General features: G+C 39.4%; 1 protein-coding gene across 2 annotated transcripts; it reads left to right on the top strand.

Annotated features, from left to right (window-relative positions):
- Positions 1–57,557: 57,557 nt before the first annotated feature.
- On the top strand, positions 57,558–225,694 carry Mvk (Mevalonate kinase). 2 transcript variants are annotated; one of them, XM_090386719.1, is made up of 9 exons: positions 57,558–57,993; positions 84,319–84,466; positions 129,319–129,472; positions 145,628–145,860; positions 153,622–153,670; positions 174,354–174,444; positions 198,350–198,469; positions 215,486–215,648; positions 225,194–225,694. In XM_090386719.1, the coding sequence occupies exons 1-9, from the start codon at positions 57,922–57,924 to the stop codon at positions 225,298–225,300; spliced, it is 1,137 nt and encodes a 378-aa protein (XP_090242845.1). In that variant the 5' UTR covers positions 57,558–57,921; the 3' UTR covers positions 225,301–225,694. The 2 variants fall into 2 exon arrangements, with proteins under 2 accessions (XP_090242845.1, XP_090242852.1); XM_090386726.1 differs by lacking the exon at positions 215,486–215,648.
- The last annotated feature ends 398 nt before the right edge of the window (positions 225,695–226,092 follow it).

Below are 226,092 nucleotides of genomic sequence, written 5' to 3'. Positions count from 1 at the left end.
TTTGTAAATATCGATGCAAAATGACTGTTGAGTTCATCTGCAATTGCAGCTGGTGTATTTAATAGTATATTTCCTTTCCCTTACGTGAAGGTCCGATCTGGTTTGTCCTGCTCTTCTTGGCATTTATATATGTGAAGAATTCTTTATCCCCCCTCTTTGCTCTGTTTGCTAGTGATTTCTCATAAACTGCCTTTGCCTGTCGAATTGCTATTCGACAGGCAAAGGCAGTCTAATTATTGCTATTCCCAACCTCGCATTGTTTGGCATTACAAGAATGCAAAATTGGATGACCTACGAGATTTCTTTTCCTTGGTCGGATTACTGTTTCAAAATTTCTGATGTCAACGTTTGCTCAGATCGTGTCAGTGAAATTATTCTTGCAGGAAATGGAATCCTTTATTTCACATTCCACTTAAAAATCTCGTACTCTATCTAAACCTTGGTTTTCCAATAAATCTGCTAATGCTGTCAAAGAAAAGAATGTTGCATATCGTAATTGGCTTGTTTCACATTCTTCAGTTTCATTTTCTGCCTACACCAAAGCTCGCAACAATTGTAAAGCAGTTATTAATCAGTCCAAACTAGAGTTTGAACAGGCTCAGAGTAGAAAACTTGCTTCTTGCCCTAATGGTAGCCAAGCATTCTGGTCTCTTGCCAAAGCTATTGGCCGCAACTTTTGCCCATCTCTGCTCCCACCTCTGTCCAAACCAGATGGCTATATTGTCACTTGAGCCAAGGATAAAGCTGACTTGCTAGCATCCCAATTTTCTTCCAACTCGTGTATTAATGATCTTAGTAAAACACCTCCCACCATTCCCAACACGCTCCATTCAATGCTTCCTGTGGTCTTCCGTCAAAAATGACAGAACGATTTTGATGCTAAGAAAGCTCGATGTCCTGCTGGTATTTCTCCACTTGTTTTCAAAACCTGTGCTCCTGAACTTATCCCTATTCTTTGCCGCCTTTTTTCACTTTCTTATTTCAAAGGTGTTTTTCCTTCTGCTTGGAAATTTGCTCATATCCAGCCAGTTCCTGAAAAGAGTGACAAATCCCTCCCATCCAATTATCGTCCCATTGCAATTACTTCTATTCTTTCTAAAGTAATGGAGAAATAAATTAACCACCAACTCTTAAACTACCTAGAAACCTTCCGTTTGATCAACGATCGCCAGTATGGATTCCGTCAGTGTCGATCCACTGGTGATATTCTGGCTTATGTTACCCATTTATGGAAAAATTCAATGGAAAAGTTAGTGAAACACTTGCAGTTGCTCTTGATATCTCAAAGGCTTTCGATCATGTTTGGCATAAAGGAATTCTAAACAAGCTTCCATCTGTGGTTTGCGAACTGTGTTTTGTAATTGGTTATCCAGTTTTCTCTCTGATCGCTCAGTGACGGTGATGGTAGATGGTTGTCTGTCTTCTAACTTCTCTACTAATGCTGGTTTCCCCCAAGGTTCGCTTCTTTCTCCCACTCTTTTTCTCTTGTATATTAATGACCTTCTTCCATTGACTGGAAATCCTATCCATAGTTTTGCCGATGATAGCACATTGCATTCCACTTTCCATTTTGAGAAAACTTGTCCTGCTCAATCAGCTTGAACTTCTCGAAAATCTGCTGTCAATTCCTTAAATGCCGATCTCCAGGTAATTCTCCAGTCGGGCAAAGACAACTTAGTTGATTTCAACCCTTCTAAAACTCAGTCTTGGATTCTTCTGGTGCTATGCTTATCTTTAATGACAATCCGATTTCTAGGCAAAATGACATACCTCTTTCGGGGATTACCTTGACTTCTAATCTCTCTTGGCACAAGCACATTACAAATATTGCTTCCTCTGCATCTAAAAAACTTGGTTTTCTCTTTCGCTCTCGGCGTTACTTTTCTTCCAAACAGCTGCTCACTCTGTATAAATCGCAAATCCGCCCTGCCATGGAATATTGTTCCCACATCTGGGGTGGTGCCCCCAAAACCTCTCTCCGGCTTCTTGATTCCATTCAGAAGAGGGCAGTTAGGTTAATTAATGATTCGTCTCTAACAGAGTCTCTCCACTCGCTTTCTCATAGACGCACTGTTTCTGCTGCATGCCTCTTCTACAGATACTTCCATGGGCACTGTTCTTCTGAATTGGCTTCTATAATTCCCGCTCTCTCTTTCAAAACAGTTCGAACAGGTGCAGCCAACATCCATTTACTGTCCAACTTCAAACTCACAGAACCAACTTTTCATCTTCCTCGTTTATTCATTCAACTGACGTTTTCTGGAACAACCTTCCTTCATCCATATTTCCTGAAAATTACAGTCTACAGAAGTTCAAGTCCAATGTCAACAAATATCTTCTTTCTTCTTATTAATCTCCAACCAAAACACGGTACTGAGTACCATAGGTTCTAATACCTCTCGTGTTTGTAGATTTAATAAAATAAAAAAATAAATCCCGAAAATGAAGTTCTCTCTCTGACTAAGCTTAAGTACTTTACGAGAAATTGGTGTAAGAACACAAAACGAATACAAAGTCAGCCCCATCGAGGAAACTTGAGGAGTTTTCTCCGCAGCCACAATTATAAAAAAATAAATACTAAAATAAAAATTCGAATGTCTCTTCACGCACAGTCCAGCTCACCTTTAAACATCCCCAGGAAACTGCACAGACCTTCGAACATCCCCAGGAAACCCCCCCCCCCAAGGAGGAAACTTGTTCCAGTAATCACCAACTCTCGGAAACTTTCGAAGCTACCAGGCTTTTCACACCAACTAAGAAATACTGTTCAAGGTTTTGGCCCAAATGGATATCAGATGAACTCTTGGTAGAGAAGAGAAATGAATGGGATTCATATAAATTATCGAGCGAAACAGAAGCCAATGGAAGATATAAGTAATGCGGAACTGGAATTTGGGGAATACAATGTGTATAGAAAGGATAGACAGGACAGGAGGGGAGGAGGGGTTATGCTATTAATTAAGAAACACATAAAGTCCAAGGAAGTGAAGCCAGTCGACATCGATGGACAGGGCAGTATCGAGTCAGTTTGGTGTGACATAAGCATACAGAAATCAAAATTGAGAGTAGGAGTGTAATATAGGCCTAATGACTCTGATGAGTATAATAAAAAATATTTTGTACAGGGAAATAGAGTGGGCCAGTAAATCAGAGAGTCTTATAATGGGGGATTTAAATTTCCCAGATATTGACTGGAATTTGTGGGTTGGTCACTCACACACTATCAAGGCTTTTGTGGATTTATTGGATGATTGTTTTCTACATCAGCATGTTCGGGAGGCAACTAGAGGGAGTAATACTCTTGATCTGATTATCAGTAGTGATTCTTCATGCATTAAGAATCGGCAAATAAACGAACCACTAGGTGGCAGTGATCACAGTGTGCTGAAGTGGGATTTACTCAAAGCGGTAACTACCATTAGGGGTAAAGGGAAGGGTTATTGCTTCCGTAAAGGCGACTACGATGGACTGAGACAGTATTTGAATTCTATACAGTGGGACCAACTGATGATGTTACCAACAGCAAATTCAAAATGGGAAGCATTCAAAGAACTTATCTTGGAAGCTACTAGGCTTTACATACCAACTAAGAAATATTGTTCAAGGTTTAGGCCTAAATGGATGTCAGATGAACTGATGAGGCATATGGCAGAGAAGAAAAATGCATGGGATACATACAAATAACACGTGACACAGAAGCCTATGATAGATACAAGTTGGTCTGTAACCAAGTCACAAAGGAGATTAGGCAGGCAAAGGCAGACTACGAAAAATCCTTGGCAAAGGATGCAAAGAAAAATAGAAAAGAGTTCTTTACATATTTAAACTCAAGAAGGAAAGGGATGAATCAGATTGGTCCACTGGATATTGATGGTTCAACAGTTGAAGATCCTGCTCAGGTGGCTAACAATCTAAACGAGTATTTTGCATCTACATTCACGCATGAGGATTTATTCAGGAAGGAGAATGATGTAGGTAAAGTAAACATTGGCAGTGAGCTGGATGATTTTGTAATAACTGAGAGGAAAGTGGAGGAGAGATTGTTGAGGATAAACATAAAAAAGGCACCTGGGGTGGATGGGATCTATCCAGTTATATTAAAGGAGGCAGCAAAGGAAGTAAGCAAACCCCTAGCCATAATTATTAGAGCTTCTTTGGACTCAGGGGAGGTTCCCATAGACTGGAAATGTGCAAATGTGACCCCAATTCACAAAGGAGGATCAAAGGGTGACACAAGTAATTATAGACCTGTTAGTTTAACTTCTGTTCCAGGAAAAGTAATGGAGGCACTGGTAAAAGAAACACTGTAGGATCATCTAGACGAGACTTCAGTTATAGCTCGGACACAGCATGCTTTTATTTAGGGGAAAGTCTTGCCTAACCAATTTCATTGGATACTATAATGCGGTCATAAAGGAACTGGGTGCAGGGAATAACTTTGATATGCATATAATTGGATCTTAGAAAGGCTTTTGATACTGTTGCACATGAAAGACTGCTGCACAAATTGGAGCAGTGTGGCATTGGAGGCAAATTGCTGCTATGGATAAGGGGATGGTTGAGTGGCAGAAGACAGAGAGTGGTAATCAATGGACACTGTTCAACGTGGACTAATGTTATTAGTGGTTAATGTTATTATTCCTCAGGGTTCAGTGTTGGGTCCGTTGTTGTTTTCGGTGTTTATGAATGATATTGATGATGGGATATCAAGTTTATTGTCCAAGTTTGCAGATGATACAAAGGTTGGCAGGGTTGTTAAGGACACTACTGACGCTATGCTGCTGCAACAGGATCTGGAAAGGTTGAACAGATGGGCTGAGAGGTGGCAAATGAAGTTTAACCTTGACAAATGTACTACATATGGGAAACAGCAACCCCAGAGCAACGTATCAACTCTGCGGTACTACACTGACAGTGGTAGAGAATGAAAAGGACCTGGGGGTAATTGTGCAGCCAGATATGAAGTTCTCTGAGCAGTGCAGACGAGCTGCAAGAGTAGCTCATGGTGTCTTGTCAATGATATACAGGAATTTTTCTAGCAGGGATAAGGAGGTGATTATTCCCTTGTATAAGGCAATGGTTAGGCTACATCTTGAGTACTGTATACAGGTCTGGAGGCCTCATTTCAAGAAGGATGTACAGCTGCTGAAACGGGTACAGAGAAGGGCAACAAGATTAGTGAATGGAACAAAGTGTTGCTCTTACGAAGAAAGGCTTAAGTTTTGCAAATTACAGAGTCTGGAGACTAGGCACCGGCGAGGTGATCTGATAGAGGTGTATAAGGCTTTGAATGGTTTGAGCATGCTCAATGCCAATGGGATTCTTCATCGTGCTGAGAATAATCACCTCAGAGGGCATAAATTCAAATTGAGGAAGGACGGATGTCGGATAGATGTGTGGAAATTTGCCTTTGGCCAGCGGGTGGTTGGTTGGTGGAACCGACTTCCATCACTTGTTGTTGAAGTTGATAGCCTAAACAAATTTTTAAAGCTCAACTGGACAGGTATTTCGAACGAACGGAGGGGTGAAATGGGAGTGGTGTGTGTGTTTTTTTTTTTTTTTTTTGCTTGCTTTCTTGCATCATATGCCTCTACTAATGCTAATGCTAATGCTAAAGGATGCAAAGAAAAACAGCTGACTACTTTATTTATGTAAACTCCAGAAGGAAGCGGGTGAATCGGATTGGTCCACTTGATATTGATGGTTCGACTGTTGATGATCCTGCTCAAGTAGCTGATAAACTGAATGAGTATTTTGCATCTAAATTTACAAATGATGAATTTTTTAAGGAAGGGAAGGCTAGAAATGTACTAAACTCTAACAGAGAGCTAAGTGATATAATAACGGAGAGCAAAGTGGAGAAAAAATTGCTGAAGTTGAACATAAGAAAGCACCTGGGGTGGATGGGATCTATCCAGTTATATTAAAGGAGGTGGCAAAGGAAGTAAGCACACCATTAGCCATAATTATGAGAGCTTCCTTGGGCTCAGGGGTGTCATGATGTGCATATGTATTTTCAATTCAAAAAGGGGGTAGAATAAGGGTGACATGAATAATTACAGACCTGTTAATTTCATTTCTGTTCCGGGAAAATTAAGGAGCCACTGGTTAAAGAAGCATTCATAATCATCTAGACAAGACTACAATAATAATTCAACACAGCATGGGTTTGTTCAGGGAAAGTTTTGTCTGACTAATTTGATTGGATACTATGATGTGTCACAAAGGAACTGAAGGCCAAAAATAATTTTGATATCATATATTTGGATTTCAGGAAAGCTTTTGATATTGTTGCCCATGGAAGGCTATTGTACAAATTGGAGCAGAATGGTATTAAGGGTAAGTTGCTGCAATGGATAAAAGGATGGTTAAGTGGGAGAAGACAGAGGGTGGTAATTAATGGGTGCTGCTCTTCGTGGACTGATGTTATTAGTGGAGTTCCGCAGGGTTCAGAGTTGGGTCCAATGTTATTATTATTATTATTATTATTATTATTATTATTATTATTATCTGTTTATTCCAGTAAAGGAAACCATCCCGGGACGGCAAAGTGCCAGGAGGGTGCTAAGTACATATCAGGGTACGAGATACTACGTGCAGTGGGTTACATATACTGAACCCGTAGTCTCGTCCCCAAATATTATATACACATTTTGTATTTAATACAGTATTTTCACATTATTGATTCTGTACATACATTATACAACTCATATATTTACAATTCACTAATAATTCCATCTATAACTAACATATTTACATAACTGTTACAGAAGGTATATTTTTCTAGCCAACAAATTATTATTGTTCTTAAAGCAGAAAGTTTCGCTTTTACTCACAATTTTTTGGTACTTTGCAGACGATTCATATTTCGGTAAGTCTGTACGAATCCTGGAAGATCTCTTTCCGGTATGCTGCATCCTCACACAGTTTTTCGGCACATTTGTTCATCTAGGGAGTTAAATATTTTTGCTGCATTTGATGGGAAAAATCTTTGCAGGCTACTAAGATTGTTCAGGACTGGACGCAGTGGATGATTTACTTCTCCGCAATGTCTAGCTGTGGCACGCGCTTTGACTAGAATATTATCCAGGACTGGAGCATCCACTCTGCCTCTGAGCATTTGTGCGAGAGTGTGTATGTTCCTGTTAATTGTCCGCTGCATCCAGGGTGTGATGTTAAGGTTTGAGTCGAGAATGGCCCTTGAGATATTAAAAGGGTGGCAAGCAACTCGGTTAAGCCATCGCAAGAACCAGTACTCGATCCCAAGGACGGACTTATAATGTGAAACTGGAGCTGAAGACCAGATTTGGGAGGCATACATTGCAATTGGCAGGACATTGGTCGCTAGCTGAGGATCCCTAATTCCTACCAGTTCCTGTCTAGTAGCCCATAAAGCGGCGAATATTTTTGTCTTCATATGGGCGAAGTGTTGAGCAAAGGTGAGTCTGTCATCCCACTTAAGACCCAGGTCCAGGTGGGAGTGCACTTTTTCCACACTAGACCCGTTCACAGAGATCGAGATGTCATTTTTATTCTGCTTGTAAGTTACTGTCATTTGGGCAGACTTCTGCGCATTAATACGGAGCTCGATGCAATCCAAATAGCTCTTAAATTCTCGGAATGTGCTATTTGCCATCTGGCAAATATCTTCTGCTGATTCATAGTCTTTGGAAGTGATGAAGAATTTTACATCGTCAGCATATGTTATAAAATTGTAGTACCGTACAAGAAACGGCTCCAGGGCGGCCGCGAAGAGGGTAGCCGAAAGAACTCCCCCCCCTGTGGCACTCCTCCGAGATGGTAAAGCAAGATTGTAGCTTTTGGTGCTTAACAATAAGTTTCCTATGTTCTAGCAGGCTGGTTATTATAGTTAACAGATTTCCTCTTACATTAAAATAATTCATTAAAATCGCAATGAGCGCCGGAATTGAGACGTTGTCGTAGGCTGCGAAGATATCCAAAAAAATAATATCAATTTGTTTTTTCTCATTTAGTGCTTTCTGCACGCGAAAAAGGGTTTCCACTAAGTTTGTTATTGCTGATCTCCCCGAAACGACTGAGTGCAAATTTTCTGTATTCATTAATGATATTGATGATGGCATATCAGGTTTAATGTCCAAGTTTGCAGACAATAAGAAGTTCGGCCGGATTGTTAATGACACTAATGACAGTACACTGCTGCAACAGGATCTATAAAAGTTGAGTAGATTGGTTGAGAGGTGGAAACTGAAGTTTATCACTGACAAATGTAAACTACTGCTTATGGGGAGCAGTAACCCCAGAGATATGAACAAATCGTGTGGTATTACACTCGGGGTACTGGAGAATGAAAGAGACCTGGGAATAATTGTGCAGTCAGATATGAAGTTTTCTGACAGTGCAGACAAGCTGCTAAAGCAGGTCATGGCGTCTCAACCACGGACCTTACAGAAGTTAAAGGATCTGCTGGTTACATGTTGGTACCCGATACCACAAGACACATTTAGAAATCTTGTAGCGTCCATGCTTCGCCGGGTACGAGTTGTTTTGGCTGCACGTGGAGGACCCACATCATATTAGGTAGGTGGTCATAATATTTTGGTTCATCGGTGTAAGTTCAAGGAAGAGGTGGACAAACCTTTGGAGCGAAAGGATGGGTGAAATGGGAAGTTGTTTTTTTTTTTTTTTTTTTTTTTCGGTGATGCTGAATAAGCTTGCTGTCTTGCATCATATGCTTCTACTAATGCCAACTTGCTGCTAAGGAAAACCTACTGCAATCCAGTCGAAACCTTAATTTGTATTTATATGCCCCTTCCGTTGTTCTGGACATTTATAAAAGTGGAAATTTCTCTTTCGTCCATTTTACTTTCGCTTCTAAGATCCTTATGCATCCTCTGGCCTACAGACTCTGCCCTGCCCTGCCAAACTCTGCAGCTCACATTTTTAAGTCCTTCCTCGTGTGGTTGCACATCTAACCAAGCGGGTTGCCTTCTCTGGATCCTTTCAGAAAGCTCAACGCTCATTTTTAGATGCAGTCTCCACTGTATGTCCAAATATGGAGAATACACACGAAAGAAGCATCAATTGCAAATCACGTTCTTTTAAAATTGTGGTCTTACAACTTTCGGTTTAGCACTAAATCAAGAAGCAACAATATTAACTGGGTCATTGGGTTCCCGGTTAAGATGTTGAAAAACTTATTTGACTGTGATAGAATTTATTTAGGATATTCTGCGCATAGGTTTCAAAAGTTCATAATCGTTAACAAGTACTTTCATTGCTTAGGGTATGGGCATTCGTCTCAGTGCTGTTCTCACAAAGCAATACCTTGCGGTTATTGTGGCCTTGGTGATCTATTTGCCGAATGCCAGGTTAAAAGCACTGCTCCGCAATGCATCAACTGCAAAAGAAGGAAAGAGACTCAAACCACTCTGTACGGAACGTCTCCTGTCCCGAGTGCCTTTTCTTTCTTGTCGACAAGGGTAATGTCCGGTCTGACTTATCCGTTATTATGGCGCGGCCCCAGTACAGCTTCTGGGTTGGGTTCTCTAGTACTGCCTGGAGTTCGTACTTGTTCACTTTCCTTGATCAACTGGTATTTCCTTGCTAGCTTCTGATATATTATCTTAGCTACCTAATTGTGTCTACGAGTGTACTACTGGGCGATCACTTTGCATCCCTCAGTGATGGGTTGGGTCGTTTCTGAGGCCATGTGGAATCGTTGGCATGTGTCATCGGACACTCCGGGCTTCTTCGACGGCGAGCATGCACTCTTGAGTCTCGGGGAAGAGAGTCCCACTCCTGAGCTATGCATTGGAAGCAGTTTTGCCTATATGATCTTGATGGAGGTCATTGTAGTGTCTACCACGGTGTGTCTTCTTTGTCCATCTTTCTAGCTTCGTTTGTGCTGTCTGGGCGGGAGGGAATTCCGCGCTCAGGTTGAGTGGGGGGTATACCGCTTGCCAATCTGCCTTATCGCTTGATAGAGTGTCACTGTGTATTTATGGAAGTAATCCTTCCTCCCTTTCTCCCAGCTATTGTTAGTCTCTCCAAGGCTGACTTCGGGTGGTGTTGGCGGCTCTTGGTCATCATTGTCCTTGTCCTTCCCATGATATCCTCCAGCTCGGTGTTAGTCCAATCTATGACCCCGAAGGAGTATGTGAACACTGGGACCGCATAGGTATTTATGACTTTAACTATGTTCCCTTCGTTCATCTTTGCGTGTAGCAGGCTTCGGAGTCTCTGGTGGTATTTTTCGGTAAGGTAGGCCTTGATTTCTTTGTGCTGTATCTGCTAAGCCTGCATCATCCCCAAGTATTTGTAGGTCTCTCTCTCTGTCATGGCTTCGATCTTTTTACCAGTCTGCAGCTAGTAGTATCGGCCGACTAATTTCTCGTATTGCAATCCGTGCATTTGTCTACATTGTTTTTATTATTATTTTCTTATATTATTTCTCCCTGATTATTGCTACTAAGAACGCAGGGTGGTTGTTGCTACTGTTGGTTTCTGTTGGTTACTCTTGTTAATGTTGGTTGAGGAACTCTCTGACTATTCTACAGGTGTTCAGGATTGCGAATTTCTGGAGTTCCCAGTATGTGTTCCCTGGGAGACTTATTGCTGCTAGGCTGTTATGTAGGGTCTTTCAGACCATACCTGTGGTTGACACGATGATCGGGATGGTCGTAACTTGTTACATATGCCACATCTCTTTGATCTCCTGTCTTAGTTGGCGTACTTCCTAATTTTTTCCCCATGGGTTTTCTGCAGGTTTCCAGTGTTGGGTACCGCTGTGTCAATTAGATAGGTAGCCTTTTCCTTCTTGTCCACAAGGGTTGTGTCCGGTCTGTAGTGCGGGATTGTCCTATCCGTTATTATGGCGCGGTGGGTTCGGGTCTCTAGTACTGCCTGGGGTTCGTACTTGTAGTATGTTGACCAGTTGACCAAATACACTTTATTTGGTCAACTGGTATTTGCTCAATAGCTTCTGATGTATTATCCTTGCTACCTGGTCGTGTCTATGATTATACTCAGTCTGGGTGATCACCTTGCATCCCGCGGTGATGCGTTGGGTCGTTTATGAGACCAGGTGGCATCGTCGACATATGTCATCGCACACTCCGGGCGCCTTGGCGATTATTTTCTAGTTTCTGGTGTTGATTACCTGGTCTTAAGTGGCGAGCATGAATCCTTCAGTCTCGGGGAAAAGCTTCCCCATCGTGAACCATGCATTGGAAGCAATTTTATCTATGTGATCATGTAATGTCTGCCATGAAGTGTCTTCTCTGCCCATCATTCTAGCTTCATTTGTGCTTATTATTATTATTATTAGTAGTAGTAGTAGTAGTAGTCTATTTATCTAACATCCCTGTACAGACAATATCTAGGAGGGTAGCTCAGATATTCAACAACAAATTAGATAGCAAGAAAGAAAAAAATCAGAAAATACATAAAAATATATACACGAATAAATCCATAAAGAGGAAAATCACAAAGCAACAGTGATAACACTTTTAATGAATCTCACAGAATTTCCGCAGAACGGAATTTGCTAAGTCCTCAAAGAGTCTTTTGAAGACACAAAAATCGTTCATTACAGATGATCAACAGTTCAAATTCCAAACAAATGTACACTATCCTCTTCATTAAATTTGTAGCGTAGTATAAAAGTCCACTGCTATCAGCTTCCTGTCGGTTTTGTCATGGCAGTACCTGCTCGGGTCTCTTTTGATGTCTCTGAAGGGATCCAGAGTATTCGCAGATAACCCAGAACGTGGTCTGAATAAAAGATTATCAATTCGAGGGACATCTAAACTCCCAGTCAGAAATTGTGCCAGAGTAGAGATAATATGTAAGGTGAGCATCTGAATCTACGGAGCAACGTTCAAGTTAGCATTAGTTCAGGCATACGATGCAAGAAAGCAAACTTATCCAGCATCAGCCAAAATAGTTAAAAAAAAAAAAATTCCAATTCGCCCACCCGATCACTTGAAATGTTTTTCTAGTTCAGCCTTAAATTTATTTAAGCTATCAACTTCCATAACAACAGATGAAAGTCTTCCAGCAATCAACTATCCGCTGGCTAAAAGCAAATTTTCGCACATCTATTCTACTACTGTATTTCCTCAATTTCAATCTATCCCCCCCCCTTCAGGTTCTTAGACTGAGCAAACGGAAGTATGTCATCAGCATTTGAGCCTGCTCAAATCATTCAACGCTTTATACACCTCAATCAGATCACCTCAGAGGTGTTTAGTCTCCATATGCTGCAACTTCCAGAACTTAAGCCTTTCTTCGTAAGCGCACCCCTTTTTTTCCTCTCACCAATCTTGTTGCCATTCTCTGTACTCGTTCTAGCAGCTCCACATCCTTCCTGAAATGAGGCCTCGAGACCTGTACTAAAGGGTGGCCTGACCATTGCTTTATACAAAGGGATAATCACCTCTTTGTCTCTGCTTGGAAAATTCCTATATGTATCATTGACAAAACTCCATGACCTGCTCTGGCCGCCCGTATGCACTGCTCAGAGAACTTTATATTTGAGTGCACAATTACCCTCAGGGTGTTTTCATTCTCCACTTTCCTGAGTGTAGTACCGCACAGTTGGTACTTTTCTCTTGGGTTACTGCCACCCATGTGTAATACTTTGCATTTATCAATGTTAAACTTTAGTTGCCACTTCTCCGCCCATCTGCCTAACTTTTTGGATCCTGCGCAGTAACATACCTTCTTTAGTGTCATTAACAACCCTGCCAACCTTTATATCATCTGCAAACTCGGCCATTAAACCTGATATACCTTCATCGATATCATTGATAAATACACAAAACAACAATGAGCCCAGTACCGAAACTTGAGGAACTCCACTAATAACATTAGTCCACGTAGAGCAGTGTCCATTTATTACCACTCTCTGCAGTCTCCCACTCAACCATTCCTTTATCCATTGTAGCAACTTGCCTTTAATGCCACACTATCTACTTTGTATACCAGTCTTCCGTGTGCAATAACATCAAAGGTTTTCCTGAAATCCAAGTATATGATATCAAAATTATTTTTTGTATTCAGTTCCTTTGTGACCATATTGTATTATCCAATCAAATTGGTCAGACAAGACTTCCCCTTAACAGACCCATGCAGTGTCTGAACTATTACCGCAGTCTTGTCTAGGGGATCCTGTATCACCTCGTTAACATTATTATTTTCCATTATTTATTATTTTCCCCGGAACAGAAGTTAAAGTAAGAAGGCTATAATTATTTGTGTAACCCTTTGAACCCCCATTGTGCATTGGGGATTATTATATTATATTTAGGCCACCCGAATAATTAAATTCATCAGCCGTGCTGTACCTTATGTCTATTAATTGCGTATGATCTATGGTCGATTTGTCTGTTTGCTGGACGAAAAACCGCAGTTTCTGGAGGAAGAACCTTGCTATCTACGCCTGAGACCGACTAACTCAGCCACGGAGTGAAAAAAGCCCATCAAAGTTCCTCGCGTCATCGACGGGATTCGAACCCGGGCCTTTTCCACCCGGTGTGGGGAGGACGGTGATGATGCCATTGTGCTACCGCACACCTGTGCATTGGGGATTCATTTGCATATCTCCAGTCCATGGGGACCCCCCTGAATCTAAGGATGCTCTTGAAACTATGGCTAAGGGTTTTCTAACTTCCCTCGCTGCCTCATTCAATATAACTGGATAGATTCCATCCACCCCTGGTGCCTTTTTTATGTTTAACAATTTCTCCTCCACTTTGCACTCAGTTATTGAAAAATCACTTAGCTACCTGTCAGAGTTTGATAACCGTCTGGCATTCCCCTCCTTGAATAACTCCTTATGTGTGAATGTAGACGCAAAATGCTCATTCAGTTTATCAGCTACTTGAGCAGGATCATCAATAGTCGAACCATCTATATTAAGTGGAGCAACTCGATTCATCCCTTCCCTTCTAGAGGTTACATAAGTCTTTGCAGTTTTTCTTTGCAAAGGCAGTCAAAGGATGCATTTGCGTGCCTAACCTCCTTTTTGACTTGATTACAGACTAGCTTATATCTGCCATAGATTTCTGTGTCACCTAAAAATTTACATGCACCCCATGCAATTTTATTCTCTGCCACGAGGCTCATTAGTTTATTTGACATCCATTTGTCCCTAAAACTTGAGCAGTATTTCTTAGTTGGAATGAAAAGCCTAGTACCCTCCAAAATTAAGTCACTGAAGGCTTCCCAGTTAGAATTCACCGTTGGTAACATCATCAGTTGATCCCACTGTATAGAAATTAAAATCTGTCTAAGACCACTGTAGTGGCCTTTACGAAAGCAAATGCCCCTTCCCTTTAGCCTTGATGGTAGTTACATCTTTAAGTAAATCCCACATCAGTACACTGTGATCACTCTCACCTAGTGGTTCCTTATCTGCAGATTCTTAATGCATGAAGTATCATTGCTTTTTATCAGATCTAGAGTATGACTCTCTCCGATTGTCCCCTCAAACATGATGCTGTAGAAAACAAACAAATTTTGTGGATTTAATATCCACAAAGTCTTGCTAGCCTGCGAGTGACCAACCCACAAATTCCAGTCAATATCTGGAAAGTTAAAAATCCCCCATTTTCTGATTTACTGGCCCACTATTTCTCTGCACAAGTCATCAGAGAGATATGGGGTGGGTGGGGTGGCCTGTGCGCAAAACACTGTTGGGTTAAAGATATTTGCCGAAAGTTTGATGGGTCTCTAGGGTTGCTTTTTGGCATCAGCCTCACAAAGTAGTAATTCCGTCACCAGGGGAGGAACTCCATCTTTCAAGATGTTTTGGAATATGTGCAGCAACGCATCAACGTTATTACCTTATTTGTTCACCCTCTGAACAGCCTGCAGGCTAGAGGGGGGGGGGAACACTATCAAGAGATCCAATAACAAAAGCCACACATTGCATAAAGTGTGCACAAACACAAATTTCAAAATTACAAATAGATCATATTGCAGAAGTATATACAGATCATCAATAATGCAATAATGTGTAACCAATTAACATATGCATAGCGCCACGAGCAGTGTTGATACTATTGCGCGGTGTAGTGTATAATAAAATAGTGTATAGACATCTATATTCAATTTTTCCACGTTTTTCAACGGAGGAGAGTCTCATTTGGAACTGTGGAGCAGCAGAGCAGAGGACGGAGCTCGTCGGGCCTTGTAGGAGGGTTTGACGCTAGGTTTCTTCACGCATCCGGCGCCTGTAAGACCTGTCATTGACAAAGCTATCAGACTCTGTTTGAATGATGTTGAATTCAATACAACTGTACAGATGACGCTCAACTACGCGTGTGTGTTTCTGCAAAGAAGTATTTAATAGCACTTTCGAAACATCGAGTCCTTCCTCCCTCCCCATTGCTCCCATTACTGAATTCTATGTAAACTACCGGATACGTGGCCCAAGGATTTCAACAGGGAGGGAAGGAGTGAACTTCCCCACTTCAAATGCACTAAAACGTATTACCAAACTGCACTCATATATAATATTTTTACTTTCCATTTTATCTTCACTCGCGCGCTCGTAATAGTGGCCCCTGCTAGTAACGTACGTGTCGGTAGGTTCACAAAGCGGATGAAATATTTCGTCACTCATCGACAACCTCTGTGTGTCTCTACGACGCCACGCGATTTATATCAGCGCAATATGTTGTCGTGAATGGGACGGATGCCACTAATGAGACAGGCCCATCATCCAGTTTTCCTTGTGTGTCTTCGAAATGCGACCAAAAGGCAGGGGCGGGCTTACCTAGAAATGATTTTCGCAATTTAAATCTTGAACTCAACGTCATCGCAAGTTAATCTACTGATATCGATACCACATTCAAGTTTCTTTTGGAAGCATTCCGTTTCCAAAAGTAAATTGCGTGTCCATCGGTAAAATGACACGTGGCCGCCCTGTATTACAAAAGAGCGTTCATAATTGTGTCCCATCCTTTGTCAATCCACTTAACGCGTGCACACACGGGGCCTCTTGTAATAAAACAACGGCACAGATGAACGTGTCGTTTCAGCGATGAAATATTAAAAAGAACTTTCGAAATACTCGTCGTCCATCTCCAAGTTGCTATAATGGATTAAACGGTGGCTGAGTGGGAGAAGACAGAGTGGTAATCAGTGGACACTGCTCTTCATGGACTAATGCTATTAGTGAAGTCGCCCAGGGTTCAGTGTTGGGCCCACTGTTGTTTTGTATATTTATCAAGGATATTAATGAAGGTATAAGGCTTAATGTCAAAGTTTGCAGATGATACTAAGGTTGGCAGGGTTGTTAATGACAGTAATGCCAGTGTTGATACTGCAACCGGATCTAGAAAATTTGGACAGATGGGCTGAGAAATGTCAACTGAAGTTAACAGTGACAAATGCAAAATACTGCATATGGGTAGAAGTAACCCTAGAGAAACGTACCAACTGTGGTACTATACTTAGGGTGGAAGAAAATGAAAAAGATCTGGGATTAATTGTGCAGTGAGATATCAAGTTTTCTGAGCAATTCAGACAGGCTGCCAGAGCAAGCTTGGGTTATTGTCAATGATACACAGGAATTTTGCTAGTAATGAAAAGGAGATGATTGTTCCTTTGTATAAGGCAATGGTCAGGCCACACCTTGAGTACAGGTCTGAAGCCGTCATTTTAGGAAGGATGTAGAGTTCCTTGAGCATTTACAGAGAGGAGCAACAGGATTGGTGAGGGGAACAAATGGGTCCTCTTACCAAGAAAGGCTTAAGTTCTGCAAACTGCAGCAGCAGGGGACTAGGCACCTCAAGGGTGATTGGGGTGTATAAGGCCTTGAATGGGTTGAGCATGCCGAATTCCGATTGATTCTTCAGCTTGCTCAGATTACTGACCCAGAGGGCCATAAATTCAAATGAAGGAAAGAATAGATGTGCGGAAATTTGCGTTTAGTCTGCAGGTGATTAATTGTTGGAACAAACTTACGTCTGTCATTGTGGAAGTTGATATCTTAAATTCAATGAGGAACTGGACAAACTTTTAGAGGGAATGGATGTTTCTGTTATTTATAAATGTGACTTAAGTGATCCAGAGCAAAAATTAATTACCTAATTTAACATTATATTGATTTAATGATAATTTGTGCAACAAACATTGAAAAAAAATTTAATATTGGCTAGCGTTATATTTTTTAACTGAAAAATGAAAATTCCAACACATACATAAACACACAAAATTTAACAAATAAGGTACTTTTTATTTAAAAAGTAGAATGTTTTTTTTTTTAATTTATTATTAAAATAAACATTTTATTAGAATTCAACGTAAAAAAATAATGAAAAATGTTTTCTGATTTAACTTTTTACTCATTATGGATTCTAATTTTGTTTTATTTTATTGCAATATAGGTAAAAAATTCAGATCTTGGGTACCACTCCATAATTCGACTAAAGTCAGGAAGAAGGCAGTGATTGGCAGGCGCCACATACTGCTTTCTCCTACCCCTGCCCTCCTAGGTTGACATGTCTAGGGTGTTTATCCCCCACTTGCCACTGTTTTAAAATCTGAACTATTATTCCGATTTTAGAAAAGCGGGATGGGGGGATAAACACCCTGCCTAAACTAAGCAACCTCTCTTCGATGACTCAAAACAATCAGAAACAAAATGCATTCACAATAATCACCCAATCACAACTCGACTGTACAATCACTCCGTTCTACGACCGTGCCCACTGCATGGAGTCAAGTGTATTAATACTATTACCCAAATAATAGATTTTAGCTGCAATATATATTATTATATTCTCTATTAATATTATATTATTATATATTATTATATAATATTATATTATAATATTATATTATTATTATATATAAGGCTCAGCTGGACAGGTATTTTGAAGTGGAAATGGGTTTTTTTTTTGTTTTTTTTTTTGGCTGATGCTGCATAAGCTTGCTTTCTTGCATCAAATGCCTCTACTAATGCTAATGCTAATGCTAAGATGAAATGAGTAGAAGATAGAACCCTGTGGATCAGGGAAACACCATTAGCGGAGATATTAGAAAACCCGATTGCAAAAAAAAAAAAAAAAAAAGAAAAATGAGAGATGGCAATCTATAAGATGGGAGCATGTGTTAACCTTCATGGCAAACAGTCAACAGAAATGTCAAAACCAACATACACGTGTCACCTGTGGATCGACACTGAGAGTGTAAAAGTTGGTGGTTGATGGATTTCTCCAATACTCTGGAGAGTAGAGGTTAACTGCAATAAATGGAAAAGATGGATTTGTGATGCTATTTGGGAAAAGCATATGTGAACAAATTTCGATCTAAAGAATAAACACTAATGTAATTTAAAAAATGTGGAAAATGGCACCACAAAATCAGTGAAAGCTGATGAGTACTGGTTTGGAGGTGGAGAAATGCCACTGGGGTCTGGTGCTTTCTTGACATCAAGATGGTTCAGAATGCTTCAGTCAGAATATGGAAGGCATCGAGTGGGGTGTTTTGGGTATGGTAGATTAACTACAATACAAGAGTTAGAAAAAAGTAAGATGTTAATGTCAGTTTTACTTTAACTGAGGATGGAATAGAATCAGCAGGTTGTAACAGAGATGGAAATATAGGTGGATACAAGTTGCACCCAAATTGCCTACTCTGAGTCTGTTCAAAATCAAACTTGGACTGATTAATAATTATTTTATGGTTGTTGCAAACTTTAATGTAGGCATATAATTATGGTGACCATATTTTCTTGGAGAAAATAATGGACAAACCTGAGAAAATAAAGGACAGACCTAAAAAAATAAAGGGCAAATCTGAAATAGGTTCATAAGTATAAAAAAAAATTAAGAAAAAAAATAGTTTATTTTTATTACTTTGTTTTGCAAAGGAAAGTTCAAGAGAAAAACTAAGAAAAACTTTACAAAAATATTTAACAAAATGCATATTCTAATAAAAATATCTAACATAAAAAATTATATTTATAAATTTATTGAGTTGTATTTTTTAAATAATTAAAAAAGACAACTCAATTTTCATTTTTTGGATGAATGTAATTTTTTAAAATATCACTAAACTTTTTAAAAGTCATAAAACTGCATTTAGTATAAATGCATGCTTCCACTGTTTCAACTTTTAGTTGTGTTTTCTCGCTGGTCCACATATTATTGAAAATGTTCTTTCAGTAGGAGTATTTGATCCTGGGATACAAAGGCAAAATTCTACGATTTTTAAAATTTGTTTATCAATAAAATATCTAAATATTTCAACCCATTTACGATGGCAGGGTCATTTCAGCAGAGTCAGTTTGGTGTGACATAAGCATTGGGAGATCAAAATTGAGAGTAGGAATGTGCTATAGGCCTAATGACTCTGATGAGTATAATAAGAAACTGTATAGGGAAATAGAGTGGGCCAGTAAATCAGAGAGTCTTATAATGGGAGATTTTAATTTCCCAGATATTGACTGGAATTTGGGGGCTGGTCACTGTATACACTGAGTACTGTATACAGGTCTGGAGGCCTCATTTTAAGAAGGATGTAGAGCTGCTGGAACGAGTACAGAGAAGGGCAACAAGATTAGTGAATGGAACAAAGGGGTGCTCTTACGAAGAAAGGCTTAAGTTTGGCAAATTACAGTGTTTGGAGACTAGGCACCGGCGAGGTGATCTGATAGAGGTGTACAAAGCCTTGAATGGTTTGAGCATGCTCAATGCTGATGGGACTCTTCATCTTGTTCAGAATAATCACCTGAGAGGGCATAAATTCAAATTGAGGAAAGACAGATGTAGGATAGACGTGCGGATATTTGCCTTTAGCCAGCGGGTGGTTGGTTGGTGGAACAGACTTCCATCCCTTGTGGTGGAGGTTGATAGCCTAAATAAGTTTAAGGCTCAGCTGGACAGGTATTTTGAACGAACAGAGGGTTGAAGTGGAAGTGGTTTTTTTTTTTTTTTTTTTTGGCTGATGCTGCATAAGCTTGCTTTCTTGCATCAAATGCCTCTACTAATGATAATGATAATGATTATATTTGTGCACCTGTATGGTGACCAAAGACAAACATCTAACAGTTCACAGAATTTAACTTGGTGTACTAACTTGCAGAGTGTGAGTCAAGTCAGGTGTCCGAAAGGTTTGAACAACAAAAGTGAATCTGAGTCGACTCTGAATTGCAGAATTCAACCAGCGTATTAACTCCGTCAACAGACTGGCATCTGATAGCTCAGCATAAAGCACACAACAATATTCTCGGTAATCTGGATTCGCAGGTCGAACTACAAGATGGCTGCATGAGGGCAATGCAATGGAAGTATGGGAGTCGAGTATGGAAGGCCTTATAACTGCGTAGGTAGGTTAACGTACTGGAAAGATGAGTTCTACCGATCTTTCAGCAGCCAATCACAATTCCAGCTGGATTGGCATCCGCCCCTGTCGCATTGACCTTGATTGCATAGTATGTTTGAATTAATATTGCTTGAGATCAGTACCATATGGTACCGCACGAATTGCTTAAATTTTAGCCGGGTGGTTAGTTAAATTCACTGGGCAGTGTGCCCAATTGATCTGAACCTTCAATCTGTGTATGATACTGAGTACATAATGAGCAACCTTAGGGATTGAGGGGTGCTGGATTTTAGAAGTACACCTTCTGGTAGAACAGTTTTGGAGAAACAAACAACGTGGGCTGACAACTGAACTTAAAACTTGTGTAAACCAACAGATAATAATAGTGGTTAAAATGTCAGTAACAGTTCAATTTGCTAAATATGAACAAATGACAACCACAGACAACAGATAAATATCAGTGTCGATGGATGTGCTTCAGAGAAAAATACTTCTGCAGTGAGAATAAGATAATGATTTATTCTTTTTGAGGAATTATTTTTTAAGGCAATTGTAATGATGTGGAGAGAGTCAATTTCTCAGACGTATTAACAAAAGGTCAAAGTTTCATTGTAGCTGCCATTATAACTTGAAAACAAAGACTGACAGACATTAATGATCAGGGCCAAGCAGCACTCCTTCAGGATGACTTGAAAAGACTTCAAAGATGGTCAGAGAAGTGGCAGCTGTCTTAATGCAGCCAAATGCAAGGTCACTACACTTGGAATAAGGAGAGTGGAGGAAGAAAGGGATCTGGAAGTTAAGTACAGGCAGATATGAAGTTTTCTGAACAGTGTAAATAGGCAGTCAGGAAAGCCCATGGCATCCCATTTTTGATTTATTGAATGTTATCCTGTAGAGATATGGAGATCATAATCCCACTGTATAAGCAAATTGAAAGACCACATTTGGAATATGGTGTTCAAGTAGGTGGTGACTTAATCTGAAAAAAAAGATGAATGAGCTTCTTGAAAGGGTCCAAAGAATTTGAATGAAGAGATCGGCAAAAGGATGACTTTATAAGCTGGAACAGGTTGGAATCACTGGGAAAATCCTTAGATGGATAGAAGGATGGCTTCAGGGCAGGAGGCAGAGGGTTGTGATAAATGGCTGTTCCTCAGATTGGGTTGATGTAAGAAGTGGGGTTCCCCAAGGATCACTATTAGGACCACTGTTGTTTTTAATTTTCATAAACGACATTGATGAAGGGATAGAGGGCGTGATGTCTAAATTTGCAGATTATGTTAAAATTGGTAGAGTAGTTAATGATCACTGTCAAGCTGAGCTTCTTCAGAGAGACCTAGATAGACTTCAAGAATGGTCAGAAAAATGGCAGCTATGCTTTAATCCAACAAAGTGTAAGGTGTAAAGTGTAATTACATCTGGAAAACAGTAATCCCAAAATAACTTATTCACTTGGTGGAGTTCAACTAAACTCAGTACTGGAGGAAAGGGACTTGGGTGTTACGATACGATCAGACATGAAATTCTCTGAGCATTGTAAACAGGTTGCAAGGAAGGCCCATGGTGTCCTATCGATGATCTATCGAACTTTTGCAAGTAGAGATAGGGACGTGATAATCCCATTATATAAGGCTTATGTTAGACCACACTTCGAATGCTGTGTTCAAGTATGGAGACCGCACCTAAAGAAAGACATCGAGCTTCTTGAAAGGGTGCAAAGAAGGGTAACTCGCCTGGTGAGATCGGCAAAAGGGCGTCCTTATGAAGAAAGACTTCGAATATGTGGGTTGCAGAGTTTGGAAATTAGACACCTTAGAGGAGATTTGATTGAGGTGTTTAAGGCTCTGAGAGGCATCAGTAAAATGAATGAGGACGAAATTTTCAAGATTATAAATGATGCTAGAACTAGGGGACATAAATTCAAGTTACGGGGGGGGGGGAAATGTTTAGATTGGACTGCAGGAAGTTTTATTTTAGCCAGCGAGTTATAAATTACTGCAATAAATTGCCTTCATGGGTGGTAGAGGGCGACAGTTTGGGGAAATTCAAAGGTCATCTGGGTAGTACCTTCGGGTAAGGGAAGCGCATAGGATGATAGGTTTAATTTCCTTTTTTTTTATTAATTATTATTATTTAGTTATTTATTTTTTATTTATTTATTATTATTTTTTTTTTTTTGGCTGGTGCAGCATAAGCCATAGGCTTTCTTGCACCATGCGGCCGTTACTAATACTAATACTAATACTAAGTTCCAATTACACAATTCTAGGGAAAAGAATTCTGTAGCGGAGTGGGCCGAGGTTGAGTCTCAGACCTCGATATTCAAGAGGTCTGAGATCGCGCCAGCCACGTGTGAAGTGATCAGGTCAAGAAGAATGTCACGAAATTTAAGTGATAAAGATTGTGTTAAGGGGTGATCAGAAATACCGAGCACTTTGCAGCGAGCCAAGCGGCAAGATTTAAAAAAAAAAAATTTGAGAAATTTGGCGTGCGCATTTTTTGTGGTCCACCAAACAGGTTTGAAACGAAAAGCATATTTGTACTTTTTATTTCATAATCCTGTTTCTACAAATACGTTAAACGGCTTAATTTAAAGAAAAGCTCCCTCCACACCTTCGTGTGGCTTTTTATGGCTTTGCCCATTACGCCAGAACCAGAAATTAGTTGACCAATTAAAAATTCCCACATAGACAGACATCCCCAAGGAGAAAAAAAAGCGTATCTGGGTCATAACCATGACCCACCTGTAGTACACTTGTGTTGAAAACTTAAGGACCAGTTACGTTTTCACCTGTAGCTTCTCATAGGAGTGGCCTGAATATGGGAAAAGCATACCAAAGGAACCTCGTGAGGTACAGAAATGATGAAGGAAACAACACCGACACAACAATGGAAACAAAACGGTACACAACAACGGAAACAAAATGATACAGATGGATTTTATTCAAAAATGGCAACATAGCACTGGTTGCCATGATACAGATGCATCACTGCAAAAGATGGAACAAAGGGAAGAGGTGGTCCTCACTAGGAGATATGGCCACTCCTAAAGTCGTTCACCGCCTGTCCATACTTAGAACAATGTTGTTGATAAGTTCTTGCGGTAACATCGTCCATTCCTTTGTCAGCACCACCTTCAGCTGGTGAACATTTTCATGTGGGTGTGGACGTGCCACCAGGCGTCTGCCCAGAGCGTTCCATATGTGTTCGATGGGATTGAGATCGGCATAAATGGGAAGGCCAATCCATACGAACAATGTCCTCACTTTCCAAAAGCATATCAACAGCTGAAGTGCGATGGGGTGGGGCGTTATCATCCATAAATCGAACTCGGGGCCAATGGCACCTGTCAACAGACGCACATGGGGAAGGATTACCTCAGTACAGTATTGGGTATTGGGTATGTTGAGGGTCTAATGGCTCCTGGGATTTCTCCCATCTCCGCGTACGTTCTCTGTCGAGTGACAGTGCCCTGTCAATGTCAGAGGTTTGATAGTGTGTGATAGTGTAACATCGGGCCCCAATAGGGGCCCGATGTTACACTATCACATACTATGATGAGAGCCTTGTCGATCAATTCGGCCCTGGAGGGATTGTGCAAGGCTCAAGGGGTAGAATTTTTTTCAGCCTGACCGGTACTTGTTAACAGGAGAGATAGCTTCTACACGGATGGGATACCCTTAAATAGAAAGGGTGCAAGAATATTTGCTGATGCTATCGAGGCAGTGTTAGGTGGGTCGGAAAACTGCTAGCTTGGAGGGAGACAAAGACCAATAGATTGACAGTAGCCACTGGCAGAGGTGAAAGAGATTCTTGCACTGCTTCTATTAGAATGAGCAGAAGCCTGAAAAACAAGATTCTGGATATTTCAGAGACTGCTGGGAGTCATTGCGGTACAAGTAAACACATGGGTTGTGTTAGGGTAGCTAAGAATAGAAACAGGCGCAGGTATACTTGCGTGTACACCAATACTAGGAGTTTAGTAAACAAATTTGATGAATTTGAGGTATTGCTCAAAACATCAAAGGCAGATATTGTTGGGATATCAGAGACGTGGTGTCACACGGATATAAGGGATGCAGAACTGCAATTTGGGGAGTACAACATCTACAGAAAGGATACACAGGATAGGAAGGGGGGAGGGGTTATGCTATTAGTTAAGAAACACATAAAAACCAAGGAAGTGAAGCCAGTCGACATCGCGGGACAGTGCAGTGTTGAGTCAGTTTGGTGTGACATAAGCATTGGGAGATCAAAATTGAGAGTAGGAGTGTGCAATAGGCCTAATGACTCTGATGAGTATAATAAGATATTGTACAGGGAAATAGAGTGGGCCAGTAAATCAGAGAGTCTTATAATGGGGGATTTTAATTTCCCAGATATTGACTGGAATTTGGGGGCTGGTTACTCACACACTAGCAGGGCTTTTCTAGATTTATTGGATGATTGTTTTCTACATCAGCATGTTCGTGAGGCAACTAGAGGGAGGAATACTCTTGATTTGATTATCAGCAGTGATTCTTCATGCATTAAGAATCTGCAGGTAAATGAACCACTAGGTGGCAGTGATCACAGTGTGCTGAAGTGGGATTTACTCAAAGAGGTAACTACCATTAGGGGTAAAGGGAAGGGTTATTGCTTCCGTAAAGGCGACTACGATGGACTGAGGCAGTATTTAAATTCTATACAGTGGGACCAACTGATGATGTTACCAACAGCAAATTCAAAATGGGAAGCATTCAAAGAACTTATCTTGGAAGCTACTAGGCTTTACATACCAACTAAGAAATATTGTTCAAGGTTTAGGCCTAAATGGACGTCAGATGAACTAATGAGACATATGGCAGAAACGAAAAATACAAGGGATACATACAAATTAACACGCGACACAGAAGCCTATGATAGATACAAGTTGATCTGTAGCCAAGTTACAAAGGAGGTTAAGCAGGCGAAGGTAGATTACGAGAAATCCTTGGCAAGAGATGCAAAGAAAAACAGCAAAGAGTTCTTTACTTATGTAAACTCTAGAAGGAAGGGGATGAATCAAATTGGTCCACATGATATCGATGGGCCAACTGTTGATGATCCTTCTCAGGTAGCTAACAAACTAAATGAATTATTTTGCATCGACATTCACACATGAGGAGTTATTCAGCGAGGGGAATGCCAGAGGTGTATTCAACTCTGGCAGTAAGCTAGAGAATCTTGTAATAACTGAGAGTAAAGTGGAGGAGAAATTGTTGAAGATAAACACAAGAAAGGCACCTGGGGTGGATGGGATCTATCCAGTTATATTAAAGGAGGCAGCAAAGGAAGTAAGCAAACCCTTAGCCATAATTATGAGAGCTTCCTTGGACTCAGGGAAGGTACCCATAGACTGGAGAAGTGCAAATGTGACCCCAATTCACAAAGGACGATCAAAGGCTGACACAAGTAATTATAGACCTGTGAGCTTAACTTCTGTTCCAGGAAAATTATTGGAGGCACTGGTAAAGGAAGCACTACAGGATCATCTGGACAAGACTTCAGTTATAGCTCGGACACAGCATGTCTTTGTTAAGGGGAAGTCTTGCCTGACCAATTTGATTGGATACTATGATGCAGTCACAAAAGAACTGGATGCTGGGAACAACTTTGATATTATATACTTGGATCTTAGAAAGGTTTTTGATACTGTTGCACATGGAAGACTGCTGCACAATTTGGAGCAGTGTGGTATTGGAGGCAAATTGCTGCTATGGATAAAGAGGTGGTTGTGGGGAGAAGGCAAAATGGTAATCAATGGGCACGGCTCATCGTGGACTAATGTTATTAGTGGAGTCGCTCAGGTTTCAGTGTTGGATCCATTATTGTTTTTGTATTTATAAATGATATTGATGATAGTATATCAAGCTTAATGTCCAAGTTTGCAGACGATACAAAGTATACCAAGTTTACAAGGACGATACTGTTAACGCTATGCTGCTGCAACAGGATCTGGAAAGGTTGAGCAGATGGGCTGAGAGGTGGCAAATGAAGTTTAACATCGACAAATGTAAAGTACTACACATGGGAAACAGCAACCCCAGAGCAACGTATCAATTCTGTGGTACTACACTGACAGTGGTAGAGAATGAAAAGGACCTGGGGGTGGTTGTGCAGGCAGATATGAAGTTCTTGAGCAGTGCAGACGGGCTGCAAGGGTAGCTCATGGTGTATTGTCAATGATATATAAGAATTTTTCTAGCAGGGATAAGATGGTGATTATTCACTTGTATAACGCAATGGTCAGGCCACACCTTGAGTACTGTATACATGTCTAGAGGCTTCATTTCAAGAAGGATGTAGAGATGCTGGAACGAGTACAGAGAAGGGCAACAAGATTAGTGAATGGAACAAACGGGTACTCTTATGAAGAAAGGCTTAAGTTTTGCAAATTACAGTGTCTGGAGACTAGGCACCAGCAGCGAGGTGATCTGATAGAGGTGTATAAAGCCTTGAATGGTTTGAGCATGCTCAATGCTGATGGGATTCTTCCTCTTGCTCAGAATAATCAGCTGAGAGGGCATAAATTCGAATTGAGGAAAGACAGATGTAGGATAGATGTGCCGAAATTTGCATTTAGCCAGCGGGTAGTTGGTTGGTGGTACAGACTTCCATCCCTTGTTGTGGTATTTTATAACCTAAATAAATGTAAGGCTCATCTGGACAGGTATTTCGAACGAACGGAGGGGTGAAGTGGAAGTTTTTTTTTTTTTTTTTTGGCTGATTGTGCATACGCTTGCTTTCTTGCATCGTGTGCCACCATTAATGCTAATGCTAATTTTGTTGGTTAAGCCAATGGTCTTGGTGTCAATCTTAATTTGGGGTGGCCTGCGGATATCAAGTCTGCCCTTGAGTAGAATGGATGTAGTCTTTTCCGAAGATACTTTTAAGTCATGAATCCTAGCCCAGTTTTGGAACTTAATCATGGCCTGGTTTGCTTTTTCTTCAGGCTGAGCCCTGTTATTCGCAGCAACTATCAGGATCATGTCATCCGCAAAGGCCTGGGAAAGCAAGTCCTGTAAATCAAGGGTGAGAAACCTCAGTACAGTAACGTACACCGGTTACAGTACCACTTCCGGTATCAGTGTACGTCCATCCAAGATAACGCCTCCCCAGACGAGAACACCCCGACCGCCATATTGATCCCTTTCAGTGATGTTTGCGTGGTGATACCGTGTGCAGACCTCTCGCCAGATTAGCTGACGTCCAGAATCGCTGCTGAGACTGAATCTGCTCTCATCGGTAAAGAGTACCTAACCCCATTGTGCTGCTGTCCATTCCTTGTGTTCGATGCACCACTGTAAACGGTGTCTCCGATGGGCAGGTGGTAAAGGGACACAGCGTACTGGCCATTGGGCAAACACAATATCCTGCGTCCTGTGCAGCCTGTTTGTAATGGATCCCGCTGTTTAGTGTCGGTCCTTCTTGACCTTTCGGAGTATATAGTGGTCATCATTGGGCGTTTCGTTCTGCATTTAGTTGATAGAGAGCCTAAAGATTCACTAAGACGCCATGTTGTGTGCTAATTGGAGAATTAAGAGCTTAAGAACTAAATAGATGTGAAAACGTTCTGCTGTGAAATTACTGAAATCTTTTGATAGAGAAGCAGAAACAGTGAAAGCAGGTAAGACAAAACAGCACCTAATATTTTGTCTGATTTCGAGCCATCGTTTATATATGTGATAAATAGAAGTGTAGGAGTGTGAGGATATTAGGCGCCAAATCAGCGTTGTTATTGGCCTTTAGGAGAGCTTAAAGAACAGGATGGATAGCCTCAAAGATTTAAATTAGGGCCACATCACTCTGTTAGAGATGTCTTGTGTCCAGAATACCAGAACACATAGAGGCATACTGTTTTCGTGTGGGACACCACAGGTGGTTTCCCACAACTGTGCCATCATGTCTCGTGTGAAGTAAACAGAATTCTGTGAATGCCAGAAGTGGGTGTAGTGTGTTCTTTTGTGTTAGAGTAGTGTTATTTTCAGTGGTTCTTCTGGCTTTTAGCAGCAATCTGCGCCCCTAATAGGACTTTGCGTTGCCCGCCACAACCATTACCAGGTTAGCCAGTCAGTCATTAGTTCTCTGGCTGGTCTCTGCCAGGGTCGCCTGAGCTTCCTGACAGAGGCAAAATTAAAAAATAATAATAAAATTAAATAGTAATAACTAGAGAGCTCCGTCCCTGCTCGCTTTGCTCCCCAACCCCCGCGCTTCATATTGTTCAAAGCTTAGACTTAATGGGTGTCAGATGAATTAATGAGGCTCGTGGCAGAGAAGAAAAATGTATCGGGTGCATATAAATTATCATGTGACACAGAAGCCTATGAGGATACCAAGTCACAAAGGAGGATAGCCAGGCGAAGACAGATTACGAGAAAACTTTGGCAAAGGATGTAACAAAAAAAAAAAAAAAAGCTTCTTTACTTATATAAACTGTAAACTCTAAAAGCAAGAGAATGAATCAGGTTGATCCACTTCATATCGATGGTTCACTGTTGATGATCCTGCTCAGGTAGCTAACAAACTAAAGGAGTAGTTTGCATCTACATTCACACGTGAGGAGCTTTCAGTGAGGGGAATGCCAGAAGTGTATTAAACTCTGCCAGTAAGCTAGATAATCTTTTAATTACTGAGAGTAAAGTGGAGGAGGAATTGTTGAAGTTAAACATAAGAAAGGCATATGGGGTGGATGGAATCTATCCAGTTATATTAAAGGAGGAGGCAAAGGGAGTAAGCAAACCCTTAGCCATAATTATGAGAGCTTCCTTGGACTCAGGGAAGGTACCTGTGGACTGGAGATGTGCAAATGTATCCCCAATTCACAAAGGAGGATCAAAGGGGAACACAAGTAATTATAGACCTGTTAGTTTAACTTCTGTTCCAGGTAAATTAATGGAGGCACTGGTTAAAGAAGCACTGCAGAATCATCTAGACAAGACTTCAGTTATAGCTCAGACACAGCATGGTTTTGTTAAGGGGAAGTCTTGCCTGACCAACTTGATTGGATACTATGATGCAGTCACAAAAGAACTGGATGCAGGGAATAACTTTGATATTATATATTTGGATCTTAGAAAGGCTTTTGATACTGTTGCAAATGGAAGACTACTGCACAAATTGCAGCAGTGTGGCATTGCACACAAATTGCTGGTATGGGAAAAGGGATGGTTGAGTGGGAGAGGCCAGAGAGTGGTAATCAATGGACACTGCTCTTCGTGGACTAATGTTATTAGTGGAGTCCCTCAGGGTTCAGTGTTGGGTCCATTGTTGTTTTGTATATTTATCAATGATATTGATGATGGAATATCAGGCTTAATGTCCAATTTTGCAGACAATACAAAGGTCGGCAGAATTGTTAATGACATTAATGGCAGTACGCTCTACAATAGGATCTAGAAAAGTTGAGCAGATGAGTTGAGAAGTGGCAACTGAAGTTTAATATTGACAAATGTAAAGTACTACATATGGGAAGCGGTAACCACAGAATAATGTATCAACTGTATGGTACTACACTGACAGTGATAGAGAGTGAAAAGAAACTGGGGTGGTTGTGTAGGCAGATATGAAGTTTTCTGAGCAGTGGAGACGGTCTGCAAGAGTAGCTCATGGTGTCTTGTCAATGATATAAAGGAATTTTTCTAGCAGGGATAAGGAGGTGATTATTCCCTTGTATAAGGCAATGGTCAGGCCACACCTAGAGTACTGTATACAGGTCTGGAGGCCTCATTTTAAGAAGGATGTAGGGCTGTTGGAACGAGTACAGAGAAGGTCAACACGATTAGTGAATGGAACAAAGGGTTGCTCTTACGAAGAAAGGCTTAAGTTTTGCAAACTATAGTGTCTGGAGACTAGGCACCTGCGAGGTGATCTGATTGAGGTGTATAAAGCAATGAATGGTTTGAGCATGCTCAATGCTGATGGGATTCTTCGTCTTGCTCAGAATAATCGCCTGAGAGGACATAAATTGAAATTGAGGAACGACAGATGTAGGATAGATGTGCGGAAGTTTTCCTTTAACCGGCGGGTGGTTGATGGTTGGAACAAACTTCCATCTGTCGTTGTAGAAGTTGATAGCTTAAACAGATTGAAGGCAGAATTAGACAAACATTTGGAGCGAGTGGTTGGGTGACATGAGAAGTGGTTTTTTTGTTTTTGTTTTTTTTTCAGCTGATTCTATATAAGCTTGCTTTCTTGCATCATGTGCCTTTACTAATGCTAATGCATATTTTCTCTGTAATACAGTATGTAGACGTATGACAGTGTAAGTCAAATCGTTTATACGAAAAAGACACAACTGTCGAAACGCACTGATCTCTATATTATTATTATTATTATTATTATAGATTTGACCAAAGCTTATGACCTAATTGATATCCCAATATTGCAACAGAAATTACTGAAATATGGAATAAGGGGAAGACTCAATCAACTACTAGCAAATTATTTAACCGAGAGAAAAATAACAGTAGAAGTAGAAAATACAAAGGGGAAATCTTATAATGTAAAGAGAGGAGTACCTCAGGGTACTCATGCTGGGCCAATCATGTTCAACATCTATATAAATGACATATTCGAAGTAATTAAGAACTCCTTTATAAAAATTTATGCAGATGATATAATCTTATATACAATAGGAAAGGACCTAACAAAAATGGCAAATGATTTACAACAGGATGCAATACATTTACAATCTTGGCTGCACGATAATAAATTAGCACTCAGCTTTGAAAAAACTAAATTTTTGGTAATAAGGCCTCCTCATCAAACCTTGGACATTCAACCCTCTATCAAATTGCACAAACATGATTGCCTACATGAACAGAATTTCCAGAATTGCGAATGTCTAACTGTGGAAGAAGTCTCAAATCATTGTTACCTTGGGTTATGGATCGACTACAGTCTAAGTTGGATAATGCATATAACAAACTTGTACAAAAAAATGAGATTTTATGTGTACTTTTTCTACTACATTAAGAATAAGTTAAATCTTAGAACAAAAGTAACCTTATATTATGCATTAGTGGACTCCCAACTCAATTATTTAGTAAATATATGGGCACGAGCAAATAAAACAGAAATAAGGGCAACAGACAACTTAATGAATAGGATTCTGAAACTTTTAATGGGGACAAACTCTTGGAATGACCTGAATAAGAGAAGGCAATTTTTGTTGAAACATAAAATATTGTATCCAGTTCAAAAACTAAAGTTAAATCTATTCTTAAAAAATCTTAACACTATTTTTGAAGAGTCGAATCTGCAAAGAAATGTCTCACATAATTTAAGGAACCCAAAAGCAATTACTTTGCCTCACCCTAGGATACTAAATATATTTGGAGATAGGCACACAATGAATGTAATAAACAACTTGTTGGCTAGCATTGATTTCAGGCTCAGGAGAAGTTATCCCATCTCCAAATTAAAATTCCTAATAAGAAAATTCTTGATACTCAATGACACATTACATTAGAATTGATATGCAGATAAACTACCTCTGTTTACAGTGTGGAATATACTATGTGTAGTGACTTCATAGTCTTTTCTGTAAGATAACAAATTTGTACAAAACTTGTAAAGGAAGAACTACAACTTGTTGTCAAGAAATTTACTTTTCTTAACAAGTTCATTTATTGTAAACGAATTCTCTTGATAAATAAAATTGTATTGTATTGTATTGTATTGTATTGTATTATTATTATTATTATTATTATTATTAGCCATATAGTGCAAGGAAGCCTGAGGCTTATGCTGCACATGCTAAAATAAATTTCCGAGTTACCCTGACAGAGACAGAGAGAGAGAGAGAGAGAGAGAGAGAGAGAGAGAGAGAGAGAGAGAGAGAGAGAGAGAGAGAGAGAAGTAGAAGGGAATCACCAAGAAAGATAACAATGATGATATACAGCTCAGGACCCTAGGTGTGCCAAACCCATACTCACCAGATGTAAGTCCCTGGGGATAATAATCTAATATATAAAAGAAAATAGAAAGTATAAAAAAACTATAAAGAGAAATTTGAATGAATGAAAGTTATCATTAATTTCAGGTTCTATTTTAGCCTCTTTGCAGGAATGACTGATGGCTATACTGGGGCCTCATGATTATCCAAGCTATCATCCATGCTGTGGCGTTTCCTAGTTGGGATGGTGTGGGATGCTGACACTGGCCATTAGGGTAATCTCTAGACCAATGTGGGAGAGAGCTGCAAAAAAGCACGCTGCACCACAGGGATCTCTTTCCCTTTGTTGTTTTACTCCTACCACCTGGAGTGGTTGAGTCTCCTTCCCCCAATCCTCATCCCACCCAGTGTGGCCCCTAAACCCCTTTTACCTGGTGGCTACCACCCACTTTCAACTTCCTTCCTGTGGACAAGGGTGGGCGTCCTGTACCAGGGGTCCACTTACTGTCTCCCCTTTCAAATCAGTCGAGTGCCTCAACTCTTGCACTCTTTATTCTTTATCCCTTCTATCTTACCATCTTCCTATTTTCCCATTATCTCCTTAATAATAATAAAAATTTTCTTTAATTTTCTTTTTTTTTTTTTTTTGGTTCTCTCCTTGGATGCTTAGTCTACCCCAGGGTTAGCCCCTCCAGAGCTTTCTTCTCTCCTAATGTGTCGTGGCCCGCCTCCCCAGGGCGGTGATGGAAACTGGGGGTGTTAGTAGCTCTCCACAGGCCAGAGGAACAAAACTCACACACGGACATACACACCCTGGCCTTATGCAGAATATTGTATTCTACACCGAGTAAAAACACGGAGTTGGGCGAGACTCCAGTGCAGCCAGCAAAAAAGCACTATGTCACTATGATCGATATGTAATAGATATGTAATCAGGAAATGACCTATTTAATTATTTACCTGTGCATTTGTAGTGTACGGCATTCTCAAGTTGCAATAAATATAAGAATGTAATTATTTACCTGCGTTTAGATGGGTCAGTTAGGAAAAGGCCTGGTAAATATTCAGATCTTGGGTACCACTCCATACTTTGACTAAAAGTCAGGAAGAAGGCAGTGATTGGCAGGCGCCTCTCACTGTTTAGCCCTACCCTCTTTCCTCCTAGGTTGGCATGGCTAGGGAGTTTATCCCCGCCACTTGCCGCTGTTTTAAAATCGAGAACTCGTTTTCCGATTTTAATAATAATAATAATAGTAACGACAATCGTGTCAACCACCGTTATGGTGCCTACATGACAGCGTAGCAGCAACAGGTCTCCCAGCGGAACACCTACAAGGAACTCCAGAAAGTCGCAATCCTGAACACCTGTAGGATAGTCAGAGAGTTCCTCGACCAACAGACAACAACAACAACCACCCATCAATCACTGCCTTCTTCCTGATTTTTAGTCAAAGTATGGAGTGGTACCCAAGATCTGAATATTTACCAGGCCTTTTGTTAACCCCTGGCACCACTATGCCGTGACGGGACTAATTGTATGTCTATCATTGCTGCAATTAAAGATTCCATTCTATTCTTTTCCTAACTGACCCATCTAAACGCAGGTAAATAATTGCATTCTGATATTTATTGCAACTTGAGTATGCCGTACACTACAAATGCACAGGTAAATAATTAAATAGGTCATTTCCTGTTTACATATCGATCATAGTGTTTTTTTGCCTAGCTGCACTGGAAACTCGGTAGCAATACCCGTCACGAGGTGGACCCCCAACCAGGGAGAAATATAATAATAATAAAAAAACTAGGGGCTCCCCCCACCTGCTCGCTTCATTTGCCAACCCCCGCTGATGTACACTGAAACCAGAAAATGTTTGAGTCTACATCATTCCTTTTCACTCTTTTAGCTCCTTCCATCAACGCTTCTCTTTCGTCATAAATATAGATTTGGTAGAGTGTAGAGTGTATTTAGTGTCAAGCGTCACCAGAGGTTTCCCCCCCATCTCCGCGTTGCTTTCATTGTAGGTGTGCCAGTTCACTGGAAAGGCCAGAGATTTAAAAGTGTGTGGATATTGTATATGTATAGTGCTATGTACCGTTGTTCTTCTGGCCATTTAGCCGCTGGACCCCTACTGAGGCCCAACGTTGTCCACACTCAGCCCCGTGGGGGCAGGGCAGGTATATCAGCATTATAATTAATTACTCTGGCAGGTCCTGCCACCTAATTTCCTGAGATTTCAGTGGCTAGGACCTATAAAAAAAAAAAAAATAAAAATATTTTTTTTTTGATCTTTCGCGTGGGGGAGTAAGAGTGCTAGGATTTGAAAGGCCGAAACTATTGGCAAACAGTAATTTGGACATGAATAAATTTGGACGTGTAGGGCAATCGCTTGTGTACAGATAGAATAGGGGAGGGAGACTGAAGACTGGGCGAGAGACAGAAATATGGAGTCAATAGGGAAGGCGACCCCAATAGGTGTCAGTGGGGCATGCCCCACCAGAAGGAAAAATGGGGGTGGCGAGGAAGGGAGGAGACAAGAGGACAGGCACCTCCCCCCCGCCAGGGAAGTGAAGTGGAAAGAAAGCCAGGAAAGAGTGCCCAGCTCGGTCGCCAATTGGCGCACTGGCAGCAAACCTGCTGTTCAAGGTGGGGAAAAAGATATGGGTCGGAACCAGTTCCCCGATGTCATTCATTGGCTATGTGTCCATCCAGGTAGGCTGAGGTCAGTCACATTTATGGGTTATATACACGACTAGGGTAGTCTCGTGGAGTGTCTCTTTTGCATCCCGGATGGGTCTGGTCCGTTGATCCTGTTTCCATCATCAGGAAGGGTGGTCTAGTGCTGCTTATAGTCCGGTGTTGTGGAAGTTTAATGTCTGCTACAAGGCATACTGTGCCCTTAGTTCCTGATCGCAGAACAGGTTCTTCTTCTGGCAAAGAGTTCCTGTGCAAATCTGGTAAGGTTCTTATATTCTTCGTTTGTGTCCAAGAGATGATGCTCTTGGCCTCGCGGCACGTAGGTCAATCTTGTTATTAAATTTCCACGTAGGTCCTCTTGGTTGGACATTCGTGCATGAGGTGGGTCCAGCTTTCCGGTTCGCCACATGAACAGTTGGGGTCTTGGAGGAGGCCCAGAGATGTTAGTTTCTCGTTGAAGGGGCCGTGACCCGTCAATAAGTAGGTGGCATATAGGCCTGGGTGGAACCATACAGGTAGTTTTGGGAAAAACCTGTCTACATCAGGTATGAAGCGTCGTGTCACCTCTCCTTTGGTTGAGTCTGTCCACCTGTTTTGCCATTCCTGTTTTAAGTGTGCCAAGAGCCGAGCCTTTTCCATTTTTATATTGTGTGTGGGTTCAATCGTAAAGCCCGAGTAGGTAGAGATTCCTTTTGATATGTAGTATACTAGTCCGCATCTGATCACTTCGAGATCCAGGGGTAAGGATCCAGTAAGAACCTGGAGTTTTGTGGGACGTCTCTAACGGACATTCAACTGATCATTCCTTTCACAATGGCATCTCTTCGTATTCGCATCGTATAAGGACCACCGCCACCTTGAAAGTCCGTGTTTTCGGCATTAAAACACGCGAAGGAAAGATCGTTGCAGACTCGAACTTTTTCTCGGAATTGTCTTCCTTTTTCCATTTTGTCAAACAACAAAGTCTTTAAAGCGTTTGGATAAATAAATAATAAATAAATAAATAAATATTCATTTATTGCAAATACAGCAAGCCCATCACAGCACATGGCTAGGGGCAGGTAAAAATACAACGGGAATGAATAAAATAATCGAGTAGATGTTACATAGCAGATTTTATATAGATATTAACAATCACTTGGAATTTTAGTTATGAATTTAAAAATTGCAGAACAGTTGTGAATTTAAAAAAAAATTTCAGAACAGGACATTCGGCTTTCAGTTGCAATTACTGGGTTGGATTATTTTTCTTCATTTTATCGGAGATCTGACTCCTGTAGGCTTCAGAGTTGATTAACCTGTTGCAATCAGTGTTGTGATGATTTATGAGGTGAAGAGATGCATTGGGAAACATTCTGTCCATTTGTTTGAGCCTGGAGAGGTTGGATTTGAATCGCTGGTTTCTTGAATTTTCCCTGTTGAGGACAGATATTATATTGGCTCAGTTTGGTGAATCGCGTGCAGAAGTGATTAACTTTCCAAGAAGCATGACTCCAGACTCGTTGATCATCTGTTGCAGAGGCTTTGTTTTTAGGTTTTTATAAAGCTGTTGCCTGGATATTGTATGGGGAAAACGAAGCTTACTATTGAGCCATCTAAGAACCCAATATTCCAGGGCAAGGAATTTCTTGACGGTTACTTGAGGAGCACCGGACCAGGTTTCGGAAGCATAGGACAGAATGAGAAAGATGCATCTTTGAACATGCTTAATGACTGTTTTTCTCTCTTGAATCGCTGCTGTTTCTTGTTTGATTAACCATTTTGCTTTTTGAATTTTTTGAGCAACATATAAATAGTCGGGGCCAGGGCTCCCACTCACAAATTTTAAAAAAACTTAGATTGCAACTTAAATAAACCCAAAAAAAACCTAGTTTTCATCATATAGTATAGCAACACAAATAAGATAAAACTTACTACGCAAAAATATCTTTTATTTAATTGTAATCAGAATTTTCATCCCATTCAGTTCCCTCCACATTTATTTTTTGAAGTTCTTTCATTTTTTTCAAACGTTCTTCATATCTTTTATGACAAGTTCCTTGTATGACTTCTTTTATCAATTCTGATTTAGGTTTCCATGTATAGCAAGTTTGATTAGATCTATTTATCGCCTGTTTTACCATTAGTTGTTTTTCACAGTTTCTGGTTTAAGGGAGTTTGTGGCTTTTGTTTTTATATGGTTTACTTGGGAGAAGATTCTTTCTACGCTTGCCGAAGAGTGAGGTAAAATTGTTAGACTGGTCATAAAGTTAGATAAAATCTCATATTTAGAATTATTAAAGCCATCTTTTACATTACGTAACAGATACCAAAACTCAGGGATGGTTTTGTAAGAGAAATCTAAACCTTGATTTAAACGAAATGATCTCCATTCATCATCTAGAAATTCTAGTTTGTCTTCAGAAACAAGGTGAGGGAACTGCATTGCTAAATGGAAAATTGAGATGGCGAATTGGCACGATCATGTATCACTGCTGGGTCAAGAACATTGAGACGGGCGATAATTCCATCATTTAGAGGAAATCTTTTTCTGATTTCCATACAAAGTTCAAGAAAAAATTTTAAACAATCATTTTTAAACCTGCTTTCACTGTCACCAAGTGGTGTTGAATTTAATAAGGCCATACAACGGCCTCCCAAATATATTTTATTCAGAGGCTTATGATTTATTGCATTGCTTGGATCAATTTCAACCAGCTTGCACGAAGTAATGACTTCCTTTATGAAAAAAACTAAGAATATTTTTTATACTCAATTGAAACCATTGAATGAAGTAAGTGCAATCTGAAATGCTCAGATTTAAATTCACAGTTTATTTTCTCCAGTACATATCCTAAAAACAACAACATATGCTTAGTTCCTTTGGTGATCATAGTATTGTAAATATTCCCTGCACCATCGATTTTGTCAATTTTTGATTGAGACTGAAAATAAAGAACTGATGCATCCCACTGCTCAATAATAATTTTTATTACGTTACCACGGGATAACCAACGTGTTTGTGCTAATTTGGGGATTTTATGCTTAGCAGTATCTACAACATCTTGAATCATTTTGAACTTGTTTAATCTTTTACTACTATGGGAAAAATAACAAGAGATATCTTTTATAAATATTTCTAGATATGATGGTAGTACCTTGACTGAATGACTAGCACATAATGCAAAAGAATGGCAAACACATCCCATTATAAATACTGATGGTACATCCTTTTTTAGCATGGAACCCACTCTTAGTACCCATCATAGTGGCACAATTATCACTATCAAAGCCAACAAGATTACTTATTTGAATGTTTTTTTTTCTATGAAAAGATCTTTTACAGCTTGATAAAGCCCTTCTGAAGTACCATTTTCGACACAAACAATGTCAAGTAACACATCTACAACATCAAGTTTTTGAATATCAAAATATCTAACAACAACAGCTAGAACTTGCGATGAAGATAAATCTGTATTATCACTGAAAACTTGTTGTTTCTGCATATGTTAGAAATGTATATTTTTTCATGATAGGCTATGCCATCTTGTATAAGATAAGAGACTTTAGTCGCCTTCATCTGAACTTGTTTTGCAATATTGCTATCATGAAATGCTTTCTTACATGCTTCTATAAGGTGATCACATTGCCCAAATGGAATATTATGCTCAGAAATGAGTGCAGCAATTGTTAACTCTGCCTTTGCTACTTCTTCATTCTCCGTAGGTTTGCGTTTTGTGAAGAACGTGTCTAATGTTGAACTTGTCTTAGCAATATTTGCACTTTTTTTTTATGTTTAACCGTATTTTTATGCCCTAGTAACATCGATTTATTGGCATTCTTTAATTTCATTTCACAACAAATACAGTAAGACGCACCTTTTTCATTACTGTCTTCTTTCAACCAATCCTTTAATTCCGGATCTTCTAACCATTCATTTCTAAAATTTTGAGTATACCACCGTTTACTCATCTTTCTCTGTGGGGAACAAGTTTCAGACATTGTGGGCAATTTGTGGGTATGGCTAATTAGCAGTTACCTTATTTAAAATGTTCTATAAAATAAAAAATAAATCACTAATCCATTAACATAAAATAGTCACTACAATTTAAATTTATTATATCACTGTATGTAGTACACGCATAAATGTAAAAATCACACCAAATAATGCAATAATACCACGAACGATCACGAAAGACTGTGCAGTAAAGACCACCTTCCGCCTGTTCAATAGGCTGCGCATGCATGTTAGTAACACGACCATATATGCTTACATGTATGAACATGTAAGCGTAATTTCATAGTGTAGAACCCTGCGAAAACTTTGAAGTTTTACATTTGTAGTATTTTGTACAAGCACTTGAGATATTACAAATTATGATCAGTATTGTTAGAATATAAAATTAAGAAAATTGTAAACTGTTATTAAATATATTAAATTTTATTGTATTTACAAGAAATAAAAATAAATTTTGACTTAAAATTAAAAATTACTGAAAAAAACCCAGATAATGAGATATTTTTGTGAAAAAAACCTATCAACCCAGATGACAATCAAAAAACCCAGATCTGGGTGGAAAAACCCAGGAGTGGGAGCCTTGGTCGGGGCATTAAAGGAGAGATTTTTATCAAAAACAACTCCAAGGTCTTTGTGAGCATAAACATTTGGGATTGGAACATCTGCAATTTTTATTTCTATGTGGTTGGGTTGTTTCTGAAGGGAATAAGTAATTTGAGCAGATTTGCTTGCATTTATATTCAGATTGAGATCTTTCAGGCACTCGATGATTTCACAAATCTGTGAATTCGCATCATGGATAACTTTGCGAATATCATCACTGGCTTTGGAGATTACAAATAACTTTAAATCATCAGCATATGCCAGTAGATTTGGATTTTCTTGTAGAAGTGGTTGAAGAGATGCTGAAAATATAGTACTGGAGAGAACGGCTCCTTGGGGAATGCCTGTTGAGGTTGTGACAAGAATATTGTCAGTACTAGTGGGGAAGAGGAGAAGTCTGCGATTTAGGCTGTATTGAAGATAGGAAATAATCATTGTGTCAACTAGAAAATGATTTTTTAGTATTTGAAAAGCTTTTTTGAGATCTGTGTTGTCGAAAGCACCTTTGATGTCAAAATAAAATACATCGCATTGTGCCTTATCTTGAAACGCAGTTTGGATGCGTACAATGGTGTCAACTAGGCTTGTTGTTGTGGAGCCAAAATGCATATTGACAGGCGCATTAGCGAAGATTGCATGTTTGAGATATGGGAGCATGATTTTTTCAATAATTTTAGTGATTATTGACGAAACAGCAATTGGTCGATGGCCGGGATGGTTATTTCTGCAAGCTTTTTTAGGAATCAGTGTAATCCTGAAAGTTTTCCACTGTCTTGGAAGGAATGGCTGGCAGATGCACCTGGAAATGATATGCACTAACGAATCAATAGTGGCATAGTGGCATAGTATTTAGGTTCAGGCGCCACCGGTGGTTTCCCAGATCTGCACCATATGTACTCTGTGATGAAATGCAGAACTACTGCACAGCCAGAAAAAAAAAAGTGTAATGTCTGGTAATGTAGTATTGTGCTTTGTTCTGTTGTTGTGTCTGGCTACTTGGCCGCGGGGCCCCTACTGGGACTCCACGTTGCCCGCCACAACCACTGGGAGGTGAGCCAGGCTGCCCATTATACTCTGGCTGCCTCTGCCAGGGTTGCCTAAGCTACCTGACAGAAGCCATAAAAAAAATAATAATAATAAATAAATAAAAAAAATAAAATTAAATAAAAAATAAAAAAAAATTAAAAAAATTATAATAAAAAAAATTTTTTAAATAAAAAAATGAAGAGTGGAAAAAAAAAGTTGAGGCTGTAAAAAAAACATAATAAAATAAAATAAAATAAATAAATAAATAAAAATAAATAAAATAAAAAGATAAGAGAGCATATGGGGGGGGAGGGAGTAAGAGAAGAAGAAGAGGTCAAATGTGGGGAACAGTAGTTGGAGTGGACCAAAGAGGGAAGGCAGTCCACTCTAAGGAAGAGGATGGAGAAGGGAGTTGGAAATTACAGGAGCAGGTGCTCCTGTGAGTATCCTGCACCCAGGGTAAATTGCATTATCCTATCCCAGTAGGGGATCGCAGGGGTGGCACGTTATTCTGTTCTGCTCTGAGTTCCGCAAGTCTTGCTCTTCTACAATTGAAAACAGCCTGGGGGGTAGCGTGTTAAGGCTAGGTATGTGGCCTCTTCTTGAAGTAAAGTTGACTCCTGATTGCGGGGGTTTCCTTGAATCTCTGTGAGGAATTGAAGTCTGTCGTTGTCGTAAGTGAGACACTCGTACATAAGGTGTTCCCAGGACTCCTCTTCACCACAGTGGCAAAATGGGTTATTTTCTATTTCCATGGCTGTTAGTTTTTGCTGGAACGGTCCATGGCCTGTAAGCAGGAAGGTGACTTGCAATCCAGGCGAGTACCAGGGAGGAGGCTTTGGGGAAGTCCGACTAATTGAGGGAATAAACCTTTTGGTGATTGCTCCTTTAGGCGTTGTGTCCCATGTTTCTTGCCAGAGGTTTTGTAGGTGGTCTGCAATTTTTCTTCTTTCCTTCTTAGGGTCATTTGCATCGTTCAATTGCAGGTTTAACAATTGAGTTGGGATTCCCTTCTTCAGGCGCTGGAAGAGACCCCTCTTGACAACTTCCAGATAGAGAGGTAAGTATCCTGCAATGACTTGTAATGCAGGGGTGCTGACAGTACAGCATGCCCTGGTAACCGATAATAACATAAACCTTTGAATGGAATCAAGCTTGCGGTTGTTCCTTTCCAGAATTGCCTTTTCACACCAGACGGAGGCTCCATAGCACACAATCGGGACATATACTGCCTTATATATTAATGATAGAGCTTTATTCTTTAGGCCCCAATCCGCTCTGCTAATCCGCCTTATCATTGCAGTGTATTTTCGGATTTTAGCTGACAGGTATTTTAAGTGGGGATGGAAGGATAAGTTGGCGTCTAGATACAGGCCCAGATACTTGATTTCTGTGTAGAGAGGGATTGGGGTGTTGTTAATTTTCATCACTGGTGGCCGTCGGATTTGGAGCTTTCCTTTTAGAAGGATTGACTTTGTTTTTTCACTGGAGATTGTTAATTTGTGCAATGGCAGCCCAGTCTTGAAGTTTTCCCAGTGCACGTACTAACGAATCAATAATGTATACGCTGGACAATCTAATAATAAAACCAGGGATGCCGTCAGGACCTTCACTACTATCAGGGCGTATTTGGTTAACTGCACGCTGAACTGTATTCTTGTTCACAAGTTGGTTAATTAGCAGGGCTTGATCCGGAGACACATCATGTTGCACTTTGTCTGCTTGTTCATACGAATTAAATGCTATAAATCTGTTTTGTATACCTTCAGTGAAAATGTCAGATCTGCTTGTTACCATATTGCATCTTATCCGTTCAGAAACTAGGTCGTGCTGTAAGGTAGCTGTTGTTTTTGTACAAAGTGTTCTTTTATTGTGCTTTAGCGTGGACATAACATAATTTTTGTATGACTGAATTTTTTTGAGTTGAAACAAAGCTCTGCCCTTTTTATATTTTATGTGTGTTGATGAAGTGCCGTATTTCTTCCACTGTCTGTGATATTTTTGCTTAGTTTTAAAGTAAGGTTTCAGGTGGGATTTGAACCAAGGTTTGGAGTGAGAAGATATTCTAACAAGTTTGGATGCCGACTCTGTTTTCAGTTGATTCAGCCATTTTATAAGAAGAAAGGTGGCGTCCTGTATAGGAATATTTTTGAGAGAATCCCATGGATAGTATTTTAAGAGCTGCAAAAACTTTTCTTTCTAAAGGAATTTAATTGATGATATTCTTTTAGTGATTTCCAGAGGGGGGCGAGGATTCCCACAGCAAATTGTTGCTTGCAGTTCTATACTTTTGTGGTCAGATTTAAATGCAATGTTCGTACTAAGTTTTTCATGCAGTGGAAAGTTAGAGTACACAAGATCAAGCGCTTTATTACCTCTTGTAACAGGGACGTTGTTTTTTTAGCTCCTAGAACTAAAAATGAGTAGGACAGCAGCTTCATTTGTAGATTATATTTGGGCAGGGTTAAAGTCGCCCATTACAATGATGTTAGTTTGAGGCTTAAGAACAGTAGTGATCCACGTTATTACTTCATTAATGATGTCATCAGTAGGTCCAGGCGGAATATAAATATTATAAATTTGAAGCAGAGAATCCTCAACTTGGATTAGTAGGGAAATTCACTCAAAGTTGAAGGCGTTAGAATTGTGTGTTCAAAACTTTAAAATTGGATTTTAAAATTATTGCTGTCCCACCCCCTCTACGATTAATTCTTGATGTCATGAATGGCGTGTAACTGAGATTCTTCGGCAGTAGGAAAACATCTTGTAAAGATTCCTGCATCCACGTTTCAACTAAACATATGATGTCACGCGATTCTTCAACCATTAATGAAATAAGCGTAGACAGTTTATTTTTTTTGCTTCTTACATTTTGAAGAAAAATGCTGAGATGGACATTTGTGTTAGAAGGATGTTTGCAAACAGATGTATTAGGTGGCAAGTTAAATGATGGATTAGGATGAGAATTAGGAATATTATTCTCTAGCTCTGCAGAGAATTCAGCAGATTGAGAATTAGTTGGTACCTTTTCACTAGAGTTGTTGACCGATCCTCCAATAGCTCCATAAAATGGCATGACGAGTAGACCATTTGGCCAGATATCGAGATTTAGATATTGTTGTAGGTCACAATTCTTTATCTCAATTCTAAATGATGAATATGTGGGATGTTTCGTTCTTATTTTGAACGCCCTACTTGGAATTTCTAGTTCTAATAGTAGCTGGTCTATCTGCTGGGAAGTAGTATTGGGGTCTAGCCTGCTAACAAAAATGTTACTACTTCTAGGCGTCGAACTATTTCTGTTTCTAATTTTAATACAGGACTGCATATTTCTTGTTCCTATTATGCTTGCATATCAAGCGACTCAGAAGCCTATGGCAGATATAAGTTAATCTGTAATCAGGTCACAAAGGAGGTTCGGCAGGCGAAGGCAGATTACGAGAAATCCTTGGCAAAAGATGCTAAGAAAAACAGCAAGGATTTCTTTACTTATATAAACTCTAAAAGGAAGGGGGTGAATCTGATTGGTCCACTTGACATCGATGGTTCGACTGTTGATGATCCTGCTCAGATAGCAAATAAACTGAATGAGTATATTGCATCTACATTCACACGTGAGGAATTATTAAGGTTTGAAAATGACAGAAGGTTATCAAATTGTAGCAGGATACTTAATGATTTTGTAATAGATGAAAGCAAAGTGGAGGAGAAATTTTTGAAGTTAAACATAAGAAAAGCACCTGGGGTGGATGGAATCTAACCAGTTATATTAAAGGAGGCGGCAAAGCAACTAAGCAAACCCTTAGCCATAATTATGAGAGCGTCCTTGGACTCAGGGGAGGTTCCCACGGACTGGAGATGTGCAAATGTACCCCCAATTCACAAAGGGGGGATCGAATGTTGGCACGAGTAATTACAGACCAGTTAGTTTAACTTCTGTTCCGGATAAAATAATGGAGTCGCTGGTTAAAGAAGCATTGCAGGATCATCTAGACAAGACTACAGCATGGGTTTGTTAAGGGAAAGTCTTGTCTGACAAATTTGATAGGATATTATGATGTGGTTACAAAGGAACTGGATGCAAAAAATAATTTTGATATCATATATTTGGATTGCAGGAAAGCTTTTGACACTGTTGGGCATGGAAGACTATTGTACTAATTGGAGCAGAATGGTATTAAGGGTAAGTTGCTACAATGGATAAAAGGATGGTTAAGTGGGAGAAGACAGAGGGTGGAAATCAATGGGTGCTGCTCTTCTTGGACTAATGTTATTAGTGGAGTCCCACAGGGTTCGGTGTTAGGTCCACTGTTGTTTTGTATATTTATCAATGATATTGATGAAGGTATATCAGGCTTAATGTCGAAGTTTGCAGATGATACAAAGGTTGGCAGGGTTGTTAATGACAGTAATGGAAGTGTGCTACTGCAACAGGATCTAGATAATTTGGGCAGATGGGCTAAGAAGTAGCAACTGAAGTTTAAAATTGACAAATGCAAAGTACTGCATATTGGTAGAAGTAACCCCAGAGAAACGTACCAACTGTGTGGTATTACACTTAAGGTTGAAGAAAATGAAAAAGACCTGGGAGTAATTGTGCAGGCAGATATGAAGTTTTCTGAGCAATGCAGACAGGTTGCCAGGGCAGGTCATGGGGTTTTGTCAATGATAATAGGAATTTTGCTAGCAGCGAAAAGGAGGTGGTTATCCCTCTGTATAAGGCAATGGTCAGGCCACGCCTTGAGTACTGCGTACAGGTCTGGAGGCCTCATTTTAGGAAGGATGTAGATTTACTTGAGCGTGTACAGAGAAGGGCAACAAGATTGGTGAGGGGAATGAAGGGATCCTCTTATCAAGAGAGGCTTAAGTTCTGCAAATTGCAGCGACTGGAGACTAGGCACCTGCACGGTGATCTGATTGTGGTGTATAAGGCCTTGAATGGGTTCAGCACGCTGAATTCTGATGGGATCCTTCCACTTGTTTAGATTATGAACCTAAGGGGGCATAAATTCAAATTAAGAAAGGACAGATGTAGAATAGATGTGCGGAAATTTGCCTTTAGCCAGCGGGTGGTTAATTGCTGGAACAAACTTCCATCTGTCGTTGTGGAAGTTGATAGGTTGAATAAATTTAAGGAGGAACTGGACAGGCATTTGGAGGGAATGGTGTGATTTTTTTTTTTTTTTTTTTTTTTTGGCTAATGCTACATAAGCTCATACACTTGCTTTCTTGCATCACATGCCACTACTAGTACTACTGCTACTACTACTACTACCTGGGGAGTTTGTAGGCAAGCCATTATGGGAAGGCACTTTAGGATATTGCTCAGAGCGATCATTTTGACAGTGCACATACAGATTGCTCGGTTTTTGTTGATTACTAATAGTGGTGGATATCGGTTGTCTGCCTGTGTCAACGCGTTGCCAGGAAGCACGATTGGTTGTCGGACAGAAAGAGAGCTAGAGCTTGATTTTTGGGGTCGCGCAGCTGTTTTTTCTGGGATAAATTCTTCAGCATCTGGACTGAGGACTGGAACTGCAGAAGCCTAATGAAAAGAAGGGTGAGGCACTGGATGGCTTTAGACCATAGCCTTTAGTTCGAGAAGCAGGTGGTAGAATTTACATTGCTGATCTTCAATTCGAAAAAGATGCTGTTTAATATCTTCATTTTCTCTAAATTGTTTCCTCAGCATTTGTTCCAGGGAAGCAAATGGGCGATCATTGTTTGGGGCTGTTGAAGGCAGGGGGGGACAGAGAGGAAGCGTCATCTGTTTGGGCGGAGGCATCTTCAGTTGACTTCCTTGTATGGTCTGAAGGCTTAGGAAATTGAACTATATTGACGGGGGGGGGTAGATGAGGGATGGTCAACGTTGCTAAGGAGATCAGCATGTGTTGGGGTATCCTGGGAATCCAGCTTATGCTGACTAGGAGACTGTAAGTTTGCACTTCCCTTGTTAGCACTACTGCGCGACCCCAAATATCAAGCTCTAGCTCTGTTTCTGTCCGAGAACCAATCGTGCTTCCTCGCAACGCGTTGACACAGGCAGACAACCGAAATCTACCACTATTAGTAATCAACAAAAACCGAGCAATCTGTATGTGCACTGTCAAAATGATCGCTCTGAGCAATATTCTGAAGTGCCTTCCCATATTGGCTTGCCTGCCGTCGGCAAACGTTACCTTCCCTCCGTGACAACACGAATGTGCGGCTCTTCCGAGTTCGGCGTGAAAAGAAATATCTTTATTGCAGGCAGTGATTGATTACCTGATTGCCCGATGCAATAATACCCCCAACAGCGAAAATGCCAGGGGTTTAACATGAAATAACTTATACAAGAAGAATTACTTAAAACATATATTAGGACATAAAACGTGTAATTACATATTTTACATATAAAATTAATATTAACGTGTGAATTGACATTCATCTACCACATCACCTAAATCGCATTATGATACTTCAGTGGTTTCTTTGTTATCAAGATTTCGTGACGTTAAGTCTGAGCCATTTAACAGTTCGCCGAGTTTCGGCCTGTTCTCCGACCATGTTAGCAATCCGCTACCTGTGGCGTCGATTTTCCACTCGCTCTATCGTCATTGAACTTATTCTACGATAGGTTCGTAATCTTTCGGCAGGTTGCTCTCTATATTTCCGTGAAGACTCACGACGGCGTCGTTTTTTAAATTGTACGCAGTGGGACCAAATAATGACGTTTCCATCAGCAAATTCTAAACGAGAATCATTCAACGAATTAATCATTGAAGCTAAAAGGCTTTTCTTACCAACTAAGAAATATTCAACGTAGAGATCGTAAATGGATATCAGATGAGCTGATGAGAGTCGAGGAAGGGAAGGAAAAAGCAAGAATGCCTATATTTAGCAGGCAATACTGAAGCCGGTGGTAGGTATAAACTAGTCTATAATCAAGTCACAAACAATGTCAGGCACGGGCAGACAGATTATGGCTCACGTAGTCGAGTTGTCAAGAGCGCGAGTGCAGTAGCATACGCCGTTGAGTGGAAGGGGTTCAAGCCCGCGACACCAATTAATGCTAAATAAGATTAATATTTGAATTTTTTTATTTATTTTAAACTCCACTAACCTTGTGGTTGTGTCGAAGTATAAACAAGAATATTTTAGGCCTGGCGTAGCCGAGTGGGCAAGAGCGGGAGTGCAGTAGCACAGGCCTTTGAGGCTTCAAGGCCGTCAAGGCCGTCACTGCTAAATACGATTCAAGGGGTTCAAGGCTCGTCACTGCTAAATACGATTAACATTTGTATTGATTGATTTATTGTAAACTCCACTGACCGGTGGTCGTGCCGCAGTATACACAAGAACAGGAGAAATTGGCGATGGATGAAAGGAAAACGGGAAGACTTCGTTATTTATGTAAACACTAGAAGGAATGGGATGAATCAAATTGGTCCTCTTTGAGCAGTCGAACCAATAAATAAATAAATGGAAAATGGGAAAAAAAAGTCGAACCAATATCGTTGGTTCGACTGCTCAATATTTCACCATTTTTTTTTTTTTTTTTTAATGAAAACTCCCCTTTATTACTTAGTACCGTGCATGGGTTGGAGGTTGAAAAGACGAAAGAAGATATTTGTGGGCATTAGACTTGAACCTCTGTAGACTGTAATTTTCAGGAAATACGCATGAAGGAAGGTTGTTCCAGAAAACAACAGCTGAATGAATAAACGAGGAAGATGAAAAGTTGGTTCGTTCAGTTTGAAGTTAGACGGTAAATCGATGTTGGCTGGTGGTGGCACGTGTTCGGACTGTTTTGAAAGAGAGAGCGGGAATTATAGAAGCCAATTCAGAAGAACAGTGCCCATGGAAGTATCTGTAGAAAAGGCATGCACCAGAAACAGTACGTCTATGAGAGAGGGAGCGAACAAAAAAAAAAAAAAAAAAAAAACTATGGTATTAGGGTTACCCGGTATTTTTCTTACATATACCCATATAGGTATTACGTCTGTAAATTGCGTGTATTCTCTGGTCTATTTACGTACTTTGCTGGACGAAAAATAGAAAAAACCCTTGCTATCTACGGCTGACACCGACTAAGTCAGTCGCAGAGTGAAAAAAGTCATTAAAATTTCTCGAAAACTTGACAGGATCCCAACCCAAGCCTTTACCACCCAGTAGAGGGGGGAGAACGGTGACGCTTTCACTGTGCTACAGCGAAGACTCCCTACAAGGATAAGGTATAAGGTATAAGGTATGTTAGTGTCTAACGGCTCCTGGGATTTCTCCCATCTCCGCGGGTGTACATTGTATCGGGGCCAGAGATTTGAAGTGTGTGTGTGGGGGGGGGTCATGTGCTGTATATTGTATTGTGCCCTTTGTTCCTCCGGTCTATTAGCCGCCGAGCCCCTAGTGGGACCCGACGTTACCACACCATGCCACGGGGAGGCTGCCCGGGTGTACCACTGTAGCTAGAGTACTCTGGCGGGTCCTGCCACCTACTTTCCTGGGATTTCAGTGGCTAGGACCAGATTTGAGAATGAGATGATCGCTGTTTCTTGAGCAACGGTTGTGGATAAGGTATAAGGTATAAGGTATAAGGTATGTTAGTGTCTAACGGCTCCTGGGATTTCTCCCATCTCCGCGGGTGTACATTGTATCGGGGCCAGAGATTTGAAGTGTGTGGGGGGGTCATGTGCTGTGTATTGTGTTGTGCCCTTTGTTCCTCCGGTCTATTAGCCGCCGAGCCCCTAGTGGGACCCGACGTTACCACACCATGCCACGGGGAGGCTGACCGGGTGTACCACTGTAGCTAGAGTACTCTGGCGGGTCCTGCCACCTACTTTCCTGGGATTTCAATGGCTAGGACCAGATTTAAGAATGAGATGATCGCTGTTTCTTGAGCAACGGTTGTAATTTTAACAGAGCGTAGGGTTGTTCGCTGATAACTTGTTCTAGGGCCAAATAGGTCGGGCAGTAATTTTGATGTTTTTAGATTTAGACCTGTGGGGGCATGAGTGTGTGTGTATATAAAAATATATATACACACACACCCACACACAAATATATATATATATATAAACTAAAAAAAAAAAAAAAAAAAACGTTGTGCAAGAGAAAAGTAAGGGAGGAAGGCAAAAAGACTGGAGGGTAGGAAACAGAAGAAAGGGGCCAATAGGGAAGATGGCCCCTGATGACAGTGTGGCATGCCCAACGCCTCACCAGAGAGAAGAGTGGGGTGGCGGGTGGACGAAAACCATCTCCCCACAAAAAAAAAAATAAATAAAAATAAAAAATAATAATAATAAATAAAAAAAAAAAAAAATCATTCTGTAAGAGAAAAATAGGGGGGGGGAGTAAAGAACGGATGGCAGGAGACAGAAGAAAGCCGGAAAAAAAAAAAAAAAAAAAAAAATGAGAGAGAGATATACCCCGCAAGTTCAGGGTAGGTACAGCTAGCACGGCCAGTCAGTTGGAGCCGACAACTTGCTGGAAATCCAGCAGTGTAAGTGCTGCTATGGTGGATGGGTCATGTTCAGTAAGGTCTAGTTCAGGTGCCGTCATTGGGACACCATTTGGTGAGTCTTTGTCGCATCCAGACTGAAGGCTGGTCCAGTAGTCCATCGGTTGTGGATAATTTCATTGACACGATCTGAGCAAATGTTGACAGTATCAGTTTTGAAATATTGATCCGACCAAGGAAAAGGAGAAAAGAAATCTCGCAGATCATCCCGTTTTGCATTGTTGTAGTGCTAAATAGCACGAGGTTGGGAATGGTCATGAGAGAAATCATCCATTGGAGAAGAGACCATTACCAGGTTGTCATCTGATGTGCCAAGAGAATCACCTATCTCGACCTTGTACACAGAAGGGTTGTTTGTGAGTAAAACAAACTCACGTTTGTGAGTAAAATATGATGCGCATGTTGGCTGTGTGGATCGGATTGTCTAGTATTCTGGTTGGTAAATCAAATATATGTGCAAGCATTAGTAAATGCAAAAGCCTCAATATCTCGATCAGATGGATCCGGGTGACTAGAAAACGGAAGCCAGCTGTAAGTAGGTAAAGGACCAGAAGGTAAAGGTTCAAGGACAGGAAGTCAAAAAATTCCAAGTTATTAGTTGAGTTGGGAGAACGATAGAGAGAACAGATGAATTTGTCATAATACAGTACCAAAATTTAATGCTAGACAAGGTCAAAAAGAGGAGATTCCACATTACTAAGCATGTGACAGGGAATATCAGAACGGACATAAGTGCAAGTACCCCTTTGAAGGGAAAGAAATCAAACAGCGAATAATTGCGATGAGCAATGGTTGAATCAACCTATAACTGCAATTCTGTCAGAAAAAAAGGACATGGGGTTTGAGAAACTGTCAGTGGAAATAGTCGTCATTCAGATTAGAACTGAGACCACATGCAGAGGCTGAAAAAAAACTACATCATTTGTGAACTTTGCAAATAATGTGTTTTGCGTTGCATTGTGGGTTGCAGAAATGTTCGAAATTAATTTGTTAGATGGGATATACAGGGTGATTTACTACCAGTGCGACAAACTTTCCTAACTATGAAGCAATCCTCGTTACGTTAGGATACAACTTCGTGACGTTTGACGTCTGTGTGCTGTATATACCCCCAAAGCCGTCCCAGCAAATCATCTTTGAAGGTTCCAACTGGTTAATCAATTAGCTGCTTCCCAGAGCTTCTCACTTAGTTTGTGGTGATTTCAATTTATCTCCTCAGCTATCTAATCTGAAAAAGGATCTTCTGGCAGACTTCAGATGTGCTAACCTACAACTTATTAATGAAGCTCCAACCAGGAGAATAACCTCTTAGATCTAGTTCTAGCCTCTTTCCCCTTGCACCCTTGATTACATTACAGAAACGTCATTTGACCCTGATCATGTCCCGATACATGTGACCGCATATCTGCCAGCCCCCAAATTAGAAGCCAGAAGGACAACAACAAAGGTTGACATCACTAGCACCAACTTACTTGACGTAGATAAGTGCATCAGAGCCGCCTCTCTCATTCCCTGGGTGGCCTTAGAGACTTGTGACCCAGAACTAGCTGTGAACATTCTCACAAACTGGATCAACACGGTTGCCAAATATGCTGCCTCTAAAAAGATCACAATCAGTCCCTATACACGACTTTGGTGGAATTCTGAACTCAAAATGAGTTTCCAGCTGAAGCAACAGCTCCATCGCACATGAAAACAGTCTCAAAATGTCAGTGATCGTATCGTTTATTCAAGGGCACGGGCTCAATTTAATCGCCTGAAATCTGAGGCAATCAAATTATACGTTAACCATGAGCTGGCTAAAGGAATAATTCCATACAAGAAAGTGAACCCTAATTTTCCTTTACAACTTGATCCTGAATTGTGGCTCGATTTCGTCACAAGATTTAACCGTAATCCTATGCCAAACTCAGATCTAGCTCTACTAACAGTGCCCATCCAGCAAGAAGTGTTGAACAACATTCAGGTTACAAAACAACAGCTGATCATAGCCATCAATTCTCTACCTGCCTCGTCAACCACCGCTGATGATGGAGTTCCCCAATTCATGCTCAAATGCCTAAGTTCGTACATTATTCAGCCACTTTTAATTATCTTCAATCAGTTACTCTAGAACAAAATTTTCCCACAGCAGTGGAAAAACTATCTCATCAAACCTTTAGCCAAAGTTCAGTCGCCATCGAAACCTAAACACTTCCGACCCATCTACAACTCCTCCAGCCTGCTGAAATTCCTGGAGAAGGCCTTACTCCCCATCCTCACTAAGCACTCCCTTCTCAAACAGATCAACGATCACCAATCTGCTAGCCACCACGAATACTATCTTGTCAGCATTGGAGAATAGGCAGGAACTAGCTGTGAGTTACTTAGACATTGAGGCTGCATTTGATGCCGTCCAAGTAAACCAACTTCTCACTCTCCTGGAATGCCACTTCCAGATCACAGGGAACATATTATGCTTTCTCTCCTCTCTTCTGAATAACAGAGTTATAAAGCTTCATACAGGAGATCACACCCTTAATAGATCCGTCACCGCAGGAGTCCCACAAGGAGGGGTCCTTTCGGGCCTTCTGTTTTCCCCACTGGTTGCACATTCTCGATGTCTACTGAGCTATGCGGACGATATCAAGATACTCACTCCCATCATCCCCGGTCAAGACCTAGATCTGGTAAAATTGGAAATTAACAACACTTTCACCACAGTCACATCTTACTTCTGCCAGTTTGCGCTCAAGATCAATCCTGCTAAGTCCGAATTCATGGTGTATTCATTGAAGCAAACTCCTTCTTCTCTCCAGCCTTCGGTCGGCAACACCCTCATCCCAATTGTGTCCAGTCATCGTGATTTGGGCGTTGTATTCGGCCCAAGACTTCGATTCAACGCCCACATGGATATGCTCCTCACACGTGCTTTAAGACTCCGGTGGATGGCAAAACAACATCTCCTTCATATCACAGATAAAAGATAACCGTGAGGCACATAAGAACAGTTATCTTTCCACCTTTACTTTATGCTGCTGAAATTTGGGCGTCAGCGGCACCGTCAATAAAGAAACCACTCTTTGCCCAGGATACTGGCTCCTAAAGTGGGCCAACAGGAAGCACAACCTTCCAGCTCTGATTCGTACCACACAGCTTGCCAACTCTCTCGGGATTCCACGGCTTCCCTCCTTAGTCGACGACTACCGCCTCCTATCAACAGTCAAGATGATAACAGGCATATTGGCAACACCTTCATTCTGGGATACCTGTGGCTGGAGGATCCCCCGCTGCTGCCCTTAGGGCCAATCCCGAGCTCTACTCGCATTCAGTACGACTCCACCTCTCGGACAGGTTCCTTCCTCAGCAGATGCTCAAGCAAACCCAGGCACTGGACGCCGACCTGAACAAATTCGCTGTTGACCGGACTTCACCGGAAAAAAATTATGACGAGTAGGACTAATCAGCAATGATTGATGTGTACCTTGCATCTGTTTCTGTCTGACTGAGCTGGTGCTCTTATCTCGATGTTAAGCCAACTCAATCAGATTTAACTCTCGTAAGGAGTTCTCTCCTATGTATTATAACATGTTTTCTTTGTAAAATTACCTTTTTGTAAATAATTGTTCAATTTTCCCGGAAGTTTGGGAAACTGTAAGCCCCTGGCTTTATGGCTGTCAAGGGTAATAAAGGTTATCTCTCTCTCTCTCTCTCTCTCTCTCTCTCTCTCTCTCTCTCTCTCTCTCTCTCTCTCTCTAACTTGCAGGAGGTGTAGAGGGCACAAAGACGAATTGGAATCACATAACATTGCAGGGGTCTGAAATGCCTTCGTCATGAGGTAGAGGACGTTGAACGGGAGGTCGCGTGAACAGCGATCCCGCTGGAAGTCAGCATTTGCGAACCGTTTCTGTTAAATAAACCAAGTAGCAAAAGTCCTCCGGAGTGGACAATCCGCAGGCTACAATGATTGTACGCGTTGCAGATGGTATGAACTCATTTGGTTTGTTGACAGTATCCTCCATACAGTGGATTGGGGAATACCCAATTGTTGGCCTATCGCTCGAGTACTCGTACTCGGATTGCCTTCTACAAGACGTAGGACATCCTCCTCATTGTCTGGAGTCCTTGTCGTTAGCTCTAGATTCATGGTACCTCTCGTGAAACAACCAGTCGCACGTGACCTTCTGTGCACACATGCGAAAACCGTATGATGAGGAGCATGCCTCTGCGGGAAATGTTCCTGGTACAAGCGCCCGTTACAGTCCGCAGCTCCATACGCGAGGTGCATGTCGGCCAGTTCAACGTTTGAATACTCGTCCATCCTACTGCATCAGGAACCGGTTCGCAAAGCGAATCGATTCCGAGGCAGTGGGATCGCTGTTCATACGACCTGCCGTTCAACGTCCGCTACCGCATGATGAAGGCATTTCGGACCGTGCAATGCCATGTGATTCCGATTCGTCTTTGTGCCCCCACCACCTCCTGCAAATTTGTTGCACTGGCAGTGAATCATCCTGTATATCTCTGTGAATGAAATCCAATAAAGAGACTCCTGATATACCTAATTGTCATAAAATTCTTCCAAAAGGGGAAAGCGTAATTAATAGAAATAAAATGCGTAATTAATGGAAATAAGAAAAATCATGTAAATGGGAATCATGACAACCAAACATACATTAGCATTAGCATTAGCATTAGTAGAGGAATATGATGCAAGCAAGCAAGCTTAAGCAGCATCAGCAAAAAAACGAAACGCCCCCATTTCATCCCTCCATTCAGTCCAAAAACCTATCCAGCTCAGCCTTAAATTTATTTAGGTTATCAACTTCCAAAACAACGAATGGAAGTCTGTTCAGCCAACCAACCAACTACCCGCTGGATAAAGGCAAACTTCTGCACATCTGTCTTTCCTCAATTTGAATGTATGCCCTCTCAGGTGATTACTCTGAGCAAGAGGAAGAATCCCATCAGCATTGAGCATGCTCAAACCATTCAAGGCTTTATACACCTCTATCAGATCACCTCGCCGGTGACTAGTATCAGACACTGTAATTTCCAAAATTTAAGCCTTTCTTCGTAAGAGCACCCCTTTGTTCCATTCACCGATCTTGTTGCCCTTCTCTGTACTCGTTCAGAGAAGGGCAACAAGATCTGCTGCAACTGATAGAATTTAAGCCTCTCCTGGTAAGAGAACCCCTTTGTTCTTCTCAGCAATCTCATTGCTCTTCTCTGTACTCGTTCTAGCAACTCTTCATCTTTTGTAAAGTGAGGCCTCCAGACTTGTACACAGTACTCAAGGTGTGATGTGACCATTGCCTTTTACAAATCATTGACAAAACTTCATGACCTGTCAGGCTGGTCATGAAGTTTTGAAGCAGGTCATGAAAAAATACCCATATGCAGTATTTTGTATTTGTCAATATTAAACTTCAATTGCCACTTCTCAGCCCATCTACATGATTTTTCTAGATTTGTTGCAGTGCCATACTGTCTTTACTATCATTAACAACCCTGCCAACCTTTGTATCATCTGCAAACTTAGACATTAAGCCTGATATTGCTTCATCGACATCATTAATAAATACACAAAACAACAATGGGCCCAGTACCGAACCTTGAGGAACTCCACTAATAACATTAGTCCACGTAGATCAGTGTCCATTTATTACCACTCTCTGCTGTTTCCCCACTCAAGCATCCCTTTATCCATTGCAGCAACGTGCGCTTAATGCCATATCGCTCCAATTTGTACAGCAGTCTTCCATGTGCAACAGTATCAAAAGCTTTCCTGAAATCCAAGTATATGATATCAAAATTATTTTTTACATCCAGTTCCTTTGTGTCCACATCGTAGTATCCAATCAGATTGGTCCGAAAAGACTTCCCCTTAACAAACCTTGCTGTGTCTGAACTTGTCTAGGTGATCCTGCAGTGACTCCATTATTTTCCCTGGAACAGAAGTTAAACTAAAACGTCCATAATTATTTGTGTCACCCTTTGCACCCCCTTTGTGAATTGGGGATACTTTTGCACATCTCCAGTCCACGGGGACCTTCCCTGAATGTAAGGTTGCTCCCATAATTATGACTAAGGGCTTGCTTAGTTCCCTAGCTACTTCCTTCAATATAACTGGATAGGTTCCATCTGCCCGTCCATCAGAGTTAGATTGGTTCGGTACGGTTTATTAACTAGCGGCCGGTCTGTGAGCACCATTTTAGGGCGGTACCATCGAAATTTTAGGAAGTTTGGATCTCGCCATGATGTCAATCATAACGTTAGAAGGCATCAATCATACTGCATGATGGAAGATATTGGAGAAGGTTTAACAGTGCTTTGCTCTGAAAAGTAAACTTGGGTTCCACCACCTCAAACCTCCAATAAGCAAAGTGGTGGTATTGCAACGGTTGATGAGTCATCAACCACCTAGTGAAAACTAAATAAGTATTTACATTATAGAGGGCAGGGGAGAGAATACTCCCTTATCATAAATGTTTCTACTTGGCGTCTACTTCTGAAGTGACATTCAAACAAAGAATTGGCGCTATTTTATCCCTTTGCTCCCCCTTACTTCAAAAATTGGATATGCCACTGATTCACACATGAGGATTTCTTTAGGAAGGGTATTGTAGAAGAGTATCAAACTCTAGCAGAGAGATAAATTATTTTTTAATAACTGAGATGAATGTGGAATGGCTGCCGTTAAACATAAAAAATGCACCCGTGTTGGACAGTATCCATCCATTTGGAGCTAAAGAAGCAAGCGAACCCTTAGCCATTATGATGAAAGCTTCCTTGGACTCAGGGAGATTCCCGTGGACTAGAAATGTGCACTAATTCAAAGAGGAGGATCAAAGGGTGATATGAGTAATTTCATATCTGTTAGTTAACTGTGGTTCCAGGGAAAACATTGGCGTCATTGCTAAAAGTAATGAAGGATCATCTAGACAATATTATATTTCAAACGCAGTATGGGTTTGTTATGGGGCAATCTTTGGATAGATTCCATGCAACCTAGGTTCCTTTTTTATGTCCATCTTCAACGATTTCTTTTCCAATTTCCTTTGAATTTTCCTCGTTAGAGTCTGGCCACCTCTTCTCTAAGGAATTCTTGATGTGTGAATGTAGATACAAAAAAACCACCAATTTTTCTGGAACCTGAGCAGAGTCATCAAATGGCCCAATGTGATTCCCTCCTTTCTGTTGTTCTTGATAGGCAATGAAATAACATTTAATTTAATTGCATTGTACTAAAGGAAAAGCCTATTGTGGGAAAATGGATAAAATATTATAAGGAGTTCGCTAAACGACGCCATTTTCTGAACACGAGTTTTACGAGCAAGTAATGAATTTGAAGCACGCGAACCTCGTTGTGTATCGCACATCACGATGTAATAACATATCTTACTTCTATGTGTATCGTACGAAACTTAACGCACTCACAGTAACAGTACAGAGTAGTAAAATACTACAGAGAAGTAGAGATATGTACTACTCTGAGATATGTTACTACTCTGTGTAAGATACTACAACTCTGTGCTTAACATTATGTGAAATAGTTTTGAATTTGTCTTTTCCTTGCCAGGTGCAGTCGTTTTTCCTTGCCAATTTTTTACCCGCCACGTAGTTGGTGCACTAATTCGAGACAATTGGACCTTACAGGAAATCGAAATCAATTTTTGACGTCATCGTGACGTGCTTGTACCTGTTTGTAGCAGACGACCACAAGGAAAAATGTCGTTTACTTCGAGGAAATGTACTTTGAAGTCGGAATGCAGCGAAGTGTGCATAATCGTCACGCGGATCGTGAATAGCTTTTTACAATATAAATTATTCGCGTCTGCTTCTTGTAAATTTGCAGAATTTCAACTTTGATAAGAATTTCAACGATGCCTTTGATAAGTGTTTCTGCGCCAGGGAAGACCATTCTCCACGGCGAACATGCCGTTGTATTTGGAAAAGTAAGATTTTATTTTATCACGAAAGTGCGGTGAAAATTACAATTAAAGGACTCGAATCGCAATTAGTAATTCGTAGTTATACTTTGAACACTAGCAAAGCTAAGTCTATGCGAGTTTAATGCTCGATAGCTTTTTCTTCTTATTATTTATTTTGAGTAAATTACCATATAATGCATTCGTGAATAGCGTTATTTCAGTGAATGATGAAAGGCCACTCTTCGGTAACTGTATCACATAAGTTACTATATGTAGAGGTAGAAATGCGATTTCAGGAATTAAGACCAGTCTAACAGTTTGAGCAACAGTGTTATACAGTTGATGGACAAAATAATGGAAACACCTGTGATATAGTTACAGGTATGCGCCAATTATGTGTTAAGCCACTTTTCTCTTCTAAAACAGCTTGTGCCGCATAGAAAACAATTCAGATAAATCATGAATTGTCTTCAGAGGAACATTGGACCATTCTTCGTGGAGTACATTTCAAGCTCCTTAAGTGATGAATGTTGCGGATATCTGCTTCTCACTCTCCGCCCTTTGAAAATGCCTACAGTGACTCAATAATGTTTAAGGATGGTGCAGGCCATGGGAGGTGCATTACTGCAGTTTCAAGCACCTCGAGCCAAGATTGGACACGTCTGGCTGTGTGTATCAGAGCATTTCCATCATGAAACGTGACATTGTTTGAGTCAACCAATGTATGTGGCATTGGATTAACTTCAGAATATCAAGGTAATCAGTGGCAGTTATTCACTCATTCAGGTTGATGATAATATCTAAACGATACCAAGATATTGCTGCCTGAATCATTGTTGACCCTCCTCCACATTTCATGGTTGGCATAAGATGGTTGGGATGATGCTTAACAAACACAAGTGATCAGTACAGTATTAATTGAAGCACATGTGACACCACATTTGCAAAACAAAAATGACAGTAGGTTAGATGATTGTGAAATACTGTATTGTCAGTTTTGTTACAATTCAATGTTTATTAAAAACCTTCAGGTAAATGGAAATGGTCATTATCATTGCTGATTGAGTAATGATCAGTGATCAATAGTGTATTGATATGGGATTTATTCAAAGAAGTGACTCTCAAAAGCAAAGGAAAATATTTTGCTTTTCAAAAGTGATTGCAGTGGGTTTAATTTTTTTTTTTAATTCCTTTCACTGAGAAATCTGTACTGGGACCAACTGAAACCTTTAGTAAATGCTAAATAAGAAGTATAGATAACAGCAAAGAAGTATTTTTCAGTGTTTAGCATTGGTATCAATCTGGCCAAATGATTCAAGAAACCAAATATACTGCTTCAGCAAAAAGGAAAAAAAAAAGTTGTTAGTTTAATGTATGCAATGCATTAGAAAATAATAAATAATAATTAATGATGTATAACAAAAAAGCAACAAGTTTTATGCATAAAATGAGACCATTTTGTTTCTGTGCAACAACATTGCCCATTCATTCGTTCAGCCAGCTCATGGCAACAAACAAAATATCCAGTGCTTCAGCTATAATATGTAGTATATAGGTATCCTATGCAATATTTAGGAACAAACAAAAATAATAATTGCCAGATTTCTTTTGGCCTGATTTTAATGAAATTTGGAAAGCCTTGACAAATCTTTTTAAAGGACGAAAATATAAAATTTCTTGAAATTTTATATTTTAGTCCTGCTGCTGGTAGTCAAGATATATGGATTGGAAAAAATGAAATAATAATTACCAGATTTCTATTGGTACAATTTTAATGAAATTTGGGCTATTGACATAGCTTTTTAAGAGGTCAAAATATAAAATTTTATGAAAATTCATCCACTAGGAGTCAAATTATTAAGCAAGTCAGAAGGAGAGAAATGTTGAAGAAATGTTGTAGGAAACATTTACACATCTCTCCTCTTACAAACAGTATCTATTTACTTAGTGCTATTGAGAAAAAATAATGCTATTATTTAAAAATTGTGATCAAGTAAAGCAATATTCACAAGTCTTATACTCCTCCCCACTCCCAAATCTTTAGATCATGCCAGTGTGGAATTTCATTCATAGAGAAGAACAGTGGACAGAAAAGTGAAACCAAATATAGGCAACTGATTGCTATTTCCAGAATCACTTCAGTAATAGCAATAGCCATATAGTACAAGGAAGCCACAAGCTTTTACTTCACTGGCCGGGAAAAAAAGATTAAAAAAAAAAAATGCCAGATAAGAAAATGTAATTTGTTTGTTTCCCTTTGAGCTAACCCTTGAATTTATTCGGTCAGCCTGAGCTACCTCTGAAAGCAACCTGTTCCAGCAGTCAATGACTCGCTGGCTACGAGAAAACGTCTGGAGGTCTAGTCTTAACCTCTTCCCCTGTAATTTGAATTTTTGGCCCCCGAGTTCTGGAATTCGCTAAAAAATTCCACCTTCATTCATTTTACTAACCTCTCTCAGAACCTTATAAACCTCAATCAGGGCATCCCTGAGGTGCCAGGTTGGCAAGCTCTGTAGCCCACATAATCAGAGTCTTTCCTCATACAGTCATCCTCCTGTTGATCTCACCATTCGAGTTGCCCACCTTTGATCCTTTCAAAAAGCTCAATGTCTTTTTACAGATGGTCTCCATTCTTGAACACAGTATTCCAAATATGGTCTTACAATTGCTTTATATAATGGGATTATGACCTCCATATCTCTACAGGACAATGTTCAAGTAATGATCGATAGGACACCATGGGCTTTCCTGGCTGCTTGTTTACACTTCTCAGAAAACTTTGAGAAAACTCTGCCCATATTATAACACCCAGATCCATTTCATTGTCTACTTTCTGTTTTTAATTCAACTCCACCAAGTGTATAATTTATTTTGGGGTTGCTATTCCTCAAATATGTAAGACTTTGCATTTTGTGGCATTAAAACATAGCTGCCATTTTTCTGACCATTCTTGCAGCCCGTTTAAGTCATCCTGAAGGAGCATTGTTTGGTACTGATCATTATGTACTATACCAATCTTTACATCATCTGCAGATTTTCACATCAAGCCTTCTATCCCTTCGTCAATGTCATTTATGAAAATCAGAAACAACAGTGGTCCAAGAACCGATCCTTGAGGGACCTCACTTCTGATTTTACACAAATCTGAAGAATATCCATTAATCACAACCATCTGCCCTGCAGTCACCCAGCAATGCACCTTAGAATTTTTACAGCATTACCATATTTTCCAACTTATATCCTCTTTTGAGGGATTGAGTCAGATACCTTGCTAAAATCCAGATAAACTATGTTGAAATTGTTCCCTACATCCAACTCGTGAGTAATATGTCACTATGTCATAATAGCCAACTAGGTTATTTAAACATGATTTTCCCTTGACAAAATCATGTTGTGTGTTATTAAGGATGCCATAGCTATCTAAATGTCCATGGTTTGCATTCTTAATCATTGCCTCTAAGATTTTCCCCAATACTGAAGTCAGACTAACTGTTCTGTAGGCACCAACTCTGCTCTTAGAACCGCCTTTATACGTTGATAAAGGTGGTTCTAAGATACGTTGGCACTTCTCTTATCTGAAGGTATCTCCCCCAAGTACAAAGATAACCTCATAATTAACTTCAGTTATTCAATATACTCCCTGTTAGCCGCCCTCAAAATTACTGGGTATATGCCATCAACTCCAGGAACCCTTACTTGCCTTTGCTGAAATTTTTTTCTAATAAACAGTCATCTGTAATTTCAAAATCACTAATTTCATATGGCTTAGCCTCACTTGCAGTCTCTTTACAGCACAAAGGGTGTTTTTTCAGTAAAGACAGATGCAAAATACCTGTTCGATTCATCAGTAACATCAGCTAGTTAGTCTAAGACTTTCCCACATCTAGTGCATAAGGGTCCTACCTGATTCACCTTTTTATTCCTTATATTCATATGAAAAATTCACTTGAAAAATTACTTGTCCCCATTCTTTGCTCCCTTAGCCAATGCTTTCTATATGCAGCCTTAGAACAGGCAGCAAATTGACTTGCTTAGAATTTTGAAACTTTAATAAGATCTAGCACAATATATAGCTGATCATTATGAATACAATTATCTAGTGTATTTTTTTATATGTGAGAAAGGACAGCATTAAATAAAAAAAAAAAAAAAAACATAAGCAGGCAGGAAGCTGACCTACATAGCAGAGGCATGAAGAAATGTGATTCTTGCATTGCTTTTATTGGAAATACAGCAGCCTGAAAAACAAGGTGCCAGAGATTACAAGACCTGTGAGGTCTTGTAATTTCTGGCATAATTTCTTGTCATCATAAGACAAGAAATTATATGGAATATGTTAGGGTTACTAAAAGAAAAAAACAGGTGTTTGTATACTTGCATCTACACTAATGTTAGAAGTATAGTAAACAAATTTTATGAATTTGAGGTGCAGTTTAAGTCATCACATGCAGACATTTTAAAGATATTGATGATGTGATGCTACTCAGACATAAGTGAAATATGAACTTTAATGTGCTGAGTATAATATATACAGAAAGGAGGAGCTGTGCTCTTAATTTAGAAGCACATAACATGTAAGCAATGTATCCAGTTGACATGAGTGGCTAGAGCACTGCTGAGTCTGATTAGTGTGACATAAGGCACCACGAAAACAAAAATGAGAGTAGGAGTGTGTTATAGACCTAATGACTGTAATGAGTATAATAAACAACTGTAGATAAATATGGTATGCCAATAAATCAGATTGTCTTATAATAGCAGATTTTGACTTTCCAGATATTGACTGCAAAGTTCAAAATTGTGCATTAGTCCCACACACACAGTAATGAAACTTTTGGATTTATTGCATGATTGTTTTCTGAACCGTCATGTTAGGCAGTGAGAAAAAGCAGTCCTCTCAATATGATTACTAGCAGTGACTCTTCCAAGCATTAAGAATGCCCAGATAAAGGAAGTGGTCTAGTGGCAGTGACCATAATATATTGATATGGAATATACTTAAAGATATAACTATTATCAAGGGCTAAGGGAAGGAAGGGCTTTTGCTTTCATAAAGATGACTACATTGGTCCCAGACAGCTTTTCAAATCCATCCAGTTGAACCAACTGATGCAGATATCATCCTTTAAGGTCACAAAAGGTGATATGTTGTTCACTTTGGCACTAGTGATATTAAGAGTAGGAGACTGCCAGAATTACTTAACAAGTACAAGGCAATGCTGAAAAAAAGCCATGAGTTAGGGTTGAATTTGAAAGTGTCTGCAATTCTGCCCAGACACGATAGGAGGGAGTATATGATGAGAGCCTTGTCAATCAATTCTGCCCTGGAGAGATTGTGCAAGGCTCAAGGGGTAGACTTTTTCTCAGCCTGGTCTGTGCTTGTTAACAGAAGACACTGCTTCTACAAGGATGGAATACACTTAAATAGTAAGGGTGCAAGAATATTTTCTGATGCTATCGAGGCAGAGTTATGTGGATCGGAAAACTGCTATCTTGGGAGGATACATAGAATAATAGATTAAAAGTAGCCACTGGCAAAGGTAAATGATTTTTGCACTACTTCTATTGAAATGCAATAGAGCCACAGCCTGGAAAATAAGGCAGTCGGAATTTCCAGGACTGCTGGGAGTCATAGTGGAACAAGTAAATACATGGGCTGTGTTAGGCTAACTAAGAGTAGAAACAGGTGCATGTATACTTGCAAGTACACCAATGCTAGGAGTATAGTTAATAAATTCGATGAGCTTGAAGTGCTAGTCAAGACATCAAAGGCAAATGTTGCGATGTCAGAGACATGGTGTCACACAGACATAAGCAGTCCAGAACTGGAATTTGGGGGGTACAATGTGTACAGAAAGGATAGTAAGGGAGGAGGGGTTATGCTATTAGTTAAGAAACACATAAAATCCAAGGAAGTGAAGCCAGTCGACATCGCTGGACAGTGAAGTGTCGAGGCATTTTGGTGTAAAATAAGCATTGGGAGATCAAAATTGAGAGTAGGAGTGTGCTATAGGCCTAATGACTCTGATGAGTATAATAAGAAACTGTACAGCGAAATAGATTTGGCCAGAAAATCAGACTCTTATAATTGGGGATTTTAATTTCCCAGATATTGACTGGAATTTGTGGGTTGGTCACTCACACACTAGCAAGGCTTTTGTGGAATTATTGGATGATTGTTTTCTACATCAGCATGTTCGGGAAGCAACTAGAGGGAGTAATATTCTTGATAAGATTATCAGTAGTGATTCTTCATGCATTAATAATCTGCAGATAATAATACCACTAGGTGGCAGTGATCACAGTGTGCTGAAGTGGGATTTACTCAAAGAGGTAACTACCATCACGGGTAAAGGGAAGGGTTTTTGCTTTCATAAAATTGCTTATGATGGTCTGCGACAGTATTAAAATTCTATACAGTTGGACCAACTGATGATGTTACCAACAGCGAATTCAAAATGGGAAGCATTCAAAGAACTTATCTTGGAAGCTACTAGGTTTTACATACCAACTAAGAAATATTGTTGAAGGTTTAGGCCTAAATGGATGTCAGATGAACTATTGAGACATATGGCAGAGAAGAAAAATGCATGGGATACATGTAAATTAATGGGTGACATGGAAGCCTATGATAGATATAAGCTTAGTAACCAAGTCACAAAGGAGATTAGGCAGGCAAAGGCAGATTATGAGAAATCCTTTGCAAAGGATCCAAAGAAAAACATAAAGGAATTCTTTAACTATGTAAACTCTAGAAGGAAAGGGATGAATCAGATTGGTCCACTTGATATCGATGGGTCAACTGTTGATGATCCTGCTCAGGTGGCTAACAAACTAAACGAGTATTTTGCATCTACATTCACACGTGAGGAGTTATTCAGGAAGGGGAATGCCAGAGGTGAAGTAAATTCTGGCAGTGAGCTAGATGATTTTGTAATAACTGAGAGGAAAGTGGAGGAGAAATTGTTGAGGATAAACATAAAAAAGACACCCGGGGTGGATGGATTCTATCCAGTTATATTAAAGGAGGCAGCAAAGGAAGTAAGCAAACCCTTAACCCTAATTATGAGAGCTCCTTTGGACTCAGGGGAGTTACCCATAGACTGGAGATGTGCACATGTGAACCCAATTCACAAAGAAGAATCAAAGGCTGACACAAGTAATTATAGACCTGAGAGTTTAACTTCTGTTCCAGGAATATAAATGGAGGCACTGTTTTAAAGAAGCACTACAGGATCATCTAGACAAGGCTTCAGTTATAGCTGGGATACAGCATGGTTTCGTTAAGGGAAAGTCTTGTCTGACCAAATTGATTGGATACTATGATGCAGTCACAAAAGAAGTGGATGCAGGGAATAACTTTGATATTATATATTTGGATCTTAGAAAGACTTTTGATACTGTTGCACATTAGCATTAGTAGAGGCATATGATGCAAGAAAGCAAGCTTATTCAGCATCAGCCAAAAAAAAAAAAAAAAAACACACCACTCCCATTTCACCCCTCCGTTCGCTCGAAATACCTGTCCAGTTGAGCCTTAAATTTGTCTAGGCTATCAACTTCAACAACAAGTGATGGAAGTCGGTTCCACCAACCAACCACCCGCTGGCCAAAGGCAAATTTCCGCACATCTATCCGACATCCGTCCTTCCTCAATTTGAATTTATGCCCTCTGAGCTGATTATTCTGAGCAAGATGAAGAATCCCATTGGCATTGAGCATGCTGAAACCATTCAAAGCCTTATACACCTCTATCAGATCACCTCGCTGGTGCCTAGTGTCCAGACTCTGTAATTTGCAAAACTTAAGCCTTTCTTCGTAAGAGCAACCCTTTGTTCCATTCACTAATCTTGTTGCCCTTCTCTGTACCCGTTCCAGCAGCTCTACATCCTTCTTGAAATGAGGCCTCCAGACCTGTATACAGTACTCAAGATGTGGCCTAACCATTGCCTTATACAAGGGAATAATCACCTCCTTCGGGGAGTACAACGTCTACAGAAAGGATAGACAGGATAGGAAGGGGGGAGGGGTTATGCTATTAGTTAAGAAACACATAAAAACCAAGGAAGTGAAGCCAGTCGACATCGCTGGACAGTGCAGTGTTGAGTCAGTTTGGTGTGACATAAGCATTGGGAGATCAAAATTGAGAGTAGGAGTGTGCTATAGGCCTAATGACTCTGATGAGTATAATAAGGAACTGTACAGGGAAATAGAGTGGGCCAGTAAATCAGAGAGTCTTATAATGGGAGATTTTAATTTCCCAGATATTGACTGGAATTTGGGGGCTGGTTACTCACACACTAGCAGGGCTTTTGTGGATTTATTGGATGATTGTTTTCTACATCAGCATGTTCGGGAGGCAACTAGAGAGAGTAATACTCTTGATTTGATTATCAGCAGTGATTCTTCATGCATTAAGAATCTGCAGATAAATGAACCACTAGGTGGCAGTGATCACAGTGTGCTGAAGTGGGATTTACTGAAAGAGGTAACTACCATTAGGGGTAAAGTGAAGGGTTATTGCTTCCGTAAAGGCGACTACGATGGACTGAGACAGTATTTAAATTCTATACAGTGGGACCAACTGATGATGTTACCAACAGCAAATTCAAAATGGGAAGCATTCAAAGAACTTATCTTGGAAGCTACTAGGCTTTACATACCAACTAAGAAATATTGTTCAAGGTTTAGGCCAAAATGGATGTCAGATGAACTAATGAGGCATATGGCAGAGAAGAAAAATGCATGGGATACTTACAAATTAACACATGACACAGAAGCCTATGATAGATACAAGTTGATATGCAACCAAGTTAGAAAGGAGGTTAGGCAGGCGAAGGCAGATTACAAGAAATCCTTGGCAAGGGATGCAAAGAAAAACAGCAAAGAGTTCTTTACTTATGTAAACTCTAGAAGGAAGGGGATGAATCAGATTGGTCCACTTGATATTGATGGGTCAACTGTTGATGATCCTGCTCAGGTAGCTAATAAACTAAATGAATATTTTGCATCGACATTCACACATGAGGAGTTATTCAGCAAGGGGAATGCCAGAGGTGTATTCAACTCTAGCAGTAAGCTACAGAATCTTGAAATAACTGGGAGTAAAGTGGAGGAGAAACTGTTGAAGATAAACACAAGAAAGGCACCCAGGGTGGATGGGATCTATCCAGTTATATTAAAGGAGGCAGCAAAGGAAGTAAGCAAACCCTTAGCCATAATTATGAGAGCTTCCTTGGACTCAGGGGAGGTACCCATAGAGTGGAAATGTGCAAATGTGACCCCAATTCACAAAGGAGGATCAAAGGCTGACACAAGTAATTATAGACCTGTGAGCTTAACTTCTGTTCCAGGAAAATTAATGGAGACACTGGTTAAAGAAGCACTGCAGGATCATTTAGACAAGACTTCAGTTATAGCTCAGACACAGCATGGTTTTGTTAAGGGGAAGTCTTGCCTGACCAACTTGATTGGATACTATGATGCAGTCACAAAAGAACTGGATGCAGGGAATAACTTTGATATTATATACTTGGATCTTAGAAAGGCTTTTGATACTGTTGCACATGGAAGACTGCACAAATTGGAGCAGTGTGACATTGGAGGCAAATTGCTGCTATGGATAAAGGGGTGGTTGAGGGGGAGAAGACAGAGAGTGGTAATCAATGGACACTGCTCATCGTGGACTAATGTTATTAGTGGAGTTCCTCAGGTCCCAGTGTTGGGTCCATTATTGTTTTCTGTATTTATAAATGATATTGATGATGGTATATCAAGCTTAATGTCCAAGTTTGCAGATGATACAAAGGTTGGCAGGGTTGTCAAGGACACTACTGACACTATGCTGCTGCAACAGGATCTGGAAAGGTTGAGCAGATGGGCTGAGAGGTGGCAAATGAAGTTTAACATTGACAAATGTAAAGTACTACACATGGGAAAAAGCAACCCCAGAGCAACGTATCAACTCTGTGGTACTACACTGACAGTGGTAGAGAATGAAAGGGACTTGGGGGTGATTGTGCAGGCAGATATGAAGTTCTCTGAGCAGTGCAGACGGGCTGCAAGAGTAGCTCATGGAGTATTGTCAATGATATACAGGAATTTTTCCAGCAGAGATAAGGAGGTGATTATTCCATTGTATAAGGCAATGGTCAGGCCACACCTAGAGTACTGTATACAGGTCTGGAGGCCTCATTTCAAGAAGGATGTAGAGCTGCTGGAACGAGTACAGAGAAGGGCAACAAGATTAGTGAATGGAACAAAGGGGTGCTCTTACGAAGAAAGGCTTAAGTTTTGCAAATTACAGTGTCTGGAGACTAGGCACCAGCGAGGTGATCTGATAGAGGTGTATAAAGCCTTGAATGGTTTAAGCATGCTCAATGCTGATGGGATTCTTCCTCTAGCTCAGAAAAATCACCTGAGAGGGCATAAATTCAAATTGAGGAAAGACAGATGTAGGATAGACGTGCGGAAATTTGCCTTTAGCCAGCGGGTGGTTGGTGGAACAGACTGCCATCCCTTGTGGTGGAGGTTGATAGCCTAAATAAGTTTAAGGCTCAGCTGGACAGGTATTTTGAACGAACAGAGGGGTGAAGTGGAAGTGGGTTTTTTTTTTTTTTTTTTTTGGCTGATGCTGCATAAGCATGCTTTCTTGCATCAAATGCCTCTACTAATGCTAATGCTAATGCTTATCCCTGCTAGAAAAATTCTTGTATATCATTGACAAGACACCATGAGCTACTCTTGCAGCTCGTCTGCACTCTTCACAGAACTTCATATCTGCCTGCACAATTACCCCCAGGTCCTTTTCATTCTCCACCACTGTCAGTGTAGTACCGCAGAGTTGATACGTTGCTCTGGGGTTACTGTTTCCTATATGTAGTGTTTTACATTTGTCAGTGTTAAACTTCATTTGCCCCCTCTCAGCCCATCTGTTCAACCTTTCCAGATCCTGTTGCAGCAGCATAGCGTCAGTGTGTCCTTAACAACCCTGCCAACCTTTGTATCATTGAGTCTGGGTGCGAGGTTAGCCTGTGCATCCCTTGACTGCCATCCCTTGTTGTTGAAGTTGATAGCCTAAACAAATTTAAAGCTCAACTGGACAGGTATTTTGAACGAACAGAGGAGTGAAGTGGAAGTGGGTTTTTTTTTTTTTTTTTTTTTTTGGCTGATGCTGCATAAGCATGCTTTCTTGCATCATATGCGTCTACTAATGCTAATGCTAATCATCTGCAAACTTGGACATTAAAATTGATATCCCATCATCAATATCATTCATAAAAACCGAAAACAACAATGGACCCAACACTGAACCCTCAGGAACTCCACTAATAACATTAGTCCACGTTGTGCAGTGTCCATTGATTACCACTCTCTGTCTTCTGCCACTCAACCATCCCCTTATCCATAGCAGCAATTTGCCTCCAATGCCACACTGCTCCAATTTGTGCAGCGGTCTTCCATGTGCAACAGTATCAAAAGCCTTTCTAAGATCCAAATATATAATATCAAAGTTATTCCCTGCATCCAGTTCTTTTGTGACTACATCATAGTATCCAATCAAATTGGTCAGGGAAGACCTGCCCTTAACAAAACCATGCTGCGTCTGAGCTATAACTGGATTCTTGTCTAGATGATCCTGCAGTTCTTCTTTAACCAGAGCCTCCATTAATTTTCCTGGAACAGAAGTTAAACTAACAGGTCTATAATTACTTGTGTCAGCCTTTGATCCTCCTTTAATTGGGGTTACATTTGCACATCTCCAGTCTATGGGTACCTCCCCTGAGTCCAAAGAAGCTCTCATAATTATGGCTAGGGGTTTGCTTACTTCCTTTGCTGCCTCGTTTAATATAACTGGATAGATCCCATCCACCCCAGGTGCCTTTTTTTATGTTTATCCTCAACAATCTCTCCTCCACTTTCCTCTCAGTTATTACAAAATCATCCAGCTCACTGCCAATGTTTACTTTACCTACATCATTCTCCTTCCTGAATAACTCCTCATACATGAATGTAGATGCAAAATACTCGTTTAGATTGTTAGCCACCTGAGCAGGATCCTCAACTGTTGAACCATCAATATCCAGTGGACCAATCTGATTCATCCCTTTCCTTCTTGAGTTTAAATAGGTAAAGAACTGTTTTCTGTTTTTCTTTGCATCCTTTTACAGACCAACTTATATCTATCATAGGCTTCCATGTCACCCATTAATTTGTATGTATCTCATGCATTTTTCTTCTCTGCCACATGTCTCATTAGTTCATCTGACAACCATTTAGGCCTAAACCTTGAACAATATTTCTTAGTTGGTATGTAAAGCCTGGTAGCCTCCAAGATTAGTTCCTTGAATGCTTCCCATTTTGAGTTTGCTGTTGGTAACATCATCAGTTGGTCCCACTGTATAGAATTTAAATACTGTCTCAGACCATCATAGTCGCCTTTACGAAAACAAAAACCCTTCCCTTTACCTCTGATGGTTGTTACCTCCTTGAGTAAATCCCACTTCAACACACTGTGATCACTGCCACCTAGTGGTTCATTTATCTGCAGATTCTTAATGCATGAAGAATCACTACTGATAATCAGATCAAGAGTATTGCTCCCTCTTGTTGCCTCACGAACATGCTGATGTAGAAAACAATCATCCAATAAATCCACAAAAGCTTTGCTAGTGTGAGAATGACCAACCCACAAATTCCAGTCAATATCTGGGAAATTAAAATCCCCCATTATAAGACTCTCTGATTTACTGGCCTGCTCTATTTCCCACTACAATATCTTATTATACCCATCAGAGTCATTAGGCCTATAGCACACTCCTGCTCTCAATTTTGATTTCCCTATGCTTATGTCACACCAAACTGACTCGACACTGCTCTGTCCATCGATGTCGACTGGCTTCACTTCCTTGGACTTTGTGTTTCCTAACTAATAGCATAACCCCTCCTCCCCTGTCTATCCTTTCTATACACATTGTATTCCCCAAATTCCAGTTCCGCATTCCTTATGTCTGTGTGACACCACAGATATAAGGAATCTGATTTGATGTAACCCAACAATATCTGCCTTTGATGTTTTGAGCAATACCTCAAATTCATCAAATTTATTTACCAAACTCATAGCATTGATGTTCACACAGGTATACTGAAAGAGGGATTTACTGAAAGAGGTAACTACCATTAGGGGTAAAGGGAAGGGTTATTGCTTCCGTAAAGGCGACTACGATGGACTGAGACAGTATTTAAATTCTATACAGTGGGACCAACTGATGATGTTACCAACAGCAAATTCAAAATGGGAAGCATTCAAAGAACGTATCTTGGAAGCTACTAGGCTTTACATACCAACTAAGAAATATTGTTCAAGGTTTAGGCCAAAATGGATGTCAGATGAACTAATGAGGCATATGGCAGAGAAGAAAAATGCATGGGATACTTACAAATTAACACATGACACAGAAGCCTGTGATAGATACAAGTTGATATGCAACCAAGTTACAAAGGAGGTTAGGCAGGCGAAGGCAGATTACGAGAAATCCTTGGCAAGGGATGCAAAGAAAAACAGCAAAGAGTTCTTTACTTATGTAAACTCTAGAAGGAAGGGGATGAATCAGATTGGTCCACTTGATATTGATGGGTCAACTGTTGATGATCCTGCTCAGGTAGCTAACAAACTAAATGAATATTTTGCATCGACATTCACACGTGAGGAGTTATTCAGCAAGGGGAATGCCATAGGTGTATTCAACTCTAGCAGTAAGCTACAGAATCTTGAAATAACTGGGAGTAAAGTGGAGGAGAAACTGTTGAAGATAAACACAAGAAAGGCACCTGGGGTGGATGGGATCTATCCAGTTATATTAAAGGAGGCAGCAAGGGAAGTAAGCAAACCCTTAGCCATAATTATGAGAGCTTCCTTGGACTCAGGGGAGGTACCCATAGACTGGAAATGTGCAAATGTGACCCCAATTCACAAAGGAGGATCAAAGGCTGACACAAGTAACTATAGACCTGTGAGCTTAACTTCTGTTCCAGGAAAATTAATGGAGGCACTGGTTAAAGAAGCACTGCAGGATCATTTAGACAAGACTTCAGTTATAGCTCAGACACAGCATGGTTTTGTTAAGGGGAAGTCTTGCCTCACCAACTTGATTGGATACTATGATGCAGTCACAAAAGAACTGGATGCAGGGAATAACTTTGATATTATATACTTGGATCTTAGAAAGGCTTTTGATACTGTTGCACATGGAAGACTGCTACACAAATTGGAGCAGTGTGACATTGGAGGCAAATTGCTGCTATGGATAAAGGGGTGGTTGAGTGGGAGAAGACAGAGAGTGGTAATCAATGGACACTGCTCATCGTGGACTAATGTTATTAGTGGAGTCCCTCAGGGCTCAGTGTTGGGTCCATTATTGTTTTCTGTATTTATAAATGATATAGATGATGGTATATTAAGCTTAATGTCCAAGTTTGCAGATGATACAAAGGTTGGCAGGGTTGTCAAGGACACTACTGACACTACACTGCTGCAACAGGATCTGGAAAGGTTGAGCAGATGGGCTGAGAGGTGGCAAATGAAGTTTAACATTGACAAATGTAAAGTACTACACATGGGAAACAGCAACCCCAGAGCAACGTATCAACTCTGTGGTACTACACTGACAGTGGTAGAGAATGAAAGGGACTTGGGGGTGATTGTGCAGGCAGATATGAAGTTCTCTGAGCAGTGCAGACGGGCTGCAAGAGTAGCTCATGGAGTATTGTCAATGATATACAGGAATTTTTCCAGCAGGGATAAGGAGGTGATTATTCCATTGTACAAGGCAATGGTCAGGCCACACCTAGAGTACTGTATACAGGTCTGGAGGCCTCATTTCAAGAAGGATGTAGAGCTGCTGGAACGAGTACAGAGAAGGGCAACAAGATTAGTGAATGGAACAAAGGGGTGCTCTTACGAAGAAAGGCTTAAATTTTGCAAATTACAGTGTCTGGAGACTAGGCACCAGCGAGGTGATCTGATAGAGGTGTATAAAGCCTTGAATGGTTTAAGCATGCTCAGTGCTGATGGGATTCTTCCTCTAGCTCAGAAAAATCACCTGAGAGGGCATAAATTCAAATTGAGGAAAGACAGATGTAGTATAGACGTGCGGAAATTTGCCTTTAGCCAGCGGGTGGTTGGTTGGTGGAACAGACTGCCATCTCTTGTGGTGGAGGTTGATAGCCTAAATAAGTTTAAGGCTCAGCTGGACAGGTATTTTGAACGAACAGAGGGGTGAAGTGGAAGTGGGTTTTTTTTTTTTTTTTTTTTTTTTTGGCTGATGCTGCATAAGCTTGCTTTCTTGCATCAAATGCCTCTGCTAATGCTAATGCTAATACATGCAACTGTTTCTATTCTTGGCTACCCTAACACAACCCATGTGTTTACTTGTACCACAATGACTCCCAGCAGTCTCTGAAATATCCTGCATCTTGTTTTTCAGGCTTCTGCTTATTTCAATAGAAGCAGTGCAAGAATCACCTCCACCTCTGCCAGTGGCTACTGTTAATCTATTATTCCTTGTATCCCCCCCAACTAGCAGTTTTCCGACCCACCTAACTCTGCCTCGACAGCATCAGCAAAAATTCTTGCACCCTTTCTATTTAAGTGTATCCCATCCCTGTAGAAGCAATCTCTCCTGTTAACAAGTACAGTCCAGGCTGAAAAAAATTCCGCCCCTTGAGCCTTGCACAATCCCTCCAGGGCCGAATTGATAGACAAGGTTCTCATCATATACTCCCTCCTATCGTGTCTGGGCAGAATTGCAGACACTTTCAAATTCAACCCAAATTCACGGGTTTTTTTCAACAGTGACCTGTACTTGCTAAGTAATTCCGCCGGTCTCCTACTCTTAATATCATTAGTGCCAACGTGTACAACTATATCAGCTTTTGTGCCCTTAAAAGATGATATTCGCTCTACAACGTCATCAACCTTTGCCCCTGGCAGACATACCCTGGTTCTATTCCACCTATCTTTTTTACAAAGCATGTTCCCCGCTTCCCTGACAATAGAGTCACCAACAACTACTAGTTCCTGTGGGAGAACATGCAAGACTGCTGCGCAAATTGGAGCAGTGTGGCATTGGAGGCAAATTGCTGCTATGGATAAAGGAATGGTTGAGGGGCAGAAGACAGAGAGTGGTAATCAATGGACATTGCTCATCTTGGATTAATGTTATTAGTGGAGTCCCTCAGGGTTCAGTGTTGGGTCCATTGTTGTTTTCTGTATTTATAAATGATATTAATGATGGTATATCAAGCTTAATGTCCAAGTTTGCAGACGATACAAAGTTGGCAGAGTTAAGGACACTACTGACAGTATGCTCAACCATCTGCTCAACCTTTCCAGATCCTGCAACAGGATCTGGAAAGGTTGAGCAGATGGGCTGAGAGGTGGCAAATGAAGTTTAACATTGACAAATGTTAAGTAGTACATATGGGAAACCGTTACCCCAGAGCAACGTATCAACTCTGTGGTACTACACTGACAGTGGTCGAGAATGAAAAGGACCTGGGGGTAATTGTGCAGGCAGATATAAAGTTTTCTGAGCAGTGCTGATGGGCTGCAAGAGTAGCTCGTGGTATCTTGTCAATGATATACAGGAATTTTTCTAGCAGGGATAAGGAGGTGATTATTCCCTTGTATAAGGCAATGGTCAGACCACACCTTGAGTACTGTATACAGGTCTGGAGGCCTCATTTCAAGAAGGATGTAGAGCTGCTGGAACGAGTACAATGAAGGGCAACAAGATTAGTGAAATGAATAAAGGGTTGCTCTTATGAAGAAAGGCTTAAATTTTGCAAATTACAGTGACTGGAGACTAGACACTAGGGCTTGCAAACTGGTTTTATAAAATGGTTAAACCCGGTTTTCATATTGAGTTGTTAAAACCCAAACCGAGCTTCTAAAACTGGATTCGAATATTTTTTTTAGTTAGCCCTCGAATATAGTTTTTTGTTGCGCACATTTTCTTTTGTTTGTTCGTTTGTCTGGATCGTTCAACTGCTTTATGTTGTAAACATGTTTTTTATTCTGTTTTATGTTTAGGTACGAATCTCATGGGCAAGTGGCCCAAATCTAGGAGCGGTACCTTTTATCTTCCCACCTGTGTCGTGGCACGATGCAGGTGTACTCGTTTGCGACTGAGTCAGACCGATAGCGTAAAAGAAAATGCTCAACATTTCTCCGTTCCATCTATCTTGTTCGCCAGGCAAGTTATGGAACGCGCCTTATTGATGGTCACCCACTAGAAACAGATTCGCTGAATATTGCATCAAATTTCAATCGTAGAAATTTTATTGCTTCTTTATTCCTATTAAATTTGCGATCAAATGTTCTCCAAAAAGCAGCTTCACCAAATTTAGCTTTTTTGTAATTTTGAAAATACAATAGATTTAATTGGGGGAAAAAAAATTGCAAGTAAATAAATAAAAAATTTCTCTCGTGAAAATTTTGAAACTTGCCTCGTTTAGACCCTCATTGAGTGCTTGCGGGAGTGACTCATAGTATTGTGTTATCTTCAATATTTTTATTTAAAATTGTCGGTGATATAAATTCCTACTAATTAATATTTATTACTCTTAATATGTCTAAGATGAAATCAAATGTATGGAATTATTTTGCTCGAAAAGGCAAAGATGTCGAAATGTTAGAAGATAATGAAGTCGTCTGGAGGATCTACATCATCTTTGATGTTGCATTTAAAGAAAATGGATCAGATTGACATTAAACAAGATAACAGTGAACCTCCCGTAAAAATGGTAAGAACATTAAAAAAGCTTTATCGTTAAAAAATCTATGGAAGAAGAGATTTCAAAATTAGCTGCTTTAGACGGATTTTCTTTTAATTCAATTCCCAAGAGTGAGTTTATACAATCAAGCCTTCACCTTCAGAGAAATAAATACGATAAATTACCACCAGCCTCAGTGAATGGAATTAAAAATATGGTTCTGAATTATTATAAAACTAAGAAAGAAGAACTCATTCAGCATTTCAAAAATTCATTGGTTTTGGATGCATGGTATTCATTGACTCTACACGAATATACGTCTATACAAAATAAAAGGTATATGAATATTAATGTGCATTCAAAAGACAATCGTTGGTCGTTAGGTCTTATTGTGATTAATGGTTCACTTGATAGCAGAAGAACTGAGCAAATTGTGAATGGACACTTGAAGGAATTTGGTTTGAATTTGGATGAGGATATTGTTGTCTGCACCACCGATGTAGCAGCAATGATAATTAAGTTTAGCAAGTAAATTATGCCTAATCATCAACAATGTATAGCCCATTGTATACATCTGTCAGTTATAGATGTACTTTATGAAAAAGCAATCAATTATGGTGCCACAGTCTCTGAGTCTCCCAAAGACAGTGAAGAAAATGAAAATAATGAAGAAAGTAGTGATGATAAAGAAGTTGAAGAAAGACAGCAAGGCATGCTTTATCAAACCGACTTTACCGATGAGCTCATTTATTTCTTCAATCCAATGGCCTACCAAAAATGACATATTACAAAATTTTGTTAAAGCAAAATTTAATAGGAAAGAATATAAACTTATATTAGATTGCAAGACTAGATGGGATAGCACATTCTATATGATTGAGAGATTTTTGAAATTGAAAAATTGCATTCCAAATGCTCTATGTGCAGTACTGTCAACTGAAGCTGTGTCTGACGATGACTGGAAAACACTTAAATTGCTATGTGAAACTTTGCGACCAGTTGAAATGATTCTGAAGGCTATAACCTCAGAAGATACAGACTTACTTAAAGCAGAGTCTTCAATAGAATTTCTGCTTGCTAAGCGTGATACAGCAGAAAACCCATTTGCTTTAAAGTTTCACCAAAGCCTTTTACAGCATTACAATGCAAGACGAAATTGCCCAACTGTGGCTTTGCTGAGCTATCTACACAACCCCAAAAAGTTTAGGAAAGAAGATTCAGGTTCAAGAACTTTTGATTTTCCAAGTAAGCAAGTTTTGAAAAAGCATGCTGAAGAGATTTATCAGAGATTATTTGCAAAGCATTCCGAAGGAGTCTGAGCGTTGAATGAAGAAACTGAAAATAAACGAACTGTTCTTTTAGAAGAAAACAAAGACTCGTCTAGTTCCGATGTTGGATATACACTCATGCGAGAGTATGATAGTGTAATAAAGAGATTAACTGAAGAGCCTTCAAAATATCCGAGTGAATTGGAAATCAGCAAAGAATTTAAAATTTTGGAGGCAACTAGCAGTAGAAGTGAAAAGCTGGAGAAAGTTTATAGAGCACAGCTGACCATTAAACCAACAACTGTCCAATCTGAGAGAGTGTTTTTGATCACTGGTCTCTTTAACACAAAAAGAAGGTCAAGTGTATCAGGAAAAATGATTAATATACTGGTTTTTTTAAGGATCATTTTCAGAAAAAAGCTGAGCAATAAATTGTAAAGTATTTATTTTTAAATACTTTACTATTTTTAGCATTAGCATTAGTAGAGGCATTTGATGCAAGAAAGCAAGCTTATGCAGCATCAGCCAAAAAAAAAACCCACTTCCACTTCACCCCTCTGTTCGTTCCAAATACCTGTCCAGCTGAGCCTTAAACTTATTTAGGCTATCAACCTCCACCACAAGGGATGGAAGTCTGTTCCACCAACCAACCACCCGCTGGCTAAAGGCAAATTTCCTCACGTCTATCCTACATCTGTCTTTCCTCAATTTGAATTTATGCCCTCTCAGGTGATTTTTATGAGCTAGAGGAAGAATCCCATCAGCATTGAGCATGCTTAAACCATTCAAGGCTTTATACACCTCTATCAGATCACCTCGCTGGTGCCTAGTCTCCAGACACTGTAATTTGCAAAACTTAAGCCTTTCTTCGTAAGAGCACCCCTTTGTTCCATTCACTAATCTTGTTGCCCTTCTTTGTACTCGTTCCAGCAGCTCTACATCCTTCTTGAAATGAGGCCTCCAGACCTGTATACAGTACTCTAGGTGTGGCCTGACCATTGCCTTATACAATGGAATAATCACCTCCTTATCCCTGCTTGAAAAATTCCTGTATATCATTGACAATACCCCATGAGCTACTCTTGCAGCCCGTCTGCACTGCTCAGAGAACTTCATATCTGCCTGCACAACCACCACCAAGTCCCTTTCATTCTCTACCACTGTCAGTGTAGTACCACAGAGTTGATACGTTGCTCTGGGGTTGCTGTTTCCCATGTGTAGTACTTTACATTTGTCAATGTTAAACTTCATTTGCCACCTCTCAGCCCATCTGCTCAACCTTTCCAGATCCTGTTGCAGCAGCATAGTGTCAGTAGTGTCCTTGACAGCCCTGCCAACCTTTGTATCATCTGCAAACTTGGACATTAAGCTTGATATACCATCATCAATATCATTTATAAATACAGAAAACAATAATGGACCCAACACTGAGCCCTGAGGGACTCCACTAATAACATTAGTCCACGATGAGCAGTGTCCATTGATTACCACTCTCTGTCTTCTCCCCCTCAACCACCCCTTTATCCATAGCAGCAATTTGCCTCCAATGCCACACTGCTCCAATTTGTGTAGCAGTCTTCCATGTGCAACAGTATCAAAAGCCTTTCTAAGATCCAAGTATATAATATCAAAGTTATTCCCTGCATCCAGTTCTTCTGTGACTGCATCATAATATCCAATCAAGTTGGTCAGGCAAGACTTCCCCTTAACAAAACCATGCTGTGTCTGAGCGATAACTGAAGTCTTGTCCAAATGATCCTGCGATTTGTAAAGTATTTTACAAATACTTTAAGCTGTTTTTTTTCACATTATTTTTATTTATTTATTATTATTATAGGGCTTATTATTTTTTTGTTTGCTATACGAGAAGATAGTGTTTATCCAAAGGATTTGAATACAATTTGTAATTTTGTATAATCTCAAGCTGGTTACTTTTTTTGGAGCATTTTAATTTTTTTTTTTTTTTTTTTACTTTATGAGGTGATAGATTTTGTTTAAAAGATTTGATTACGATTTGTACAATCTACCTAACATAAAATAAATACCTGTGTTATAAGCTTTTAATTATTTTCCCTAAGTCTGAGAAAATCGGTTTTAAAACCGGTTTTATGAGTAAACTTCGGTTAAACTCGGTTTTGAAATTTCTCTGTTTTATGGAAGCCCTACTAGGCACCGACGAGGTGATCTGATTGAGGCTTATAAAGCTTTGAATGGTTTGAGCATGCTCAATGCCGATGGGATTCTTCTTCTTGCTCAGAATAATCCCTGAGAGGGCATAAATTCAAATTGAGGAAAGACAGATGTAGGATAGGTGTGTGGAAATTTGCCTTTAGCCAGCGGGTGATTGGTTGGTGGAACAGACTTCCATCCCTTGTTGTGGAAGTTGGTAGCCTAAATAAATTTAAGGCTCAGCTGGACAGGTATTTCGAACGAACGGAGGGGTGAAATGTGAATTTTTTTTTTTTTTTTTTTTTTTGGCTGATGCTGCATAAGCTTGCTTTCTTGCATCATATGCCTCTACTAATGCTAATGATATACAGGAATTTTGCTAGCAGAGTAAAGGAGGTGATTGTCTCTCTGTATAAGGCAATGGTCAGGCCATGCCTTGAGTACTGCGTACAGGTCTGGAGGCCTGATTTTAGGAAGGATGTAGATTTGCATGAGCGTGTACGGAGAAGGGCAACAAGATTGGGGAGGGAAATGGAGGGATCCTCTTACCAAGAGAGACTTAAGTTCTGCAAATTGCATTGTCTGGAGACTAGGCACCTGTGAGGTTGTTCTGATTGAGGTGTATAAGGCCTTGAATGGGTTGAGCATGCTGAATTCTAATGGGATTCTTCACTTGTTCAGATTACGAACCTAAGGGGGCATAAATTCAAATTGAGGAAAGAGAGTCGTAGAATAGATGTGCGGAAATTTGCCTTTAGCCAGTGGTGGTTAATTGCTGTAACAAACTTCCATCTGTCGTTGTGGAAGTTGATAGGTCAAATAAATTTTTTAAGGAGGAACTGGACAACCATTTAGAGGCAATGGTTGTGTGAATTTTTTTTTTTTTTTCTTTTTGGCTGATGCTACATAAGCTCATACACTTGCTTTCTTGCATCACATGCCAATTGCTATTATATCTTTTAGTACATATTGTTTCTTTCTTTCTTGGCCGGTTGTTGCTTGTGAATGTTTTAATTATTTTGACGCCTAAACTCCTCTCTCTCCAGACGAAACCGTAATTGGCAATGTTAATAATATCCGAAGAGAAATTGTGGTCTTAGCATTTAAATCACATAAATTTTTTTTTTTTTTTTTTTTTTAATAAATGTCAATAATTCTAAGCAACCAAAATTTTTTAATCTTAAAACATGCTCAAAGATTGGATTTCTTAATGATAACTGTTCGGCATCGATATCACTGCTCCTATCTTTGCCATTAAAATTCCTTCAAGATGTTGACATTTTATTTCTATTGCACTTTCAAATAAATTCATGAACTTTTTTGATTTTAGAATAATATGAAAAGCCGGGAATTAATTCGTCTGATGAAATCTTTCTTGTAAGGTAATGATAGTAACATTGATCCATTTCATTCGACCGGGATTTGACCCCGTGACCACCAAATACGGAGGATGCGGAAAGGTCAGGAAAGGCCACTGCATATCCTCGCAGCAACATGGCCTTAGTTGCTAATGCTCCTAAAAACCAAATAACAAACAAACAAGTGATCCGTTTCAAATATTTTGGTTGGATCAATAGAGCATTCATCTGATGAAGTTTCATAGGTAAACTCATGCTTTTCTTTTTAGAAACTTGAACTTCTGGTAACATTGACAGCACTTCCAAGTCAGTTACAATGTCTATAGCTTTATCCCTACACAATTGGCACCTCTGTAGCCAGGTGGGCAGGAGTGGCAGTGCGTAGCATACGCTTCTTGATTAGACCGGGGTTCGAGCCCGTGACCACCAAATACGGAGGATGTGGAAAGGTCAGGGAATGTCCACCGCATATCCCCAGAGCAATATGGCTTTAGTTGCCAATGCTCCTATAAATCAAATAACAAACAAGCAACAACAACAACCATACACAATTTAAATCCAATCCTGATATTCTAAAGAGCACCTATCAGTATAATTGCAGTGTTCATATGAATTGTACTACTTTGCATGGCTTTATTACTTTATTTATAATATGCAATATTTCATAACTACACTACACTTATAATAAATTTAAAAGAAGTAATTTGTGTTAACAAACTTTGTATTTTAAACTGCAATTTTGCATCTTTTCCTTTGGCCTGTTCTTTTATTTCATTTAATATAGTTGTAATATCTTGTAACTGATATCATACTGTGTCAACAGCTTTTATCTTTCCTTCCTATCTTGTTTCTGGTAGAGATTTCACAGTAAGTGTTACATGCCTTTTTAAAATATCCCACCTACTTGGCAAAGCAGTGCGAATTGCATATAATCTTTGTAATGTTCCAAAAAATAATTCTTCTGCTGTTGAAGAATGTGCTGCATCAGATGCAACTAAATTTCAATTATGCTCGACACACGCAACATAAAAAGCTCGTCTATTTTCTTGAAAAATTCTTGCTTGTACTCTATTTGTCCCAAAAAATTTCGAATGTTTGGTTCAAATAATTTTTCATTGCTTCCTCTCGTTGCCAAATTTCGTGAAGCTAAAAATTTAATTATCTCAATTACTCGTTCCAAAATCATTATCCAGTATTTTTTTTTCAATTTTTTTATTTTTTGATTTCTCTATCAAATTTTGATTCACGACATCCATAATTTTATTGGATTTTAACTGGAGTTCTAATTCCGTCCACTGTTGCATGCATATTTTATATCATCAAAGTTTCTTGCGATGACAGACTAACTGGTTAAAATAAATTTATTAAAATAAAAATGATATACACATAAGATAAAACAGAAATAAAATAAGATAAAAGCATTAAAATACAACAAGATAAAAGAGTTAGAATATATATAGTAAAAGCGTTAAAATTCATAGATAGTAGCTTTTGAAGCGAAGTGCCTCTTCATCAGTGTGAATGGTGTATTTCAGTATATATTGATAGTTACAATAGCACAAGTCAGCTGGGCGTGATCATGTATCACGAGTCTGGTGCTGGTAAAGCAGAATTATGTACACGTGATGATCGCCAGCGCTCATTGCACTGCAATACAGTACATTCTATAATAGGGTGTAAGTGTATTTTCCCCTCTTCCGATTCATAGTACTATTATTGGTGCAAGCCATGGCTGCAAGCCATGAGCGCTGGTGGTAATCACATGAACAATCAACGATTTCAATGTCCCATTGGGGATCAAGATTGTGCTGCTCAACCCAATAATGTTCGTTCACTACGGGACGTTCAAAATTAGCAGTTCGCAGAGCCCCCTCATGCTCAGAAACCAGTTGTTTTAATCTTCTGCCAGACTCACCTACATAACACCTCCCACAATCCGGACACGTAATACAGTATACAGAACCACTCCGCAGGAAAGGAGGAACTGGTGTTCACTCTGTATAAATTGCAAATCTGCCCTGCCATGGAATATTGTTTCCACATCTAGGGTGATGCCTCCAAAACCTCTCTCAGGCTTCTTGATTCCATTCAGAAGAGGGCAGTTAGGTTAATTAATGATTCATCTTTAACAGTCTCTCCACTCGCTGTCTCATAGACGAACTGTTTCTGCTGCATGCCTCCTCTACAGATACTTCCATTGGCACTGTTCTTCTGAATTGGCTTCTATAATTCCCGCTCTCTCTTTCAAAATAGTCCGAACACTTGCCGCCAACATCCATTTACTGTCCAACTTAAAATTCACAGAACCAACTTTTCATCTTCCTCGTTTATTCATTCAACTGCCATTTTCTGGAACAACCTTCCTTCATACGTATTTCCTGAAAATTAAAGTGTACAGAAGTTCAAGTCCAATGTCAACAAATATCTTCTTTCGTCTTCTCAACCTCCAGCCCAAGCACGGTAATAAGTACTATAGGTTCTAATACCTCTCGTGTTTGTGGTTTACATAAGAAAAAAAAAAAAAAAGACTCTTGATACATGATTATGCCCAGCTGACTTTTGCTATTGTAACTATCAATATATGCTGAAGTTCACCATTCACACACTAGCTGAAGAAGAGGCACTTCGCTTCGAAAGCTGCTATCTATGTATTTTAACCCTTTTATTATATATATTCTAACTCTTTTATCTTGTTGTATTTTAAGGCTTTTATCTTATTTTATTTCTGCTTTATCTTATGTATATATCATTTTTATTTTAATAAATTTATTTTAACCAGTTAGTCGGTCTTCACAAGAAACTTTGATGATATAATGCAACCCGATGCATAAGACCTGTTTTCTAATGCATATTTCGTGATTTTGAGAGTTCTCATACCAGCTTAATGACACCAAAAACGGAACCTAGTAGTTTTCAAGAGAATATTTGCATGACAAAACAATTTACAACAAAAGCAGAAAATGGCATCCTTTTTTTTTTCCCGAGTATACAACCAAGTCCCTTCAAGCTTTTGGCTATTTTTTACGGTCCTGAAATGATGCTGGGTTGAAAACCGTCCGTTGAAAATGCTGTCCACTAATGCTTTTATCACCCACGGTGATAAGCATTAATGGATGGCATTTTAATTAAAGTGAACCATTTTAAATGTGTATCTGTATTATTTTGAGTTTTTGTTGCAATAAAACTAGGTTTAAATAAGAAAAAATAGGCAAAAATTAATTTCTTTTAACATCTGATTATAAAATAGATAAATTTACCATAATATAAATAAGCCAATATTGATTTTTCGTTTTTTTCTTTTTTTTTTTTTTTTTTTTGTACAGCGAAAGTATTATATTAAGAAACAAACTTTTTTTTTTTTTTTTTATATTTAAAATAATTAAAATATCATCGGAATTTGGTCCCCCTACATTCCCAGACCACCGCCCAGTATGCCCGTACCTAGGTACATCACTGCCTGTATATCATTGACAAAACCCCTCGAGCTGTTACTTTTATATATATGTATATATTTTCCAGTTCTCATCTTAGCATGTTAACCTATGATGGTGATAGTTAAGTTTTTTTGTGGGGGGATAGGAGAACAACTCAGATAATAGCAATAATCATCATAAACACCAGTAATTATAGTAGTAGTAGTAGTAGTGGTGGTAATCACTTTTGATGTGATCACTTCATTTTGCTAGCATAAAAGGTGCTAAATTATCACAACCTCCCTTTATGAAATTTAGTATATGTATTCATATATAATGAAAATTTATTTGAATTTATCTTTTCAGAAAGCTATTGCAATGAGTATAGATCTGCGTACCAATGTGTCACTTAAGTTAGCCAAAACAAATAAAGTAGAACTTCATCTTAAAGATCTTGGAGTAGATAAGGCTTGGGATATTTCAGAGATTGCAGAAATACCTCTCTTCATCTCTGGTTTGTAACTTTAGGAAATATGATACATTAATATATTGGTTAAAGGACATTATGCATATTATTAATAAATGAAATATAAAAATGAAGGTAAGGTGCTAATTTCCATTTTAAAAAAAATGTTTTTGTGAAGCTATTAGCATTAGTAGAGGCATATGATGCAAGAAAGCAAGCTTATGCAGCATCAGCCAAAAAAAATTGTTTTATCAAACAAAAAATACCTCTGGGCTAATACAATAACTTGCTACACTTACTGTATTTCTGGATCATCTGCCAATTCAGAAATGAAAATATCAGTTAAAAAAATTTAAATTTCTAACTTGAAGTAAGAAATTTTTGATAAGAATTGATGAAGTTCAATATCTTTAATTGCATTTCATCAAAAGATGAATGCAGCAATCAAATCATATGGCCATCACCCATAATACTTTAAATTTCAAAAATGAGGGTTTGGTTATATAACTTGATTGCTGCATTCACCTTTTTCCTCAGTTATCTTTTTTCATGTTCTTTCTTTTTTGCCTTTTTCATTTTTTTTTTTTTTTTTTTTTAGAAAATGTGGATTTATCACCAACCTAATACAGACAACCTCCCTTATAACATGGTACTTCTACAACACGTGTTTCCCTCTAACACGACTGATAAATTGCAGCAATCCCTTCACAACGCTGTATTCGGTTTCACTCTAACACGGTTGGAGAATTGCAACAAACCTCACATAACACAGTATTTTTGAGCTTTTGTATGGGGGGCAGCCTGCTATTATGTTGGATGTAATTTTTTAACATTTCCATTCTTTTTTGTGAATCCCTGCTGTTGACTCGTTAGTTGGTATGCAGAAAAATTATTGGGAAATCATGCTATTGAGTTTCAGTGCTATTGAACTTGTGCTTGTTTGAGATCATAAAAATTGTGACTTCGAAGCATGCAGTTCATGACTTTTAAAGTTTTCGTAAGGTTTTTTTGGTTTTTATTTGATCTTTTCTAAATTTTTCTGGGTATGTATTACAAAACTTTGTTCTTAAGAACCATATTGGAATAATTTCTCTGTTGTGAATTAAATTCCAGCCCTAACTTATTATTATTATATGGCTCAAGGAAGCTTGAGGCTTATGCTGCACCAGCCAAAGGAAAGTAAAAAAGGAACACTCAAAGAAACATTATTTCCCTAGAATCAAAGATACAAATTTTGGATCATCTTAAAAAAAAGGGGGGGGGGAGATATCATACGTTGCAAAAAGTTTAAATTAATTTTTTTTTTTTTTATGAAAATCCCAAACACGACAGGTATTGGAACCTATATTACTTAGTACCATGCATGGGTTGGAGGTTGAGAATATGAAAGAAGATATTTGTTGACATTAGACTTGAACTTCTGTAGACTGTAATTTTCAGGAAATACGTATGAAGAAAGGTTGTTCCAGAAAACAGCATCTGAATGAATAAACGAAGAAGATGAAAAGTTGGTTCGTTGAGTTTGAAGTTAGACGGTAAATGGATGTTGGCTGGTGGTGGTACATGTTCGGACTGTTTTGAAAGAGAGAGCAGGAATTATACAAGCCAATTCAGAAGAACAGTGCCCATGGAAGGATCTGTAGAAAAGGCATGCAGCAGAAACAGTACGTCTATGAGACAGAGTGGAGAAACTCTGTTAAACATGAGTCATTAATTAACCTAACTGTCCTCTTCTGAATGGAATCTAGAAGCCTGAGAGAGGTTTTAGCATTAGCATTAGCAGGAGCATATGATGCAAGAAAGCAAGCTTATGCAGCATCAGCCAAAACAAGGGGAAAAAAAAAAAAAAAAAACCCTTCCACTTCACTCCTCCGTTCATTCGAAATACCTGTACAGCTGAGACTTAAATTTATTTAGGCTATCAACCTCCATAACAGGGGATGGAAGTCTGTTCCACCAACCAACTACCCGCTGGCTAAAGGCAAATTTCTGCACATCTATCCTACATCTGTCTTTCCTCAATTTGAATTTATGCCCTCTCAGCTGATTATTCTGAGCAAGAGGCAAGTCCCATCAGCATTGAGCATGCTCAACCCATTCAAGGCTTTGTACACCTCTATCAAATCACCTCACCGGTGCCTAGTCTCCAGACACTGTAATTTGCAAAACTTAAGCCTTTCTTCATAAGAGCAACCCTTCGTTCCGTTCACAAACCTTGTTGCCCTTCTCTGTACTCGTTCCAGCAGCTCTACATCCTTCTTGAAATGAGGCCTCCAGACCTGTATACAGTACTCAAGGTGTGGCCTGACCATTGCCTTATACAAGGGAATAATCACCTCCCTATCCCTGCTAGAAAAATTCCTGTATGTCATTGATAAGACACCATGAGCTACTCTTGCAGCCCGTCTGCACTGCTCAGAGAACTTCATATCTGCCTGCACAATTACCCCCAGGTCCTTTTCATTCTCTACCACTGTCAGTGTAGTACCACAGAGTTGATACGTTGCTCTGGGGTTGCTGTTTCCCATATGTAGTACATTTGTCAAGGTTAAACTTCATTTGCCACCTCTCAGCCCATCTGCTCAATCTTTCCAGATCCTGTTGCAGCAGCATAGCATCAGTAGTGTCCTTAACAACCCTACCAACCTTTGAATCATCTGCAAACTTGAAAATTAAGCTTGATATACCATCATCAATATTATTTATAAATACAGAAAACAACAATGGACCCAACAGTGAACCCTGAGGGACTCCACTAATAACATTAGTCCATGATGAGCAGTGTCCATTAATTACCACTCTCTCTCTTCTGCCACTCCACCATCCCTTTGTCCATAGCAACAATTTGCCACCAATGCCACACTGCTCCAATTTGTGCAGCAGTCTTCCGTGTGCAACAGTATCAAAAGCCTTTCTAAGATCCAAATATATAATATCAAAGTTATTCCCTGCATCCAATTCTTTTGTGACTACATCATGGTATCCAATCAAATTGGTCAGCATTAGCATTAGTAGAGGCATTTGATGCAAGAAAGCAAGCTTACGCAGCATCAGCCAAAAAAAAAAAAAAAAAAAAAACCACTTCCATTTCACCCCTCTGTTCGTTCAAAATACCTGTCCAGCTGAGCCTTAAACTTATTTAGGCTATCAGCTTCCACGACAATAGATGGAAGTCTGTTCCACCAACCAACCACTCGCTAGCTAAAGGCAAATTTCCGCACGTCTATCCTACATCTGTCTTTCCTCAATTTGAATTTATGCCCTCTCACGTGATTATTCTGTGCAAGAGGAAGAATCCCATCAATATAATCACCTGAGAGGGCATAAATTCAAATTGAGGAAGGACGGATGTCGGATAGATGTGCGGAAATTTGCCTTTAGCCAGCGGGCAGTTGGTTTGTGGAATAGACTCCCATCGCTTGTTGTTGAAGTTGATAGCCTAAACAAATTTAAGGCTCAGCTGGACAGGTATTTCGAATGAACGGAGGGGTGAAATGGGAGTAGTGGTGGATTTTTTTTTTTTTTTTGGCTGATGCTGAATAAGCTTGCTTTCTTGCATCATATGCCTCTGCTAATGCTAATGCTAACATTGAGCATGCTCAAGCCATTCAATTCTTTATACACCTCTATCAAGTCACCTCGCTGGTGCCTAGTCTCCAGACACTGTAATTTGCAAAACTTAAGCCTTTCTTCGTAAGAGCACTCCTTTGTTCCATTCACTAATCTTGTTGCCCTTCTCTGTACTCGTTCCAGCAGCTCTACATCCTTCTTGAAATGAGGCCTCTAGACCTGTATACAGTACTCGAGGTGTGGCCTGACCATTGCCTTATACAAGGGAATAATCACCTCCTTATCCCTGCTAGAAAAATTCCTATATATCATTGACAATACACCATGAGCTACTCTTGCAGCCCGTCTGCAGTGCTCAGAGAACTTCATATCTGCCTGCACAACCACCCCCAGGTCCCTTTCATTCTCTACCACTGTCAGTGTAGTACCACAGAGTTGATACGTTGCTCTGGGGTTGCTGTTTCCCATGTGTAGTACTTTACATTTGTCAATGTTAAACTTCATTTGCCACATCTCAGCCCATCTGCTCAATTAGAGGTGAGGTGACACTTAGCTAAGCACAGTTAGCTCATCTTATCTCTGCATTGCACAGATTAGCTATATCCCACCTCAGCATAAGAGAACAATTTATATTAGCAAAGTATGAGTGACTAAGTACAGTTCAGGGGTGGCAAGTCCTGTGTTAGGGGTAAGTTAGTTGTGGTACCTTAGTGGGTGTGTCTTCTGACTTGCTATACAGACTCTGCATAGGTGGAAAAGGTGGTGCTACTGTAGCGTGCGGTCTACCGACGCTCTGGTGTGTGGATACACTACAGCATGCAGGCTACTGGCACTCTATTCAGTCTGTTCAATTGAACTGTTTTTTTTTTTTTTTTTTTTAATGACTAACTAGGGGGCTTTGCTCGCTACACTCGCTTCTTTTGATAGTATAAAAAAATATATTTACAGAAGCTTTCAACACTGTCTCTTCCTCAGATTGGGTTGATGTAAGAAGTAGGGTTCCCCAAGAATCAGTATTAGGACCACTGTTGTTTTTAATTTTCATAAACGACATTGATGAAGGGATAGAGGGCGTGATGTTTAAATTTGCAGATGATGTTAAGATTGTTAGAGTAGTTAATGATCACTGTCAAGCTGAGCTTCTTCAGCGAGACCTAGATAGACTTCAGGAATGGTCAGAAAAATGGCAGCTATGCTTTAATCCCACAAAGTGTAAGGTATTACACCTGGGAAACAGTAATCCCAAAATAACTTATTCACTTGGTGGAGTTCAACTAAACCCAGTACTGGAGGAAAGGGACTTGGGTGTTACGATACGATCAGACATGAAATTCTCTGAGCATTGTAAACAGGTTGCAAGGAAGGCCCATGGTGTCCTATCGATGATCTATCGAACTTTTGCAAGTAGAGATAGGGACGTGATAATCTCATTGTATAAGGCTTATGTTAGACCACACTTGGAATACTGTGTTCAAGTATGGAGACCGCACCTAAAGAAAGACATCGAGCTTCTTGAAAGGGTGCAAAGACGGGTAACTCGCCTGGTGAGATCGGCAAAAGGGTGTCCTTATGAAGAAAGACTTCGAATATGTGGGTTGCAGAGTTTGGAAACTAGACACCTTAGAGGAGATTTGATTGAGGTGTTCAAGGCTCTGAGAGGCATCAGTAAAATGAATGAGGACGAAATTTTCACGATTATAAATGATGCTAGAACTAGGGGACATAAATTCAAGTTACAGGGGAAATGTTTAGATTGGACTGCAGGAAGTTTTATTGTAGCCAGCGAGTTATAAATTACTGGAATAAGTTGCCTTCATGGGTGGTAGAGGCCGACAGTTTGGGGAAATTCAAAGGTCATCTGGATAGTACTTTTGGGTAAGGGAAGCGCATAGGATAATAGGTTTAAATTCCTTTTTTTTTTTCTTTTTTTTTTTATTAATTATTATTATTTTTTTTATTATTATTATTATTATTTTTTATTTTTTTCGTTTTTATTATTGTTTTGTTCGGATTTTTTTTTTTTTTTTTTTTTTTAGCTGGTGCAGCATAAGCCATAGGCTTTCTTGCACCATGCGGCCATTACTAATACTGACCTTTCCAGATCCTTGACAACCCTGCCTACCTTTGTATCGTCTGCAAACTCTGACATTAAGCTTGATATACCATCATCAGTATCAGTTATGAATACAGAAAACAATAATGGACCCAAAACTGAGCCCTGAGGGACTCCATTAAAAACATTAGTCCACGACGAGCAGTGTCCATTGATTACCACTCTCTGTCTACTCCCCCTCAACCACCCCTTTATCCACAGCAGCAATTTGCCTCCAATGTCACATTGCTCCAATTTGTGCAGCAGTCTACCATGTGCAAAAGTATCACAAGCCTTTCTAAGATCGAAGTATATAATATCAAAGTTATTCCCTGCATCCAGTTCCTTTCTCACTGCATTATAGTATCCAATCAAATTGGTCAGGCAAGACTTCCCCTTAACAAAACCATCCTGTGTTCGAGCTATAACTGAAGTCTTGTCTAAATGATCCTGCAGTGTTTTTTTAACTAGTGCCTCCATTAATTTTCCTGGAACAGAAGTTAAACTCACAGGTCTATAATTACGTGTGTCACCTTTTGATCCTCCTTTGTGAATTGGGGTCACATTTGCACATCTCCAGTTTGTGGGTACCTCCCCTGAGTCCAAGGAAGCTCTCATAATTATGGCTAATGGTTTACTTACTTCCTCTGCTGCCTCCTTTAATATAACTGGATAGATCCCATGCACCCCGGGTGCCTTTCTTGTGTTTATCTTCAACAATTTCTCCTCCACTTTACTCTCAGTTATTACAAGATTCTCTAGCTTACTGCTAGAGTTGAATACACCTCTGGCTTTCCCCTTGCTAAATAACTCCTCATGTGTGAATGTCGATGCAAAATATTCATTTAGTTTGTTAGCTACCTGTGCATTAGCATTAGTAGAGGCATTTGATGCAGGAAAGCAAGCTTATGCAGCATCAGCCAAAAAAATTAAAGTAAAATAAATAAATAAAAAATAACCACTTCCACTTGACCCCTCTCTTCGTTCGAAATGCCTGTCCAGCCGAGCCTTAAACGTATTTAGGCTATCAACTTCCACGACAAGGGATGGAAGTCTGTTCCACCTACCAACCACCTGCTGGCTAAAGGCAAATTTCCGCACATCTATCCTACATCTGTCTTTCCTCAATTTGAATTTATGTCCTCTCAGGTGATTATTCTGAGCTAGAGGAAGAATCCATCAGCATTGAGCATGCTCAAACCATTCAAGGCTTTATACACCTCTATCAGAGCACCTCACTGGTGCCTAGTCTCCAGACACTGTAATTCGCAAAATTTAAGCCTTTCTTCGTAAGAGCACCCCTTTGTTCCATTCACTAATCTTGTTGCCCTTCTCTGTACTCGTTCCAGCAGCTCTACGTCCTTCATGAAATGAGGTCTCCAGGCCTGTATACAGTACTCTAGGTGTGGCCTGACCATTGCCTTACACAAGGGAATAATCACCTCCTTATGCCTGCTAGAAAAATTCCTATATATCATTGACAATACACCATGAGCTACTCTTGCAGCCCGTCTGCACTGCTCAGAGAACTTCATATCTGCTTGCACAACCACCCCCAGGTCCCTTTCATTCTCTACCACTGTCAGTGTACTACCACAGAGTTGATACGTTGCTCTGGGGTTGCTGTTTCCCTTATGTAGTACTTTACATTTGTCAATGTTAAAATTCATTTGCCCCCTCTCAACCCATCTGCTCAACCTTTCCAGATCCTGTTGCAGCAGCATAGTGTCAGTAGTGTCCTTGACAACCCTGCCAACCTTGTATCGTCTGCAAACTTGGACATTAAGTTTGATATACCATCATCAGTATCAGTTATGAATACAGAAAACAATAATGGACCCAAAACTGAGCCCTGAGGGACTCCATTAAAAACATTAGTCCACGACGAGCAGTGTCCATTGATTACCACTCTCTGTCTACTCCCCCTCAACCACCCCTTTATCCACAGCAGCAATTTGCCTCCAATGTCACATTGCTCCAATTTGTGCAGCAGTCTACCATGTGCAAAAGTATCACAAGCCTTTCTAAGATCCAAGTATATAATATCAAAGTTATTCCCTGCATCCAGTTCCTTTCTCACTGCATTATAGTATCCAATCAAATTGGTCAGGCAAGACTTCCCCTTAACAAAACCATCCTGTGTTCGAGCTATAACTGAAGTCTTGTCTAAATGATCCTGCAGTGTTTTTTTAACTAGTGCCTCCATTAATTTTCCTGGAACAGAAGTTAAACTCACAGGTCTATAATTACGTGTGTCACCTTTTGATCCTCCTTTGTGAATTGGGGTCACATTTGCACATCTCCAGTCTGTGGGTACCTCCCCTGAGTCCAAGGAAGCTCTCATAATTATGGCTAATGGTTTACTTACTTCCTCTGCTGCCTCCTTTAATATAACTGGATAGATCCCATGCACCCCGGGTGCCTTTCTTGTGTTTATCTTCAACAATTTCTCCTCCACTTTACTCTCAGTTATTACAAGATTCTCTAGCTTACTGCTAGAGTTGAATACACCTCTGGCTTTCCCCTTGCTAAATAACTCCTCATGTGTGAATGTCGATGCAAAATATTCATTTAGTTTGTTAGCTACCTGTGCATTAGCATTAGTAGAGGCATTTGATGCAGGAAAGCAAGCTTATGCAGCATCAGCCAAAAAAATTAAAGTAAAATAAATAAATAAAAAATAACCACTTCCACTTGACCCCTCTCTTCGTTCGAAATGCCTGTCCAGCCGAGCCTTAAACGTATTTAGGCTATCAACTTCCACGACAAGGGATGGAAGTCTGTTCCACCTACCAACCACCTGCTGGCTAAAGGCAAATTTCCGCACATCTATCCTACATCTGTCTTTCCTCAATTTGAATTTATGTCCTCTCAGGTGATTATTCTGAGCTAGAGGAAGAATCCATCAGCATTGAGCATGCTCAAACCATTCAAGGCTTTATACACCTCTATCAGAGCACCTCACTGGTGCCTAGTCTCCAGACACTGTAATTCGCAAAATTTAAGCCTTTCTTCGTAAGAGCACCCCTTTGTTCCATTCACTAATCTTGTTGCCCTTCTCTGTACTCGTTCCAGCAGCTCTACGTCCTTCATGAAATGAGGTCTCCAGGCCTGTATACAGTACTCTAGGTGTGGCCTGACCATTGCCTTACACAAGGGAATAATCACCTCCTTATGCCTGCTAGAAAAATTCCTATATATCATTGACAATACACCATGAGCTACTCTTGCAGCCCGTCTGCACTGCTCATAGAACTTCATATCTGCTTGCACAACCACCCCCAGGTCCCTTTCATTCTCTACCACTGTCAGTGTACTACCACAGAGTTGATACGTTGCTCTGGGGTTGCTGTTTCCCTTATGTAGTACTTTACATTTGTCAATGTTAAAATTCATTTGCCCCCTCTCAACCCATCTGCTCAACCTTTCCAGATCCTGTTGCAGCAGCATAGTGTCAGTAGTGTCCTTGACAACCCTGCCAACCTTGTATCGTCTGCAAACTTGGACATTAAGTTTGATATACCATCATCAATATCATTTATAAATACAGAAAACAATAAAGGATCCAATACTGAACCCTGAGGGACTCCACTTATAACATTAGTCCACGACGAGCAGTGCCCATTGATTACCACTCTCTGTCTTCTCCCCCTCAACTGTTGAACAAAAGCCGAGAATTAGGGTTGAATTTGAAAGTGTCTGCAATTCTGTCCAGACACGATAGGAGGGAGTATATGATGAGAGCCTTGTCGATCAATTCGGCCCTGGAAAGATTGTGCAAGGCTCAAGGGATAGAATTTTTTTCAGCCTGGACTGTACTTGTTAACAGGAGAGATTGCTTCTACAGGGATGGGATACACTTAAATAGAAAGGGTGCAAGAATATTTGCTGATTCTATCGAGGCAGTGTTAGGTGGGTCGGAAAACTGATAGCTTGTGGGGAGACAAAGACCAATAGATTGACAGTAGCCACTGGCAGAGGTGAAAGAGATTCTTGCACTGCTTCTATTAGAATGAGCAGAAGCCTGAAAAACAAGATGCATGATATTTCAGAGACAGCTGGGAGCCATTGCGGTACAAGTAAACACATGGGTTGTGTTAGGGTAGCTAAGAATAGAAACAGGTGCAGGTATACTTGCTTGTACACCAATTGTAGGAGTTTAGTAAATAAATTTGATGAATTTGAGGTATTGCTTAAAACATCAAAGGCAGATATTGTTGGGATATCAGAGATGTGGTGTCACACAGATATAAGGGATGCAGAACTGGAATTTGGGGAGTACAACGTCTACAGAAAGGATAGACAGGATAGGAAGGTGGGAGGGGTTATGCAATTAGTTAAGAAACACATAAAAACCAAGGAAGTGAAGCAAGTCGACATCGCTGGACAGTGCAGTGTTGAGTCAGTTTGGTGTGACATAAGCATTGGGAGATCAAAATTGAGAGTAGGAGTGTGCTATAGGCCTAATGATTCTGATGAGTTTAATAAGAAACTGTACAGGGAAATAGAGTGGGCCAGTAAATAAGAGAGTCTTATAATGGGGGATTTTAATTTCCCAGATATTGACTGGAATTTGGTGGCTGGTCACTCACACACTAGCAAGGCTTTTGTGGATTTATTGGATGATTGTTTTCTACATCAGCATGTTCGGGAGGCAACTAGAGGGAGTAATACTCTTGATTTGATTATCAGCAGTAATTCTTCATGCATTAAGAATCTGCAGATAAATGAACCACTAGGTGGCAGTGATCACAGTGTGCTGAAGTGGGATTTACTCAAAGAGGTAACTACCATTAGGGGTAAAGGGAAGGGTTATTGCTTCCGTAAAGGCGAGTACAATGGACTGAGACAGTATTTAAATTCTATACAGTGGGACCAACTGATGATGTTACCAACAGCAAATTCAAAATCGGAAGCATTCAAAGAATTAATCTTAAAGCTACTAGGCTTTACATACCAACTAAGAAATATTGTTCAAGGTTTAGGCCAAAATGGATGTCAGATGAACTAATGAGGCATATGGCAGAGAAGAAAAATGCATGGGATACTTACAAATTAACACATGACACAGAAGCCTATGATAGATACAAGTTGATATGCAACCAAGTTACAAAGGAGGTTAGGCAGGCGAAGGCAGATTACGAGAAATCATTGGCAAGGGATGCAAAGAAAAACAGCAAAGAGTTCTTTACTTATGTAAACTCTAGAAGGAAGGGGATGAATCAGATTGGTCCACTTGATATTGATGGGTCAACTGTTGATGATCCTGCTCAGGTAGCTAACAAACTAAATGAATATTTTGCATCGACATTCACACATGAGGAGTTATTCAACAAGGGAAATGCCAGAGGTGTATTCAACTCTAGCAGTAAGCTGCAGAATCTTGAAATGACTGGGAGTAAAGTGGAGGAGAAACTGTTGAAGATAAACACAAGAAAGGCACCTGGGGTGGATGGGATCTATCCAGTTATATTAAAGGAGGCAGCAAAGGAAGTAAGCAAACCCTTAGCCATAATTATGAGAGCTTCCTTGGACTCAGGGGAGGTACCCATAGACTGGAAATGTGCAAATGTGACCCCAATTCACAAAGGAGGATCAAAGGCTGACACAAGTAATTATAGACCTGTGAGCTTAACTTCTGTTCCAGGAAAATTAATGGAGGCACTGGTTAAAGAAGCACTGCAGGATCATTTAGACAAGACTTCAGTTATAGCTCGGACACAGCATGGTTTTGTTAAGTGGAAGTCTTGCCTGACCAATTTGATTGGATATTATGATGCAGTCACAAAAGAACTGGATGCAGGGAATAGCTTTGAAATTATATACTTGGATCTTAGAAAGGCTTTTGATATTGTTGCACATGGAAGACTGCTACACAATTTGGAGCAGTGTGACATTGGAGGAAAATTGCTACTATGGATAAAGGGGTGGTTGAGGGGGAGAAGACAGAGAGTGGTAATCAATGGACACTGCTCATCGTGGACTAATGTTATTAGTGGAGTCCCTCAGGGCTCAGTGTTGGGTCCATTATTGTTTTCTGTATTTATAAATGATATTGATGATGGTATATCAAGCTTAATGTCCAAGTTTGCAGACGATACACAGGTTGGCAGGGTTGTCAAGGACACTACTGACACTATGCTGCTGCAACAGGATCTGGAAAGGTTGAGCAGATGGACTGAGAGGTGGCAAATGAAGTTTAACATTGACAAATGTAAAGTACTACACATGGGAAACAGCAACCTCAGAGCAACGTATCAACTCTGTAGTACTACACTGACAGTGGTAGAGAATGAAAGGGACTTGGGGGTGGTTGTGCAGGCAGATATGAAGTTCTCTGAGCAGTGCAGACAAGCTGCAGCAGTAGCTCATTTAGTATTGTCAATGATATACAGGAATTTTTCCAGCAGTGATAAGGAGGTGATTATTCCCTTGTATAAGGCAATGGTCAGACCACCCCTAGAGTACTGTATACAGGTCTGAAGGCCTCATTTCAAGAAGGATGTAGTGCTGCTGGAACGAGTACAGAGAAGGGCATCAAGATTAGTGAATGGAACAAAGGGGTGCTCTTACGAAGAAAGGCTTAAGTTTTGCAAATTACAGTTTCTGGAGACTAGGCACCAGCGAGGTGATCTGATAGAGGTGTATAAAGCATTGAATGGTTTGAGCATGCTCAATGCTGATGGGATTCTTCCTCTAGCTCAGAACAATCACCTGAGAGGGCATAAATTCAAATTGAGGAAAGACAGATGTAGGATAGACCTGCGGAAATTTGCCTTTAGCCAGCGGGTGGTTGGTTGGTGGAACAGACTTCCATCCCTTGTAGTGGAGGTTGATAGCCTAAATAAGTTTAAGGCTTAGAGCTGGACAGGTATTTTGAACGAACAGTGGGGTGAAATGGAAGTGGGGTTTTTTTTTTTTTTTTGGCTGATGCTGCATAAGCTTGCTTTCTTGCATCAAATGCCTCTACTGATGCTAATGCTAAGATTAATAGATTTTACTGATTAATTTTCACATAACAATGGCGGCTGTTTATGAACGGTAAACGTGGATTTGATACCCTTTCCGATACTAAGTAATACCTACAAATCTTTATCTAAGTTACTTTAACTTTAAGTACCGTAAATAGGAATATAAAGCTACTCTAGAAATACGTTAATATGTCAATTTAAACTAATAAAGCAGAAAATAAATCAGAAAAAAACTTCTCTGTTCCAAGAGCGGCAGAAAAGCACGTCCGCACAGGAAACTCTCGTCCTGGAAACCCAATGATATTGATGATGGCATATCAGGTTTAATGTCCAAGTTTGCAGACAATAAGAAGTTCGGCGGATTGTTAATGACACTAATGAGAGTACCCTGCTGCAACAGGAACTAGAAAAGTTGACCAGATGGACTGAGAGGTGGCAACTGAAGTTTAACATTATATTAAAGGAGGCAGCAAAGAAGTAAGCAAACCCTTAGCCATAATTATGAGAGCTTCCTTGGACTCAGGGGAGGTACCCATAGACTGGAGATGTGCAAATGTGACCCCAATTCACAAAGGAGGATCAAAAGCTGAGTTAAGCTGAGCATAATTGAGTTACTTGTTCCAAATGTAAATTACTGCATATGGGAAGCAGTAACCACAGAGTAACGTAACAACTGTGTGGTACTACACTGACAGTGGTAGAGAGTAAAAAAGACCTGGGGATAATTGTGCATGCAAATATGAAGTTTTTCCAGAAGGGATAAGGAGATGATTATCCCCTTGTATAAGGCAATGGTCAGGCCACACCCTGAGTACTGTTACATGTGTGCAGGCCTAATTTTAAGAAGGATGTAGAGCTGTTGGAATGAGTACAGAGAAGGGCAACAAGATTAGTGAATGGAACAAAGGGTTGCTGTTATGAAGAAAGGCTTAAGTGTTGCAAATTATAGTGTCTGAAGACTAGGCACCTGCGAGGTGATCTGATTGAGGTGTATAAAGCCTTGAATGGTGTGAGCATACTCAATGCTGATGGAATTCTTACTCTTGGTCAGAATAATCACCTGAGAGGGCATAAATTCATATTGCTGAAAGATAGTTGTAGGATAGATATGCGGAAGTTTGCCTGTAGCCAGTGGGTGGTTGATTGCTGGAACAAACTTCCATCTGTTGTTGTAGAAGTTGATAGCTTAAACAGATTCAAGACACAACTAGACAAACATTTGGAACAAGTGGATGTGTGAAATGAGAAGGGGTTGTGTTTTTTTTTTTTTTTGGCTGATGCTATATAAGCTTGTTTTCTTCCATCATGTGGCCTTGGTAATGCTAATATTTTGAGGTTAGACAAACACAATTTCCCCGTGCCTTTAACCCCTATATATATACTAACGCGTTACGTTCTTAAACCACTTGCTGTGTTAAGCAGTGCCAGATTCATGAAATACTGTTTTTTAAAGGCAGAATAATTCCTGCCTTCGCTTCAGTGTGCCATCAGTCTTTGCAGAGTGAGGAGTGTACGCGTGTGCTGGTGCATCGTTTGTCTCTAGTGATAGAGCTGATACTTTATTTCAAAATTTATCCCATTTCAAATATGGACAGTGAGTCTCTTAAAAATTTTTCTAATCTGTCTTATGAAGAAAAGTTTATTGTGATTAAAAGTGGAAGACCAATACTGGAACTGAAACAACTTCAACAGCGTAAAGGGACAAACATAATAAGAACATTTCAAGCCATGTCGTACTGCAAGAAAAATTGGTTGTGTGGCTGTATTACAACAAATGACTCTTTTGTTTCCCATGCATGTTATTTTCTGTGTCCAGTGAATGTGTGTGGGTAAGTACCGGATATTGTGATTTAAATAATTTGCCTAATGCTTTAAGTAAACACCACCAAAGAACTGCTGCGCATTATGAAAGCCAAATATCATTGAAAATATTTGGATCTACATGAATCGACTTGAGCATAGATAAGCTGAAAAAACTTGACATTGAAATTCACAATAAAAAGGTAAAGGAGAACAAAGACATACTGCAAAAATTAATATCTGCTACTTGCTTTTTGATTAAACAAGAACTTGCTTTTTACAGTAATAATGAAGGCAAATCCTCTTTAAATTGTGGAAACTATATTGAGTTACTGAACTACTGCAAAATTTGATGAAAAATCGGAACATTTACAGACATCATCCATTTTTTTCTGATGTTTCTAACAATGTCCAAAAATGACTTGATTGAAGCAGTAGGAACAGCTGTAGAAAATATTAAAGAAGATATCGCAAGATCCCCATTCATTGCTATAGAAGTGGATGAAACAACTGATATTTCAAATACAGCTCATTGGTCCACAGTTTTAAGATATGTATTGGATTCTGAAATTAAAGATAGGATTTGACAAACTTAAAGACAGAACAGCTACTGGTGTAACAGAATGCATATTTAAAAATTTAGAAAAATACGTTTGTGCTGATAAACTTATAGCACAAACATATGATGGATCATTGGTAATGGCATTGCATTTAAATGGCATTCAAGCTAAAGTAAGTGAAAAAACACTATCAAGATTATTTACCCATTGCTATGCTCACAAGTTAAATCTTGTTCTGTCTCAGTCAGCAAAATTCATATCTGAATGCACAATATTTTGCAAAACCATTGAGTGTCCTGCCTCATTTGTCAGTCACTCTACAGAACAAAAGCAATTTCTTGATGACATAGTGCAGAAATGCATTCCAATGGCTGCACCGACGAGATGGAGTTCTAACTCAAAATTAGTAGAAACTATTTTACACTACCATAGTGACCTTTGTGAACTTTTCAACAGCATTAACAGCAATCCTTTATTGCAGGATTCAGATACCTTAGTGAGGATCATTGGATTTTATAATTAATTAACGCAATATTCAACATACTTTCTTCTTATGGGTTATGATAAAATTTTCATTAAAACTGACACGCTCTTCAATATCTTACTAAAATTATAGATATTCCATATTGCATTAAAAAATTCAATGAAACAATAAATTCTCTCGAAGATCTATACAGACATTTTGATGATATATATGTGAAGTTTGAAGAATGTTGCAAAGAAAAGAACTTGATTGAATCAAAATGTCATACAAAATGTCGAATTAAAGAAGAAAGAGAAAGAATATGCTGTCTAATATTGAATAATATCTTCAAGCATATGGAAGCAAGATACAGTGAGTTTAAAAATTTACAATTTATTTCATTAGTTGATAGTAAAAAGTTTCAAAAACTAGCTAGTCAAATTGATAAGGATGCATTCGAAAATTTAGGAAAGAATTATGGTGATATCTTCGATGTCATAAGATTGAAAACTGATCTAGCTGGAATTTATAATGCACAAGTATTCCGGGATAAAAATAAATTCAAAATTTGCTTACTTTCGTGTTTCAAAATGGTCTCGAACAAACATTCCCTGAAGAAGTGAAGCTGCTGCAATTGATTTTAACAATTCCAGCTACAACAGTTTCTGTTGAGAGGTCATTTTCAGCTTTGAAAAGAATCAAAAGCTTCACCAGAAATAGAATGAAAAATGAAAGGCTTTCGTCACTTGCTTTAATTTCCATTGAAAAGGAAAGATTAATTTAAATGAAGCCAAGTCCAGCTTAAAATTTCTATGAAAAATTGATGAATATTTTTAGTACTACTAAAGAAAGAAGAGTGTAGTTCATCTACAAATAAAATATAATAAAACTGTGAGTAAATATTTTTTGTTTAAAATATTTTTACTTAATATTTTATAGCGACAAGGCCTTTTGCTCACAATTTACTTTATAAATTCCTACTGCCTACCCTGAGTATTTACTCACGGCATGTGCCCAAGTCTTGTCTATCTGATCCTGCAATGCATATTTAACAAGCGACTCCATTATTTTCCCTGGGACAGAAGTTAAACTAACAGGTCTGTAATTTCTCATGTCACCCTTAGATCCTCTTTGTGAATTGGAGATACATTTGCACATCTCCAGTCCATGGGGACTTTCCCTGAGTTCAAGGATGCTTTCAAAATTATGGCTAAGGGTTTGCTTACTTCCTTTGCTGACTCCTTTAATATAACTGGATAGACCCCCATCCATTCCAGGTGCCTTTCTTAAGTTTAACTTCAACAATTTCTGCTCCACTTTGCTCTGAGTTATTACAAAATCATTTAACTCCCTGTTAGAGTTTGATAAACATCTGGCTTTCTCCACCTTGAATAACCCCTCGTGTGAATATAGATACAAAATACTCATTTAGTTTGGCAGCTACCTGAGAATGATCATCTACAGTCAAACCATCGATATCAAGTGGACCAATCTGATTCATACCCCTTCCTTTTAGAGTTTATATAAGTAAAGAAATCTTTGCTGTTTTTCTTTTCATCCTTTGGGAAAGATTTCTCATACTCTGCCTTCAATTGCCTTAACCAACTTTGTGACTTGATTACATACTAGCTTATATCTGCCATAGCCTTCTGTGTCACCTGATAATTTTTATGAATCCCGTGCATATTTCTTCTCTGCCACGTCTCATTAGTTCATCTGATATCCATTTCGGCCTAAACCTAGAGCAGTATTTTTAAGTAGAAACAAAAAGCCTAGTAGCTTCCAAGATTACTTTCTCTGAATACTTCCCATTTACAATTTGCTGTTGGTAACATCATCAATTGGTCCCACTGCATAGAATTTAAAAAATGTCTCAGACCATTGTAGTAACCTTTATGAAAGCAAAATCCCTACCCTTTACCCCTGATGGTAGTTACATTTTAAAGTAAATCCCACATCAGTACACTGTGATCACTGCCACTAGTGGTTCCTTTATCTGTAAATTCTTAATGCATGAATAATCACTGCTGATAACCAGTTCAAGAGTATTACTCCTTCTGGTAGCCTCTCTAACATGCTGCGGTAGAAAACAATCATCCAATAAATCCACAAAAGCCTTGTTAGTGTGTGAGTGACCAACCCACAAATTCCAGTCAGTCTCTGGGAAATTAAAATTCCCCATTATAAGACAGTGATTTACTGGCCCACTATTTCTCTGCACAATTGCTCATTACACTCATCAGATTCATTAAGCCTATAACAAAGTCCTACCATCATTTTTGCTTTCACAGTGCTTGTGTCAAACCAAAGTTACTCAGTATTGCACTGTCCATTTATATCAACTGGATGCACTTCTTTAGATTTTGTATTTCTTAACTAACAACATAATCCCTCCTCCCTTCTAACCTTGTCTATCCTTTATGTACACATCGTACTCCCCAAAATCCAATTACCATGTCTCTGATATCCCAACAGTATCTGCCTTTGAGGTCTTGACCAGCACATCAAATTCATTAATTTTATTTACTCCTAGCATTGGTGTTCATGTAAGTGTACATGCACCTGTTCTTACTCTTTGTTACTCATGTATATAGTTGTTTCATGATTCCCGGCAGTTCCTGAAATCCCCATTAACTTGTTTTCCGGGCTGCTGCTCATTCCAATAGAAGTAGTGCAAAAATCTCTTCCACCTCTGCCTGCGGCTACTGTTAATCTATTAGTCTGTGAATTCCTCCAAGCTAGCAGTGTCCGACCCACCTAACATTGCCTCGATAGCATCGGCAAATATTTTTGCTCCCTTTCTATTTAAGTGTATCCCATCCCTGTAGAAGCACTCTCTCCTGTTAACCAATGATTAATTTAAAGAATGGTTCAAAATTGTTTTGTGCCAGCTGTGGAAAACTATTTAATGTGGAAAAATCTAGATTTCAAATTTTTTTTTACTATTGGGTAATGCTTCGTGACATCCAAAATATTTAAGTCATCCAAATATTGAAGTAATGTTCCTACCATCAAATACAACTTCTTTTATTCAGCCATTAGATCAAAGCATTATATCTACCTTTAAAACTCATTACATCAGAAAATCGTTACAGTAGAAAATCGGTGGAAAAAAATTGATTCCGAATCTGTCAAAAGTGATGGAGGCAAGGAAACATTTTTCAATTTTATGGACTGTATTGGACTCATAGCTTTATCACTCAAAGAAGTAGAATCATCAACATTAAATGAATGTTAGAAAAATGTATGGCCAGATTCAGTTTATTCATCAAATGTGGTTGAACCAGAAGAAAATAGAATCGGTGTGATAGTAGAACTTGCTAATTCTGTTGGAGGGGAAGGTTTAGATGATATGTCTACTGAAGATGTTCAATAATTACTGATAGAGAAAGAGGATTTGGTGGAAATGTCATAGGAAATAAACCAAATCAATTGAGAAGATAATAGTACAGATTAAAATTCTGAAGTTCCAAATTTTACACTAAAAAGGATACAAGAAGGCATAAACTTAGCCAAGTAATTAGAATCTTATTTTTTGAAAGCAGATCCTTCGACTGAAAGGAGTACAAAGTTCAAAAGGGAGCTCCAAACATGCTTAGCTCCATACCATGAAATTTACAAAGATCTATCAAGAAAAAAAAAGAAAACAAACACAGTTTACTGATTTTTTTTTTAAAGATAGAAGATACACGAAATCTATATGCTGCAGAAGAAAGTTCAGGTGAAGATATTCTGCAACAGAGAAAACGTTCTCATTTGGTTGTGCTTAGCAGTGATTATGAGGAAGAAAATTAAATGAACATACATTATCTGACATATCATCATTATCAGCCATTTTCAATCCACTGCAGGATGAAGGCCTCTCCAGCAACTTTCCAGTTCCTTCTGTTTTGAGCACTGGCCATCCATTTACTACTCAAAAACTCATGAATTTCATCTATCCATCTCCGCCTTTGTCTTCCAGGTTTTCTTCTAGCCCCTCTTGGGTACCATTCTGTTATTTTCTTAGTCCATCTGTCATCATGTCTTCGAGCTATGTGTCCTGCCCAAGACCATTTTAGTTCTTTAGTTTTGATAAGAATGTCCTTTACTTGAGTTTGCTGCCTAATCCATGTGTTTCTCTTTTTATCTAACATTCTGATTCCCAATATAATTCGTTCCATTCTTCGCTATGTAGTTCTTAGCTTCTCTTCCATTCTTTTCGTGAGTGCCCAAGTTTCACTTCCATAAGTCATGGTGGGGAGTATACATTGATTCATTATTTTACGTTTCAGACAAACTGGGATATTGCTCTTCAGTGTGTGGCTATATTTCCTGAATGCTATCCATCCAAAATTTATTCTTCTCTTGACTTCCAGCCATTTATCATTATTACAGCTAATAACTTGTCTCAGATAAGTATATGACTCCACCTTTTCAATTACTGCTCCTTCAATCATTATTTCCCTTTCCGTGGCATACTTGTTCATCATTACTTTTGTTTTAGCCATATTCATCTTTAGTCTGAAATCCTTACTAACTGTGCATAACTGATTAAGATTTTCCTCTAATTCTTTGGGATCATGGCTTATGACGACAATGTCATCTGCAAATCGTAAATGGTTTAGGTACTCTCCGTTCACATTGACTCCTTTCTGCAACCAGTCTAATCTTCTGAAAGCTTCCTCAAGGGCAGCAGTAAACAGCTTCGGAGATATTGTGTCTCCTTGTCGAACTCCTTTCTCGATTTTAAATTTGCTACTGTCTTTGTCTAGTCTAATAAAGGATGTAGCACTCTCATATATTTGATTGCATTATTTGATTGTATATTTGATTGCACTATGATTGCATTATTCCACTGCTTAGGCATCACACCTTTTCTAATGCACTTTGTGAAGAGCCTTGCCAGTTTTTGTGTTATGTCTCTTCCTCCCAATTTTAACAACTCTACAGTAACTTCATCTTCCCCCGGGGCTTTCCGATTCTTCATTTTCTTCAATGCATGTTCTACCTCATCAGGAAGAATATCGGTTATGTCGTATGTGTTGCTACTTTGCAATCCATGTTCCCCACTGCTGGTATCATTCCCTCGCTCCTTGTATAATTCTCTATAGTAGTCTTCTGCTATTTGAATTATGCTTTCTCTGCTGTTTATAAGTACACCATCGCTATTCTTCAGTTTCAGTATCATTTGTCTTTCTGTATTACTGCTCGTGGCTGCTGATTTAAATCCTTTGTTTTCCCTTAATGCTTGTTCTACTTTTCTTTTGTTAAATCTTCTTATGTCCTCTCTGAGTCTCTTTCTAATGGCTTTGCATAACTCAGTATACTCAATTTTCTCCCTGTCAGCGTTTTTCTTGCTCTTCATTTGTCGTCTTTGGTTCATCATGACAAGTGTTTCTTGACTAATTTTTTCTTCTTTGGATTTCTGTTTCCCTATAGGTTTCTTGGGCTTTATCACTTTCAGAAAGTTGTAATATTCCTCGTCGATATCTTGGTCCTGAGCAGTCTGCAGAAGCTCAAACTTGTTCTTAAGTTCCAGTACATACTGCTTTTTCTCCTCCTCTGTTATTTCAAAGACCTTTGTATTATTTACTCGTGTCAGTTTTTTCCTTTCCTTTCCTACATCTATATCAAGTGTACATCTTACCATTCTGTGATCACTTCCAACATTTACCTTATTCAGGACGGTAACATCATTCACAATATATCTTCTGTTAGTGAGGATGAAGTTGATTTCATTAGTTGTTAATCCATTTGGACTCTTCCATGTCCACTTTCTGTTCACCCTTTTCTTGAAAAAAGTGTTCATTACTGACAGTCCTTGAGATTCTGCAAATTCCACAAGTCTTTCACCTCTTTTATTTCTTTCACCAATTCCAAAATTTCCTATAGTTCCTCTTTCTGCGCTGTTTTGCCTTTTTCCAACCTTAGCATTGAAGTCCCCCATAATAATAATAGTGTAGTGGGTTTTCTGCTCATCTAGAAGACTCTCAATTTCAGTGTACATTTCTTCAACCTCTTCATCATCGTGGCTCGATGTTGGTGCATAAATCATTATAACCTTTAGCTTGTACCTCTTAGAAATCTTGAGTATTAGTCTTGACACCCTTGGTGATGTACTTTTGAATTCCAAAATGTTTTTTAAATCTTTATGGACCAGAAACCCAACTCCACCTTCACTCCTTTCACTGTTTCCATTGGTGTTCTTCACTCCTTTCACTGTTTCCATTGGTTTCCATCTGACATATATGAATCTCATTTTGTAAGATAAGACGTTTGTTCAGTTATTACTATTTTTAATATAAAGTTTCCGATAGTTATAAAAAAAAGTTGTATTTTTGTTAACCTTTGGAATATAACCTTCCTTTATATACTAGTTCTTAGTCCCGTATAACAGTGTTTCACACTACATGAGATTTTACAGGAACCTAACTACTGTGTTATACGAGGGTTACCTCTATTATTAATATAGGATCATTGTCATCGTCATCATTTTTCTACCAAGATAAACTCCAAGCATACATATGGCGCCTCCGTAGCCAGGTGAGAAGGAGCAGCAGTGCGTAGCACACGCTTCTTGATTAGACCGAGGTTCGAGCCCGTCACCACCAAATACGGAGGATGCGGAAAGGTCAGGGAATGACCACCACATATCCTGGAGCAATATGGCCTTAGTTGCTAATGCTCCTAAAAACCAAATAACAACAACAACAACATCTTCATCTCCCTGTATCCACCATGCCCTCTGTGATAGTTATAATCTTCCTCTGGGCACCTCCCCCTTAACTTTGCCTTCCATGAAATCCTATGTCAATCCCTCACCTCGAAACTCATTGAGTCCAATTTCACTTCCGCCTTCTGCTTATTTCAGTCATGTCTTTCACCAACCCTTCTCAAAACATCCAATTTCTCCAATAAGAAAATGGGCATAGTCTTAAAACTTTTCAGTCTTCTGTTATCATCCTTTCTTAGTGTCCATGTCTCTACTCAATAAAGTACCACAATCTATTCTAGATGTTGTACCAATTTTTTTTTTTTAATTTATTTATCATCATAATTTAATCCCTTACAATGTGTGAGAAAATTATCATAGAATACAAATATAGTATAAATATGCAAATATAAATATACAGACAAGTATATAAGTGAAATATAATTAGACAACTTAAATACAAATAACTTTACAAGATACATTTACTCAGGATCTATACAGGGTGCTTCAAAATTGAAGGTCAGTAATCTAAAGGTGAACTGTACAGACTACAATATACAAAAAAAGCCTAGTAAACATGGGTGCTTAAGTGAATTGTTTTCAAGATATTTTACATTTCTAGTTGGGATCCACCACTGATTTGTTTCTTTAGGTTAGGTTAGGTTATGCTCATTCTCTCCCTTTCCCCTTTTTCAATACTCTGAGACATAGCAGGCATACTAGTACTTGTTAAAGGATAGTCAACATGGAAAGAAGTTACAGCAATGAAGAGTATGCACACATGCACTTCATGTATGCTAAAGCCAATGGCAGTGCACTCGAGACTGCAAGTTTGTACCAAGAAGCATTTCCCTGCCGAAGGCAGCCCAACAGGTGCACATTCATCAGGGTACATCAACGCTTTAGAGAACATGGGCGCTTCACACATGGAGTATGAGCAGGTAGGCCCAGAAGCATAACACCTGATGTTGAGGAAACAGTGTTAGAAAGAATAGAACAAAATCCAGTAATTTTACGAGGGTTGCTCTGCAAGAATGTGTACTGAGTCATAGCAGTGTGTGGTGAATTTTACGTCGCCAGTTACTGTACCCCTACCATATCCAGTGTGTGCAAGGTCTCAGCAATACAGACTACCCTCCCAGAGTGCTCCCATAGTCAGTGGCGGATCTTAATAGAAAATGTGCATTATCTCGAAAACGGTTCATTTGCAGCCCGATGTTCACTGGGACTTTTTTTGCTTATTTTAGTTTGTACTTTTCACCTTTAAATTATTGACCATCATTTTTGAAACACCCTGTAAAATTTCGGTGTAAATACACTATAGACAACTCTTAAAGAAAAAACTACAGTAGTAGTGTGAAGGGCATCATTTCATCTGTACCTTTCATACTAATGCATAGTTTTTCTTTAAGAGTTGTGTATGGCGTACCTACCCTGATATTATATAGATATAGAATCTTAAACTCTTAAAATATTATGCCTAATTGCATTTAGTTTTATTTACTCATGATATATTTACTCAATAATAAAAATTGAAATTTAAAAAACAAAAATTGGTTTAAATTTACAATTGTAACTGCAGTTAACTGTTAATATTTAGAAAATTTACATAATTAATATAATTATTATAAAATAGGCGCCTCTGTAGTCAGGTGGGCAGGAGCAGCAGTGCTTAGCACACGCTTCTTGATTAGACCAGAGTTCGAGCCCGTAACCACCAAATACAGAGGATGCGGAAAGGTCAGGGAATGACCACCGCATATCCCCGGAACAATATGGCCTTAGTTGCTAATGTTCCTAAAAACCAAATAACAACATATAAAATAAATTAAATTAAAATCATAAGGCTAATGAGTGGACAGACATGATTGGATAAATGAACCAAAATGAAATAAAGAGATCATAACTGTTTATATTTATAATATTCAATAAATAAAAAATCAGAATATGCTCATTCTAAAAAATACATAGTCAGTTCAATACTACAGAAAAATTTATTTCTGTAATTAAAAACAGGAGTATAATAAGAGATGTATTTCAAAAGTGAGTTGTTCACACAGTTTCCATTAATTATTATATATATAAATTTCAGCACAAGTTCATGTTTTTTTTTTCTAGAAGTAGTTTAAGTCATGGTTTGCTAATGTTGGTCATGATTGGCTCTGCTGTAACTACCTAGTTTATCCTTTTTAATTAAGCAATTGATCATTTTAATCTGGATTTTTTCTAATTTATTAACTTGGGACACAAATCGTGACACTGAAGGAGACATGCATATTCCAATAGAGGAAGCATCAGAGTCGCAAATAAAAATTTCAAGTGAATATTTCCAGAAGATGAATAACATTTAATAAAACTTAGTCTCTTCTATTCCTGTTTGGAAATGTATTGTATGTGAGATGAAAAGGAACAATTGGTCAAAATTTTAATACCTGGAGCACATATTTCATCAGTAATTATAACCTCTTGGGGCTCATCACTGTAACTAAACTGTATGACTTTCTTATGGGGATCTTTGTAAGTTACTAACTTGCCCTTTAGTCGATATGTATTTGTAGATTGTTGAGTTTATATAATATTAATATTATATAAACTCAACCTAATATTATGAATATTAGTTATTGATTAAATGAAATATTCTTCATTGCTTCTTCAAAAGCTTTTTTTTTTTACCCATTGCTATTCTTATTTCTCTGCTGCACTTTTAAAAATTAACAACAACCAGCATAAATTAAGTGAAATAAAGCTTATTTGATTGACTGTCCCTATTAAATATTCAAATTGCACAATCCGTTTCAGCAAATTCTGTGACTGACAACTACAAATTTGCTAAGGTAAGTAAAGTTTGCTTTTAAACCAGTGTGCTTGGAAATGCTTGATTGGAAAATGATTGTGCTTATGATAGCATCATCATGCATTACTGCACACTCTGCTAATAGGAGAACAAAAACTCACTCAGCCTTCAAGTTGTCTTTAAATCTAGAAAGTAAGGCAGCACTAACCAGCAGAATTTTCAGGGACACTAGAAAAATAATGACCAGCTCATTGTCTGGGATGACTGCAGTCTTCGAAAACTGCCTTACAGGTGCTTGATCACACTCTGCAAAATGTGGGAGTAATATCTCTAATACTGACTGAGAATTTTGCTCTACACTGCCCTTGGAACTAAAAGCTGATGAACTACAATCCTGCTTTAAAATTCCATCCATTTGGAAGAACTGTCAACAATAAAATTGTATCTGACAGAATTTGCTGAAAATCTACATTGGAAAAAAAAACCACAGCATCTAATAATCAGAACAAAACTATTTCAATTAAAAAATACAGAAAACAGTTGCAGCACTTTACAAAAAGAAGCATTATTTCTAAATGGTCATTTCACTTCCATGCCTTGCACTTCATAAGACTAAATGTATCTTTGCACTGTTCCAAAAACCAATGGGACAGTCAACTGCCTAAACGAATTTCAAAACTTTATGTATGTAGGTATGCTTCCCCGAATGACTCGACTATGAGAAGTACAATGAACAGTTGTCAGAGAAATAGAATCGGCCAGTAAATCAGAATGTCTTGTAATGGGGGATTTTAACTTTCCAGATATTGACCGGAACTTGTGAGTTGGTCACTTGCACGCTAGCAAGCTTTTGTGGATTTATTGGAGGATTGCTTTCTACAGCAACATGTTCAAGGGGCAACCAGAGGGAGAAACCCTTAATCTGATTATCAGCAGTGATTATTCATGCATTAAGAATTTGCAGATAAAGGAACCACTAGGTGACAGTGATCACAGTGTACTGATGTGGGATTTACTTAAAGATGTAACTACCATCAAGGATAAAGGGAAGGGTTTTTGTTTTTCTAAAGGGGACTACAGTGGTCTCAGACAATTTTTAAATTCTATATAGTGGGATCAACTGATGATGTTACCAAAGGTGAATTCTAAATGGGAAGCCTTCAGGGACATAATCTTGGAGGCTACTAGGCTTTTCATACCAACTAAGAAATACTGTTCAAGGTTCAGGCCTAAATGGATGTCGAATGAATTAATGAGGCTCATGGCAGAGAAGAAAAATGCATGGGATGCACATAAATTATCAGGCGACATTGAAGCTTATGGCAGATATAGGCTAGTCTGTAATCAAGTCACATCAGGTCAAGTCACAATCAAGTCAGTGATCACAGTGTGCTGAAGTGGGATGTACTCAAAGAGGTAACTACCGTCAGGGGTAAAGGGAAGGGTTATTGCTTTCGTAACGGCAACTACGATGGTCTGAGACAGTATTTAAAATCTACACGGTGGGACCAAATGATGATGTTACCAATAGCAAATTCAAAATGGCAAGCATTCAAAGAACTTATCTTGGAAGCCACTAGGCTTTCCATACCAACTAAGAAATATTGTTCAAGGTTTAGGCCTAAATGGATGTCAGATGAACTAATGAGACATGTGACAGAGAAGAAAATTGTTTGGGATACATATAAATTAACAAGTAACACAGAAGCCTATGATAGATATAAGTTGATCTGTAAACAAGTTACAAAGGAGGTTAGGCAGACGAAGGCAGATTGCGAGAAATCTTTGACAAAGGATGCAAAGAAAAACAGTAAAGAGTTCTTTTCTTATGTAAACTCTAGAAGGAAGGGGATGAATCAGATTGGTCCACTTGATATCGATGGTTCAACTGTTGATGACCCTGCTCAGGTAGCTAACCAACTAAATGAATATTTTGCATCGACATTCACAAATGAGGAGTTATTCAGTGAGGGGAATGTCAGAGATATATTAAACTCTGGCAGTAATCTAGATAATCTTAGCATTAGCATTAGCATTAGTAGAGGCATATGATGCAAGAAAGCAAGCTTATTCAGCATCAGCCAAAAAAAAAAAAAAAAAAAAACCCTCTCCCATTTCACCCCTCCGTTCGTTCGAAATACCTGTCCAGTTCAGCTTTAAATTTGTTTAGGCTATCAACTTCAACAACAAGTGATGGAAGTCGGTTCCACCAACCAACCACCCGCTGGCCAAAGGCAAATTTCCGCACATCGATCCGACATCCGTCCTTCCTCAATTTGAATTTATGCCCTCTGAGGTGATTATTCTGAGAAAGATGAAGAATCCCATTGGCATTGAGCATGCTCAAACCATTCAAAGCCTTATACACCTCTATCAGATCACCTCGCCGGTGCCTAGTCTCCAGACTCTGTAATTTGCAAAACTTAAGCCTTTCTTCGTAAGAGCAACCCTTTGTTCCATTTACTAATCTTGTTGCCCTTCTCTGTACCCGTTCCAGCAGCTCTACATCCTTCTTGAAATGAGGCCTCCAGACCTGTATACAGTACTCAAGATGTGGCCTAACCATTGCCTTATAGAAGGGAATAATCACCTCCTTATCCCTGCTAGAAAAATTCCTGTATATCATTGACAAGACACCATGAGCTACTCTTGCAGCTCGTCTGCACTGCTCAGAGAACTTCATATCTGCCTGCACAATTACCCCCAGGTCCTTTTCATTCTCCACCACTGTCAGTGTAGTACCGCAGAGTTGATACATTGCTCTGGGGTTACTGTTACCCATATGTAGTACTTTACATTTGTCAATGTTAAACTTCATTTGCCACCCCTCAGCCCATCTGTTCAACCTTTCCAGATCCTGTTGCAGCAGCATAGCGTCAGTAGTGTCCTTAACGACCCTGCCAACCTTTGTATCATCTGCAAACTTAGACATTAAACTTGATATCCCATCATCAATATCATTCATAAACACTGAAAACAACAATGGACCCAACACTGAACCTTGAGGAACTCCACTAATAACATTAGTCCACGTTGAGCAGTGTCCATTGATTACCACTCTCTGTCTTCTGCCACTCAACCATCCCCTTATCCATAGCAGCAATTTGCCTCCAATGCCACACTGCTCCAATTTGTGCAGCAGTCTTCCATGTGCAACAGTATCAAAAGCCTATCTAAGATCCAAATATATAATATCAAAGTTATTCCCTACATCCAGTTCTTTTGTGACTACATCATAGTATCCAATCAAATTGGTCAGGCAAGACCTGCCTTTAACAAAACCATGCTGCGTCTGAGTTATAACTGAATTCTTGTCTAGATGATCCTGCAGTGCTTCTTTAACCAGTGCCTCCATTAATTTACCTGGAACAGAAGTTAAACTAACAGGTCTATAATTACTTGTGTCAGCCTTTGATCCTCCTTTGTGAATTGGGGTTACATTGGCACATCTCCAGTCTATGGGTACCTCCCCTGAGTCCAAAGAAGCTCTCATAATTATGGCTAGGGGTTTGCATACTTCCTTTGCTGCCTCCTTTAATATAACTGGATAAATCCCATCCACCCCAGGTGCCTTTTTTATGTTTATCCTCAACAATCTCTCCTCCACTTTCCTCTCAGTTATTACAAAATCATCCAGCTCACTGCCAATGTTTACTTTACCTACATCATTCTCCTTCCTGAATAACTCCTCATGCGTGAATGTAGATGCAAAATACTCGTTTAGATTGTTAGCCACCTGAGCAGGATCCTCAACTGTTGAACCATCAATATCCAGTGGACCAATCTGATTCATCCCTTTCCTTCTTGAGTTTAAATACGTAAAGAACTCTTTTCTGTTTTTCTTTGCATCCTTTGCCAAGGATTTCTCATAATCTGCCTTTGCCTGCCTAATCTCCTTTGTGACTTGGTTACAGACCAACTTATATCTATCATAGGCTTCCATGTCACCCATTAATTTGTATGTATCCCATGCATTTTTCTTCTCTGCCACATGTCTCATTAGTCCATCTGACAACCATTTAGGCCTAAACCTTGAACAATATTTCTTAGTTGGTATGTAAAGCCTGGTAGCCACCAAGATTAGTTCCTTGAATGCTTCCCATTTTGAGTTTGCTGTTGGTAACATCATCAGTTGGTCCCACTGTATAGAATTTAAATACTGTCTCAGACCATCATAGTCGCCTTTACGAAAACAAAAACCCTTCCCTTTACCTCTGATGGTAGTTACCTCCTTGAGTAAATCCCACTTCAACACACTGTGATCACTGCCACCTAGTGGTTCATTTATCTGCAGGTTCTTAATGCATGAAGAATCACTACTGATAATCAGATCAAGAGTATTGCTCCCTCTTGTTGCCTCACGAACATGCTGATGTAGAAAACAATCATCCAATAAATCCACAAAAGCCTTGCTAGTGTGCGAGTGACCAAACCACAAATTCCAGTCCAATATCTGGGAAATTAAAATCCCCCATTATAAGACTCTCTGATTTACTGGCCCACTATATTTCCCTGTACAATATATTATTATATTCATCAGAGTCATTAGGCCTATAGCACACTCCTACTCTCAATTTTGATTTCCCTATGCTTATGTCACACCAAACTGACTCGACACTGCCCTGTCCATCGATGTCAACTGGCTTCACTTCCTTTGACTTTATGTGTTTCTTAATTAATAGCATAACCCCTCCTCCCCTCCTGTCCTGTCTATCCTTTCTATATACATTGTATTCCCCAAATTCCAGTTCCGCATTACTTATATCTGTGTGACACCACGTCTCTGATATCCCAACAATATCTGCCTTTGATGTTTTGAGCAATACCTCAAATTCATCAAATTTATTTACCAAACTCCTAGCATTGGTGTACACGCAGGTATACATGCACCTGTTTCTATTCTTAGCTACCCTAACACAACCCATGTGTTTACTTGTAACGCAATGACTACCAGCAGTCTCTGAAATATCCTGCATCTTGTTTTTCAGACTTCTGCTCATTTGAATAGAAGCAGTGCAAGAATCACTTGCACCTCTGCCAGTGGCTACTGTTAATCTATTAGTCCTTGTATCCCCCACAACTAGCAGTTTTCCGACCCACCTAACACTGCCTCGACAGCATCAGCAAAAATTCTTGCACCCTTTCTATTTAAGTGTATCCCATCCCTGTAGAAGCAATCTCTCCTGTTAACAAGTACAGTCCAGGCTGAAAAAAATTCTACCCCTTGAGCCTTGCACAATCCCTCCAGGGCCGAATTGATCGACAAGGCTCTCATCATATACTCCCTCCTATCGTGTCTGGGCAGAATTGCAGACACTTTCAAGTTCAACCCTAATTCACGGCTGTTTTTTCAACAGTGACCTGTACTTGCTAAGTAATTCCGCCGGTCTCCTACTCTTAATATCATTAGTGCCAACGTGTACAACTATATCACCTTTTGTTCCCTTAAAAGATGATATCCGCTCTACAACGTCATCAACCTTTGCCCCTGATAGACGTACCCTGGTCCTATTCCACCTATCCTTTTTACAAAGCATGTTCCCCGTTTCCCTGACAATAGAGTCACCAACAACTACTAGTTCCTGTGGGACCAGCGCATTCTGCCTAGGGGGCTGCCCCTGTGTTGCCTGATGACCAAGTGCAAGCTCTGGCGTTGATGTGGGCAGCTGAGAGCTTGATGGGCCCCTCAATTTATTTCCTTCGAGGGCAACCACCCTGTCCTTCAAGGTCTCATAAAGGCCCATAACAACGCTGAGTTGTCACCTGATTTCTTTGCACTCCTTACATCGTGCACACACAAAGACATCCCCCTTGGCAGTATCATGTCCCGTACCCGACTGCTCCGCAAACATCAAGCAAACAGTGCATTTTAATAGACTGTGATTCAGAGGGCAACTGCCCCCCTCAGTTCTCCCCTGAACCACAGCACTCCCATTAGCTTGAGCCTTTTGCTTTGCTGCTCTGGTCAGAGTCATGATTCCAATTTAATTCAATAAAATTTGAAACAAATATTAAATCCTTAAGTTATATCCCAAAACAGTTATGTTATATATATATATATATTTTTTTTTTTTTTTTTTTTTCGGTATCTAGTGTTCCCTTTATACAACTTCCGTATCACGTGTACCACTATAGTTATGTATTAATTATTTGTTACGATTAAGTCGTTATAGATATTTATAGAGTTAAAAATACAATTTAATTGACAATAAAGTTTATCAAGATTAATAGATTTACTGATTAATTGACAATATTATATTATGCTGTATACTACACTAAGCTTATGCTATCGTGTAAAAATGGCGGGAATTCACGAACGGTATTTCTACGGACTCGTAAGTATTGATTAGCTTCGAAATTTCGCTATCTCAATTTAGAATAAACTAAGGATCCTGACTAGGTCTATAATCTACTTATAGAAGATAATTTGATATAACAATTGGTTAATAAATCGACTAAATTTGGTTAAAAGACCTCTCGTTCAATTTGTGACACGTGGATTTGATACCGTTACCGATACTAAGTAATATCTACGAAATCTCTGTCTAAGTTAAACTTTAAACTAAGTATCGTAACTAGGAATATAAAGCTACTCTAGAAAATAAGTTAATATGACAATTTAAACTAATAAAGCAGAAAATAAATCAGGAAAAACTTCTCTGTTTGAAGAGCTTTAAGGAGCAATGTCTGCACAGGCTAACCTCGCACCCAGACTCGAGAATGTCAGATATGTAAGATATCTTGTAATAACTGGGATTAATCTCAGTTATTACAAGTTATTATTGTAATAACTGAGATTAATAACTCAGATATCTTGTAATAACTGAGATTAAAGTGGAGGAGAAATTGTTGAAGATAAACACAAGAAAGGCACCTGGGGTGGATGGGATCTATCCAGTTATATTAAAGGAGGCAGCAAAGGAAGTAAGCAAAACTTAGCCATAGTTATGAAAACTTCCTTGGACTCAGGGGAGGTACCCATGGACTGGAGATGTGCAAATGTGACCCCAATTCACAGAGGAGGATCAAAGGCTGGCACAAGTAATTATAGACCTGTGAGGAATTTAACTTCAGTTCCTGGAAAATTAATGGAGGCACTGGTTAAAGAAGCACTGCAGGATCATCTAGACAAGACTTCAGTTATAGCTCTTACACAGCATGGTTTTGTTAAGGGGGAAGTCTTGCCTGACCAATTTGATTGGATACTATGATGCAGTCACAAAAGAACTGGATGCAGGGAATAACTTTGATATTATATACTTGGATCTTAGAAAGGCTTTTGATACTGTTGCACATGGAAGACTGCTGCATAAATTGGAGCATTGTGGCATTGGAGGCAAATTGCTGCTATGGATAAAGGGGGTGGTTCAGGGGGAGAAGACAGAGAGTGGTAATCAATGGACACTGCTCATCGTGGACTAATGTTATTAGTGGAGTCCCTCAGGGTTCAGTATTGGGTCCATTATTGTTTTCTGTATTTATAAATAATATTGATGATGGTATATCAAGCTTAATGTCCAAGTTTGCAAACGACACAAAAGTTGGCAGGGTTGTTAAGGACACTACTGACTCTGTTCTGCTGCAAAAGGATCTGGAAAGGTTGAGCAGATGGGCTGAGAAATGGCAAATGAAGTTTAACATTGACAAATGTAAAGTACTACATATGGGAAACAGCAACCTGAGAGCAACGTATCAGCTCTGTGGTAATACACTGACAGTGGTAGAGAATGAAAAGGACCTGGGGATAATTGTGCAGGCAGATATGAAGTTCTCTGGGCAGTGCAGATAGGCTGCAAGAGTAGCTCATGTTGTCTTATCAGTGATATACAGGAATTTTTCTAGCCGGGATAAGGAGGTGATTATTCCCTTGTATAAGGCAATGGTCAAGCCACACCTTGAGTACTGTATATAGTTCTGGAGGCCTCATTTCAAGAAGGATGTAGAGCTGCTGGAACGAATACAGAGAAGGGCAACAAGGTTAGTGAATGAAACAAATCGTTGCTCTTACGAAGAAAGGCTTAAGTTTTGCAAATTACAGTGTCTGGAGACTAGGCACCGGCGAGGTGATCTGATAGAGGCGTATAAAGCCTTGAATGGTTTGAGCATGCTCAGTGCTGATGGGATTCCGCCTCTTGCTCAGAATAATCACCTGAGAGGGCATAAATTCAAATTGAGGAAAGACAGATGTAGGATAGATGTCCAGAAATTTGTCTTTAGCCAGTGGGTAGTTGGTTGGTGGAACAGAGTTCCATCCCTTGTTGTGGAAGTTGATAGTCTAAATAAATTTAAGGCTCAGCTGGACAGGTATTTCAAAAAAACGGAGGGGTGAAGTGGAAGTTTTTTTTCTTTTTTTTTTTTTTTTCTGCCTGATGCTGCATAAGCTTCCTTTCTTGCATCATATGCCTCTACTAATGTTAAGTCACAAAGTAGGTTAGGCAGGCAAAGGCAGATTAAGAGAAAACTTTGGGCAAGGATGCAAAGAAAAACAGCAAAGAATTCTTTACTTATATAAACTCTAGAAGGAAGGGGGATGAATGAGATTGGTTCACTTAACATAGATCGTTCGACTATTGATGATCCTGCTCAACAAGCTGATAAACTGAATGAGTATTTTGCATCTACATTCACAAATTAGGAATTATTCAAGGAGGGGAATGCCAGAAGTTTTTCAAACTCTTACAGGGAGCTAAGTGATTTTTTTTTATTATTATTATTATTAATGGCCATATGGTACAAGGAAGCCTGAGGCTTATGCTGCACCAGCCAAAAAAAAAAAAAAAATTCCCAAGTTACCCCCTGAGAGAGAGAGAGAGAAGTAGAAAGGAATCACCAAGAAAGAGAAGAATGATGATATCCAGCTCAGGACCCTGGGTTTGCCAAGCCCATACTCACTAGATGTGAGCCCACTGAGAGCAAAGTTGAGAGAAATTGTTGAAGTTAAACATGAAAAACACCTGGGGCAGATAGAATCCATCCAGTTATAATGGAGACAGCAAGGAAAGTAAGCAAACCCTTTGCCATAATTATGAGAACATCCTTAGAGTCAGAGGAGATCTCTATGGTCTGGAGATGTGCAAAGGTATCCCCAATTCACAAAGGGTGTTCAAAGGGTGACACAAATAATTATAGCCCTGTTAGTTTAACTTCTGTTCCGGGAAAAATTATGGAGTCACTGTTTAAAGAGGTGATACAGGATCACCTAGACAAGACAGTAGTAATAGTTCAGACACAGCATGGGTTTGTTGAGGGGAAGTCTTTCCTGACTTATTTGACTGCATACTACGATGTGGTCACAAAGGAACTGGATTCAAAAAAATAATTTTGATATCATATACTTGGATTTCAGTAAAGCTTTCGGATACTGTTGCATGGAAGATTGATGTACAAATTGGAGTGGTATGGCATTACGGGCAAGTTACTGCAATGGATAAACGGATGGTTGAGTGGTAATAAATGGACACTGCTTTTTGTGGACTAATGTTATTAGCGGAGTAACCCAATGTTCGGTGCTGGGCCCATTGTTGTTTTGTTTTGTTTTGTTTATTTATCAATGATATCGATGAAGGTATATCAGGCTTGATATCCAAGTTTGCAAATGATACAAAGGTTGGCAGGGTTGTTAATGACAGTAAAGACAGTATGCTACTGCAATAGGATCTAAAAAGGTTAGGCAGATGAGCTGAGAAGTGGCAACTGAAGTTTAACATTGACAAATAGAGTGATGAAATGTGAGGTTTTTTTTTTTTTTTTTTTGGGGGTGATGCTGCATAAGCTTACTCTCTTGCATCGAATGCCTCTGCTAATGCTAAATGCAAAGTACTTCATATGGGTAGCAGTAACCCAAGAGAAACATACCAACTGTGTGGTACTACACTCAGGAAGGTGGAAAATGAAAAAGACGTGGGGGTAATTGTGCAGTCAGATATGAAGTTCTCTGAGCAATGCAGATGGTCTGGCAGAGCAGATCATAGAGATTTATCAATGATATATAGGAATTTTGCTAGCAGAGACAAGGAGGTGATTATACCTTTTGTGTAAGGCAATGGTCAGGCCATACCTTGAGTACTGTGTACAAGTCTGTAGGCCTCACTTTACGTAGGATGCAGAGTTGCTAGAATGAGTACAGAGAAGGGTAACAAGATTGGTGAGAGGAACAAAGAGGTTGTCTTACCATGAGAGGCTTAAATTGTATCATTTGCAGCATCTGGAGACTAGGCACCTGCGAGGCGACCTGATCGAGGTGTATAAGGCCTTGAAAGGTTTGAAAAGGCTCAGTTCTGATGGAATACTTCTGCTTGCTCAGAATAAGAATCTGAGGGGGCATATATTCAAATTGAGGAAAGACAATAATAGAATAGATGTGCTAGTTTGCTTTCAGCCAGCGGGTAGTTGATTTCTGGAACAGATTTCCATCTGTTGTGATAGTTGATATCTTAAATAAATTCAAGGCAGAGCTAGACAAACGTTTGGAGTGACCAGATGGGTGAAATGGGAAGGGGTTTTTTTGGCTGATGCTGTATGACCTTGCTTTCTTGCATCATATGCCTCAGCTAATAATCTGAAGCTTAAAATTGATGCTCCATAATGCTTATTATGGATCAAGCTTTGCCAACAAGTTGCAATGAACATGATCTCTTGTCAAGGCGCTGACTAAGTTTCAATAACAAGAGCTTAATTTACAGTACTCACCTTGGACGATCTGCAGTTGTTATTTTGGGTGAATGAATGACTAAATTTTTTGGTTTGGGTAATTCTATATAGTCTCCATGATAAGGGACAGAGTTGTGCACTTCTTCTTCCTTGTGCATATTTTAATTCTGTTCTTAATTCCGTTTTTAATTAATTTATTCTCATTCCGTAAACTTACCAATTAATTTACTTAACTTTAAATTACCTAAACCCAAAAATTTAGTCATTCATTCACCCAAATAACAACTGCAGATCATCCAAGGTGAGTACCGTAAATTAAAGTTTTGATATTGAAACTTAGTCCAATCACATGGTATTTTAAGACATTCTATAATTTATCTAATGCCCAGGAGCTTAATGTAAATTACTGGCCATGTAATCGTGTTTAAACTATAAGCAGATCTCCAATTATCTCTAATAATGCAAATCATTGGGACTAATATAGGAAGTTCCTGACGTCGATCTGCAGAGCTTATGTTTTTCTAATGGCCAAGTTTGGGCTACCTGCTTTAGAGTTTTCATTGGTAAAAATAGTATTAGTATTAGTAAAAATAATGAAAAAATTAAATAAAAGAATACGAAATAGACAACCTATGCATTTTCCTTCTCCGATAGGTAACCGTCCAGCTGACACTGGCATTAGCTACCTCCTCATTTGAAACATTTCTGTCCCTTGAACATCTTGCTACTATGTTCTGTTACAGTAACAAACAAGAACTCTTGAGGTATGTGCAAGCGTTACTTTGACCAATATTATCAGATATATGCTTGTCTATATTACCCTTGTTTCCCCCCCCCCTAAAAGTAGCAGTTTCCCTGAACCTTTAAGGTATCCTAAATAATACTGGAAAAACCTCTTGCACCACCTTTGTTGAAATGTATCCCATCTCTACAAAACAAAAGATTCTTTCTACCTACAATGTAGTCCAAGCTCATAAAAGTTTCTCACCAAAAGCCTTCCAGAGTCCTTCAAGAAATACTGCTCTAGGTTTAGGCCAAAATGGATGTCAGATTAACTAATGAGACTCGTGGCAGAGAAGAAAAATGCATGGGACGCACATAAATTGTCAGGTGACACAGAAGCCTACTGCAGATATAAGCTAGTCTGTAATCAAGTCACAAAGGAGGTTAGGCAGGCAAAGGCAGATCATGAGAAATCTTTGGCAAAGGAAGCAAAGAAAAGCAGCAAAGAGTTCTTTACCTATGTAAACTCTAGAAGGAAAGGGGTGAATTAGATTGGTCCACTGGATATTGATGGTTCAACTGTTGATGATCCTGCTCAGGTGGCTAACAAACTAAATGAGCATTTTGCATGTACATTCACACATGAGTTATTTAGGGAGGGGAATGCCAGAGGTGAATTGAACTCTGGCAGTGAGCTAGATGATTTTGTAATAACTGAGAGGAAAGTGGAGGAGAAATTGTTGAAGATAAACATAAAAAAGGCACCAGAGGTAGTAGTAGTAGTAGTAGTAGTAGTAGTAGTGGCACATGATGCAAGAAAGCAAGTGTAGGAGCTTATGCAGCATCAGCCAAAAAAAAAAAAAATCATCACGCCATTCCCTCCAAATGCCTGTCCAGTTCCTCCTTAAATTTATTTAACCTATCAACTTCCACAACGACAGATGGAAGTTTGTTCCAGCAATTAACCACCCGCTGGCTAAAGGCAAATTTCCGCACATCTATTCTACATCTGTCCTTTCTTAATTTGAACTTATGTCCCCGTAGGTTCGTAATCTGAACAAGTGGAAGGATCCCATCAGAATTCAGCGTGCTCAACCCATTCAAGGCCTTATAGACCTCAATCAGATCACCGCGCAGGTGCCTAGTCTCCAGCCACTGCAATTTGCAGAACTTAAGCCTCTCTTGGTAAGAGAATCCCTTCATTCCCCTCACCAATCGTGTTGCTCTTCTCTGTACACGCTCAAGCAAATCTACATCCTTCCTAAAATGAGGCCTCCAGACCTGTACGCAGTACTCAAGGCGTGGCCTGACCATTGCCTTATACAGAGGGACAATCACCTCCTTTTCCCTGCTAGCAAAATTCCTATATATCATTGACAAAACCCCATGACCTGCCCTAGCAGCCTGTCTGCATTGCTCAGAAAACTTCATATCTGACTGCACAATTACTCCCAGGTCTTTTTCATTTTCTACCACCTTAAGTGTAGTACCACACAGTTGGTACGTTTCTCTGGGGTTACTTCTACCCATATGCAGTACTTTGCATTTGTCAAGGTTGAACTTCAGTTGCCACTTCTTAGCCCATCTGCCCAAATTATCTAGATCCTGTTGCAGTAGCACACTGCCATTACTGTCATTAACAACCCTGCCAACCTTTGTGTCATCTGCAAACTTCGACATTAAGCCTGATATACCTTCATCAATATCATTGATAAATACACAAAACAACAGTGGACCCAACACCGAACCCTGTGGGACTCCACTAATAACATTAGTCCATGAAGAGCAGCACCCATTGATTACCACCCTCTGTCTTCTCCCACTTAACCATCCTTTTATCCATTGTAGCAACTTACCCTTAATACCATTCTGCTCCAATTTGTACAGTAGTCTTCCATGCGCAACAGTGTCAAAAGCTTTCCTGAAATCCAAGTATATGATATCAAAATTATTTTTCGCATCCAGTTCCTTTGTGACCACATCATAATAACCAATCAAATTTGTCAGACAAGACTTTCCCTTAACAAACCCATGCTGTGTTTGAATTATTGCTGCAGTCTTGTCTAGATGATCCTGCAATGCATCTTTAACCAGTGACTCCATTATTTTACCCGGAACAGAAGTTAAACTAACTGGTCTGTAATTACTCGTGTCACCCTTCGATCCACCTTTGTGAATTGGGGACACATTTGCACATCTCCAGTCCGTGGGAACCTCCCCTGAGTCCAAGGATGCTCTCATAATTATGGCTAAGGGTTTGCTTAGTTGCTTTGCCGCCTCCTTTAAAATAACTGGATAGATCCCATCCACCCCAGGTGCCTTTCTTATGTTTAACTTCAACAATTTCTCCTCCACTTTGCTCTCAGTTATTACAAAATCATTAAGCACACTGCTACAATTTGATAACCTTCTTCCATTTTCAAACTGTAATAATTCCTCACGTGTGAATGTAGATGCAAAATACTCATTCAGTTTGTTTGCTATCTGAGCAGGATCATCAACAGTCGAACCATCGATGTCAAGTGGACCAATCATATTCATCCCCTTCCTTTTAGAGTTTATATAAGTAAAGAAATCCTTGCTGTTTTTCTTAGCATCCTTTGCCAAAGATTTCTCGTAATCCGCCTTCGCCTGCCGAACCTCCTTTGTGACCTGATTACAGACTAGCTTATATCTGCCACAGGCTTCTGCGTCACCTGATAATTTATATGCATCCCATGCATTTTTCTTCTCTGTCACGAGTCTCATTAGTTCATTTGATAACCATTTAGGCCTAAACCTTGAACGATATTTCTTAATCGGTATATAAAGTCTAGTAGCTTCCACGATTAATTCCTTGAATGCTTCCCACTTAGAATTTACTGTTGGTAACATCGTCAGTTGATCCCACTGTACAGAATTTAAAAACTGTCTGAGACCACTGTACTCCCCTTTACGGAAGCAAAAACCCTTTCCTTTACCCCTGACGGTAGTTACCTCTTTGAGTAAATCCCACTTCAGCACACTGTGATCACTGCCACCTAGTGGTTCCTTTATCTGCAAATTCTTAATACACGAATGATCACTGCTGATAACCAGATCAAGAGTGTTACTTTCTCTGGTTGCCTCTCGAACATGCTGCTGCAGAAAACAATCATCCAATAAATCCACAAAAGTCTGACTGGTGTGTGAGTGACCAACCCACAAGTTCCAGTCAATATCTGGGAAGTTAAAATCCCCCATTATAAGACATTCAGATTTACTGGCCCATTCTATTTCTCTGTACAATTGTTCATTGTACTCATTCAAGTCATTAGGCCTATAACTCACTCCTACTCTTATTTTTCCTTTCGCAGTGCTTATCTCGCACCAAACTGACTCAACAGAGCACTGTTCATCTATATTAACTGGGTGCACTTCCTTTGATTTTATGTTTTTCTTAATTAACAGCATAACACCCCCTCCCTTTCTGTCCTGTCTATCCTTTCTGTACACATTGTACTCCCCAAATTCCAGTTCTGCATTCCTTATATCTTTGTGACACCACGTCTCTGCTATCCCAACAATATCCGCCTTTGATGTCTTGACCAACACTTCAAATTCATCAAATTTATTTACTATACTTCTAGCATTGGTATACATGCAAGCATACATGCTCCTATGCCTATTCCTGGTTACCCTAACACATCCCATATACCCAACTATTCCATGATGACTGCCATCCGTCCCTGAAACCCCCAACACCCCTCGCTCCAGGTCGCTTCTTATTCTAATAGAAGTTGTGCAAGAATCGCCTTCACCTCTGCCTGCGGTTACTGTTAAACTATTAGTCTTTGTATCCCCCCAAACTAGCAGTTTTCCGACCCACCTAACACTGCCTCGATAGCATCAGCAAATATTCTTGCACCCTTTCTATTTAAGTGTATCCCATCCCTGTAGAAGCAATCTCTCCTATTAACAAGTACAGTCCAGGCTGAAAAAAATTCTACCCCTTGAGCCTTGCACAATCTTTCCAGGGCCGAATTGATCGACAAGGCTCTCATCATATACTCACTCCTATCGTGTCTGGGCAGAATTGCAGACACTTTCAAATTCAACCCTATTTCACGGCTTTTTTTCAACAGTGACCTGTACTTGTTGAGTAATTCTGCCGGTCTCCTACTCTTAATATCATTAGTGCCAACGTGTACAACTATATCACCTTTTGTGCCCTTGAAAGATGATATCCGCTCTACAACGTCATCAACCTTTGCCCCTGGCAGACATACCCTGGTCCTGTTCCACCTATCCTTTTTACATAGCATGTTCCCCGGTGGATGGGATCTATCCAGTTATATTAATGGAGGCAGCAAAGGAAGTAAGCAAACCCTTAGCCATAATTATGAGAGCTTCTTTGTTCTTTATTTTTATTCTTTACTCGGCCTTGTAATTGCATAAAAGTATCGGTAAGGGTATCCACGTGTTTGCAACTCTGCTGAATGAGAAGTTCTTTAGCCATATTTAGCCGCTTGATTGAATATGTTTTACATCGAATTATTTCTGTAAGTAGCTTATGGACCTAGTAAGGATCGTTAGTTTATTCTGAATTGAGACAGCGAGATTTGAAAGTTAATTAATACTTAAGTGTCCGTAGATTTACCGTTCGTAACTTTCCCGCCTTTGTGATACGATAGTTATATACCGTACTAGATAGCGTTAGTTGAACTTCGTTAGCAGTTAAATTGTACTTTTAAATAAATACATATAACGACTTAGATTACAAACGTAATATAATTAATTATATTTAACATAATTAATAACATAACATAATTAATTAATAAATTAATAGAATCATGACTCAGAGCAGCAAAGCAAAAGGCTCAAACTAATGGAAGTGCTGTGGCTTAGAGCAGAACTGAGGCGGGCAGTTGGCCTCTGACTCACAGCCTTATAAAATGCACTGTTTGCTTGATGTTTGCAGATCAATCGGGTACGGGACATGATACTGCCATGGGGGATGTCTTTGTGTGTGCGCGATGCAAGGAGTGTATCGATATCAGGCAACAACTCAGCGTTCTTGTGGGCCTATATGAGAGCTTGAAGGACAGGGTCGATGCCCTCGAAGAAACTAAATTGAGGGGCCCATCAAGCTCTCAGCTGCCCACATCAACGCCAGAGCTTGCACTTGGGCATCACGTGACACACAGGCAACCCTCAAGGCAGAATGCGCTGGTCCAGAAGGAACTAGTAGTTGTTGGTGACTCTATTGTCAGGGAAATGGGGAACATGATTTGTAAAAAGGATAGGTGGAACAGGACCAGGGTATGTCTGCCAGGGGCAAAGGTTGATGACGTTGTAGAGCGAATATCATCTTTTAAGGGCACAAAAGGTGATATAGTTGTACACGTTGGCACTAATGATATTAAGAGTAGGAGACCGGCAGAATTACTTAACAAGTACAGGTCACTATTGAACAAAAGTCGAGAATTAGGGTTGAATTTGAAAGTGTCTGCAATTCTGCCCAGACACGATAGGAGGAAGTATATGATGAGAGCCTTGTCGATCAATTCGGCCGTGGAAAGATTGTGCAAGGCTCAAGGGGTAGAATTTTTTTCAGCCTGGACTGTACTTGTTAACAGGAGAGATTGCTTCTACAGGGATGGGATACACTTAAATAGAAAGGGTGCAAGAATATTTGCTGATGCTATCGAGGCAGTGTTAGGTGGGTCGGAAAACTGCTAGCTTGGGGGGAGACAAAGACCAATAGATTGACAGTAGCCACTGGCAGAGGTGAAAGAAATTCTTGCACTGCTTCTATTAGAATGAGCAGAAGCCTGAAAAACAAGATACATGATATTTCAGAGGCTGCTGAGAGCCATTGCGGTACAAGTAAACACATGGGTTGTATTAGGGTAGCTAAGTAATTATAGACCTGTTAGTTTAACTTCTGTTCCAGGAAAATTAATGGAGGCACTGGTAAAAGAAACACTGTAGGATCATCTAGATGAGACTTCAGTTATAGCTCGGACACAGCATGCTTTTGTTTAGGGGAAAGTCTTGCCTAACCAATTTCATTGGATACTATGATGTGGTCACAAAGGAACTGGGTGCAGGGAATAACTTTGATATCATATATTTGGATCTTAGAAAGGCTTTTGATACTGTTGCACATGGAAGACTGCTGAACAAATTGGATCAGTGTGGCATTGGAGGAAATTGCTGCTATGGATAAAGGGATGGTTGAGTGGGAAAAGACAGAGAGTGGTAATCAATGGTCACTGCTCATCGTGGACTAATGTTATTAGTGGAGTCCCTCAGGGTTCAGTGTTGGGCCCATTGTTGTTTTCTGTATTTATAAATGATATTGATGATGGTATATCAAGCTTAATGTCCAAGTTTTCAGATGATATGAAGGTTGGCAGGGTTGTTAAGGACACTAATGACAGTACTCTGCTGCAAAAGGATCTAGAAAAGTTGAGCAGATGGGCTGAGAGGTGACAAATTAAGTTTAACATTGACAATTGTAAAGTAATATATATATGGGAAGCAGTAACCCCAGTGACGTATCAACTCTGTCGTACTACACTGACAGTGGTAGAGAACGAAAAGGACCTGGGGGTAATTGTGCAGGCAGATATGAAGTTTTCTGAGCAGTGTAGATGGTCTGCAAGTGTAGCTCATGATGTCTTGTCAATGATATACAGTAATTTTTCTAGCAGGGATAAAGAGGTGATTATCCCCTTGTATAAGGCAATGGTCAGGCCACATCTTGAGTACTGTATACAAGTCTGGAGGCCTCATTTTAAAAAGGATGTAGAGCTATTATCACGAAAGAGCCTGGTGTACGTGGGCCCACGGTAAGAAAAATACAGTATAATCCAGTGAATGTATTTAATAACACAATAAATACGATAAGATACAGTAGAAGCTTTCGAGGCTGTCGAACCTCTTTATCAACTAATAGATTGAAATTTGAGTACAACTGATATAGTTATGCGTGTAGTGAGCTTAGAGTGAAGTCACGTTACTCAATCAAGCTGGTTTCCTGTTGTTGTCTCTCGGACATGCGCTGTTTTACTCCAGCATTTGTCGAGGTGTAAAACGGTTGGCTCCAGGATGGGGTGCATTCTCATGCCTTTGCAGCAGTTTATGGCCTTCGGATTGTTCAATATATTAAGTGACTCTAGCCATGCGCGGTGGCGAAAGTGTCGTGAGTGGTCCACTATTTCGAAGTCATGTTTGGGGTCGAGATTGTGGGTGGTGGCCCAAAAATGCTCCGCGACTGCGGACTAGTCAGTTTCGGCAAGCCGGATTGCTCTGTCATGCTCCGTAAGGTGATCTTGAAGACGTCTTGATGTCTCAACTATGTAGCAGCTGTCACAGGCTCTTCAGGTGATGCGGTATATTACATTGCTGCATAAGAGAGGTGTGACAGGGGTCTTCACAATGGAGACAAGCGAACATAGGTTTCTGCAGAGTAACTGTACGCATTTGATGTTGTAATTCCTGAGGATTTTTGAGATCCGACCTGACATGCCTGGATAGTAGGGAATGTAGGCGGATTGTATACTGTCTTGGTTCGGAGATCTTGGATGTGATGCGAGTTCTTGTGCTTGTAATAGGCATCTGTCTAGCACATGGAATGGATATCCACATTTGGTCAGGTCTGTCTTCACACAGGAAATCACGTTGCGTCTGATTGCATCAGTGCTGGAATGGCTCCCAGCTCTGGAGAATAGGGTGCAGACGGTGCTGTTGAGATGACTGGGTGGATGGTGGGATCTGTAGTTTGTAAATTGTCCGCACCACATAGGTTTACGGTATACCAAAGTCTCTAGACGTGGGCCTACGTGTTGCACCAAGACATCCAGGAACGGGAGCGCTTCATTGACTTCAGTTTACTCTAACTCTAGAGTAAACTGTATGAAATTAGACAGGGAATTTTGCTCTCTGTTATTACAAAATCACTTATCTCCCTATTAGAGTTTGATAAACTTCTGGCATTCCCCTTCTTGAATAACTCCTCACTTCATCATAACAGATGAAATATTATTCCAAAAATCAACATTTTTGGAATAATATTTCATGTATGGAGGTTTACCTTCACCCGCTGGCTGAAGGTAAACCTCCACATTAGTTTGCACATAATTTCTTGACACACTCTCTGCATCTAGCACACACAGAGACATCCTCTGCTAGATAATCTCCTGTTTCAGAAAGGTCTCCGCAAACATTTCACAAGTTCCCCTTTTTTTAAGCTGTGATGCCTTGGTTAATCTCCTCCTTCGATTCTTTCCTGAGTCACAATACTCCTGCTTTTGTGCTCATTGCTTTGCTGCTCTAGTCTGGGTCATTATTTCCATTTAAATGGAATTTAATTAATTAACAATGAAAATTAATAAGATTAATAAATTTAATTTGATTTTTAATTAATCTGATTTAAATAAATTTGATTAATTGACAATAATATACTAAGCATGACAATACTGCACAATATTTTATTGTGTGTGTGTGTGTGTGTGTGTGTGTGTGTGTGTGTGTGTGTGTGTGTGTGTGTGTGTGTGTGTGTGTGTGTTTTATATTTTTTACAGTATTTGGAATATTTAAACTTTTTATTCCTTCTAGGTGATGAACTAGATGTAGTGGAACCAAGTAAATCATTCCTGAATTTAATCTCTGAAAAGATCAAGTTACATGAGCTGAGTCTTGAAACTGAAAGACAAGCTGTTCTTGCATTTTTCTTTTTGTATGTTAGCATAATGAAAAGAATGTCTTGTAGGTAAGCCAAAAGCTTAGAAAAAAGATATAGCAAGAAAGTTATAGTTATATATGACGGTGGTTCAAAACAGGGCTGGACCAAGGTATTTCTTCACCCTGGCCAGAAAGATTTTTTGGCGCTCTTTACTAAATATATATATATAGTTTTTTTCCTCATTGTTCTTCTGTTTTTGGCACCCCTTAAATAATGGTGCCCTGGGCAAGGGCCCTTCTAGCCCATGCCTTAATCTGGCACTGGTTCACAGTTGACAAGGACTTTACTTTTTTTTTAAGAGACCAACATCAGCATGACAAAACCATTTTCGTGGCAGATAGCAACACACTGCTGTCACTCCTTGCTGTCTGACTATGCTCTCCAGTTCTTTCTTTGCAATAGATGCACAAAAGAAACCACAGGCAAGCAAAATCCACGTAATGCATTTTAACATTTGATTTGATTTCAGATGGTTTGAAAAGTGCTGGAAACTGTTTGGTACAATGGCAATCAAGGTCATGAAATTCCCCACTACATCCCTTCTCACTGCAGTATTTTCATGTCTTTATGATTTTGCCTATAATACTTGTCTTTGACTCTGATCTCTGAATTATTGACATACCCTCTTAGTATATATCATTATTGCATAAATCAAAAGTTGGTATTGTGTTAGAGACTTAAATGAGGCTTTTTGACACAAATCCACAACTACATAGTTTTTTCAGTGGATACACAGCAAATAAATTAATTTATCTACACGTTAGATAAATTAATTAATTGCCAGGCAAAAAAGCTTGAGGAGGGAGATTAGACTGGTATTGTTCTCCAGAATTTACAAAAATGCAAGCTTTCTTAAAATAAAATATTTAATATCGGCTTAGATACACCATAGTTTACCCATAAATCGAACTACGTACGTAGCTTAATTTATGGGTAAACTATAGTGTATCTACACCAATATTATATAGTTAATTTAAACCCATATCATATTATGCCTTGCATTTAATCTTAAAATAAAATACAGCAGACTCTCAATTTACGGGATCAGATTAACCGGGAAACTTCAATACTCCTAATTAAAAAAAAAATAAAAAAAATCAACCAGAAATCATAAAATTAAGTAATAACTAGAATAGGTATAAACAGATGTTTTGCAAGTCATAAATAAGTGACAAGAAGCGGCGTTATAAGTCATCATTGGGAGATTAGTGTGCCTATTATCTTGCAACCGTCGCTCTCTTCACATCCACCCCTCAAAAAAAAAAAAAAAAAAAAGTGGAGACTAAATGTTTAGTTTGTTTTTCGATTGTTGTGTTCTTTCTCACCGCAAAAGGACAAGTTTTCTTTCATTATGTCAGGAATGTAAATTTTTTTTTTTTTTTTTTTTTAGAAATCGCGAAAATGATGGGCAAATGCAAGAGTTGTGCTTTCAATTAAACAAAAACTTGAAATTATTGAAAAGTTTGAAAACAGTGCATTAATTAAATCTCTAATGAACCCTTATAATGTTGGTGACCAAATCATACGCGACATTGTAAAAAATAAAGGAAAGCTATTAGATTTAAAATCTACAAAAAATAAATGTGTGTCCAATATACATTACTCGCATATTGGACATGCAAGTAATGGTTGGTGAGTTTTTTTTTTTTTTTTTTTGTTTGTTTTTTGCCTATCTTTTTACATACTTTTTACCATATGCCTATCTTTTTATGTACTTATCACCATACTTTTAACTTAGGTTGCTGAACGATTTTCGATACAGAGGTCCCCAACTTATGTAGCTTCAGAATTACGTTATGTTATTTATATAGATATTTTTATATGACTGAAGATTTCAGTGAAGGAGACACACATTTCACCATAATAACCTAAAAACCCACAGAATTCCAGCTATCAGTATTATTACAAATGCAATAAGATTGAGTTTACTACTCGTTTATAAAGAATTTTACTAACAGAAAACCCAGTAACCCGGAAATTGGAAATTGTTTTTTCAGAATTGAGATTTTTCAGTGGCAACGGTAAACACAATAATAAGGGACAAAGACAGAATACGAGAAGCGGTCGACACCAATGCTACGAAATACAAATCAGTTTTCACAGTACAATAGCATGCACTCCTTCTTATATGTTTTCTTTTCTTATGGGCCACTCTGGCTATTTCACTGCTGTCCCAGATAAAGTTTTTAATTGAACTAATTAAAAATATATAACTATTTTTCATTCTTCTAAGGATATTATGTGGTTTTTGTAATTTTGGCATATTAGGGATATAGTAGCAATATTTTATTAGTCATTCCCGAGCATGTAAAACTCGACTTTCGTAAGAAGTCCTGGAACGTATCTCTTACGTATATCGGCGACTTACTGTATTTTTTGGATTAACTGGGAAATCGATTATCCGGTAATTTTATTTTACCATCTATCCTGAAAAATCGAGAGTCTGCTGTAAGCAAAACATTTCGCAAAAATACGCAGTTATGTTTGACTCGTAGTAATGGATGGGCTTGGTGTACTGGGGTCCATGGTTGAGAGAACAAATATAGATTATAACCCAGTTTAATGTAAAATATACTAATAAGTAACAGGCAGTAGCTTTCGAGACTAACGAGTCTCTTTATCAACTGAAATACAAATACAACAGATAAGTGCAATGAGCTGAGTGAGGCACGTTATTCATGTGTTATTGTTGTTGCATGGACGTGCGCTGTTTTTACACCACTGATCATCTAGCATTAAAACGGTTGTCTCTAGGATGGGGTGTAGACGTATGCCTTTGTGGCGGTTTATTGCCTTTGGATTGTTTGATATGTTAAGTGACTCTAGCCATAGGCGGTGGTGAAAGTGTCATGAGTGGTCTACTATTTCCAAGTCACGTTTGGGATCAAGATCGTGGTTGGTGGCCCAAAAATGTTCCGCGACTGCGGACTGGTCAGTTTCGGCAAGCCGGATTGCTCTGTCATGTTCCGTAAGGCGATCTTGGAGACGTAGTAGTAGTAGTAGTAGTAGCAGTGGCATTTGATGCAAGAAAGCAAGTGTACGAGCTTATGCAGCATCAGCCAAAAAAAAAAAAAATCACACCATTCCCTCCAAATGCCTGTCCAGTTCCTCCTTAAATTTATTCAACCTATCAACTTCCACAACGACAGATGGAAGTTTGTTCCAGCAATTAACCACCCGCTGGCTAAAGGCAAATTTCCGCCCATCTAATCTACATCTGTCTTTTCGTAATTTGAATTTATGTCCCCTTAGGTTCATAATCTGAACAAGTGGAAATATCCCATCAAAATTCAGCGTGCTCAACCCATTCAAGGCCTTATATACCTCAATCAGATCACCGCGCAGGTGCCTAGTCTCCAGCCACTGCAATTTGCAGAACTTAAGCCTCTCTTGGTAAGAGGATCCCTTCATTCCCCTCACCAATCTTCTTGTCCTTCTCTGTACACGCTCAAGTAAATCTACATCCTTCCTAAAATGAGGCCTCCAGACCTGTACGCAGTACTCAAGGCGTGGCCTGACCATTGCCTTATACAGAGGGATAATCACCTCCTTTTCCCTGCTAGCAAAATTCCTCTATATCATTGACAAAACCCCATGACCTGCCCTGGCAGCCTGTCTGCATTGCTCAGAAAACTTCATATCTGACTGCACAATTACTCCCAGGTCTTTTTCATTTTCTACCACCTTAAGTGTAGTACCACACAGTTGGTATGTTTTTCTGGGGTTATTTGTACCGATATGCAGTACTTTGCATTTGTCAAGGTTAAACTTCAGTTGCCACTTCTTAGCCCATCTGCTGAAATTATCTAGATGCTGTTGCAGTAGCACACTGCCATTACTGTCAATAACAACCCTGCCAACCTTTGTATCATCTGCAAACTTCGACATTAAGCCTGATATACCTTCATCAATATCATTGATAAATATACAAAACAACAGTGATCCTAACACCGAACCCTGTGGGACTCCACTAATAACATTAGTCCAAGAAGAGCAGCACCCATTGATTACCACCCTCTGTCTTCTCCCACTTACCATCCTTTTATCCATTGTAGCAACTTACCCTTAATACCATTCTGCTCCAATTTGTACAATAGTCTTCCATGTGCAACAGTGTCAAAAGCTTTCCTGAAATCCAAATATATGATATCAGAATTATTTTTTGCATCCAGTTCCTTTGTAACCACATCATAATATCCTATCAAATTTGTCAGACAAGACTCTCCCTTAACAAACCCATGCTGTGTCTGAATTATTGCTGCAGTCTTGTCTAGATGATCCTGCAATGCATCTTTAACCAGTGACTCCATTATTTTACCTGGAACAGAAGTTAAACTAACTGGTCTGTAATTACTCGTGTCAGCCTTCGATCCCCCTTTGTGGGATACATTTGCACACTCCAGTCTGTGGGAACCTCTCCTGAGCCCAAGGATGCTCTCATAATTATGGCTAAGGGTTTGCTTAGTTGCTTTCCCGCCTCCTTTAATATAACTGGATAGATCCCATCTACCCCAGGTGCTTTTCTTATGTTTAACTTCAACAATTTCTCCTCCACTTTGCTTTCAGTTATTACAAAATCATTAAGTATCCTGCTACAATTTGATAACCTTCTGCCATTTCCAAACTTTAATAAATCCTCGTGTGTCAATGTAGATTCAAAATACTCATTCAGTTTGTTTGCTATCTGAGCATGATCATCAGCAGTCGAACCATTGATGTCAAGCGGACCAATCAGATTCATCCCTTCCTTTTAGAGTTTATATAAGTAAAGAAATCCTTGCTGTTTTTCTTAGCATTCTTTGCCAAAGATTTCTCGTAATCTGCCTTCACCTGCCTAACCTCCTTTGTCACCTGATTACAGACTAGCTTATATCTGCCATAGGCTTCTGAGTCGCTTGATAATTTATATGCATCCCATGCATTTTTCTTCTCTATTACGAGTCTCATCAGTTCATTAGATAACCATTTAGGCCTAAACCTTGAACAATATTTCTTAATAGGTATGGAATTTTTAGTAGCTTCCATGATTAATTCCTTGAATGCTTCCCACTTAGAATTTACTGTTGGTAACATCGTCAGTTGATCCCACTTTACAGAATTTAAAAACTGTCGGAGACCACTGTGCATACCTTTACGGAAGCAAAAACCCTTTCCTTTACCTCTGATGGTAATTAAATCTTTAAGTAAATCCCAAATCAGTACACTGTGATCACTGCGACCTAGTGGTTTCTTTATCTGCAAATTTTTAATACACGAATGATCACAGCTGATAACCAGATCAAGAGTATTACTTTCTCTGGTTGCCTCTCGAACATGCTGCTGCAGAAAACAATCATCCAATAAATCCACAAAAGTCTGACTAGTGTGTGTGAGTGACCAACCCACAAGTTCCAGTCAATATCTGGGAAGTTAAAATCCCCCATTATAAGACATTCCGATTTACTAGCCCACTCTTTCTCTGTACAATTGTTCGTTGTACTCATTCGAGTCATTAGGCGTATAATACACTCCTACTCTTATTTTTGCTTTCGCAGTGCTTTTGTCACACCAAACTGACTCAACAGTGCACTGTTCATCTATATCAACTGGATGCACTTCTTTTGATTTTATGTTTTTCTTAATTAACAGCATAACACCTCCTCCCTTCCTATCCTGTCTATCCTTTCTGTATACGTTGTACTCCCCAAATTCCAGTTCAGCATTCCTTATATCTGTGTGACACCACGTCTCTGCTATCCCAACAATATCCGCCTTTGATGTCTTGACCAACACTTCAAATCCATCAAATTTATTTACTATACTTCTAGCATTGGTATACATGCAAGCATACATGATCCTATTCTTAGTTACCCTAACACATCCCATATACTCACCTATTTCAGGATGACTGCCATCCGTCCCCGAAACCCCCAACACCCCACGCTCCAGGTCGCTACTTATTCTAATAGAAGTTGTGCAAGAATCACCTTCACCTCTGCCTACGGCTACTGTTAAACTATTAGTCCTTGCATCCCCCAAGCTAGCAGTTTTCCGACCGACCTAACACTGCCTCGATAGCATCAGCAAATATACTTGCACCCTTTCTATTTAGGTGGTATCCCACCCTGTAGAAGCAGTCTCTCCTGTTAACAAGTACAGTCCAGGCTGAAAAAAATTCTACCCCTTGAGCCTTGCACAGTCTTTCCAGGGCCGAATTGATCGACAAGGCTCTCATCATATACTCCCTTCTGTCGTGTCTGGGCAGAATTGCAGACACTTTCAAATTCAACCCTAATTCTCGGCTTTTGTTCAACAGCGACCTGTACTTGTTAAGTAATTCTGCCGGTCTTCTACTCCTAATATCATTAGTGCCAACGTGTACAACTATATCACCTTTAGCATTAGCATTAGTAGAGGCATTTGATGCAAGAAAGCAAGCTTATGCAGCATCAGCCAAAAAAAAAAAAAAAAAAAACCCACTTCCACTTCACCCCTCTGCTCGTTCAAAATACCTGTCCAGCTGAGCCTTAAACTTATTTAGGCTATCAACCTCCACCACAAGGGATGGAAGTCTGTTCCGCCAACCAACCACCCGCTGGCTAAAGGCAAATTTCCGCATGTCTATCCTACATCTGTCTTTCCTCAATTTGAATTTATGCCCTCTCAGGTGATTTTTCTGAGCTAGAGGAAGAATCCCATCAGTATTGCGCATGCTTAAACCATTCAAGGCTTTATACTTTTGTGCCCTTAAAAGATGATATCCGCTCTACAACGTCATCAACCTTTGCCCCTGGCAGACATACCCTGGTCCTGTTCCACCTATCCTTTTTACAAATCATGTTTCTCGTTTCCCTGACAATAGTCTCCAACAACTACTAGTTCCTGAGGGACCAGCGCATTCTGTTTTGGGGGTTGCCGCTGTGTTGCGTGATGACCAAGTGCAAGCTCTGGGGTTTATGTGGGCAGCTGAGAGCCTGATGAGCCCCTCAATTTAGATCTTTCGAGGGCATCCACCCTGTCTTTCAAACTCTCATATAGGCCCATAACAACGCTGAGTTGTCGCCTGATTTCCTTACACTCTTTACATCGCGCACATAGAAAGACATCCCCCATGGCAATGTCATGTTCCATTCCAGAGAGTTCGGCAAACATTTCACAAGTTGCACATTTTTTTAGGCTGTGATGCGTTGGAGAATCGCCCCCCTCAGTTCTCCCCCGAGTCACAGCACTCCTGCCACTTTGAGCCCGTTGCTTTGCTGCTCTAGTTTGGGGCATGATACTTTAAATTAATAAAATCAATAAATTAAATTAATTAAATGTCAATACTACGCTATCTAATAGAAATAGTGAAGCGTAATGCTCTATAAATTATACGTTAGAGCTACCTAACTACCTCAATTAAAAATTTTAATTCCCTACCACTATATACAAAAACAATGGCTGCAATCGAACGAAATAACGGTTATTAAGTATTACATATATCTACAAAAACTGTTTATCTAAATTAAAATAAAAATAACCAGCGTAACTATAACTATAAAACTACGTATTAAGTACAATATAAAATAACAATTATGTAAATAAAAAGGCAAACACTTATCAGTTTTTTCGGAGCCTGCAACTGACAGCTGTAATGTTTAAAGAGAGTCAGCGCCCTCCACAGCAACATAGGAGAAACGTCTTGATGTTTCCCCTATTTAGCAGCTGTCACAGTCTCTACAGGTGATGCAGTATACTACATTGCTGCGTAAGAGAGGTGTGACAGGGGTCTTCACACTGGAGACAAGTGAACATAGGTTCCTGCAGGGTAACTGCATGCATTTGATGTTGTAATTTCTAAGAATCTTCGAGATCCGTCCTGACACGCCTGGATAATAGGGAATGTAGGGAGACGGTATACCGTCTTGGTTCGGTGGTCTTGGGTGGGATGTGAGTTCTTGTGCCTGTAATAGGCACCTGCTTAGCACATGGGATGGATAACCACATTTGGTTAGGTCTGCCTTCACATAGGAGATCTCGTTATTCCAGTGTTCCATTCCAGCACTAATTGCATCAGTGCTGGAATGGCTCCAAGCCCTGGAGAACAGGGTGCGGGCAGTGCTATTGAGATGACTTGGTGCGTGGCCGGATCTAGTTGGTTATTGTTATTCTGGAATACCTCAACTCCCTATCTAATTTCATCAAGTTTATTATAGAGTTAGAGGTCAACGATGTGCTCCCGTTCCTGGATGTCTTAGTGCATCGCGTAGGCCCACATCTAGAGACTTCAGTATACCGCAAACCTGTATGGTGCGGACAATTCACCAACTACAGATCCGGCCACGCACCAAGTCATCTCAATAGCACTGCCCGCACCCTGTTCTCCAGGGCTTGGAGCCATTCCAGCACTAATTGCATTAGTGCTGGAATGGAACACTGGAATAATGAGATCTCCTGTGTGAAGGCGGACCTAACCAACTGTGGTTATCCATCCCATGTGCTAAGCAGGTGCCTATTACAGGCACAAGAACTCACATCCCACCCAAGACCACCGAACCAAGACGGTATACCATCAGCCTACATTCCCTATTATCCAGACATGTCAGGACGGATCTCGAAGGTTCTTAGAAATTACAACATCAAATGCGTGCAGTTACCCTGCAGGAACCTACGTTCACTTGTCTCCAGTGTGAAGACCCCTGTCACACCTCTCTTACGTAGCAATGTAGTATATCGCATCACCTGTAGAGACTGTGACAGCTGCTACATAGGAGAAACGTCAAGATGTCTCCAAGATTGCCTTACGGAACATGACAGAGCAATCCGGCTTGCCGAAACTGACCAGTCCGCAGTCGCGGAACATTTTTGCGCCACCAACCATGATCTTGATCCCAAACGTGACTTTGAAATAGTAGACCACTCACGACACTTTCGCCACCGCCTATGGCTAGAGTCACTTAACATATTAAACAATCCAAAGGCAATAAACCGCCACAAAGGCATACGTCTGCACCCCATCCTAGAGACAACTGTTTTAATGCTAGATGATCAGTGGAGTAAAAACAGCACACGTCCGTGCAACAACAGTAACACATGAATAACGTGCCTCACTCAGCTCATTGCACTTATCCGTTGTATTTGCATTTCAGTTGATAAAGAGACCCGTTAGTCTCGAAAGCTACTGCCTGTTACTTATTAGTATATTTTACATTAAACTGGGTTATAATCTATATTTGTTCCCTCATCTATGTTTGACTCACTACTAATGTGATGGCAGTAGTCCATTTGCAGGTGTTGCCTGCAACTGGACTACTCTTTCTTGGCGATTCCTTTCTACTTTCTCTCTCTCTCTCTCTCTCTCTCTCTCTCTCTCTCTCTCTCTCTCTCTCTCTCTCTCTCCCTCCCTCCCTCTGTGTAACTAGGAAATTTTGGCTGGTGCAGTATAAGCCTCAGTCTTCCTTTGCACCATATGGCTAATAATAATAATATAATCAAATTGGCTAAATTTTCTCCAGAATGGTTTTCTGTTGGAATGAATGTTAAAAATCGTTCAACGGATCACCATTGTGAGGACATATATATATCTTACAATAACAGTTAATTGATCAATAAGTGACTGATCAGGCATAGAATCAACAGATAAGCTAAAATAACCATCTTCTTTTAAATCTTCAAAAATAGATTTTCTTACATTTTTTAGCCATTAAATCAATAATTAGTTTATAGCGAAAGCTTAATTTGTCCAGTACTCACCTCTTAATCTGTATTTATAACTTTTGAAGTTCATAAGAAGGTAACAGTAAAAAGGTTTAAACTACATTAATAATTAAGACTATGTTCAGAGGAAGAAGTGCACCCCTTTTTTCCTCCAGTTTTCATTCACGAAATCATTGTGTAAATGAGAAGAAACTAAAACTGTTGGGTTAGAAACCAAGAGTCTAAACGAAAGACTTTCAATATATTCATTGTCAGTTGGTTAAGTAGTACAAGTGAAGGTAAGATTTATATAGTGGTTCTAGCTCCCATGATGTGTCACATTAAACTCGTGGGAATTTAAAATGCACGAGGCTCCATATTGTTGAAAGACCGGCTAGTAATCTCATGTTTAATATTTCCAGTGATGTATTATGTCTAAACCATTCTATTGCTAAAGCTTCATATTGGAGTATCCTATAATTATAATTTAATTTATGAGCAGACTCAATTAATGGTTTTTATTTTAATTAACGGGATTGAGCATTTCAGCCCCTCTTTCCGAAATCTATCTGGCAAGCATTGAAATTCAATGAAACCGTTCCCATCTGGAATCAGACTATTCATACGGAATGCGGATGACATATTATTAATTGGCAATAAAACTGTTATTGAGAACCTCCTAAGTTTAATTCTATACATAATAGACTAAAGTACGCCTTAGAATTGGAAGAAGATAATAACATTAATTTTCTTAATTTTACCATATACAAAAGTGACAATATACTCAGAACAAAAATATACAGAAAAAAAAACACACACTGGGAAGTTTTTACATTTTTATTCTCACCATCCATATAACCCAGAGGCTCACATCTGGTGAGTATGGGCTTGGCACACCTAGCGTCCTAAGCTTTTTTTTTTGGCTGGGGCAGCATAAGCCTCAGGCTTCCTTGCCCCGTATGGCTAATAATAATACAAATAAATCTGTATTGTACAACAGATATACAATGCCGTAAAATATAGCCATTCACAAGAAGACTTAGCAACAGAATTACATTACTTAGCAAAAACGTTTACAGCCAGGAAGTACCCTAAACAGTTGATTTAAAACACCATATCAGTGATAAAAAATAACATCAGTAATCCTCGAAGCAATAGTATTAGTAAAGACTAATACACATGCACCAAGATTATTCTCCCATATCACAGCCAGTTTGCAAGACAGCCACGTAACGTTTCCGCAGGCACAAATATTACATTAATATTTTCTTCTTATAATAAATTGGGAGCCTCCTTTAGTAATTATAAGGAGACTTACAAATACAAGACATTAACAGTATAATATATCTTATTAAATGTCAACCAGGTTGCAATGCCTGTTATATAGCACCACAATGAAATGCAGGTCATCTACAATGGTGAAGACGAGAGCATGCTACCATTACAATAGTTTTAAAACCAACCAATCAGGCACTGTACTCACACAACATGTACAGTTACATAATCATAACCCATTAATTGACTCCGCTGTTACGCTAATTAAATTAAATTCCAATTATAGGATACTACATTATGAAGCTTTAGCAATAGAATGGTTTCGACATAATATGTCACTGGGAATATTAAACACGAGATTACCGACCGGTCTTTCAACAATATGGAGCCTCGCTCATTTTAAATTCCCACGTGTTTAATGTGACACATCATGGAAGCTAGAACCACTATATAAATCTTACCTTCACCTGTACTACTTAGCCAACTGACAATGAATATATCGAAAGTCTTTCGTTTAGACTCTTTGCTTCTAACCCAACAGTTTTAGTTTCTTCTCGTTTACACAGTGATTTTATGGATGACAATCGGAGGTAAAAAGTGGTGCACTTCTTCCTCTGAGCATAGTCTTAATTATTAATCATTAATGTAGTTTAAACCTTTCACTTTTACCTTCTTATGAACTTAAAGTTATAAATACGGATGAAGAGGTGAATACTGGACGAATTAAGTTTTCGCTATAAACTAATTATGAGAAAATAGAGTACTTTAAGATTTAACTATAAAAATTTTCTAACCATTAAATCAATAATTTCATCCCATCTTGTTTTAGATAAATATGATAGCTTTCCAGACCCATGAGAAAAGGATCAGATTGAGCAATTAGTTCTAACACTCCAAAAAATATTTTTCATTTTGAGGTGAATTAAATTTCTTGCCTTCGCCTCGAAATGGCAATCCTTGTTCTGCCAAAGTAGATATAACTGCAACAATATGCTGAAGCACCTGCTCCAATATTTTTGTTCTTCTATAATTTGTTTATCTAATTTTGAATCTAAAGTGGATTCACCTTTTCCTGATAAATATGTGAGCAAAGCTGCTCTATGATCAGTTGAATTCTCATGTTGTTTAATTAAAATGGGGATTTGCCAATTCTTAAAGCCATCATTGGCTAAAGCACAACTTCAATTTGAAAAAAGCTTGTATACAAAACAGTAGACACATCCAGTTGATGGAGAATATACTAACCACTCTTGACTGTACTTTACACCATTAATTTTTGTAGAGTGAGAGTCCTTGGGAGCAATACCTTACTTGATTTTTAAATATCTGTTTTGATTGTTCAAATGAATCCTCCCAGTGTTGACAGTAAACAGGTCCTTTTTGAACCCAAAATGAGATATCATCCTTAGTTAAAGTGCTCCATAGACCCATGTCATTGTATTTTGTATAGATCTTTTGTTGATTCTTTTTTGTATCATAGTCTGAAATAACAGGATCAGATGTAGTTTCTTAAAAATATCTATAGTAATAGTTTCTGTTTTATAGTCTGCAATATCAGGATTAGATGTAATTGCACTAGAAATATCTATAAGAATAGTTGGTTGATATGTCAGGTCGATCCTCAGTAGATCAATCTTCATTTATTTGTGTTATTTTAAAATAAGTATCTACTTTGGGTAAACTAGATAAATAAGCCTGTAATAACTTCTTATTTTTTCAATTTTTGATACCTGCTTGCAAAACTTCTAGTCATTTTTAATCCTAAGTAAAATTTATTTCAGATAAGTAAAAAAAAAAAAAAAAATGTAAATACGAAAATTTTGAAATTTTAGTAAATTGTAATTATTATGCACTGTTACTTTTACTATAATATTGCAAATGACATTATTCTAGTTAATTATTTATTTAGATTATTAAATTGATTATTTTATTATTGTTGATAGATTATTTTTCATCTGTAAATTATGTGAAATAAAATGTTTCTAACTCACCTCACAATTTACATAAAGATAATTATTTCATTAAATAATACTGTTGAAAATAATATGTATATTATTGTTAAATGTTTTTTCAAGTCATGCTCACTTTAACAAGATCACACATACATATTAACATAAAACACTGAAAGAAAACTGTCTGACAAAAGATATCTCTAGTTTTTACCCACTTTCTCCTATAAGTAAGCAAACAGTCTCTGATTTGACATTTACTGTTGGCACATTCATAATTTATTGATTCCAAAAATAAGCAAGCATTGTAAAAACAACCAAAAGTATATTGTGATAAATGGTTTTTTACAAGTAAAAGCAGAAAAGCAAAAAGTCTATAATAACAATAATTTTCCTTTTTTTTTGTATACTAAAATAATGAAATTTGTTCATTATTTATAAATTATTTTTTATTATGTTTTCTATACTGATGTGGAGGCCCCTTGTAATGTGAGACCCTAAGCATGTAGCTTGTCTAGTTTATGCATAAATCCCACCTTGCAAACATGTACTACAAATAGTCGGCATTCTTTTAATGTCCAACTTCAAACTCACAGAACCAACTTTTCTTCTTCCTCATTTATTTCTTCTAGTTCTGTTTTCTGGAACAAACTCCCTTCGTACATTTTCACTGAAAATTACTATCTATAGAAATTCAAATCTAATGTCAACAAGAATCTTCTTTCATCTTCTCAACCTTTGACCCTTGCACGATACTAAGTACTATAGGTTCTAATACTTCTCATACAGTCAGTCCTCGTATAACACGTGTTTACACTACACGAATTCGATCATACACGATTTATAAATAGGGGAACGATATCTTATATAACACGAACTGAATTCACTTACGCACGATTCGCCTTTGTGTTTACAAAAAATGGCAGTTGAACGCAGAATCACCCCAACCAAACGCAACACGATAGGAATGAAGAGAAGATTCTGAAAATGTATTTATGTTTTTATATCAGTGAAGGGGAAACACATTTCACCATAATAACGTACAAACCAATACAATTCCAGCTATTGGTATAATCGCAAATGCAGTCAGATCGAGTTTACTACCAGTTTATAACAGATTCCACTGGCAGAAACGCAGCTGGAAATTGTTTTTATTGTTTTAACCCCTAGAAATGTGCTTTAGTAAAATGTGAGGTTTTAATAGTGTAGCTCTACCTTTATGGTGTTGTTTATTCAGTTGCTACATGCGCGCAGCTTTATTTATGTGTATAAAGTTTGCCTCTTCATTTTGTAATTGTGCTTTATTGTAAAAAGGTGTGAAAATTCTTAAAAGGTGTGAACAGGAAGCGTCCAGGTGAAGACACTACAGATTCAGAGAGAAAAAAAAAAGCAATATCGATAAACAGAGGTGGACTGGGTCAAAACTTCTTACCCGGGAAAATTTGTAGTGGCCTCATACTAGCGTTTATGGCCAAAATCACACCGGCCTCCGGCCCACCGGGGTTTCCCCGGTAAGACTTATGGCCAGTCAGCCTCTGTCGAAATGTGAAATTGTGAAACACTTTGAGCGAAATGAAAGACCATGTGATATTGCACGTGCTACAGGCCTACATGCGGCAATGCTTAGGCTGATGCTGCATAAGCTTGCTTTCTTGCATCAAATGCCTCTACTAATGCTAATGCTAATGCAGAGAAAAAAAATTTCATAGCAGGAACAACTCAAAGTGTAATTAAAATCCATTAGATTAAAACAAAAAGAATTGGAAGAGATGGAACAGCTGTCATCTGTTTGGATAGAAAATCAAACAAAAAACAAGTTGGCTTACGATAGAAGCAAAAGCAGTAGCAATATTTTATTACGTAATAGTCGTAATAAAATATGTAAGTATTTTATTACGGTTATTTATTGTATTTGGTAATGTTTTGGTTACAAATGTGTGTTCAGTCTTTGTGGTCGGCACCTAACCCTATTTTTCCCATAGGGCCTGCTGTTTATATTGAACGATTTTGCATTGCACGAGGGTTTCTAGGAACACAACTATCGTGCAATACGAGGACTGACTGTACTTGGGAAGTATTAGAAGTTTCATAAGAATAATAATAATGATGAAAGTTTTGTTTCTTAATTTTTTTTATTTTTTTATTAACAGTGTCGTGTGTAGTCTACACAGGACACCTATTTTAACCATACATCCCCTCTAACAGTTTGTCTAATTTTACCTTGAATTTATTCAAACTACATACCTCTATAACACTTGATTCTATGGGTCCATATCCTTCTGCAGAGGAAGCTTCCAGACCTATATGCAGTATTCAAGATGTGGCCTGACCATTGCCATTTTACAATGGGATAATCACTTCCTTAGCCCTACTGGAAAATTCCTGTATATCATTGACAAAACCTCATCAGCTGCCCAGGCAACTTTTTTGCACTAGTCAGAGAACTTCTTATCTGACTGCACAATTACCCCCAGATCTTTCTCATTCCCCACTGCCCTGATTGTGGTATCACACAGTTGGCACATCAATCTGGGTTTACTTCTACCTATATGAAGTGCCTTGCATTTGTCAATGTTAAAAGTTTCATCTGTCACTTCTCAGTCCATCTGCCTAATTTATCAAGATCTTGTGGTAGCATATCATGAATACTGTCATTAGCCAGTCTGCCAACGTTTGTATTATCAGCAAACTTAGGGTATTACGAATAATAGCTATATTCAGCAAAACTGTCCAGGCCCATGGTGCTCATTATAACCAAATTTGACTGTATTTATCATCTACACAGCAAGAAATGATGTACCATTTGGTACTTGTCAAGTTGCAAATTTTTTGGCAAATCTGCGAACAATAGCCACAAAATTCATTACGAATTAAAATTATCAATCAGGTAACTTAGCAGTTTTGTAGTAAGTTTTACTCTTTCAGTTAATTTTTCTCATGTAACAATCATTGTAGTCACATTTTTATGGCATAAATTTGAACATAATATTTTGCCATTTTACACAGCTTTGTAATTTATGATTATTGCTTAATAATCATAAATTATAAATTACATAAACATTCCTCAAAAGCTATCTTACAAGATAGGCTTTTGAGGCATGTTTATATGTTTTTTTCCCCTTATTTTCAGCTGTAGAATATGCTTGTACATTTATTCTGAAATGCCTTGTATATGGATGCCATCAGACTATCCATTTATATAAAAAACTACTGTGATTAATAAACTAAAGTATCTATCTGTTAATTTTATATGAAGACAGAAATTGTTTATTTAAATAACCAATTAAGGCCCCATATTTTTCAGCTCATTGAAGGCAGTTGAAGTTGTTGTTACATCTCAGCTTCCTGTGAGGGCAGGATTAGGATCTAGTGCATCTTATTCTGTTTGCTTGTCCACAGCCTTTCTTGCTGCGTGTAAAAAAATAGAGGCTCCACTGACCCAAAATCAGTTAGCATTAATTAGTAAATGGGCATTTCAAGCTGAAAGAATACTTCATGGCACACCATCTGGAATAGATAATTCTATTTGCACATACGGTAAATGTTTTTCATGTTTAGATGTTTTTAATTTTTTTTTTTTAATCTCTCTTGATATGAGTAGTAACTACTAATATTTTAAATGAAAGAAATGTAATGTATTAAGACAAATCTCTGCCAATATACAAGAGGGGGTGGACATTTGAAAAGTTTGTGGCCTGAGTATGAACCAGTAGCAGTACAGTATTAAAAATTTTTGTTACTTAATGTATAACACTTCAAATAGTAACCCACCAAGTGTCATCCAGTTCCAATAATATCTTTATTTAATTACAAGTATTGAAATCAACAGAATTATGTGAATGAGTAAAGATTCACAAAAATCAGTCATCCTGCAGCCATCAAAATTTTGAAAAAAGGGGGACCTAATGCCAAAAGCAACTAATGAAATATGGCTACAACACTATGGGCAGACACTCCTTCCTAGTCTGCTGGCCACTTAAAATTGCTCAACAGGTTTTCCCTCTCTCATTAAAATTCTGCATGAATTTTAAAGACAGGAAGAGCCTGGAAGATGACCCTTGCTGTGAAAGACTTGCAACATCCATCACTCTAGAAGTTGTTGACAGTGTGCATGATCTGGTGATAAGTGATGGATGAGTGACAGTTCAGTACATTGCCAGCATCTTGGGCATCTCATCTGAATACATCTACCACATAATAACATAGTTCTCGCTGTGAAAAAAGTGTCAGCACAATGGGTCCCAAAGCCATTGACAACAGATCAGAAATGCACAAGAGTTATCAAGGGAACATTTGTGTCATTTTCACAAATATCAAGCAAATTTCCTTGCAAGGTTTTTGCCATGGATGAGACATGGGTCTATCACTTTCAGTCAGAAACAAAAGAGTATCCCAAACAGTGGAAACACTGCTCTTCCCACCCTCCCCCTCCAAAGAAAGCCAAGTCACTTCCTTCTGCTGGCAAGGATGATGCCATCAATTTTTAGGATGTTGAAGGCAGGTGGATAGTGGATTACTTTCAGGAAGACTAGACAGTGATTGGGGTATACAGGTCTGGAAGCCTCATTTTAGGAAGGCTGTAGAGTTGCTAGAACGAGTACAGATAATTGCAATAAGAGTGGTGAAGGGAACAAAGGGGTGCTCTTATTAAGAAAGGCTTAAATTCTGCAAATTGCAGCTACTGGACACTAGGCACCTGCGAGGTGATCTGATTGAGGAGTATAAGGCCTTGAATAGATTGAGCAGGCTTAATGCTGACGGGATTCTTCCTCTTGATCAGATTACAAACCTGAGAGGACATAGATTCAAACTGAGGAAAGACAGTTGTAGAATAGATGTGCGGAAGTTTGCCTTTAGCCAGCGGGTAGTTGATTGCTGGAACAAACGTCCATCTGTTGTTGTGGAAGTTGAGAGCTTAAATAAATTCAAGGCAGAACTAGACAAATATTTGGAATGAATAAATCATTGAAATGGAAATGGTTTTTTTTTTTTTTTTTTTTTTGGCTGATGCTGTATAAGCTTGCTTTCTTTAGCATTAGTAAAGGCACATGATGCAAGAAAGCAACCTAATATAGCATCATCCAAAAAAAAAAAAAAAAAACCTTCTAATTTCACACATTCACTCGCTCCAAATGCTTGTTTAGTTCTACCTTGAATCTATTTAAACTATCAACTTCTACAGAGAGTTGCAAGTTTCTTCCAGCAATCGACCACATGCTGGCTAAAGGCAAACTTCCACACATCTATCCTACAACTCTCTTTCCTCAATTTCAATTTATGCCCTCTCAGCAATTATTCTGAGCAAGAGAGAGGAATCCCATCAGCATTCAGCATGCTCAAACCATTCAAGGCTTTATACACCTCAATCAGATCATCTCGCAGGTGCCTAGTGTCCACACACTATAAATTGCAAAACTTGAGCCTTTCTTCGTAAGAGCAACCCTTTATTCCTTTCGCTAATCTTTGTTGCCCTTACCTGCACTTGCTCCATCAGCTCTACATCCTTCTTTAAATGAAGCTTCCATGCCTGTATACCGTACTCAAGGTGAGGCCTGATCATTGCCTTATACAAGAATAATTACCTCCTTATCCCTGCTAGAAAAATTACTGTATATCATTGACAAGACACCATGAGCTACTCTTGCAGACTGTCTGCACTGCTCAGAAAACTTCATATATGCCTGCACAATTACTCCCAGGTCGTTTTCATTCTCTACCACTATCAGTGTAGTACCACACAGTTGATACATTACTCTGAGATTACTGCTTCCCATATGCAGTACTTTACATTTATCAATGTTAAACTTCACTTGCCACCTTTCAGCTCATCTGCTCAACTTTTCTAGATCCTGTTGCAGCAGCGTACTGTCATTAGTAACCCTGCCAACCTTCGTATCGTCTGCACACTTGGACATTAAGCCTGATATACCAACATCAATATCATTAATAAATACAGAAAACAACAATGGACCCAAAACTGAAACCCGAGGGACTCCACTAATAATATTGGTCCACGAAGAGCAATGTCCATTGATTTCCACTCTCTGTCTTCTCCCACTCAACCATCCCTTTATCCATAGCAGCAATTTGCCTCCAATGCCACACTGCTCCAATTTGTTCAGCAGTCTTCCAATGTGCAACAGTATCGAAAGCTTTTCTAAGATCCAAATATATGATATCAAAGTTATTCCCTGCATCCAGATCCTTTGTGACCACATCATAGTATCCAATCAGCTTGGTCAGACAAGACTTTCCCTTAACAAAACCATGTGTCTGAGCTATAACTGAGGTCTTGTCTAGATGATCCTGCAGTGCCTCCATTAATTTCCATGGAACAGAAGTTAAACTAACAAGTCTGTAATTACTTGTGTCACCCTTTGATCCTCCTTTGTGAATTGGGGTCACATTTGCACGTCTCCAGTCCATGGGTACTGGGTGTTTCCGTTAAGAGGCCCATGGGCTTGTATTTGGTTTTTTCATTTTTAAGGTTCTCATGTTGTCCCTAAATAGAAGCACAAGGGCTTCTTAACGGAAATAGGTTTATTTTGAAATAATATTTATTTGATTAATGAAAGGTTATTTTTATTTTAAATATTGCAACAATAGAACAGTATGAAATTAAAAATTATTCTTATTACCTTAAAAAATATAAATAAATAAGACAAATAATAATTGCAAGAAGAGAATTATTTATACAGTAAACCCCCGCTATTCGCGGGGGTTACGTTCCTGAGAAATGTCGCGAATACCGAAAACGCGAATACTGAGTTATGGCTCCCATAGTAATAAAGGGGTTCCGTTCCAAAGTATGAAATATATAAGAAAAACTAGTCTAAAATTTTGTCTATGTATGTGTTATATGTACCTTCATAATATGACTATGTACATAGACAGTAGTGAAATGCAAGCATATGGCATTGAAATGAAAATAAGAAGCAATTTAATGTTAAATGTAATATTTATTAGAAATTTCAAACAAATCTTTCAAACCAGCACCTTTGCTGGCTAAAAAACTTATCCCGCCAGAGCTATCACCAGTTTCTCTAAAGTTTTGATAAAGGAGTTTTGCCTTTTCACGAATGACGCGTGAACTTAACGGAATTTTATTTTGAGTTCGGTCTTCTATCCACAGATTTAAAGCCTTTTCCATATTTCCTAATTTAACATCACGAGTTACAGAGCAAATTTTTGAAACAATTAGCACGTTTTCACAGACACTACGGCGGATTTTTTCTTCCGATTTTTTGATTGATCGTAACGTTGACTCATTGATTTTATAATGTTTTACCACTGAGGAGACACTTTCACCATTAGAAATTTTGTCTAATAACTCAATTTTATTCGCTAATGTCATCACCTTCTTTGATATTTTCACATTTCTCTCCGGGGTTCGAGCCTGTCGCCACCAAATACGGAGGATGCGGAAAGGTCAGGGAATGACCATCGCATATCCCGGAGCAATATGGCCTTAGTTGCTAATGCTCCTAAAAACCAAATAACAACAACAATCACATTTCTCTTGTTATTCGTAGCCATATTTTTGTACGGGTTAGAAAGAACTTGTCCACAATAAAGTCACTTTCGTCCGTTAACACACTTGAAAAAGTCTGTTTTACACTGCAAAACGGTAGATTTATCACTTTTGTAAGCATATCAATTTATAAATTGATAAATTTATTTAATTTATAAGCATATAAATTAAAAGCAAACGACAAAAACGTCCATTACAAGCGCATAACATACTGAACAAGGATTAGCGAGAAACATCCACGCTCGCGATTTTGTCACCCCTCTCCCCCCACCCACTGAGCGCTGTTTTGACCGGGAAAGATAATTGTAGCCACGCCCATGTTTTTTTATGGCGGATAATATTCACGGCGCTTTAAAATTCACATTTTTTTAGGTTTCATTTTGTATTAAATCAGCGATCGCGAAACCGCGAATACAGATACCGCGAATAGCGGGGGGTTTACTGTATTAGTAATTTTCATTCAGAACCTGTTGTATCAGAGCAATCCGAGTTGTCCATGATGAGTTATTTTATGTGATCTAATCCGATGTCTCCTGGTCCATCCAAATAAGAACTTGTTGCTTACTTTAAAAGCAGGTGGTATTTTAACGCCAAATTCTGGTAAGAAAATATAGTTTCACAATGTGTTATAGGTAACTGATCGGTGGGTATTTTGTTCCTTTTAGAAAAATTCAAATAGTTTTTTTCTGAATTTTGAGATAAAACGCCTTCCTTCCTGCGCCCTCAAGATGTTTGTGTTTACGTTTTTTAGCTTCAATAATTCTGCTTCTTGTTGCAACCAATGGCGAAGATTTTTCCTGTCAATGCCTGTTTGTTGCGATATCGAATTTTGACTTTCCCCCGCTTTTAAACATGCCACAAACTGTAGTTTTTCCTGGATAGTATACGATTTTCATTTACTAGACTTTTTATTTTCCATTTTTAGGGTTAAATATTCTGACAACGAGTAAAGACGCGCAGTTCACATCTATTGCAATGATATCTCGGGCATGTGCAGAACGCCGATATATGGTACGTTACGAGAAAATGCGTTATTATTTGTCCCCAATAAAAGCCCATGGGCTTCTATTTGGAAAACAAAATCCTAATATAGGCCCAGATGGGCCTATATTTGGGTGGGTCTCTTAATGGAAAAACCCGGTACCTCCCCTGAGTCCAAGGAAGCTATCATAATTGTGGCTAAGGGTTTGCTTGCTTCCTTTGCTGCCTCCTTTAATATAACTGGATAGATCCCATCCACCCCAGGTGCCTTTCTTATATGTTTATCTTCAACCATTTATCCTCCACTTTGCTCTCAGTTATTACTAAATCATCTAGCTCACTGCCAGAGTTTAATTCACCTCTGCAAACTTCCAAACCCTCCCTGAATAATTCCTCATGTGTGAATGTCAATGCAAAATACTCATTTAGTTTGTTAGCTACCTGAACAGGATCATCAACAGTTGAACTGTTGATATCCAGGGGACCAATCTGATTCATCCTCTTCTAGAGTTTACATAAGTAAAGAACTCTTTCTTGTTTTTCTATTCATCCCTTGGCAAGGGATGAATAAAAAACCTTTTCCCACTCTGGAAACATTTCATTATATATTTTTTAACCTTATCCTTATTTTTACCTTAATAATTTTAATTTCATTGACACTGCATTGAGACTACCTTGTCCATACTGTAAAAGAATGTGCTAATTTTTTTCTTTTTGTTTTTTGGCTTTATTTAACTTTTCTTCTACTGTTACGAACTGTACGCAGTTCCTGATATATGGTTAGGCTTTCCCCTGATGAAATATCTAATCACGTATCAATATTTACTTCCGCTGACATCAGACTTTATATTTTTGCCTTCCCTGTATTCGACCTATAACTAAATTTGCCCATCCATTTCTGATGACAGCTTTACCACCTTTATTTCATTTTACTTTATTTTATTATGATGTGGTTACAAAGGAACTGGATGCAAAAAATAATTTTGATATCATATATTTGGATTTGACGAAAGCTTTTGAACTGTTGTGCATGGAAGACTATTGTACAAATTGGAGCAGAATAGTATTAAGGCTAAGTTGCTACAACGGATAAAAGGATGGCTGAGTGGGAGAAGACAGAGGGTGGTAATTAATGGTTGCTGCTCTTCGTGGACTAATGTTATTAGTGGAGTCCCACAGGGTCCACTGTTTTGGGTCCACTGTTGTTTTGTATTTTTATCAATGATATTGATGAAGGTATATCAGGCTTAATGTCGAAGGTTGCAGATGATACAAAGGTTGGCAGGGTTGTTAATGACAGTAATGGCAATGTGCTACTGCAACAGGATCTAGATAATTTGGGCAGATGGGCTAAGAAGTGGCAACTGAAGTTTAACCTTGACAAATGCAAAGTACTGCATATGGGTAGAAGTAACCCCAGAGAAACGTACCAACTGTGTGGTACTACACTTAAGCTTTTGACCTTAAGGTGGTAGAAAATGAAAAAGACTTGGGAATAATTGTGCAGTCAGATATGAAGTTTTCTGAGCAATGCAGACAGGCTGCCAGGGCAGGTCATGGGGTTTTGTCAATGATATATAGGAATTTTGCTAGCAGGGAAAAGGAGGTGATTGTCCCTCTGTATAAGGCAATGGTCAGGCCATGCCTTGAGTACTGCGTACAGGTCTGGAGGCCTCATTTTAGGAAAGATGTAGGTTTGCTTGAGCGTGTACAGAGAAGGGCAACAAGATTGGTAAGGGGAATGAAGGGATCCTCTTACCAAGAGAGGCTTAAGTTCTGCAAATTGCAGTGGCTGGAGACTAGGCACCGGCACGGTGATCTGATTGAAGTGTATAAGGCCTTGAATGGGTTGAGCACGCTGAATTCTGATGGGATCCTTCCACTTGTTCAGATTATGAACCTAAGGGGACATAAATTCAAATTACGAAAAGACAGATGTAGAATAGATGTGCGGAAATTTGCCTTTAGCCAACGGGTGGTTAATTGCTGGAACAAACTTCCATCTGTTGTTGCGAAAGTTTGATAGGTTAAATAAATTTAAGGAGGAACTGGACAGGCATTTGGAGGGAATGGGAATGGTGTGATTTTTTTTTTTTTTTTTCTTTGGCTGATGCTGCATGAGCTCATACACTAGCTTTCTTGCATCACATGCCACTACTACTACTTTATTTTGTTTAATCATTTGGTATTAATAATTTGTGTAATTTTACTTTACAGTTCCTTCACGTCCAGATTGGTTTTGCAATTCAGGCCATAATTTTCTTAGTTCATCATAACGTTTAGTATATTAACATTCTTTCACCTTTTTCAAATCTACAATACTTCTTTTTTCTACTGTCTGGTCCTCTACTATCTAATCCTTCTAGTCCTTGGCACTTTGTGTAAATTTCACCTCCATCGCTGCAAACTTTATCAGTCATATCTATTCTTAATATTATATACTTTTGCATCCTTTCCTGCTGCTGTACACTTTTTGATGCCTGTCATACTTTGCTTATTTGCTTCTTTTTTTTTTTCTATCAACTATAACTTTGACCTTAAATTACATTTAATATATATATATGCAAACATGCCTAAAAATTAAATGAAAGTACTAAAAAAAAAAAAAAAAAAAAAAGGAGCTTGAAGATCTGAAAAAAAAAAAAAATATATGCATGTGCTTCTTCTGCCCGCTTTTTAAACTCTTATTTCAGTCCATTTATTAAATGAAAAAAAAAAAATAATAATTTCAAACTAATTGCATAATGTTTGAATGTTTAAAAAGGGAAAAAAAATCTTTATTATAGGTGGTGCCCTTTTATTTCAAAATGGGAATGTTATTGATACCTTGCCTTCGTAAGTATTTTAAGTTTTCTAACCCAGTGATTTTAAATTAAAATAAATAAATATGAGTTGCTAAATGGTCTTGACATATGAGTTTTGATTAAAAGGTTAAGGGACTGTTATATATCTTGGAAGTGTAGCATTATGAGTTGCAACTTTCTGCACAATGTTTGATGATTCATCTAGACATAACACTTAATAACACTAATCCAGTCAGTCTGCATTAGTGTACATTGAATAAATGGTGTTTTATGTGTTTAATTGCATTTTAAAATTAGTGATTTTTCTGAGCAGTGCATTTTTACCAAAATTTGTTTCAAATTAGGGAAAAGCATAACAGAACTTCTTGAGGAGTTAAAAATGAGAAGATCGTTATTCGCATGTTAGGTTCTTATCATATAACTTTAGCATTAGCATTAGTAGAGGCATTTGATGCAAGAAAGCAAGCTTATGCAGCATCAGCCAAAAAAAAAAAAAAAAAACTCACTTCCACTTCACCCCTCTGTTCGTTCAAAATACCTGTCCAGCTGAGCCTTAAACTTATTTAGGCTATCAACCTCCACGACAAGGGATGGAAGTCTGTTCCACCAACCAACCACCCGCTGGCTAAAGGCAAATTTCCGCACATCTATCCTACATCTGTCTTTCCTCAATTTGAATTTATGTCTTCTCAGGTGATTATTCTGAGCTAGAGGAAGAATCCATCAGCATTGAGCATGCTCAAACCATTCAAGGCTTTATACACCTCTATCAGATCACCTCACTGGTGCCTAGTCTCCAGACACTGTAATTTGCAAAACTTAAGCCTTTCTTCGTAAGAGCACCCCTTTGTTCCATTCACTAATCTTATTGCCCTTCTCTGTACTCGTTCTAGCAGCTCTACATCCTTCTTGAAATGAGGCCTCCAGACCTGTATACAGTACTCTAGGTGTGGCCAGACCATTGCCTTATACAAGGGAATAATCACCTCCTTATCCCTGCTGGAAAAATTCCTGTATATCATTGACAATACTCCATGAGCTACTCTTGCAGCCAGAGAAGATCAATGAGAGGAGATTCCAAATTGCCAAGTCTCTGACAGGGAATATCAGAACGGACATATGCACAAGTGGCGCCTCCGTAGCCAGGTGGGAAGGAGCAGCAGTGCGTAGCACACACTTCTTGATTAGACCAGGGTTCGAGCCCGTCACCACCAAATACGGAGGATGCGGAAAGGTCAGGGGAATGACCACCACATATCCCGGAGCAATATGGCCTTAGTTGCTAATGCTCCTAAAAACCAAATAACAAACAACAACATAACATATGCACAAGTACCACCTCTGAGGCGAAAGGAATCATACAGCAAATAATTTGGACGTCTGAGATGAGCAGTAGTTGAATCAACCGATAACTGAGATTCAGTCAGAAAATGTACATGAGGTTTATAAGACTGCAAGTGCAAATCGACATCGTTGAGATTAGAATTGAGACCACGTATATTTGTGAAATGAATTCGGCAATCCTTGGGAGGTTTAGATCTTTTCACAGATAAGCTTGCTGTATTATTTTGACAATTCATGGTTTATTCAATAGTAAGAAAAAGTGGGTGGTACATGCTGTATGAAGTAATGAAATTTTTGGATATGGCATACATGTGGTAAGAATATACCCAGATCCTTGACATAACGTGGCCTCGACAATGCTCCCCGCATACACACTACTCGGACTCCCTCCAGTCACTATCTGGCAGAGTAGAGGTAGCAAGATTATACACTAGCTGATCCGGAAACCTCCTAGAGAGTTACCAATAGGTTTGGTCTGGTGTACTAACTAGCGGCCGGCCTGCGAACACCGTTTTAGAGCTGTAGAAAGACCGTTGTAGAACACCGTTTTAGACCTTAGCTCTTGGTCCTTGAGGTTGTCACAGACATTCTCTCAGATATGCCAGACAAGCTGTTCTTGCTACCTGGGAGTCTAAAACGCTGATGGAACTGATATTCGGGTGACACTCAAGTCAAAGTGGATTCAATTTCGGCGAAGTCCGGACGGTCTATGACAGCCAAATCCTCTGCTTGCACCTTCACAATGGTGGGACTGTTAGCAATCCTGGGTATAACCTTCATGCACAAGTACATGGTGCGTGATCACCCAGGTGTGAACCAACGTAAGCAGGGGTCGAGGTGTGGCGCCCACACCACATGGAGGAACGCCGCCCCTCTATGTTACCAGGCAGTACTAGGTGGTAGATGACTCTCATCAACCGGTGAAATACCACCACTTTGCTTATTGGAGGCTTGAAGTGGTGGAACCCATGTTTAGTCTCTAGAGCTAAGTTCCGGCCAACCCTTCCCTATCTCTTCCATCATGCAGTATGATTGATGATTTTTGAGGTTATGATGAATGTCGTGGCGAGATCCAATATTCCTTATATTTCGAGGGTACAGCTCTAAAACGGTTTTCGCAGGCCGGCCGCTAGTTAGTACACCGGACTGAACCTATTGGTAACTCTCTAGGAAGCTTCCGGATCAGCTAGTGTATAATCTTGCTATCTCTACTATGCCAGATAGTGACTTGAGGGAGTCCGAGTAGTGTGTATGCGGGAAGCATTGTCGAGGCCACGTTATGTCAAGGATCTGGGTATATTCTTACCACATGTACGCCATATCCAAAAATTTCATTACTTCATACAGCATGTCCCACCCACTTTTTCTTACTATTGAATACACCATGAATTGTCAAAATAATAGAGCAAGCTTATCTGCGAAAAGATCTAAACCTCCCAAGGACTTCCTAATTCATTTCACAAATATACGTGGTCTCAATTCTACTCTCAATGATGTCCATTTCCACTTGCAGTCTTCCAAACCCCATGTACTTTTTCTGACTGAATCTCAGTTATCAGTTGATTCAACTACTGCTCATCTCAAATATCCAAATTATTTGCTGTATGATTCCTTTCGACTCAAAGGTGGTACTTGTGCATATGTCCGTTCTGATATTCCCTGTCAGAGACTTGGCAATTTGGAATCTCCTCTCTTTGATCTTCTCTGGCTTAAAATCTCTCTACCTCATTGTGTAAAATTTATCTGTTGTCTCTACCGTTCTCCCAACTCCACTAATCACTTGGAGCTCTTTGACTTCCTCTCTTTGCAACTTGACTTTCTCCAGTCCAACTTTCCTAACAGTGAGGTAATTTCCTTGGTGATTTTAACGTTCACAACTCCAGCTGGCTTCCGTTTTCTAGTCACACCGACCCAGCAGGTCGAGATGCTGAGGCTTTTGCAATTACTAATGACCTAGCACAGATTGTTCATTTACCTACAAGAATACCGGACAATCCTAATCGTACAGCCAATACGCTTGATCTTTTTCTCACAAACAACCCTTCTAAGTACAAGGTTGAAGTGAGAGGTCCTTTAGGCACTTCAGATCACAACTTGGTGATTATCTCTTCTCCAATGGAACCTTTATCTCATGGCTATTCCCAACCTCGTATTGTTTGGCATTACAAGAATGCAAAATGGGATGACCTGCGAGACTTCTTTTCTTCTTTTCCTTGGTCTGATTACTGTTTCAAAACTTCTGATGTCAATGTTTGCTCAGATCGTGTCAGTGAAATTATTCTTGCAGGAATGGAATCCTTTATCCCACACTCCACTTTAAAATCTCTTCCTTTATCTAAACCTTGGTTTTCCAATAAATGTGCTAAAGCTCTCCAAGAGAAGGATGTTGCATATCGTAATTGGCTTGTTTCTAATTCTTCAGTGTCATTTTCTGCCTACACCAAAGCTCGCAACAATTGTAAAGCAGTTATTAATCAGTCCAAACTAGAGTTTGAACAGGTTAAGAGTAGAAAACTTGCTTCTTGCCCTAATGGTAGCCGAGCATTCTGGTCTCTTGCCAAAGCTATTGGCCGCAACTTTTGCCCATCTCTGCTCCCACCTCTGTCCAAACCAGATGGTTCTGTTGTCACTACAGCCAAGGATAAAGCTGACCTCCTAGCATCCCATTTTTCTTCCAGCTCATGTATTAATGATCTTGGTAAAACACCTCCCACCATTCCTAACACGCTCCATTCAATGCGTTCTGTGGTCTTCCGTCAAAAGGATATCAGAAGGATTTTGATGAATCTTGATGCTAAGAAAGCTCCAGGTCCTGAAGGTATTTCTCCACTTGTTCTCAAAACCTGTGCTCCTGAACTTACTCCTATTCTTTGCCGCCTTTTTTCACTTTCTTATTCCAAAGGTGTTTTTCCTTCTGCTTGGAAATTTGCTCATATCCAGCCAGTTCCTAAAAAGGGTGACAAATCCCTCCCATCCAATTATCGTCCCATTGCAATTACTTCTACTTTTTCTAAAGTAATGGAGAAATCAATTAACCGCCAACTCTTAAACTACCTAGAAATCTTCCGTCTGATCAACGATTGCCAGTATGGATTCCATCAGTGTCGATCCACTGATGATATTCTGGCTTATGTTACCCATTTATGGACTAATTCAATGGAAAGGTTCGGTGAAACACAAGTAGTTGCTCTTGACATCTCAAAGGCTTTGATCGTGTTTGGCATAAGGGTCTTCTAAACAAGCTTCCATCTTATGGTTTGCCAACTGTTTTTAGTAATTGGTTATCCAGTTTTCTCGCTGATCGCTCACTGAGGGTGATGGTAGATGGCTCTCTGTCTTCTAACTTCTCCACTAATGCCGGTGTCCCCCCAAGGTTCAGTTCTTTCCCCCCACTCTTGTATATCAATGACCTTCTTCCATTGACTGGAAATCCTATCCATAGTTTTGCCGATGATAGCACATTGCATTCAACTTTCCATTTTGAGAAACCTTGTCCAGCTGAATCAGCTTCAAGTTCTCGAAAATCTGCTGCCAATTCCTTAAATGCCGATCTTCAGGTAATTCTCCAGTGGGGCAAAGACAACTTAGTTGATTTCAACCCTTCTAAAACTCAATCTTGTCTTATATCTCGCAAAAAGGATTCTTCTTCTCCTATGCTTATCTTTAGTGACACTCCGATTTCTAGGCAAAATGATATATCTCTTTTGGGGATTACCCTGACTTCTAATCTCTCTTGGCACAAGCACATTACAAATATTGCTTCCTCTGCATCTAAAAAACTTGGTTTCTCTTTCGCTCTCGGCGTTACTATTCTCCCAAACAGCTGCTCACTCTGTATAAATCGCAAATCCGCCCTGCCATGGAATATTGTTCCCACATCTGAGGTGGTGCCCCCAAAACCTCTCTCAGGCTTCGTGATTCCATTCAGAAGAGGGCAGTTAGGTTAATTAATGATTCATCTCTAACAGAGTCTCTCCACTCGCTTTCTCATAGACGCACTGTTTCTGCTGCATGCCTCTTCTACAGATACTTCCATGGGCACTGTTCTTCTGAATTGGCTTCTATAATTCCCGCTCTCTCTTTCAAAACAGTCCGAACACGTGCCGCCACAAGCCAACATCCATTTACTGTCCAACTTCAACATCCAATTATCCACAGAACCAACTTTTCATCTTCCTCATTTATTCATTCAACTGCCGTTTTCTGGAACAACCTTCCTTCATACGTATTTCCTGAAAATTACAGTCTACAGAAGTTCAAGTCCAATAACAACAAATATCTTCTTTCTTTTCTCAACCTCCAACCCAAGCACGGTACTAAGTACTATAGGTTATAATACCTCTCGTGTTTGGGGTTCTCATAAAAAAAAAAAAAAAAAAAGAGAGAGAGACTAAACATAGGTTCCACCACTTCAAGCCTCCAATAAGCAAAGTGGTGGTATTTCACCGGTTGATGAGAGTCATCTACCACCTAGTACTGCCTGGTAACATAGAGGGGCGGCGTTCCTCCATGTGGTGTGGGCACCAAACCTCGATCCCTGCTTACGTTGGTTCACACCTGGGTGGTCACCCACCATGTACTTGTGCATGGAGGTTATACCCAGGATTATTAACAGTCCCACCATCGTGACGGTGCAAGCAGAGGATTTGGCTGTCATAGACTGTCCGGACTTTGCCGAAATTGGCTCCACTTGACTTGAGTGTCACCCGAATATCAGTTTCATCAGCGTTTTAGACTCCCAGGTAGCAAGTACAGCTTGTCTGGCATATCTGAGAGAATGTGTGTGACAACCTCAAGGACCATAGGCTATCAACTATCAACTTCCACTACAACAGATGGAAGTCTGTTCCAGCAATCAACTACCTGCTGGCTAAAGGCAAACTTCCTCACATCTATTCTACAACTGTCTTTCCTCAATTTGAATCTATGCCCCCTTGAGGTTCTTAATCTGAGCAAGCAGAAGTATCCCGTCAGCACTGAGCCAATCTTGTTGCCCTTCTCTGTACTCTTTCTAGCAACTCTACAACCTTCCTAAAATGAGGCCTCCAGACTTGTGTACAGTACTCAAGGTGTGGCCTAACCATTGCTTTATACAAGGGGATAATCACCTCCTTGTCTCTGCTAGCAAAATTCCTATATATCATTGACAAAACTCCATGATCTGCTCTGGCAGCCTATCTGCACTGCTCCGAGAATTTCATAATTACCCCCAAGTGCTTTTTCATTCTACACCTCCCTGAGTGTAGTAACACACAGTTGGTACATTTCTCTTCGCTTACTGCTACCCATATGGAGTACTTTGCTGCGTTTGTCAACGTTAAACTTCAGTTGCCACTTCTCAGCCCATCTGCCTAACTTTTCTAGATCCTGTTGCAGTAGCATACTGTCTTTACTGTCATTAACAACCCTACCAACCTTTGTATCATCTGCAAACTTTGACATTGAGCCTGATATACCTTGATCAATATCATTGATAAATACACAAAACAACAATGGGCCCAGCACAGAACCCTGGGGGCCTCTGCCAATAGCATTAGTTCACATAGAGCAGTGTTTCTCAACTTTTTTTTAATTATTGAGCCCTTAAGGACTTTTTTAGACAATTTTTTTTTTCTAATTGCACCCCATGAAATTTTAAACAAGAAAATATTTTATACTTACTATTTTTATTCAAGGATCCCTGAGCCTGATTCTTCTTCATTAACAGTTCAGTGTTCGGTATGATGAGCTCATGGTGTATTGTCAATGATATATAGGAATTTTTCTAGCAGGGATAAGGAGGTGATTATTCCCTTGTATAAGGCAATGGTCAGGCCACACCTAGAGTACTGTATACAGGTCTGGAGGCCTCATTTCAAGAAGGATGTAGAGCTGCTGGAACGAGGTACAGAGAAGAGCAACAAGATTAGTGAATGGAACAAAGGGGTGCTCTTACGAAGAAAGGCTTAAGTTTTGCAAATTACAGTGTCTGGAGACTAGGCACCAGCGAGGTGATCTGATAGAGGTGTATAAAGCATTGAATGGTTTGAGCATGCTCAATGCTGATGGGATCCTTCCTCTCGCTCAGAATAATCACGTGAGAGGGCATAAATTCAAATTGAGGAAAGACAGATGTAGGATAGACGTGCGGAAATTTGCCTTTAGCCAGCGAGTGGTTGGTTGGTGGAACAGACTTCCACCCCTTGTCGTGGAAGTTGATAGCCTAAATAAGTTTAAGGCTCAGCTGGACAGGTATTTTGAACGAACAGAGGGGTGAAGTGGAAGTGGGTTTTTTTTTTTTTTTTTGGCTGATGCTGCATAAGCTTGCTTTCTTGCATCAAATGCCTCTACTAATGCTAATGCTAATTACCACCCTCTGTCTTCTCCCACGTAACCATCCTTTTATCCATTGTAGCAACTTACCCTTAATACCATTCTGCTCCAATTTGTACAATAGTCTTCCATGCGTAACAGTGTCAAAAGCTTTCCTGAAATCCAAATATGTGATATCAAAATTATTTTTTTGTATCCAGTTCCTTTGTAACTATATCATAATATCCTATCAAATTTGTCAGACAAGACTTTCCCTTAACAAACCCATGCTGTGTCTGAATGATTGCTGCAGTCTTGTCTAGATGATCCTGCAGGTTAGGCAGGCAAAGCCAGATTACAAGAAATCTTTGGCAAGGGATGCAAAGATAAACAGCAAAGAGTTCTTTACTTATGTAAACTCTAGAAGGAAGAGGATGAATCAGATTGCTCCACTTGATATCGATGGGTCAACTGTTCATGATCCTGCTCAGGTAGCTAACAAACGAAATTAATGTTTTGCATCGCCATTCACACATGAGGAGTTATTCAGCGAGGAGAATGCTAGAGGTGTATTCAACTCTGGCAGTAAGCTAGAGAATCTTATAATAACTGAGAGTAAAGTGGAGGAGATATTGTTGAAGGTAAAGACAAGAAAGGCACCGGGGTGGATGGGATCTATCCAGTTATATTAAAGGGGGCAGCAAAGGAAGTAAGCAAACCCTTAGCCATAATTATGAGAGCTTCCTTGGACTCAGGGGAGGTACCCACAGACTGGAGATGTGCAAATGTGACCCCAATTCACAAAGGAGGACAAAGACTGGCACAAGTAATTATAGACCTGTGAGTTTAACTTCTGTTCCAGGAAAATTAACGGAGGTACTTGTTAAAGAAGGGCTTCAGGATCATCTAAACAAGACTTCAGTTATAGCTCGGACACAGCATGGTTTTGTTAAGGGAAAGTCTTGCCTGACCAATTTGATTGGATACTATGATGCAGTCACAAAAGAACTGGATGCAGGGAATAGCTTTGATATTATATACTTGGATCTTAGAAAGGCTTTTGATACTGTTGCACATGGAAGACTGCTGCACAAATTGGAGCAGTGTGGCATTGGAGGCAAATTGCTTCTATGGATAAAGGGGGTGGTTGAGGGGGAGAAGACAGAAAGTGGTAATCAATGGACGCTGCTCATCGTGTACTAATGTTATCAGTGGAGTTCCTCAGAGTTCAGTGTTGGGTCCATTATTGTTTTCTGTATTTATAAATGATATTGATGATGGTATATCAAATTTAATGTCCAAGTTTGCAGATGATATGAAGGTTGCCAGGGTTGTCAAGGACACTACTGACATAATGCTGCTGCAACATGATCTGGAAAGGTTCAGCAGATGGGATGAGATGTGCCAAATGAAGTTTAACATTGACAAATATAAAGTACTACACATGGGAAACAGCAACCCCAGAGCAACGTATCAACTCTTTGGTACTACACTGACAGTGGTAGAGAATGAAAAGGACCTTGGGGTAATTGTGAAGGCAGATATTAAGTTCTCTGAGCAGTGCAGATGGGCTGCAAGAGTAGCTCATGGTGTCTTGTCAATGATATACAGGAATTTTTCTAGCAGGGATAAGGAGGTGATTATTCCCTTGTATAAGGCAATGGTCAGGCCACACCTTGAGTACTGTATACAGGTCTGGAAGCCTCATTTCAAGAAGGATATAGAGATGCTGGAACGAGTACAGAGAAGGACAACAAGGTTAGTGAATGGAACAAAGGGGTGCTCTTACGAAGAAAGGCTTAAGTTTTGCAAATTACAGTGTCTGGAACCTAGGCACCGGCGAGGTGATCTGATAGAGGTGTACAAAGCCTTGAATGGTTTGAGCATGCTCAATGCTGATGGGATTCTTCCTCTTTCTCAGAATAATCACCTGAGAGGGCATAAATTCAAATTGAGGAAAGACAGTTGTAGGATAGATGTGTGGAAATTTGCCTTTAGCCAGCGGGTAGTTGGTTGGTGGAATAGACTACCCTCCCTTGTCGTGGAAGTTGATAGCCTAAATAAATTTAAGGCTCAGCTGGACAGGTATTTCGAATGAACGGAGGGTTGAGAAGTGGAATTGTTTTTTTTTTGCCTGATGCTGCATAATCTTGCTTTCTTGCATCATATGCCTCTATTAATGCTAAATACTAATGCTAAATGCTAATGCTAAATCTTGAATTTTTCTGTTTCTTGGTGATTGCTACTCTCTCTCTCTCTCTCAGGGTAATTCAGAAAATTTTTTTTTTTTTTTGGCTGGTGTAGCATAAGCCTCAGGCTTCCTTGCACCATATGGCTAATAATAATACAAATAATACAAAAAATCACCTTTACAAAAATAAAAACTCTTCCATTTACCCTTGATGGCAGTTACATCTTTAAGTAAATCCCTCCTCAGTACACTGTGATCACTGCTACCCAGTGGTTCTTTTGCCTGTAAATTCATAATGCATGAATAATCACTGCTGATTAGCATTAGCATTAGTAGAGGCATTTGATGCAAGAAAGCAAGCTTATGCAGCATCAGCCAAAAAAAAAAAAAAAAAAAAAAGTAACATAAATAAATAAAAATAACCACTTCCACTTCACCCCTCTGTTCGTTCGAAATACCTGTCCAGCTGAGCCTTAAACTTATTTAGGCTATCAACTTCCACGACAAGGGATGGAAGTCTGTTCCACCCACCAACCACCCGCTGGCTAAAGGCAAATTTCCGCACATCTATCCTACATCTGTCTTTCCTCAGTTTGAATTTATGCCCTCTCAGGTGATTTTTCTGAGCTAGAGGAAGAATCCCATCAGCATTGAGCATGCTCAAACCATTCAAGGCTTTGTACACCTCTATCAGATCACCCCGCTGGTGCCTAGTTTCCAGACACTGTAATTTGCAAAACTTAAGCCTTTCTTCGTAAGAGAACCCCTTTGTCCCATTCACCAATCTAGTTGCCCTTCTCTGTACTCGTTCCAGCAGCTCTACATCCTTCCTGAAATGAGGCCTCCAGGCCTGTATACAGTACTCTAGGTGTGGCCTGACCATTGCCTTATACAAGGGAATAATCACCTCCTTATCCCTGCTAGAAAAATTCCTATATATCATTGACAATACACCATGAGCTACTCTTGCAGCTCGTCTGCACTGCTCAGAGAACTTCATATCTGCCTGCACCACCACCCCCAGGTCCCTTTCATTCTCTACCACTGTCAGTGTAGTACCACAGAGTTGATACGTTGCTCTGGGGTTGCTGTTTCCCATATGTAGTACTTTACATTTGTCAATGTTAAACTTCATTTGCCACCTCGAAGCCCATCTGCTCAACCTTTCCAAATCCTGTTGCAGCAGCATAGTGTCAGTAGTGTCCTTGACAACCCTGCCAACCTTCGTATCGTCTGCAAACTTGGACATTAAGCCTGATATACCATCATCAATATCATTTATAAATACAGAAAACAATAAAGGCCCCAATACTGAACCCTGAGGGACTGCACTAATAACATTAGTCCACGATGAGCAGTGTCCATTGATTACCACTCTCTGTCTTCTCCCCCTCAACCACCCCTTTATCCATAGCAGCAACTTGCCTCCAATGCCACATTGCTCCAATTTGTGCAGCAGTCTTCCATGTGCAACAGTATCAAAAGCCTTTCTAAGATCCAAGTATATAATATCAAAGTTATTCCCTGCATCCAGTTCTTTTGTGACTGCATCATAGTATCCAATCAAATTGGTCAGGCAAGACTTCCCCTTAACAAAACCATGCTGTGTCCTAGCTATAACTGAAGTCTTGTCTAGATGATCCTGCAGTGCTTCTTTCACCAGTGCCTCCATTAATTTTCCGGGAACAGAAGTTAAACTCACAGGTCTATAATTACTTGTGTCAGCCTTTGATCCCCCTTTGTGAGTTGGGGTCACATTTGCACATCTCCAGTCAATGGGTACCTCCCCTGAGTCCAAGGAAGCTCTCATAATTATGGCTAAGGGTTTGCTTACCTCCTTTGCTGCCTCCTTTAATATAACTGGATAGATCCCATCCACCCCAGGTGCCTTTCTTGTGTTTATCTTCAACAATTTCTCCTCCACTTTGCTCTCAGTTATTACAAGATTCTCTAGCTTACTGCTAGAGTTGAATACACCTCTGGCATTCCCCTCGCTGAATAACTCCTCATGTGTGAATGTCGATGCAAAATATTCATTTAGTTTGTTAGCTACCCGAGCAGGGTCATCAACAGTTGACCCATCGATCTCAAGTGGACCAATCTGATTCATCCCCTTCCTTCTAGAGTTTACATAAGTAAAGAACTCTTTGCTGTTTTTCTTCGCATCCCTTGCCAAGGATCTCTCGTAATCTGCCTTCGCCTGCCTAACCTCCTTTGTAACTTGGTTACAGATCAACTTGTATCTATCATAGGCGTCCGTGTCACGTGTTAATTTGTATGTATCCCATGCATTTTTCTTCTCTGCCATATGCCTCATTAGTTCATCTGACAACCATTTAGGCCTAAACCTTGAACAATATTTCTTAGTTGGTATGTAAAGACTAGTAGCTTCCCCGATAAGTTCTTTGAATGCTTCCCATTTTGAATTTGCTGTTGGCAATATCATCAGTTGATCCCACTGTATAGAATTTAAATACTGTCTCAGTCCATTGTAGTCGCCTTTACGAAAGTAATACCCCTTCCCTTTACCCCTAATGGTAGTTACCTCTTTGAGTAACTCCCACTTCAGCACAGTGTGATCACTGCCACCAAGTGGTTCATTTATCTGCAGATTCTTAATGCATGAAGAATCACTACTGATAATCAAATCAAGAGTATTACTCCCTCTAGTTGCCTCCCGAACATGCTGATGTAGAAAACAATCATCCAATAAATCCACAAAAGCCTTGCTCGTGTGTGAGTGACCAGCCCCCAAATTCCAGTCAATATCTGGGAAATTAAAATCCCCCATTATAAGACTCTCTGATTTACTGGCCCACTCTATTTCTCCGAACAGTTTCTTATTATACTCATCAGAGTCATTAGGCCTATAGCACACTCCTACTCTCAATTTTGATCTCCCAATGCTTATGTCACACCAAACTGACTCGACACTGCACTGTCCAGCGATGTCGACTGGCTTCACTTCCTTGGATTTTATGTGTTTTTTAACTAATAGCATAACCCCTCCTCCCTTCCTATCCTGTCTATCCTTTCTGTAGACATTGTACTCCCCAAATTCCAGTTCTGCATTTCTTATATCTGTGTGACACCACGTCTCTGAAATCCCCACAATATCTGCCTTTGATGTTTTGAGCAATACCTCAAATTCATCAAATTTATTTACTAAACTCCTAGCATTGGTGTACACACAAGTATACATGCACCTGTTCTTTTTCTTAGCTACCCTAACACAACCCATGTGTTTACTTGTACCCCAATGATTCCCAGCAGTCTCTGAAATATCCTGCATCTTATTTTCCAGGCTGCGGCTCATTCCAATAGAAGCAGTGCAAGAATCACTTTCACCTCTGCCAGTGGCTACTGTTAATCTATTAGTCCTTGTATCCCCCCAATCTAGCAGTTTTCCGACCCACCTAACATTGCCTCGATAGCATCAGCAAACATTCTTGCACCCTTTCTATTTAAGTGTATCCCATCCCTGTAGAATGTTGATAAACAAATCAAGAGTGTTACTCCCTCTGGTTACCACTCTAGCATGCTTTTGTAGAAAATAATCATCTAATAAATCCACAAAAACTTTGGTAGTGTGTGAGTGCCAACCCACAAGTTTGCTGCAGCTATGGTTAATCCTTTTAGTCTGAATCCTTCCCCCAAGCTAGCAGTTTTGCGACCCACCTAATGCTGTCTTGATAGCTTCAGCAAATATTCTTGCATCCTTTCTATTTAAGTGTATACCATCCATGCAGAAGCAGTCTCTCCTGTTAAAAAACATAGACCACACTTACTCTGTGAATCCCCCCCCCCCAAGCTAGCAGTTTTGCAACCCACCTAACGCTGCCTTGATAGCTTCAGCAAATATTCTTGTATCCTTTCTATTTAAGTGTATACCATCCCTGTAGAAGCAGTCTCTCCTGTTGAAAAACAGACCACACTAAAATAATTCTACACCATGATCCTTGCACAATCTCTTCAGGCCAAATTGATTGACAAGGCTCTTTTCATATACTCCCTCCTATCATGTCTGGGTAGAATTGTAGACACTTTCAAATTTAACCTTAACTTGTGACTTTTTATCAACATTGACTTGTACTTGTTAAGTAAATCTGCAGATCTCTTACTCTTAAGGTCTAGGTTGTTAGGAATTTTATTTTATTCAAGAAGTTGTTAACCCTTGGAATAAGTTGCCTCTGTAATTTTCTTTCAAATTTTTGACTGGTGTAGCAAAAGCCTAGCTTCCTTGCATCCTGTGACTATTCAAAAAAATCAAGTATTACATCAGTTTGTTGGGATGCCTTAAAATAGTTAAAATTCTGGACAACATTAAATCCCAGCCTGGGACATCTGACTAAGATTTTAAATGTTTTCCAGGTGTTTAACAAAAGCCGAACCAGACATTTTTGGGGAAAATCCTGATGAATGTTAATTGTAATTACACAGATTGTTTTACAGTTACCTTCTGTTTTATGATTATAATTAACTATATAATATCGGTGGTGGTATCCTCTGAAAATAAATAACAGTAGTCTTCTCTATTAGAGAAGCTTTATTTATTTGAAGTAGTGCAATACCAGCTATCTCATTGTGAAAGCACCCACAAAATGAGATATTATTAATGCCTTTTACACTACATATGTAGTTCAAATTTATGGGTTAACTATGGTGTATCTACACCAATATTATATAGTTAATTACCAAAAACCCATAAGGATTATGCCTTGTGCATTTCGTTTTCAAATATATAATTATAATTACAGTGATTTCAATTATTTTTCCATGCATTGTTTTACCATGTATTGTTATAAGAATATCAGTGATATATCACCATATTTTTCTGTAGTAATGAAAAAACTACAGAAGTAGTGAAATGGCACCGATTTAATTATCTCATATTGTGATTACCTTCGTAAGTTGCAAAATTCATTGCACTACTTCAAATAAGTAATGCTTCACCAATGGAGAAGACTAACATTACTTATTCTTGGGGGATACCACAATCTTTGTAAATAAGTAATAATAGTCTTCTCCATTGGTGAAGCATTACTTATTCGAGGTAGTGCAATAAATGGTAACTCGTGAAGGTAGTCACAATTAAATCGATGCCATTTACACTACTGCTGTAATTTTTTACTACTACGACAAAATATGGTGATATATCACTGATATTCTTATGCCTATTATGCCTTGTGCATTTATTCTTTTTGATATTGTGTATTATTTTACCATTCATTGTCTATTGTTTTGCCATTCATTATACCTATGTAGTACAGGTCAACCATCACAAATCCAGCAGTGTTGGGACCTGTGTGGTGCCAGATATTTGTTTACCCAACAACTAACCACATCATCCTACCTTTAACACGTTGACTGCCAAGCTAGTTTAAGAAAAAAATTTCCCCAGGGGCCAAAAAAATATTTATCAAATAATTTGATCAGTAATTCAAAAGTAAATATTGTAATGTCAGTGTTGTCGTTTTTTCGCTTAAAATATCAAAAAAAAAAAAAAAAAAAAGTCTTTTTTTATGTCACATATATGTGGCTGACATGGCCCAGTAGGTTACTTTATTTCTTGAGAAGCTGTGTGCGGCCATATATGTGTGATGCTATTACAGCATACATATGAAGGTCGTTTGTGATTAGTTTATTGCGAGCACTCCAATAAAACTAATTGCGATAAAATACTCTCAAACATCGCATCAAGTTTATCAGTAATGCTAGAGAACGTGTGAAAACAAGTTCGTTAGCGCACTGTATTATCCATCATATTGTGTTGTGTTTTTCCGCAAGTGTGTTGTAAAAAAAAAAAAAACCTAAAAAGGAATGGCTAAAAGAATTTACTAAAATAAGAGGAACTGAGAGAAATTGCTGGAATTTACAACTAAGCAGAGTTAAACTTCTCACAGACACACTGCTGTTGTGTTTTTTCACAAGTTCAACTTTATCTGTTATGAACAATGAATAGTGTTTGCGCTTTACACCACGAGAGGTACTTCCTTTATGCATTGGAACCATGGCTGGGGCTAAATGTGAGCAGGTTATAATAATAAATGCAGAAAAACAAGTAGGAATGGCTTGCCAGTGTTTATGAGTTTGCGCCAACAGCTGATGCTGCAACCAATGCCACCAAAATAGTAGCGGCAGATCGGTGCACCGACCTGGGAAATTTGAAATTACGATCGCAGAAATTATGTCCGAATTAGCGGTGGAACCGGATTAGTGATGGTTGACCTGTAGCAGTATTTGTAACTAAAACCACAATTTCTATCCATTGTGGTAGAACTTACATCCTCATATTACATCAAAATTATGCTTGCTGATGCCAATAGCATTCGTATTAGACTTATAGCACTCTAAACCATTATTTCTCTTATAGAAATCTTTTTGATAGTATGAACCAGAGCTATAATGCTCAATTCATTCTACGTTGATATCAATATTTGTAAAAGAATAAGAGAAGTTTACTTCAATATGATTCAATATCATATTGAGGGCAATGGGATTTAAGCCTGAGCGGCCTAATATCGGAAATCTATCTCTCAGTGATTGAACGTATACATTTGACACCTTTTCTACCCCTTATCACATACTATGGGAGGTATATAGAAGATGTTCTAGTCATTACCGACAGTAGCACTATCCAAGACATTTTACATTCGTTTAATAATATTCATTCTAGACTCAAATTTACATTGGAGAGGGAGAATACAGATATTAAGTCATTAAATTTTCTAAATTTCACGCTTACTCAGTGGTCTCTGACAGTTTTTAAATTCTGTACAGTGGGATAAACTGATGATGTTACCAACAGTAAATTCTAAGTCGGAAGCATTCAAGGAATTAATCTTGGATGCTACTAAAAGTTTCATACCTATTAAGAAATATTGTTCAAGGTTTAGGCCTAAATGGTTATCTAATGAACTAATGAGACTCATAACACAGAAGAAAAATGCATGGGATGCATATAAACTATCAAGCGACTCAGAAGCCTATGGCAGATATAAGCTAGTCTGTAATAAGGTCACAAAGGAGGTTAGGCAGGCGAAGGCAGATTACGAGAAATCCTTGGCAAAAGATGCTAAGAAAAACAGCAAGGATTTCTTTACTTATATAAACTCTAAAAGGAAGGGGGATGAATCTGATTGGTCCACTTGACATCGATGGTTCGACTGTTGATGATCCTGCTCAGATAGCAAACAAACTGAATGAGTATTTTGCCTCTACATTCACACATGAGGAGTTATTAAGGTTTGAAAATGGCAGAAGGTTATCAAATTGTAGCAGGATACTTAACAATTTTGTAATAACTGAAAGCAAAGTGGAGGAGAAATTGTTGAAGTTAAACATGAGAAAAGCACCTGGGGTGGATGCGATCTATCCAGTTATATTAAAGGAAGCGGCAAAGCAACTAAGCAAATCCTTAGCCATAATTATGAGAGCATCCTTGGACTCAGGGGAGGTTCCCACGGACTGGAGATGTGCAAATGTATCCCCAATTCACAAAGGGGGATCGAAGGGTGACACGAGTAATTACAGACCAGTTAGTTTAACTTCTTTTCCAGATAAAATAACGGAGTCACTGGTTAAAGATGCATCGCAGGATCATCTAGACAAGTCTGCAGCAATAATTCAGACACAGCATGGGTTTGTTAAAGGAAAGTCTTGTCTGACAAATTTGATAGGATATATGATGTGGTTACAAAGGAACTGGATGCAAAAAATAATTTTGATATCATATATTTGGATTTCAGGAAAGCTTTTGACACTGTTGCGCATGTAGACTATTGTACAAATTGGGGCAGAATGGTATTAAGGGTAAGTTGCTACAATGGATAAAAGGATGGTTAAGTGGAAGAAGACAGAGGGTGGTAATCAATGGGTGCTGCTCTTCGTAGACTAATGTTATTAGTGGAGTCCCACAGGGTTCGGTGTTAGGTCCACTGATGTTTTGTATATTTATCAATGATATTGATGAAGGTTTAACAGGCTTAATGTCGAAGTTTGCAGATGATGCAAAGGTTGGCAGGGTTGTTAAGGACACTAATGACAGTAGGCTGCTGCAACAGGATCTAGAAAAGTTAAGCAGATGGGCTGAGAGGTAACAAATGAAGTTTAACCTTGACAAATGCAAAGTACTGCATATGGGTAGAAGTAACCCAAGAGAAACGTACCAACTGTGTGGTACTACACTTAAGGTGGTAGAAAATGAAAAAGACCTGGGAGTAATTGTGCAGTCAGATATGAAGTTTTCTGAGCAATGCAGACAGGCTGCCAGGCCAGGTCATGGGGTTTCGTCAATGATATATGGGAATTTTGCTAGCAGGGAGAAGGAGGTGATTATCCCTCTGTATAAGCAATGGTCAGGCCACGCCTTGAGTACTGCGTACAAGTCTGGAGGCCTCATTTTAGGAAGGATATAGATTTACTTGAGCATGTACAGAGAAGGGCAACAAGATTGGTGAGGGCAATGAAGAGATCCTCTTACCAAGAGAGGCTTATGTTCTGCAAATTGCAGTGGCTGGAGATTAAGCACCTGCGCAGTGATCTGATTGAGGTGTATAAGGCCTTGAATGGATTGAGCACGCTGAATTCTGATGGGATCCTTCCACTTGTTCAGATTACAAACCTAAGGGGGCATAAATTCAAATTAAGAAAAGACAGATGTAGAATAGATGTGCGGAAATTTGCCTTTAGCCAGCGGGTGGTTAATTGCTTGAAGAAACTTCCATCTGTTGTTGTGGAAATTGACAGGTTAAATAAATTTAAGGAGGAACTGGACAGGCATTTGGAGGAAATGGTGTGATGATTTTTTTTTTTTTTGGCTGAAGCTGCATAAGCTCATACACTTGCTTTCTTGCATCACATGCCACTACTACTACTACACGAATAAAATTCAATTTAACATCTATCGTAAACCTACAAACACCGGTATGCTTCTGCATTATAACAGCTATCACCCGTTCACCCTCAAAAGATTGATTATCTTTAATCAATTTCTCAATGCTTATAAATATTCAACGTTGGAATCTGCTTTGGCGTCAGAATTACAAATATTAACCAGCAGATTCTTAAACGAGGGTTACCCACTTGCTACAATAGACAGAATTAGGGTACAAGCTAAGGATAGAATACAAAAAAATACACCAACCAACAATAGTAATATCAAAAAATACTTTATTTCTGTCCCATATATTGAACAGTGGAACAAACAACTTAACAGATTCTTTAAAGATATTGATGTAATATGAGGATGTAAGTTCTACCACAATGGATTTAAAATGGTAGCCAGGCCAATACAGAAATGACACACTATACTCATCAGTCGCTCAGTCCTTTCCCCATTCACAACACAAATAACTGACCTAGAGAACATTTCTTCTGGTGATTGTGACTCATCTTATCAGGAATAAGATGAGTCGCGATATTGTACCCACTTGCTACAATAGACAGAATTAGGGTACAAGCTAAGGATAGAATACAAAAAAATACACCAACCAACAATAGTAATATCAAAAAATACTTTATTTCTGTCCCATATATTGAACAGTGGAACAAACAACTTAACAGATTCTTTAAAGATATTGATGTAATATGAGGATGTAAGTTCTACCACAATGGATTTAAAATGGTAGCCAGGCCAATACAGAAATGACACACTATACTCATCAGTCGCTCAGTCCTTTCCCCATTCACAACACAAATAACTGACCTAGAGAACATTTCTTCTGGTGATTGTGACTCATCTTATCAGGAATAAGATGAGTCGCGATATAGGCATTTTCTTCTGAATTTTCATGTTAATCAACATGCGGCCTCAGTTCGTACTTCTCGTTCAACAGCGTCAGAGTTAGCCTTTCATGAAATGAAAGGCTAACTCTGTTAATGAAAAACATACTTTTTTATTTAACAAGGCTGAAATACTTAGTGTCCAATGTAATTATACAAGACTATTAATTTCAGAAACCATTGAAATTAAATTAAATGAGAATTCTGTTTATGTTCACCAGCCATATCTAATCTCTGACTCGTGGTCCTATATTAATACAAAAAAAAAAAAAAAAAAAATCAAAATCTACAGCAAAAGTTTGCTGTAATGAGAGAGATTAAATTCAAGAACTCATTATAATGGATTCTCTTTTTATCCAAATTACAGATAATAATTTTAAAACAGAGTAACCTCCCGGGGGCTCACATCTGGTGAGTATGGGCTTGGCAAACCCGGGGTCCTGAGCTGGATATCATCATTCTTCTCTTTCTTGGTGGTTCCTTTCTACTTCTCTCTCTCAGGGTAACTCGGGGATTTTTTTTTTTTTTTTTTTGTCTGGTGCAGCATAAGCCTCAGGCTTCCTTGTACCATGTGGCTAATAATAATAATAATAAGTTCCATGCTCACCACTGTTCGGTAATTTTCATTCTGTGTATTGTAATTTTCATTTCAATACACGGTTGAAAAGCATTGTCAGCTTCAGGAAGGAAAATCGTTTTGCAATTTTTTTTTTCGTTAAATTAATTTGACTTAATTTTTAATTGTGTTCATTTGATTTTTAATTATTATTAATTATTTCTTACTGTAATGTAAGATTTTAAAATTTTAATTGTTTTCGCTTTAATTTCTTGGGAGTATACGGAAGTGTTCTACATATCATGTTGAGGTAAACTTCTCTTATTCTTTTGCAAATATAGAAGTCTTTGTATTTCATGAATACTTGACTATATAGATTATTTTGTTTTGTTAAAAAAACAATTTTTCAAAAAAAATTATTTTTGTTGAAAAAATAATTGTTCTGCAAAATTCCTTTTAAAATGGGTCTTATATGTATTACTAGAAAGATAGAGCATAAACATTTTACTTTTTTAATTATTTTAATTAATTTTTTAAAATAATTACTAGCTTACCACCACTGAAAATAATACTGGTTGACACCAAAGTGCCCCGCAGTACAAAAGCCCTTGTATCAAGAGTCAAGGAGAGGCATGATAAAGCAAGTTGATATTAATACAAAAAAAAAAAAAAAAAAAAAAAAATCAAATATCTACAGCAAAAGTTTGCTGTTATGAGATAGAGTAATTCAAAAACTCATTATAATGGATTCTCTTTTTATCCAAATTACAAAATATAAATTGCATAAAAGCTGAAGAATACACAAGAAATTGATTGGAACTGCTATATTCACTTCTAATGTTGTGTAAGGGCAAATGCAGGTAAATTGGTACAATATGAATAATATGCACAAAGTTTTTTTTTTTTTTTTTTTTTGAAACAGATAGCTGGAATTTAAATTGACAGTTTAGAAATTAACTACTTGGATAGCTTTCCACCGTAAATTCTACTTTGAGTTCTTCCTTGGAGGCATATAAGTCTCATTTAAGTATCTCATTGAGTGGGGGATGCAGAATTTGTAGTTTCGCATGTGCACATTTCTTAGTAAATTTGAGTATATGATATCTTTACAGAATGTAAAGATATCATACAGAATATCTTTACAGAATGTATACAGAATATCTTTACAGAATGTATACAGAATATCTTTACAGAATGTATACAGAATATCTTTACAGAATGTAAAGAGATCATAAAACAATTAGATGATATGGTACAAGAGCTATAAAACATTATTGTACATTCAGCCATAGCTTTGTTCTCTATATAGCAAAGGGGTTGTTGAGGGGGAGAAGACAGAGAGTGGTAATCAATGGACACTGCTCACCATGGACTAATGTTATTAGTGGAGTCCCTCAGGGTTCAGTATTGGGTCCATTATTGTTTTCTGTATTTATAAATGATATTGATGATGGTATATCAAGCTTAATGTCCAAGTTTGCCGACGATACGAAGGTTGGCAGGGTTGCCAAGGACACTACTGACACTATGCTACTGCAACAGGATCTGAAAAGGTTGAGCAGATGGGCTTCGAGGTGGCAAATGAGGTTTAACATTGACAAATGTAAAGTACTACATGTGGGAAACAGCAACTCCAGAGCAACGTATCAACTCTGTGGTACTACACTAACAGTGGTAGAGAATGAAAGGGACCTGGGGGTGGTTGTGCAGGCAGATATGAAGTTTTCTTAGCAGTGCAAACAGGCTGCAAGAGTAGCTCATGGTGTATTGTCGATGATATATAGCAATTTTTCTAGCAGGAATAAGGAGGTGATTATTCCATTGTATAAGGCAATGGTCAGACCACACCTACAGTACTGTATACAGGTCTGGAGGCCTCATTTCAAGAAGGATGTAGAGATGCTGGAACGAGTACAGAGAAGGGCAACAAGATTAGTGAATGGAACAAAGGGGTGCTCTTACGAAGAAAGGCCTAAATTTTGCAAATTACAGTGTCTGGAGACTAGGCACCGGCGAGGTGATCTGATAGAGGTGTATAAAGCCTTGAATGGTTTGAGCATGCTCAATGCTGATGAGATTTTTCCTCTTGCTCAGAATAATCACCTGAGAGGGCATGAATTCAAATTGAGAAAAGACAGATGTAGGGTAGACGTGAGGAAATTTGCCTTTAGCCAGCGGGTGGTTGGTTGGGGGAATAAACTTCCATCCCTTGTCCTGGAAGTTGATAGCCTAAATAAGTTTAAGGCTCAGCTGGACAGGTATTTCGAACGAACAGAGGGGTGAAGTGGAAGTGGTATTTTTTATTTATTTATTATTTTTTTTTATTTATTTATTTTTTTTATTATTATTTTTTTTGGCTGATGCTGCATAAGCTTGCTTTCTTGCATCAAATGCCTCTACTAATGCTAATGCGAAATGAACAAACTAGGTTTGCTATTTAATGAGTAGAACTTCGATTGTGGAAGCCACTTTGCCACAAATTGCTTTGGTATTGCACTATTCTAAATAAAATTCATTGCTCCTGGACAAGTATATTGCTATTTGTTATATCCCACTACCAGATTTGGGGTTTCATTGGTGGGTAGGTAAGCACTGTGGAGAACTGAATAGCCCGGTGATGATCTGCAGTATGCGAGGTGGTGCAGCAGGTAATATGAACTCAAGTAAATTTAGTGCAAAGGTTTATGCTACAAGAGCTATGAAATTTTATTGTACATGTAGGGCATAGCCTGATTCCGTGTGTAGTAATAAGATAATTAGGTTTGCTACCTAGTACGACTTTCTTTGAATCTTCGCAGTGCCTGCTTGTCCACTGATGATACACCAAGCAGTATCTAATTCAGTAGTCTGGATACTGGCATATAGTTTAGAGTAGTGCAGCTCATAGTGAGGTTCCTCCACAAAATGAGATTGATGCACTAAGTAGCAAACCTAGTTTGCTCAGTGACATATTCAGAACCCTGGAGTCCCTCAGATTTCAATGTTGGCCCATAGTTGTTTTCTGTATTTATAAATGATATTGATGAAAGTATATCAGGTTTAATGTCGAACTTTGCAAATGATACAAAGGTTGGCAGAGTTGTCAATGACAGCATGCTGCTGCAACAGGACCTAGAAAAGTTGGGCGATTGACTGAGAAGTGACAACTGAAGTTTAACATTGACAAATTCAAAGTACTGCATATTGTGGTAACAGCAACCCCAGAGTAACTGTGCACTACTACACTCAGATTAGTGGAGAATGAAAAATACCTGGAGGTAACTGTGCAGTCAGATATGAAGTTCTCTGAGTAATGCAGACAATCTGCCATGACAGCTCGTGGGGTTTTGTCAATGATGTACAGGAATGTTGCTAGTATGGATAAGGAGGTTATTATCCCTTTGTATAAAGCAATAGTCAGGACACACCTTGAGTGCTGAAAAGAGAGTTGGAGACCTAATTTTAGAAAGGATGTAGAGTTGTAGAATGCGTACACAGTAGGGCAATGAGCTTGGTGAGGGGAACAAAGGGTTGCCCTTTCCAAGAACAGCTAGCGGCACCTGTGTAGCCAGGTGGGAAGGAGCAGCAGTGCCTAGCACACGCTTCTTGATTAGACCGGGGTTCGAGCCCGTCACCACCAAATACGGAGGATGCAGAAAGGTCAGGGAATGACCACCGCATATCCTGGAGCAATATGGCCTTAGTTGCTAATGCTCCAAAAAACCAAATAACAAACAAACATTTCCAAGAACAGCTTCAGTTCTTCAAATTGCAGCATCTGGAGACTAGGCACCTACGAGGTAACCCCATTGAAATGTTTAAGGCTTTGAATGGATTGACATGTGCAGTGCTGATGGGATTCTTCCTCTTACTCAGATTACACCCGAGAGGTCATAAATTCAAGTTGCTGTTTGCATTCAGCCAGCGTGTGGTTGATTGTTGGAACAGTCTTCCATCTCTTGTTGTGGAATTGGATGGTGTGAATAAATTCAAGGAAGAACTAGACAAATTCTCGTAGGGTATGGATCGATGAAGTGGGTGTTTGTTTTTTTTTTTGGTTGTATTCCCTTGTATAAGGCAATGGTCAGGCCACACCTAGAGTACTGTATACAGGCCTGGAGGCCTCATTTCAGGAAGGATGTAGAGCTGCTGGAAAGAGTACAGAGAAGGGCAACTAGATTGGTGAATGGGACAAAGGGGTTCTCTTACGAAGAAAGGCTTAAGTTTTGCAAATTACAGTGTCTGGAAACTAGGCACCAGCGGGGTGATCTGATAGAGGTGTACAAAGCCTTGAATGGTTTGAGCATGCTCAATGCTGATGGGATTCTTCCTCTAGCTCAGAAAAATCACCTGAGAGGGCATAAATTCAAATTGAGGAAAGACAGATGTAGGATAGATGTGCGGAAATTTGCCTTTAGCCAGCGGGTGGTTGGTGGGTGGAACAGACTTCCATCCCTTGTCGTGGAAGTTGATAGCCTAAATAAGTTTAAGGCTCAGCTGGACAGGTATTTCGAACGAACAGAGGGGTGAAGTGGAAGTGGTTATTTTTATTTATTTATGTTACTTTTTTTTTTTTTTTTTTTTGGCTGATGCTGCATAAGCTTGCTTTCTTGCATCAAATGCCTCTACTAATGCTAATGCTAATAAGCTTGCTTTCTTGCATCATTTGCCATTACTAGTATCACTAACTGTGTGGTACTACACTCAAGGTAGTGGAAAATGAAAAGGACATAGGAATAATTGTGCAGGCAGATATGAAGTTTTCTGAGCAGTGCAGACGATCTGCAAGCGTAGCTCATGGAGTCTTGTCAATGATATACAGGAATCTCCTTGTATGAGGAAATGGTCAGCCACACCTTAAGTACTGTATACAGGTCTGGAGGCTTCATTTTAAGAAGGATGTAGAGCTGCTGGAAGGAGTACAGAGTAGGGCAAGATTAGTGAATGGAACAAAGGGTTGCTCTTACGAAGAAAGGCTTAAGTTTTGCAAATTACAATGTCTGGAGACCAGGCACCTGTGACGTGATCTGATTGAGATGTATAAGGCCTTGAATGGTTTGAGCATGCTCAATGCTGATGGGATACTTCTGCTTGCTCAGATTTAGAACCTCAGTAGGAAAAATTCAAATTAAGAAAAGACAGTTGTGGATAGATGTGCAGAAGTTGGCCTTTAGCCAGTGGGTGATTGTCTGCTGGGACAAACTTCCATCTGTCAGTGTAGAAGTTGATAGATTAATAGATTCAAGGCAGAACTAGACAAACATTTGGAGTGAGTGTATGGCTGAAATTGTTTTTTTTTTTGGATGATGTATAAAACTTGCTTTCTTGCATCATTTGCCTTTACTAATGCTAATATAAGGGTGGATTGAGTTTTAGAAGGATTGAAATCAGCTAAGTTAATTTTGTCCCTCTAGAGAATTACCTGGAGATCAGCATTTAAGGAATTGGTAGAGGATACTTGAGTTGAAGCTGTTTGTGCAGGGCAAGGTTTCTCAGACTAGAAAATGGGATGCAATGTTCTAACATCAGTAAAACTCTGAATAGGATTTCCTGTCAGTGGTCATTAATAGACAAGAGGAAAAGAGTGTGGAGAAAGAACTGAACCTATCTTGGGCAACACCAGCATTAGTAGAGAAGTTAGAAAACAAAGAGCGATCTATCATCATCCCCAGTGGTGATCAGAAAGCAAGCTGGTACCCAATTACAAAAAAACAGTTTGAAAACCATTAGATGGAAGCTTATTTGGAAGACCTTTATGTCAAACATAACCCTTTTAAATGTTGAGAGCAACTGCTTGAGTTTCTACTAGTAAATTTTTCTACTTAATTTTCCATTTAACCAGTCAGTCAACACCAGTGAAATCCATACTTGCAAACATTGATCAGATTGAAGGTTTCCAGATCATTAAAGAGTTGGTGGTTAATTGATTTCTTCGTTACTTTAGAAGCAGTAGAAGTAAGTATAATGGGATAATTAGATTGGAAGGATTTGTCATCACTTTCAGAAACTTATTGGTTATCAGCAAAGTTCCAAGCAGAACTGAAAACACTTTTGGAATAAGAAAGAGAAGAAAGGCGAAACAGAACAGGAATAAACTCAGAAGCACAGGTTGAGAACAAGTGGGTTTATTCTCACAAAAAGCGTAGATTACCATCAGGACCCGGTGCTTTCTTAGTATTGTGATTGTTCAAAATACTTTTGTCATCATTTTGATTGAAGACTGTGGCAGGCATTGAATGGAGTGTACTGGTAATTCTAGAAGGTGGTTTACCAAGATCATTAATACAACAGTCAGAAAAAAAGTAGGATACTAGCAGGTTAGCTTTATCCTTGACTGAAGTGGCAGTAGAAGCATCTGGTTTTGACAGAGGTGGGAACAGAGATGGCGAAAAACCTGCGGCCAATAGCTTTGCCAACAGACCAGAATACTTGACTGTCACTTGGACAAGATGCAAGTTTTCTACTCTTTGCCTGTTCAAAATGTAGTTTATACTAATTAATAACTACTATATACAGTGAAATTTCTCCTAACGGACACCTCTCTTTAACGGACATCTCTACAACGGACATTTTCAAATTCCCCAACTCTCCTCTATTGGTTTTAATGTGTTTTCAGCTTCTGTCTAGCGGATATTCTCTGTAACGGACGCGGACAGGCAATCTGCATTGTTTCGTTTAGATTAGCACCCCAGAGAAACGTACCAACTGTGTGGTACTACACTTAAGGTGGTAGAAAATGAAAAAGACCTGGGAGTAATTGTGCAGTCAGATATGAAGTTTTCTGAGCAGTGCAGACAGGCTGCTAGGGCGGGTCATGGGGTTTTGTCAATGATATATAGGAATTTTACTAGCAGGGAGAAGGAGGTGATTGTCCCTCTGTATAAGGCAATGGTCAGGCCACGCCTTGAGTACTGCGTACAGGTCTGGAGGCCTCATTTTAGGAAGGATGTAGATTTGCTTGAGCGTGTACAGAGAAGAGCAACACGATTGGTGAGGGGAATGAAGGGATTCTCTTACCAAGAGAGGCTTAAGTTCTGCAAATTGCAGTGGCTGGAGACTAGGCACCTGCGCGGTGATCTGATTGAGGTCTATAAGGCCTTGAATGGGTTGAGCACGCTGAATTCTGATGGGATCCTTTCACTTGTTCAGATTACCAACCTACGGGGACATAAGTTCAAATTAAGAAAGGACAGATGTAGAATAGATGTGCGGAAATTTGCCTTTAGCCAGCGGGTGGTTAATTGCTGGAACAGACTTCCATCTGTCGTTGTGGAAGTTGATAGGTTAAATAAATTTAAGGAGGAACTGGACAGGCATTTGGAGGGAATGGTGTGATTTTTTTTTTTTTTTTTTTGGCTGATGCTGCATAAGCTCCTACACTTGCTTTCTTGCATCATGTGCCACTACTACTACTACTATTTGATCTCCCCATAACGGACAGCGGACGAGCTCACGGCCCTTTTTCTAGGAACTTTTCTTTCACGTATTGCCTCAATCGTGTGTTTATTTTCTATTTCTGATTCTCTGAATTTTATCAAGGTTTACGTCCGGGTTCTAAACCCTTTTTCAAGAATTTTAAGGCAGGTGTAAAACTTCTGATGAATTCGGTGTGTGCAGGGGGGGGGGGGGATTTTGTCGGCCTTTCGTCTTTTGAGTTTCAGTTTTCAGTTTTGTTCAATGTTGTGTGAAGTGCAAAATGCCTTCTCGTAAGCATTTAACTTTAAAAGATGAAGTCGAACTCATTAATGCGTATGATCGGCAAAAAAATAGTGTTCGCAATCTCGCTGCAAAATTCAAAATCGGGAAGACGCAGGTAAGCGACATCCTAAAGAAAAAAAAAATGACCTGCTCAAACAATTTTGGCAACACGTAAATGATCAGGTTCAAAAATCTGATCATTTACTGATCAGACCCGAAAACTGTTGGACTTCAAATTGACAATGTTACGTATGAGTGGTTTTGTCGCGCACATGCTAAAAAAATTCCCATTAATGGGCCTATTATTAGAGAAAAGGCTTTGGAGGTTGCGAAATCTATGGGAGTAAATGAGTTCAAAGCTTCTGTGGGATGGCTAGACAAGTTCAAAACTCGGCATAAAATTTCTTGGAAAACGGTAAGTGGTGAAGGTGAATCTGTTGATACTGGGGTTGTAACAGAGTGGACCATCAAATTGGAAGATTTATGTCGTGATTTTGAAGCTAAGGATATTTACAACTGTGATGAAACAGGGTTGTTTTTTAAAGCTCTTCCTGAAAAAAAAGTCTAAAAAACGAAAAGTGCCAGGGCGGAAAAATTTCTAAGGAACGCTTGACTGTACTATTGTGTACAAATATGCTGGGAGACTTTGAACAAAGTCTTGTTATAGGAAAACCACAAAATCCTCGTTGTTTCAAGGGCATAAAGTTGAATCTTTTGAATGTTGACTGGAAGTCTAATAAAAAAGCACGGATGACATGAGATATCATTAGCGAATGGATAAGTCACTTTAACCAAAACATGATTCATCAAAACAGAAAAATTATTCTTTTCATGGATAATGCTGCATCTCACCCACACATTGAATTGTATCATTCAAATCATTTTTCTGCCACCAAACACATCTGCAGAGTGTCAGCCCTTGGGTCAAGGGATAATAAAAAATTTTAAACTTCACTACAGAAAATGTATTTTAAGACATCTCATTGCAAACATGAACGTTGTAACATGTGCAAGTGACCTTGCAAAGAAACTCGGCATCCTAGATGCAATTCAATGGATTTCCTCTTCAGTAAACGCAATTAGAAAACAAACTGTTGTGAACTGTTTTATAAAGTCTGGCTTCTCAAACGCAAAAATTGAAGTTGTGAACAGCAATGTGGAGCACCAAGAAGAACAAGAACTTCAACATTGATAATGTACGATACTTCCACTACAAGTGACCCTAGCTACAAAGATATAGACTTAAACCTCACTACAGAAGATGGTGCTCTAGATATCAATGACATTATCATCGATATTTTTAGCATTAGCATTAGTAGAGGCATATGATGCAAGAAAGCATGCTTATTCAGCATCAGCCCAAAAAAAAAAAAAAAAAAAAAAACCCACTCCCATTTCACCCCTCCGTTCGTTTTCAAGAAGTTCCTCATGAGGATGAAGAAATGGAAGGAGGTCATTCTGTCAAAGAACATATTAATGACGAACCACCGATGAAAATAGAAACACTCATACAAATCAATCGTTTAAAAATGTTTTTCGCCGCTGAAGAAGATACTGAAGGACAATTCGATAGTTTCTTCACTCCAAACAAATGCTGAAAACAAAATTATCAGCCGGAAGAAGGTGCAGAAGAAAATAAGTGATTACTGTATGTATTTTTCTTAGGATAAAGTCATAATCACAACGTCACATAAAGTCACAATGTATCAACTCTGCGGTAGTACACTGACAGTGGTGGAGAATGAAAAGGACCTGGGGGTAATTGTGCAGGCAGATATGAAGTTCTCTGAGCAGTGCAGACGAGCTGCAAGAGTAGCTCATGGTGTCTTGTCAATGATATACAGGAATTTTTCTAGCAGGGATAAGGAGGTGATTATTCCCTTGTATAAGGCAATGGTTAGGCCACATCTTGAGTACTGTATACAGGTCTGGAGGCCTCATTTCAAGAAGGATGTAGAGCTGCTGGAACGGGTACAGAGAAGGGCAACAAGATTAGTAAATGGAACAAAGGGTTGCTCTTACGAAGAAAGGCTTAAGTTTTGCAAATTACAGAGTCTGGAGACTAGGCACCGGCGAGGTGATCTGATAGAGGTGTATAAGGCTTTGAATGGTTTGAGCATGCTCAATGCCAATGGGATTCTTCATCTTTCTCAGAATAATCACCTCAGAGGGCATAAATTCAAATTGAGGAAGGACGGATGTCGGATAGATGTGCGGAAATTTGCCTTTGGCCAGTGGGTGGTTGGTTGGTGGAGCCGACTTCCATCACTTGTCGTTGAAGTTGATAGCCTAAACAAATTTAAAGCTCAACTGGACAGGTATTTCGAACGAACGGAGGGGTGAAATGGGAGTGGTCTGTGTTTTTTTATTTTTATTTATTTATTTTTTTTTGGCTGATGCTGAATAAGCTTGCTTTCTTGCATCATATGCCTCTACTAATGCTAATGCTAATAATATGCATAGCACAATTGTATGTATATTATTTACAAAAATATTGTGCAAAATCTGTATATAATTTAATTTAATTTTACATTAAACGTTTAACGATTTTTCTTTCTTTCTTTTTTTTTTCTCTCTCAGACTTCTTGTTAACGGACACATTCTCGTTCCCCATGGCTGTCCGTTAAAGGGAAGTTTCACTGTAATTGTTGCAAGCTTTGGTGTAGGTAGAATATGCACCTGAAGATCTGGATACAAGTGAATTGTGGTATGCAACATTCTTGTTTTGAACAGCCTTAGCACATTTATTGGAAAACCAAGGTTTAGATAAAGGACAGGATTTTAAGGTGGAGTATGAAGTAAAGGATTTCATTCCTACAAGAATAATTTTACTGACATGATCTGAGCAAGCGTTGACATAAAAAGATTTGAAGCAGTAATCCGACCAAGGAAAATAAGAAAATAAATCTCACAGATCATCCTATTTTGCATTCGTGTAATACCAAACAACATTGGCCACAAGACAAAGGCTCCACTGGAGAAGAGACCATCACCAAGTAGTGATCTGCGGTGCCTTGAGAACCACTGACTTCAACTGTGTACTTAGAAAGGTTGTTTGTGAGAAAAAGATCAAGCATTTTGGCTGCATGGTTAGGATTGTCTGTTGTTCTGGTAGGTAAATCAGTTGTCTTGCGAGGTAATTGCAAAAAGCTTCAGCATTTCAACCAGCTGAGTCCGTGTGACTAGAAAATGAAAGCTATATGGAGTTGCGAACATTAAAATTACCTCACTATTAGGAAAGTTGCACTGGAGAAAGTCAAGTATCGAAGAGAGGCAGTCAGAGTTTTATGTCATTATTGGAATTGGGGGAACAACAAAGGCAACAGATGAATTTGTCAGAATATGGTAGACAGATTTTAGGCTAGAGAAAATCCAAAAAGAGGAGATTCCACATACATTCTAATCTCCGACAGGGAATATCACGTATGCACAAGTACCACCTTTTAAGTGAAAGGAATCATACAGCAAATAATTTGAATGACTAAGATGAACAGTGATTGCATCAGTTGATAATTGGTAGTCTGTCTTCAAAAGTACATAGGGTTTAGCAGACTGTGAGTTGAAATGGACATGATTGAAATTAGAACTGAGACTGCATATATTTGTGAAATGAACGAGGAAGATTTTGGAAGGTTTAGATCTTTTCAGAAATAAGTTTGTCCTATTAATTTGACAATTCATGATGTAAAAAAAAAAAGGTAAAGTGCAGCCATTATCAACCCACTGCAGGATGGAAGCCTCCTCAACAATTCATGTTGAGGGAAATGGACTGTAATCTGCCACGCTGGTCCAATGCGGGTTGGCAGATCGACCGTATTCAGCAGTCAGGGGCTTGAACCCCGGTCAACTCAAAGAGCGTGTGTTACTGCACTATCGCTCCTGACCACTCGGCTATGGAGGCCTTCAGTAGTAAGAAAAGTGAGGAAGATATACTATATGAAGTAATGAATTTTTTTTATATGCTCCTCGACATAATGCGGCCTTGACAATGCCCCCTCTCCCGCATACTTGCGACTCGGACTCCCTCCAATCACTATCTTGCAGAGTAGAAGCAGTGAGATTATACACTGTCTGATTTGTAAGTCCCCCTAGAGAGTTACCAATAGGTTTGGTCTGGTGGACTATATAGCAGCTGGCTAATTGAAGAGATGGGAGGGTTGCTGGAGCTTTGCTCTGAAGACTAAACATAAGTTCCACTACTTCAAGCCTCCACTAAGCAAAGTGGTAGTATAAAATCGGATAATGAGAGTCATCTACCACCTAGTATTGCCTGGTAACATAGAGGGGTGGCATTCCTCCATGTGGTGTTGGCATCACACCTCAACCCCTGCTTCCATTGGTTTGCACTTGAGTGGTTATCTCTGGTATGCTGGATGCCATATTTCAAGACTTGCACTTAGGGATTATACCAATGGTTACTAATAGTCCCACAATCTTGAAGGTGCAAGCAAAGGATTTGGCTGTCAGACTGACTTGACCATGCAGAAATTAGCTCCACCTGACTTGAGTGTCACCCGAATATCAGTTCCATTAGCATTTTAGACTTCCGGTAGCAAGCATAGCTTGGCATACCTGGGAGAATGTCTGTGACAGCCTCAAAGACTAAATCTGTTCATCAACAGAACTACCTCTCTCTATTGCTATTTATTATTTGTAGTTAACTTCAAGTTGCATCATCAATGAATGGGTACCTTTGTTTTTGTATAATTAATATTATTCATTAGTAGTTGCCATTAATATATAGTGGAAGAGTTATAGAATGATAAAATAAGAAGTGAATATATATGACAGTTTTTCTCAATTTTTTTACCTCATCCAATATTTATGTACCTTTGAACCATTTTTAAAAATTTTTTTGGCTGTAGTTAATAGTCTGCTGTGATAAACATTTTATCAAATTTTCCTAACTGTCATTATAGCAGACTTTGTGTGGATTTAAATGTATATAAGTTATTTTATTATTTATTTTTTTTTTTTTTTTGATATTTTTAAATGATGAATGTTTTGTGGATGTCTTCATTTATTTTATAGAACTCTTTATTGCATACAGAAGGCACAGAAGGGGTTAATTATGTAGCATACACCATCAACATTTGCATTTCCTTTGGGCGCCTCCGTAGCCAGGTGGGAAGGAGCAGCAGTGCGTACCACACGCTTCTTGATTAGACCGGGGTTCGAGCCCGTCACCACCAAATATGGTGGATGCGGAAAGGTCAAGGAATGACCACCGCATATTCCGGAGCAATATGGCCTTAGTTGCTAATGCTCCTAAAAACCAAACAACAACAACAGCATTTTCTTTTTGGAAATAAGAAAAGATGTGGGTAGCCAAAAAAATATCCATAATAATACTTTGCAGCTTAAACCTTTGGCTCTATAAGTGCAAACACCATTTCAAATTAAATTTATTTCAAAATATTTTTAGTAGTGACAAATGCAAGCTTATAATATAAGCCAAAAAACAGCACACGTTCACATCACCTATCTGTACCTGCCCATACCATCTAATACTTTGTCCACTTTAATTTATTCAGAGTACCCATTTCCACAATAACAGATGAAAAACTGTTCCAACAATCAATTACCTGCTCACTGAAATCAGACTTCCATATGTCTGTTGGTTACAAGACTGTAACCATCATTTACTGAATTTAAATTTGTCACCTCTCATGTATGTAGCATGAGCAAGAGGAAGGATGCAATCAAAATTGAGCTTACTCAATCCATTTAAACAACTCAATCACATCTCCTTTTGGGGGTGGGGGGGGGGGGTGCATGTGGTATTTTAGTTGAGATTGAGCAGTGTGTGTGCCATTTTTCTGGTTTGGTAGATTGGTGCTGTGTTTTTCTGGAAGTAATCTCACAGGATCCTAATTGCCACCTTCTGTTATTCAGTGAGGTCTCACAACCCCCCCCCCCTCCTTTCCGGGCTATTGTCAGTCTCTCGATGGCTAACTTTGGATTATGTTGACAGCCTCTCTGGTCATCATTATCCATGTCGATCTCATAATTTCCTCCAGTGTGATGTTGCTATAACCTCAAGGAGTTTGTTAGTACTAGGACTTCATAGTTGTTTTGGATGGTATTCTCTCTCTCTCTCTCTCTCTCTCTCTCATGGCGATTGCTTCAACCTCTTCAACATTGGAGAGGTTGAAATTGGAGCAGAATGGTATTAAGGGTAAGTTGCTACAATGGATAAAAGGAAGGTTAAGTGGGAGAAGACAGAGGGTGGTGATCTAATGTTATTAGTGGAGTCCCACAGGGTTCGGTGTCGGTGTTAAGTTCAGGAGCATAGGTTTTGAGAACAAGTGGAGAAGTACTATCCAGACCTTGAGCTTTCTTAGCATCAAGATTTGTGAAAATCCTTTTGACATGAGACCACCGGAGGCAGGGAATGGAGCATGCTAGGAATGGTGGGTGCTGTTTTACCAAGATCATTAATACATGATTTGGAAGAAAAATGGGATGCTAGCAGGTCAGCTTTATCCTTGGCTGAAGTGACAATAGAACCGTCTAGTTTTGACAGAAGTGCAAGCAGAGATGGACAAAAGTTGCGGCCAATGGCATTGGCAATAGACCAGAATGCTCAGCTACCATTAGGGCAAGAAACAAGTTTTCTACTCTTACCCTGTTCAAAATCTAGTTTGGACTGATTAATAACTGCTTTAGAATTGTTGCGAGCTTTGGTGTAGGCAGAAAATGAAACTGAAGACTTGGAAAAAAAGCTAGTTACGATATGCAATATTCCTTTCTTCAACAGCCTTAGCACATTTATTGGAAAACCAAGGTTTAGATAAAGAGGAGGTTTTAAAGTGGAGTGTGGAAGAAAGGATTCCATTCCTATGAGAATAATTTCACTGACATGATCTGAGCAAACGTTGATATCAGAAGTTTTGAAACAGTAATCCGACCAAGGAAAAGAAGAAAAGAAATCTCGCAGATCATCCCATTTTGCATTCTTGTAATGCCAAACAATAGAGGTTGGGAATAGCCATGAGATAAAGGCTCCATTAGAGAAGAGACAATCACCAACTTGTCATCTGACAAGCCTAGAGGTTGATTGTTGCGAGCATTAGTAGAGGCATATGATGCAAGAAAGCAAGCTTATGCAGCATCAGCCAAAAAAAAAAAAAAAAAAAAAAACCCACTTCCACTTCACCCCTCTGTTCGTTCAAAATACATGTCCAGTTGAGCCTTAAATTTGTTTAGGCTATCAACTTCAACAACAAATGATGGAAGTCGGTTCCACCAACCAACCGCCCGCTGGCCAAAGGCAAATTTCTGCACATCTATCCGACATCCGTCCTTCCTCAATTTGAATTTATGCCCTCTGAGGTGATTATTCTGAGCAAGAGGAAGAATCCCATCAGCATTGAGCATGCTCAAACCATTCAAGGCTTTATACACCTCTATCAGATCACCTCGCCGGTGCCTAGTCTCCAGACACTGTAATTTGCAAAACTTAAGCCTTTCTTCGTAAGAGCACCCCTTTGTTCCATTCACTAATCTTGTTGCCCTTCTCTGTACTCGTTCCAGCAGCTCTATATCATTCTTGAAATGAGGCCTCCAGACCTGTATACAGTACTCTAGGTGTGGCCTGACCATTGCCTTATACAAGGGAATAATCACTTCCTTATCCCTGCTGGAAAAATTCCTGTATATCATTGACAATACTCCATGAGCTACTCTTGCAGCCCATCTGCACTGCTCAGAGAACTTCATATCTGCCTGCACAACCACTCCCAAGTCCCTTTCATTCTCTACCACTGTCAGTATAGTATAACCACAGAGTTGATACGTTGCTCTGGGGTTGCTGTTTCCCATGTGTAGCACTTTACATTTGTCAATGTTAAACTTCATTTGCCACCTCTCAGCCCATCTGCTCAACCTTTCCAGATCCTGTTGCAGTAGCATAGTGTCAGTAGTGTCCTTGACAACCCTGCCAACCTTTGTATCGTCTGCAAACTTGGACATTAAGCTTGATATACCATCATCAATATTATTTATAAATACAAAAAACAATAATGGACCCAACACCGAGCCTTGAGGGACTCCACTAATAACATTAGTCCACGATGAGCAGTGTCCATTGATTACCGCTCTCTGTCTTCTCCCCCTCAACCACCCCTTTATCCTTAGCAGCAATTTGCCTCCAATGTCACACTGTTCCAATTTGTGTAGCAGTCTTCCATGTGCAACAGTATCAAAAGCCTTTCTAAGGTCCAAGTATATAATATCAAAGCTATTCCCTGCATCCAGTTCTTTTGTGACTGCATCATAGTATCCAATCAAATTGGTCAGGCAAGACTTCCCCTTAACAAAACCATGCTGTGTCCGAGCTATAACTGAAGTCTTGTCTAAATGATCCTGCAGTGCTTCTTTAACCAGTGCCTCCATTAATTTTCCTGGAACAGAAGTTAAGCTCATAGGTCTATAATTACTTGTGTCAGCCTTTGATCCTCCTTTGTGAATTGGGGTCACATTTGCACATTTCCAGTCTATGGCTACCTCCCCTGAGTCCAAGGAAGCTCTCATAATTATGGCTAAGGGTTTGCTTACTTCCTTTGCTGCCTCCTTTAATATAACTGCATAGATCCCATCCACCCCAGGTGCCTTTCTTTTGTTTATCTTCAACAGTTTCTCCTCCACTTTACTCCCAGTTATTTCAAGATTCTGTAGCTTACTACTAGAGTTGAATACACCTCTGGCATTTCACTCGCTGAATAACTCCTCATGTGTGAATGTCGATGCAAAATATTCATTTAGTTTGTTAGCTACCTGAGCAGGATCATCAACAGTTGACCCATCAATATCAAGTTCATGCATTAAGAATCTGCAGATAAAGGAACCACTAGGTGGCAGTGATCGCAGTGTGCTGAAGTGGAAGTTACATCAAAGAAGTAAATACCGTCGGGTAAAGGGAAGAGTTTTTGCTTTCGTGAAGGTGACTACAGTGGTCTGAGACAGTATATAAATTCTACACGGTGGGACCATCTGATGATGTTAGCAACAGCAAATTCAAAATGGGAAATTCATAGAATTAATCTTGGAAGCTAATAGGCTTTTCATCCTAACTAAGAAATATTGGCCTCCATAGCCAGGTGGGCAGGAGCAGCAGTGCATAGCACATGCTTCTTGATTAGACCGGGGTTCGAGCCCATGACCACCAAATACGGAGGATCCGGAAAGGTCAGGGAATGACCACCGCATATCGCCGGAGCAATATCGCCTTAGTTGCTTATGCTCCTAAAAACCAAATAATAACAACAACAGGAAATATTGTTCGAGATTTAGGCCTAAATGGATGTCTGATGAACAAATTAGACGCATGACAGAGAAGAAAAATTCATGGGATACATATAAATTAACAGGTGTCACAGAAGACTGTGATAGATATAAGCCGATCTGTAACAAAGTCACAAAGGAGGTTAGGCAGGAAAGGGCAGATTATGAGAAATCTTTGGCAAAGGATGCAAAGAGTTCTTTACTTATATGAACTCTAGAACGAAGGAGCTGAATTAGATTGGTCCACTTGATATCGATGGTTCAACTGTTGTTGATCCTGCTCAGGTAGCTAACAAACTAAATGAATATTTTTCATGTACATTCACACATGACTTATTCAGGGATTTTCAGAAGTTTGCCTTTAGTGAGTGGGTTGTTGATTGCTCTCACAAACTTCCATCATAGAAGTTGACAGCTTGAATAGATTCAAGGGAGAACTAGACAAACATTTGGAGCGAGTGGATGGGTGAAATTAGAAGGATGTATGAATGTGTTTTTTTTTTTTTTTTCTTTTGTCTGATGCTGTATAAGCTTGTTTTCTTGCATCATGTTCTTTTGCTAATGCTAATCAACAAAAAAAAAAAAAAAAAAGCCATCTGTCCACCCTCTTTAATAATATGTTTAACTCTTAATTATTTTTTCCAACAATCAGGACTTTCTCTATGAAAGCAAATGTTTGCACAACTCTTGTATAGTTTTGCTTTTTCAGTTAAATTTTATGTCCCCTTATTGTGTTAGAATTAGTAGTGGAAAATTATGAAAAACAATTTCCATTTCACCTATTCATTCCCTCCAATAGTTTGTGTAGTTCTTCCTTGAATTTATTAAGCTACCAACTTCCAGAACAATTTTTTTTTTCCAAGAAAGAGTTAAGATATCATCCACATTTAATTTACTCAATCCCTCTAGGGCCTTCAACACTCCATTCAGGTTTCCTTGCAGATGCTTAGTTCCAGATGCTACAATTTGTAGAATCAGTGTTTTATGGTAAAAATACCTTTTGTGGCTTTCACTAATCTTACTGCTCTTCTCCATGTCTCTTACAACAGATCCACATCCTTCCTAAAATGTTTCTAGCCTTGCATGAAGTACTCAAGATGCAACTTCTCACCTTATGCAAAGAGATAATCACCTCCTTCCTTGCTTGCAGAATTCCTATATATCATTGATAGCTGTCCTAGCTACATTTACCCCAAGTCTTCTTTATTCTCCACTACTGCGAGTGCAGTAGTGGAGAACAAAGCATTCTGGATTACTGCTACTCTTATGCTGTACCTTGCTTTTATCACTATAAAACCTCAATTGTCACTTCTCAGTTCATTTGTCTAATTTTTGTAATCCTTGTTGCAGCATCATACTCTGACTATTATTATTAATCACCCTGCCATACATCTACAAACTTGGAGATTAAGCTTCATATGTCTTCATCAGTATTGTTAGTAAATATTGAAAACAATGATAGGCCTAGAACTGAACTCTGAGGGACTTTGCCCCCCTAGTGACAAGTGATAGTTCCATATCCAAGCGATCTTTCGAGTGCTTTTTTCTACTGTTTTCCTAAGGTGAGTACTAGGCAGGTGACATTCAAGTCAAGCAGACCCAATTTTGGTGAAATCCAGATGGATTTGTGACAGCCAAATCCTCTGCTTGCACCTTTACGATGATGGGACTGTTTGTAATCCTGTGTATAACCCCCATGTGCAAGAACACTGTGGGTGACCACCCAGGTGTGAACCAATGTAAGCAGGACTCGAGGTGTGGTGCCCACACCACTTGGAAAAATACTGCCCCTCTGTGTTACCAGGAAATACTAGGTGGTAGATGACTCATCAATTGGCGCAATACAACCACTTTGCTTATTGGAGGCTTGAAGTGGTGGAACCCATGTTTAGTGTACAGGAACTGTACAGGGAAATAGAGTGGGCCAGTAAATCAGAGAGTCTTATAATGGGAGATTTTAATTTCCCAGATATTGAGTGGAATTTGGGGGCTGGTTACTCACGCACCAGCAGGGCTTTTGTGGATTTATTGGATGATTGTTTTCTACATCAGCATGTTCGGAAGGCAACTAGAGGGAGTAATACTCTTGATTTGATTATCAGCAGTGATTCTTCATGCATTAAGAATCTGCAGATAAATGAACCACTAGGTGGCAGTGATCACAGTGTGCTGAAGTGGGATTTACTCAAAGAGGTAACTACCATTAGGGGTAAAGGGAAGGGTTATTGCTTCCGTAAAGGCGACTACGATGGACTGAGACAGTATTTAAATTCTATACAGTGGGACCAACTGATGATGTTACCAACAGCAAATTCAAAATGGGAAGCATTCAAAGAACTTATCTTGGAAGCTACTAGGCTTTACATACCAACTAAGAAATATTGTTCAAGGTTTAGGCCAAAATGGATGTCAGATGAACTAATGAGGCATATGGCAGAGAAGAAAAATGCATGGGATACTTACAAATTAACACATGACACAGAAGCCTATGATAGATACAAGTTGATATGCAACCAAGTTACAAAGGAGGTTAGGCAGGCGAAGGCAGATTACGAGAAATCCTTGGCAAGGGATGCAAAGAAAAACAGCAAAGAGTTCTTTACTTATGTAAACTCTAGAAGGAAGGGGATGAATCAGATTGGTCCACTTGATATTGATGGGTCAACTGTTGATGATCCTGCTCAGGTAGCTAACAAACTAAATGAATATTTTGCATCGACATTCACACATGAGGAGTTATTCAGCAAGGGGAATGCCAGAGGTGTATTCAACTCTAGCAGTAAGCTACAGAATCTTGAAATAACTGGGAGTAAAGTGGAGGAGAAACTGTTGAAGATAAACACAAGAAAGGCACCCGGGGTGGATGGGATCTATCCAGTTATATTAAAGGAGGCAGCAAAGGAAGTAAGCAAACCCTTAGCCATAATTATGAGAGCTTCCTTGGACTCAGGGGAGGTACCCATAGACTGGAAATGTGCAAATGTGACCCCAATTCACAAAGGAAGATCAAAGGCTGACACAAGTAATTATAGACCTGTGAGTTTAACTTCTGTTCCTGGAAAATTAATGGAGGCACTGGTTAAAGAAGCACTGCAGGATCATTTAGACAAGACTTCAGTTATAGCTCAGACACAGCATGGATTTGTTAAGGGGAAGTCTTGCCTGACCAACTTGATTGGATACTATGATGCAGTCACAAAAGAACTGGATGCTGGGTATAACTTTGATATTATATACTTGGATCTTAGAAAGGCTTTTGATACTGTTGCACATGGAAGACTGCTACACAAATTGGAGCAGTGTGACATTGGAGGCAAATTGCTGCTATGGATAAAGGGGTGGTTGAGGGGGAGAAGACAGAGAGTGGTAATCAATGGACACTGCTCATCGTGGACTAATGTTATTAGTGGAGTCCCTCAGGGCTCAGTGTTGGGTCCATTATTGTTTTCTGTATTTATAAATGATATTGATGATGGTATATCAAGCTTAATATCCAAGTTTGCAGATGATACAAAGGTTGGCAGGGTTGTCAAGGACACTACTGACACTATGCTGCTGCAACAGGATCTGGAAAGGTTGAGCAGATGGGCTGAGAGGTGGCAAATGAAGTTTAACATTGACAAATGTAAAGTACTACACATGGGAAAAAGCAACCCCAGAGCAACGTATCAACTCTGTGGTACTACACTGACAGTGGTAGAGAATGAAAGGGCCTTGGGGGTGATTGTGCAGGCAGATATGAAGTTCTCTGAGCAGTGCAGACGGGCTGCAAGAGTAGCTCATGGAGTATTGTCAATGATATACAGGAATTTTTCCAGCAGGGATAAGGAGGTGATTATTCCATTGTATAAGGCAATGGTCAGGCCACACCTAGAGTACTGTATACAGGTCTGGAGGCCTCATTTCAAGAAGGATGTAGAGCTGCTGGTACGAGTACAGAGAAGGGCAACAAGATTAGTGAATGGAACAAAGGGGTGCTCTTACGAAGAAAGGCTTAAGTTTTGCAAATTACTGTGTCTGGAGACTAGGCACCAGCGAGGTGATCTGATAGAGGTGTATAAAGCCTTGAATGGTTTAAGTATGCTCAATGCTGATGGGATTCTTCCTCTAGCTCAGAAAAATCACCTGAGAGGGCATAAATTCAAATTGAGGAAAGACAGATGTAGGATAGACGTGCGGAAATTTGCCTTTAGCCAGCGGGTGGTTTGTTGGTGGAACAGACTGCCATCCCTTGTGGTGGAGGTTGATAGCCTAAATAAGTTTAAGGCTCAGCTGGACAGGTATTTTGAACGAACAGAGGGGTGAAGTGGAAGGGTTTTTTTTTTTTTTTTTTTTTTTGTGGCTGATGCTGCATAAGCTTGCTTTCTTGCATCAAATGCCTCTACTAATGCTAATGCTAAAACCATGCTGTGTCTGAGCTATAACTGAAGTCTTGTCTAAATGATCCTGCAGTGCTTCTTTAACCAGTGCCTCCATTAATTTTCCTGGAACAGAAGTTAAGCTCACAGGTCTATAATTACTTGTGTCAGCCTTTGATCCTCCTTTGTGAATTGGGGTCACATTTGCACATTTCCAGTCTATGGGTACCTCCCCTGAGTCCAAGGAAGCTCTCATAATTATGGCTAAGGGTTTGCTTACTTCCTTTGCTGCCTCCTTTAATATAACTGGATAGATCCCATCCACCCAGGGTGCCTTTCTTGTGTTTATCTTCAACAGTTTCTCCTCCACTTTACTCCCAGTTATTTCAAGATTCTGTAGCTTACTGCTAGAGTTGAATACACCTCTGGCATTCCCCTTGCTGAATAACTCCTCATGTGTGAATGTCGATGCAAAATATTCATTTAGTTTGTTAGCTACCTGAGCAGGATCATCAACAGTTGACCCATCAATATCAAGTGGACCAATCTGATTCATCCCCTTTCTTCTAGAGTTTACATAAGTAAAGAACTCTTTGCTGTTTTTCTTTGCATCCCTTGCCAAGGATTTCTCGTAATCTGCCTTCGCCTGCCTAACCTCCTTTGTAACTTGGTTGCATATCAACTTGTATCTATCATAGGCTTCTGTGTCATGTGTTAATTTGTAAGTATCCCATGCATTTTTCTTCTCTGCCATATGCCTCATTAGTTCATCTGACATCCATTTTGGCCTAAACCTTAAACAATATTTCTTAGTTGGTATGTAAAGCCTAGTAACTTCCAAGATAAGTTCTTTGAATGCTTCCCATTTTGAATTTGCTGTTGGTAACATCATCAGTTGGTCCCACTGTATAGAATTTAAATACTGTCTCAGTCCATCGTAGTCGCCTTTACGGAAGCAATAACCCTTCCCTTTACCCCTAATGGTAGTTACCTCTTTGAGTAAATCCCACTTCAGCACACTGTGATCACTGCCACCTAGTGGTTCATTTATCTGCAGATTCTTAATGCATGAAGAATCACTGCTGATAATCAAATCAAGAGTATTACTCCCTCTAGTTGCCTCCCGAACATGCTGATGTAGAAAACAATCTTCTAATAAATCCACAAAAGCCCTGCTAGTGTGTGAGTAACCAGCCCCCAAATTCCAGTCAATATCTGGGAAATTAAAATCTCCCATTATAAGACTCTCTGATTTACTGGCCCACTCTATTTCCCTGTACAGTTCCTTATTATACTCATCAGAGTCATTAGGCCTATAGCACACTCCTACTGTCAATTTTGATCTCCCAATGCTTGTGTCACACCAAACTGACTCAACACTGCACTGTCCGGCGATGTCGACTGGCTTCACTTCCTTGGTTTTTTATGTGTTTCTTAACTAATAGCATAACCCCTCTCCCCTTCCTATCCTGTCTATCCTTTCTAGCAGGGCCACTGATTGCTATGCATGTGGAGAAGAGATTTTAGACTCCCTTAGCAGTCTGTCCGTGAAGCATTTTACTAGAGCCCCTGATAAGAGGGATCTTACATTCAGCACTTTTTCTATTTGTGATGGAAGGCATGTTATTATAAAAGATGAGTAGGCGGGACACTGTGTCTTCAGAGAACGGACATCCACACCGAAACCATATTCTTTTTTAATTAAGTTGATAAGATCTTCAGATTTAGTGGCGAGTCCAAGCCTCGAAACAAAAATTCAGTCTTTAGTGGGAATAATTGTGATATTGTACTTTTGTTTGAGTAATTGAGATTTATCTGTGTTAGTTACATTCTGAGTTTGGTATATTTTGGCTGGAAGCTTGGAGAAAGTAGCTTGAGATATAGAGGCTTTAGCATTTTCTGAGGGTTTGTTCTGTTTTGATCTTTGTGTGGTATTTGAGACTGGCAATCAGAAGCAGGTTTACTCACTGTGGCTTCAGACCTATAGGCAGGCTTTAAGACCTCATTAGATGTGGTGGAGCAATTGTTTTTGCATATGTTGCCTTAACTAATGTTGAAGATGATTCCCCTTGGTGACTCGGAGCTTGTAAAGTATAGGTACAAGCAGAAGTAATCTGCAGGGGAGAGCAGGTAGTGAGATCAGTTCAATTTATATCAGAAGAATAATCTGACAGTGTCTGTTTGGCCGTAAATTGCTCTGTAGAATGACTTGAATCATGAATGTTAACTGGCTTTGGCAGATTAATATTTGCAGCTGTAGGAGTATTGAGGCCATTGGAAGATGAAAATCTGGTCTCAATACTGAGGGTATCGTCAGGTAATGGAGAATTCTTGGATAAAACATTACTTTCAAGAGTAGGTTCAGAGTTTGCAACAGTAGGAGTACTGAGCCACGTGGAAAATGAAGATCCGGTCATTTGAAGTGCTTACATTTGAAACTGAATGTTTAATTTCCTGTCGTGAACATTTTACATTTTTTACACTGTCTCTCTTAAATTTTACTCATATATTTTAAGAATATTTTAGGAATTTAAGATGCCATTACAAATTAAGGCCTTCATTTTTGGGCGGAAATAACACTTAAATCTTAAAAACACACTTGTGAACTATTGATGTCTTGTCCTTCTGGGTCACCATTTCATCAATTGAACCATCAATAACAGAAATGGCAATCTTGGAGCACAAGGCATTCAATCTAATCTCTTTTGTTTTGAGAACTTTATCACTTCTTTCAGCCTAGTTTAAAGTCTTAAAAATGGCATGAAACATGTGTTTCCTAAATTATTGCAAAATAATAAGTGAAATTTATGTTTTCTCTTAGTCAGTGGATTTTATTATAGAGCTTGGCAGCACACATGAGAAATGATGTCAATTATCTTCCTGAGATTCTGTAATTTTTTTTCACAGAATCAGAAACATGAAACAATACAAATGATTGAAAACTGAACATGACTTAATTAAGAAAAGTTACTGTAGTGGTTGTATTAAGTGCAATAGCATTTAAAACTTTTTAATGACATTGCTTCGACTGATGCTTTTGAACATTTTTATTACCTTTCAGTATTTTTCAATTATATTATGAAGTAGATCAGAGTGACCAACTTTAAGTGTGGCATATGTTTTAATACATATGCAAGGAAATAGCATTTTTTTTTCACATTAAATTAATTAAACCAGACATTTACTCCAGATAATTTCTCAATAATAACTTCATTACTTTTCTAGTATATAAATGTAATTGAACCTGTCTTATCAGCTGTAAATGCTATATCTACTCGTGCCTGGCAGCTCCTCCAGGAGGTGTCTCGAAATGAGGCTACATCTCAACATTCGGCTGTCCTACAGGTAATATTTTGTTTTTTTTATATTTTGCTTATGTAATTTAATTTTTAGAAAAAAATTTTGCCATTTTGGAAAAATAACTTTGGCAAATGACATTATTTAGTATGATCTCTAAGATGACTATATTTCTTAGAATAAATTCTAGGCCATAAGCCCTTTACAATAGAAAATAAGAAAATTAAAACGATTATAAAAACATTTCATTTAGTAATATTTATCATGCAAACGGATTTTTTATACATCTGTTTGTATTTTAATAAGTGTTTCACTGTATACTGGACTATTGATTTTTTTTTTTTTTTCCTTCGAGATTTTTCTGCCATTACTTTGGTCTCATTGCAGCAGCTTGCTGTTGCACTAAGGAGCAGGTGTCCCACTGGAACACCCTGGAATTCCTTGGTGGTATATGCGTGAGGTCTTATAAGCAGCAAGGCTTAGTGAATATATAATCTCCATAGATTTTAAACTTTGTCTTAATGAAAGGGATGCTGCAAGCATATGTGCACACATACTGGTGAAGCAAACTCATCAGCTAATTTTATATATTATTCATTCATGTCTGAGGTCGAGGGTTTCCTGTGCGGACGTGCCTTTCTGCCGCTCTTGGAATAGAGAAGTTTTTTCTGATTTATTTTCTGCTTTATTAGTTTAAATTGACATATTAACTTATTTCTAGAGTAGCTTTATATTCCTATTTACGGTACTTAAAGTTAAAATAACTTAGATAGAGATTTTGTAGGTATTACTTAGTATCGGAAAGGGTATCAAATCCACGTGTTTACCGTTCATAAACGGCCGCCATTGTTACGTGAAAATTAATCAGTAAAATCTATTAATCTTGTCGAACTTCATTGGCAATTAAATTGTAATTTTAACTATACATATAACCACTTAGGTTACGGAACATAAATAATTAGTAAAAATAAATAATTAATACATAACTTGATACAGAAGTTATATAAAGGGATTTCGTAGATAACACTCGTTACTGAAGCGCGATACAGCATATCCGGAATTCGATAGCATTAGCTTTGTATAGTATAGTGCTTAATATAATATTGTCAATTAATCAGTACATCTATTAATCTTGTTAAACTTCATTGTCAATTAAATTGTACTTTAACTATATATATATAACGACTTAGAGTACAAACGTAACAAATAATTAATACATACTTGATACGGAAGTTATATAAAGGGAACTCGTAGATAACACTCGATACCGAAAAATAAATATAGCGTTATAACTGTGTTAAGATACAAGTTTAAGGTTTTAATTTTGTTCTGAAATTGTAATTTTATTGACATTTAAATCGAAATCATGACTCTGACCAGAGCAGCAAAGCAAAAGGCTCAAGCTAATGGGAGTGCTGTGACTCAGGGGAGAACTGAGGGGGGCGGTTGCCCCCTGAATCATGGCCTTTTAAGATGCAATGTTTGCTTGATGTTTGCGGAGCAATCGGGTACGGGACATGATACTGCCATGGGGGATGTCTTTGTGTGTGCACGATGCAAGGAGTGCAAGGAAATTAGGCGACAACTCGGCGTTGTTATGGGCCTATATGAGACCTTGAAGGACAGGGTGGATGCCCTCGAAGGAAATAAATTGAGGGGCCCATCAAGCTCTCAGCTGCCCACATCAACACCAGAGCTTGGACTTGGTCATCTTGCAACACAGAGGCAGCCCCCAAGGCAGAATGCGCTGGTCCAACAGGAACTAGTAGTTGTTGGTGACTCAATTGTCAGGGAAACGGGGAACATGCTTTGTAAAAAGGATAGGTGGAACAGGACCAGGGGCAAAGGTTGATGACGTTGTAGAGCAGATATCATCTTTTAAGGGCACAAAAGGTGATATAGTTGTACACGTTGGCACTAATGATATTAAGAGTAGGAGACCAGCGGAATTACTTAACAAGTACAGGTCACTGTTGAAAAAAAGCCGTGAAGTAGGGTTGAATTTGAAAGTGTCTGCAATTCTGCCCAGACACGATAGGAGGGAGTATATGATGAGAGCCTTGTCGATCAATTCGGCCCTGGAAAGATTGTGCAAGGCTCGAGGGGTAGAATTTTTTTCAGCCTGGACTGTACTTGTTAACAGGAGAGATTGCTTCTACAGGGATGGGATACACTTAAATAGAAAGGGTGCAAGAATATTTGCTGATGCTATCGAGGCAGTGTTAGGTGGGTCGGAAAACTGCTAGCTTGGGGGGAGACAAAGACTAATGGATTAACAGTAGCCACTGGCAGAGGTGAAAGAGATTCTTGCACTGCTTCTATTGGAATGAGCAGAAGCCTGAAAAACAAGATGCAGGATATTTCAGAGGCTGCTGGAAGTCATTGCGGTACAAGTAAACACATGGGTTGTGTTAGGGTAGCTAAGAATAGAAACAGGTGCATGTATACTTGCGTGTACACTAATGCTAGGAGTTTAGTAAATAAATTTGATGAATTTGAGGTATTACTCAAAACATCAAAGGCAGATATTGTTGGGATATCAGAGACGTGGTGTCACACAGATATAAGGAATGCAGAACTCTAATTTGGGGAGTACAACGTCTACAGAAAGGATAGACAGGATAGGAAGGGAGGAGGGGTTATGCTATTAGTTAAAAAAACACATAAAATCCAAGGAAGTGAAGCCAGTTGACATCGCTGGACAGTGCAGTGTTGAGTCAGTTTGGTGTGACATAAGCATAGGTAAATCAAAATTGAGAGTAGGAGTGTGCTATAGGCCTAATGACTCTGATGAGTATAATAAGATACTGTACAGGGAAATAGAATGGGCCAGTAAATCAGAGAGTCTTATAATGGGGGATTTTAATTTCCCAGATATTGACTGGAATTTGTGGGTTGGTCACTCACACACTAGCAAGGCTTTTGTGGATTTATTGGATGATTGTTTTCTACACCAGCATGTTCGGGAGGCAACTAGAGGAAGTAATACTCTTGATCTGATTATCAGTAGTGATTCTTCATGCATTAGGAATCTGCAGATAAATGAACCACTGGGTGGCAGTGAACACAGTGTGCAGAAGTGGGATTTACTCAAGGAGGTAACTACCATCAGAGGTAAAGGGAAGGGTTTTTGCTTTCGTAAAGGCGACTATGATGGTCTGAGACAGTATTTAAATTCTATACAGTGGGACCAACTGATGATGTTACCAACAGCAAATTCAAAATGGGAAGCATTCAAGGAACTAATCTTGGAAGCTACCAGGCTTTACATACCAACCAAGAAATATTGTTCAAGGTTCAGGCCTAAATGGTTGTCAGATTAACTAATGAGACATATGGCAGAGAAGAAAAATGCATGGGATACATACAAATTAATGGGTGACGTGGAAGCCTATGATAGATATAAGTTGGTCTGTAACCAAGTCACAAAGGAGATTAGGCAGGCAAAGGCAGATTATGAGAAATCCTTGGCAAAGCATGCAAAGAAAAACAGAAAAGAGTTCTTTACGTATTTAAACTCAAGAAGGAAAGGGATGAATCAGATTGGTCCACGGGATGTTGATGGTTCAACAGTTGAGGATCCAGCTCAGGTGGCTAACAATCTAAACGAGTATTTTGCATCTACATTCACACATGAGGAGTTATTCAGGAAGGGGAATGTCGTAGGTGAAGTAAACATTGGCAGTGAGCTAGATGATTTTCTAATAACTGAGAGGAAAGTGGAGGAGAAATTGTTGAGGATAAACATAAAAAAGGCACCCGGAGTGGATGGGATCTATCCAGTTATATTAAAGGAGGCAGCAAAGGAAGTAAGCAAACCCCTAGCCATAATTATGAGAGCTTCTTTGGACTCAGGGGAGAGGTACCCATGGACTGGAGATGTGCAAATGTAACCCCAATTCACAAAGGAGGATCAAAGGCTGACACAAGTAATTATAGACCTGTTAGTTTAACTTCGGTTCCAGGAAAATTAATGGAGGCACTGGTTAAAGAAGCACTGCAGGATCATCTGGACAAGAATTCAGTCATAGCTCAGACACAGCATGGGTTTGTTAAGGGCAGGTCTTGTCTGACCAATTTGATTGGATACTATGATGTAGTCACAAAAGAACTGGATGCAGGGAATAACTTTGATATTATATATTTGGATCTTAGAAAGGCTTTTGATACTGTTGCGCATGGAAGACTGCTGCACAAATTGGAGAAGTGTGGCATTCGAGGCAAATTGCTGCTATGAATAAAGGGATGGTTGAGTGGCAGAAGACAGAGAGTGGTAATCAATGGACACTGCTCAACGTGGACTAATGTTATTAGTGGAGTTCCTCAGGGTTCAGTGTTGGGTCCATTGTTGTTTTCTGTATTTATAAATGATATTGATGATGGTGTATCAGGCTTAATGTCCAAGTTTGCAGACGATACAAAGGTTGGCAGGGTTGTTAAGGACACTACTGATACTATGCTGCTGCAACAGGATCTGGAAAGGTTGAGCAGATGGGCTGAGAGGTGGCAAATGAAGTTTAACATTGACAAATGTAAAGTACTACATATGGGAAACAGTAACCCCAGATCAACGTATCAACTCTGTGGTACTATGCTGACAGTGGTAGAGAATGAAAAGGACCTGGGGGTAATTGTGCAGGCAGATATGAAGTTCTCTGAGCAGTGCAGACGAGCTGCAAGAGTAGCTCATGGTGTCTTGTCAATGATATACAGGAATTTTTCTAGCAGGGACAGGGATGTGATTATTCCCTTGTATAAGGCATTGGTCAGGCCACACCTTGAGTACTGTATACAGGTCTGGAGGCCTCATTTCAAGAAGGATGTACAGCTGCTGGAACGAGTACAGAGAAGGGCAACAAGATTAGTGAATGGAACAAAGGGTTGCTCTTACGAAGAAAGGCTTAAGTTTTGCAAATTACAGAGCCTGGAGACTAGGCATCGCCGAGGTGATCTGATAGAGGTGTACAAGGCTTTGAATGGCTTGAGCATGCTCAATGCCGATGGGATTCTTCTTCTTGCTCAGAATAATCACCTGAGAGGGCATAAATTCAAATTGAGGAAGGACGGATGTCGGACAGATGTGCGGAAATTCGCCTTTAGCCAGCGGGCAGTTGGTTTGTGGAATAGACTTCCATCGCTTGTTGTTGAAGTTGATAGCCTAAACAAATTTAAGGCTCAGCTGGACAGGTATTTCGAACGAATTGAGGGGTGAAATGGAAGTAGTGGTTTTTTTTTTTTTTTTTTGGCTGATGCTGAATAAGCTTGCTTTCTTGCATCATATGCCTCTACTAATGCTAATGCTGTAACAAATTCCAGAATTCTTTTTCTTTTTTTTCCAGTGGATTATAGAGATGTAATAAAATAAAATTCAGGGCAAGAAACATATATAAAACTGCTAACAGAAATAGCAATTCCTGGTAGTAGTCATATTTATTGCTTTTTTTTCTGGACCCATAGTTATCACTCTTAATATTTTATCTTCCTGTCTGTGTTAGATGCAATCTCCACTTTTCCTAATTAACAACTGGATGAGAATTATTTGCCTCTGTGAACTTGAACATCACAACCTTCCTTCAAAATACTTCAAATTTGGATTTTGGTACCAGATCTTCTCAAGAGTTTACTTATTTCCTTTCAGCATTATTTGAGTTGAATAAACAGAGAGTTGTGTTATTATGGTGCCTCCGTAGCCAGGTGGGAAGGAGCAGCAGTGCGTAGCACACGCTTCTTGATTAGACTGCGGTTCGAGCCCGTCACCACCAAATACGGATGATGCGGAAAGGTCAAGGATTGACCACTGCATATCCCGGAGCAATATGGCCTTAGTTGCTAATGCTCCTAAAAACCAAATAACAAACAAACAAACAGAGCGCCTCCTTAGCCAGGTGGGAAGGAGCAGCAGCAGTGCGTAGCACACGCTTCTTGATTAGACCGGGGTTCGAGCCCGTCACCACCAAATACGGAGGATGCGGAAAAGTCAGGGTTGACCACCGCATATCCCGGAGCAATATGGCCTTAGTTGCTAATGCTCCTAAAAACTAAACAACAACAACAACAAACAAACAAACAACAAGTTGTGTTATTAAAAAGTGTATGTATGCCATAAGATAAAAGAAAATAGTACAATTGCAAAACGATACAAAACAATTACAGGGTGTCCTTAAATGATGTTTCTAATTTTGATATTTTTTGATTCAGAATTACTTCAATCTATACTCGTGAAACACATACCAGCTGAAAAATCAATTCGATAAGTTTTATGAAGGTACGTAAAGTCATTGGTAAAGTTCAAAGTGGGCACCATGAGTAACTCGAATGATATCATAGCAACATTCAATCTTCTGCCACACGCTGTGCTTCATTTCACAATCATTTTACCAAAGGCCCCAGTGATCCATGTCTTCAGCTCCTGCAGTGTCGTTGGTAATGGAGGGACCTACACATTGTCCGTCACAACCCCACAAAAATAAATCCATTGTTCGCAGTCCAGGCGACCTCTGAGGCCATTTCATATGGGCTCCACGCACACCCAATTCAACGCTGAGGAAGATGTTCATTCGGGTACAACTTCATTTCATTATGAAAATGCAGAGGGCCACCATGTTATTGATAAATCACATCTGTAATGTCCTCATGCAGCTGTGGCATTAACCATTCACTGAACATGTTCAAGTACACAAACCATGTCACCGTCAGTTCGATAAAGAAGAATGGTCCATACAGCCTTTTTAAGACATTGCAGCAAAAACGTTAAGTTTGAGTCTGTAGTGCTGCATAACACTTAGAATGCAAAACTGGCAGTAGAGTGGCAATTTAAAAAAAAAAATTTATCGAATTGATCTTTCATCTGGTGTGTATTAGCATCAGTAGAGGCATACAATGCAAGAAAGCAAGCTTATGCAGCATCAGCCAAAAAAAAAAAAAAAAACACTCCATTTCACCCCTCCCTTTGTTCCAAACACCTGTCCAGCTCAGCCTTAAATTTATTTAGGCTATCAACTTCCACAACAAAATATTTAAGTCTGCTCCATCAATCAACTACCTGCTGGCTAAAGGCAAACTTCCCCACATCTATCCTACAACTGTCTTTCCTCAATTTGAATTTATGCCCTCTCAGGTGATTATTCTGAACAACACGAAGAAGCCAATCAGCATTGAGCATGCTCAAACCATTCAAGGCTTTATACACCTCAACCAGATCACCTCGCAGGTGCCTAGTCTCCAAACACTGTAATCTGCAAAACTTAAGCCTTTCTTCATAAGAGCAACCCTTTGTTCCATTCACTAACCTTGTTGCCCTTCTCTGTACTCGTTCCAACAGTTCTACATCCTTCTTAAAATGAGGCCTGCTGACCTGTATACAGTATTCTGTAACAGTAGCCACTGGCAGATGTGAAAGTGATTATTGCACTGCTTCTATTGGAATGAGCAGCAGCTTGTAAAATAAAAGGCAGGATATTTCAGAGTCTGCTGAGAGTCATTGGGGCACAAGTAAACACATGGGTTGTGTTAGGGTAGCTAAGAAAAAGAACAGGTGCATGTATACTTGCGTGTACACCAATTTACTAATTGGTGTACTAATTGGTATTTATTTACTAAACTAAATTTATTTAGTTTAGTAAATAAATTTGATGATTTTGAGGTATTGCTAAAAGCATCAAAGGCGGATATTGTTGAGATATCAGAGACGTGGTGTCACACAGACATAAGGAATGCAGAACTGGAATTTGGGGAGTACAACATCTACAGAAAGGATACACAGTATAGGAAGGGAGCAGGGGTTATGCTATTCGTTAAGAAACACATAAAATTCAAGGATGCGAAGCCAGTCGACATCGCTGGACAATGCAGAGTCAAGTCAGTATGGTGTGACATAAGCATTGGGAGATCAAAATTGAGAGTATGAGTGTGCTATAAGCCTAATGACTCTGATGAGTGTAATAAGAAACTGTACAGGGAAAGAGTGGGCCAGTAAATCAGAGAGTCTTATAATGGGGGATTTTAATTTCCCAGATATTGACTGGAATTCGTGGGTTGGTCACTCACACTGCTACTGACGCTATGCTGCTGCAACAGGATCTGCTCAACCTTTCCAGATCCTGTTGCAGCAGCATAGTGTCAGTAGTGTCCTTGACAACCCTGCCAACCGTCGTATCGTGTGCAAACTTGGAGATTAAGCTTGATATTAAGCAAACCCTTAGCCATAATTATGAGAGCTTCCTTGGACTCAGGGGAGGTACCCATAGACTGGAAATGTGCAAATGTGACCCCAATTCACAAAGGAGGATCAAAGGCTGACACAAGTAATTATAGACCTGTGAGCTTAACTTCTGTTCCAGGAAAATTAATGGAGGCACTGGTTAAAGAAGCACTGCAGGAACATTTAGACAAGACTTCAGTTATAACTCAGACACAGCATGGTTTTGTTAAGGGGAAGTCTTGCCTGACCAACTTGATTGGATACTATGATGCAGTCACAAAAGAACTGGATGCAGGGAATAACTTTGATATTATATACTTGGATCTTAGAAAGGCTTTTGATACTGTTGCACATGGAAGACTGCTACACAAATTGGAGCAGTGTGACATTGGAGGCAAATTGCTGCTAAGGATAAAGGGGTGGTTGAGGGGGAGAAGACAGAGAGTGGTAATCAATGGACACTGCTCATCGTGGACTAATGTTATCAGTGGAGTCCCTCAGGGCTCAGTGTTGGGTCCATTATTGTTTTCTGTATTTATAAATGATATTGATGATGGTATATCAAGCTTAATGTCCAAGTTTGCAGATGATACAAAGGTTGGCAGGGTTGTCAAGGACACTACTGACACTATGCTGCTGCAACAGGATCTGGAAAGGTTGAGCAGATGGGCTGAGAGGTGGCAAATGAAGTTTAACATTGACAAATGTAAAGTACTACACATGGGAAACAGCAACCCCAGAGCAACATATCAACTCTGTGGTACTACACTGACAGTGGTAGAGAATGAAAGGGACTTGGGGGTGATTGTGCAGGCAGATATGAAGTTCTCTAAGCAGTGCAGATGGGCTGCAAGAGTAGCTCATGGAGTATTGTCAATGATATACAGGAATTTTTCCAGCAGGGATAAGGAGGTGATTATTCCATTGTATAAGGCAATGGTCAGGCCACACCTAGAGTACTGTATACAGGTCTGGAGGCCTCATTTCAAGAAGGATGTAGAGCTGCTGGAACGAGTACAGAGAAGGGCAACAAGATTAGTGAATGGAACAAAGGGATGCTCTTACGAAGAAAGGCTTAAGTTTTGCAAATTACAGTGTCTGGTGACTACGCACCAGTGAGGTGATCTGATAGAGGTGTATAAAGCCTTGAATGGGTTAAGCATGCTCAATGCTGATGGGATTCTTCCTCTAGCTCAGAAAAATCACCTGAGAGGGCATAAATTCAAATTGAGGAAAGACAGATGTAGGATAGACGTGCGGAAATTTGCCTTTAGCCAGCGGGTGGTTGGTTGGTGGAACAGACTTCCATCCCTTGTGGTGGAGGTTGATAGCCTAAATAAGTTTAAGGCTCAGCTGGACAGGTATTTTGAACGAACAGAGGGGTGAAGTGGAAGGGTTTTTTTTTTTTTTTGTGGCTGATGCTGCATAAAGCTTGCTTTCTTGCATCAAATGCCTCTACTAATGCTAATATACCATCATCAATATCATTTATAAATACAGAAAACAAAGGACCCAATACTGAACCCTGAGGGACTCCACTAATAATATTAGTCCACGATGAGCAGTGTCCATTGATTACCACTCTGTCTTCTCCTCCTCAACCACCCCTCTATCCATAGCAGCAATTTGCCTCCAGTGCCACACTGCTCCAATTTGTGCAGCAGTCTTCCATGTGCAACAGTATCAAAAGCCTTTCTAAGGTCTAAGTATATAATATCAAAGCTATTCCCTGCATCCAGTTCTTTTGTGACTGCATCATAGTATCCAATGAAATTTGTCAGGCAAGACCCCCCTCAACAAAACCATGCTGTGTCCGAGCTATAACTGAAGTCTTGTCTAGATGATCCTGCAGTGCTTCTTTAACCAGTGCCTCCATTAATTTTCCGGGAACAGAAGTTAAAGTCACAGGTGTATAATTATTTGTGTCAGCCTTTGATCCTCCTTTGTGAATTGGAGTCACATTTGCACATCTCCAGTCCATGGGTACCTCCCCTGAGTCCAAGGAAGCTCTCATAATTATGGCTAAGGGTTTGCTTACTTCCTTTGCTGCCTCCTTTAATATAACTGGATAGATCCCATCCACCCCGGGTGCCTTTCTTGTGTTTATCTTCAACAATTTCTCCTCCACTTTACTCTCAGTTATAACAAGATTATCTAGCTTACTGCCAGAGTTGAATACACCTCTGGCATTCCCCTCGCTGAATAACTCCTCATTCATTTAGTTTTCAATTTCATTTAGTTTGTTAGCTACCTGAGCAGGATCATCAACAGTTGACCCATCGATATCAAGTGGACCAATCTGATTCATCCCCATCCTTCTAGAGTTTACATAAGTAAAGAACTCTTTGCTGTTTTTCTTCGCATCCCTTGCCAAGGATTTCTCGTAATCTGCCTTCGCCTGCCTAACCTCCTTTGTAACTTGGTTACAGATCAACTTGTATCTATCATAGGCTTCTGTGTCATGTGTTAATTTGTATGTATCCCATGCATTTTTCTTCTCTGCCATATGCCTCATTAGTTCATCTGACATCCATTTAGGCCTAAACCTTGAACAATATTTCTTAGTTGGTATGTAAAGCCTAGTAGCTTCCAAGATAAGTTCTTTGAATGGTTCCCACTTTGAATTAGCTGTTGGTAACATCATCAGTTGATACTTCAGTTGGTAACATCATCAGCTTCCAAGATAAGTTCTTTGAATGGTTCCTACTTTGAATTAGCTGTTGGTAACATCATCAGTTGATACCACTGTATAGAATTTAAATACCGTCTCAGTCCATCGTATTCGCCTTTACAAAAGCAATACCCCTTCCCTTTACCCCCTAATGGTAGTTACCTCTTTGAGTAAATCCCACTTCAGAACACTGTGATCACTGCCACCTAGTGGTTAATTTATCTGCAGATTCTTAATGCATGAAGAATCACTACTAATAATCAAATCAAGAGTATTACTCCCTCTAGTTGCCTCCCGAACATATTGATGTAGAAAACAATCATCCAATAAATCCACAAAAGCCTTGCTCGTGTGTGAGTGACCAGCCCCCAAATTCCAGTCAATATCTGGGAAATTATCAGTGGTGTTCCTCAGGGTTCAGTGTTGGGTCCATTATTGTTTTCTGTATTTATAAATGATATTGATGATGGTATATCAAGCTTAATGTCCATGTTTGCACACGATATGAAGGTTGGCAGTGTTATCAAGGACACTACTGACACTATGCTGCTGCTTCAGTATCTGGAAATGTTGAGCGGCTGAGAGGTGGAAAATTAAGTTTAACATTGACAAATGAAAAGTACTACATATGGGAAACAGCAAACCCAGAGCAACGTATCAACTCTCTGGTACTACAGTGACAGTGGTAGAGAATGAAAGGGACCTGGGGGTGGTTGTGCAGGCAGATATGAAGTTCTCTGAGCAGTGCAGATGGGCGCAAGAGTAGCTCATGGTGTATTGTCAATGATATATAGGAATTTTTCTAGCACGGATAAGGAGGTGATTATTCCATTGTATAAGGCAATGGTCAGGCCACACCTAGAGTACTGTATACAGGTCTGGAGGCCTCATTTCAAGAAGGATGTAGAGTTGCTGGAACGAGTACAGAGAAGGGCAACAAGATTAGTGAATAGAACAAAGGGGTGCTCTTACGAAGAAAGGCTTAAGTTTTGCAAATAACAGTATTTGGAGAATAGGCACCAGCGAGGTGATCTGAAAGAGGTGTATAAAGCCTTGAATGGTTTGAGCATGCTCAATGCTGATGGGATTCTTCCTCTTCCTCAGAATAATCACCTGAGAGGGCATAAACTCAAATTGAAAAAAGACAGATGTAGGATAGACATGCGGAAATTTGCCTTTAGCCGGCGGGTGAGTAGTTGGTGGAACAGACTTCCATCCCTTGTCATGGAAGTTGATAGCCTAAATAAGTTTAAGGTTCAGCTGGACAGGTATTTTGAACGAACAGAGGGGTGAAGTGGAAGTGGGTTTTTTTTTTTTTTTTTTTGGCTGATGCTGCATAAGCTTGCTTTCTTGCATCAAATGCCTCTACTAATGCTAATGCTAATTAGTACACCGGACCGAACCTATTGGTAACTCTCTAGGAGGTTTCCAGATTAGCTAGTGTATAATCTTGCTACCTCTGCTCTGCTAGATAGTGACTGGAGAGTGTCCGAGTAGTGTGTATGCGGGAAGCATTGTTGAGGCCACGTTATGTCAAGGATCTGGGAATATTCTTACCATGTGTATGCCCTATCCAAAAATTTCATTACTTCATACACCATGCCCCACCCACCTTTTCTTACTATTGAATATACCATGAATTGTCAAACTAATAGAACAAGCTTATTTGCGAAAAGATCTAAACCTGCCAAGCACTTCCTAATTCATTTCACAAATATACGTGGTCTCAATTCTAATCTCAACGATGTCCATTTGCAGTCTTCCAAACCCCATGTACTTTTTCTGACAGAATCTCAGTTTTCGGTTGATTCAACTACTGCTCAACTTAGATGCCCAAATTATTCGCTGTATGATTCCTTTCACCTCAAAGGTGGTACTTGTGCATATGTCCGATTTGATATTCCGTGTTAGAGACTCGGCAATTTGGAATCTGCTCTCTTTGATCTTCTCTGGCTTAAAATCTGTGTACCTCATTGTGTCAAATTGGTCTGTTGTCTCTACAGTTCTCCTAACTCCACTAATCACTTGGAGCTCTTTGACTTCCTCTCTTTGCAACTTGAATTTCTCTAGTCCAACTTTCCTAACAGTGAGGTAATTTTTCTTGGTGATTTTAATGTTCAACTGGCTTCTGTTTTCTAGTCACAACTAACTCCAGCTGGCTTCTGTTTTCTAGTCACACCGACCCAGCTGGTCAATATGCTGAGACTTTTGCAATTACTAACGACTTCGCACAGATTGTTCATTTATCTACAAGAATACCGGACAATCCTAACCATACAGCCAACACGCTTGAACATTTTCTCACAAACAACCCTTCTAAGTACATGGTCGAAGTGAGACGTCCTTTAGGCACTTCAGATCACAACTTAGTGATTGTCTCTTTTCCAGTGGCGCCTTTATCTCACGGCTATTCCCAACCGCGTGTTGTTTGGCATTACAAGAATGCAAAATGGGATGACCTGCGAGATTTCTTTTCCTTTTTTTCCTTGTCGGATTACTGTTTCAAAACTTCCGATGTCAACATTTGCTCAGATCGTGTCAGTGAAATTATTCTTGCAGGAATGGAATCCTTTATCCCACACTCCACTTTAAAATCTCGTCCTTTATCTAAACCTTGGTTTTCCAATAAATGTGCTATGGCTGTTGAAGAGAAGAATGTTGCATATCATAATTGGCTTGTTACTAATTCTTCAGTTTCATTTTCTCAGATGGAAAACCTTGGTTTTCCAATAAATGTGCTATGGCTGTTGAAGAGAAGAATGTTGCATATCATAATTGGCTTGTTACTAATTCTTCAGTTTCATTTTCTGCCTAAACCAAAGCTGGCAACAATTGTAAAGCAGTTATTAATCAGTCGAAACTAGAGTTTGAACAGGCTAAGAGTAGAAAACTTCCTCCTTACCCTAATTGTAGCCAAGCATTCTGGTCTCTTGCAACGCTATTGGCCGCAACTTTTGCCCATCTCTGCTCCCACCTCTGTCCAAACCAGATGGTTCTGTTGTCACTTCAGCCAAGGATAAAGCTGACCTGCTAGCATCCCATTTTTCTTCCAACTGATGTATTAATGATCTTGGTAAAACACCTCCCACCATTCCCAACACGCTCCATTCAATGCCTCCTGTGCTGTTCCGTCAAAACGATGTCAGAAGGATTTTGACGTATCTTGATGCCCAGAAAGCTCCAGGTCCCGATGGTATTTCTCCACTTGTCCTCAAAACCTGTGCTCCTGAACTTACTCCTATTCTTTGCCGCCTTTTTTCTCTTTCTTACTCCAAAGGTGTTTTTTCTTCTGCTTGGAAATTTGCAAATATCCAGCCAGTTCCTAAAAAGGGTGGAAATCCATCCCATCCAATTATCGTCCCATTGCAATTACTTCTACTCTTTCTAAAGTAATGGAGAAATCAATTATCCGCTAACTCTCAAACTACCTAGAAACCTTTAGTCTGATCAACGATCGCCAGTATGGATTCCGTCAGTGCCGATCCACTGGTGATATTCTGGCTTATGTTACCCATTTATGGACTAATTCAATGGAAAGGTTTGGTGAAACACAAGTATTTGCTTTTGACATCTCAAAGGCGTTCGGTCACGTTTGGCATAAAGGTGTTCTAAACAAGCTTCTATCTTATCGGTTGCCAACTGTTTTTAGCAATTGGTTATCCAGTTTTCTCTCTTATCGCTCACTGAGGGTGATGGTAGATGGCTCTCTGTCTTCTAACTTCTCCACTAATGCCAGTGGCCCCCAAGGTTCAGTTCTTTCCCCCACTCTTTTCCTCTTGTATATCAATGACCTTCTTCCATTGACTGGAAATCCTATCCATAGTTTCGCCGATTATAGCCCATTGCATTCTACTTTCCATTTTGAGAAATCTTGCCCTGCTTAATCAGCTTCAAATTCTCGAAAATCTGCTACCATTTCCTTAAATGCTGATCTTCAGGTAATTCTCCTGTGGAACAAAGGCAACTTAGTTGATTTCAACCCTTCTAAAACTCAGTCTGGTCTTATATCTCACAACAAGCATTCTTCTGCTCGTATTCTTATCTTTAGTGACACTCCAATTTCTAGGAAAAATTATATCTCTTTTGGGGATTACCCTGACTTCTAATCTCTCTTGGCAGAAGCACATTAGAAATATTGCTTCCTCTGCATCTATAAAACTTTGTTTTCTCTTTCGTTCTCGCCGTTACTTTTCTTCCTAACAGCTGCTCAATATGAATAAATCGCAAATCTGCCCTGCCATGGAATATTGTTCCCACATCTGGGGTGGTGAGCCCAAAACCTCTCTCAGGCTTCTTGATTCCATTCAGAAGAGGGCAGTTAGGTTAATTAATGATTCATCTCTAACAGAGTTTCTCCACTCGTTGTCTCATAAACGTACTGTTTCTGCTGCATGTCTCTTCTTCAAATACTTCCATGGGAACTGTTCTTCTGAATTGGCTTCTATAATTCCCCCTCTCTCTTTCAAAACAGTCCGAACACATCCTGTTGCAGTAGCACACTGCCATTACTGTTATTAACAACCCTGCCAACCTTTGGCCGACCGGGCTAGCCAGGTGGGTAAAGTGCCTGCCTGGCAACCCAAAGGTCGCGGGTTCGATTCCCGCCTCGGGCTTGGATCAAAGTACTGCAAAAACCTTGGGAGGTGCACTATGGCCACAGAAGCCGATGCGCCAACAACTACCAAACCAAAAAAAAAAAAACCAACCTTTGTATCATCTGCAAACTTCGACACTAAGCGTGATATACCTTCATCAATATCATTGATAAATATTCAAAGCAACAGTGGACCCAACACCGAACCCTGTGGGACTCCACTAATAACATTAGTCCATGAAAAGCAGCACCCATTGATTACCACCCTCTGTCTTCTCCCACTTAACCATCCTTTTATCCATTGTAGCAACTTACCCTTAATACCATTCTGCTCCAATTTGTACAATAGTCTTTCATGCGCAAGTGTCAAAAGCTTTCCTGAAATCCAAATATATGATATCCTTCCCCTTATGAAAGACTTCCCCTTAACAAACCCATGCTGTGTCTGAACTATTACTGCTGTCTTGTCTAGATGATCCTGCAATATTTCTTTAATCAGTGACTCCACTATTTTCACCAGAACAGAAGTTAAACTAACAGGTCTGTAATTACTTCTGTCACTCTTTGATTCCCCCTTTGTGAATTGGGGATAAATTTCCACATCTCCTGTCCTTGGGTCCTTCCCTGAGTGCAAGGATGCTGCCATAATTATGGCTACGGGATTGCTTATTTCCTTTGCTGCCTTCTTTAATAATACTGGAGAGATTCCATCCACCCCAGGTGCCTTTCTTATGTTTAACTTCAACAGTTTCTCCTCCACGTTGCTCTCGGTTGTTACAATATCATTTATCCCTCTTCTAGATTTTAATAAGTTTCTGTCATCCACTTCCTTACGGAATTCGTCATGTATGAATGTAGATGCAAAGTATCTGTTCAATTTGTTTGCATCTAGCAAGGTCATCAACAGTTAATCCATAGACATCAGGTAGACCAATGTGATTCATCCCCTTCCTTCTAGAATTTACATAAGCAAAGGCGATTGCTTTTTTTTTTCCCCTTTTCATTCTTTTCAAAAGATTTCTCATGATCTTCCTACGCTTACCTAACCTCCTTTGTGATGTGATTACAGACTAATTTACATGCATCCCATGCATTTTTCTTCTATGCTACATGTCTTAATAGGTCATCTGACATATATTCTTTAAATTTAGAATTAATCCGCATGCCTCTCAGCATATAATCCATTGCATCATGTCTGGGCAGAATTGAAGTTATATATGTGTTCTGCTCAAACCCACAGCATTTTTCTCATGATCCTTTATTTAACCAACGAATTGGAATATTATTCATTTGTCATATTTAGGTCCCAGATGAATAATAATGCTCTGTTTCACCCCACTTAAATCTTCTTGAACTAGAGCAGTATGCACTTCTTGACTATTCTGTTCCAGGTTCTGAATCAGGGGTGCGTCACTTGATACTTTTTTTTTATAATAAGATTTTCTTATTTCCTAATGATAGAATTTTTTTTATATCAAATCATTTCATCTTTAGTTTCAAATATAGCGTAAAAGATGCATGAAATTAGCTGATGTCGTATAAAATTTGCTATAATTTCAATAGAAAAACATTGATATTTTAATTTTTTTTTTAATCTAGGATTTTATAAAAATGAATCAGCACCTTCTGAACTGCTTAGGGGTCAGTCACCCTGATTTAGATAATGTTTGCCAGAAAGCTGCTCAGTATGATTTGTCTGCTAAATTAACAGGAGCAGGTGGTGGAGGATGTGCTTTAATTATATTGCCATTTGATGGTAAAAGTAAGTATCATTAGCTTCGTTCATTAACACATGTAATGTACACTTGAAAAATTCATCGAAATGTGGTCATTAATAAGCAGAGGCATATGATGCAAGAAAGCAAGCTTATACAGCATAAGCAAAAAAAAGAATTCCACGGCAGATGCGAATTTGTTCCAATAATCAACTCCCGCTGGCTAAAGGAAAACTTCTGCACATCTATTTGACAACTGTCTTTCCTCAATTTCAGTTTATGTCCCCTCAGGTTGGTAATCTGAGCAAGAGGAAGAATCCCATCAGCATTGAGCCTGCTCAATCCATTCAAGGTCATATACACCTCAATCAGATCACCTTGCAGGTCCCTAGTCTCCAGACACTGCAATTTGCAGAACTCAAGCCTTTCTTTGCAGGACCACACCTTTGTTTCTCCCACCAGTCTTGTTTCCATTCTCTGTACTCGTTCTAGCAAGTCTACATCCTTCCTAAAATGAGGCCTCCAGACCTGAAAGCAGTACTCAAGGTGTGGCCAGAACGATGCCTGATACAAGGGGAGAATCACCTCCGTATCCCTGCTCGCAAAATTCCTGTATATTATTGACAATACCCCATGACCTCCTCTGGCAGTCTGTCTGCACTTCTCAGGGTGCCTCCGTAGCCAGGTGAGAAAGAGCAGCAGTGCGTAGCATACGCTTCTTGATTAGACCGGGGTTCGAGCCCGTGACCACCAAATGCGGAGGATGTGGAAAGGTCAGGGAATGACCACCGCATATCCCGGAGCAATATGGCCTTAGTTGCTAATGCTCCAAATAACAAAATCTTGCAACCAGTCTACAATGCTCGGAGTTGTTGTTGTTGTTGTTTGGTTTTTAGGAGCATTAGCAGCTAAGGCCATATTGCTCCGTGGGGGGGGGGAGATATGCGGGGTTTTTTTCCTTAATTTTCCACGTCCTCCGTATTTGGTGCACTGCTGCCCCTGACCAGCTGGCTACGGAGTCTCCATTATTCTTGGAGAACTTCATATCTGACTGTATCGGAATACCCAAGTCCCTTTCCTCCACTACCAGCTTTAGTTCAACTATGCCAAGTGTACAAGTTATTTTGGGGTTACTGTTCCCCAGGTGCAATAACTTACACTTTGATGGATTAAAGCATAGCTGCCATTTTTCTGACCATCAGAAGTCTATCTAGGTCATTCTGAAGAAGCTCTGCTTGGCGGCAGTCATTGACTAGTCTACTAATCTTTACATCATCTGCAAATTTAGACATCACGCCCACTATCCCTTCATCAATGTCATTTATGAAAATCAAAAAGAAGAATGGTCCTATACTCTTTCTTGAGGAACCCCACTTCTAACATCAACCCAATATGAGGAATAACCACTTATCACAACACTCAGCCTCCTGCCCTGAAGCCATCCAGCTATCCATCTAAGGATTTTCCCTGTGATTCCAACCTGTTCCAGCTTATAAAGTAACCGCTCATATGGGACTGAGTCAAATGCTTTGCTGAAATCCAAGTAAACAATGTCAAAATTGTTCCCGAAGTCCAGCTCTTGAGAGACCCTGTTAAAATAGCTACCAGATTAGTTAAACATGATTTTCCCTTTACAAAGCTATGCTGAGTATCGTTCAAAATTCCATTTCTATCTAAGTGATCCTGAATTCCACCCTTGATCATAGTCTCCATGATTTTCCCTACTACTGCAGTTAGACTAACCGACCGGTAATTTCCACTTCACCAACTTCCATCAACTCCAGGAGCCGTACTGGCCTGTAGGCTCGAAAGTATTTTTTCATTAAATAAACGTATGAAATTTCAACATCAGTAATCATATTTTTTTCAACTTGACTCCCAGAATTTCTTATTGACGTGAAGGGTTTTTCTTCTGTAAATATCAATGCAAAGTAACTGTTGGGTTCATCTGCGACTTCAGCTTGGGTTTCTAATACTATCCCACATCCATTACATAAGGATCCGATCTGGTTTGTCCTTCTCTTTGCATCAGTATGTGAAGAATTCCTTATCTCCCCCCTCTTTGCCACCGATTTCTCATAGCCAGCCTAACCCTTTCAGTGGCATTATTACAAATCAATTTGTATTGTTATGGGCTTCATTACTTTTTATTGCTCTGTAACTTTTAGCATTAGTAGAGGCATATGATGCAAGAAAGCAAGCTTATGCAGCATCAGCCAAAAAAAAAAAAAAAAAAACGGTACTATTTCATCCCTCCGTTCATTCCAAGTACCTGTCCAGCTCAGCCTTAAATTTATATTTAGGCTATCCAACCACTTGCTGGCTAAAGGCAGATTTCCACACATCTACTCCAATTTGTTCAGCAGTCTTCCATTCCCCCAGGGACTCACGTCTAGTGCGTATGGGCTTGGCACACCCAGGGTCCTGAGCTGGATATCATCATTCTTCCCTTTCTTGGCGATTCCTTTCTACTTCTCTCTCTCTCTCTCTCTCTCTCTCTCTCTCTCTCTCTCTGGGTAATAGGGAATTATTATTATTTTCTTTTGGCTAGTGCAGCATAAGCCTCAGGCTTTCTTGCACCATATGGCTAATAATAATAATAATAATAAAAGCCCACACACTTTTGTATCTCTGGCATTCCCAGCAAACTGTACACCTACAATGAAAGCAACGTGGATATGGGGGAACCACCGGTGCCGCTAGACATCAATACACTTTCACTTTCATTGTCCAGTTGATTTGGTAGGTAAGCACTCTGTTGTCTGACGTTGTCCAGGAGTCTTGGACTGCCCAGTCCACGTCCAGCCACATTGGTGGTTGCCAAGGAGATATCTATTATGGCCTCCCTCGTAGTGAAGGTTGGTAAGTGGCATGGTTGATTTAGTACCATAAGAGAATTTGCCAGGAACTCGCCACCCATTATGTGTGCCTCTCCTATTTGGTGTTTGACTGTGCCAGGCCGGGGACTGACAGTTGATGTCTGCCCTGATGATGATGATCTTCTAGTTGAGGAGTGTATTCAGCAGTGTCTGCAGGTAACTTATTGCAGGAGTGATTTCCACTCTTGGCTTGCAGTACAAGAAGATAACCTAAAAGGGGCCTAGTGGTGAAATGATGTGCGCACAAGCAGCCCAGGCCGTGCATAATTGGGTTATTTTTGTGAGTCAGGTTATGACTTTGTACATCCCAGTGTATCCCTTCACCTGTCTTGTGTGGGTGTGTGGCTCCTGCATGATTAAGATATCGGCATTTTCTTCAGCCTTTCTTCTGGGTTGTTCAGGCACTGCCCTGGCCTGCTGTGCGTTCTGTTGGAATATTAGTAACCTTGTTGTGTTATACCTTTTAGCTCGTATAGCTATACTCAGTTCTAGACTGGTAAAAGGTTTTTTGTTTATACTAAGGTTTGACATTTTGGATCTCTAATAGAATGTGAGTGCTCCAGTTTTAGGGACTTGCAGTTCACGCAAACGGGTTGTTGCTCTTTGTTGGGGTAGTTTTTATACGCATGTCCTTTGGCAGAGCAGTGTCTGCAGGTTGGTGTGGCCTGGATACATGTATGGGAGGTGTGACAACCTGCAGCATTTATGGCACTTAGGTATGGCCACATGCCTCCGAAATCTATGATTGCTCCATTCAACATACGATCTTGTCTGGCTCGTCAACACTTGCCAGGCGGCTGGGGCTAGCTAGCTCCACAATCCAGTCGTGATTCAAGTCCGTTCTTGACTTTGTGTAATATTTTGGCTGCATAAGTCTCCCCTGTTCTTCTCCCGAGTTAGGCATTTGCAGGTTCCTTGTGATGATCTCATCTTCCAGTTGTTTAGCCATGATGTCTTATCCACGTCGAAGACTAGGATCAAGGGATCCCACCTTTTCAGATGCTCAACCGTGAGTTCCATCATAGCAATTTTGGTGTTTGTCAATGTTATCTATGTCTTGCCTGGTTTCAGTCTCTATTAAGACTCCTACGTTACTTGTTTTTCTTATGCTCTTTATTCTTGTTGTTTTCAGATCATCCTTTAGTTGAGTCATGATTGTTGTCTTCAGTTCCTCACTTGTTTGGGTGCCGTTAGTGTCTACTGCCAATCTGAGGACCACCAGGTTGGGGGCTCTAAGTAAGGGTTGCTTCCTCTGCTGGGGGGTACCTTTGCAGTAACATCCTTGTTTTGGGAGTTCCTTGGCGCATCTACATATGAAGGGGGTGCATTGTTGCATTTGTTTGCCCTCGCTTGTCCAAGTAGGTCTCCAATTTAGCTGTGGCTTTCTCGTTCATGTTGCATATTGACCAGAATAATTTCCATTTTATTCCATATAGTGATTATCTCTTTTCTCAGTCCTGTCATGATCCTGCTGTTGGATTTTTCCATTAACGCTTCCAGTTTCATTTTTAATGTTAGCATCTGCGTGAGAACTGGGCCACTTGGCAGGGTGGTGTTCAGCAGGAGGTAAGAGCTGCTCTGAGGAGTTATTCCTGGTTTTCCTATAACTTTTTGGGACCACCAGTTTATTATTCTTTTTCTTTGTCATGGGAGTTAGTTTAAGGTTGTCCTTATCTACAGTCTGGTCAGCAGTATGTGTGGCTCTGGTTTCAGTTAGTCAGATTTCTGTCCAGTGCTTTTTTTTGTGAAAAAATTGGTGCCGGTCTGATTCTTTGCTATCAGTAAAAATTGAAAATTAAAAGGATATGAAAAGTGCTCTAAAATTTTTTTTTTTCTTGATATTGTTACTTTAGTAGTAATGGTTTTAGAATAAGAACAACAAATTAAATATATTAACAGTTTATTCAAGTATATTTTCCTATTTGCTAACTTCTGCAGTTAGCACAAACGGCATCTGTGCTCTTATTTGGGCAGTTGGTGAGTTGTAGCCCTTGCCAGCGCAGTGGCCATAGGTTCGCATATCCTGGGAGCATGTGTGTGACATGTGTCCAAACTTGCAGCAATTGTATCGTTTGATGATAGCCACATATTTGCAGAATCTGTGGCTACCCCAATGTATATAAACTCTAGTTTGATTTATAAGTATTTTCCAAACTACTGGGCTCAGTTCTACAGACCAGTTGACTGTGCTCGAGGACTTGGTCTTCGTGGCGTGCTTAGGTGTCACATGATCATTTAGATTTCGATCTGGAAAATGTTTGAACAGATTTCTGTCAAACAATTCTCTTGCGACCTCCTCGGGTTTGATATCCTTATCTAGGTCATATATAAGGATGGAGGGCCCCTTTCTTCTTGGGGGTTCAGCTCTGAGCCCCAGGGTTCCGATCTTGGGGTTGGCTATTATTTTGTTTATTTCCTCTGTGGTCTCTGTTTCGATGATCACCCCTGGATTCCTTGTCTTTCGCACAGATTTTATTTTCATGGTCCTTAGGTCATCAGAGAGTTTATCAATTATTGCCTGCTTAATGCCTTCACTAGAATGTTTGTCCTCTTTAGTCTCAACACTACAAGGTTAGGTGGCCGAGTGGTGGATTTCTCCTTGGCTTCTATTGGTTAGGTGACTGTGTGGTCATACTGAGCCAGTGTCCTCAGCGCATCTGCATAGGAGGGAGCGCGCTGTGCCATATTTTTTGCTCCCCCTTCCTTATAAGCCTCCAGTTTAGCTGTGGCCATTTCGGATTCTAAGTATGTTTGGAATAAAACGGACTCCATTTTATTCCATAAAGTAACAATTTGGCCTGTGAGGGCTGTCTTGAGAGTGCGTGCTTGATCCAAGGGGGGGTTCCTCTGGGTGTGCAGGGTCCAGGAGGGATCCTTCGGCTTGGTTTCAACTTGTTTTCTTGGTTGTAGGGAGCCAGGATCGTCATGAGTGTCTGTTGGTTGGCTCTGGCTTCTAGTTGTTCTGTCCGATTTAGGGACTATTTGATTTTTATTTATTTTAGCCAAAGGTGTCGGTTTAACTTCTTGAGTATGGAATTGGTGTTCAGGGTTAACTTGTTCAAAGTCAGAATCAAGTTGTAGCAGCTCAGGCTGCTCACTGTCTTTTTCGTGTGGATACAAACATGGATACAAAATCCGAAATGAATACAAACATGGTGGTTCTCCCGTATCCATTTTGGATTTTCGAAGTTATCCGGATTAGTGAGTTCTAGGCATGTTATTTTGTTAGAGGGCTCCGAGAGCTGTTGGAGGATATAAACCACTAGGTCGTGGGTATATTTTGTTGCCTTGCAATCTGCAAGGCAAAGATTTGGGCTCTCCCCCACTGGCAGTATGGGGGGGGAGGAACAGCCTAGTATATAATTGGCACTAGGAAAACAGTGTTAGTTTCTCTGGGGGTGTTTGTTGGCACCGATAACAGTGATGACATCAGCTTTTGCACTACATGTATATTTGCCAAGATCCATTCTGTCCACACTAAGTACTATTGCAGAGGTGGGGGAAGACAAAATACATGTTTCACTAGCACAGTAACGGTAATTCAGCACAGATGATGGAGCGCTCTTGCAGCTCTGGTTTGGCACAAGTTGGGGCACCTCCCCAGTCAAATGCAGGGTATTTATGTGGCTGCCATTTTATATTGGCACATCTCTATATCCTTGCTGCCAGCCACATGGTGACCACTGCAGTCTCGCAAACAAAGGATATAGATGAAAACGCAAATAGCCTGCTAAATTCCCAATTGAAATTTAAAAATTTCTTACCATGGGAGTCCATTAGTTGACTTCTTTAGGTGAAAACACTTTTTGGGGCAATAACTATAATTAAAATGCATATTTAAACACATTTTTTATGAGCATTGCTCAGCACGTCTGACTAGTAAGGCAGCCAGCAGCATTATCAGTCCCTGTGGAAGACACAGGAAGGCACTGGCATTACAGAAGTCAATAGAATATTTTAATGTGAAATATTATAATCATTATATTAGTACTCAAGTTGCACCAGGAATAAGCTGCCTCTCTTCAGTATTGCAGCTACAACCAATCAAAACAAGACCTTATGGTCACGTGATCTGACAACAACAAGCCCTTTGTTGTCATCACCACCAGAAGAGGAAGCAATGGCTGCTTCCATGTGACATAATTAAACTGCTCCATTGTCAATCAGCCATAAATCAAGAATGGAAAATGCAATCATCATAAAAATATATATAATATATATTTTTGAATTGAAATAAAGGTCTAATGTTCAAGGCAATGTTTAGACTTGTAGGAATAATTAAAAGCAACATAGTTCAGTCACAAAAATTTCAATTTAAGCCAATGGCCGAACCTATATCATATGTTGTGATAATGCAGATTGCTAGATCGAATGTTGCCGATACAGAGATTCGAAAACTCCATATCAATTGAACACCTTAGAAGTTCGGCATAAAATAAGTGTATGTGGACTCACCATCACCTGGAGAGCTTGAGGAACATAAAATATATCCAAATGAATAGTTTGAACTACTAAAATTCGCAAAACTTCATGGAGCACTATATTCATGCTGCCTTCCGATACTTGGTCAGTGCCATTTTTCAGGTAGCAGTAAGTGTGCGAGAACAAAAAAGGCTATTGAGTTTGCATAAAAGACAGAAAATCAAGCATTGGATTTAGCAGTGCCTCCAACTAGCAATGCCGCTCCATCTAACGATAGTGTATCCAAACTAAGTATTAATTATATACAACAAAGCATATCTCCAATTGCAGGGCAGATGAGTTTAAATGATCAAGCTCCTTTTCTTTACACCACCTAGATACTATTACGGTCAGTGCTTTTGCACCATATTTTGTTTGTGGTGCTGTTCAAGTCATAGGTTTAATTGTATCTCATATTGTGAACTAACCATCACAACGAGTTGCCGAGGTATTGCACTGCATTGAATAAGTAATGCTTCACCAGTGGAGAAGACTAATGTTACTTATTCTCAGCTGATACCACCACCGCTACCCCCCAGATCGCACCATTTTGAAGTTTGTTGGCTTATTCATCTGTGAGTAGGCAGGTACACTGTTGTTGTTGCAATAATGATGCCCAGTTATGAAGTATAAGCCCACATTATGAGAGATGCTTGATGGTGTGTAATAGTAGAAACTAAGGCAATTATTTTGCATGAAGCAATGGGACTACATTTAAGATTCACTATTAAACGGTCAGTGCTTTTGCACCATGTTTTGTTTGTAGTGAACTGTTTAAGTCAATAATTAGCATTGTTTTAATTGTATCTCATATTGTGAACCAATCTTCACAACAATTTACACAATCAATCTTCACTTCAATCAACTTTCACAATAATTGTATCTCATATTATGAATCAACCTTCACAACTTTCGATGAGTCAGCCAACAAGCTTCAAAATGGTGCTGTCTGGATGGTGGTATCCGCCGAGAATAAATAGCATTAGTCTTCTCCACTGGTGAAGCTTTACTTATTCAAAGTAGTGCAATAACTCAGCAATGTGTTGTGAAATTTGATTCACAATATGAGATACAATTAAAACGATGCCAATTATTGACTTGAACAGTTCAATACTAACAAGATATAGTGCAAAAGCCCTGACCGTTCAATAGTGAATATTAAGTGTAGTCCCATTGCTTCATGCAAAATAATTGCCTTAGTTTATACCGACTATTTACATAATAGGGCTTATGGAAATGTGGTGCCACCCAGAGATAAGGGATGACGAGTTTCAGCACGGTATGTATAATGTATTTAGGAAGGATAGGGAAGATAGGAGTGGCGGGGTCATGCTTATGAAAAGCAGCATGAGCACGATGAAAGCTTTCCTGGATTCAGACATTTCTCACGATGAAAGCTTTCCTGGATTCAGACATTTCGCACGAGAGTATAGAATCTGTATGGTGTGAGATAGTTGGAAGCAAAGGTATAATGAGAGTGGGAGTAATCTACAGTCCACGTTATTGTGAAGATTCTGATGAGAGCTTCTACGTGCAGATGTAATGGGCAATTAAGTATCATTGTCATAATATGGGTAATTTTAATTTGCCTCTAAATGATTGGAGAAAATGAGAAGGAAACTTGATATGGGGGATAAAATATTTAAATGAACTAGATGACTAACATGTAGGTTAGTGCAAAAACATAATTTTAACATAGCCATCTACCAAAGTAGTTAAATTAATTAAATTGGCATTGTTTTGGTTATATCTCATATTGTGAATGCCTTCACAACGAGTTTCCATGGTATTGTATTATCTTGAATAAGTAACGCTTCACCAGTGGAGAAGACTATTGTTATTTATTCTCAGTGGAGACCACCACCCAGAATGCACCGTTTCAAAGCTTGTTGGCTTCTCTTCGGCGGGTGGGCAGGCACACTGGTGTTGCAATAGTGACAACTCAGTTATGAAGTATAACTTCACAATATGAGAGATGCCAATTAATAAAACAAAGAAATTGGAAATTTTTTGTTTCAAAATTTATGAAAAGGAATGGGGAGCCAAAGGTTGTTTTACACACCATTGATTGGTGAACTGCACAATAACTGTACAACTTTGTGAAGGTCTGCTGTTTTATTAATTTTTGTTACTTTTTTATAGATTTTATAGTTTTAAAAAAATTGTTTTAACTAAATAACTAATTTTCAAAAATAAAATGTGAACATTTGTTTTCACTGGCTTATTTTAACATATACATATACTCATTCTAGGTAAGGACTGCATCGGGAAGACTGCTTCCGTCAAAAAAGACTTACTGCAGTTAGGATATGACTGTTGGGAAGCCATTTTAGGAAGCCCTGGCGTAATTCTTGAATGATGGCATGTGTCTCTATAATATTCCGTGGAAACAAAAGGTCTTCAGTTTTTTTTCTGTTCCATGCCATTCCTTTCTGAGTCATACAAGATTCCAGAATTCTTCTGCAGATTTTCCTCGATTCCCTCTCTCTTTTTCAGTCATTTTAGGTTATGCTATTCTCTACAGTTCTGAGTTTCCATTTCCTTCTTTTTCATTTCCATTCAATGATGAAAGAAAGTAAATATCCTCTCCCCTTCCTTTTCTAGTTAAAACACTATCAGATAACTTTATTAGGTTTTCCTAAGAGCAGCAGTGGTAATTTAATTGCCAGCTTGCTGGATTTGTCACAAATGGAGAGGGAGACATTATTATACTGTATTACATAAGAAAAAAATGCTGATAAATAAAAAGAATATGCTGTGTCAGTGACCTCTGTAACTTTGTGTTGAAGGTAATGAAATACCAGTTATTTGCATATTATATTTTGATTTCACTTCCATTAAAATCTAAACATTATCAATATCTGTATTTATTCTCTGCCTGCCATTGGCTGTTCAAGATAGTGACCATTCTTGTAATGTTAATCTTCTTACTCTTTTACATAGTTATCATATATCATGACTAAAAGCTGATATTATTATTATTTTCTTAAAGAAGTTTAAGCAGACTGCTTTATTAATGACAGTAGTAGATCCATTATCACTTTTGACAACATAAATATTACTGTTGTGCTAATGCAGAAGCCTGTGGTATTTTTTTTTTTTTTATATGGCTAAATTTTTAAAAATCAGTTTGTGTTCCCATTACATGGCC

The sequence above is a fragment of the Mastigoproctus giganteus genome, chromosome 1, assembly GCF_048544385.1.
Source record: "Mastigoproctus giganteus isolate SK-2022 chromosome 1, ASM4854438v1, whole genome shotgun sequence".
NCBI lineage: Eukaryota > Metazoa > Arthropoda > Arachnida > Uropygi > Thelyphonidae > Mastigoproctus > Mastigoproctus giganteus.
The sequence above is the reverse complement of the archived record's forward strand: the minus strand, read 5'-3'. Positions and strand labels throughout refer to the sequence as shown.

What these genes read in the sequence shown, in the direction of transcription:
- Mvk (XM_090386719.1), top strand. Translation starts at nt 57,922, where the DNA reads ATGCCTTTGATAAGTGTTTCTGCGCCAGGGAAGACCATTCTCCACGGC. An exon ending in ATGAAAAGAATGTCTTGTAG is followed by an intron (nt 129,473 to 145,627) that starts GTAAGCCAAAAG and finishes CATATTTTTCAG; the next exon opens with CTCATTGAAGGCAGTTGAAG. An exon ending in ATTGCCATTTGATGGTAAAA is followed by an intron (nt 215,649 to 225,193) that starts GTAAGTATCATT and finishes TACTCATTCTAG; the next exon opens with GTAAGGACTGCATCGGGAAG.